Source organism: Oryctolagus cuniculus, chromosome 14 (genome assembly GCF_051225735.1).
Source record: "Oryctolagus cuniculus isolate XC-2025 breed Fujian yellow rabbit chromosome 14, ASM5122573v1, whole genome shotgun sequence".
NCBI classification, from domain to species: domain Eukaryota; kingdom Metazoa; phylum Chordata; class Mammalia; order Lagomorpha; family Leporidae; genus Oryctolagus; species Oryctolagus cuniculus.
This window is the reverse complement of record NC_142880.1, coordinates 82,999,169-83,287,526: the sequence shown is the minus strand read 5'-3', so window position 1 is coordinate 83,287,526 and position 288,358 is coordinate 82,999,169. Positions and strand designations below refer to the sequence as shown.

General features: G+C 42.7%; 3 protein-coding genes, 1 long non-coding RNA gene and 3 pseudogenes across 22 annotated transcripts in view; 5 read left to right on the top strand and 2 right to left on the bottom strand.

The window, feature by feature from the left end:
- Positions 1-46,032: 46,032 nt before the first annotated feature.
- Positions 46,033-46,137, top strand: LOC127492883 (small nucleolar RNA SNORA51; annotated as a pseudogene).
- A 6,156-nt stretch (positions 46,138-52,293) lies between these two features.
- On the bottom strand, positions 52,294-269,451 carry IPO11 (importin 11). Of its 14 annotated transcripts, none has more exons than XM_089313232.1 (31): positions 269,241-269,421; positions 249,177-249,357; positions 244,284-244,427; positions 239,669-239,769; positions 229,816-229,888; positions 228,594-228,797; positions 210,805-210,937; positions 207,345-207,403; positions 201,719-201,767; positions 197,812-197,882; positions 193,248-193,440; positions 192,484-192,636; positions 188,029-188,072; positions 186,054-186,144; positions 183,153-183,200; positions 182,363-182,468; positions 173,312-173,438; positions 168,962-168,995; positions 168,730-168,770; positions 167,044-167,160; positions 161,691-161,804; positions 152,232-152,347; positions 146,122-146,198; positions 140,056-140,135; positions 139,491-139,571; positions 125,854-125,949; positions 124,987-125,100; positions 120,361-120,482; positions 83,959-84,054; positions 74,855-74,939; positions 52,294-53,672 (listed from the first exon to the last, which is right to left on the bottom strand). In XM_089313232.1, exons 3-31 carry the CDS (start codon positions 244,419-244,421, stop codon positions 53,508-53,510), a joined length of 2,928 nt encoding a protein of 975 aa, XP_089169358.1. In that variant the 5' UTR covers positions 244,422-244,427; positions 249,177-249,357; positions 269,241-269,421; the 3' UTR covers positions 52,294-53,507. The 14 variants fall into 14 exon arrangements, 12 of the variants coding, with proteins under 12 accessions (XP_089169358.1, XP_089169356.1, XP_089169357.1 ...); XM_089313230.1 differs by having other exon boundaries at positions 140,056-140,147; positions 146,125-146,198; positions 269,241-269,415; XM_089313231.1 differs by having other exon boundaries at positions 140,056-140,147; positions 146,125-146,198; positions 249,177-249,280; positions 269,241-269,396.
- LRRC70 (leucine rich repeat containing 70) lies at positions 97,718-100,295 on the bottom strand. 2 transcript variants are annotated; one of them, XM_089313237.1, is made up of 2 exons: positions 100,190-100,295; positions 97,718-98,490 (listed from the first exon to the last, which is right to left on the bottom strand). In XM_089313237.1, exon 2 carries the CDS (start codon positions 98,429-98,431, stop codon positions 97,853-97,855), a length of 579 nt encoding a protein of 192 aa, XP_089169363.1. In that variant the 5' UTR covers positions 98,432-98,490; positions 100,190-100,295; the 3' UTR covers positions 97,718-97,852. The 2 variants fall into 2 exon arrangements, with proteins under 2 accessions (XP_089169363.1, XP_051709695.3); XM_051853735.3 differs by lacking the exon at positions 100,190-100,295 and having other exon boundaries at positions 97,718-98,557.
- LOC108177240 (chromobox protein homolog 3 pseudogene) lies at positions 153,262-158,910 on the top strand (annotated as a pseudogene).
- LOC127492817 (ubiquitin-fold modifier 1 pseudogene) lies at positions 211,357-212,492 on the top strand (annotated as a pseudogene).
- Positions 218,056-219,754, top strand: LOC149122414 (uncharacterized). Its single transcript, XR_016220284.1, has 3 exons — positions 218,056-218,467; positions 218,710-218,872; positions 219,300-219,754. It is a non-coding gene; the product is annotated as an uncharacterized LOC149122414 (long non-coding RNA).
- A 13,787-nt stretch (positions 269,452-283,238) lies between the features above and the next one.
- Positions 283,239-288,358, top strand: part of DIMT1 (DIM1 rRNA methyltransferase and ribosome maturation factor) — a 12,753-nt gene continuing 7,633 nt past the window's right edge. The window contains exons 1-7 of one of the 5 annotated variants that reach the window (XM_070056750.1): positions 283,257-283,500; positions 283,737-283,810; positions 285,630-285,680; positions 285,766-285,852; positions 288,024-288,085; positions 288,174-288,267; positions 288,346-288,358. The exon at positions 288,346-288,358 is cut by the window's right edge and continues 37 nt beyond it. In XM_070056750.1, coding sequence (XP_069912851.1) covers positions 285,820-285,852; positions 288,024-288,085; positions 288,174-288,267; positions 288,346-288,358 — 202 coding nt within the window. In that variant the 5' untranslated portion in view covers positions 283,257-283,500; positions 283,737-283,810; positions 285,630-285,680; positions 285,766-285,819. Of the gene's footprint in view, positions 283,501-283,736; positions 283,811-285,629; positions 285,681-285,765; positions 285,853-288,021; positions 288,086-288,173; positions 288,268-288,345 lie in introns of those variants that run through there. The other 4 variants (XM_070056752.1, XM_002714057.6, XM_070056749.1 and 1 more) reach the window with 4 other exon arrangements.

Sequence of the window (288,358 nt, the reverse complement as noted above, 5' to 3'; positions counted from 1 at the left end):
TGGCCCGCCCTGCCCTCTCCTCCTACTGCCTGCGGCTGCCCTGGAACACTAGGCTGAGATCAGCAAGGCGGAGGAGGGGCAAATCATCCCCCTGGGGAAGGGTGGGAAGGCAGCCAGGGCGGAGGTCACTGCAGAGGTCACTGCACTGGACTGCATATGTGACCACAGGAACGGGGGGATTGGCATTTCTTAGCCAAGGCGGCCTTGAAAGTCACGGCCCGCCCTGAGTGCGCTCAGGGCTGAAGGCACTGAAAGACTGTGTCCTGATGACACCTCTGGCGGTGAGAGCCTTGTCATGGTGACGGCACGGGCATCCGGGGGCGTGAACTGCAGCAGCCACAGAGCGGCCAGGGAGTGGATCTGAGCCTGGGAAACAGAGTCCCATACGGGGACTTGGGCCTGGGCGGCTGCCGCATAAGAAGCTTCCTCCCATCTGCAGGTGAATTCCGAACCTGGGGCTGCGGTGGGGGCTGCGACCACCCTGGGCCTCGATATCCTGTATAGGGTAATCACGACACCACGGCATATATTAATATCATGACCTCCGTTCAACTCGGTCAAAGCCCCAGTGGCAAACCCTTGCCCGGTACGGCCCCTTCTCGTCCTCGGCGCTGCCCTCGGAGGTGGCAGCCAGCTCCTGCTTGGCATCATGGCCATCTGCAGTCCCCTCCTGAGGCCTACGATGGTCAGAAGGAGGACCAAGGTGGTCATCCCGCAGCAGTCAGGTAACTCCAGGGCGAGCATCACCGGCAGAAATCCAGAGCGACTGCCAACAGGGAGTGGAGATGACTCAAAGGCCAGGCCTTGGTGCCCAACACTGGTTATGGAAGACAGCACATGCTGCCCAGAAGCTTCCAGAATTTCCTGGTCCAGAAGGCAAGCTGAGGAGCAAGGAGCCGCATGGGCTGAGATGCACACGGTGTTTCCTTCCGCCGGGACTGCAAAGCAGTGTGGGAGGAGCAGCCCAGCTGGCCGTCGGAGCCATCAGTCCCCGTGCCCCGGGGACGCCGCACAGGAAACGCTGGACAGCTCAAGGGCACGTACTTGTGCATCAGTCAAACCATAACAATTCCCTCCGCCAAGAAAACAAACAATAAAACGCCAAAAATACCCAGCATGGGAAGCATCGTTTCCTTGGCAGCTTTACAGAGGGCAGCCCTATGGAATCCATAGGTGTTGCTTAGAGAACTAAAAAAGCTCCCGTCTTAGACATCAGTGGGCTTAGCAATCTGCACTTATTTTAAAATCAGTGGCTGTCAACATGCTAAATGCTAAAAATAGGCCTGTCTCCCCTTCTATATTTTATAGACCTAAAAATATTGAAGTTATAAGGGTGTTTTCACCTCTGCCACCCACTTAGTGCCAATTCAAAGGTGAAGCTATTATAATTAGTCCTTTTCAGATGATCTTGACTTCCTCCTGTCGTCTTCCAAAATCAGAGATACAGTCTGTTGCAGGGAGCTTCCCTCTCAAAAAAATCTTGTCAGCTAATTATACCCTTGAGTTGAGCAAATCTTGTTTGCTTTCCTCCTGCTGCAATCAAACAAATTCACTCCTTACCCTCCTGAGATGGACTGTTCACTCAGCCCTGACTTCTGGGGTCTCCAGGCTCTCACAAAAGGGAACCCAGGGCAGGTGTGTGGTGTCTGGGTTCAAGACCCACCTCTGTTCCAAATTACATCTTCTGCTAATATTCACTCTGGCTCAAGCATTTGGGTCACTGAAATCCACAGGGGAGACCCACACAGAGTTCCAGGATCCTGGCTTCAGCCTGGCCCAGCTCTGGTTGTTGCAGCCATTTGGGGAGTGAACCAGAGGATGGGAGATCTCTCTCTCTCTCTCTCTCTCTCTCCCCCTTTTAAATGAATGAAAGTGAATACATACACAAATATTTTTAAAGATGGAGCCACATTAAGGCCATGGTAGTCAAGTGTACACTAGCCTGCCATGCACAGTTCTGGATGACCAACCCAGGTCTGCGGTCGGCCGCCACGATCTCAGACAACAGCATCGCTTTTACTTCTTCCTGCGGGAAAGCATTCTATTGACTTCAGTCTCTCCCAGGGCTACTTGAAGACAAATGGGTTACTTGAAAAGCACACAGGACTCCTTGAAAGGAAGGCACTGCATAAATCCCAGGCAATAACCCACTTACTGTCTGGATTATTGCCCAAAGAAACAAGTCCCTTAGGTCACTGGATTTCTTTGGATTCTCCGAGCCTCCTATAAATTGCTATCATAGGAAGCTCAAAAAAATTGACCAATAAGAACACTTCCTAGGCTTAATCTCTCATTGAAGAGTCTGCTGTGCTCTGCCAATACCACGTGGGCACATCTCTGGCATGCTAATGAAGAACAGAGCGCTGCCCATGCCACCTTGACCAGCTCCTGTGAGAGACGGCCTCCTACCCCCGTGCTGTGAGGTGGGTAGGACTGGGAGCACCACACCAAGTCCCACTGTGCCATTGTTCCTGTGGCCACCACCACTGTTCTCAGCCACCTGAGCAGCCCCATACCTAAGGAACAGGGTCAAGGGCTCCCCAGATAAATAATTTCATGGTCCAGCATTTGTCCCCGGGCAGTATTTATAGGGACTTCTGTAGCAAGCACCTTGGATGGGAAGTAACAATCTGCAATGGCCTAAAACATAACACATACACACACATACACACAAACACACACACATACATTGTCTGGTATCACTTAACAACAGGGATACATTCCAAGAAATGCATTATTATGCAATTTCATCATTGTGTGAATGTTATTGCCTACCCAAACCTTGATGGTATAGCCTACTACAGACCTGGACATGGTTTTCCATAATACACATTTTCCATGAAAATTCTAAAGGACTTTGTAGGATACAATGTATTAATCCTAGGCTAGAAACCTGCATAGTACATTACTGGACTGAATACTGTACTCAATTATAATACCATGCTAAGTATCTACTTATCTAAAAATAGAAAATATAGTAAAAAAAAATACTCAGCAATAGAACATTTTCAGCCCCATTATAATCTCAAGGGAACACTGTTGTATAAGTGGTCTGTCATTGACCAAAATGTCGTGATGTGGCACTTGACCGTGTGTGTATCTCACAGGCTTTGCAGAAGTTAAAGAATTGCACCAAAACTGTCCTGAGTGGATAATGACAGAGAACCCTGGAACTAGGCAGAAGAAACACAGATTCTTGTCCTAGCTCTGCCGGCTGGGCAGCCTGGGATGGGTCTCCTTGGCTGTCCACATCTTCATCCACTTGCGAAGAAACAAGACTCCTTGATCTCCAAGGTCTCAGGTCTAGTCCTCTGAGGTGCCTTGGTTCAAGTTGTAGGTCCTAGCCAAGGTGGTAATCCCCTTCAGCACCACCTCTGGCCATCTGTGGACACCTTTTCACTACCGAAGGTAGTTAGCCCCAGTAGTTGGACAGTTGTGAGTGTCAGGGCCACCTGGGGAGGAAGTACCAATGCAGTCTCCTTGAGGAGGCAGGGGTCAGCCCTGTCCTTCCTCCCAGCACTGGGCTCAGGCAGGCAGGAGGGAAACCCCTCCCCAGTGCCATCGAGGATGAAAGGGAACAAATGGGTCAACTTTTGCACCTTCCATTGGGCCTATAAACCAAAAAGGCCAGGGACACCAAGAGATCTAATAGCATAAGTGGGGACTGAGCACACCAATCAAGTGTAGGTAACAGGTCCCCTCTGCACGCACTTCCATGAGTCACCCAGAGTCGAGCAACCAGAGTTTCCGTTCCTCCTCTGGTCTGTGCACTCCAACAGCCTGGAGCTTCGGGAAGGAGAAGGACAACCTCTGTCCCGGTCAGAGGTGCTCTGCCCTTCCTGCTGCTATGGGCAGAGGAGCAGGCATCCTGCTTCCCAGAGAAGGCAGGAAAGAGCTTGTTCAAGGCAGAGCTGCCCCTTGCCACTTCAGGAGTCAGAAAGACAGCACTGGCCTTGGCCTCACACAGGCTCCCCTCCTGACAAATGGTGGTTTACATGAATTGAAATAGGATCCAAGCCTCTGCTTAGCACTTCAGCACGAGAGCTCTCCAAAAAGTGAAACACCTACTGTGTCAAAACCTAACAAAATCCTGGGTCAGCTGGTTGGCTTCCACCTTGAGAGAATTAGACTTTGGTGCCTCCTTTACCCTGTTCTTCGGCATCCTGAAGAGCTCTCCTGAACTTCATTTTCAATCAAGAGCCAAAGCCCTTTCTAATCGCTGTAACACTTACAAAATCTTGTTTCACATTTGATTTTGCTCCTGTTGAGTTTACTGATTTATGATAAAGAATACAGATGGGGTGGGGGGGGCATTGTGGCACAATGGTTAAGCCACTGCTTGTGACACTGGCATCCCATATCAGAGCTCTGATTTGAGCTGTAGTTCCTTCACTTCCAATCCAGCTTCCTGCTAATATGCCTGGGAAAGCAGTAGATGATGGCCCAAGTAGTCAGGCCCCTGCCACCCATGTAGACCCAGATGGAGTTCCTAGCTCTTGGCTTTAGACCTGGCTGTTGTGGCCATTTGAGGAGTAAACCAATAGAAGGAAGATTCCATCTCTCTCTCTGTCTCTCTCTCTCTCTCTCTCTCTTACTCTGCCTTTCGAATAAGCAAATCTTTATAGATACAAAAACTACAACTAGGGAAAAGCCAAATGGTATAGACGCACAGGCAAGCTCTGGAGAGTGGGCACGGAGCTCCCAGGCCCTCCCTGGAGACCCTCCCAGCACTTTGAAGCTTCTCATTGTTGAAAAACAAAATCCCCATGATTTTCCAGAGGGCTGTCATGTAATAACACAACCTCCTGCAGACACGGTGCTTTATGGTGCACAGCGCACTTTCTGGTGGGCCAACTCATCCCACACTCGGACTCCGAAGTAGCAGGTCCTCTGCCACTATCCCCACGTGCCACATGCAAGAATCTGCTTCCGGGAGGGTTGATGGCCAAGCCCAGCTAGCCTGGGCTCATTTTGTCCTAAAGATGCTTTTTTAGGATTTCAACTCTTTTCCTGCACCCTAAGGAAATCCTTGGATAGTTCTGCCAAACAGTCTCACAATAGCATTTGTTTATATATCTGCCTCCAGGAGCCACAGCCCAAAAAGGAAGGGCCATGTGCATGATCAATTTCACTTTAAAAATGCTAATACATCTGATCAAATGCATTATAATTACATGGGTTCTATTGGCCAAATATATGACTGGCACTGCTTTCTGAATAAGGATTGATACAAAGCACAAGTGAGTAGAATGTCCTGAAACATGAGTTGTAGGTCATCTGAACCAGCTGTTAAACAGCTAGGCATCCATGCCCTCTTCAACCTTCTGCCATCTGCCAGCCCTTCTCGCTCTGAAGAGTGCTGGCCCCTCCAGCCCACCAAGCCCTCCATAAAGGCATTCCCATTTTTCATGAATTTAAAAAAATCATTCAGGGCCGCCTGCAGTGCCGGCATTCCATAAGGTCATCACTTCCAGTCCTGGCTGCTCCACTTCCAATTCAGCTCTCTGCTGTGGCCTGGGAAAGCAGCAGAAGATGGCCCGAGTCCTTGGGTCTCTGCACCCCTGTGGGAGACCCAGAGGAAGCTCCTGGCTCCTGGCTTGGAATCAGCACCGCTCAGACCGTTGCGGCCATCCGAGGAGTGAATCAGCGGATGGAAGAACTCTCTCTCTCCTTCTCTCTCTGCCTCTGCCTCTCTGTAACTTTACCTTTCAAATAAATAAATACATCTTTTAAAAAAAACCATTCTTCTGAAATAGACCATGCAATAATCTTCCATTGGCCTCTTGGTGTGCACATGTAGCTTACCTTCTTAACTGTGCCAGGTATATAGTCTTTCTTAAGCTTATTTCTAATATTGAATGAAATGGGGGCTTTTCTGTTAATAAAATGTTGGGCATTGGAAGTAGTTGGAGTATCTGTAGGAGTGAGGAGAAAGGCACAGATGCTTCCCAGGAACCCGAGCCATATTTCTTATCTAATAACTGAATCTCAGTGTACACATTCTGACACTGACCCAAAGTTGAATGGGTGCCCAGTTTTGCATGATATCTAAAAAGAGCAGTGTGATGTCCCGCCAGTGACTCAGATTACTGACTTCAGGGTCTTCTGTTCTTTGAATTTTGCCTCTGTCTGAAGTTCTCTGCAGGAATTATTGATGTGAGTTTATAGAGATGTTTATAGAGATGTGGGATTTTCTAATGTACAAATCTTTTAGCTAAATTAGTGTCGGGAGTAAGTGCTTCCAGATGAAGAACTGAGAGGCAAGGAAAGTGAAGTAGCAAGTTCAATGCCTGAGGCTAAGTCCCTCTGTAGTCAGAGGTGGGTCACCCAGCCACACCCAGCCTCCCAAAGCTCATCTCTGTCCTTGCCTTGAAGCCCAGAGCTTCTCAGAATCTCAAGAATACCTCTTCTTCATTTCCACATGGGTCCCAATTGGGGTGGATTATTATTCTATTGGCTGACTTGCATTATATCACAAAGCTTTGGTTTGCTCAATTAGTATGCTCCTCAGTAGTCCCTAGCGGGGGCACCAAAAATACACTTAGATCTTTTGAGCATTTGCTCAGGCCCTTTTTCCAAACTATTCCTCCATCCAGGCCTTTTTTTTAGTATTAATTTAAAAAATAAAGATTTATCTTATTTATTTATTTGAAAGGCAGAGTTACAGAGAAGCAGAGGCAGAGAGAGAGAGAAATTCTACCCGCTGATTCTCTCCCCAGATGGCCGCAATGGCTGGAGCTGAGCTGATCTAAAGTCAGGAGCCAGGAGCTTCTCCAGGGTCTCCCACGTGGGTGCAGAGACCCAAGGACTTGGGTCATCTTCTACTGCTTTCCCAGGACATAGCAGAGAGCTGGATCGGAAGTGGAGCAGCCAGGACTTGAACCAGCGCCCATATGGGATGCCGGCACTGCAGACTGGGGCTTTAACCTGCTGTGCCACAGCGACAATTTTTTGATGTGTCAGCTTGACTGGGCTACAGTCAAACACTAACCTACGTATTGCCATGAAGGTATTTTGCAGTTGTAATTTCAGCCTCCATAACTTCATGTTATGGAAATTATCCCAAATAATCTGGATGGACCTGATCAGTCAGTCGAAAGGCCTTAAAAGCAAGGTTGAGACTCAAAGGAAAGAAATTCTAGCTATTGATGGAAGCCTCAGCCTGCACCTGTGAGTTGTAGCCTGCCCTTGATCTTCTAATCCTGAGGACCTGCTATGTACATTTTGGAAGCTCAATAATATAGGTCAGTTCCTTGCAATAAACAAGTAGATAGACAGTTATAGATGTGGAGATGGGTATAGAAAAATAGATATATGTCAACATACACATATATTGGTATGAGTGCTTTTGATTCTGCTTCCCTTGCTGAAGTCTTTTATTTTTAAAGATGGATTTATTTATTTGAAAGGCAGAGTTACACAGAGAGAAGAGAGGCAGAGAGAGAGAGAGGTCTTCTGTTGGTTCACTCCCCAAATGGCTGCAACGGCAGAGCTGTAACAGTCCGAAGCCAGGAGTCAGGAGCCTCTTTTGGGTCTCCCACGCAGATGCAGGGGCCCAAGGACTTGGGCCATTTTCCACTGCTTTCCCAGGCCATAGCAGAGAGCTGGATGGGAAGTGGAGCAGCCGAGTCTCGAACCAGCACCCACATGGGATGCCAGCGCTTCAGGCCAGGGCATTAACCCACTGTGCCACAGTGCCGGTCCCAAATGCTTTTTTATTTTTTAAAGACTTGATTTATTTATTTGATAGGTAGAGTTACAGAAAGTGAGAGAAAGAGACAGAGAGAAAGGTCTTCCTTCCATTGGTTCACTCCCAAAAATGGCAGCAACAGCTGGAGTTGCGCTGATCCGAAGCCAGGAGCCAGGTGTCTCTTCCTGGTCTCCCATGGAAGTGCAGAGGCCCAAGCACTTGGGCCATCCTCCACTGTCTTTTCGGGCCACAGCAGAGAGCTGGCCTGGAAGAGGAGCAACCAGGACTAGAACCCGGTGCCCATAGGAGATGCTGGGAGAGGATTAACCAAGTGCACCACCGCACAGGCCCCATCCCTTGCTGAATTCTAATGCAGATTTTGGTACCAGGAAAGAGGTTCAAACCCATGCAGACTGATTAGATTCTGACTAATATGTCCAGATTTTCCTAAATTCCAGAATGATGAAATTTGAAATAATCCATTAGTTAGGAATAAAGACAAAAACAGCCTCATTGCCATCCTCCTCTGGGCTTTGAAGCAAGGCTAAGAATGATTTATGTAAAGCTAACTGATGTTTTAAATAGTTAGCAATTATAAATTCAATAGCTATTTTTCTAAGCCTCCAAGTGCTAAAAACATCAAGTATCCTAACTCCAGGGAAAAGAAGTTTATTTTCATTAAAATGCCAGTGAATCCCATAATAATAATTTGAAGCATTCCTCATTTGAAGGAAGAGAGATTGATCACAATCTTGAAGTCTCTAGCGTCTTGCAAATAAGGAGATCTGAGAACGGAGTTTCCCCCCGGCTTCTTGTGCGCGCTCTGCCTACTGTAAGTCCACCTCTTTGCCTCCTTGTCATGAGCTGTCAGAGCAGGAGACAAGGACAAGGACAGCCACCCCAGCAGTCATTCGGTGAGCAGAATTTTATCGACATGTACTGTGTCCAGGCCCTTCTCTGGGTGCTGAGGACAAGTTTTGTCCTCAGGAGATCTCTTTGCAGTTGAAGAAGCTAACAAAGAACACTTCAGTGATTTCAGGATCTGGGAAGAATCACCAAGACAATGAGATTGGATCATGGGCTCAAAGTGATGACCAGAGGGCAGGCTTCTCTGCAGAGCTGCGACCTGGACAATGAGATGGACATAGGCCACCAGATGACTCCAAGAAGATGGCCTCAAATTCTGCCCATCCTCCACGAGGTGGTCTGTTTCTCCACCTTTGAACTGGCCTTGGCCATATGGCCTCCTTTGCTAGAAGGCTTTGACCAACCTGACACAGAAGCCTGCAAAGTGCTCACCCTTGGGGGCTTGCTCTCTTGCTGCCCCTGAGCACTCCAGGACTGACTGCCCAGCCTATGAAGGGTCTGGCCAGGGTGCCAGGTGACAACAACACTTGGCCAGCAGCCTCTGCTGTGTCGTCCTGGGCCCTGATCCCACACTCCAGCTGGGGTGTGTGTGTGTGTGTGTGTGTGAGCCAAGCTGACATCAGCGGAGCCTGCCAGGGCCCGAAGGACCACACAGCCAAGCCCCAGACTCATGTGCTCAATAAGCAGCAGTTGTCTCCAGCCACTACGTTGTGGGATGGTTTGCAAGGCAGCAAACGCTCAGCGACACATGTGGGAACTGTGCCTTCCGCTGCTCCCTTTGCAATGGGGTCCAGGAACTTTTATAAAGCCCTCTGTCTGCCTCCTCACTTCACTCTCCACACTTCCACAAGCGCTCTACTCCTGACCGGCTTTGGGGAGACAATTCTTGATGCGAGGCTGGCATTTCTGAATGTCCTTTCAAGGCCTTTTGTCTAATGAACAGCCTTGGAAGACACAGCCCAGGGCAGGCTTTCTCTGCTCACTGTGAAAGATGGGATCGGCAAGTTCACACGTCCCCTCCTGTAGCAACCCACTGCCTGTGCCGGTGTCACCTGGTCCTGCTCCCAGCAGGAGAAGTTGTCTCGATCCTGGCCACCGCCACATCTGTGAGCAGTAAGGACCTTGGTTTCTGACCCAGGAGCTTCCAGACTGGGACCAGCACCCATGAAACTGTGACAGGCTAATTTGTTAGCTTACAAGAAGGTAACATTGCAGCCCTTCCACAGTTCTTGACACCAATTAATCAAAAATCCTGTATAGAAAACTGTCAGCCAAACTCATGTAGGGGATATTGCTTAAGCATCTGCAAAGGGCCATTTCTCGGCAAATTACCCTGGAAAAGCACGTCATGTGCCTGTTCCCAGAAACTCCAGGACACCCGCACACATGCTTCTCTTTCCTTTAGAGGACATGGGATGAAGGCAAGAGGCCAGATCCATTTTTTGAGTCATTAAAGAAAAAGGAAATAACAACCTAGATGGAGATAATGCCAAGAACACTGAAACTTAGCAGCAAAAGAAAAACATTGTTGGTTTCTCTACTTCCTGCTTCCCCACCCCCCAATTCAGCAAAAAGGAAGCTGACCTGAGTGATCTCAAGCCGAGACTCCAACACCGGGCCACACAGACCCAGCGATCTGTGACGCCAGAAGACTAGAAAAGCCTTTCTTAGACTGGGTCAGGATAAACATCCCGGCTCTCATTCCACTGATTACATGCACACAACTTTTCAGGCGCCTCGGCATCTGAACACAATCTGAAGCTCTATTCCCAGGACAGGAGGGACTTACACATTTGCTCCTAACCCCAGTGTCGTCACTTCCGCTATTTCTACCAGGGCGGTGCGTGTACACCTTGAACTCCTTCTGGGGGGCTTTGCAGATGAGCCCTTGGACTCATCTCTTGGACTAGAGCTGTAGGAAGAGAGTTCTAAGGTGGACACGGTGTGCAGGCTCTCTTGGGACAACAGTTAACTGCCTCCAGCCATGTCCTACAGAAGAGCTGTGGCTTCCTCAAAGCACTAGTGAGGCTTCCAGAAAATGCCCTTGTCTCCTGACCTTGGGTAAATGCTTGGGAGCCAGTACCTTTTCCGCCACAAGCCTCATGGGCCCACTACTCTCTGCATCAGCCTTAAGAACCTATAGCTCCAGGCATATATGGAACTGTGGTTTTCAACCCTGACTGGTCAATAAAACATTTAGGAAGCTTGGTTTTAAAAAAAAAAAAATGCTGATTTCCAGCAGCTCTACTCCAGGCTAATTAAATTAGCTTCTCAGGGACGAGGGTAGAGTATTGACTCTGTTATTTAAAAACAAGACTCAGTGATTGCAATGTGCAGTCAGGAGTGAAAACCCTATTAGAGCAAAACATTAAGGCACAGCTCTGGACATACAGATATCAAATCAAATGGCCTTCTGCTAAGATCCATTCTAGTCTAGCGGTAGGGGGAGGGGGAAATTGGATAAAGTGAGTTTAGTGAGATACACACACTCATGTATCTCAAATTGAATCGGAAGTCAGAGCTCCTACTCACTGGTTCCCTCATTCAATACATATTTGTTGATCATCTGATACACATAGAGCACAACCCTCAAGAAGTGATAGTCCAAGGGGCAAGCAGACAGTGACATCACCGAGGGGGACATGTGGACAGCCACAAGAGAGCAGGCAGGGGTGCCCAACTGTCTTTGACATGCACCTGTTTCTTCTCCAGCCTGCCTCAGTCCTTGGCCTCCTCCCCTTGCTCCTGTAACTCCAATCACAGTGCACTTGGGACAGTGAGGGCTGGATTCTAACGGAGAAGTCACCCTTCACAGTCACTTACCAAAGCCAGATAAGACTTTCACTAAATCTTCTGAGCATCTGAAAAGCTTTTTCCTCTCTTATTTAAAACAGGGATTTCCAGAAAGAACAGGAAAAAAACAACTGACATTCCTAAACGCCAAGGTTATGTGGAAATGCGGAAGTGACACGTTCTATTTAGGTTTCAAGCCAATCACCTGATGACGGGAGTCCAGCAGCATCTACATGGAGAAAGTGCCGTAGCAGAGCCTTCTATGGAAAAAAAAAAAAAAAAAGACTGAGCAGAGCGTAGTGGCAAGGAGCCTTGGCAAAACTAGAGCTGGGGAAGATCAGCCCCAGCCTAGGCCTTGACCCTACAAAAAAGGGGTGTGCACCCCTGAGTGGCAGGTGCGCAGTCACTGCCTCAGCCACGCTGTCATGGGGGAGAGTCTGCCATCTTTTCCCATGAAGCAATCCCTGCAAAGTGAGCAATACAGACTCTTCTCCGGGAATGCAGAGTCCTGGAGGGTGAGGGGCTGTTTTTCTGTAATAAACACCGCCCCTGGCTGACCTCATGCTATGCTGTGACTGGATGAGGAGACGTGGATCTGAATACCAGCTCCCACGCTCGAGAGCTGGGTGGTGGTAAGAAGCCGCTTTGGAGGCCTGTGTGGTGGCGCAGAGGGTTAAGCTCATGCTTGCAATGCTGGCATTCCACATCAGGGTGCCAGTTCAACTCCCGGCTGATTTGATTCCAAACCAGCTTCTGCTAACGAGCCTGGGAAGGAAGATGGTTCAAGCACCAGGGCCCCTGCCACCTTGCGAGAGACCAAGATGGCGTTCTCGGTTCCTGGCTTTGGCCTAGCCCAGACGTGGTGACTGTTACAGTCATTTTGGGGGTGAACCAGCATATGGAAGATCTGTGTGTGTGTGCATGTGTCATTCTGCCTTAAGCAAATACAAAATCAGTCTTTTAAAAGAAAAAGAGGAGGGGAGGGGAGGGGAGAGGAGAAGAGGGGAGAGGGGAGGGGGGAGAGGAGAGGAGAGGAGAGGAGAGGAGAGGAGAGGAGAGGAGAGGAGAGGCGAGGCGAGGCGAGGCGAGGCGAGGCATGGTGGGAGATCTTTTTGGAGACTATTCCTTGCTTTGTGAACAGGGACAATGAACACAGGATTGTGGCCGAGACTGAATGAAAGCTGTGAAGCTTTTCGTCCAGTGTCTGACACACGTGGGGATTCAAAAGCGAGAGCTATCAGCAGCTCTACGTGCAAACCCACACTTAAATGGAGCAGCCTTGAATTTCTGACTCTCTAGCGCACAGCCCTGATTCTCCTTGCTAGTAGAGAAAAGAGAAAAGAATCCTGCATGGAATAAACAGTGTCTTCCCTATCCCTGCTGAGCAGAGAGGGACCACACCTGCAAGCTGACACTGAAGCCCGGCTCTCCACGTGCCACAGATCACAAGCACTGACAACGTCCTGCTGCCGCCTCTCCACACCCCCCAGCGTCCTCGCGTTCAGAAAACCCGGGCAGCTGGCTGGAGGACCGTAAGACCTCCTCTCAAGCTCGACAACACTCCTTTATCCCACCGCGCTTTCCCGAAGCAGGGCCCACAGATGTAAGCGGAGGGACATGTGCGGAGTGGGGACTCTCCCCCAGAGATTGAGGCTGATGATGCTTCAGGAAGCGTCAAAGATGAGGGCGCGCAGGCACCGTGAATCAGGGTAGACCCGGCACTGAGGCTTCTGGGCACACAGGCAGGCCAACGAGAGCTGGCCTCCAACCGTGGGACTGCTAAGTGCCGCCTGCTCTAACCAAGGGCCAGCAACCGTTGCTTCAATTTTCTGATGGCTCGCCTCGGTCCAGGTCAGGTTCACACCATTTCCTGCAAGTGGCCTCAACCATTGGCTGTGCTGCCCCAGAAATGGAACTCCTTCCTCCTCAGCGCCCCGGGAGTGATGTCAATGTGATCACAATGTGCTGTGGAAGCAAACTTAGCCTTGGCAAGCGCCTTCTCTTCATTTTCGATCCTAACCTTTTCTTCTTTTGGCACTGACTGGGGAATGGATAAATTTAGATGCTACGTTTCTTCCTGACTTATCTTAATCAGTTGGCCGTACCTCAAACACTGAGCTAATGCTGTTGCATTTTCTTGTAAAAACAGGAGGCTACTTCAAAAATGCATATGTCATTTCAAAATCACATGTTGGCACTCAAGTGTCTGCCATCTCTTTGATCCTCCCAAAGTGAAAACAAAGGGGAAAATATTATACAGCGATATTAAGCATGGAGAGAAAGAAAGAATACAAAGTCCTCCCGCCTGTATAAGCAGGATCATTAGAGTTGGTTGGTCAATTTTAGGAAACAAAGGCTACAAGCTGGGGTAGAGGTTTGTGGCACAGTGGGTCAGGCTGCCACCTGTGACGCTGGCATCTCATAAGAGTGCAAGTTGGAGGCTGGCGCTGTGGCTCACTAGACTAATCCTCTGCCTGCAGCGCCAGTACTCCGGGTTCTAGTCCCGGTTGGGGCACCGGTTCTGTCCCAGTTGCTCCTCTTCCAGTCCAGCTCTCTGCCGTGGCCCAGGAGTGCAGTGGAGGATGGCCCAAGTGCTTGGGCCCTGCACCCCATGGGAGACCAGGAGGAAGCACCTGGCTCCTGGCTTCGGATCAGTGCAGTGCGCCAGCCGTAGCGGCCATTAGGGGGGTGAACCAGCGGAAGGAAGACCTTTCTCTCTGTCTGTCTCTCTCACTGTCTAACTCTGCCTGTCAAAAAAAAAAAAAAAAAAGATTGCAAGTTGGAGTCTTGGCTATTTCACTTCTGATTCAGCTCCCTGCTGTTGCACCTAGGAAAGTAGTGGAATACAGCCCAAGTGCTTGGGCCCCTGCCACCCGAGTGGGATATCTGGATCGAGTTCTGGGCTCCTAGTTTTGTCCTGACCCAACCCCAGGTATTGTAGCCATTTGGGGAGTCAACTATTGGATAGGAAATCTCTCTCTGTTTCTCTCTCCCTCTCTCTCTCTCTCTAATTCCTTTTTTAAAAAAAGGTTTATTTATTTATTTGAAAGTCAGAGTTACACACAGAGAGAAGGAGAGGTAGAGAGAAAGAGAGGTCTTCCATCCTCTGGTTCACTCCCCAATTGGCCACAACTGGCGGAGCTGTGCCGATCCAAAGCCAGAAGCCAGAAGTTTCCTCTGGGTCTCCCATATGGGTGCAGGGGCCTAAGGACCTTGGCCATCTTCTACTGCCTTCCCAGTCTATAGCAGAAAGCTAGATCAGAAGTAGAGCAGCCGGGACTCAAACTGATACCCATATGGGATATTGGTACTGCAGGCGGTGGCTTTACCCACTACACCGCAGCACCAGCCCCTCTAAGTCTGCTTTTGAAATAAACAGGTACGTCCAATCATTACCATGCTATTTTAAGCCAAAACATAGAAATGTTCATTATTCACAGGCCTCTCCCCCAGGTATGGGTCCATTAATCAAATTCTTGCCAAAGCTATATTCAAGATGCGCCGTTCTGGTGGAGACTGCTGGCTCTTCACCAACTCCCTGTACATCGCGAGAGGATTACCGCCCAGCATGCTCGGCCCCAGTACCATCCATTTCCCAGGCTCCCCTGCGGTGAGATGTGGTCATGTGACTGAGCTTTTGTCCATAGAATGTTTGCAGGTGATACATGCCACGTCCTGACTGATGTCTTTAAAAGAAGGGGCGTGGCTCCTCCACTGCTCTCCTTCCTCTCTGGAATCCAGAGCCCATGACAACACGGTGTCAGCCACTCAGCTGACAGTGACCCTGTATGAGTCTGCAGCTCACAATGATTTTTTAAAAATACGAACTCCTGGATCCCTGGGTAATGACATGAAACAGGCTCTGACCCGGAACACTCATCTTGGACTCCTCCACAGAAAGACAAACGAGTAAATAAAACCCCACTGCTTTAAGCCACTGAATTGCTATCGTGTCTCTGCTTGGCAGTCTTAGTGTTACTCTTTTAATCCAATCCATCTGTGACGTCCCATTTCAACCTGTTAGTATGAACTGAAAATTTAAAGAGTTGCAGAGAATGATCTGAAGGTAGAATCCTCCTAAATTTTTATGACTTCCCTGCTTTACAACTTACTTGATAATATTTTTGAAGTTTATTTATTTATTTTCATTTTTATTTGCAAGGAAGAGAAGTGGAGAGAGAGGGAGAGAAAGAAAGAAATCTTTCCTCGGCTGGTTGACTCCCCAAATGCCTGCAGCGGCAGGAGCTGCACCAGGCCAAAGCCAGGAGTCTGGAATCAGTCTAGGCTTACCACACGGGTGGCAGGGACCCAAGTACTTGAGCCATCAGCTGCTGCCTCCCAGGTGCACTTAGCAGGAAGTGGAACCCAAAGCAGAGCCAGGACTCAAACTCGGGACTCTGATGGGATGCAGCTATCCCAGGCAGCTACGCCAAGCATCTGTCCCAACAACATTGTTAAAGAACATGTTTTGTCAAGGATACACAACACATCCAATTTAGTTTTCATAGGGATAATTGTCTTCACTTTTACACTCACTTGTCAGCCTTTTAAAGTAATAGTTACTTAAATTTAGCACTTCCAAACAATATAGCTGTCATAACACTTTGGGAACACCCTGACCCTTGGCACATCATTTAGTCATGTTTTGTTACAATCGCCTCCATACCTCTGTGATTTAAAACACCCACTGGTTTGTAAGCCAAAAATTCTGCATTCACAGATTCAGTCCAGGCTCTACTGAGCTCCTTCGTGTGCCAGCAGCAAGTCAGGGGAGCTCTGCTTCTGGGGGTCGGCAGAACACCGGGCCAGCGTGCAGTAGGCTAGCTGGGCTGCCAGCGAGCCAGGCACCTAGGTTCTGATCCGACACAATGGCACTTCCATCATCTTCTATGGATCAAGGCAGGTCACCAGGCCAGCCGAGAATTACTTGAGAAGGTTAGCTGTGAACGTTTTTCTTAGACAGTTTTCCCTTCCTGCTGCACGTGCAACTCAAGAGGTGGGAGTAAATGTGAATGTGCATACCTTGAGAGCCACCTCTTGCCGAAGGTGTGCCATCACATGCCAATCCCAGCAACGTGTGTCATTTCCAGAGGGAACGGTGATCATCAGTTACTCTAGGAACAATCAGAGTAGAAACCATTAACCAGAGATCCTGCTATTTTCTTTTTTTAAAAAAGATTTACTTATTTATCTGAAAGTCAGAGTTACACAGAGAGAGGAGAGGGAGGGAGGGAGGATGGGAGAGAGAGAAAGAGAGAGAGAGAGAGGTCTTTCATCCACTGGTTCACTCCCCAGTTGGATGCAACAGCCAGAGCTGCGCCAATCTGAAGCCAGGAGCCAGGAGCTTCTTCCAGGTATCCCATGTGGGTGCAGGGGCCCAAGGATTTGGGCCATCTTCTATTGCTTTCCCAGGCTAAGACAGAGAGCTGGATCAGAAGAGGAGCAGCTGGGACTTGAACTGGCGCCCACATGAGGTGCTGGCACTGCAGGCAGTGGCTTTACCTGCTACACCACAGCGTTGGCCGGAGCTCCTGCTAGTTTCAAAACACTTTGAGAATAGGGTGAACTGCTTTAACCTTTGAAATTACAACCGTTTAGAGGTAAGGATGATGTGGCAGAGACAATGGGTTGGTTCTCACCAAATGTTCCCACATCTCCTTTCCTCCCTAGTAGTCATGGCAGGGCCACACAGAGACCACGTTAGTCCTGGGCTTAAGCTGCTCAATCCAGTGTTTCCTCAATCCCACTTTTCCCTTTTAACGGTGACCTTGAAACCCTCCTGTACCAGATGGGCCAACTGCAAGATTAAGGAGGGCCGCCTGACCTAGATGCATGAGAGGTTGAGATTCATCCTATACGTAGAGTAGCAAGTCTGCCTTGACTTATTTAACACTGGTTAAGACCAGAACAATCTGGGAAGAATATCCATGCCCAAGAATCAGAATTCAATGATTCTTTAACTCAAGCAGTTCTTAGAAGAGATTCCAACAAACAGAATTACCATTGTCGGTTTAGCCAAATTCCCAAGAGAAACTCATTTTTAAAATAGAACGAGTACTTTGACAATATCAACCTATTCCAAGCTCTAGGAAAATAAGAACATGAAAGACTATTCTCCCTATGTCCAAAGTCACTTTCCACACTAGAACTTGGTGGGGCAGGGAGAGATGGGGCCGGTGCTATGGTGGATGGAAGAGACACAGAATGTCTAGTTTTATTTTACTCTGAAGAAACCTCACTACTCATGACACTGACTCCGTGTAGAGACCATTTTCCCAGTGGAGGAATGGGACGGGGGCCTGGTTTCAGATCAACACACTGGGAGCTGGGAGCAGAGCCTCCAGCTGGAGCTTGACTCCCGCTGCCCTTACCCCGGGCAGGTGTGCCACTCTCACAACCAGAGCTCCCTGCATGCAGGTTAAACACAAACAGTCCAGGCACAATGTTGCATAGAGAGCTCAGTTCCAACAAGCCGGGCCTGCACAGGGCAGCCAGTTCACTGCGGCTTAAGTGTGATCTTTTCCCGGGGTGCCCTTTTGTCTAATAAGTGGGTGGGGAGCACGGGTGGCGGCTTCATCACCCTGATCATTAGAATCAGGAAAGGCGGCAGGTAAATGTGTCTGTCCATGTTGCATCATACTGCTATCTTAATAAGACTTCTGAGACACTAAAATTAAATACACATTTAGGAATACGTATGTCTTCAGGGGTTTGAAGGTCTCTCTCTGACACTGCATCCTGTGAAATGCCACCTCTCTCTGTAATATCCAGCCAGCCTGGTAAATGAGGTGGAAACTATGAAAGGATCAACTCCATGATACCTGGGCTAACTGAGCTCCGCAATTAAAGAAAGAGGAATGATCGAGGAGGCTGGGGTTGGCATGCAGGAGGACTAGGCTAAGAAGACAACTAAAGAGGTAACGTTTTAAATGCTCCTATTTCAATACACTTTGGACACAGCCAAGCACTGCTGTTTCTTGATGAGGCTGCATGATTGGCCCTGGTCACCTAACATCACAGATTGCACCTGCACTCTCGTTACAAGAAATGCCAGAGTTCCCTCTCCCAGGGACAGCGGCTGAAATACTAACCCATGGGTCCAGCACGGGCAATGGCCAATAAAGTACAAGCTCAGGCCGGGGCCGGTCCGGACAGCCGCCTTCTCCCACACACTGGAGCACCACACTGTGGCCCTCGTACTGCCCACTCAGGTCAGACAGACTCACTTTTGTAAATATTTGTTTCACTCCATTAAAATAAAGGAATGTGAAAAACCCCTCCGAAACTGAGAGGTAATCACATTGGATGAGTTGTTGGACCCCTTCCACGGCCCCTGCCGGCTCTCTGGGGAACCTGCGTTGGTAACTGAGCCAATAAGGATCTGGAGGGCTTTGAGGGTCCTGGAAGACTAGAGGATAGCGTCAGATCCGGTGTCCAGCAGCCCTCATGCTCCCGTCTAGATGCCATTTCAAGGAAGTCTTCCAAGACCTTACCCAGCAGCAACCTGCCGAGCGCCTTGGCTCCGGCCTCCTTACAGCACTGCTCACGGTCCGCCTCCCAGACACGTCCTCTCTCTCCCATCAGACTGCAGACTCCGGGAAGGCAGCACCCACACGCGGTTACTCGCTGAGTCTCCTGCAAGGCTGAGGACTGGGCTGCACACCTTGCCCAGTAAGCGAGCACAGGTGGTAGCACAACTCCTACCTGGGCGTAGAAGGGGACAGAGAGGAAGCTGAGTTAGAAGGGAGGCTGGGGCCGAGGGAGGGGAGAGTGAGGAGCTTCAGGTTCGGAGGTCAGGAACGGATGTGGACAGCCCATGGCACCTGTGGAGCGAGTTGTGGCCCTGTCCCTTGGGGAGCTGTTGCTCCCATCTGGGGGCCACGATAGCCTCTCTTCTCTGCTCACCTCCCCTTGGATCACCTCTCTTACACTTCCCCTGTGTACTGTAGGGAACCCTCCTACTCTAGTTCAGTATCTTACAGGATACAAAATCAGATCGGTAAGTTAGCATGGAATACCCATTAGGCAAAGCACTATTGTGTAAATAAATGCCACCGTGCTTATAGGTTTCACTAGTTGAGTGTAAAATGAAAAGGGGGAAATTTCCAACCTGGAAAACTCATTCCGTACAACACTCAGAGCTGATCTGTCATCACTTTAATGAACACTTTCCTTGGACAAGCACACTTGTTTGTGAGTAAAAGCTGTTAAGACACTCAGTGTTGATAAGGGGGAGAATGGTATACTATACAGTGCTGCTGGCATTGAAAATGGGAAAAATATCCAGGAAACAGCCTTTTTGGTTATAAAAATATTCATACAGGACCAGTCCTGTGGCACAGTGGGTTAGGCCACCATCTACAGTGCCTGCGTCCCATATGGGCGCCAGTTCGAGTCCCAGCTGCTCTACTTCAAATCCAGCTCCCAACTCTGGCTGTGGCTCTGCCTTCACCTGGCTGAGCAAGTGACGCCAGTCCCCGGGGCCTCAGTTTATCCATGGACCAAACCGAGGGATGGACTACAACTCCCAGTGTCCCCCATCTGTGACCTCCTGCCTCAGGAGCTTGATGCAGCACAGGGAACAGCTCTGGGTTCTACTTAACAATAGTCACAGATCCCTGAGATGAGAGTTGGACAGAAAACCTGCCCTCTGGGGGTCCTAACCTTACTGGGTAAGAGGTTATCAGTGCCCATAATTATTTATTTATCAAATCACATTTATATGATGCTTATGCCCTATTAGCCACTACTAATTAGTACTAATTCATTTAATTCATACAACTACTGCAGGACACAGGACAAATTCTGTCTTCCTCTTAGAGAAGAATCTGAGGCACTGAGAGAGAGATTAATAACTTGTCCCAGGTCACTCAGCCAGCAAACACAAGAGCTGGGACTCAATTCCAAGCAGTCCAGCTCCAAAGTTCACCATCTCACCATGCTGGGATGGGCCTGCAAGCATTTTCCTGTTCATCCGACCCCCTGTTCCCAGTGTAAGTCGGGAACTTACAATTTCCTAGGAGGCAAGGAGGAAGCTCAAATAGAAAACTGCCAATATCACCATGCTTTAAGTATGGTTCAGAATTCCCCAACCGTTATCTTCAGCTCTTGGTGAGGGGTGAGCCCCTCTAGGTCCTTGTAGATCAACTACATTTGCCACTGCCTTCTCTGAATCCAGACTTGGAACTAGATCTCACAGGATCTATAATAAAAGAAAAGGGCAAAAACACAAGATCAAGTGCCCTTCAGGGTGGGCATTGCAAGACACATGAAATCCTCCTAAGCCCACCCCTGGGCTCCACAGATTCCCTTCCCATTCCTAGTCCCTGGTGATTGTTCCCTCCTTGGAACCCTGAGGGAGGGGTTCTGAACATACTCACAAGAAATACGAACAGACCCACAGGCTTTATTAAGACAGATTTTGCTAAAGGGTCCATGTACTTGGTTTTGCTCAATGTGGACAAGAGCATTTAAACAACAACAAAAGTAACCTTGTCTTTCCTAACTTCAATAACAATACACATTCATTATAGCCATGATACAGAAAAACACACGAAGAGAAAAATAAAAGCCCATTGTTATGTACTAAATTGTGTCCCCTCCAAATTCCTAAGTGGAAACGATAACCCCCACTGCAAGAAAATTTCAGAAAAGGCCTTTAAAGAGGTAAGAATTGAAATGAGCCATAAGGGCACTAATGCAACAGGACTGCTGTCCTTGTAAGAGGAAGACAGACCGAACGGCTCACTCACTCACTCGCTCACTCGCTCACTCTCCTGCTCTCACTCTCACTCTCTCCGTATGCACACATAAATGGTCAGGTGATGGCCCACTGAGAAAGTGGCTACGAGCCAAGAAGAAAGGCCTCGCCAGAAACCAGTCCTGACAGTATTTTGATTTTGGACTTCCGGCCTCCAAAACTATGATGAAAAATGAATTACTAAATTTCTGTTGTGGAAGCCACCTGGCCTGTGATATTTTGTTATGGCAACCCAAGCAGACTCACACACCTACAACCCAACCATTCTCTGCTCACTTTGTGGTGTGCACCTGGTCTTTTTTCTATACATCTCTAGGTATTTTTTAAGACAAAATCAGATCATGTTGTTCAGAATCCTTCTTTGTTTCACTTAACAACGTATTATAAACTTTAATAGGTAAGTGGAATTAGACATGAATAGTGGACACCAAATTTTACATATAAAATTTAATATGTATAAGTATGTAAAAAGCTAAACTGAGACTGGGTGCTTCTGCTAAGTATGGAGGATTGTATAATTCTTTTTTTTTTTTTTTTTAACAGGTAGAGTGGACAGTGAGAGAGAGAGACAGAGAGAAAGGTCTTCCTTTGCCGTTGGTTCACCCTCCAATGGCCGCCGCGGCCAGCGCACCGCGCTGATCTGATGGCAGGAGCCAGGTGCTTCTCCTGGTCTCCCATGGGGTGCAGGGCCCAAGCACTTGGGCCATCCTCCACTGCACTCCCTGGGCCACAGCAGAGAGCTGGACTGGAAGAGGGGCAACCGGGACAGAATCCGGCGCCCTGACCAGGACTAGAACCCGGGGTGCCGGCGCCACAAGGCGGAGGATTAGCCCAGTGAGCCGCGGCGCCGGCTCTTAATCATTCTTAAGTAATATAGCTCACCACCTCTGTCAAGTTGTTCTAGTAGTAGAAGTCCTAGGAGGCCTAATGCAACTGCAGCGTGCTGATGCTAACTCAGTCACAGTGAGTTGTTTCATCACATGCTTTATAATTTTGAATTGTGAGATAAAATTCAGAGGATTTCATCTGTGATTTGATGCCATATGCTCCATAGACACTCATTATTAGTCTAGGATAACTTTTTGAGAGAAAGGGTCTAATTTTTTGTGGCTTCAGCTTGGCCCACCCCTTGCTATTGTGACCATTTGGTGATTGGACCAGCAGATCAAAGGTTTCTCTCTCTCTCTCTCTCTCTCTCTCCCCCTTTCAAATAGAAAATAAATCTTTAAAAAATTACAACCCATGGCCTGCCTCTGGTGGAGCTACGCCACTCAATCTCCCTCCGCAGACTCTCCCATGGGGCTTGTATAGTTGATGGGAAGTCTCCAGCTGCCAGTCTGTGGGTCGCCCATGGTGCTCATGCCAGGGCCACGCTGCCCCCTGCTGCCCCCAGCCAATGACCAACATGGCAGGGACACCAGAGCCAGACCATTCTTGTCCCCAACCAGAGCTGTCTCATGGGCAAAGTTTGTTCAGATGTGGACTGCCCGTGAGCTTGGGTAAGACCTTCTCAGATCCACCCTCCCTGCCAGTCCCTCCTTCTCTCTCCCTCTGCAGGGGTCAGGCTTGCTTCAGCTCACCTGCCTGCCCCTGCCCTCCCCTCTAATGCAGCTCAGGGGCATATCCTCATGACCCCTGCACAGTCCATCTTCTCTTGGTATCTGCTTCTTGGAGGGCCTCAACTGACAGAACATCCACCCACCAAGCATTATATTCCTAAGAAATAGTTAAGAATACAAAAAAATTGATCAGGATAGAATGTTACCAAATTATCAGTATTATAGTTGTATATTCACTATGGTCCTCATTGGTTCTTTATAAAAGATAGAGAGGGGGCTGGTGCTGTGGTGCAGTGGGTTAACGCCCTGGCCTGAAGCGCCGGCATCCCATATGGGCGTCGGTTCTAGTCCCCGCTGCTCCTCTTCTGATCCAGCTCTCTGCTATGGCCTGGGAAAGCAGTGGAAGATAGCCCAAGTCCTTAGGCCCTGCACCTGCGTGGGAGACCCAGAAGAAGCTCCTGGCTCCTGGTTTCGGATCGGCGTAGTTCCGGCCGTTGCAACCATCTGTTGAGTGAACCATCGATGGAAGACCTCTCTCTCTGCCTCTCCTCTCTCTGTGTAACTCTGACTTTCAAATAAATAAATAAATCTTTAAAAAAAAAAGATAGAGAGAATATATGTGAGTATGTGATTATGTATGTATTTATAATAGTGTACTTCAAAAGGTTTGTAGGCAAGACAATGAACAGTTTATTTTGGTTAAAAACATTTTGAAATCTATGCATATGAGGGATCTTCAAAAAATTCCTGAAAATGCATATTATGAAAAAAATTATGCATGAATTTCAATTTTTTTTATTTTCATTTTATTTGAAAGGCAGAAAGACAGAGATAAACAGGGAGAGATCTTCCATCTGCTAGTTTACTCCCCAAATTCCTACAACAACTGGGGCTGGACCAGGTCAAAGTCAGGAGGCAGAAACTCAATCCAGGTCTTCTAGATGGGTGGCAAAAACTCAAGTCAGCACCTGCTACCTCCCAGGTTGTACGTTAGCCAGAAGCTAGAACTGGGGGGTTGAGCCTGGACTTGAACCCAGGTACTCTGATATAAGATGCAGGTATCCCAATTAGTGTCTTAACCGTTGCACCAAACACCGGCCTGGGATTTCAAAATTTTTGTACCAAAAAATAAACTCATCCTTTAATTCTACCTTTTCGTGAGCTTTTCGAAGTGCCTCTGTGTATTTGTGCATACACACATGTGTATCATGTATGTATTATATACACATGTGTGTGTGGACCCAAAGGATGCTCAAGTTACTCTGAACTGCGGATGCTGGCTGAATGAAACACACCGGCTGGCCTCATCTTCAGAAGTCAGTGCACAGTCAGCAAACATAACTAAGCAGCAAGAAACACAGATTACAATGTCAACGCCTCAATATGTGCTTGGCTGGTCCCAGATGTTGTGAAAATCCAAAGTGCATTTCGGAATCTTGATGGAGCATCGAAGGGGAACAAAACAGATGGAGAGCCAGTGCCACTGAGCAGTGTTGGTTTTCTTTTTTTTTTTTTTTTTTTTTTTTTTTAACTTTTATTTAATGCATATAAATTTCCAAAGTACGACTTATGGATTACAATGGTTTTCCCCCCATACCGTCCCTCCCACCCACAACCCTCCCCTTTCCCACTCCCTCTCCCCTTCCATTCACATCAAGATTCATTTTCGATTATCTTAATATACAGAAGATCAGCTTAGTATACATTAAGTATGGATTTCAACAGTTTGCTCTCACACAGAAACATAAAGTGAAAAATAATAGATGATTTTTTAAAATGATGATGAAATCAGAGCAGACCTATTGTCATGTTTAATCCCAGTGAGAGTCAAGTTGGGAATTGATAATTTCTTTTTCTTTTTTTTTTTTTTTTACAGAGGATCAGTTTAGTATGCATTAAGTAAGGATTTCAACAGTTTGCACCCCCATAGAAACACAAAGTGAAATATATTGTTTGAGTACTCGTTATAGCATTAAATCTCAATGTACAGCACATTAAGGATAGAGATCCTACATGAGGAGTAAGTGCACAGTGACTCCTGTTGTTGACTTTACCAATTGACACTCCTGTCTATGGCATCAGTAATCTCCCTATGCTCCAGTCATGAGTTTCCAAGTCTATGGAAGCCCTCTGAGTTCTCCGATTCTTATCTTGTTTAGACAAGCTCATAGTCAAAGTGGAGGTTCTCTCCTCCCTTCAGAGAAAGGTACCTCCTTCTTTGATGGCCTGTTCTTTCCATTGGGATCTCACTCGCAGAGATCTTTTGCCAGAGTGTCTTGGCTTTCCATGCCTGAAATACTCCCATGAGCTTTTCAGCCAGCTCCGAATGCCTTTAGGGCTGATTCTGAGGCCAGAGTGCTATTTAGGACATCTGCCATTCTATGAGTCTGCTGAGATTCTCACTTCCCATGTTGGATCACTCTCCCCTTTATTTACTCCATCAGTTAGCGTTAGCAGGTACTAGACTTGTCTATGTGCTCCCTTTGACTCCCAGTCCCTTCACCATGACCAACTGTGAACTGAAACTGATCACCTGGAACAGTGAGATGGCATTGGTACATGCCACCTCGATGGGATTGAATTGGAATCCCCTGGTATGCTTCCAAATCCACCACTTGGGGCAAGTCAGCCTGAGCATGTCCCAAATTATACATCTCTTCCCTCTCCCATTCCCACCACCATGTTCAACAGGGATCACATTTCAGTTAATTTTCAACACTTAAGAATAACTGTGCATCAATTACAGATCTAAACCAGTCATATTAAGTAGAACAGATTAAAAAAAACTACTAAGAGGGATAATGTATTTAGTTGTTCATTAACAGTCAGGGCTATGCTGATCAAGCCACCATTTCCCATAGTGTCCACCTCACTCCAACAGGTTTCCCTCTTGGTGTTCAGTCAGTCGTCACCGATCAGGGAGAACATATGGTATTTGTCCCTTTGGGACTGGCTTATTTCACTCAGCATGATGTGTTCCAGATTCCTCCATTTTGTTGCAAATGACTGGATTTCGTTGTTTCTTACTGCGGTATAGTATTCTAAAGAGTACATATCCCATAATTTCTTTATCCAGTCTATCGTTGATGGGCATTTAGGTTGGTTCCAGGTCTTAGCTATTGTGAATTGAGCTGCAATAAACATTAGGGTGCAGACCTCTTTTTTGTTTGCCAATTTAAATTCCTTTGGGTAAATTCCAAGGAGTGGGATGGCTGGGTCGAACGGTAGGGTTATCTTCAGGTTTCTGAGGAATCTCCAGACTGACTTCCATAGTGGCTTGACCAGTTTGCATTCCCACCAACAGTGGGTTAGTGTCCCTTTTTCCCCACATCCTCGTCAGCATCTGTTGTTGGTAGATTTCTGCATGTGAGCCATTCTAACCGGGGTGAGGTGAAACCTCATTGTGGTTTTGATTTGCATTTCCCTGATTGCTAATGACCTTGAACATTTTTTCATGTGCCTGTTGGCCATTTGGATTTCCTCTTTTGAAAAATGTCTATTGAGGTCCTTTTCCAAAATCAACTATTGGGATTGTATCAAATTGAGAAGTTTCTGTACTGCAAAAGAAACAGTGAGGAGAGTGAAAAGACAACCGACAGAATGGGAAAAAATATTTGCAAACTATGCAACAGACAAAGGGTTAATAACCAGAATCTACAAAGAGATCAAGAAACTCCACAAAAACAAAACCAACAACCCACTTAAGAGATGGGCCAAGGACCTCAATAGACATTTTTCAAAAGAGGAAATCCAGTGTTGGTTTTCACTTCATTATATTTTAAAAGAAATCCGTACCAAGGCCATGCTTCCCCAGACCATTTCGATTCTTTATTGTACTGTTTATTTGGCAAGTAGAATAATGTCTTCCCCTTCCCCTTGGAAGGTCAGGCAACTTTCCTCCTAACTCTTCAAAAAGGATGAGTCAGGGTAAATGAAGCTGGCATGGACACATGCATTGTCTTTCCCCAGTCACTCTCAAACCTGCATTTGTCCCTCACCATGAAGCTGACTCTGTGATTGCTACTACTGAGGAACTCTTGTGAGTCCAGGTGTCAGGACTGCCATACCACCAACAGCAGAGCCATAAGCACTGACATTCTCCAGGTGTCGGGCGTGTGCTAAACACTTGCCATATATTCAGTAGCTCATCTCATCTGCGATGGAATCCTATGAGGCAGGACGGGTACCCTCCTGCTCTGGTGTGCAGAGGTAAAGTAACCGCTGGAACCACACACTTAGCAGGTGGCAGAGCTGGGTTTCGAACACAAAAAGTCACAAAGGCAAAATAAGCCCGAGAACCAAAAGCAGGCACACAGCTCAGGTGCACAGCCGGCTGTCCGTGGCAGAAATGAAAGCGGGCCCAGGCTAGATAAGCAGAAGGGGGCGTGGCTGGGAGAGGAAGTCAGTCAGAGCAGATGCAAGGTTAAGAACTCAAGAAAACAAGAGAAGGCGGCAAGTTAAGGCTGCTCAGTAGAGCCTGGGAGACAAACAGGGTGAATTGCGCAGGACGCAGGAAGCAGGGTGTGGGCAAACAAGGGCAAGAGGGAGAGGGCCCAGGAGAGGAAGGGAGGTCAGCATGTGGAGATGGGGAGCAGACGGAAACCCAGGGTGACAGAACTGTCAGCGGAGAGGGAGGCAGGAAAGGCAGGCGGGCAGATCCTTCCACGCTGGGAGCGCAAGAGGCAAGGAGGGGAAGCCACTGATGCGAGAGGGAACGGCATCATTTCCTCCACCCTGTTGTTTTAACCTCGAGCCTTCCTCAGCCTCAGTGCCAAAGAGCTTGAGAAAGACGAACTCCCGGCTCAGGGCTGCCAAGGGAGCAGAGGGAGCTGGCGCCACGCCAGCGGCCATGTCGTGTGCTGCAGCAAGGCAGCTGGACGCTTGGTTTTCTGTACGTCCTGTGCCTTTAGAGATTCCTGCAGGAGGAGGTGGAGCTGCCATTTAAAGGGAGATTCTCCCCTTGCAGGATCGCCATGGCCACGCAACGCTGGGTACATTTGGAGGCATCTGGTACAGTGATGAAGGTGTTACTGGGGACCCCCACATGGGATCAAATCCTGCCTGTGCTTCCAGTCTAGCTTCTACTAACGCACCCAGAAGGCAGCACATGATGGCCCAAATGCTTGGCCCCTGTCACCCACGTGGGAGACCTGGAGTTCTAGGCTCTTGGCTCCAGCCTGACCCAGCCCTGGCCGTGGTGGGCATTTGGGTAGTGAAACAATACAATTTTTTTTTAATAAAATAGGGCTAAGTGCTGAGGTGCAGTGGGCTACACCAACACTGTGGACATCAGCATCCCATGTCAGAGTACCTGGTTCAAATCTGGGCTACTCCATGGTTCCAATCCAGGTTCCTGCTAATGTACCTGAAAGGCAAAAGGTGATACCCCAGTTCTTGGGTTCCTGCCACACTCGGGGAAGACCTGGATGGAGTTCCAAAGCCTTGGCTTCAGCCTGGTCTGCCTTGACTGCGGCGGGCATTTAGGGAGTAAACCAGACCACAGCCCAAGCTGCCCCCGCCCCCCACCAACAACCCTTCAAATAAATAGAAATATGCCAGAGACCAGCTCCAGCCATCCAGGGCCCCAAGGTGTGAGAGGTGTTGGTGTGGGGAGAAATGAGAGGTGCTCACAGCAGGGCTGATGGCGTGGCTCTGGCTCTCAGGCACCAGACTGCATTTTTCTATCATAAGTCAAATAATGATTCTTTTTTCTCACAATAACAAGCCTGTTGTCCATTTTTTTCTAATTATAATTTCTTTGATTTTCAAGGGCATATTCAGGGCATGGGTAACAATCAAGACAGGTGCGAGAGAACGGGCTGCCCACACAAGCCAAGGCCTGGAGCGCTGTGAAGCTATGCAGAAATCGGCTACACAAGCTAGAACAGTCCCTTTCTAATCTAGTCTTTACTAGAAGCCCCAAGTTCAAAGCAGGCCCTTTTTAAAAGGCATCCCCTCTTTGTTATTTCTGTAGCTTTAATTTCTTTATTGTACTTATCTAAAGGCTCTCTTAGATCTGTTCTACAGTTTTGACATCCCAACCATTGCTGTATTTGTAGCACATTTTGAATTAAAGCTTGAATAACATTTGTCTTTATTTTAGTGGGAAGTATATACCAGGGAGCCTGTTGCCTTTTAATTCTTTTCCACAAATAGCTCATCCTTGCATAAAACATTAACCCTTTCTCCTACACTAGCATTCTGCTTGATTAAAATTCTACAAAGCGATGGACATTTTGGGGATTATGAGACTAAGTGTTTTTCCCTAAAATTAGGAATACAGCAATCACTAGCGGGACCACCAGGAAGCTCCGGCTTTCTTAAGCAGAGTGCAGTTCCCAACAAACCTAAAACCACCAAGAGGACCACAGCTGTCCTTCTCACGCCTTGCTGAGACAGACTTTCTGCTGTGACCTGGTCAGCCAGCCGAAGTTGCCTTGGCCTCGGCAGAAGTAAAGGGAAGTATATGTGTGTAGGGCTTGATATTTAGCGCATGCTCCGTGAGCGGTGCCAAGAAGAGGAGGGCATCCCTCTTGTACTGAAATACTCAATGGCTGTCCACTGTCAACCACCAAGTCCAGACGTGCTGGACTGGGAATGGGCACGAGGCGGTGCCGACAACACTGTCTGGGGAGATGGAGGCGGAACATTGACAGATCCAACACCAAAGGACCAAGCGAGAGGTGCGCATGTTACCTGACGTCAAGGAGGAGAGCAAAGCTGGCATGCTGTGCTTTAAGATCTGCTCTGAATAAAAGAAGGAGAGGCGGTTAGAAGCCAGCAAACAAGCAGCAGGTGTTGGGGCATAGTAGGCCAAGTTCCCGCCTGGGAGGCCCACGTCCCGCAGCCGACAGCCAGGAGACCGAGGTGCACCTGCTACCGATCCAGCTCCCTGCTGACGCGTCCTGGAGGCAGTGGTGATGGCTCCAGGGCTTGGGCCCCTCTACCACATGGGACACTCAGAGTTCCAGGCTCCTGGCTTGGGCCTGGCCCAGCTGTAGCTGTTGCAGGCATTTGGGAAGTGAACTATAGATGGAAGATTTCTTAAAATTTTCTCTTTCTCTCTTTCTCTCCCTGACCCCGTCACTCTGCCTTTTGAGTAAGATAAACACTGGGGACAAAAAGAAAAGGAACAAGCAATGAGCAGCATGCGTGAGGCCCCTTGGCAAAGCCTGGGGAGTCCCATCCAAGGCCGAAGAGAACCAGTGCAGCTCTCGTTCTCCAGTGTAACAGGAAGTCGTGCGGGCCTGAGCCGCAGGCGCAATTCTCATTTTTACCGACTCCTCTGTTGGCCCGATGCAAAGACGTTGCTCTCATTGTGTTTTTGTCGCTTTTGCCACATAGGAAGCGTTTGCCTTTCTCTTGACGGTTTCCTCCTCTGTGCTCAGCCCCCAAAGCTTATGATTCGGTCACTGGCTCCAGAACTAGGTATGCGAGGCATGCCCATCAAGCCCAATGGAACACCAGGGGCTTTGGGCCACAGGGATGGGTCAGGATAGAGTGAATCCCCAGCCCAGTAAGAGCCAATGAGTTGCAGTAAGACTTTTGTTGGGGCAGCAGGTAACAAGACACTGGCTTTTCCCTGATGCAGTTTCCACAGGTAAGATGACACCCACCTGGAGCTGTAGACAACCCAGTGAAGAAATGGGGAGAAACTGGGCCCTGCAGCTCTGCGAGAGCGCTCAGATCAGCCCGCACCTGAAGCCAACAAAGTCCTGTCTGTGTGAGCCAGCGTGAACTGGGATCCCCCCATCCTCACGAGAGTCACTACTAATAGGGAAACCGAAGCTGAGATTGAAATAATCTTATCTCTGCAAGACAGATGCGACAGCCCGTGAAAACAGGAGACACGGCCGTCGTACGTTTTGTACAGGGCTTCTGTCTCATAATTCCACCCTCGGCCAGCCCTCTTGCCCACATCCTGTCGGGTGGATGGTCTCACTGCCAGCCCTGGAGCACGCTGACTCCTCACCTCCACGAGTTGTCGCCTCCTCTCTACCCGTCAGCCCTGCCCCTATCCCAGTGCATGGCTCAAGGCTTTTCTATTTTCTCTGGCTACAGCAACCCATGCTTAAACTCAGTGCCCTCAGCCAGTAGGACAATGATCTGTGAGAGATTTGGTGATTTTTTTTTCAAAGATTCATTTATTTATTTGAAAGTCAGAGTTACAGAGAAGGAGGAGAGACAGAGAGATCTTCCATCGCTAGTTCATTCCCCACATGGCTTCACTAAAACATAACTATAATAATCAGCATAGCCAACTCTTATGGAATATCAGACACTGCCCCAAGGGCTTTACACATATTAATTCATTGAATCTTTAAGCACTGCTAGGAGAAAGGCGTTGTTAGCATGAGGGTACTTGAAAAATGTGTGGGGAAGTGGAATTAGAAGTATTTTAGTACTAAAATTTGGAATTCCAAGCATAGTTTTCTCTTTTATTGTAAGAGTAGGTTTTTTTTAAATTATTTTATTTATCAAAAGACAGAGTGACACAAAAGGAGGGACAGACAGAAACAGAGAGATCTTCTATCTGCTGGTTCACTCCCCAAATGGCTACAAAAGCCAGGCTGGGCCAGGCTGAAACCAAGAGCCAGGAAGTATATCCAGGTCTACCATGTGGGTGCAGGGTCCCAAGCACTTGGGCCATCTTCTCCTGCTTTCCCAGGTGCATTAGCAGAGAGTTGTATCAAAAGTGGAGGAGCCATGGACCAGTGCTAAAATTGACACAAGGATTAACAAATTTACCCTGAGGTTTCTGTAGAAGAATAATGGAATCTGCCTTTCAAATAAATAAAAGAAAAAATTTAAAAACTGCAAAATAACAGACTTAGTGGCTGAAACATTTCAAGTCCTGGCTGCTCCTCTTCCAATCCAACTTCCTGCTAACGTGCCTGGGAAAGCAGCAGAGGATGGCCCAAGTGCTTGGGCCCCTATACCCACGTGGAAGACCCATGAGAAGCTCCTGGCTTCAGCCTGTCCCAGCCCTGGCCATTGCAGCCACTTGGAGAGTGAACCAGCAGATGGAAAGACCTCTCCCTCTCTCTGTGCCTTTCAAATAAATCAAAAATCTTTAAAAACAATTTAAAAAAAAGATAGCCCTGTGGGCACAGCCTGTGAGGCTCTGGGGTCCATTTCCAGAGCTCTGAGCACCTGGAGAGTGTGGTCCTCACTGTGCAAAGCTCTCCTCCACTTGCATAAATCTGAGAGATGAACACTCACAACCAGTCAGATGGGGCAGAGTTATCAGCCACAGATAGGCAGCTAGGAAAGCCAGAGGCCTGGGATCCAGGCTGAGCTGTGCCTCCAGCCCCAGGAAAGCTGGCCAGGGGAGGTGGAGTCTCGCACACGCATGCCCACCAGGCACTACAGCCCAGGGCTCCATCCTGGCCACCATAGCCTGGGTGCCACTGGGAGCCCTGGGCACAGCCTTAGGAACATCCCGTCCTAGGAGGCGCAGGGACAGAAGCCAGGTGGTTCTCCTGCATGTGAGCCCTGGAAGTTAGGGCAGAGCTGCCAAGCCTTTGATGGCTACGTGGGTCTTCCCTGGGCTCCCTCTTGCTTGTGCGTGTCTCAGCCCATTCTGAGCTTCTGGGGGCGGGGGGGGGGGGGGGAGTGCTGAGGGCAGGCAGCTTGTCCAAACCCTACAGCGCATCCTGCCTGCCAAACAAGAGCCAGGAATACTCCAGGGCTGTTTGTGGCAACTGCCTAGGCAGCCACAGCTGCTGTCCTCAGTGCCTGCTATCAGCTGATGTCGACACTCAGCTCCCCAGCCTGGATTCCGCTCCTGTCCCTGGCCCTCCTGTGTCTGTTCGGCCCTGGCGGTCTTGTGTAAGAACCTGAATCTGGGCACCCTGGGCAGAGCCTGCCTGGAGCTCTCTCCAGTGCGTCCCCTGCCCCATCCGGTTTTGGTTCAGGGAATGGAAGTGGACTCTGGATCCTGGCCACCTGGAAGCAGGGCTGCTGCTCTAACAAACCCAGCTGGGCTTTCCTTCTCTGTGGAGGAAGGGACGGGGCTGGTACTCCCGGAACAGAGGAAGCCTTCCAAAAACTGGTGTCTGTCCTTGGATCATTGTAACAAGCAAGCAAGCAGGTGGATCTCTGCTGTTCACGAGAAAACAGCCAGGGGCTTTTCATGCCAGGGCCCCTAGGCAGAGCTGTGTGAGGACTGCTGGGAAGCGAAGTGCGCTGCCTGAGTCTCGTGGGAGAAGAGGCCAATGAGGTGCACACGATGAAGGCGGATGGGCAGCTGTTGGCTGAGCGCCAAGGAGCCAGCGTCTCTGTCGCTCTGCCACGTGCGCCCCTTCCCATGATCCTCAGTAACACTGCCGGCAGAGAGCACTTTTCCTCAGGGAAAGGGGTACTAATGGGAGGTTTTATCATCGTGATCTGAATGTCGTAGATTAAAAATGCATTCCTGAGCACTCTTCCCAGTGGTTAGCGAGCCCTTGTGCATTAGAAATCCCTGCGAGGCACAATGGAGACACAGATGTAGAAGGCCCACGCAGCTGTTCCGCCAGCGTCTGCGATGGCTGAGGAGGCCTCGGCCAGGGTTCCACAAACTTTGTCTTTTTTTCTTTTTCTTCTTTTTTTTCAGATTTATCTGTGTGTTTGAAAGGCGGAGTTAAACAGAGAAAAGTCTTCCATCACTGGTTTACTCCCCAAATGGCCACGATGGCCAGGGCTGGGCCAGGACAAACCAGGAACCAGGAGCTTCCTCTGGGTCTCCCACATGGATGTAGGGGCCCAAGGACTTGGGCACACTGCTTTCCCCAGGCCATAGCAGGGAACTGGATTGGAAGTGAAGCCGCTGAGACTCGAACCAGAGCCTGTACTGGATGCTGGCACTGCAGGCAGCAGCTTTACCCGCTACACCACAGCGCTGGCCCCATGTTTCTTAAACTTTAAGGCACACACCTATCACCTGCTTAAAAATGAGAGACTCAGGGGGCCAGCGCTGTGGCACAGTGGGTTAACGCCCTGGCCTGAAGCACCGGCATCCCATATGGGCGCCGTTTCGAGTCCCGGCTGCTCCACTTCTGATCCAGCTCTCTGCTATGGCCTGGGAAAGCAGTAGAAGATGGCCCAAGCCCTTGGGCCCCTGCACCCGCATGGGAGACCCGGAAGAAGCTCCTGGCTTCAGATCGGCACAGCTCCAGCCGTTGCAGCCAACTGGAGAGTGACCCAGTGGATGGAAGACCTCTCTCTCTCTCTCTCTCTGCCTCTCTCCTTCTCTCTCTGTGTAACTCTTTCAAGTAAATAAATAAATAAATCTTCAAAAAAAAAAAAAAAAAAAGTTGGAGACTTAGTCGGGTTGAAGTCAGGCCTGAGCTTCGCAGTCTCATGAGCTCCCAGGTGTGGCTGACGCTGCTGGTGCAGACGCCCCCTGCACCACTCCACATGGGCCAGCTAACCAATGCCCGGCTCACCTGCTGGCAGGCCCCCTACACCCCCGGCTTGCATATCTGTCCGTAACACTAACTCACGCAGTGATTAACAGCAGGCCTTCCTCACACCAGCTCAGCGACTCCACACAAGGCAGATTATGATATTACTTTTTTATGGATGAGAAACCTCACACTCAGAAAGCCACACAAGACAAAATCGCTGGCTTACGGTTCTGCAGGCGAACAGCCGGAAAATCGAGGCAGGGCGAGGCTGCCTTCATCCCGAGGCTCCAGGCCAGACTCCGGCTTCTTCAGCTTCCCCCGGCCACCCGCACTCCTTGTCTGGTGGTCACTTTGTCCCTGGGACACAGCCTCCAGTGTCAGGTAGGTCCCTAACCACAGCTGAGAACCGCTAGCTGCTTCTAAGGACCCAGGTAAACAGAGTGGGGCCACCTGGGCGATTCAGGCTCCTCCCACTCTCCTTTTGGGGGCTGGCTCTTCGCCAGATCTGTAGTCTCTTTTTGGCTGAATAAAATCGAGTTTCTCGGTTTCTGGGAACTGTGGCCCGAACGTCTTTGGGGGGAGGGGTTCATTCTGCTTACCACCATGCACAAACCAGGATGTGGAGTCTGGACTCCAACTCTGGCCTAATTCCAGAGTGCCCACTTCTTCCAGAAGGGCAGCCGCATTAAATGCCTTTGCTGCAAGGCGAATCATGAATGGAGTTCAAGTGCAGCTGCAGGTGGCCTGAATTCCATTGTCATCGTGAATGGAAGGAAATGGTGCCCGTGTGGATTTTGCTTATTGCAATTCATTTGGCCTGCAGCCTGGGCTCAGCAAAATCCCATCTTTCTGTGCAACTGCAGTGCCTTGTGGTGACGTGCAGGCATTTCACAGTGGCCTCCTGGCCATTAACTGAATATTGAGATGGACACCAAAGAACCTTTAAGATAGGGCAACACAGGGGCCAGTGCTGTGGCACAGTGGGGTAAAGCCCTGGCCTGAAGCGCCTAAAGCCCCAGCCTGGGCTCCAGTTCTAGTCCCGGCTGCTCCTCTTCCCATCCAGTCCTTGGGCCCCTGCACCTGTGTGGGAGACTCAGAAGAAGCTCCTGGCTCCTGGCTTCAGATCGGCGCAGCTCCAGCCATTGCGGCCATCTGGGGAGTGAACCAGCAGAGGGAAGACCTCTCTCCCTCTCTCTGTAACCCTGTTTTTCAAATAAATAAAAAATAAATCTGAAAAAAAAAAAAAAAGAGGGCAACACGGCAGCCGCACTGAAGCGAGGTACTAAGCGAGCCTGGAACGTCTGCCCCGGGTGCAGGGAACTTGCCTGCAACCTCGATGCAGAGACACAGCCACGAGTCCAGGGCAACACTTGTCCCACCCTTCCTGAGTATAGTCGGATCGAGGTTTGGTCTTTAGGCCAGCAATTCCAGTCCATCGCACTGGGGCTCCTAGAAATCAGAGTATTATCACTGGGAAAATGTGAACAGAGAAATAAGTGGTTGGGGTCTTTTTAAAACGTATAGAGGGGCTGGTGCTGTGGTGCAGTGGGTTAATCCTCCACTTGCAGCTCCAGTATATGGGTGCTGATTCTAGTTCCAGCTGCTCCTCTTCCAATCCAGCTCTCTGCTGTGGCCTGGGAAAGCAGTAGAAGATGGCCCAAGTCCTTGGGTCCCTACACCCATGTGGGAGACCAAAAGAAGCTGCTGGCTCCTGGCTTCAGATGGGCGCAGCTCTGACAGACCGTTGCAGCCATTTGAGGAATGAACCAGCAGACAGAAGACCTCTCTCTCTGTCTCTCCCTCTCACTGTCTGTAACTCTGCCCCTCAAATAAATAAATAAAATCTTTTAAAAAATTTATATAGAAAGATTCATCTTATTTATTTGAAAGGTAGAGTTGCAGAGAGGAAAGAGATAGGGAGGGAGAAGGAGAGGGAGAGGAAGGGAGAGAAAGAGGAAAAGAGAGAGAGAGAGAGAGAATCTCCCATCCACTGGTTCACTCCTCAAATGGTTACAACTGCTGGGCCAGGCTGAAGCCAGGACTCCATCCTGGTCTCCCACATGGGTGCAGGAGCCCAAGCACTTGAGCCATCCTCTGCTGCTTTCCCAGCTGCATTAGCAGGGAGCTGGATTAGAAATGCAGCAGGCAGGACTCCAACTGGCACGCACGTAGGATGCTGGTGTCGCAGATGGGGGCTTAACCCACTGTGCCACGGTGTTGGCCCTGGTTGGGTTCTGTTAAGCCCATCATTGTGACCCCCTCATATGGAAAGGGGGACCTCGCAGATGCAATTATAGTTATGTGTTGCTTACTGATGGGATGATGTGCCCCCAAAACTGTTGTTAGGCGATTTTGCCATTGTGTGAACACCTGGAGTGCTACCCACAGAAACCAAGGTGGTCATTAGGCAATACAATATGAGACCACCACCGCCAGAGTGTCAACCTGTGGTGCACTGGATGTGGGTAAGGTGAGGGCGCGCTGGAGTAGGGTGTCCCTGTGGAGAGAGAAGTGCAGAGGGAGAGGCGACATGACAGGCCGAGACCCGAGTGATGCATCCGAGGGCCCAGGAGCGTCAGCAAACACCGGAAGGCAGGAGAGGAGAAGGGCCCTCCCGAGAGGCGTCAGAAGGAACCAACTCTGGCTCCGTCTGGGACTTCCAGCCTCCGGGAGTGAAAAGGAACGCACTCCTGTTGTTCCAAGCTGCCCGGTTTGTGTGCTTTGACGCAGCATCTCTGGGAAACTAACACCCTATCTGTCCGGATGTTGTTACAACCTTGACTTCTCACTTCGCAGAATGGGGCAACAAGGGGCTGGCGTGTGGTGCAGGGGGTGGAGCCGCTGCTCGTGTAGCCGGCAGCCCGCACTGGCGCGCCAGTTCAAATCCACTTCAGGTCCAGCATTCCTGCTAATGTGCCTGGGAAGAGAGCAGATGGTGGCGCAAGTACTCGGGTCCCTGCCATCCGTGTGGGAGAGCAGGATGGAAGTCCTGACTCCTGGCTTCCGCCTGGCCCAGCCCTGCCTATTGTGGCCATCTGGGTCGTGAACCAGCAGATGGGAGATACCTCTCTCTCTATCGCTACCTATCACTTGGTCTTTCAAACAAAGAGATCTTAAAAGAAAAAAAAAAGGATGGAGGAATAAGGAGACTTCAAAAAGTTCATGGGAAATGGAATTAAAAGATAAGTGTATTTTTGTGCAAAAAATTTTTGAAATCCATACATATGTGAGGTCTTTAAAACATGCATGGAAAATGTGGATTATGAGGGAAAAACATGCACTGATTTCAAAATCTTTTGCACCAAAGTAAACTGTTCCATTTTCCCATGACCTTGAGTGTCCTCCTATTTCTGGCTAGGTAGACAGTTCAGTGGTTAGAATGTGGCCTACACCTTGGAAATGTGGTCCCAGCGAAGGAATGACTTTGAACACAAAATGTTATTGAAACCATGTCCAGACACTTTGGCAAATGCTATTCGTTATAAAGCTGAGGCTGGTATAATGTGCGTCTCCTCGTCTCTAAAGTCAAGTCTTGTTTCTGGGAGAAGTTCTGAACCGACCTGGGGATAGCTCAGCACCTGCAGCTTCCACCGCCACCGTGCCGAAGCGCTCCCCAAGGGGGACCCTGTCTGTGCTGGGCGCTTTACGTGCACATCGTCCAGATACACAACACCCCTCCGCTTTGCACAGTGCCTCCTGCAGGCAGTAGGCCCAGAGGGGTGAATAATTAGTGAGAGAACTCTCTTCCTGCAAGGCCACGCCCTGAGCCCTGAGCTCAGGAGACTGGCCCACTTTGGACCAGGAATCTCCACGTCTGGATCTCGGCCCACGCCACCTGCAGCCCCTCCAAGCTGCACGGCCCCCTTCCCCATTTCTTCAGCGTCTTGGAGCCCCGCGCTGTCCCCCTGCTTGCCTTCCCTTGACTTCCTTTCCAGCTTAGAATTCCCTGTGCATTCACCTGCCCTCAACCCGTGTCCTCTGCCTACTCACTACAGCCTCTGGGGCTGCAGCACCGCAGCTAGCCGCTGGCCAAGGTCACACACCCAAGATTCGCCTCCCTCTAATCCATTCTCTCCTGCGCTACTGCCTTAATTTTATTTCAGTTCCCACATAAAGGAGCACACATGGCACTTGTCTTTCTGTGTCCGGCTTATCACAGCCAACATCATGGCCTCCAGTTCCAACCATTTTTATGCAAATGATGGAATTTTTCTTTTTTATAAGATTCCAGTGTGTGTGTGTGTATTCCACATTTTCTTTATTTATGCATCTGATGATGGACACCTTAGCCTACTGTGAACAGTGCTGCTATAAACATGGTGGTGCAGGTGTCTCTTTGATACAATGGGTTCCTGTCTTTTGGGTATATACCCAGTAATGGGATTGCTGGGTCATATGGCAGGTCTACTTCCAGTTTTAAAAGAAAATCTCTACACTGTTTTCCGCAGTGACTGCACTAACTTCCACTCCCACCAGCACTCATTTCTCTCTGCTCTGACCACCGCTCCCAGATATATTACAGCTTCTCACTGGCCAGCCTGTAGACACTCCCCACTCCACGCCCAACCCAGGTCCCCCGCACGTTGCACTTGGGATTTCCTCCTGGAAAACCCTGACCTGTGTTTGTACCCTTGCCCTCCGCCTCCGTTTCCTCTGGTTCTTACGATGGTGGCAATGGTGACGCACTTACCTCGGCCCACAGGACCGGGAGGTAGGCAGGCTGGCACCACACTTCCGCTGCTCTTGCTGTTCCAGCCGGGGGGTGCGTCAGCCCCTTCACGCTCCCTCCCTCATCCTGTCCAAAGCCTTTTTCTGCGTTGTCTCCTCTGCCCAGAACCCTAGGGGCCTCACCAGGTGCTCAGCGGCCTCCTCCTCCTGCTGCTGTCCCCTCCCCTGCCTCCCCCAGAGCTCGTGGCCTGCAGGTGCTCCCAGAGCCCCAGGTCACCCGTCCACTTTCGCATTCATTTGCAGGCTTATCTGGTGGATGTCCTTCTCAACAGGCAGGCAGGAAGCTCAGAACAAAGCCGTCTCAGCTGCTTTTGTTTCTCGGTGTATTCTTAGCAGCCAGCATAGTGTCTGTCACGGGTGGGCACTCAGTACCATTTGTGCAGTGAAAGTTGAATGGTTTTTAATTTTCACGGCCACCCGGAAAGGAAGCTGTTGTGCCCGTTTTACAAATGAGAAAATTGAAGCAACTCAAAAAAGTAAAATTACTCAGGTTGTAGACGACAAGAGCCAGGACCACAGTCCCCTCAGGCTACTTTTTCTGTTTTTAAAGATTGATTTATGTATTTGAAAGGCAGAGTTATAGAGAAGCGCAGCGGGAGAGAGAGAGAAATTCTCCAGTCCTCTGATTCACTCCCCAAATGGCCACAGTGGCTGGAGCTGGGCCCACGCAAAGCCAGGAGCTTCTCTGAAGTCTCCCACGTGGTGACTGAGGCCAAACATTTGGCCCTTCTTCCACTGCTCTCCCAGGCACATTAGCAGGGGGCTGGATTGGAAGTGGAGCAGCCAGGACATGAACCAGCACCCATATGGGATGCTGACATTGCAGGAAGTGGCTTTACCTGCTACGCCACAATGCTGGCCCCACTTTTTAGGAAATTTTAAGAGCTGCAGACAAGAATTTATGCACAAGGATGTTCATCACGATATATGTTCAAATGGATAATAGTTAAATTTTGACACATCCCTTTTAATGAGTTTCCATGCAGTTGCCAAAACATTGTTAAAGAATATTTAATGGGGCCAGTGTTGTGGCACAGCAGGTGAAGCTGCCACTGGGAAGCCTGCATCCCATTTCAGAGTGCCTGGGATCAGTTCCTGCCACTGCTTCCCGTCCAGCTTCCTGCTAATGCACCTGGGAGACAGCAAATGATGAGCAAGTACCTGGGTCCCTGCCACCAATACTTAAGGCGTCATTTACTATCTCCCAGTGGCTTAGCCTGCTGCGCCAGTTGGGAGACCTGGATGGAATTCCTGGCCTCTGGCTTTGGCTTGGCCCAGTCTGGCTGTTGTGGACATTTGGGGAGGGAACCAGTGGTTTGAAGATCTCACTCTCTTCCCCTCCACAATCACCCTGCTCCTGTCCCCTCCCCCTAGGCTATCACTATGCTTTTCAAATAAAGAAAAATAAAGCCTTTTGTTAAAAAAGAAAATGTAAGTGACATGAGAAAATGGCTAAATGTGACACCCAGTGGCAAAGGCCAGTATACCAGTAAGAGCACACTAGCGTCATTCCAGTTCGGGTGGTGTGCCGTATACATCTGCCGTGCGGAAAAGGGATACAGCAAGGTTCTAACTGCTTATCTCTAAGACTGCAGACAATTTATATTTTTTCCACATACCTCATTGTAAGTTCAAATTTTTCCCATGAGCACGTGTTGTTTTTAAAATGAGAAAAAGAACACATGCTATTACAAAGCAATTGACCGTGTAATTTGTTCAGAAGGCTTTTCTTGCTTTATGTTTTTCAACTGCTATTTCTAAGTTATTTAAGAAACAAAAGTCTTTTGAAACTTTCTCTGAAGGGAGGAGAGAACTTCCACTTTGACTGTGGCTTTGTCTAAATAAGATTGGAGTCCGCGAACTCAAGAGGCTTCCATAGCCTTGGCAGCTCGTGACAAGAGCCTCGGGTGATTACTGACGTCATAAACAAGAGTGTCAGTTGTTAAGTCAACAACAGGTGTCACTGTGCACCTACTCCCCATGTAGGATCTCTGTCCTTAATGTGTTGTGCTATGTGAATTAATGGTAAAACTACTACTCAAACAGTACTCTACATGTCTGTATGAGTACAGTCTGTTGAAATCTTTACTTAGTATTTCCTAAGTTGATCTTCTGTGTCGCTCCCCCTCTTCGTGGAGGAGCAACACAGGACCCTGCGCTGTTCTTTCGTCTGCTCGGCCCTCCCCGGGTTTGCTGCTGGTTCTTCCCGGGTTGGCTACTGTCCCTTCCACCTCCGTGGAAGGGCAGTTCCCCCTGGCCACATTCCCCACTTCCGCAGGGGAGCGGCATATCGCCGGCCGGCTCTTCTCGGGGGCTGCACGGGTTCCCTTAGATGTTCCCCATAGATGTTCCTGGTGCATGCCGTCTCTCTCCTCCTTTATAGTCCTCCTCCGCCAATCCCAACTCGGCTGCCCACACGCCAAGTACGCTGCTCTCCAATCAGGAGCAAGTCCTACAGTTAATTGGTTGAACTGGAGGCAGCTGTGCGGAAGCTGTTTACTTCTCTCCCAGCGCCATATTGTGGGAGAGCAGATGCATAGAATAAGTCTTAATTCGAGTAACAGTCTAGTCCGGATTGCTCCCCACAGATCCCCCTTTCTTTTTATTTTTTAGCGTTGATACGCGCCTGTCTTCGGTGTCCCGCGGCACACACTCTGCTCTACTTGCTAGAGTTGCCACAGGCTCTTACAAGTCCTATCAGGCAAACCGAATCCGGGTCCTCTCTTCGCCATGTTGTGAGGAGGTTTTTAGGCGCTGATGCGTGCCTGTGTTCGGTGCCCTGCAGCGCATGCTCTGCTCTGCCTGCAGGGGACTTACAAGACCTATCAGGCAAACCGAATCCAAGCCTTCTCATTGCCTTATTGTGGGGGAGACTTATTAGTGTTGGTTCGTGCCTATCTTCGGTGACCTGCAGCTCATACTCTGGTCGAGCTTTGCTGGCGCTTACCGCCTTAAATCAGGCAGACCGAATCCAAGCTTAATATTGTTGTATTGTGGGGAAGCCTTACTGATGTTAATTCGTGCCTGTCTTCGGTGACCTGCGGCGCATAAGCTGCTAGCTGCCCGCAGGTGCTCATCGCCTCACTTGATTAGGCAGACCGAATCCAAGCTCTCACATTGCAGTGTTGTAGGGAGGCCTTTTTATTTCTCTATTTCTCTATCTCCGGGCATTCCTATTTCTCCCATTTTACTTCTATCTTCCAGCATTCCTATTTTTCTCACTTTACTTCTAAACTTCTGTTTCTCCTATCCCTGCGGCTTTCCGGCACCTCGCCCCGCCGGCGGGTTCCCGGCTCTGCGCCGCTTCAGCCCGCGCGCCTCTCTCATCTGCGCAGCTTCCCGGCTTTGCGCGGCTCGGCTTCGCGCGCTCCGCGGTCTCCACGCTTAACCCTTTCGCGTCTGAACCACGGCCTACGCCAGCCCCGTTCCCTATCTATTCACGCCCCGTGCTTTCTCTGCACGCGGCGGCTTCCGCGAGTAACACAGCGTAGCTCACGTGTCCGCCACTAGCATTCAATCTAAGTTCCCCGGGCTAGCCTGGCGAATTCAACCCAGCGTACGTCTCCGCCCCACGGTTTGGCTTCCCGTCCTTTGCTCCCCGGGCTAATCAGACGGATCCCAACCTGGCTCACGTTTCAGCTTCTGGTTTCAACTTTTCGCCCCCTATTCCCGGGCTAACTTGAGAACCCCAAAGTGGCTTCCGTTTCCGCCTCGGCCTGCCCCCCGCGGCTTCAATTTCCCTAACAGTTTTCTCTACCCGGTATGTTTCCCCAAACTTTCCTCCAACGATATTCCTCCCTCATTTCTCCTGGCCTCTCCCCACAATCCGCGTCCGAGTCTGTTTGTTCTAGCTTTCACTTTCGCTTTCGACCTTAGAGATTTCTCCCAGCTTCCCCCCGTAGTCCGTATCTGAGTCTATGCCTAGGCTTTCAACAGCTTCTTCCGGCACCCTTTTCGTCCGGCTTTTCCCTAGGCTGTTTGCTAGTCTCTCTCTCCGGTATTTTTCCCAATTCTTCCCGTTTCTTCCCGTTTCTTCCCTCCTAAGTTTGCTATCCGTCCTAGGTTTCCTATCCGAGTCACGGCACCATTATGTCGCTCCCCCTCTTCGTGGAGGAGCAACACAGGACCCTGCGCTGTTCTTTCGTCTGCTCGGCCCTCCCCGGGTTTGCTGCTGGTTCTTCCCGGGTTGGCTACTGTCCCTTCCACCTCCGTGGAAGGGCAGTTCCCCCTGGCCACATTCCCCACTTCCGCAGGGGAGCGGCATATCGCCGGCCGGCTCTTCTCGGGGGCTGCACGGGTTCCCTTAGATGTTCCCCATAGATGTTCCTGGTGCATGCCGTCTCTCTCCTCCTTTATAGTCCTCCTCCGCCAATCCCAACTCGGCTGCCCACACGCCAAGTACGCTGCTCTCCAATCAGGAGCAAGTCCTACAGTTAATTGGTTGAACTGGAGGCAGCTGTGCGGAAGCTGTTTACTTCTCTCCCAGCGCCATATTGTGGGAGAGCAGATGCATAGAATAAGTCTTAATTCGAGTAACAGTCTAGTCCGGATTGCTCCCCACATTCTGTATATAAAGATAATTGAAAATGAATCTTGATGAAAAATGGGATGGAAGAGGGAGTGGGAGATGGGAGGGTTGCGGGTGGGAGGGAGGTTATGGGAGGAAAAGCCACTATAATCCAAAAGCTGTACTTTGGAAATTTATATTTATTAAATAAAAGTTGAAAAAAAGTCTTTTGAGTAATTTTCCTTCTACTAATGTGCATGTGAAGTTATTTTTATAATGGAAGACTCTTTGATAGACATTAGACTTCTTTTTTAAAAGATCTATTTATTTATTTGAAAGAATGATAGAAGGAGAGAATCTTCCATCCACTGGTTCACTCCCTAAATGGCCACAACAACTGAGGATGGTCAAGGCGAAACTCAGGAGCCAGGAACTCTATCTGGGTCTCCTCACGGGGGCGGCAGGCACCGAAGTACTCGGGCCGTTTTCTGCTGTGTTAGCTGCACTGGCGAGGAGCTGGATCAGAAGCAGGGCAGTCAGGACTCAAACAGGCACCCTGATACAGGAGGCCAGTGTCAACGTGGGGTGTCTGTCTCGGGCAGTGGGTTTCTTGATTCAGTTTTAACACATACAGGGCTTGGAAGACATTCTTCCTACCCTTCCAAGAAAAAGCTGGACACACATGAAACCAGTGACTTTCCTTGGACTCATGAGAACTGAGTTTTTGAGGCAAACTGTCTTCCTGAAGCAGGGAGAGACAGGCAAACCCAGATCCCAGCCAAGCCTCCTTTAATAGAGCAGAAGAGCTGCAGCCATGACCTGGGAGAGTCACTTTGGGGTTCACAGTCCCAGGGGAAGCCTCTTGGAGGTGGCAGAAGGGGAGGAATGCTGGTGCAACAGGAGCAGAGCTGAGGGAGAGGCCTCCCCAGGGAAGCCCTGGGCCGCCTTCAGACCTTATGAAGGTAAAGCAGGAGGGGACATTCCCCTCACCCCAGCCCTTCGCCCCTGCCAGAGGCACCTGGGAGGACCAAGAAGGCTGCCCACGGAGGACCACGAGTGCAAGTCGCTGGCCAGGGAGACTGGAGATCAGAGAACACTCCCACCCTATAGCCAAACAGTGGCCATGGCGGAAAGGGCTGCCAGACACCGCTGCCTCTCAGGAGGAGTTCTTAGAAAACTGAAGTCAAGAGGGGCGACAAAACACAAGGCCACTGTGGCAGACACGGCCTCTGGCACTGCCTACCACCACCAGCGGCCCCGCCCAGCACCTGGCCGGAGCCGCGCCAGTCCTCGCTCTCCGTATTATGTCTCGGATTGCATCATCCAGTCCATGGGGAGCTCACGACGACAGGGGAATCACGACAGTCGGATCAAAGCAGCACCACGGATGTCAGGTTCATCAGGGAACTGAAATGACTCTCCTGAACAGGGTGGGGGCCCCACGGGAAGGGAAGAAAGAGAACACGCAAGAAACAGACGGGCAAGGTAAGCAAGCCAGAACTTCTAGAGAATCTAACGTCTACGCCACGAAACAGAAACGCCCTAACAGAAATAAACCTAAAAAGGTAAGCCAAAAAGCCACACTTAGATCATATCACACCGAAACTGCATAAAATAAACCTAAAGACAACTATCTGCAAGAAGCCAAATTAGCGGCCTGTGCCAATGGCATAGTGGGTAAAGCCACCGCCTGCATTGCCAGCATCCCATATGGGTGCCAATTAGAGTCCTGGCTGCTCCACTTCTGATCCAGCTCTCTGCTATGGCCTGGGAAAGTGGTAGAAAATGGCCCAAGTCCTTGGGACCCTGCACCCACGTGGGAGACCCGGAAGAAGCTCCTGGCTCCTGGCTTTGTATTGGCCCGGTTCCAGCTGTTGTGGCCATTTGCGGAGTGAATCAATAGATGGAAGTCCTCTCTCCCTCTCTAGCTCTGCCTCTTGTATAAATAAATGTTTATTTAAAAAAAAAAGCCAAAATGGATTTTTTTAACCTACAGAGGAAAAAGGATAAGAATTATAGTGGGGACCAGCGCTGTGGCATAGCAGTTTAAGCTGCCGCCTGCAGCGCCAGCATCCCATATGGATGCTGGTTCGAGTCCCAGCTGCTCCACTTCTGACCCAGCTCTCTGCTGTGGCCTGGGGAAGCAGTAGAAGATGACCCAAGTCCTTGGGCCCTGCACCCACATGGGAGACCCAGAAGAAGCTCCTGGCTCCTGGCTCCGGATCGGCACAGCTCCAGCCGTTGCGGCCATCTGGGGAGTGAACCAGCGGATGGAAGACCTCTCTCTGTCTCTGCCTCTTCTCTCTCTGTAACTCTGCCTTTCAAATAAATAAATAAATCATTAAAAAAAAAAGAATTAGAGTGGCCCTCTCATCAGAAATCATGCAAGAAAATGTAGAGTGAAATATTTAAAGGATTCAAAGAAGAAAAACCCAGACTTTGTACCCAGGGAGTCTCCTTCCTGCGAACGCACGTGGAGAGCAGTGGGAGACGGGCAAGTACAGGGCAGCTGCCACCACGAGGAAGACCCAAGTGGAGTTCCTGACTCTGGGGGCCTTCTGGGAAAGGAACCAGCAGATTGGAAGATCTCTTCCTCTTTTTCTTTATGTCTTTCAAATTAACAAAAAACACATCGTCTTTTTAAAAAGTGAAGGAGAAAGAGTTTCTCAGACAAATAAAAACTGAGGGGACTCACTGCCAGCCGACCTGCCCTGCAAAAAATCCAGGCGGCAAATGACGGCCTCCTGGTGCTACGCACAGGCTGCGTCCCTACACTGACAACGCTGGAGGAGGAGGCAGAGCAGACCTCGTGCCTGCTCTGTGTTGTGAATGGGGGGACATGGAGAAAAAAGAAGAAAAAAAGAAAAAAATGATAAAAAGGAAAATGATACAGCTCAGAAGCTTGGATCTACGTAAAGCAAGGATGAGCATCAAGAAGTAAATAAATGTCAAGTTGATTTTTTAAAGATTTGTTTATTTATTTAAAAGGCAGAGTTACAGAGAGGCAGAGAGAGCGAGAGAAAGGTCTTCCATCCGCTGGTTCACTCCCCAGATGACCACAACAGCAAGAGCTGAGCCAATCCGAAGCCAGGAGCCAGGAGCCAGGAGCTTCTTCTGGGCCTCCCACACGAATGCAGGGTCCCAAGGACTTGGGCCATCTTCCACTGCTTTCCCAGGCCATAGTAGAAAGCTGGATCAGATGTGGAGAAGCTGGGACTCAAACCGGCACCCATATGGGATGCTGGCACTGCAGGTGGAGGATTAACCTGCTATGCCACAGTGCCAGCCCCAAATCAAATCTTTAACTCTCACAATTCCTAGCTGCCCTGAGAGAGAACAGCATCTGGGAGATCAAAGCACACAGGTGAGTCACCTGACAGCAGCTCCCTAAGGGCTGAGAGGAACTGGGAATGCCAGTGGTAAGGCACCTGCACTACACGGGAAGGTGAACTTAGATTCGCGAAATTGTGTGTTGTAAACTTAGGCGGCCATTAACATTCCTTTAGAAAGTTACCTAATTGAGGGGAGCAGGTTATGGGATCGAGTCCCACCTCTGCTTGTGCTCCAACGTCCTGCTAACGTGCCCGGGAGGCAGCAGGTGACGAGTCTTGGTTCTGCCATCCACATGGAAAAGCCAGTGAGTTCCTGGCTCCTGGCTTCCACCTGGCCCGTCCTGGACGTTGCAGGCATTTGGGGGAGTGACCCAGAGGACAGAAGACCTCTCCCTTTCTCCATCAGATTGGAGTAGGTGCCAAGGACCGAGCACTGTGGGCCTCGCCTTCCTGTGACCTGGTTTCCTCATCCGGGAAATGACATGGCCAGAACAGATCATCTCTCTGAATCCCACTCTGCTCTGCAAGTTCATGACTAAAGAGTGACAATAGTCAGACAGAGTAAACGAATTAAGAAGTCCGCCTTCTTCCTTCACAGTGCAGTCTACAAAGAGCCTTTGAAAGGTGGAAGGAGCCTTCTAGCTGCGATTCAGTAAGCTGAGCTTCCGTATTTCCAGACCATGGGCTGCCCTGAGGACTGGACCCAGTCCCTACAGTAAAGCAGCCGATTTGCTCCCCCGGCTCGGCATCCCTCAGCGCTCTGTGCTCTCTGTCTTAAAGGCAAGGAAGGGCCCCGGCCAGCACGGACCTCCCTGCCCGAGACAGCACAGGACGTGTGCCGGTCAGGCCAAAACAGAAATGATGGCCTCCAGCTCTGCCGACGGGCTCTCTCCCGTGGCTGGCTGTCCACGCACCTCGGAGTCCGGTGAACGTGGATGAGTTCCAACTCCCCGTCAGTCAGAAAGCTTTGCTCTTCTAGATGACTGCCAAAGTCTCAGTGTTCATTAAAAAAAAAAAAAAGAAAAAACCCCAAGCCGCTGTGGGGGTAGCTGACAGCTCTACGGAAAAGACCCGCCCCTGTGGAAACGAGACTCTGATCTTTCTCAGGTTCCAGCTGGTGAGAAAAAGTAGGAACAGTTCACTTGCAGGTCTTGTCACGGTCACATCTTAAGACCCTCCTGCTCTAACTTCTCGTGCTAAAACCCAACCACACAGCTGCAGCCCAAAGGCCTGTTTCCCACTTTACAGCCATCTGCCGAGCAGCAGGTGGACGGGACCGCTCCGGGCCTCGCTGCGCTCCGACCTGGTCCAGTGGTTACTGGCATCTGAAGTTTTTTGCCTACTGGGAAATTAAAGTAGCGTGGAAATCAATGTTTCACTTGGAAAGAAAAAGGGTTTGGATCACCAGACAGCGATGCCTTGCTTCCCGGACCAGACAGTTCTTCAAAGCACTCTTCGCTAAGTACATTCCGACAGACAGGCCCAGAGGACTTGGATGCGGGCAGCCGCTGGAATCAAGAGCAAACTCCGGCTTGTTAAGGAGCTTTGGCTACTCAGAGACTTTCCACTTCCGAGGCTGAGAAAGAATCGAAGAGGAACTATCATCAACGACTCTCAGTTTTGAATATTTCCCAAGTGCCTTGCACCATGAAGAGTCCCCCAGGCCAAGGGTTCCACTGGCCAGGAGTGAAAACAGAGAAACTCAAACCTGTGGCTGTGGCTGTGGCTGTGGCTGTGGCTGGCCCGGCTGCACCGGCTCCACAGCTCCGCTTCCAACAAGCAGCACGGAGCCGTGGAAAAGTTCAAGCTCTGCACACGAGTTGCTTGGCACCACTTCAAGGCACAGCGAGTTCTGTCTAACTTGGGTGTATCTGGGACAGAACGCAGCTGCCTGTGAGTTCAACCTGTGTTGATACAAAGAGGAGAGAGAAACAAACATGTTGGTGTTTTGACCCCCGGCTCAGGGTTGTGCTTTAACAACCAAGGAGCTTCCGAGACCCCAGCAAGTCCATGAAGTTGGCACTGGGTTCAGTGCCCCTCTTCCATAGCGTAGTCCCGCTGCTTTTCTAGGTTAAAATAAACCTGCACAACTTTTGTAAATGAACAGGCAAGCTAGTGGGGACAGAGCCTTGACTCCAGTGAAAAAGAAGACAAAACAAAAAGCCACTAGACATTTCTAGGACTATCATGTCCCAAATCTTACCCATATAATGAAGAGGCATAGTGCCCACTACTCAAGCACTGTAGCATCCTCCAGAGACCCCCTGCCAGCGTATGCCCCCTGATGAGACGCCTTAGGAAGTACACATTACCAGTGTCGCCTTGTGGCCCAAAACGTATACCTGAATCAAAGGCTGAGGAAGCAACCAGAAAATCCCACAATAAGGGACGCATTTTTCTCTTTACAAACCCTCGTGTTGAGACTGATTCTCAGTGGAAGGCAGTGAGGGAGCTGCTCTGCCACACAGGAAACCCTGGCTGGGCAGCCAGATACCCATCAGCCACCTTGCGCTGGGTTCCCACCGACGCAGGGGCAGGACAGGCGAGAGGGCGGCCCCCTTTCAGGCTACGCCCTGGTCCTTGGGATGACACCATAAGGACATTCCACAAGACAGCCGCCTTGCCTTCTTCAAAAAAGCCATGGCATTAAAATGAAAAAACTATTCTATATTTGAAACCTAACCAGCCAAATGCAATGTATAAAACATGAACTGGATCTTGTATCCAATAACAAGTGGGGATCATATGAAAGGTATCTTTCAGGCAGTTGGTAAACAGCACTGGCCCCGACAGCGGTTTTTGAATGACTATCAAATTATACAGTTCCAATAACAAATGGGGATCATATAAAAGATATCTTTCAGGCAGTTGGTAAACAGCACTGGCCCCGACAGCGGTTTTTGAATGACTATCAAATTATACAGTTTTGGGGGCTGGTGCTGTGGCATAACAGGTAAAGCCGCCACCAGTGACACTGGCATCCCATATGGGCACAGGTTTGAGTCCTGGCTGCTCCATTTCTGATCCAGGTCCTTGCTAATGTGCCTGGGGAAACAGTACATGGGGCTGGGAAACCAAGTGCTTGGGCCCTGTACCCACGTGGGAGACCCAGAAGCTTCTGGCTCCTGGCTGTGCTCTGTCCCAGCCCCAGCTGATGTGGCCATTTGGGGAATGAACCAATGGATGGAAGATCTCTCTCTCCAATTCTGCCTTTTAAATAAATAAACCTTTTAAAAATTTTTACAGTTTTGGGTACGGCACTTTTTCTTAAAAAAAGGGTAGACTTGATATTTATCGTCATTTATAATCAGATGGCAGTTGGGTGCATAGTTTCCATATTTACTTTTTGTAAATAAAAAAATTTGCAAGTCTTAAACAGCTGAAGGCTGGTTGTTTTCAGAAAACATGAATAATTCATTAATGGTGGCTTCAAGCTTATTAGCTCCAAAAAATTCACCCACTTTTTGCCTCTTTTTAAAAACCTGGGGTGGCTGTCACTATGGCATAGCTGGTAAAGCTAATGCCTGCAATATTGGCATCCCATGAGTGCCGGTTCGAGTCCCGGCTGCTCTACTTCCAATCGACCTCTGTGCTAATGGCCTGGGGAAAGCAGAAGATGGTCCAAGTTCTTGAGCCCCTATACCCACATGGGAGACTCAGAAGAAGCTCCAGGCTCCTGGTTTGGATTGGCACAGCTCCAGCCATTGTGGTCATTTGGGCAATGAACCAGCGGATGGAAGAACCCTCCTCTTTCCCTTTGCCTTTCAAATAAATAAATAAATCTTAAAAAAAAAAAAAAAAAAAAAAAAAAAAACCTGGAAGGCTGGCCTGCATTTGACTGCACATTCTGCAGCTGTATCCCAATAGTCAACCACCTCTACTTCAAGGAACAACACGTTGGAATACTTTTCAGAGAAGGAATAAAAGAAAGGTTTGGGGCCGGCGCTGTGGTGTAGCAGGTAAAGCCACCGCCTGTAGTGCTGGCATCCCATATAGGTGTTGGTTCAAGTCCCAGCTGCTCCACTTCCGATCCAGCTCTCTGCTATGGCCTGGGAAAGCAGTGGAAGATGGCCCATGCCCCTGCACCTGTGTTTTAAGACCTGGAAGTTCCTGGCTCCTGATCAGCACAGCTCTGGCGGTTGCGGCCAACTGGGGAGTGAACCAGTGGAAGAAAGACCTCTCTCTTTCTCTGCCTCTCCTTCTCTCTCTCTGAAACTTTCAAATAAATCAATAAATCTTAAAAAAAAAAAATAAAGAAAAGAAGTGTGTGACTTAGGTGACCAGAACATACGTGGATGCTTTAAGAAGTAAGTTGGCCTTTCAACACAGAGTTCTCTTTAAAAAAAAAAAAAAAAAAAGGTTTGATCATTTTGCAGGGTCTATACCACATGGCTGAGAACTTACCCACGACACGTTTATCTCCTGCAGTGTCCAAGACTTCTTGAAAAGCAGACTTGCAGTCCACCTGCTCCACCATTTTGGCTGTTGGTGGCGGTGATGGGTCTGAGGAGCGACCTTAAGAAGAGATGGGAGCAGACCCGAAGCGCTGGACAGAGCCTGTGAGCACTGCGTGTTCTTTGTACACCATCTCCTTCTCCACAGGCTGTCACTGAGTGAGCACTTCCATCAGAACCCCCATTTTACTGTAGCTCATTGACACACCTTGTGTTTCTACTGAAATGTAAAACTTCCGAGGGCCGGTGCCCCGTTCTAACCTCAGCACATGAACACAGCTCTGAGGCACAACCCTGGAACTCAACAACTACTCGCTAAAGAGAGAACTGGGTAAAATAAAGGTCTAAAACGAAGACTTTTTTTTTCCATGAGAAACTACACAAGAGTATTTTAGCATGTAATGATGTGGCTTCTCTCATCTGGCTGGGAGGAGAGAGAGGGAGGAGGAACCAAGTTACAATGAAATGAAATGCACCCGTGGCCACGTGGGTCTCTGTCCGAGGGCCAGAGTAAGGCTCTGGAACAAGGCATATATTTAAGGAACAGAAGAGATCACCAGGTTGGATCAGGAGCCACAATTCAACAAGAGGCCTCGCTGAACTGTCAGTCCAAAATTTAGTATGTTTGCTGTAAAGTTGTGTTACTGACTAGAATTCTGTAAATAAGTTAAGTATATTTTGTCTTAATTGAGCACTTAAAAATTCAAGATACACGATTTATTTTTCTGAGTTGTTTACAAAGCCCATTTTAACCTACAAGTTTGTATAAAATGAACCAACTCTTCCCGTGAGATAAGCTTGCCTTGTATTTATTTGGCAAGCTAGTTACTTCAGTGATATTTGTTATGGCACCATAATGAAATCTGTCAGAAAAGAGAAGGGTTGAGTATTTTATAATAACTGGAAAACTGGAAAATGAGAATTTCTGATAACACTAATGAGGACAGTGCTTCAGATGAAAACTAATACAGTCGACAGGAAGAAACCGTTCTCCTTAGGTCAGCCTTGAGGACTGAGGAGTAACGAAGGTGTTTGAAATAAGGGACATTCGGAGGGTGGTGAGGGTTTGCTACTGCAGCCTTGCCACCGACTGGCACAGGACCAAAGCCAGAGTACGAAAGAAAACTTCCTTTTGTAATTCACTAGGCAATTTTTAGGAACTAATCTTGTGTGTGTGGTGAGGAACAAGAAAAACAATCAGACAAATCATAGATGAGATATCTTTGGAAAATTTAATTTGGACCATATTTTCTTTCTCTTGCTGAAAACATCAAATATCCCCCACACATTTTGGGCTCCACAGCTTACAAAGCGGCAGTGGTGTCCCACAGTCACATACTGTACCCAACTTTCTATAGAAAGATAAGACATTTTCCAACCTTGCTTTTGAGTATTTCCTAAAAAATGCTTTAAAGGTTCCTTACAATAAATGGCAAGTAAAACAAAGTAAGGCTTGATGTTCTCCTTGTCCCTGTTTGGGTACTGCGTGTTGGAGGATTAAGGAAGACTAGTTATGTCAGTGTTGGTACCCTGGGGATGGCTGCAGGGTCCTCCAAGGTGCACCTGTGCACCGAGGAACCTGAGATGCTGGCAAGCACGGAGCAATCTGTCACAGCCCTGTGGGGCCTGCGTGGCGAAGGGCGGGCTGGCAGCTGCGGTTCTCAGCTCTCACAGGGCTGCTAGCCGCCACGGCCAGAGATCTCCCACCTGGCACTGCGGTACCACACACTCACTTCTGTGGGCCTTACTATGCACAGTCACAGACTAAATGAATTTGCTGAAGATAAAATGAGGAAAAAATGCCTTTACTAATTCCTGTATCAAATGACTAGACTGAAAATAAAAGCTTCTGTCGGATAAAACATGTTCTCTATGTTGGATGAAAACCACTCTCTTGCAAGATAATCTTAGTAATGTCTATTTGTCACTATCCACATATTTTTGCCTGATGCACACATTTCTCTGACTGCACCATCTGAACAGCTCTGTCATTTTTCAAACTTGTGTTTCTTTAGTTTAAAAGCAGGATAAGGCAGCCAAATGTAACTAATGTTGGTTGCAGGCAAACATCGCAGACATTAACCTTCCTCTTCTCAAGTGTTAAGAGTGCATGATTAAATGGTGACCAGGCAGCTTCTTCTCTCGGCTGGAAAGGAAGCAGCTACTGTCACCAACTGTACCTCTAGCAAACACAGGCCCCTCATAAATATAAAATTAAATTCTTCTGAGGAATAGGTTTGTGATTTTAGTTATGCACGATTTATACTTATTCTTTATATTTTGTCATAAAAAAAAGACCATGTGGTCTTCGTTTCATTATTTTCATATATGGGCATTTCTTCATCTCAGCAGGTTCTCACATGGAGCTGGCAGGCTGTGTCACTCAGCGTGAGCAAGAAAGGGGAGGCAGCCACGCGCAGTGTGCTCTCAGAATCCCTGTAGAAACTCCTGCAGCTGGGTGACAATCTCTGTGTCCACCGTCTCCATGAGGGACTGGAAGCCCTGTTCCCCCAGTAACTCCTGCTGGGCCTTGAGCTTCTCGTAGATGAACTGCTGCAGTGACACCGTGTGCACAGGGTCCTTCAGGGCCAGCTGCGGGAAGGAGAGGGCATGTCAGAGAGCAAAGTGAGCTCCCCCACGTGTGATTCCCCAGGGCTCGTCACAGTGTCGTCCACCATAACAATGGACCTTCTTACAATGGATTCTAAAATAGTCTGACGGTCAAAAATCTGGACAGAAAAGAAAGTCATTCAATCAGTTAGTCTAACGTCAAGTCCACAGGCCCCTCTGATGGCCACTGAGAACTCAGGTTCTCAAGAACTGAGGGTCTATTCCCTTAGTATCCTAAAAGGGACAGCCGACACCAAGAAAGCCGGAGACCCCAGTGCCCAGGATCCTCCTCAGGGTGGACAGGGGCCGCCATGTGCTCAGTCCTCAACAGCTCTGCCACTTAATCCACCTACATAATTCTAGTTGGGGGAAAAATGTATGAATTCAAAAACAAATGAAAATAAATAAAAAAGCAATTACAAAAATCTTATTCCTCTCCCTCACTGAGGTATCTAGAAAACAAAAGAAATGCAATTAAATAAAAAGTAATCTGTAATTCTATGCCCTTAATGATAGCAGTAACCACAGAAAATATTTCAGTCTTGTAGGCTTTTCCATTGCCTTCGGTCTTGTATGCTTTTCCATTGCCTGGAAACACACACACAATTAGTTCTGCTCTTTTTCTAACGTATTGTAAGAATTTTCAACCTATGCCCTAATGTTTTTCAACATAGGCAAGTTAAAGTGGAGGCAGGATATACACAACTTCGTGATTTTGCTGGAGAGTCTATCACAGACCCTGTCCACGGTTCCACGCATACGGTCTTTCCTACACAACACTGATTATTTTCTTAGGACACCTGTATGTATTTCAGAAGAATTACTGGATTAACAGGCACAATTTTCTCATTCCTGATACATATCAGCTTGTTTTCCTGGATTTATGGTTTAGAGTAATTTAAAAAGTGTAAGTTTTCATCTTCTGATGCTGTTACCATTGTTACTATCATTATTTAAAGGATTTATAATTTAATAATAGAGAAAACAATCAACATTGCCGAAAGCTACGTTTACTTCATTATCAATAAAACTGAACATCTGCCTGGCTTTACTGTGCTTGTGCCCAATACAGAAATCCTTTCCTCTCCTTAATGAGACTGCATTCTGTCCTAGGCAGATGGAGGAGCTGAATCACAACTGCACCTGCTGTTTGAGCAGTCCTGCTAAGGTGATGGAAGACTTCTGTTTCTCTCTCTCTCTCTCTCTTTCAAATAAATAAAGTAAATCTCAAAAATATCATTACCGGAAATGGAAAATGCCAACTGAGGCAGCAACAGAGGTGTCATTATTTGAAGTTAATCCCTAAATATGACCATTCCAGGAGTAGATGAGAAATCCAAAGTAAAAGGTAGTTTCAGGGGCTGTGGCACAGTAGGTTAATCCTCTGCCTGCAGCACCAGCATCCCATATGGGCACCGGTTCTAGACCCGGCTGCTCCTCTTGCAATCCAGCTCTCTGCTATGGCCTGGGAAAGCAGCAGAAGATGGCTCCTTGGGCCTGTGCACCTGTGTGGGAGACCAGAAGAAGCTCCAGGCTCCTGGCTCCAGATCAGTGCATCACCGACCACTGCGGCCATTTGGGGAGTGAACTAGCAGACAGAAGACCTCTCTCTCTCTCTCTCTCCCTCTGCCTCTCACTGTCTGTAACTCTACCTCTCAAATAAATAAATAAAATCTTAAAAAGAAAAAAAGAAAGGTAGTTTCAGTACTCATTTCCCCAGAAAGCAGTAGCATAGCTAGTTAACACCAGGAAGACTGCACACACAAAGGCCCACATCCACAGCCTGCAGACGGCATCTGGAACTGAAGGTGAGCTTTTTTTTTTTTTTAATTATTTTTTTTTTTAATTTTTTTGACAGGCAGAGTGGACAGTGAGAGAGAGAGACAGAGAGAAAGGTCTTCCTTTGCCGTTGGTTCACCCTCCAATGGCCGCCATGGCCGGCCTGCTGCGGCCGGCACACAGTGCTGATCCGATGGCAGGAGCCAGGTACTTTTCCTGGTCTCCCATGGGGTGCAGGGCCCAAGCACTTGGGCCATCCTCCACTGCACTCCCTGGGTACAGCAGAGAGCTGGCCTGGAAGAGGGGCAACCGGGACAGAATCCGGCGTCCCGATCGGGACTAGAACCTGGTGTGCCGGCGCCGCAAGGCGGAGGATTAGCCTAGTGAGCCGCGGCGCCGGCTGAAGGTGAGCTTTAAAGATATTTGTCTTCAGGGGCTGATACTTGGTTCAAGACCCAGCTGCTCCGCTTCCGATTCAGCTCTCTGCTATGGGCTGGGAAAGCAGTAGAAGATGGCCCAGTGCTTGCAGCCCTGCATCCACGTGGGAGACCCGGAGGAAGCTCCTGGCTTTGGATCGGTGCAACTCTGGCCATTGTGGCCATTTGGGGAGTGAACCAGTGGATGGAAGACCTCTCTTTCTCTCTGCCTCTCCTTCTCTCATATAACTCTGACTTTCAAATAAATAAACCTTTAAAAAACATGTGTCCTCTTAAGCAACATGCAATAATGTGATTTTGTTCTAATTACTAAGAAGGTGGTATGCTTTGTGCATTATCTGTTACAGAAACCATCTGTTCTCATATCAGTGAAAAGCAGTAAGTTTAAAATGGTAGTTCACGGCCAGCACCGTGGCTCACTTGGTTAATCCTCCAACTGCCACGCCAGCATCTCATACGGGCTCTAGGTTCTAGTCCCGGCTGCTCCTCTTCCAGTCCAGCTCTCTGTTGTGGCCCGGGAGTGCAGTGGAGGATGGCCCAGGTCCTTGGGCCCTGCACCCGCATGGGAGACCAGGAGGAAGCACCTGGCTCCTGGCTTTGGATGGGCGCAGCGCGCCGGCCATAGTGGCCATTTTGGGGGTGAGCCAATGGAAAAGGAAGACCTTTCTGTCTGTCTCTCTCTCTCACTGTCTAACTTTCCCTGTCAAAAAAAATATTTCCTAAAAAACAAACATTTCTCAAGTCAAAAAACAGCTGTTAGCAAATAAACATCTCTTCTGACTGTGGTAGACATTCATTAATCATAGGCACTAACATTTTTTTAAAGAAATATGTAAAATCGAAATATGTTAAAAAAAAATTCTCCAGAGAAGAATCAGTGCTGCATATCCACTAAAAATCCAGACACCAATTCTCTGACAGAAGTAGGGCTACAGTCACCAGTGTGAAGAGACAATGAAGTCACTGATGGCATCCTCGGAGAATGACAGCCTAATTACAATACACCTAATGGCCTGAGTTAGTGCGAAAAAACAGAGTGCCTGTCCGGTTCACCAAGTTGCATGTTCTGGAGAAAAAACTTCCCAATGTAATAAGTAAAGTCTAAATCTGGTGTTGGAACAAATTTGCTACAAAGGCAGATGTGATGGAGAACAGAGCAAAATATTTCTTCAGATCCCAAGATATTGTACTTGAGAGAGAGAGAGAGAGAGAGAGAGAGTATCTGTTTCTGAAAGATGGTGAGAAGGTGGAAAGCTGAGGCTTCAGTGCCTAAGAACCACACAGTGATGAGTCCCCTGGCTTTCTTCTTACCACAACATTGCAGAGTTGGAGCTAAGGAGGCCAGCAACTGGGAAAGGCCATCCCACACAGACAAAAACAAAACCAAACCAAACCCACCAAAGCCTACACACCGTAAAACCTTTAGGGAATAACTGTTCTACTATAGTTAGATTCCACAAAAGCACCCTTACTCACAACAGCCCTACCCTTGCCCAACAGTGTCAGGGGGCCCAGGCTCTCCTCCCTTACCCAAGGTGGTATCACTGGGGACCAGCAAGGAACCAGTCCTCTAACACCCTCTGGCACTGCCTCTTCCCTGGCCAGAGCAGAGTCAGAAGTCAACTAATACAAAACGTTTAAAAGAGATCCAAAGTCTAGGGGGCCGGCGCCGCGGCTCAATAGGCTAATCCTCCACCTGCGGCGCTGCCACCCCGGGTTCTAGTCCCGGTTGGGGCGCCGGTTCTGTCCCGGTTGCTCCTCTTCCAGTCCAGCTCTCTGCTGTGGCCTGGGAAGGCAGTGGAGGATGGCCCAAGTGCTTGGGCCCTGCACCCACATGGGAGACCAGGAAGAAGCACCTGGTTCCTGGCTTTGGATCGGCACAGAACGCCGGCCATGGCGGCCATTTGGGGGATGAACCAACAGAAGGAAGACCTTTCTCTCTGTTTCTCTCTCTCACTGTATGCAACTCTGTCAAATAAATTAAAAGAGAGAGAGAGATCCAGAGAGAGAGAGAGAGATCCAGAGTCTCATAAAATAACACAAAAAGTATCTGGTTTTCATTTGTATTTGGTATTCATTTGTATTTCACTAGATACACCAAAAAGAGAGGGAGGGGGGCTTAAGTACAAAAGTGGAACGTGAGGATTCCTAGGTGATGGCACTGTTCTGTATTGTGCCTCTTAAGGCCAGACTACACATCCTGATAATTTTGCAAGATGTATCACTGGGGTAAACTGAGGAAAGACCAAACAACATCTCTGTATTATTTCTATAAATGTATCTGGAACTACAATTATCTCAAAATAAAAAGGTTAATTACGAAAAGTTAAATGTGACTTGTGGAGTCTCTCTTCTGCTGAATTAGCCACTGGGGTATCAGGGCATCCAACTCCTGAGTATTTGGAACTTGAAACAGAAAAAACAATACAAATAGACCAGTTATCTTAGCAGACTAACTGTGGATTAGATCTCCAAACTAGGGGATCAGATTCTTGTATTACAGAGAAGCCCCCCCCCCACCAAAAAAAACTACACTATAACTTCTATATCACTTCCATCTGCCTCAAAATCCTACTCAATAATTAAATCCCTTAACACCCATCCCAATTTTCATTTCATTTCCTACAGAGCACCCAGGGATGCTTGGCCCACCAAGCTTTTTAAAAGTTATTTTTCTTTTCCCAGACACTTTTAACAAAGCCTGCAACTTTGCTATAATAGTGATTTATTAGTTCTAAAAGATTTTTGTGTGTGTGAATTCCTAAGTACAAGAGTATTTCAAAAAGTTCATGGAAAATGGAATTGAAAGGTTTATTTTGGTGCAAAACTTTTTTGAAATCCATGCAATTTGTTCATAATGCACACTGTCCATGACCTTTCTGAAGACTCTCCTTTCCTTAATAGGCTCATGTCATCTATACATGAAAACAGTTTCGCTTCTTCCTTTTCGCTTTGAAGACCTTTTATTTCGCTTTCCTGCTGACTGCACAGGCCAGAACCTCCAGGACAACAGTGAAGAAGGCAAGCGTAGATATTTCCTTGCTCCCAATTTTACAGAGTATCCAGTGCTTCACCTCTAAGTGTGCTGTTCACTCTCTGTAGGTTTTTTTTTTTTAAGAGTGTCCTGTAGATACCTGCATGAAGAAGTTTCTTTCCATTAAAGTTTATTGTAGAGTTGCTAAAACAATCTTGTAATCCTGCGGTCAATCCCTCTTGGTCATTTTGAAATACTGCTGGGTTGAATTTGGCAGAATTTTGTGGAGATTTGTACATCTATATTCAGGAGGCCTATTGGTCTCTACTTTCCCGTGTGGTTTCCTTGTGGTAGTATGGTGACATCAGCATCAGAGAATGAGAGAGGAAAATGTTTCTAGCCTCCTTTATTTTCTGGAGGATGTGTAGACTACTGCTATTAACTCATTAAATGCTAGGTAAAAATTTATCAGTGAAGTAATCTGTGCCTGAGTTTTTCTTTATGGCAAGATTTCTGATTACTAATTCAATTTTGCCACTTTTTAAAGGTCTGTTTAGATTTCCTGTTTCCTCTTGAGCTAGTTTTAGCATGCCAGGCACTCTGAAAAACCCACTTATATTGCCAGTTTTTCTCTAGAATCAATGACATAAATATACCACTTATGATGCACTACAAATATTTTCTCAAACTTCTAGTTTGTGTTCCTTCTAGACTTGTTAAACTTTTTCAAGAGCTAACATTTTAGTTATTCTAATCTAAAAAGTTACTTGGCCCCTCCACACATATACCATCTATATGTAAGGATACTGTCATGGACTGAGTTATGTGTCCTCCTCCCCTCGAATTCATCTGTTACAGTCCCAACTCTGCAATGTGATTATATTTGGAGATACAGCCTTAAAGGAGGTAGTCAGGATAAATAAGACCATAAGGATAGGGGTCTAATGCAGTAGAACTGTGATCTTATAAGGAGAAAGGAGTAAATGTTTGGCACAGTGGTTAAGTTGCCACAGTGCATGCCTGCATCCCATATCAGCATGCTTGTGTTCAAGTCCTGACTCAGCTTCCAAGTTCAGTTTGCTGTTAATGTATGCCCTGGGAGGTAGCAGGTAATGGCTCAAATATTTGGATCCCTTCCACCCACATGGGAGACTGACTGAGTTCCAGGCTCCTGGCTTTGGTTTGGCCCAGTCCTCGTTGTTGCAGGTATTTGGAAAGTGAAACAGTGGGTGGAAGATCTCTCTCTGTCCTTTTCCTTTCAAATCAAATAAATGATTTGGAAAAGTGTAGAGACATCAGGGATACATGTACACACAGAAAAACCATGGGGGGATAAAGTGGCCATTTGCAAGCCAAGGAAAGAGACCTAGAAGTAAACAACCAGCAAACACCCAGCCTTGAACTTCCAGGCTTCAGAACTGCATCTATGTAAGTCTCAGTGATTCTGCATCCTCTCTTCAGCCGACTGTACTAAACCAGAGAGCCTTAATTTCCTTTCCTAAGTGTTTGTAAGTTGCCTAGAAAGGTTAATTTCATTATCCAAAAAGAAACAACAAATCTTTGCACTAGTATACACCTCTGCCATCTTCATTTCCACCTCACCTACACTTTCGGGGTGTGGCGTTTCCTTTCACTCAGTTCAATATTATTTCCAGAGTCTGTTCATTTGGGTGATCATCAAATAACATGTCTGTGAGGCTGACAGGACTTCTGATTATTTTTCTTTTTATCAGTACTAGACCATCATTACTTGAGTATTATGTACTCTAGTTTCAGTTTCACTCTAGTGTACCTTTATTGCAAGGTGCTTCAAATTTTTGCAAAGTACGCTTGACAGAAATGCACATTTTAAGCAATTAGCTAAAGTAATTATTTTGAGCCCAGATCTCAGCACCAGAACATCTGCTTATTTTTTCCCCATTTGTTTCAGTACGCAATGATCACTGTGGCAATTAAACAGGAATTAAAGTACAATCGCCACACCCACTAAACTCCGCCCACGAGCAAGGCCTGCACTAGGTACAGGCTAAGCCTCTCACATATTTCATTTAAAATCCCCAGTAAGGATAACAGAAAAAGGGAAGCCCCGGGAATGTCAAAGAACACCCTTATTCTGACAGTGGTTCTAGAGCATGCTGATGCCGTAAGGTCAACCCCTAGAGGTTCAGATTGTACCTAGTTTTTAGACACCAAGATTTTTTAAAACTCCTCAGATGATTCCGACATACCTGTCATAGACTTGGCTCCCCAACCTCATAAGACATTTAAGTCCTGAAGTCCTGTGTGACCGATTAGTGAATTAATGCTAATGGCTGATGGATTAGGGTGGAGACTTGATCCAATAAAGGCCGCTCAGAGAAGGGGCCCAGTGGGAGGTCTTTAGGTCACTGGGGGCAGGGAAGCGCTCTCCAGAAAGGGCTGGCTGTCTAAGGAAAGTTCAGCCTAGTTTCTCTGCTCCCTGGGTCCTCATGAGCTCCTCTTCTGTGCCTGCACTGCCACTGACAGTGGCATATTCATTAAAACAAAAGGATATAGATGACAGACTAAAATACGTGAGATTTTTTTAAGAAGCCCTTAAGCTAGTAATTATAGGCTTTGGAGACTTCCTTCCCCTTTACCACCACTTCCTTGCTAGAAATTCTCAGGACTTTCCCATTAGTTTCACTGCAGCCTTTCCACTCTGCTGCGTGCCTAACCAGGCACTGCTGGGGGTGTATGGTCACCTCTGACTCCTCCACCACCCAAAAAGTTAAATACCCTTCTGATTTTGCTTTTTGCCTCGAAAATTCCAAACATTCCTCAAATCACAGGGCAAGTGAGACACAAACTTGTAAGGGACTTTGATTTAGCCTGCTTTTCTTTTCTTTTTTTTTTTCTTTTTTTTTTTTTGACAGGCAGAGTGGACAGTGTGAGAGAGAAAGGTCTTCCTTTGCCGTTGGTTCACCCTCCAATGGCTGCCACGGCCGGCGCACTGCAGCCGGTGCACCGCGCTGATCCGATGGCAGGAGCCAGGTGCTTCTCCTGGTCTCCCATGGGGTGCAGGGCCCAAGCACCTGGGCCATCCTCCACTGCACTCCCTGGCCACAGCAGAGAGCTGGCCTGGAAGAGGGGCAACCAGGACAGAATCCGGCACCCCGACCGGGACTAGAACCCGGTGTGCCGGTGCCGCTAGGCGGAGGATTAGCCTACTAGTAAGCCGCGATGCCGGCCTAGCCTGCTTTTCACTGGTCATCACTGATATCTAACATCAACAAACATTTAATTTACTTTATTAAGCTATCTACACAGTTGATCTGTGGATTTCCTTGGACCTTTCTGGTTTAGATTTTTGTTTCTTCTTTGCCAATACTCAAACCTGTGGTAACTCACACACTCTCCTTCTCACCACACTGGCTGGAAAGTGACAGACTATGAGCTCACCACCAAACCCATTTCCTCTTCCTCGGTACAGAGACAGACCACGTTTCCCAGCCAATGGAATGCGAGCAGAAATGATGTGCCTGACTCAGCCTGACTCTGAAGCCACCCTCCTCAATCTTCTCCCTTCTTCCTCCAGACAGAAGCCACGTGGTGGAATCATGTATCTCAATGTCAGGTTCACCTCTTCAAGACCGTGGACCTAAATACCCACTGCCACTCCTTCCCCTTCTGTGCTTTTCCTAAGCCAGAAATAAACTATTACGTCAAGCTGAGATTCCAAGGGTTTGCTACAGAAGCCAGCATTCCTTGGCTTTTAGATCACTCACTTTGTAATGGTATATGTGTGCTTAGACTCCATACATACTTTATCATGCTTCAGACTTATCATTCTATTCCTATTTCAGTTAGAAATTTTACCAGGAATAAATGCTGAGTTCAGTTAGATTCTATTTGGGCTACTTAGATTTTTTGCATGTATTTTTATAAAGAAACCTACAATGTTCTTTACTCTGTGCTTTATTCTTTTTTTTAAGGTTCTAGAATAGTTGAACTAGCATAATTCAATTCAGAACTGTTCCTTTAAATCTGACAGGACAGAAGGAGTGAAGAAAGGGGGAGGGAAAGAGGAAAAGGGGCAAAAACGAAGGGGAAGAGACACGCTGCTGCTGAAAATAGGGCATTAGTAAAGTTGAATGTACTAAATACGCTCTTCAGGGCTGTCGCTGTGGAGCAGTGGGCTAAGCCCCTGCCTGTGGCGCAGGAATCTCATGTGGGTGTCGGTTCATGTATCAGCTGGATCTTCTGATCCAGCTCTCTGCTGTGGCCTTGGAAAGCAGTGGAAGATGGCCCAGGTGCTTGGGCCCCTATACCCACGTGGGGAGACCCAGAGGAAACTCCTGGCTCCTGGATTCAGACGGGCTCAGCTCTGGCCATTGTGGCCATTTGGCAGTGAACCAGTGGATGGAAGAGTCTTCTCTCTCTGTTTCTCTTTCTGTCTGTAAATCTACCTCTCAAACACAAAAAATCTTTAAAGATAAATAAATAAATATGCTTTTTAAAATTGATAGTACATTCCAGTAAAATCACTGGAAATGGGCAAACAAGAGACATTAAAGCAGTAGTGGGGAAGGGGGCGGCTTAAAACATTTCTTCCTTGGTGATAAATCTTCCTACCTGGTTTTAAACTGATTTTTGTTGTAATCAATACCATATTAGAAAACTGTCCATTCTGGAAAGATTTTTCCTTGACTGACTAGCCTAGATCTGCTGTGTAATACTTGGAGCTAATTTGTACATACGTGTCTTCTTGTCCTAGGTTTTTTATTTATATTCACTTACCTACTCCTTGATTAGATGATTAGCTTTAGCATTCTACTGAGAATTTTTAAAAATCCACTTTTTAGTATTCCCCACTTTCTGATTCATTTCTTAAATTAATGTCTTAATTTTTAGTTGACTTTTTTCTCACATATTGACATGAGTTCTGAGTTCCTTGTTTTCATTCCTTCAATAATAAAATTACTTCAAGCTATGAATAACTGAGTTGTGCTCATACATTATTATGTGTAACAATCTCACTGTTGTGTTACCTTGTTCAAAACTGCAATGCTTACCCTTTAACGTACAGTTTAAAAACCTTACATGACCAGTATTTTTCTCAGTCTTTGTTTAATTTCTGGTTTTACTTCAAGGTGATCAAATAATATAACCTGTAGTATTCACACTCTGAGAGATTAAAGTTTTCTTTATGATCCTAGAATATGCTCAGGTTTTACAAATGTTTCATGCAAATTTATACAGGGTACTTAATTTTTGAGATCAGTGCATAGTTTTTTCATAATATGTATTTTCATCAAATTTTTGAAAACCTCTTGTTTGCATGGATATCAATTTTTTTTTGCACAAAACCAGCTCTCTGCTAATGGGCTTGGATAGGCAGCAGAGGATGGCCCAAGTATTTGAGCTCCTGACTTTTTTGTGGGAGACCAGGATGGAATCCCTGGCTCTAAGCTTCAGTCTGGCCCAGATTTGACTGTTGCAGCCATTTGGGCAGTCAACCAATAGATGGTTCTCCACCTGCCTTTCAGGTAAATATTAAAAAAAAAAAAAAAAAGGAAAAACTACCATGAAAGAAGGCACCAATGCTTCATCTATAAGCTTGTAATTACATTTATATTGAGCCAATACCATGTTGCCAATGTTTCCAAATGAACAGACGCAACGTTTCTGAGCTCTTCCTGATTGATGTTTGCAGTAACAATTCAAGTAAATAAGGGAGAAAAGGTGAGGCTACCTGCTTTGCAACACTCAGGAACAACACTGATGTCAGCAGGCAATTAATCTAAAACCTCAACATGAAAAGCAAAACCTCAGAAGTTATCACTTTACACAGTTCCAAAGGCATTTCCAACAGAATGTCCTGTTCTGTGTTTTGATTACTATTTGACAGCCTACTGTGAAGGACCTTAACCCCCATGACCTCAAACTACTTTTTGATTAACATTTCAGCTCTATCTCAGGAAGAACTGCAATCTCAGGATGCCTGGTTATCAGTTTGTGTCTTACTGTATCGCAGTTGGATTATTTCATTATTTCCCATCCCCTAGAACTATCTTAATGCCACTTGCAGTTCTGCAGTTTTTAAGAGTTGAATTACCCATTTCAACAGTATATTTCTAAGCATATTAAAGATTTGGGGTAAGTTTAATATTGATTGAGGAGGGTTGCATTTATAAGGAAAGCTGTGTTCAAGCTATAATTCTGAAATAGTTCGTATTTTTTACACAGTCTTAGGTAAGGTTTACGTCCTACAATGGCCCTTCGTACTCAATGTTTCAGTATCATCTGGAAATTAAGAGGAGGATACACTGATAGCAGAACATGATTCAAACTCGAGAAGAAGGTAGATTCTGAGCACAACAGAGATAAAGGCAAGTAAATCCTTCATTTTTTAAAGAAATTAGCCTGGTAACAAACTAATGGTAATACATATTTTTAAAACATTATATCTGTACTGCTGGTTCAAAATAAACCCTGGCAAAGTTAATACTGATGATAAAGATCAATACTTTATACATGGTATATGTTCAAATATGCATGTGGAAAAAAGAAAGAAAGTCATTTTAAAAGATGCCAGTCTGGGGCTTCCGCTGTAGTGTAGCGGTTAAGGCTGCTGCCTACAGTGCCGGCATCCCATGTGGGCGCCAGTTCGAGATCTGGCTGCTCCACTTTTGATCCAGCTCTCCGCTATTGCCTGGGAAAGCAGTACAGGATGGCCCAAGTCCTTAGGCCCCTGAACCTGCATGGGAGACCGAAAGGAAGCTCCTGGCTCCTAGCCGTTGCAGCCAATTGGGGAGTGAACCAGCGGATGGAAGACCTCTCCTTCTCTTTCTTCTCTCTGTGTAACTCTTTCAAATAAATAAATAAAAAGTCTTAAAAAAAAAAAAAAAAGATGCTAGTCTACTGATGTCAAGAAAAGCATCTGGGGCCAGAGCCATGCGCAGTGGGTAAAGATGCAGCCTGCAATGCCAACAACCCATATGGGCACCGGATCGAGTCCCAGCTGCTCCACTTCCAATCCAGCTCCCAGCTAATGCACCTGGGGAAGCAGCAGAGGACGGTCCGTCTTTGAGCCCCTGTACCCACATGGGAGACCCAGAAGAAGCTCCTGGCTCCTGATTTTGGATCAGCCGGCCCACCTCCAGCCACTGTGGCCATTTGGAGAGTGAACCAGTGAATGGAAGATTCTCTCATTCTCTCTCTCTCTCTGCCTCCCCCCCCCCAAAAAAAAAAAAGGCAGCTGTACCTCTGAAGTAAGTAGGATTATCTTATCTGGCATCTGACAGTAAACACAGAACTGCTTTTATGAGAATGCTGGAGTACAAGGATGTGCATACATTTTTTAATGAACAGGGTCTCAGGGCTGGCACTGTGACATAGTAGGTTAAACATATGCCTGTAGTGCCAGCACACCATATGGGCGTCAATTCGAAACCCAGCTGTTCCTCTTCCAATCCAGCTCTCTGCTATGGCCTGGGAAAGCAGTAGAAGATGGCTCAAGTCTTTGGGCCCCTGCACCCACATGGGAGACCAACCCATAAGAAGCTCCTGGCTTCAGATAGGCCCCGCTCCAACTGTTGCAGCCATTTGGGGAGTGAATCAGCAGATGGAAGACCTCTTTCTCTGTCTCTCCCTCTCTCTGTCAGTACTCTGCCTCTCAAATAAATAAATCTTTAAAAATAAACAAACAAATAAAGAGGGTACCACGATGGTGCCAAAGGTGAAGAAGGAAGCTCCTGCCCATCCCTCCCTCTCAAAGCCAAAGCAAAGGCTTGAAGGGCAAGAAAACAGGACAAAAAGGTGTCCACAACTACAGCAAAAACAACATCCACACATCACCATGTTTCAGTGGTCAAAGACACTAAACCTCCAAAGCCAGCACAAATATGCCTGGAAGAGCATCCCTAAGAAAAATAAGTTTGAGCACTCCACCATCATCAAGTTCCCCGACTAATGAGTCTGCCATGAAGACGACGTCAGGCAACAACACGTTTGTGCCCGAGGTGGATGTCAAGGCCCACAAGCACCAGATCACACAGGCTGTGAGTAAACTCTTTGACACTGACCTGGGCAAGGTCAACACCCTGATCAAGACTGATGGAGAGAAAGTGGCGGATGTTCAACATTCTCACTGTGATGCTTCGGGTGTTGCCGACAAAATTGGGATCACCAAGATTGAGTCCACTCGGCTAATTCTAAAAATATGTTTTCACCATAAAAAAACTGGTTATTATTCAGATTTAGTGAAAGTCGATGTGATGTGTGATGATCAATATATTGACAACCGTGGATAAAAATTTACAGTAAAGCTGCATTTTTCAAACTGCTACTGAATACTGAAGTTCACAATTTAAAAGTTTTAAACATTTCCAAGAGGCAAAAGAACAAATTTCACCTATTTATACTAGCTTTATTAGATACTGTTAAAAATACTCACAAAAGGGACTGGGCATTGTGGCACAGCAGGTAAAGCCACCACTCATGATGCTGTCAGATAAGGGTACCAGATGCTTCACTTCCGAGGGCGGAGGAAGTGAGACAGAAGTCTATCTGCTCTCAGAAAGGGAAAGCTTAGCATCTGCTTATGTATTTATCAAATAAAATGCAACTCAACCGTACACACAATCAACAAGTTTGCTTAGATATGCTACAGACACAGAATCTGATGCAAGTTCATGAGACCCACAGCCTATGTATAGTTGTTTGTATTGAAAAACTAGCTCAACGGGGCCGGCACTGCGGCACACTAGGTTAAGCCTCCGCCTATGGAGCCACCATCCATCCCATATGGGCTCTGGTTTGGGTCCCAGCTCCTCCACCCTCTGCTCCCTACTAATGTGACGGGGAAAGACAACTGCTTGGGCCCCTGAACCCACGTGGGAGACCCAAAAGAAGCTCTTCGCTAGTTGCTTCAGATCAGGGGTGCCTCTCCCTCTCTCTCTCAAATAAACAAATAAATATTTAAAATAAAAATCTAGCTCAAAAAAGCTGCAGATTCTGGTGTCTATGTAATAAATAAGGCTGAAGTTGAAATTTTAAACTGTCAGATATGTCAATATTAAAGCTTGTCAAAAGTTAAAGACTTTATTATAGCCAGTGAAAATCTAGGTGTACAATTCACTCAGCAAACTGCAATCTAAAAAGTATAACAATTCAAATGATAATACATGCAATATTTTATTTTCAGTGGTCTATAATATTAATGTATTCAATTTTAAACTACTTCATGAGATAATGCTCAGAGGTTAAATATCCTAAGAACTAACATACAACATACAACTACAACATAGTCCCATATGTATATATAAAATAAGAAAAGTAGATCAAATTTATTCCAAGTACAAATGACTTTGGAAATCATTCATTAAAATTACTGAAAATGTCACTTCCACCAAAAAAATAATGAACCAGATAAAAGGATAACAAAGATGTGTTCATGTAACACTAAAGGAGATAAAAAGCAAAGTCACTACCAACAAATTGGGAGGAGGAAAAATCTGGGTACACACTTTTAACTGATTTGTTAAAGATGCAATAAAATATTTATAGAAACTATAAAAATTATAAGTTTTATGAACATCCTACAAACATACAAAACCATAGCAGTGTTTATTGCTTAATCTAAATCTTCATAAAATCAATACTACTTGATATTGTTACAGAACACAGATTTTTTTTATTAACTAATAAAATAATAAACTGTTGGGCTGATGTTGTATCTTACTGGGTTAAGCCACTGCCTGCGAAGCTGGCATCCCATATGGGTGCTGATTCAAAACCTCACTGCCTCACTTCCAATCCAGCTCCCTGCTACTGGCCTGGAAAAAGCAGGGGATGATGGCCCAGGTACTTGGGCCCTTGCACACTCAAGGGAGGCTCCAAAGAATCTCATGGGTCCTGGCTCCTGGCTTCGGCCTGGCCCAGTCCCAACCATTATGACCATTTGGGGAGTGAACCAGGGAATGGAAGATCTCTCTGTGTCTCTCCCTCTATAACTCTTTCAAATAAATCAATAATTCTTAAGAAAAAAAAAATACTAGACTGCAAGCTCCATAACAATAGAGGCTTTATATTTTTTTGTTCAGTGCCATGGCTTCAATTCCAAGAACAGACTCTGGAACTTAATGGGCACATTACACTAATGATACTAAAATAAATAAGTAAATAAATAAGAAAATACAATAATCATACAATATGATTCACAAAAAGGTTACTTTGTAAATAATCAATTCAATTCCTTGAAATAAATCTTTCTTGTCTTTGGGCAGTCCTCAAGGACATGTTTCCAATGTAGTTTGTTTAATGGCCAAAATAGGGGCCGGTGCCGTGGCGTAGCGGGTAAAGCCGCCACCTGCAGTCCCAGCATCCCGTATGGGTGCCAGTTCAAGTCCCAGCTGCTCTACTTCCGATCCAGTTCTCTGCTATGGCCTGGAAAAGCAGTAGAAGATGGTCCAAGTGCTTGGGATCACAGACCTGCATGGGAAGACCCAGAGGAAGCTCCTGGCTCCTGGCTTCCAATTGCTGCAGCTCTGGCCATTGCAGAGTGAACCAGTGGATGGAAGACCTCTCTCTCTGCCTCTTCTACTCTATCTGTATAACTCTGACTCCAATAAATAAATAAATCTTTAAAAAAATAAATTTAACTACTAAAGTAAAGCAAGCCTCTGCCTTCATGAACCACATGCTTCCTAGCCATGCCTATCACATGGGCATGACAAACTGTAGTTTCTCTACATACTTACTTTCAATTCCACCTACCTAGGATAGCTGAACTATGTTCTAACCCAACAAATTCACCCCTAAACATGTACTTCCCATTCATTCTGCAGTTTGAGCAAACCGGTGTGGGAGATTTCTTAAAATATTTTACAAAAGTTACAGAAATTTTTATAATTCTAAATTTATTGTAATTTAAAACTTTTATTAAAACTTTTAAAACTGGGGCCAGCGCAGTGGCTCAGCAGGTTAAAGCCCTGACCCGGGTCACCGGCATCCCATATGGGCACTGGTTCTACTCCCGGCTGCTCCACTTCCAATCTGGCTTTCTGCTATGGCCCGGGAGAGCAGTGGAAGATGGTTCAAGTACTTGGGCCCCTGTGCCTACATGGGACACCTGGAAGAAGCTCCTGTCTCCTGGCTTCAGATCAACGCAGCTCCAGCCATTGCGGCCATCTGGGGAGTGAATCAGCGGACGGAAGACCTTTCTCTGTCTCTACCTCTCTCTTTCAAATAAATAAAATAAATCTTTAAAAAAAAGTTAAAATTACATTAGACTAAGAATGTATGGTTTCCTCATTTATGAGTATATCGGGTCACAAAACTATTGTGGAGGGGAAATGACACCCTAAAACATGTTCTGGGAAAAGATAATATGATATACATGGTAAGGAGCTGAGGTAGTCCATGTTAGCGAGCATGATTTAGCTATTCCACAATGTATCTTCAAAGAAAATAAAAACAAATTTTATTTTACTATTTAAAAGTAACAAACAATAAGAAAAGATATTTTTTCAGCAGGTATCATAGATCTTGTCAAACAGTATTAATATGCTCAAGGCTGGAATTTGTAAACTACAACTAATAGATGTCTAGCAAGTCACAGGTCACAAAAAAGAAATCACTAATACCTTCAAATGTTAGCTTAATTCTTTATTTAAAAGGTCATAAAAATGATCTACAATGAGAAGATACTGGACCGGGAAGAACTGAGATATCAAATAGAGTTGCTGAGCTGCATTCATCTTCTAAGTATTGTTTCTCCCAAAACAAGAGGTCAGATGGAGGCTCAATGAAAACCAGATGGAAAATCTAGAGCACTGAATCGCTTTCCTACAGGGAAATTTCATCCTTGCTTAGCAGAACATGGAGGATTCTCAGAAATGCATGGAGGACTGGTTGGCACAGCTGACACATTACTGATGATCTGCTTCTCTGCTGCTGTCCTCTAGCAAAGTCGGCACTGACACACAGACGCCACGCTGTAAGCACCCCTCTAAAACAGTGACAACAGGAAGTCACACTTTCACTAACATGACTCAGAACTAAGCAGCTACACTTTTTCCTCCTAGTAAATAATTTCATTTTAAAATGAAACACCCTTTCCTACTAGACTGTTCTTTTAAAATAATGATTCCTAACGCCTACCAGGAATCACATCCTCTTTCCTTGTGAAATTTGCCAGTTGCCTCTAAATATTTCTCAGATATATAATGCCAGCTTCAATCACAAACTACTGTGGTATATTTAGCATACCCCTAAGACTGAAGCATTGGAAATCTTAGTAAAGATAACAATATAAATCCACAGCAAATAACTACTGCGGTGAATGACTTCTGAAAAATAATGGTTGTCCCATAAATCAACTCTACATAAAATAAATCAATAATGATAAAATAACTAGCTCTCAAATAAAATTCAAGATCACAAAACTGAACCAAGTAACTGTTACTTCTATTTTTGTTTTTTACTTTTTAAATTATTTTTTCTTTTTTTTTTATTTGACAGGTAGCGTTATAGACAGTGAGAGAGAGAGACAGAGAGAAAGGTCTTCCTTCCATTGGTTCACTCCCCAAATGGCCGCCATGGCCGGCGCTGTGCCGATCCGAAGCCAGGAACCAGGTGCTTCCTCCTGGTCTCCCATGCGGGTGCAGGGGCCCAAGCACTTGGGCCATCCTCCACTGCCCTCCCGGGCTACAGCAGAGAGCTGGACTGGGAGAAGAGCAACCGGGACCAGAACCTGGCACCCATATGGGATGCCACAGGCAGAGGATTAACCAAGTGATCCATGGCGCCAGCCCAACTGTTACTTCTAAAACTGAGCTTTAGACTGACCCTTCAGAAAGTATTTCACTTACTTTGAAAATAAAATGAAAATTAACTACTATATATTTCTGAGGATTATACACAGAATGAAAAACAGATCTGTGTAAGTTAATTTGCTAAGGGTAGGTAAATCTATGAGACTATTTGAAATTAATAAAGCTGATGACTGGGACAGTTAAAATGCTACCTGGGACTCCCTATATCCACAGCTGATTATCTGGGTTTGAGTCCCCTGCTTCACTCTCAATTCCAGTTCCTAACTACTGTGCATCCTGAGAGGCAGTAGGCAGCGGTTCAAGGATTTGAGTCCCTGCCACCCATGGGGAAGAACCAGACTGAGTTCTGGGTTCCAGACTTTGGCCTGGTCCAGCCCTGGCTGATGCAGACAACTGGGCAGTGAGCCAGTAGGTGAGAGCTCTAGCTCTTTTCATTCTGCCTTCAAAATAAATAAAATAATAAGTAAAAAAAAAAAAAAAATTAAGACCGAAGACTGAATAGCTACTATGCATTCACAAGTTTGGATTCTTGTGAAGAAAAATAATATATTTTTTATGTTGCCAATGGTACATTCAATACATGAAAAAATGCAGGTGCGAGTTGGACAAAGACAAACTATTAGGTTACACAAGAAGCTACCATTGATGTAGACAGGGAGGGAGCTAGCACCTCCCTGCAGCCTTAACTGCACTATAACCTGTACACACTGACTAAACTCCTCCCCCTTCCATGTACTGCCCAATCCCCCGTTCTGTGCAGCAGAAAAGTGCAGCTTCTGGGGCTTCTGCAGCTTAGGATCAGTGTCATCTAAAAATATCCATCATGGCAGCGTGCTGTACCCCTGCAATGACCTTCAGCCATTATAATGTTATTGCAATAAAATCATCAAGGCCAACACTCCCACTCCCTTCATGCACCTGACACCATAACACTTCTCAGATTAAAGGAGGCGGAGGGCTGTGATACAGTGGGTAAAGCTGTGACCTGCAGTGCCGGCATTCCATATGGGCACTGGTTCAAGTCTCAGCTGCTTGTCTTCTGATCCAGCTCTCTGCTATGACCTGGGAAAGCAGTGGAGAATGGCCCTGCACCCACGTGGGAGACCCAGAAGCTCCTGGCTCCTGGCTTCAGATCATCCCAGCTCCAGCCACTGCGGCCATTTGGGGAGTGAACTAGTGCATGGAAGACCTCTCCCTCTCTATATATCTCTGCCTTTCAAATAAATAAATAAATCTTTAAAAACCAGGGGGGGGGGGGTGTCAGCGCTATGGCGCAGCGGGTTAACACCCTGGCCTGAAGTGCTAGCATCCCATATGGGCACTGGTTTGAGACCGGCTGCTCCACTTCCTATCCAGCTCTCTGCTGTGGCCTGGGAAAGCAGTAGAAGATGGCTCAAATCTTTAGGCCCCTGCACCCACGTGGGAGACCAGAAAGAAGCTCCTGGCTCCTGGCTTCAGATCGGCACAGCGCTGGCCTTTGCGGCCATTTGGAGAGTGAACCCGTCGGTTGGAAGACCTCTCTCTCTCTCTCTCTCTCTCTCTCTCTTTACCTCTCCTCTCTCTGTGTAACTCTGACTTTCAAATAAATAAATAAATCTTAAAAAAAAAAAAAAAACAGGTTGGGGGGGGTCAAGGAAATTGGTGGTACTGCACCCCATTTGAATATTCAATCAAGCCCCATCCCAGATACCACCACCATGACTCCAGATCTTATAAAGGGATGGCCCTGAACTCTGTGGGGTGTAGCTGCCTCTTGGACATGCCCACGTAACTTCTTGAATGTGTACTTTCGCTTGGCACAGAAATAAATCTTGCTTCTCTGCTGACCTTTACTTATGTCTCATCTTTGAATTCCTTCTTGCATTGAAGATAAGAACGCAGATACAATCACTTCACATCCTCACTGTGAGTGAAGAAAATACACTTTCCACAGTCTAAGGCACCACATTACTATCTTATTTCAAGAGAGAAATGCTTTTGGAGGTATACTCACAAATACCATGCACTATGGAGGGAAAAGGCCCTAAAAATCTGCTAATCCAGTTCTCCTCTCTTGTCACAGATGAGGCAGAACAGCTCCAGAATGGCAAGGTGAGTGCTGAAGGCAGTGCAAACAGGCCTAGGAGTCAGGTCTTCAGATGCCTTGTCTGTAGTCCTTTTCTCTACACTAGCTGCTAGGAAGATGATAGCCAGCATAAAAGCAAAGTAAAACGAATTAAACTCAAACAGCTCTATTTAAAAGAAGGCTGTTAGAGCAGTATAGTTCTAGCCACACCGTGGGTGAAGTCCTGGAGGGTTAATGTGAGATAATTCAGGAATGAATACAATCATCAGACCACATTATGACAGTACTTACATAGTACCCACTACCTGTCCAGTACTACCCCATAATCACTTTATATACTAACTTATTTACTCTACCTACAAGGTAGATGCCATTGCTTTCAATTCTGCAAGTGAGGAAAGAACATACAGTACAATGAAGCTAGTAAGTGGTGAAGGCAAACTAGAAAAGATTCCAAAATAAAGGGGAAAATAATGTAATTATGTACTTTTTTATATTCATGAGGAATATAAAATACTTGCAATTGTGATGCAAATAAGTATTTGAAAAATTGAAGATTATAAGGCCAAGGTATTTTAGATGCTTAGATTTATTTAGATGTTTAGATTTATTTCCTACTTTTGTTGTTTTTTCTGATTGTTTTAATGAGAATCAATGGCTTTTGAAACAAGTTAGCAGTTAATTTCAGGGCACTTCTATAAAAGCTTATCAGGCCTACAAGAAAAAGCTCATTGTGAGGGCGTATTTTAAAATGGGGGTGCAAGCAATTTCAGCAGAGTTCCTCAAAGCAAAAGAATAAGAATTTTAACTTTAGTACGTCTGAGGGCCGTGTATTTACTAGCAAAAGAGTAAACCACCTGCTCTGCTAACATAGGAAATGACTATTTCAGACTGAAAGTAAACTTCAACTTTCTGCATAGGAACATAATTTACCTGTTTTGGGGTACACTCCTACTTTCGTAACTCACATATCTACATTAACTCTCACAAGGGGATGGATGGTTATACATGTAGATCATTGGACAAATAGATTAACAGATGATTTTTCTAATCTACAGAAAATAAGGGTAACACATGGCTCTTAGGTTTTAGAAGCTGCTTTTGTAACTTACCATCTTCTTCCTCTTATCTTGTTCTGTGGGCGGTTCTTCGTCTTCTGTTACTTTTGGTTCTTCGAGATGAGACATTAACATACAGCTACAAATGAAAAAACAAACTCATGCTTAAGTAACATTAAAAATAGACCTTCAAAGTCACTAAAAATGTGAACACTTCTACACACCAAAACACAAGGACTGGACATGATAAATGAGAGCTTTAATTACAAGCTTTTTTTAAATTATGAAAATATATCTCAATTTAAAAAAGGTCAGACTGAAATATTGTAGAGCATTTTACTTGGGCATTTATGAGAGTAAATGGTAAGAAATTCATCTACAGGCAACTTTTGAACCAAACATCACTTGACAAAACAAAGTATACTCTATCTTTCTTTAAACATGATACAAACACTTTAAACTTCTTTTCCTCGGTCTTCACATGTCTGCAGATGGTTACACGGATAATAATTTGGATAATATTGTCACTAAAAACTATTAATTATGTAAGTCTGCTTTCTGCTCTAAATGACATTACTATGCTGAGCAGCTTGTCCCTAGGAGCACTTGTACCTTCAGGACATTTGTAAGTCATTTTACTTTGATTATCTGCACCAGTGCTCCTCACCATTAGCAGAGATAATGGAAACAGTTTCCTGTCCAATCAACACTGGTTCCAGAAAAACAAGAAATGAATACTGTCTAGTAAATCAAGTCGATGGAACAAACCCCACTGTTTCTTATTTTAGAACAGGAGAACTCAGTAATTTCTCAGAGTCATAGGTGCCTACCCAATCAACTGTGGCAAAGAAAAGTTTGGTTCAGCTTGTCTTACAGCAAGTACTAGTGAAAGACAATTCCTGGCTCAGTTGCATAGATAACTTTTAATTTAGGGTTAAGTACAGGTGCTGCTACCAAAACAGCAAGACCACAGCCCCCCCTAAAACTCCCTGTATGGCCATGACCTCTCCAAGCTGCAATGCTTTTATACACCATGATATAATCTAGTGTAGCAGAAGAAGCTGGAGAATGGATGCTAGCACAAAGTGAGAAAATTACATTATTATTAGCCCAAAAGTTATTTAACAAAGGGAAACATCTTGAAAATATCTAGAAGTCAGTTTGTATTTTAGATAATAAGACAGGGGGCGGGCATGCAGCTCAGCAAGTGAGTGGGCACTTGAGATGCCCACATCCCTTATCAGAGTGCCTGGTTTGGGCCCCAGCTACTCCACTTTCAATCCAGGTTCCTGCTAATGTGCACTCTGGGAGGCAGCAAACGGTAGCTCAAGTACTTGGTCCCTGCCACCCATGTGGAAGACCCAGATGGAATTCCTGGCTCCTGGCCTCGGCTTGGCCCAAACTCATCTGTTTGCAGGCATTTGAGGAGTGAACCAGGGAGAGATTAATCAGTCTCTCTCTCTGTCTCTCTTACCCCCCTCCTCCCATCTCTCTGTCTGTCAGATAAAATGAAAATAATTTGTGAAAGAAAAATAAGATGGGATTCCTTTACACTAGCTATTTTTTTGCCTGCTATAGACCTGAATTCTAACTCTAGTGAACATGGATTTCCATGGAAGCTGCCTTAGCTGCATCAAGTTCTTCAACTGCATTCCACAATCTGCTTATTTACTTGGTAATAAAAGCACTCTGTTCTGCCTGCCCTGAAAGATTTATCACATTAATAACTGAGTTATTCTGAAGGTACATTTTGATACATTTTTTTTCCTTTCTTTCATTGATCAGAAACTAACCAAGATCAGGCTGTTTTTGCTTTGCAATGCTGAAAATTGTACTCATTTGTGTCTCTAGTAGGTGGAAAGAGAAAAAATTAAACAACAAAGAACTGAAAAGCCTAAAGCTAAAATTCACCTGTAGGAATATCGCCAAATTTCATCTTGTTGACAAAGATTTAAGATAGGCAGTCATGTTTAGCATAAAAGGCATGAGAATTAATACATTTTGAATAAGCTAAAAAGTATGAACCATGAAAATAATTATGGTAAAACTAATAAAACAGTAACAACAACAGTTTAAAACAGTAGTGACTAACATGTGAATAGATGCAGCCATTCTATTCAACACCCAGTGCCGAAATCCCTGAGCAGACCCAGGCACACCTGCCTGCTAAGTCAGACTCTTTCTCAACAACAAACTCCACCTAGCCACACACACACCAACAACTGGGAACACGAAACATGAAACCTGTAAAGCCATTTCTGGTTTAAAAGGTATCTGTCGTAACACCTTTCACTTAATCTATACAAACTCTGTGCTCTAAGTAGTTCAGCTATTTTACAAATGACAAAAGTAGGCAGAATTTACAAACACTCTTGAGCACTGATAAACGGCATTTGCCCTCAACACTTTCCTTCCCTGATAAATGTTTCCCTATTTCAGAGGAGCAAGTTGGGATGTTTCAAGTTCACTCTCATTTCAGTATGTGAATAGAACCAGAACAACTGTCTGCAAAGTGCTTTCCCCAATTCTACCTTGTATCTCATGGTGGCAAAGGCAGGGACTCAAGTCACATTCTTGATGTTTAAGTATTACTGATTCTCAAACTTGAGCCTGCATCAGAACCACTTTCAGGGTTTTGTTAAAGCGTAGATTACTGGGCCACACCCAGAGTTTCTACTTTGGTAGGTCTGAAACCGATTTCAGCAGTGATACTTATATATTTTTAATCCTATACATCTACCTGAGTTTCTTCTAGGCTGAGGTAAGAAACTCCAAATGGTTCACTTCACATACAACTAAACTGACAACACTGTTCAGTTAGGCTCTGTAGTGGATGTTTGGGGTACCCATATAATTATCCTCCTTCCTAACAGAACCCTAAATGTGTCCAGTTATCCCATTCTACCATGCCACATTTCAGCAGAAACTGATCCCTGCCCCAGTGCCAGGGTCCTACAAGCAATCATGGTGTGCTCTGAGCAGCACTGTGTTTAAGGCTGGGTAATCCAACATAACCTAGAAAAGGTTAGCCTTGACCGTAAAAAAAGTACTTGGATCACTGACGATGTTGCCAAGACCACAACGGACTAATTCAGAAATCACTTATTTTTAGTTGGGATTCTTTTTTGTTCAAGCTGAAAAGTCCTTTGATAATGCCTCATATGAACACCTTACGAAAAATTCACTTCAAGCCTCAGGCCAAGAAACACTCTCTCTCTTCTGATACACCTACTCTCCTCTACTTGGAAATAAAAACCATGTCTTTTCTAACGTCTCGACTTTTGTGCCAGTAATGAATTCTTCTTGTGATCTGGAAAGGAATTTAGAGACAGGTATTTGCCAAGCAGGGCATGGCTGAGGGCATGACTTGATAAGCAGAAGAAATAAGCAGAAGAACTATTATGAGTCAAGTGTGAGTACAAAGTATAGGTACATGGGATAGAATGATGAGACAAGCAAGAAAGCAAGAGAAAACAACACATGTGTATACTGAGGGTCAGTACAGAATACGGTACCATCAACTTTAGAAGTGTGCCTTTAAGAAGTGGAACAAGCCGGCGCCGCGGCTCACTAGGCTAACCCTCCACTTTGCAGCACCGGCACACCGGGTTCTAATCCTGGTCGGGGCGCCAGATTCTGTCCCGGTTGCCCCTCTTCCAGGCCAGCTCTCTGCTGTACCCAGGGAGTGCAGTGGAGGATGGCCCAAGTGCTTGGGCCCTGCACCCCATGGGAGACCAGGAGAAGCACCTGGCTCCTGCCATCGGATCAGCGTGGTGCGCCAGCCACGGCGGCCATTGGAGGGTGAACCAACGGCAAAGGAAGACCTTTCTCTCTGTCTCTCTCTCTCACTGTCCACTCTGCCTGTCAAAAAAAAAAAAAAAAAAAAAGAAAAAAGAAAAAGAAAAAAAAAAGAAAAAAAAAAAGAAGTGGAACAGGATGTATCAGAGGGAGGAAGCTGGAGAAAGAGAGACCCACAGGTGGGGGGGGGGGGTCCCCCAAGTTAAGATCACATACAGGTGATAACGTCAGAATTAGAAAACCAAGGTTCCCTCCAGTATTCTCTGTTCCACTCTGAAAAGCCACCTGGTGGATGAGTGTACCACATGGAGAAGGAAAAATCCTTAGAAAAGCCTAAATTTTACGTTTGTTTAAAATAAAACTACTTTCTTTATAACCAGCAGGGCTTTATACTCTCTAGCTATAAAACCCAACATTTATGAGTCCATTTCTAATCTATTTTAGTGCCTTTGGGTTTCCTAAATGCTGCCTAAATTCTTTCTTCCTTTTTACTTCCCAAACGTTGGCAAGGAGTTGTCAGCTTCCATTCATAATGTTCCTGACAACAAAATAGCATTTAAAGAAACAAAAGTAAAAATAATCTCACCAGACAAGCACAAGGCAAATCTCTAACATTAATATATTTTCCTGGCCTAATGAAACAAGTATTCTACTAACCAAAAGGACCAAAAAATACCATAAGTTCTTTTTTTTTTTTTTTTTTTTTTTTTTATTTTTGACAGGCAGAGTGGACAGTGAGAGAGAGACAGAGAGAGAAAGGTCTTCCTTTTGCCGTTGGTTCACCCTCCAATGGCCGCCGCTGCAGCCGGCGCACCGTGCTGATCCGATGGCAGGAGCCAGGAGCCAGGTGCTTTTTCCTGGTCTCCCATGGGGTGCAGGGCCCAAGCACCTGGGCCATCCTCCACTGCACTCCCTGGCCATAGCAGAGAGCTGGCCTGGAAGAGGGGCAACCGGGACAGAATCCGGCGCCCCGACCGGGACTAGAACCCGGTGTGCCGGCGCCGCAAGGTGGAGGATTAGCCTATTGAGCCACGGCGCCGGCCCCATAAGTTCTTAAAATGGAACTCTTTCTTCTTCTAATAGATTTTCTACAAAATTCTCAAGAAATTCTAGTATCAATATTAACAACAGCCAACTGTTGGCTATCCATTCATCTGGGTAAGCTTTTCTAAGAAAAATTAAAAATCAGATCACTGAAAGAACAAATAGAAACTAATTTCCATTTTTTCCTTATGTATACATTGTCTCAAAATCTCTTAAAATCACTAGACATCAACTATAAGCAATTAAATGCTTTGTATGTCATGACGATGTATTAAGGTACAAAAATAAACATAGGCTATTAGGTACAAACACAACTACTTTGAAAAATTATATATGCACAAACGTGCCACACGTAATGCAAATCACAAATATCTTAAACCCCTCTCTACCTACACCTACCTGTCACCGATCCCTGCCAGTCTTCCTTCTAAAATCTACCTGGAATTCCCCTCCTCACTGCTTCCCAGCAGAAGAGTAACCTAACTGCTACCTAAATGGTTTTCCCATCTCCAGCACAGCAGGTTCTCAATTTTTAGAGTGCATATGTGGGTCCTCTTTGCAATGCAGGTTCTGTTGTCTCACCCCCAAAGACTGTGACATGGGGGAGGAGAATGCGTTTTCTAAACAAGCCTCTTGGGCCATTCCACCAGTCTGAGATGACTCATAGGCATTTGGCCCTCCTGTCGCTCTCCACAATGCACCGAAGAGAATTTTTTAAGTATAAATGTGATGGTGTCACTTCCAGGCTTTAAAATCACCGGTGGAGTCCCACTGACTACTGAAAATAGGCTCCATCCCTTCTTATTGCACACAATGACTAAGCTAATTGGCTCCACCTGACTGCATGTCCTCCCAGGTTATTCTCGGCTCCTCTGGACCCTTTTCCCCTCTGCAGCTTCTGTTGCTCCATCGGTTCCCATGGCCCCCGCTAGGCTGCGAGCTCATTCAGGCTGCAAGACACTCATCTTCACACAGACAGCATCTAATTGTCAACAAGGCTTCCTTAGCAGGGGGTTAATGTTAGCTGTCAACTTCACTAGGCCACCCGGTGCCCAGAAATTTGGTACACATTCTTGTGGGCATATTAGTAAAGCTGTTTCTCGAAGAGATTTGTGTTTGAATCTATAGAATGGGTACAGCAGACTGCTCACCCCAGTATATGTGGACTTCAGCCAAGCCACTGAAGGCCTAAAGAGGACAGAAACACCAGGTAAGGGATGGGTCACTCTCTGCTTCTAGCTGGAACTAAATGCACCTTCTCCCTTCAGATTTGGCTAAAACTTACACTACCAGCTCACCTGACTGTGGACCTGGGACTTCTCAGGCTCCACTGCCAAGTAAGCCAACTCCTCACAATAAATCTCTTTTTATATATTCTTTTTGTTTCTGTTACTCCGCAGAACCCTACCACGCTACTTACTCAGGTGAAGAGAGCAGGAGTTTTATTTCTTTGCTCTAATTCATTCTCAGCTGAGACTACAATAAGAATTCAACAGAATCAGAATGATTAACTTTCTTTGAATAAACTCTTTAAATAGAGAGGAATGAAAACTTGGAGGTAGGTTAGCTACATAAGTACATATTTGCTGCATTTCCTGTGGAGCTTTCTGTCCAATGGTTCTAATTTATAAAATTCCATGCAATGTGGAGAATTAAACACTAGAAAGATTTATCAGATATGTAGTATAATTACTCTTAGGATCTGAGAAGTTAGGTAGTTTGTTCTCCACTGTGCTTTCCTATGACAAATACCACTGCAGGGCAAAAGAAAGCAACAAGTGTGGAGCAGAAAGACAACAGTGGCCATACTCTAGCTATCCAGGAACATCATCCCTGAAGTATAAGCCTTTCCTAGTTTAGATGTGTTTAAGGGTCAACTTGTTTTCCTTACTTCCAACAATTTTTCCCATTCAAAACCAAAGCTTTCTTCATGGCTGAGCTTGGCATACTGAGTCAGAAGACCTTGGTTCCAGTCTTGACTCTTCCACACATTTGCTGTTACTGCATTTCTCCCAGCTTTGTGTTCCTGATCTTTTCTATTATAGTTCTGCAATAAATATTTCCGGAATTTATTTCTGACAATTTTGCATTCTCCTCTCTTCCAGTTGGAAATGTTATGATTTTCTTTCTTCTGCATCCTAACGCGTCTTATGCTGTCGCTCCCCCTCTTCATGGAGGAACGACACTAAACCCTGCCTAGGCTTCATATCCGAGTCACGGCACCATTATGTCGCTCCCCGTCTTCATGGAGGAACGACACAGGACCCTGCGCTGTTCTTTTGTCTGCTCGGCCCTTCCCGGGTTTGCTGCTGGTTCTTCCCGGGTTGGCTGCCGTCCCTTCCACCTCCGTAGAAGGGCGGTTCCCCCTGGCCACTTTCCCCACTTCCGCAGGGGAGCGGCACACCGCCGGCCGGCTCTCTCGGGGGCTGCACAGGTGTTCCTCTTAGATGTTCCTGGTGCATGTTTTCTCTCTCCTCCTTTATAGTCCTTTTCCACCAATCCCAACTCTGCTATCCACATGCCAAGCACGCTGCTCTCCTCCAATCAGGAGCAGGTCCTGCTGTTTATTGGTTGAACTGGAGGCAGCTGTGTAGAAGCTGTTTACTCCTCTCCCAGCGCCATATTGTGGGAGAGCAGATGCATAGAATAAGTCTTAATTCCAGTAACTTAGTCTAGTCCGAGTCGCTCCCAGTTGCTCCCCACATTATGCCTCTCTGAAGACTGCTAACAGGACAGGGCTTGCTGTAGCCCTGCGCCTCCAGGGCGCATGGCCTTTGGGCCATGTGCTCTAGGCTTCCTGGCTTAGATGCTCATCCACGTGGCTGGTTCCTGCTGCTCGGTATGAACCCCTATTCACCTCTCTCCCCTAAATAAAGCTCTCACTCTCCTATGCACATTTCTTACTAAATAAAAGCTTAAAACGTACCATGCTGCCTCGTTTATCTGTGCCGGTATTTAGAATTCTTCTCTAAGTATTAGGCAAGAACTCTCTCAGGCTTATTAATATCGGGGATTTAGTAATAAGCCCGCAGTGAAATCGTAAGGCACCCCAAATTCCAGTAGTGCATGTGGCACCCCGGATAGCATTTCTAGGGAGCTTTAAGGGGCCACATTTCAGGGTAGATTTTAGGGGGTCTTGTCCGATTTCATTACTACGTTTTCTTTCACTTTCTATTACAGCACAATCTAGAATTCTATGGTTGTGTGCTCTGCACAAAACACATGTAACTGCTTTTCCTCATTAGTAGTGTTTTCCTTGTGCTATCAGCTATGCTCTTCTCCCAATCAAATTATGTAATCCAAAGAGAAGGACAAAGAGCATTTGAACAATTCACAAATATTCACAAATTTTGCCATATATTATGTATAAAAATACACCATTTGCAGTTATATAATATAAATATTTATGTTAACTTTTAATAAAAATGATCACATGCTTATCAATGGTTTTAGTTTTGGTTTGTAGTCATAAATAGTATTTTTTTCACTTCACATGACCTCCTATTTTCTCAAAAGCTAATGTCAGACACATTGTGTTCATACACATTTAGTAACAATCAACAACAAATATCTGCTTTCTCTGTTTTTTAGAGAAATATTATTCAAATGGCAATCTTTCTCATTTTCTACTCATAGCTTTAAAGAGCAAAGAAAACAAGCTCAGTATGTGAATAATGAGAAGTCAAGTAGCCTGTAACCTGAAGATTTGCTTATCACTGTGTAAAACATGCTCTTTTTTCATTAGTAAGTGGAAAGGTGTGACAATTCTACGAACCATAAAAGGATACAAAGATTGATTTTTAAAAGGAGAAAATTTCAAATTAACAGTTGTATAAAAATGACATTACCAGCATTCCTGATAACATGATTTTCTCTTCTCCTAAAGAATATAATTTTAACGGTTCTCTTTTGGAACTAGTCAATGACCATACACTCTTAACAACTTAGAGGCATGAATGATGCTCCAATCAGAGAAATACAAAGGGCTTCATGCTCTTTTCCTCCACAGTCCGAAATGTAGGGGAACTTTCTTAATTTGAAAGCAGATATCCTTGAAACATTTTAAAAAAGAAGCTTATATAAATACACAGGGAACTTTAAAAAAAAAAAACTAATGCCAAATTACACACACAAAATGAAAACAAAGATGCCCAATTCAAACAGTAAATACAGGCAAAGTAAACAGTTTTCTGAATAAAACATAAAATTACAAAGTTTTTACAACTGAACTTATATGGTGACAGTGAACAAAAATCAGGCAGCATATATTTAACTCTCACCCATATCCAACTGTCATTAATTAAATATCCACCTACTCTTTGTAAGTGCCTGTTTCAGAATCTTCCGTCATGACATCATGAAGGCCCTCCACTGAGATGTTTATAATCCCACAGAATTTATCTTGGATAACACTAGAAAAAAAAAAAGAACAAAACAGGTTAACCAGAGTATTAACAGGTAATTCCTCTTCTCCAAAATATTCTCTTGAATATGAAGACAAATTTTAGTTATGAAAATAAGAGTAACTTTCAAAATATACTTTCAATGCAAAATTTTTACCTTTGCATATAACATTGCAAATTTCTCTTTCACTTGATTATAATAATGTGTTTAAATACTAGAAAGGCAGATTGGATCAATATTTTAATGTTAATATAATTTACTACAATAGCCTTGTGTTAATTTTATAACTGTAAAAATAAAGATACAGAAGTGCTAACAATTATGAAACACTGTTCTTCCAAAAACACTATCAAGGAGACACATCACAATCTGGGAGAAAATATTTGTAAAATACATTATCTGGTCAAGGACTTGGATCTACAATACAAAAGACTCTGAAAGAAAGTTTCATTTTAAAATAGGCAAAAATTTAAACAGACTTCACCAAAGACAGACAGATGGTATATGAGCACCTGAGAGAATGTTCAACATCATTAGGCATTAGGGAAATGTAAACTGGAATCATACTAAGATTTTAATTAAAAGTAGAATTAAGAAGATAGACGATACCAGGTCCTGGCAGGAATAAGAAACAAGAAGGTTTCTCATACATTGCTGGAAAGAATAAAATTAACACATGGAGGGGGCGGGGGTTTGGCACAGTGATTAAGTCACCACTTGGGACACCCACATCCCATAGAGGACCCTGGGTTCAAGTCAATCCGGTTCCAGGCTAACATACCTAGGAAGGCAACAGTGCTTTGGGCCCCTGCCACTCACAAGCAAGAGCCAGATGGAATTTTGAGTTCTTGACTGTTCTAGCCCAGAGCCAGCTGCTGTGAATACTTGGGAAGTAAACCAGCTGATGGAAGGTATTTCTCTCTCTCAACTTTTCAAATCAATAAATCAGTATTTTTCTAAAATGGCATATCCGTTTTGGAAAACACGTTGTCAGTTTTTATAAACACACACCACAAAACTAAGCAATCAACTCTTACATATTTACCCAAGACCAAAATGAGTATTCTAAGACCTGCATGTGAGTTTTTACAGCAGCTTTATTCTTTTTTTTTTTTCTTTAAGATTGATTTGTTTATTTTAAAGACAGAGCTACAGAAAAGCAGAGGCAGACAGAGATAGAGGTCTTCCAACTGCTGGTTCACTCCCCAGATGGCCACAATGGCGGGAGCTGAGTCAACCCAAAGCCAGGAGCCAAGAGCTTCTTCCCGATCTCCTACGCAGGTGCAGGGGCTGAAGGATTTGGGCCATTCTCCACTGTTTTCCCAGAACACATCAGAGAGCTGGATCAGAAGTGGAGCAGCTGGGACTAGAATCAGCACCTGTATGGGATGTCAACACTGCAGGTGGCAGCTTTACCCAGAATGCCACAGCACTGGCTCCAGCTTTATCTTAATGACCCCAAACTGCAAACAATCTCAATGTCCATCAAGTGAATGTATCAATACACTGTGGATCATTTAGTGGAAAAATATATATTCATCAATAAAAGAGAACAAACATAAATCTTGAAAGGATTATGCTATGGGCGCTGGTTCGTGTCACAGCTGCTCCTCTTCCGATCCAGCTCTCTGCGGTGGCCTGGGATAGCAGTAGAAGATGGCTCAAGTTCTTGGGCCCCTGCACCCATGTGGGAGACCCAGAAGAAGCTCCTGGCTTCGGATCCACGTAGCTCTGGCCATCACAGTCAACTGGAGTGTGAACCAGCGGATGGAAGACCTCTCTCTCTCTCTCTCTCTCTCTCTCTCTCTCTCTCTCCCTCCCTCCCTCCCTCCCTCTCTGCCTCTCCTCTCTCTGTGTAACTCTTTCAAATAAATAAATAAATCTTAAAAAAAAAAAAAAAAAAGGATTATGCTGAGAGAAAGAAGCCAGACTCCAAAGGCTACATATTATGACTCCATTTATATGACCTTTTGGAGAGGCAAAATTAATCTATTAGTGGTTGCCTGGCAAAAAAAGGGCAAGGAAACATGTTCAGGCGACAAGAATGATCTGTGTTTTGAGCACAGTGCTAGACTCAACCATGTACGTCTGTCAAAACTATACATCTGAAAGAGATTTTGTTACATAGAAGCTATACCTTGATAAACATGAATTTAAAAAAGGAAAAGTACACAAATACCCATCGGGTTACTAAATTATAATATTTCAATTTAAAACTAACTGAAAATAACTGAACTCCTGCCTCTAAGGAACTTAGAGTATCATTACTACATTAACGTGCACACTTAATTTTTAAGGTGCTCAGTAAAGTAGTTCTCAAGGTCCCTACAGTTTGGGTCAAGTTTTCCCTCTGTAAAGTCAAAATCTGCTGTCTGTACATTCAAATGTAAACTTGGGGAGATCAATCATCAGATGGGCAAAACAGCAACTAGTAGACACCATTCTGATACTCTCTCCCTTGTGCCTAACAGCTGTTTGCAGGAGGATCTATTTACATGTCACTGTGTTTCCTTTATATAAAAACTAAAACAAAAAACACCTCTAACACAAGAAGCACATATATAGTTTACCTTTTTTAGCTAAGTGAGAAACATCCTGGAAAAAAGAATTAGAAAGCCAACAATTTTGCACTCTAACTTTCTGCCATGAACTGTGTGATCCCTCTGTTTAGTTCATTTCTCATGTGTAGAATGAACACTGGACACGCAGAGGGAATATTAGCCATTTCTCTTCACCTCACCAAAGCAACTCAGAGGAAACCATCACAACATGCTAGGCAATCAGAGTCTGAGGTTCCTTCTCCTTCTTTTATTTTTTTTTTAAGATTTATTTATTTATTTGAAAGTCAGAGTTATAGAGAGAGGGAGGAACAGTGTTCAAATTCCTTCTTAACACAGGTATCAACAACCAATTTCAATTAACGCAGAAGGACAAAAACCATCTTGACCATAGCTTTCAGGCCCTTAACCAGGCCTGTATTTCCTTATTATTTAGTGACAAGCTACCCAAGCAGCTGCTTCTCTAATCATATCATTTCCAAGCATCAAGCCCCCATGCCCTCTTAGACAAGAAATTTCACAAGGAACTGATGGAATTACTGAGTACTGTGTATATTCGCAAATTACTGATTATGATTCTCCTAACAGATATCTGGGACCCTGAGTGTGACCAAGTTCAAGTCTGTGGCATGCACACTAATTAAGAAGCAGCTCCATCAGAGAGGGAAAACATGCTCTCCCTGGAGCGTCCATTCTGTGCCAGAAGGATTGAATCACTGACTCCAAGTTCAGGGAGGAGGAAGTGACTAGACTGAGTAGAAAGAACTGCAAGCTGGTTTTGAAAGGAGGAGGTGACTCTAGGGAGGGAGAAGAATCACTGAAGCAGAGTGAAAGGAGAATCCCCACCCCATGTTCCGGTGTCAGTAAGGTCAGCTATCATCCTCAGAGCCCTCAGGGTCAAAAAGCGCTCAGCAAAGGATGCGCCTCAGCTACCGCTCAGTGAGCAGCGCAGGGAAAGCGCCCTCAAACAACAGATAAAACAGAAGGCCAAAAAGGTCTTGTATTTTCCTGGCATCCAGAATAGATATTTAAAGAAAATGAACATGAAGAAATTATAAGTGTATTATTAAAAACATTCTCTCCCAAAGTAAAAATGTAACATTTTTACATGAAGCCTTTAAAAACAATTTCTTGGGGCCAGAGCCATGGCACAGTAGGTTAATCCTCTGCCTGTGGCACCGACAAACCATATGGGCGCCGGTTCTAGTCCTGGCTACCCCTTTTCCAACCCAGCTCTCTGCTGTGGCATGGGATAGCAGTGGAGGATGGCCCAACTCCTTGGGCCCCTGTACCCACATGGGAGACCAGGAAGAAACTCCTGGCTCCTGGATTTGGATCGGTGCAGCTTCAGCCATTGCATCCATTTGGGGAGTGAACCAATGGAAGAAAGGGCTTTCTCTCCGTCTCTCTCTCTCACTGTCTGTAACTCTACTTCTCAAATAAATAAATAAATAAAATATTTAAAAAATTTTCTTTTACTGGCCGGCGCCGTGGCTCACTAGGCTAATCCTCCACCTTGCGGCGCCGGCACACCGGGTTCTAGTCCCGGTCGGGGCGCCGGATTCTGTCCCGGTTGCCCCTCTTCCAGGCCAGCTCTCTGCTGTGGCCCGGGAGTGCAGTGGAGGATGACCCAAGTGCTTGGGCCCTGCACCCCATGGGAGACCAGGAGAAGTACCTGGCTCCTGCCATCGGATCAGCTTAGTGCACCGGCCGCAGCAGCCATTGGAGGGTGAACCAACGGCAAAGGAAGACCTTTCTCTCTGTCTCTCTCTCTCTCACTGTCCACTCTGCTTGTCAAAAAAAAATTTTTTTTCTTTTACTGACATTCTTATTTGAACCTTCAGCAACATGAAGTTGTGAGCAGTAAGCCTTCGCTTCACTTTTTATTGACACACCACTCTCAATCCTTGTCTTTCATATATTAAGAATCAATCTTGCTACAATACACAGTATTCTTGAACTAAGTGCTTTAAAATATGATCGAACATTTAAAAATCGGGGTTAGCGCTGTGGCATGGCGAGTTAAGCTGCTGCCTGCAGTGCCTGCATTCCATATGGGCAATGGTTTGATTCGTTGCAGCTCTGCTTCTGATCCAGTTCCCTACTAATGCAACTGGAAAAGTAGCACAAAATGGCCTAAGTCCTTGGGCCTCTCCACCCATGTGGGAAACCCAGAAGAAGCTCCCGGCTCCTGGGTTTGGTCTGGCCCATCCCTGGCCATTGTGGCCATCTCTCTGTCTTTCTCTCTCTAACTCTGCCTTCCAAATAAAAATAAATAAATCTTAACTTTTTTTAAATGGAAACAACCAAGAGATGTAAACCTAGAATGAAGTGAACAGGTTTAGAAGAACAAGAGGAACGAGAAAGGGATCTGTGCTTAGATATCCAATCTCTTTAAACACAAGCTAGGGGGCGGGCAGAGTTCAGATCAGCTTTCCGTGGCCACATCCTGTATTGGAGGACCAGGGCTCAGCTTCACATTCCAGCTTCCTACTAATGCACACTCTAGGAGCTTGTGATGGGCTCAGACTTGGATCCCTGCACCCATGTAGCAGACCCAGATTGAGTTCTGTGCTCCTGGTTTCCAACTGATACAGTTAAGGTAAGATCTCTCTCCATCTGCCTTTCAAATAAAGTGGAAATAAATTAAAAAAAAAAACAAATACAACAGCTTTCTTTTCTCTCCGTGTCTCTCTCTCTCTCTCAGTCTCTCGATCTTTCTCTCTCTCTTACACTCTCCTTCTCCCTCTTTTTCCCTCATTGCCCCTTCCCTCTGGTCTGTCAGCTTTCCTCCAAATAAACCCTTTCCCTTAAAAAAAAAAATACGACAAGTCATGAACCAAGTATAGCCAGATCCCCACATCTACAAGTTACAAAAATGTAGTTCAGCCTTAGATGGTTACATCTGTATTGGACACGATCAGACTTTTTTTCCCTTGTCATTATTCCCTAAACAATATTGTTTAGCTGTAACACTACATTTACATAGCACTTACATTCTAAGTGATCAAGAGATGATTTAAAGAATATAGAAAAATGTGTTAGATTACACACAGAAACTACACATAAAACAGGTTACTATCCTAAACAAATAACTACAGCATTCATGGATATGGGTATCCACAGGAGTCCTGCAACCAATCTCCTGCAGGTATCATGAGACTACTACAGTATTTTCTGTGGTTTGTGATTCTTACATCTTGCAGTCACTGTATTGAAATTTTTCTGTTTGCCATCTTTTGATAGTCTTCCCATACTTATTCATTCAAATCTGATGTCAGGTACAATGTGAAAGAACTGGTGTTAGCCAGGGGAAAACTGTATTTTATAAAAATCTTTATTAATATAAAGATAACACAATTCATGTATTTCATAGATACAGTTCTAAGAAGATAACCATACTTGCCTCCCTTCCTTTCTCCCCTTATCCCCCCTCCAGATTTAACCCCTCAACTACTATTTACTAAGAAGTGACAGTTCACATTAACTGTAAAGATACAGTAATGCAAAGTCCCCAGAAGGATTAGCTAGACTCTATGTTAATATATATTTTATATATATAAAGCAAACACACACACACACACACACACACACACACATATATAAACCCACCATTCGGGAGCTTTTCAAAAAGAGAAAAATTTAAGGCCAATGTTGTGACATAGCAGGTAAAACTACCACCTGCAATGCCTGCATCCCATATGGGCACCCTTTTGTGCACTAACCGTTCCACTTCCAATCCAGCTTCCTGTTAATGGCCTGGGAAAACAAAGGAAGAAGGCCTACTATTTGGGCCCCTGCTAACCATATGAGAGACCTGGATAAAGTTCCTGGCTCCTGGCTTCAGCCTGGCCCAGCCCCAGACATTGTGATCAACTGGGGAATGAACCAGCGGGTGGAAGATCTATTTATCCTTCTCTATGTCACTCTGTCTTTCAAATAAACAAATAAATCTAAAATAATAATTTAAAAAGGAGAAGTTCAACTGATTACAGATTACTCCAAGCATAATCTAACATTTCAGTTTAGTTCCATGAGCATATGAAATAGGAGTGGATTACTGTAACAATAAATAGGAGGTAGACATAGCCTGTTACTGGTTCATTCACAAAGAAAAGAAATGATTTGAATAGTCCAACATCTCACCCAGGCTAATCCTTCCCAGTGAACAGATCACTGTGGTGAAGCTAACCCATTTAGTTAACATTGTGAGCCCAGAAAATATGCTAGCGCTAAAAAAGATGGCCACCTCAGGGCAATCAGAAACTAAAAGGAACTTCATATCCATCGCATGTAACCTCACATGCACACAGGGCAAAGTGTTACACACAAATGTTTTCATTTCCCTGATTCAAAGAAACAAGAAATACTGTGCTGTAAGCTCAGGAGTCCATTATAGACTGCAAATCTTCAGAAAGGACAAAGAAACTAGGTAACAAAATTAGGTGTTCTATTTGTTTTTAATCAAGTTATAATACCTTGTGTAACTGTCTTCCTCAATTTTAGGGTTATCTCTGAGTCACTACTTGGCACTCATCTAATGTCAGGATACCCTATGCCCTGGATGTTGCTACAGAAGCACTGGCACAGTATTACTCTAACTCTCATCACTGACCCCTGGAAATCTGATTCATCAATTAAGACCTCGGATAGGTACTTCTCCCAGATAAAGGAATTCTGAAACTGAGAAATTGATCAACATATCTAAACCAACTTATCTTTGACACAGGACCTAAAATAATCCCTGGAGAAAAGACCATCTCTTCAACAAATGGTGCTGGGAAAACTGGATCTCCAGTTGCAGAAGTATGAAATTAGACCCCTACCTTACACCTTACACAAAAATCCACTCAAAATGGCTCAAAGACCTAAATCTATGACTCAATATCATCAAATTACTAGAGAACAATGGGGAAACACTGCAACACACTGGCATAGGCAAAGACTTCTTGGAAAAGACCCCACCCAGAAGCACAGGCAATCAAAACCAGACGTTACAAATGGGATTACATCAAGCTGAGAAGTTTATGCACTGCAAAAGAAACACTCAGCAAAGTGAAGAGGCAACTGACAGAATGGAAGAAAATATTTGCAAACCAGACAACTGATAAAGGATTAACATTCAGTATCTATAAAAAGCTCAAGAAACTCAACAACAACAAAACAAACAATCTACATAAGAAATGGTCAAAGGACTTGAACAGACATTTTTCAAGAGAAGAAATTCAGATGGCCAACAGACACTTGAAAAAATACTCAGGACCACTAGCCATTAGAGAATTACAAACCAAAACCACAATGAGGTTTCACCTCACTCCAGTTAGAATGGTTCTCATACAAAAATCAACAAACAACAAATGCTGGTAAGGATGTGGGGAAAAAGGTATCCTAATCCACTGCTGGTGGGAATGTGAACTGGTCCAGCCACTATGAAAGAGAGAATGGAACTACCTCAGAAATCTGAATATATAGACCATATGATCCAGCCATCCCACTCCTGGGAATTTACTAAACCAAAAGAACTCAACATCTGAAAGAGTTATCTATACCCCCATGTTCACTGTAGCTCAATTCACAATAGCTAAGATATGGAATCAACCCAGATGTCCATCAACTGATGACCAGATAAAGAAATTGTGGTATATATACACACTATGGAGTATTACTCAGCTGTTAAATAAATAAATAAAATAAAAATAAAAAATGAAATCCTGTCTGCGCAACAAAATGAATACAACTAGAAACCATTATACTTAGTGAAATAAGCCAATCCCAAAAAGACAGACTTCACGTTTTCCATGATCTGGTATAAAAACAGAATACCTAAAATGTAATGTATTGGAGTGAAATGGACATTTTTAAGATTCAATGTACAGCCCTTGTCTCTTCTGTTGAGGAAGAGTGCTTTTTTCTTCTTACTACTTGTTTAACTTTCTACGTAGTGTAGGGTTAACATTAGATCATTAAGTAAACTGAAAGTAGATCTTTGAAAAAATTAAGAATGGGAATGGTAGAGGGAGAGGAAGAGCGTTGGTGCGTGGGCGGGAAGCATCACTATGCTCCTAAATCTGTATATATGAAATACATGTAATTTGCATAACTTAAATAAAATTTTTTAAAAAAGAAATAGAGGAATCCTAATGTTTATATAAAGTTTTCATAGCACAATGCTAAATAAATGGGCTATACTGATTCTACTCATGCATTTGTTACTGAGAGCTTCAAGGAGACCAATCGGTGCTTGCTATGAATGAAATGTCATCTGGGCTTCATAAAAACCTTTCAAGGGCTGTTAAGAACTTCCGTAGGCTCTACCAAAGTCATCTTTCCCAAGTTACAGTACACTACTCTTCCTTCCACAGGATACAGCAGTTCTGCCACCAGCTCCTGAACAGACAGACCCAGGGACCAGCATATCTCCTCACTCCCTTCCTCATCTTCAGAATGCTCTTTCTTCCTTAATCCACACTTCCTTTTCTATTTACCTTAAATAACACTTGAGGAAGCTTACTCATGTGACCACGCTCTAACCCACAGAAAGTAGCACTGTCCTTGGAGCTTCCAGTAGTATAAAACCTGTGCCCTGTTCATTTGGTATGCAGCTCATTACTTTCTCCTAATGTCCTTTAATTTTCATGGCTGCTGTCCTCACGGTTATAAGTAACTTGATGAACAGACTCTGTGTTGCTTTTAGTTTTTATATTCCATAGGATTACATTATGTTTAAGGCCAACACTTAATAAATAATAAAGGGAATCGATGATCCAATGAGAACTGCCTTCCCTGGTTTCATTTTTTTATAATGTTATTTTTACTTCTTTTTTAAAACTATAAGTATGGATAGTTCAGTTACAGATAACAGATACGCCAACTGACTACTTTATATTAGAGCCAGAAAACAGAGTTAAAGGTGCTGTGTTGGAAATCTATTTCTGAAACATTCATTTTAGAAAATGCAAGGCAAATTTAACATAAAGGATAATAAAAGACAAAAGTAAAACCAAAAAGAAAGAAGTGTTAGCAATCTAAACATTTTGTTCCTTTTTACTCATCACTTTCACTTTTACTTTATGTATTCATTTGATATGTTATTCCCACAGACACGTTACAAATGTACTACAAAAAGAATACAGGTCTTTTTAAACATTTATTTGCTTTATTCTTTAAGTAAAGTTTTTAGCTCTGTATCTGAGGATCCTACAGCCACCGAAAGACAACATTTGGGAAAAAAAAAACTTGCTATAATGAATATGTACAAACTTTTTTCTTGTCATTATTCCCTACATGATGCAGTATTTATGACATTTACACACTGTAATATTTACACTTTTAAACTGTATAATAAATTGTTATAATACTTATAATATTTCAAGAATAATCTAGAGATGACTTAAGGTAAGCAGATATTTACAGGTTATGTGCCAATACTGTGCCATTTTACGTAAGGAACTGGAGCATCTACAGATTTGGAATCAGGAATTTGAACTTGGAATCAGGCCTCTCACAGAAACCTAGGGATGACTACCACGTGATAATTGATGTTACCCATATACAAGCATTACATAAATAGGTGAGGGTGTAAAAATTGTATTTATGGGGCCAGCATTTTGGCACAGCGGGTTAAGCTGCTGCCTGTGACGCTGGCATCCCATAGGAGTGCCAGTTTGAGTCCCAGCTGCTCCACTTCCAATCCAGCTCCCTGCTAATGCGCCTGAGAGAGCAGCAGCAGAGGATGGCTGCAGTGGTTGGGCCCCAGCACCCACAAGGGAGTTCTAGAATCAGCTTCGGCCTGGCCAAGGCCAGTTGTGGCCATTTGGGAAGTGGACCCACAGATACAAGAAACCTCTTCCCCTTCTCATTTGTCTTTCCAATAAATAAATAAACCTTTCCCAAAAAACCCTGTACTTAGCAAATAAACATCACTTACCAATTTCATAAAGTTTTCAGTTGACTTTTCTTTTTCAGTCAAATGCACATGAAAACTGTACTTCTTAAATTTTGTCTTTGGCATTTCCCTTTGGCACATCTTTGAAGCATTTTCTGGCTACATAACACTGAATTGATACAGAGCACATGCATTGCAGAAAACTAACAGAAAGTAACTTCTTTCCTTTTAAAAACCATGTAGTGGGGCTGGCGCTGTGGTGCAGCTGGATAAAATCTCAGCCTGCAGGGCCAGCATCCTGTGTGGGCACTGGTTCCAGTCCCAGCTGTTCCTCTTCCGATCCAGCTCTCTGCTATGCCCTGGCAAAGCAGTAGAAGATGGCCCAAGTCCTTGGGCCCCTGCACCCACATGGGAGATCTGGAAGAAGCTCCTGGATCCTGGCTTCGGATCAGTGCAGCTCAGGCTATTATGGCCAATTGGGGAGTGAACCATTGGATGGAAGACTTCTCTCTCTCTCTCTGTAACTCTCACTTTCAAATAAATAAATCTTTTTAAAAATAACCATGTAGTAAAGAAATGAACAGATCAAACTTTTTCATGTTTGCTTTTTTTTTTTTTTTTTTACTTTTTTGACAGGCAGAGTGGACAGTGAGAGAGAGAGAGAGAGACAGAGAGAAAGGTCTTCCTTTTCCGTTGGTTCACCCTCCAAAGGCTGCCGCGGCCGGCGCGCAGCAGCTGGCGCGCCACACTGATCCAAAGCCAGGAGCCAGGTGCTTCTCCTGGTCTCCCATGCGGGTGCAGGGCCCAAGCACTTGGGCCATCCTCTACTGCACTCCCTGGCCACAGCAGAGAGCTGGCCTGGAAGAGGGACAACCGGGACAGAATCTGGCGCCCCGACCGGGACTAGTATTCATCTGTTTTCAAAAACCAATTAAAACTTCTTCCCCAAATATTTTCTATTCATGGTTGTAGAACCTTCAGATACAAAGAGCTAGTAACTCTGCACAAACAAAATAAACAATTGTTTAAAAAGACCTGTGTTCTTATTGCAGTACATCTGCAACCTGTGTAGATGGCAATATGTATATCAAATGAATATGTAAACTAAAAGTGAAAATGTGATTAGTAAAAAGGAACAGAATGCTTAGATTATTAATATTTATTTTTCATTAGTTTTATTTTTATTCTTTTATACTAATATTTCTTTCTCGTTGGTTTTACTTTTATTCTTTTATTTCTTTAGAAGATTAATGCCCTTAGAAAGACAAAGCAAAATTTTCAGTCTTTGAAGACACAAAAAATGCAAAATTCTAATATTATGTGTTTACCTTAAATAACAAACATTACATGAATGTGAACAGGTCCAGTCTTTCTGTTTGGTTAATTTTTATTAAGATTTTGCTAGTGAGTATTTTACACTTTCATTTTTAGCTAACTGGCTATCATCACACAGTAAGTGCCTTAAATTTTCCCTCTGTATGGTGATGGCTTCGAATACCTACATTACATCTTGGTCCCCATGGTCCTGAGAAGAAAACAGGCAGGAACACACAAAAAATTTTTCAATTAACCTTTCAGAATAGTTTTATAAGCTAACATTGACTATGCAACAGCTTTCATACTACTAGGCCAAAGAAAGAACAAAATCACTAATTGATCACTTTTGAATTAACCTAAATTTAAAAAAGTTTTTTAAGGAATTTATCTAAGATCACACAATAATTATACCATTATTATATCTTAAATACAGGAGATGAATAAAGGTAATTTAAGAAAATAATTTTAGGTGCAAAAAGCCACAACTGAATATATTCTCTTAACTATATATTTTTGCTTATATTGTATAATAGGATTAAGAAAAGGGCAATATTTTTTTAAAGAGAATTAAGGGAAGAAAGTCTTCATTTGCTAGTCCTAGTCCAGAATTTCTACAGTACCAGAGATATAAAAAGTAGTGACACTTTCACCAAAATTAGGGTTTTTTCCCCTTTTAGATTATTTTCCAGGACTTCTGCTGCAAATACCTTTGTCACTCAATGGAAGCATACATCATTTTACACAGTAATTCTCTGCATGGAAAAGCATATTAATACATCTAAGTCCCCTGACAAACACTGCCAAGGAAATACGCTAAAGATTCACAGTGGAAATTTACTGTCTTAAACTGATAGCTTTGCTCTTTTTTCTCATTTAACAATGATCCTTATAGAGGTTGCCACATAATAAATCATTCCTCCAGTTACCTTTTGGAGAGCGCACACACACACAGAGTCCCCAACCCAACCAAGGCCATTACAATACTATAACAAATAACTGAAACAACCCACATGTCATGACGCGAGTAGAAAGCGCTACCTGCCGTGATCTTCAAGAGAAAAACTGTGGATGCTGTAGGGAACACTGCCTGATGAACACACACGAGGTTCCATGAAAAGGATAGGATCAACGACTGGTACAGAACTGGGAAAACACATCCGGCTGGAAAAAACCTCCTGTTGCTTCTCTGTCCCACACCTCTGATGTACTCAGCAACAACTTGACACTAAATATCCCTACTCCACTTATAGGAAAGGTTTGAGAATAAGTTTTCAGTTACCCCACAAGTGAGAGCTATAGTTTTGAATTTCCACAATGGAATTATAAATGTATTTAAAAGTTATATGGGTTTTAATTTATAGTGTTATAAATAAATGATAGTTGAATTCTATACCTGTTATTTGTTATGAGGCAAAAAAGACCCTTTGGTATACCTTAGAACATTAATCACCATTAAGAATATTCAAAGGGGGGCCGGAGCTGTGGTGTAGCAGGTAAACCCGCTGTCTGCAGTGCTGGCATCCCATATGCGTGCTGGTTCAAGTCCCAGCTGCTCCACTTCTGATCCAGCACTCTGCTAATGGCCTGGAAAAGCAGTAGAAGATGGCCCAGGTCCTTGGGCCCCTGCACCTGCATGGGATACCCAGAAGAAGCTCCTGGCTTCTGGCTTTGGATCGGCACAGCTTCGGCCATTGCTGTCAACTAGGGAGTGAACTATCGGATGGAAGACCTCTTTCTCTCTCTCTCTCTCTGCCTCTCCTTCTCTCTCTGTGCATCTCTTTCCAACAAATAAATAAATCTTTAAAAAACAAAAATAATATTCAAAAGGAAAGAAATGGATTCTATAACTAAACTATCCATCACAGTATCTACCAAAGAAAATATTTGCTGAATGAATACACTACCCACAAGTTATTAAAAACATGTTTAATAATGCTAACTCATATAATCCATATTTCCAGGCAAAGTATATAATTCTATAAGGAAGCTTCAGTTTTATTTACATCCATGGTGCTGATGTTTTCTTATAGTCACTACGTAGCTGAGTTATAAAGCAGAATGTTCAAAGAGAATGACCTGTGCCTCACTTTCAGGAACAATTTGCTTATGAAGCTGAACCTGCTCCAACCCAGGGCTTTGTAGAGGATCTGGGGAAGTGTTACAGATTGAGGCAGTTACATTATACTTTGCTGACTGATAAAAGCTGTAGTATTCAAGTCTATTTTCCCCTGGGTTTTCTGGTGCTGTTAATTTCTGCTTAAACTGAACAACTTTGTAGATGAGAAAAATGATTAAAACACAAGCTAAAATGAAAAAAGCTAGCAAAATGTCAAAAGCCTCATTCAACTTTTCAACTTCTTGTGTACAAATGAGAGATGTTTTTCCCGACATGGAAGCAGCATCAATTGGTAGAGCACTGTTCTTTTCCAAGTTCAAGTTAACAGAAGAAGTAAGTTGTATTTGCACAGGTAACACTGCAGTGGTCTCTAACGGACCACCAAAGGTATTCTCTGGAAAAGATCTACTGGCAGGTGACGTACGAATTTGTTCCCAGAAAGCAACTCTCTCAGTCTCAGTATTTTCCAAATGTTTCCCACTTGTGGTTACTTTACGCCAGGCCATCATTAACGCAGTTGTCTTGTGATGAACGTGACGAAAGTGTACAGCCCCAGCTCCGGATACCTCTGTTGAAGATGTAATGCAGTTTGTAATGTCAGTCCATTTAACGTAATGCAATGCTCTGCCACGCATGGATGGGGGATTCTGACAAAAGATGTTTAGAGCAAAGGCTGAAGACTCCAGCCAGTCTCGAAGGCCCAAAAGGTTGCAGTTACATTCCCAAGGCTTAGAGTTTGCCTGAAGATGAGTCAATGAAGACAATGGCTTAAGGACCCCTGGATGTAAGTCTGCAAGATTATTAAATGACAGATTAAGGATCTTCAAAGATGCTCCCATGTTTTCAAATGTATCATTATCAATGCTGATTATTCCATCTATCTTAAGGGAAACTAAATAACAAACTAAATGTGTCAGAATTTAAATTTTCTAAATCATTATGGCTTAAGATAAAATATTTAAGTTTGTTAATTCCACTAAACCATTCCTAGTAACCTTTCTAATTCTTGAATTTTTCAAGAAGAGAGACTCTAAGTTGTTAAGTCCTTTAAACGTAAAGGGCTGTATTGCTTCAATAGGATTATGAGACAAAGAAAATCTTCTAAGATTATTCAGTACTTCAAAAGCATTGTTAGTACTTTTGTTATTACTTTCCAGATACAAACAATCCAGTTTTCCAAGATGCTGAAAGCCTGAGTCTGATATATTCTAAATATTATTGTTTGACAAATCAAGTACATGAAGAGCAACCATCCCAACAAAGGCACTGCTCAAGGGCAGTGAGGTAATTCCTTTGCAGATTTAAGTACTGAATGGAAACTAAATCACTAAACACTCCTCTTGGCACAAAAGATACTAGATTTGACTGTAAATATAAATTATGAAGATTTAAAAGTTCCTTAAATATTCCAGGATCTAGGCATTTATAAAACTATATTCAGATAAAGAAAACATAGATGTCTCATCCGAACAAGGCTTTGGGATACACATATACAATGGCAGAATCATCCAAATACAACGCTACCAGAGAATGAAGTCCTGTTGATTCTTTCAGTTATATGAGATATATTACTTCCAGTCAGATACAGAAAAACTTTACTTTCAGGAAAATTCTTAGGACTGCTTGAAAGGCCTAAATTGTAACATGTTAATCTGTCTCCCAGTGCAGAGCTGGTAAACAGACGGACATCCAAGTTTCTCTTTAAGTGACAGTAATACGACATAACAAGTAACAAGTAGAAGCTGCCACAGACAAGGCAGAGCAAACTGTAATCCACACACAGCTTGTTCTTGAATTCTCTGCTCATATCAGAATCGGCTATAAAAAGATAAGGTAAACTTTAAATGACCAAAAAGTTCTTAAAATGAAAGTTAAATAACATGCAAATGTTTATGTTCTATTTTTATTAAGATCATCCCATAATACATCATAAATCATACTAAAAAATGACTGTTTGGAATATAGTCTCCCATCGCCAACAACTCTGGTTATTAAACCACTGTTTGACAAAAGGATAATTCCTTTAATAAACTGTAAAAGGAAATGTTTGCTAATTTAAAAGATTACAATTTATTATAACAAATTTTCTAGTCATAACAGATATTCTAATGATAACAGTCTTTGTATATAATATGCTCTAGCTACTTAAAGTCAAGTATGAACTACTATTATAATTTATGAAAATATAAATTCATTTCAGAAAACTTAAAGTTCTTTACAAAACTAAATTTTAAGTTACAAGTTCGTATTTAGATCAATAATCTTACCAAGAACAGGAAATTCTTATTATCAGTATTCAGTTGATTCAAGAAAAGGTTTTCTTTGTCAGTCTGAAGAACGACATCTCTAAACTCCACTTCTTTCTGAGGCACTGTTGACCTCCCTCCCCCCGCCCTTTTGTAAGTCACGGTTTTCTCAGGAAACACCACTCTTCACATTGGTTCCTCTACAGTCAGTGTGTAAAACAGAGGTTGCCATGGATACAGGAAACTGAGAGACAGGAAGTAATTTTATCTGTGTTTCAAATGTATCGTTGAAAGACAATCTCAGGAACTTGTTTTTTCACAATGCAGTTAGATTTTTCCTGATATATACCTCAATGACATACATAATTTTAAATATAAACATTTATAAAATAATATCTAAATTTTTTAGATATTCACAAGCTAAATATCAATAAGAATCTAGTTACCAAAAACAGGCTGAGTGGAAAGAGCAAGGTTTGAAATAAGAAGCTTCTAAAGTAATATGATTTTAACTAAATCACATGTTTGTTTTATAATTATTTTACATATATGTGATGCATACCTATCTGAATTGGGTTGAACCTTTTAAAACAAAAATATATTTATCTAATGTGATTTTTTAAGGTAAAGACTTAAATGGTTTATATTATATTTAGTCATTAATTCTCTAAAAGGTCAATTACTTAGACTAGTTTTTATTTTTATTAATACCTTGATAATATTTAAAATAGCAGTAGTAATATATAATTTTATACTTTAACTCTTATGATATTAAAGCACCTTTCACTTCAAGACATTTAGATAATATGAATTACTTCCATATCACGTATTTGATATAATACCCCCACACAATCAGCACTTTTCCATGACTATAAAAGGTCAGAGCACACATCAGAAAGCAGATCTTTACCAAAATGATTTATGACTCTCACAACTTTCTACTGAGGCTGGCCATTGCTGCTGTTATTTTATGAATAAAGAAACTATAAAACAACGACAAAACACAGAAAATATATCAATTAGGACAAGGGACTAGGTTTCTCAAGATCTTTTTGTTTAATATTTTTTGCTTAGTATTCTCAATAATATACAAAGTGAAAACATCGTTTTAATTGAATCATGGGAGAGTCCAATGAAATCAGAATAAACCGGAAAGGGGGAGAACTACAAGGCAGTAAGAGCAGAACATTAATTAATTTTTTTCCTCTACTCCAGCAGTCTACAAAGAAGACAAAAATACTTACTATTAGATCTTACAAGTAAAAATTTTAGAAAATCACACTAAGGAAAAATAACAATACAATGAATCTCGTTTTTCTCACCTTGTAAAAAGTGAGGCAAATGAAATCATAGTGACTACAATGAAAAGACTAATCTAAACAGTATGCTTAACTCTTAGGTTTATGAGGTAAAAATTACAATTTTCAGGGATGAGCATTTGGCACAGTGGTTAAGTTGCCACTAGAGATGCTTGTACCCCATATTGTTCTAGTTCCTCCACTTCTAACCCAGCTTTCAGCTAACACATAGAATGGCAGGCAGCAGGTAATGGCTCTAGTACTAGTGGAGAAGTAGACTGAGTTCCAGACTCCTAAGAGTCTCCCTAGCCCAGCCATCTGGAGAGTGAACCAGTAGATAGAAGATCTTTCTCCCTTTCAATCAAAATTATAATAAATATGTATTTTTAATTCCAATATTTAACAAAACAAAATTTAGCCTTTCTGTTAGTTGCCAGCTCTTAGAGGCAAATGATGACTAAAAGAGAACACAGACATCAAAGATGCATATTTAGGTAATTAAAATCTTTTCATAAACTTTAAATCCTGTTAACATGTCTTGCTAAATCTTCATATGACCTCCCACGTGTAATCATTCTACCCAATTTGAATTTTGAAATTTTTATTTTGCTCTGAATATGCCAAAATGGTTCTTCATAACCTACTTCTGAATCCTACTAATTTTCATTGCAACTATTCCTGAACACAGCACTCAGCCTCCTAAATGGGCTTCACCCTACCTTTTTGCAGGAAATTGATCCTATGAATATTTTTTTCTCATTCTTATGCTGAATCTCCATTATACTGCTTCTGCCTTAAAAGAGTCAGGTGTTTCACATATCAACATACATTTATTTGCTTGTTCATTCAGATTCTACTATTATAAGAATGAGAATAAATAAGAAAACAATTATTCTATTACCATCTTCCAAATATACAGCATCTGTATCTACTTATCTATATATATCTATTTATCTATCTATCTATGTCTGTCTGTCTGTCTATCTATCTATCTCCTCTATGTATAAACCACATATAAAGAATGGCTTATAATAACAGTTCTTGATCTTACATGGACCTTTAAAGTTACTTTATCAACTTATAAAATTGAGACAACCAAACCTTGAAATGGAACCTAAAACTGAAATTTAATCTAGTAAATCATTTAAAATGTATCATTTTGCTCAATATAGGAGGTACTTTTAAGGAGGAGCAGCATCCTAATATAGACTATAAGGGAAACATATCTACACAATGGAGAAATCAGATGATGCCTAGACAAGAGTTAACATCATCACTGAGAAGCAGGTAAATGTGATTTTCCAAAAAGGACACAACATACTTATGCAATGTAACAATGAGAGATGCACAACTGGAATCTAATCATAAGGAAACACCATCAAACAAATGAGAGATGTTCTATTCTGTTGTGGGTACAAGGGGGTAGAAGGGGATAAACAGACAAAGAGGTAAAAAGAAATGGACAGAGAAAAAAGGATTGTATTCCTTAAAATGTTAGCTGTAAGAGACACAGACTGAGGATATACTACAGAATAAAAGACACAATAAAGACATGACATCTAAAATGCAGTAACAGATCCTACATTGAAATATCGAAAGGTGAATGGCTATGATATATGTGACATACAGGCAAACGGTTCAGAAAATACATGTATCTGACAGAGAATACCCTGGCAAAATTTTAAATTCAAATCACAAGAGGTGATTCAGGATAAAAGTTATGGAATTTCCCACTATCGTTGGGAGGTTTATAGTCATGTCTAAATAAGAATATCATGTGACAGCACTATGACTTTCATATAAAGTTTGTTCATGTACATTATTGTTAGGATATGCCACAATTTCTAAGTTGTCAAGATACTCTGTAAAATAGAAACAAATTATTTTGGTGCTACTGTAGCACAGCAAAACAGGAAATTCCAGGGCAGGTAAGGCCACAACCTGTGGTGCCGGTGCCAGCATCCCACAAGGGCACCAATTTGAGTCCTGGTTGCTCCACTTCTGATCCAGCTCCCTGCTAACATGCTTGGGAAAGCAGCAGAAAGCGGCCCAAGTGCTTGGGCCCCTGCACCCACATGGGAGACCCAGAAGAAGCTCCTGGCTCCTGGCTTCAGATCAGCAGAGCTCTGCCCACTGCAGCCATTTGGGGAGTGAACCAGCAGACAGAAGATCTCTCCCTCTCCCTCCTACTCTCCTTGTCTCTGAAACTCTGCATTTCAAAAATATATATATATATATATATACATATATATATATTTTAAAAGTAGGAAATTCTCTATTTACTAAACTATCAGCAAGGAAATCTCCTAAGAAATTTCTGGCAACAAATCTACCAATGAAAAACAAAAATAAGCTTGTATGGGTAAGAAACATAGAACTTAACTATGACTATGATTTTAGAGCTTTAAAACTAACATGATGCTTCTAACAGTGCACTGACACTTGGACACTTTCAAGGGAACATAATTTATCAGCCCCTGGAGCAAGACTTTACAAGAACAGTTTTAACTTCTTAGTATCAGTTCCTGTTACACAGTCATTTTGAAAAGCATGCTGTTCTTTCTACAGACAATTTGACGTCCATCCTCACAACTGCTACATGATGATACAATTCTCTGTTGTCTATCAGCATCGTTTTATGTTGTAAAGCACAGCAAGTGAAACCTGCCATGAAACAGGAGGGCTGTTTCTTCTGAAAAAGCCAGTAGAGATACATTAGAAATCAGAGTAGCCTCTTTCCGCTGGTTCCACATGACTGACAACTTTGGAACAGTAACCTCTCCTATGTTCCTACATGCAATATATTCTGGTTTTGCTGAGAGAGTTTAGTGATTTCACATGGGAACTATATCAGAATTTCCCTCTCCTGCACATCTCTCCTGTTTTGATGGTTCTTATTTCAAGCTTATATTGCCTATTTCTAGTTTATCACAATTCCTAGGTTTTTTTGGACAGGCAGAGTTAGACAGGGAGAGAGGGGGAGGGGGAGAGAGAGAGAAGAGAGAAGAGAGAAGAGAGAAGAGAGAAGAGAGAAGAGAGAGAAAGGTCTTCCTCCCATTGGTTCACCCCCCAAATGGCTGCTACGGCTGGCGCGCAGTGCCAATCCGAAGCCAGGAACCAGGTGCTTCCTCCTGGTCTCCCATGTAGGTGCAGGGCCCAAGCACTTGGGCCATCCTTCACTGCACTCCCGGCCCACAGCAGAGAGAGCTGGACTGGAAGAGGAGCAACCAGGACAGAATCCGGCACCCCAACTGGGACTAGAACCCGGAGTGCTGGCACCGCAAGCGGAGGATTAGCCTAGTGAGCCGTGGCGCCGGCCTAATTCCTACAGTTTTAAACACAAAAACATAAAGGAAACAGAAGAAAGAGAGAATCATCCTTTTTTTTGTTTTTTAAATTTTTTTTTTTTTTTGACAGGCAGAGTAGACAGTGAGAGAGAGACAGGGAGAAAGGTCTTCCTTTTTGTCGTTGGTTCACCCTCCAATGGCCGTGGCCGGCGCGCTACGGCCAGCGCACTGCACTGATCCGAAGGCAGGAGCCAGGTGCTTATCCTGGTCTCCCATGGGGTGCAGGGCCCAAGCACTTGGGCCATCCTCCACTGCACTCCTGGGCCACAGCAGAGAGCTGGCCTGGAAGAGGAACAACCAGGACAGAATCTGGCGCCCCAACCGGGACTAGAACCCGGAGTGCTGGCACCGCAAGCGGAGGATTAGCTTAGTGAGCTACGGCGGTGCAGGCCAAGAGAATCATCCTAAAAGACAATTTACTAAGTGCTATGACAGCTTTTTCCAGTAACCAGAGAAAACCTTTGTGAAATGATTTCCTTAACTCAAAAGACATTAAAGTTACATGAATGCAGACTGTATCCAACAAAGGAAGTAGCATATTGAGTTAAAAGTACAGATTTAGGAATCATTGCCAGCATTTTGAGGATATTACTTACCTAATGAACAGATATTGTTGGAAAGAAGTCCTACAATGAAATGGAATGCCCCAAGAAGCAGGGACTTTCTATTAGCAATGCCTTCAGGTAGAAGTGGAATGAACACCCATCACAGATGATGTAGGAGGAAAGTTCACCTCCACAGAAAAACTAATCTAAATCATTTGTAAGGCAACATCCAATAAGCACTAGCACTAAAGACCATCCAATGTGACTACCCAAGGGTGTATCAAAACTACTACAGAAAACAGCCAGAGCGCCACACAAAACTACCAATATCAACCATGATAATCAAATTTGCCACTTGTGTGAAAAATAATTTCAGAACCATGCCTATTTTTGAAGCCGAAAATGAGTAACAGATTTTTGGCACCCAAACTGCTAACTTTTTCATGGCTGGCACTTCCTGCAACTATACTGCTTAGATCTGTCTGGGATCCTATCACTTAGGCTCCATTGTGTGTTGTCAGTCAAGAGAAGCATCCAATCGCCAATGTCCATCTATCAGTGTCTGGTTACAGATCACACAGTTTCTACCATAAGTACAATACAACCACCAAATGATTCAGCAAAATTCCACATATAAAATCACACCAACTCCCAACTTGAAAAAGGAACAGTCAGAACGGGTTAGTAAAGCAGAGATGTCAGGAAAATAAATCAACCAGGTCGATGCCTTTTGCTGGTGCTGAGTCAGATCTAGGCTAAGTTATTGACTGAGACCTTCTCTACCCCAGAGAGTATTCTCAACATTTCCCAACATTACCTCTTCTTAATTCACACAGCAACCCTGGAATATCCTATTTAACAAACAAGAAAAATGAAACACAAGGAAACTAAGAGTATTTTGTTCTTATATAATTTATGATACAAAGTTCTCTTTTCTTGAGTTTCTCCCTGAAGTTTTTGTTAACTAATGGAACCTGATAAAATTAAACTTGAAAGTGAAACCATGGGCCTTTAATAAGCTATTCCAAAATCTTTTTTAAAATCAACTTTCCAATAACAAAATTATATACATAGTGGGAAACAGTTTTTTTAAAAGTCAACTTGTTTTTAAAGGATTTTAGGGGCTTATCATCTGGGGACAACTGGTTAAGCCAATGCTTGCAATGCTGGCATCCCATATCAAAGGGCTGGTTTGAGTTCTAGCTGCTCTGCTTCCAATCTAGCTCCCTGTTAAAGAGCCCGGGAAAGCAGCAGATAACTCAAGTTCTTGGGACCCTATCAACCATGTGGGAATCCTGAATGGAATTCCTGGCTCCTCATTTTAGACTAGCCCAGACCTAGCCATTGTGGTCATTTGGAGAACGAACGAGCAGATAGAAGATCTCTAACTCTCCTTCTTTCTCTGCCTTTCAAATAAATAAAATAAATCTTTAAAAATACAAATTCAGGGAAAGCGCAATTTAAAAATGTTTGTTTTCTAAAGTATCTTAAAGATAGCTCCTACCCATTTCACAAGAGAAGAAACAGGCTCAGAGCAATTAAGGAAATTAAGAGTTATTTTTAAGGTGTGATACCTTAATCTGGCATCACATTTTTGAAATTGTATATATAAAGGGTCTCAAAAATCTCATGGAAAGTCAAAATTATGGACACACCAGGAACAATGTTAAAATTTTAACACAGAAATAAATTTATTTTTCAATTCCATTTTCCATCAACTTTTTGAAATACCTGTATATAAAAAGGAACTCAAAAACTCAAAACACACACACACACACACACACACACACACAAAACCACCAAATAATCCATTCTTAAAATGGGCAAATAACCCAAACAGATATTTGTCAAAAGAGGATACAAAAGTGGCCAACAGGTATATGAACAAATAGGTACATCAACATTACAAGCCATCAGGAAAACACAAAACCATAATACAGTATTACTTACCTCAGTTCAAATGGGTATTATCAAAAAGGCAACTGATAAAAATGTTGAGAAGGATATTAAAAAAGGAGACCCCTCATACACTATTAGTAGGATATAAATTATTAGTCATTATGGAAAATAACATGGAGGTTATTTGGAAAATCAGAAATGGGGCCGTTGTTGTGGCGTAGCAGTAGTAGGCCTCTTCCTGCACTGCTTGTTGGCATCCTATATCCTATATGGGTGCCGGTTCAGGATCTGGCTACTCTACTTCTGATCCAGCTCCCTACTAATGTGCTTGGGAAAACAGAAGATGACCCAAGTGCTTGGGCCCCATACCCACATTGGAGACCTGGGAGAAGCTCCAGTCTCCTGGCTTCAGCCTGGCCCAACCCCAGCCATTGTGGCCATTTGGGGCGTGAACCAGTAAGTAGATGGAAGAGCTCTCTCTCTCTCTCTCTCTCTCCCCTCTCCCTCTCTCCCTCTCTCTCTCCTTCTCCCTCCTCCCCCCCCCCCCCCGGTTGCTCTTCCTTTCAAATAAAAAATAAATAAATCTTTAAAAAAAAAAAAAACAGAAATAGAAATACCATAACAGCTAGAAATTTCACTACAGAATATGTGAGTCCAAAGGAATTGAAATTAGTTAGCTGAAAAGATATCTGCATTCTCATGTGTATTGCTGCACTATTCACACCATCCAAGATATGGAATCAACCTAGATGTCCAATGAATAAAGAAAATGTGGTACACGTACACAGCAGAATATTATTCAGTCATGAGAAATAACAGAATTCTGCTGTTCGTAACAACACAGATGGAACCAGGGGACTTTATGTTAAATGAAATAAGGCAGACACAGAAAGACAAATACTATACATTTCTGCCCACACATGGAAGTTAAAAAGTTGTGGTGTAATGGGTTAAGATGCTGCCTGTCAATGCCAGCATCCCAAATGGGCACTGGTTCGAGTCCCAGCTCCTCCACTTCCAAACCAGCTCTCTGCTACAGCCTGGGAAAGCAATGGAAGATGGCCCAAGTCCCCATGTGGGAAACCTGGAAGAAGCTCCTAGCTTTGGATCAGCCCAGCACTGGGACTTGAAGCCATTCGGGGAGTGAACCAGCAGATGGAAGACCTCTCTCTCTGTCTCTACCTCTCTCTGTCACATTAGAATCTTGAAATTGATAGAGAAAAGGAAAAGAGGAGGACTTTAGTTCTGCTGTTTGTTTCAAGGGTAAACTGGATTTGTTTTGGAAATGAAAATCAAAATGAACTGATTACTTCAAATCCTCAGGAAGGAGGATAAGAGACACTTCATAAGAGACACTTCAAAGTATTTCAAAAGTGTGCTCTCCTTTCCTGGACATTTGGTTTTCAAAGAACTACCTGAAGCATCAAAAAGTTTTATAAATAATTATAATCCTGTAATGAAAAATCACCAAGCCCAAGAATTAACAACTTACTTCCTTTTCAGTAACACTGCTGTGTATACAGATAAAGGCAGTGAATATGCAATGGTGTTATCAACCGGTCATCTTCCTAAACCACCTATTCCTTGTCCACATCTTTTGGTTTCTGTTAAATTATAGATAACAAAATTCAGTTTATGACTATTAACCAGTTCAGAAGTAGGTATCTTGGGGACGGCACTGTGGTGTGGCTATCTGCCATGCTGGCATCCCATGTGGGCCCCAGTTAGATTCCTGGTGCTCCACTTCTGATCCAGCTCCCTGCAAATGTGCCTGGGAAGGTGGCAGAGGATGGCCCAATTTCTTGGGCCCCAGCACAGACCCAGAGGAGGGTCCAGGCTCCTGGCTTTGGTCTGGCCCAACTCCAGCCATTGCAGTCATTTGGAGAGTGAACCAGTGGACAGAAGATCTCTCTCTGTCTTTTCCTCTGACTCTGTAACTCTGCCTTTCGAATAACGTATTTAAAAATTTAAAAAGGTAGGTATCTTAATCAAATTGTGCCTAGGAAGAAAACCAGTCCATAAATTCACAAGAACCGAAATATACGTATACATAGGTTAGCCCCAAAATAAAGCATTTAAAAACTTCTGCAGCAGTTTTTTTTCCAGTTGAATTGAAATTATGAAAACCAGCAATTCAATAAATTGCATTAGAGTACATGCAAAGAAGGAAATCATATGTGATCCAAAGAATACACTTTTGAACTTCTAAGGGCACCTATTCCCTTTGTAAACCACACATTCAAAGGGTGGCTGGGAAACAGAACCTCAACTTCTGATCCTGAAACTTCAAAGTAATTTTACTCATTCATGTTTCTCTAAACAATTTTTCTCTAGTCACTACCCCTTCCTAGAAATTAATGTATAAGAAGGTAATACAAATTAGGTTGAAAACCAGTTCAAGCTGTATCCTGAGGGAAAAAAATGACTACAGAAAGAACATCACTGCAAAACAAAAGTCTTAGACGATGGGTTCCTGAGTGCAGCAGTGCATTTGTTTTGCTCACTCTCAAATCCCGCTGTCTAGCATGCTACAAACATCCACTAAGTATTTGATGAAAAGAGGAAAGGATTCACAAGGGTGCCTTCTGCTACTTGGGTTCTATACTGAGTACACTGTAGGGTATACCATACTAGCTCAGCCAAGGCTGATCCTCGTTTCTCCACTACAAAGAAGTGGAGCAGGCATAGGCATTGTGGCCGAGTGAGTTAAGCCACTGCTTCTGACACTGGCAGTCCATATCTGAGTGCTGGTTCAGTCCGGGCTGTTCCACTTCCAATCCAGTTCCCTACCAATGTACCTGGGAAGCAGCAGATGATGGCTCAATACTTGGGCCCCTGCCACCCAGGTGGGAGACCAGGTGGAACTCTTGGCTCCTTCCTTTAGCCTTGTCCAACCCTGGCTGTGGTACACAACTGGGGAGTGAACCAGCAGATGGAAGACTGACTCTCTCACTGCCAAACAGACCAAAAAAAAATAATAATAATAATAAACATAGTTAGTAATTTAACAAAATGCCAGAGGAAAAAATTGTTTTCCCACAGTCCTTTCAGACTGACTTCTCTTGTCCGGATGGTATACAGAAACAGACACTAACTCAGAGTATAGCTTTTTAGTGGCAACAGGGACAAAGCAACCTCAGCTGGTAACTTAACTTCCAATACCAGCTTAATCTACTAAGAGAAACAAGCCTATTTCTAAAATCAAATATTTGCAGTGTTTAGAAATTTGCTGTTTGAAACTATCCATCATTCAAATCTACTCCATGAGAAAAGGTAATTCATAATTTAGACTCTGATTAAACTCTTTAGAAACAATCCTATCACTTCTCAGCTTTTTGGCTAAGATCAAGTGTACGAACAATTAGTCTCAAACTGAGTCATCTACTTTTTTAGACAGATAATAAATGTGAACACATGTGTTCACCACGGAGCTTTCATTCCAAAATTAATTATCATTATAATGGAAACAGTAAATGACTCAAAGATTTTCAGCATTTACTGAATGCTTATTTGTATATTCTGGGGTTATTATTTTATTTAATGATAGTACTATAGAATGCTATAAATTGTTTACTATTCATTTTGAATAAATATATTGAGAAACTAAGTGACTTTCCAAGTGTTTTCAACAAAAAGCCAATTCCAAATCCCATAACACATATCTAAATTTATAAAAATATATTTAATGCTGAAATCACTAACAAATTTAAACAATATATCATTTACAAAGTAAATTCACATAATTTTATTCCCTAAAGTTTTTGGAAATATTATTAAGTTAGGTGTCTAAAATTTACATACAAAATAAATTTAGCAAATTAAAAACTCTTCATGTTAGGCCAATCTAAGAACTCTATTTGCAGCCGGCGCCGTGGCTCAATAGGCTAATCCTCCACCTTGCGGCGCCGGCACACCGGGTTCGAGTCCCGGTTGGGGCGCCGGATTCTGTCCCGGTTGCCCCTCTTCCAGGCCAGCTCTCTGCTATGGCCAGGGAGTGCAGTGGAGGATGGCCCAGGTGCTTGGGCCCTGCACCCCATGGGAGACCAGGAAAAGCACCTGGCTCCTGGCTCCTGCCAGGATCAGCGCGGTGCGCCGGCTGCAGCGGCGGCCATTGGAGGGTGAACCAACGGCAAAAAGGAAGACCTTTCTCTCTCTGTCTCTCTCTCTCACTGTCCACTCTGCCTGTCAAAAAAAAAAAAAAAAAAAAAAAAGAACTCTATTTGCAACACTATCACAAGAATCAGACTGTACACAAAAACTCCCCTCTTAAGCATAGTTACATTATTATATGTAAGCATGTTTTTTATAGTGTGCTAGTGTGGCACAACTGAAAAATTATCTATTTACCCCAAAAGGTACCTTAAAGAGTAACCATAAAGTATGCGATACTTCCAACCAGGACTGGCTTATTTTTTTAGTTACACACATTATTTTGTTTTCCATTAGTAAACGTACTTTATTTCCCCTTTGTATTTGCTTTATATCTTGCTTTATAAAGTTATGAAGTTCACAGATTTATACCAAAATGTAAGAAGACTAGGCTATTTGTTTATAAACATTTTTAAAGTCATCTCATTTTGTTCTTCTCATCCATATTCAAATATAAAAATGAGAAACCAAGGGTGCTGGAGCAGCTCTAGGGCATAAGATCTTCAACAGCCCTTCCTCCGACCTCCTCCTTCCCCCATTCACATGGGCTACAATCCTGAATTCAGAGAAAATCTGTGGAGCTTTAATCACCACACGACCCAGCAGGGCCACATACTGGGTGCTGGAGGTGAGAGGCTAGTTACACACATTCTTTCAAGTACAGAAACCAAAAATGTATTTGGAAAGAAGAAAAAATAGCTAGCTATTACAGTGTGGTTATGCATTAAAGTAATTCAAATGTTCACAAACTTACTACGTGATAGGGACCCTGTGCCAAGAAAACAAAGATAGTTAATAATCATGTCTTTTTATTTTCTGAATTCTGATGCTTTGACATTGTGACCTTATTGGCCCTGGAGAGACTACAGCTTCCAAGGCTAGCCAATTCCTAGAGACCCTTCTGTAAGGACACCTTTCACATGCAAATCAATCCATTTAAAACCCCTCCCTCAACCACTACCATTATCTTATACTCTGGGCCACTGGGCTGCCAACTCTCAGCTCTAATTGCCCTAGAGTCAGGTACCAGACAACTTCTGACACCCCCAGTACCCTAGAGACCTCTGATATTATTCAAACTATCCAATACCAAGCCTGTCTTCTTGGGGATCACCCAGTCCTTTCTACTGAAACCACAATAAACACTCTGCTCATGGGGCTAGCGTAGTGGCACAGTGGGTTAAGCTGCCACCTGCAGCACTGGCACCCCACATGGGCACAGGTTAGAGTTCAGGTTGCTCCATTTCCAATCTAGCTCCCTGTAATGCACCTGAGAAAGCAGCGAAAGATGGCCCAAGTGCTTGGACTCCTACACCCACATGGGAGACCAGGATGAAGTTCCCAGCTCCTGGTTTTGGCCTCGTCCAGCCCTGGCCATCGTGGCCATTTGGGGAGTGAACCACTAGATGAAAGATTCTCTCTCTGCCTCTCCCTCTCTCTCTGTAACTCTGCCTTTCAAATAAATAAAATAAATCTTAAAAAAAATAAACCTGCTCAATCACCTTCCCCCACTACCACCTTTCTCCTTCAACCCCCTGACTGACCCTGTTGCTTTCCCATGTGGCAGTGAGGAATGGGGTAGTGTGGAGTGTCCCCTCCTCTTGGGACTGTAAGGAACAAATTACTGTTCTGTTGACCACCCCATACCTGAATAATAATAAAATCTACATTTAGAAACATTCAGGAGTTACCTATTGAGACATTAATGGTAATATCTACTTAACAAAAAAAACGAATAAGTGAAGAATGAATATTGGCAGCAAACAAGAAAACACTATATCAAACATTAAAGAACTGAATCTTAGCATTAAAAAAAGTTTAATGACTTTTTTAGATTCACAATAAAATCAAATGACAGGTAGAGAAGCTTTCCAAACATCCTCTGCCTCTACACAGGCACAGTTTTACGGTACTGATGAACCTACACTGACATATCCCCCAGCGTCCACAGTTTCCATCAGGGGTCACTCTAGGTGTTGTACTGTCTTTAGGTTTGGACAAATGTAAAATAACATGTACCCACTGCTGGGGCTCAGAAAACAATATGGTGTTTTTGGCATGCTGAGCTATTTTATCCAAAGGAAATGAAAAGCTCTTAAAAGCAGTAGCACAATCAAGGTTCCCGTGTCCTTCTCTCGTCTCCCCCATCTGCCCACTCCCAGCACAGGGAGAGTCTTCTGCAAAGTTTCTGTATCTGCCTGAAGTCCTGGCTGTCAAACAACTATGTCTATTGCCTCATCTGTGCTTCCATGAACTAAACTCCTATCACAAGAGAGCAAAGTCTGTCAACACACCTGAACAGACACCACTGTTGACTATTTAGATCCTAAAGAGAATCAGTCACAAATCATTGTCCATTCTGCAGACCAAATACTTGGTCTTAGCTCACTGTATTCTTTCAGCCCACTGAGTTTTCTTAATAATCTTTGACTACTCCCCTAAAACCGGTCTGTATTCCTCAGCCTCCTCTTCCTCCACAGAAAAAGGGGTAAGCTCTGTATATGGCTGTGCTGATCAGTATCACACTGGTTGATGCTGCCCTTTCTTACATGTTAATAAATTGGAATGTCTATTCTGCAACTAATCTGCCTTTGGTGGTCTGTTCCTGTGAACGTGGAGAGGGCAAAGAGGAAGCTTCCCTTTACCCCTACACCAGCAGCAAGGCGAGGCACAGTGGTTTCACTGCCTTCAGAATCCTCTTGAACGCTGACATGTTTAATATGTAACCATGGGTGACCCCCTGAGACTGCCTGCCTAGCCCATGCAGTTAGCCTGATTGCTGGCAGGAGGCGGGAGCCCCAGGCACGTTTCCCCCAGCACCGCCCTTCGGTCAATCGGGTAAACTGCTCCATGGTGTAGCCCAGGCCCACCTGGAAAGCTATGCTTTCCAGTATGGAAATATGTATGCTAAAACGTGACATTCAAGCTGACTGGGGAAGCATAGCGGCGCCAATATCGGCTCTATCCTATAGAATTAGTGTTGCCTTGAATTAGCTAAGCCCCTTCTGCCTGCCCTTTGCCCTTTCTGCATTACCTTTTTTTTTTTTTTTTTTTTTTTTGACAGGCAGAGTGGACAGTGAGAGAGAGAGACAGAGAGAAAGGTCTTCCTTTGCCATTGGTTCATCCTCCAATGGCCGCCGTGCTGATCCGATGGCAGGAGCCAGGTACTTCTCCTGGTCTCCCACGGGGTGCAGGGCCCAAGCACTGGGCCATCCTCCACTGCACTCCCTGGCCACAGCAGAGAGCTGGCCTGGAAGAGGGGCAACCGGGACAGAATCCAGCGCCCTGACCGGGACTAGAACTCGGTGTGCCGGCGCCGCAAAGCGGAGGATTAGCCTAGTGAGCTACGGCACCGGCCTCTGCATTACCTTTTAAAAGGTGTGCTGGGTCCGACGCCGTGGCACAGTAGGTTAATCCTCCGCCTGTGGCACCGGCATCCCATATGGACACCAGTTCTAGTACCGGCTGCTCCTCTTCCAATCCAGCTCTCTGCTGTGGCCTGGGAAAGCAGCAGAAAATGGCCCAAGTGCTTGGGTCCCTGCACCCACATGAAAGACCAGGAAGAAGCTCCTGGCTTTGGATCGGCACAGCTCTCCGGCCATTGTGGCCATTTGGGGAGTAAACCAACAGAAAGGAAGACCTGTCTCTTCCTCTCACTGTCTGTAACTCTACCTCTCAAATAAAATCTCTTATGGGTCCAGCACTGTGGCTTAGCAGGTGAAGCCACCTGCAGTGCCAGCATCCCATGTGGGCTCCAGTTCGAGTCCCAGCTGCATCACTTCTGATCCAGCTCTCTGCTGTGGCCTGGGAAAGCAGTGGAGGATGGCCCTTGCACCAGCGTGGGGGACCCGGAGGAGGCTCCTGGCTTCAGATAGGCACAGCTCTGGCTGTTGTGGCCAATTGGGGAGTGAGCCAGTGGATGGAACACCTGTCCTTCTCTCTCTGTATAACTCTGATTTTCAAATAAATAAATCTTAAAAAAAAAAAAAAAGTGTGCTTGCTCATGAATAAAGCAAACATGTTCACCGAAATTTTTCTCAGAACCTTTGCCCCACCCATGCCGACAACACGCAGACCCCACACCCCACCCATGCCGACAACATGTGGACCCTGCGAGTTGGGCCTGCATGTAACAAGCGGGGCAGCAGCAAAACAGATTGTTAAATTTCCCCCCATGACAAGAAGTAATTTATCTGTTAACAGCTTGGTTACAGGGAAAATAGCAATTGCATAATTCCTCTCTAAGCACAAAACAGGCCTCTCTCCTGGCCCTGGCTTCCGAAAGTCTGTGACGGACTCTCCGTCTAGCCCTGCAGCCTTGCTGCTCCCACGTGCCCCTGCTCCAGGCCTTACTCTGTTTCCTGCGGGTGCCCTGATCCCTCCCCCTGCAGGACCTTGGGTGTTCTTGGAAAGTGCAGTTTCATTCCACAGCTTCACCAGAGTTTCCACTCTCCCTCATTTCCTCAGGGAAGTCTGGACCTCCCAGCCTGTGTTAATCCCCTACTTGAATCTGGTTAACACTGGTGGTACATGTTAACACTTCTATTCTGAATGGCTATAGGCTGTGCCTATGTCTGAGTTGCAGCTCCACTCCTGGTTCCAGCTTCCTACTAATGTGTACTCCAGGAGGTGACAGGAGGTGATGGGTACCTGGGTGCCTTCCACCCATGTGGGAGACCCAGCTTGAATTCTAGGCTCCTGGCTTCTGAATGGCCCAGTCCCGTCATTTGGGAAGTGAACCAACAGATGGAAGACCTCTATCTGTCTGAATCTCTCTCTCCCTCTGCCTTTCAACAAATGAGAAAAAAAAAATTTTTTTTAAAGATTTATTTATTTGAAAGTTAAAGTTACCCAGAGAGAGGAGAGGCAAAGAGAGAGAGGTCTTCCATGCGATGGTTCACTCCCTAATTGACCACAACGTCCGGAAGCCAGGGGCCAGGAGCTTCTTCCGGGTCTCCCACATGGGTGCAGGGGTCCAGGCACTTGGGCCATCTTCTACTACTTTCCCAGGTCATAGCAAAGAGTTGGATCAGAAGAGGAGCAGCCAGGACTAGAACCAGTGCCCATATGGGATGCCGGCGCTTCAGGCCAGGGCATTAACCTGCTGCGCCATAGCACCAGCCCCAGAAAAAATAAATTTTTAAATATTATATTTTGAAAACCTTTTGGCAAATTTAGAATGATCTCACACTGTAATATTAAAATAATTTAATACAGTAGATGTTCACGAATGAATGAAAATGCTGAACAAAATAGCAAACTTTATACACTCCTAATGCTAGTAATGTAAACATTGTTGTCCAGAAACCAGTGGGAGAGAACACATGGGCAAACAGTGGTTAGAAAGTCAGGTCAGGAAATGGACAATTAGTGAAAAAAGATTCCTTAGAACATATGTGGTTAAGATGTTTTTAAATTAATGAAGAAGTATACAGATACTCAACATATCTGAAAATGTACTGAATTAAAAATGAATACATGGGCATAGAGAAACCAAAGGTTTCAGAATTATGACTACATTATATGGGTCAAAAGAAAGGAGTAAAATAAGAACAGCTAACCCCAAGTATGCAGTTTCACTTTATATAAGGAAACTCAGGTAAGCTTACAACAACTGCATTAGGACAATACAATTAAATCCCCCATCCTAAAAACAAGGAAATTTAGGTGCAGAGGAGTTAAATAACTAGGCTCAGTCAACAGCAAGCGATTGATGGCTCTTGGATCGGGGTGGGGTTCTAAAATCTATAGTCCACCAAATTTCTGAACCAGAAGTAATGGTTTAATGGAAAAGAGAATTTGGTGGTTTCCCAAATGGTCATTCTTCAGATTAGTGATTCTAAAGTGTGGACAATGTGACCTGAGGGATGTCTCCTGGCAATGTCTGATGGCATTTTTGATGGCTGTGATTTGAAGCGGGAAGGGAGCAGTGGGTAGATGGCAGGGATGCTGCTAAAGATCCTACAATGCACAAAACAGCCCCACGACAAATAATCATCTGCTCAAAACATCACTAATGCTATGGGTGAAAAACCCTGTTTAAGAAGAGTGGATTTAATTCCACATTTTAAAATCCATTAAAATCAAAGGGGAAAAAATGATGTTTCCCATTTTAGCCTGATTTTAAAAATCATCAATATTATTCTTTAGACTGGCTTATTTTAGGAAAAGGAAATGGCATAGCACAAAATCTGTAGTTAAGGAAAAGAAAGATTACAAATGGGCAACAATCAAACTGTTAACCTGAATATCAACATTCCTTTGCACTAAAGCATATGACTATAAATCCTACTAAATTATAAGCCAAAGACAATGTGGCAAATTGCTACTATGATTCAGTGTGATTAAAGTTTTACTTCAAGTTGTTATATTTTCTGTATTACTCAATGTTTTGATAGTCACTAGCTTATTAAGGATATTACAAAGTTAAATCATTATTCTGTAAAATTCTACCCCTACATTATTCAAGACTTTGTTTCTTTAATAACATGAGCTCACTACTAATGCCTGTAATAATTGCCAATTCTTCATTTTAACAACAAAAATAAAATACAGTTGTCCTGTCTCAAAGATATTAGTTCTCAACTTTCAAATTTTAATTTTTAAGGAAATTTTAAGTCTTAATAAAGTCCTACCCCTCAATTTATGTGGGCTGAAATAAGCCTCAGTCTAAGAATTAGCTTTTCCAATGGAATTCAACTATTAAATTTCCTTAACTTATATGCCAAAAATATTTTTGGAACAACCACATACTTGCATAAAATTAGGTATCAAAGCAAACAGTATTCTCATGAAAAAGTATGCTTCTGATACAAATAGACACCTTGCTGTATTTCCGAACCTACGCCACTGCAAGCTTTCTCTCAGTAATCTCGGTACGAGAACAAAACTCTAATACACTTTATTAACGTCAATATTCTTCCTACTCACTAATTTACCTAACAAATGTTTACAGAGTGCTGACCTCTACGAAGGACTGGGTTCTTTAACATTTTGATATTAAAAGTCTGAAAAATTCTCAAGTCATTGTTTTCCCATAAGAGAAACCCCATAATGAATTAAAATATGATAGTTTAAATCTGGTTTCCAAAAGTAAGTAAAATACCACCCAGTTTCATGGGAAGGAAATGTGTTGATGTGTGTCCACCTAGGAAGCAGAATAACCTGGTAGTTAGTAGAGAAAATACTGGCAGTGAGCTAGCTGCCTAGGTTCAAATGTCATGCCACTTGCTACATATCTGACATTTAAAATGTTATTTAGCATTTTTAAGCACTTGTTTGCTCTGTAAGAAGGCGATAATCCTGCCTATACATCATGGAACTATTAGAGGATTAAATGAGACATGAACAGAATGTACGTAGCAGAGTGCACGGCATATTGGATTTATTATTTACTACTACAGTGCTAGGACAAAATAATAACCTATGTTCTTAATCTAAATTATCCAATGATATAAATAATTCATAAAGAAAAGCAGATTTCTTTCTTTCTTTCTTTTTTTTTTTTTTTTTGACAGGCAGAGTGGACAGTGAGAGAGAGAGAGACAGAGAGAAACGTCTTCTTTGCCGTTGGTTCACCCTCCAATGGCCGCCGCGGCCAGCGCATCACGCTGATCCAAAGCCAGGAGCCAGGTGCTTCTCCTGGTCTCCCATGGGGTGCAGGGCCCAAGCACTTGGGCCATCTTCCACTGCACTCCCTGGCCACAGCAGAGAGCTGGCCTGGAAGAGGGGCAACCGGGACAGAATCCGGCTCCCTGACTGGGACTAGAACCCGGTGTGTTGGCGCCACAGGCGGAGGATTAGCCTAGTGAGCCACGGCGCCGGCCAGAAAAGCAGATTTCTAAAACAAATTGGACTTCACTAATTTATCACTAGGACATACATGTTCTACAAATTCCTCAAGACACAGAAATGTAATATATTATCAGTATTCTTCTCACACAGTATCAAGTCTTCAGGCCTGCTTTTAAAATCAAAAGTAGGAAAAAAACAAAATAGACTGGCAGAATGGCTCTGACAGAAGAAGGAAGGCAAAAGAAGGGCTGTTACACCACTAACGGGTAGCAACCCAAGAAAATACCACCAACATTTAGGAGCTCATTCACGGAGTGGGCTTTGAAAATGTCCGTGAGGAACTCAAAGAAATCTGTCAATCTGCCGTGCAGTAGATGGGGACCCCAGATGTGCACAAGGACACCAGGCTCAAGAAACCACTCCAGAGAAAAAAGCAACGTCCCACATTGTGTCTGTGTATGGTTGTCCATGAAACATAGTAAGGATGAAGAAGCACTATACAAGCTCTCTCTATTGGTTACTTACATACCTTTCACCACTTTCAAAAAATCTACAGTTAGTATGTATGAGAACTAATAATTGTCAAAGTTACAAAACCAAGGTATTTAAAAAAAAATAAAGCTTGTAATGCCAAATTCCACAAAGGATAACAACAACAATGCATTCTTCTGTAAATGTCCAAATCAAAGCATTTTGTACTTGTTTAAGGAAACAAGAATTTCAAGTATAATATGTTCATCTATGTATTGAGAAAAAAATTACCTTGCAAACTTCCTTAGAGACAAGTCAAAATAAAAAAGAATATCATTTATTAATACTATTTAATTATCATACTTTATATTTTGAAGTGTTATTGATTTTAAATATTAGATATTTAATATACCTGTATAAAAGGAGCCTAAAATAAGTGTACTAAAATCTGGTGATCATAAAATGGAAATCTAGACAAAAACAGGAAATGAATAATAAATCAAATTAAACTGGAGCCCAAAAACTAAAGAGTAAATCTCCCATTTATGCCTTTCTAGATCTGGACCAACACTTGCCATATCAGTGTCTGCTAACACTACCACTCATACACAAAAAAGCAACACTGATGGCCAAAAACAATGTTAACCTTGATGCTTCAAAGAAACCAAGCTAAGAAAACGTTTCCTTACCTGTTATCAGATGGCAGGAGAGACAGCAAAGCCAAAGCTGAAAGTTTCCTTCTTTCGGGCTGGGTAATGTTGTCCATTCGATCCACCCACATTTCAATCATGTTTCCCAAAAGCTGGTCCATCTAAAAAAGATGAGGGGTTTCAAAATATTTGAAATACTATTTATTGATGACAAGTACTGTTAAAAGCCAAAATTTCCTGTCATGGCTAAAGTTCAATTCCACCAAACCACAAAACTAGCATACCTGAATTTAGGCTAAGTCTTCAGCTCATAAGAGTTAATTTGAGCAAAACCAGAAATTGACTACAATGAATCTTTTTTTTTTTAATTTTTTTTTTTTTTATTTTTTGACAGGCAGAGTGGACAGTGAGAGAGAGAGACAGAGAGAAAGGTCTTCCTTTGCCGTTGGTTCACCCTCCAATGGCCGCCACGGCTGGCGCGCTGCGCTGATCCAAAGCCAGGAGCCAGGTACTTATCCTGGTCTCCCATGGGGTGCAGGGCTCAAGCACTTGGGCCATCCTCCACTGCACTCCCTGGCCACAGCAGAGAGCTGGCCTGGAAGAGGGGCAACCGGGACAGAATCCGGCACCCCGACCGGGACTAGAACCCGGTGTGCCGGCGCCACAAGGCAGAGGATTACCCTAGTAAGCCGTGGCACTGGCCTACAATTAATCTTGACAGGTAAGTAGATTTATTCAAAAGCTGTATATAAAATATGAGTGATTTTTTTAAAGATTTTATTTACTTATTTGAGATGCAGAGTTACAGAGGGAGGGAAGAGACAAAGAACCATCCACTGGTTCACTCCCCAGATGGCTATAATGGTTGGAGCTAAGTTGATCTGAAGGCAGGAGCCAGGAGGTTCTTCTGAGTCTCCCACATGGGTGCAGGGGCCCAATTATTTGGGCCATCTTCTACTGCTTTCCCACGCCATAGCAGAGAGCTGGATCAGAAGTGGAACAGCAGGGACCTGAACCGGTGCCCATATAGGATTCCGGTGCCAAAGGCAGAGACTTAGCCCACTACACCACAGCACAGCCCTAATGAGTGATTTTGGTAACTTCATTTATACACCAATCAATATTCTCTTCCTGGTACACTGAAAAAGTTCATGCATTATTCAAAACTGTCAATTTGTACTTATAGTTTATTTATTAAATTATAGATTATTACTGATAAATGTTCTAAAATTTCCTGGATTGATTTGCTGCTATGCTCAGAATAAAGGTGAGGTTGTGACCTCAACCTGCAGAATTTCAAAGGAAAACAAGTGAATAATTTCCTACAACATTTATAATCAACATCAAAATAAAGGCAAAATAAATCAACATAACCATTATATTCCTAAAGCTATACCTATGAAGTTTGTATTCATTAAGTAAAAGCTTTCTTAAAAACTATAAAAAAAAATAAATGAATATAATACAGGATTAGCATTATAGTTAATTTCATGTCAACCCAGCAATGTTAGGTACTCAATTGCCTAAACACTAGTCAGTCTGCAAGTTGCTGTGTATTTTGTAGATATGCTTTGTAACTGCAATGAGAGAATTTTAAGTAAAGATTACCCTAGATAATGAGAGAGGCCTGTAGCCAATCAGTTGAGACTTTAGAGCAAAAACTGAAAAACAAGTTTTCTTGTTAAGATTTTATTTATTTATTTGGAAGTAAGAGCTACAGAGAGAGAATCCGCTGGTTCACTTCCCAGATGGCCACAATGGTCAAGGCTGCACCAGAATGAAGCCAGGTGCTTCATCTGGGTCTCCTATGTAGGTGCAGGGGCTTTACCCACTATGCCACAATGCTGGCCCCTCTGAAAAACAAATTTTGTCTCAAAATTTTAATAAAGAAATTCTGTCAGTTTCTTGCCTGTCCTACAACATTTCAACATGTCAGTCTCCACAATTATGGACTTGGTAACATGAAACTGACCTTCAGTTCCCATTCTTTTCTACTCTAGTGCTCCCGCATTTTTGCCAAGAAATACTTCAACACATTATTTATAATCAACAGTTATGAAAGCACTTATAAGTTCAAACTGGCCACTTACACTAAATTTTAGTTCCCCATCTGTGCGCCATACTCTAAGATGGCACAATAAACTCAAAAGAATATTTAAGATTATTGCGAGAAGCAATGTGATATCTGTCAGATACTTCAAGATCTTCTTTGCCCAAGGAACTTCCCAGTTTGAACATTAAAGGTCATCCAATGACTTCATCTTGAAAAATACAAACCAAAAATTAAGGTAGAGGAGAACTAACATAAAGGTATCTAATCTGATTTCCAGGACTGAGGATTAGAGCAGTGCAACAGACATGTACATTCCACCTTTCAATAACTGAAATTAAATTTAAGAATGAAATAGGCCGGCGTCGCGGCTCACTAGGCTAATCCTCCGCCTAGCGGCACCGGCACACCAGGTTCTAGTCCCGGTTGGGGCGCCGGATTCTGTCCCGGTTGCCCCTCTTCCAGGCCAGCTCTCTGCTGTGGCCAGGGAGTGCAGTGGAGGATGGCCCAGGTGCTTGGGCCCTGCACCCCATGGGAGACCAGGAAAAGTACCTGGCTCCTGCCATCGGATCAGCGCGGTGCGCCAGCTGCAGCACGCCGGCCGCGGCGGCCATTGGAGGGTGAACCAACGGCAAAGGAAGACCTTTCTCTCTGTCTCTCTCTCTCACTGTCCACTCTGCCTGTCAAAAAAAAAAAAAAAAAAAAAAAAAAGAATGAAATAAAAATATTTTTAAATTTCTGTGTATTATTATCATAATAAGTAGTTTGGATCTAACTTCTTAATAAACAGAACTGTTAGATATTTCTTTTGGACTAAGAGCACTGTAAAAATATTATTAAGATACTAAAGGTTCCATGAATCAAGATAGCTTGGCAATTTTTTAATTATCCTATGGTGTCTTGGCTTCTGGCTTTGTCCTGGCCCAGCTCTGGCTGTTGCAGTCATTTGGAGAGTGAACTACAGAACAGAAGATCCCCCTCTCTCTCTTTCAAGTAAATAAATAAATCTTTAAAACAAATTTGTTTGCTGAACTTTTCTTCAACATTTTCTCATCACAGCTAAAATTGATAAGCTAATGATATTCTCTCCTATCCAATAAACAAGGCTGGGATCCTTAGTAGCTTAACTTTAGAAAAACTGCACACACATTCTAAAATGTATACTTTCTCTGAATTTCCATGAATTACATATTTGTTTCAGTCATAAATCAAAAGATTTCACAAATTGTCTCCCTTACAGAAATATCAAGTACACTCTACCTTGTATATCTTACAAATCTTAACAGATCAACAAATGAAAACATAAAAATCTTATTTGAATATCATATAAACAGTCTCAAGATACCTAATCATTTAAGAATCTACTCAAAACTTATCCTGGTCATTGATTTCAGCTACAGTATTTTTAGTAAACATTTGCTGAAAAGGTTATTTTCCACAATAATTAGGAAAATCTCTCAATTCATGGCATTAAAACAAGTTCATTAAAAAATGAAACAAAAACAGCACAAGATCATAAATATTCCTATTTCAGATTATGTGTCAGAAATGAGAAATAGCAACCATAAATTAAAATTCTATTCTATGGCTATGCAAAATAAAATTGCCTATTTTGAGTGAGAATAAGCTGTGCAAGTTTCATTTGCTTTTTACATATTCCCTTTTCATTCTTCTACTCCAGGTTATGGGTACAACACAAATTATTAAAGACAAAAGGTAAAATTTTAAATATTACAAAAAGACTCTTAGACGGATTTATTATTTCATCAAACTCTTTCTAATTTATATATGGATAAATACCTCCTTAAATTTAGGTGTACTAAATCAAATAAATGCAGAATAGAGCTACAGTGGAGTGCCAATTCTCCTATTCACTGGCCAAGATAATATTCAACAGCTTATTGTCCAATATTTTGTGTTTGGTGTGCAAGAGCAGAGTAAGAGGTACTGATCTGTTATAGTCATTTAGATAGCAGTGGTAGTAAAATAACACATTCCCTTGGCAAGGTTTTAGAGACACAGGTACTTCCATCCAAGGTTCGTGGGAGAACAGATTAACATCATCCCAACGGAGAACGGGCTGGCAACAGCCTTCACAACTACAGATTCCTTTAGCCTTTGACTCAGTCTGGCTTCTAGACTGATCTACAGATGTAGATGTTTCTGCGTGAAATGAGAATGCACAAGATTATCCTTTGCAGTAGTACTGTTTGTGTTTACAAAGACATGGACACAAATCAATGTCCACCAAGAGAGGACTATTGAAATATACTGTGGTATGTCCACATAATGGAATAAAGAGGCTGGATGTCTGGCCATCTGTTAAGATTCTGTTGAAGATATCTGAATCCCATATGACAGTACCCGGGGTCAGTAACTGGCTCTGGCTCCTGACTCCAGCGTGAGGCAGTAGTTACGGTCCAAATAATTGGGTTCCTGCCACCCATGTGGGAGGCCTGGATTGAGTTCCTGGCTCCCAACTTTGCCACAGCCTGGTGCCAGCCATTAAGGGCATTTGGGGAATGAACCAATGGATAATCATTCTCTCTGTTTCTCTGCCTTTCAAATAAAGTTTAAAGTAAATTAAAAAAAAATTTAGGTATACTGACTCTTACCTCTTGATTAAATTTATGTGCCATCTCACTGAGCAGTGAAGAGAAGAAACTAGCATTTTGTAGTAGCACTCGACCCATAACTCCAAGATACGTGGACATCACCACAGGATACCTCTGAGCAATCAAAACACAGCACATGTTAAATTGTGTTAAGGTACAAGCATAAATTATTATAAACAATCACTGACACAGTAACAATCACCACGGTTATAAAATATTCTCCTTCAAATTGCTTCCTGTCAAAATGAACATCCAATACTACCCGAGTTCTAATTAATTTACTAAATACATATAACACATGGAATATGGGTACTAAATATATGGACATGAATTATAGATGCATGATATATACGTATAATAAAGAGAAAGATTAATCAATGGCATTTTATATTACTTTAAATGTTCATAACCTATATAGTTATATGGATCTATTTAAGAGCTGAACATTATTCTGTAACAATATGAGGGGTCTTCAAAAGTTTGTAGATAATGTTTACTATGGAACAAAACTAAGTGTGGATTTCAATCCATTTGTCCATGAACACTTTAAAGTACCTTCATACTAGCACTATTCTTCTCCCTCCCAGTCAAAATAGTTAAGCACTGAAGTTAAGCCATTAACTATTCCTCCAGCTCAAATCACTCAAATCTCACATCCTACATGTGAGAAGAGATGAGATGTCAAAGGCAATCAACACTTTCCTGTGCAGAGTGCGTAATTCCCCTGAAAGCTGACCTTCATTTAATTTCCAAGATATAAGGAAAGCTTTCTTTTTAAATCTTACAAAGAAGAAATGATCTGTTGAAGGAGAACAATTAAAATGAGACCTTGGAGTGCAATGCTACCTTAGTTAACAGAAATCTTACCTCTCCTTCTATAATACCCCTGAAAACACAGGGTAAAATTGGTTGAAACATTTGCGGGCCTAATACTGGATTCACTTTAAGAGCATTTTCCACAACCTAAAAACCAGAAAGACACATTGGTAATATTCAAACAGCAAGTCAGCTTCATGCAAATCACAGGTAAGAAAACAATGCACTATACTAAATATCAGACCCCAAGCTTGAGAATTTGCAGAGGCTTTAAAAAGCTAAGAACTGTACATTATCTTTTAATTCCATTTTTCCATGAACTTTTTGAAACCTCCATACATACATAATACACTAATTCAAGCAGTAGACACAGCTTAAAAAACATTTTTAAAAAACTGCAGTTTGAGGCCAGCGCCGTGGCTCAATAGGCGAATCCTCCACCTAGCGGCGCCGGCACACCGGGTTCTAGTCCCGACCAGGGCGCCAGATTCTGTCTCGGTTGCCCCTCTTCCAGGCCAGCTCTCTGCTATGGCCCGGGAGTGCAGTGGAGGATGGCCCAAGTGCTTGGGCCCTGCACCCCATGGGAGACCAGGAGAAGCACCTGGCTCCTGCCTTTGGATCAGCGCGTTGCGCCGGGCACAGCGCGCCTGCTGCGGCAGCCATTGGAGGGTGAACCAACGGCAAAAGGAAAACGTTTCTCTCTGTCTCTCTCTCACTGTCCACTCTGCCTGTCAAAAACAAAACAAAAAAGAAAAGAAAAAAAAAACTGCAGTTTGATATAAAGTAGGGTATTTAGACACAGCTATAATCCCATTGTAACAACTTAAAGCATCATGCTGTTAATGTAATTCTTGCCCTGTGCTTTAAACAACTGTTAGAGAATATTGAAATAGTAGAAACAGTAAAAGGCATTTAAGAACTATTTGCTTTTAATCATGAAAAGGGAAGTCAGTGGCAAATATCTCACCGATGAAAAATAAATATATATTTAAGTTCATCAATAAGCTGGAGGAGAAAGGGTATGTTGCGTATATACTGCATATTTATTTATCACTATATTTCAGTTACACACAGTATTTGTTGTATTGATACGTGTGAAAACTTGTAGTAGAAAAAAAAAATTTTTTTTTTTTTTCATTTTATTTGAATGACAAAGAGCAAGAAAGAAAGGCAGAAAAATGTCCCATCTGCTCTGGTTCACTCCAGAAATGCCCACAACAGCCAGGGTTGAGCCAGGCCAAAGCTAAGAGGCTGGATCTCAATTCAGGTCTCCCACAGAGGTAGAGAAAGGACCCAAATACTTGAGCCATCAACTGCTGCCTCCCATGGTCTATACTAGCAGAAAGCTGAAACTGGAAGGCGAGGCAGCACTCAAGCCCAGGCACTCGGGTGCAGCATCTTAACGGCTGCACCGAATGCCCACCCCAGAAATTAGTTTTTTGTAAGTGAGGTGTTTCCTCTATAAGAAGGTGGATAATTATAAAATTCTTGCAGGGCTGAATTTTTGCTTACATGTTTATTTTATTTTATTTTTTACTTTTTAGAGAGAAAGGCTAAGAGAAAGAGGTCAAGAAGCAGCAATAAGGACCAACAAGGACATCTGTTCCATGCTTCTGCCCAAGGGCTTCAGAGGTGGGAAAGGACAGACACTACCTAAGAGGACTGTGGGCAAGGAACCAGGCCCAGGGTCGGGCCAAAAATCTCCAATGACTTCCAGATCTACCACTGGCATTCTGAGTGACAAAACTGTTTACTATATACAACTAATCCATGCACTGAAGGCCTATTAGCATTGCTGGCCCCTGCTCATTATGTGCCAACAAAGGGCAATGGCAATCAATCATTTCCAAGCATTTTGAAACATTTCCAAGGTATACAAACAACTCCCATAACTGACAACATTCTCAACTTTGAGCAAGAATTGAAGTAAATGTCCAAAGACAGTATTAAAAATATAAAAATGTTACTGTAGGCCAAGAACTATCAGGGATAAAAGATTCCACTTCTTGATTAAAAACAAGAGGATATAAAAATTTAAATGCCAACTCAATAAAATTTATTTTTCTTTTAAAAAAATTACATCTGGGAAGAGAGATAAACAAGGAAGATCTATAGATGAGGTAGGAGATGAAGATGTCACCATTGTTTATCTGTGAATGGGAGGAAGTAATGCAATTAGCTGACTGCTTAAAAACACATTTATCTGCATTCCTTCCTGAAACCCCACTAACATTACACTGAAGGGATCCGGGGGTTGGGGAGCATAATTTTAAGAGAAAAAGGAAATGAGAAATAAAGACTGGATGCAGGGAGAAGAAACTAAAGATGCTGACTCCCTAGTTAGAGCAAGCTGAATTCTAAGGAAGAAAGCGGAGATGCAGTCTGATTCACCTCATCTATCTGTTCACCACTTGTCTCTCTCCTAGAACTCAGGAGTATGCCACCCACATTAGAGACCAGGATTGAGTTCCTGACTCCTGGCTTCGGCCTGGCCCAGCCACAGGTGTTGAGGGCATTTGGGGAGTGAGTAAGTGGATGGAAGGTAATTTCTCCCACACTCTCTCTTTCTCTAAGCCTTTCCAACAGATAAAATCAATTTTTTAAAAAAGGTCAGGAATCATTAAGAGCAAAAAATCACAGAAAAATGAGATAATTTTTGAAAAATTAAGCAGAAAAATACCACTATCATACTTGTGGACCAAGCAGAGAAGATACTAAAAATTCAGAAGATAGTAATGATGAGATACAGAACAGCTGAACAGTGGGCTGTCAGTGATGAGTCTCACAATGCTCCCTGTTCTCACATCTGGTGCAACAGGAACAACTGTAATGCCAACAGTGAGTTTCCATTTTGACATACTGAATTTGAATAAGCCTGTGACAAATTTATATGAAATGCTAATACGTGTTCTCAAAATGAAAAATCTCAGATCCTAATAAACATATTTAACACAAATATACAAGATTTAAGTCATACTAGCATTACTAATAACAGTAATAGACTGAATGTAATTTAAATTTGATTTTATTTGCTCCAACATTATATTCCACTAGGGGTATAAATGTAAACTATTAAATAAAGTTACTTGAAATACTCTTCTCAGATGACTGTCACCAGTAGTATATTAGTTAAATTCTTCAGTCTTTTTCTTTAGGAACTGCTTTTGCTTTTTTAAACTTTTTATTTATTTGAAAGGCAGAGAGCCAGACAGAGATCTTCCATCTGCTGGTTCATTGCCCTAATGCTCACAACTGCCAGGACTGAGCCATGTTGAAGCCAGGAGCCAGAAACTTGACCCAGTCTCCCACATTGGTGGCAGGGATCCAAGGACCTGAGCTGTCTCCTGCTGCCTCCCAGGGAGCACACTACCAGGAAGTCGGAATCAGAAGCAAAGCCAGGGCCTGAATTCAAGCACTCTGCTAAAGGCTGTGGGCATCACAAGTGGAGTCTTAACCACTGCACCAAACACCAGCAACTATTTACTAAAATCATAAACCCAAATATGGCTCCAAGCTTTGAAGTGTAACACAAACACAGTAGGTCCTCAAAGATCTAGTGTCCACTCTCTCCTACCACTAGACAACCACTCATCATTTGCTTCCTTCTCCCATTGCTTTCTTTGTTCCATTCTTTAAACTAAAAACATAGACTCTATTCTTTAGTTAATCCTTGAATCCCCCTAAAGCTGTATGTAGAGTATTACAATGTATGGCAGAATAGGTTGTGGTACTTCCAAATACCTTTTACTAATTACTTTTTCCAGCATTTCCTATCACAAATAGAACTTCTGCACTTTAGTTTTAATCCATCTGCTTTCTGAATACACCTGCAACACAATGTTTTTAAAATTCTTCCAGAAAAGGCAGATTTCTCTGCACTTAGGAATCCATTTTCTCAATTTAGGTTTCTACTGCATATAGTAGTTAAAAGCTTGAATCCTAGTCAGAATATGCCTCTGATTATGTCATCACTCCAAAATGTACTAGCTATGTAATCTCAGAAAAATGATTTACCTCTCTGTGGTTTAATTTTTTCCACACAAAAATGGGGAGAACATTACTGATATCATGTTTATGTGAGAATTAAATAATCACAATGTTTCTACTTATAAATGTGTAACATAGGAAACGACAGTATAAACTCATTTTTAAAAAGATTTATTTATTTGAAAGACATTATGACACAGAGAGACAGATCTTCCATCCCTAAATGCCTACAACAGCTAGGATGGGGCCAGGCTGAAGCAAGGAGCCAGGAACTCCATCCAGGTCTCCCACTTAGTGACAGGAACTCAATAACTGAATCATCATCCCCTGCTTCCCAGGCACATTACCAGGAAGCTAAAAAATCACGAAGTGCAGTAGCCAGGACTCAATATGGGACACAGGCGTCCCAGGTAGCAGCTTAACAAATGAATGACAACACCAGCCCCTAACTATATTCTAAAAATCTATAGTTTAGAATACAGTTGTTATAAAACAAATTATGGGGCCAGCACTGTGGTGCAGTGGGTTAATGCCCTGGCCTGAAGTGCTGGCATCCCATATGAGCGCTGGTTCTAGTCCCGACTGCTCCTCTTCTGATCCAGCTCTCTGCTATGGCCTGGGAGGGCAGTAGAAGATGGCCCAGGTCCTTGGGCCCCTGTACCCACGTGGGAGACCCAGAGGAAGCTCCTGGCTCCTGGCTTCAGATTGGCACAGCTACAGCCACTGCGGACATCTGGGGAGTGAACTATGGGAGGGAGGACCTCTCTCTCTCTGCCTTTCTTCTCTCTGTGTAGCTCTGACTTTCAAAGAAATAAATAAATCTTTAAAACAAATTATATCTTAAAAGTATTCCTGGCATCTTAAGCTTTGTCACATTGAATAAAAAAAACTTGGCTTAATAATGTCTGATATGACCATGACAGAAATGAGAATTTCAAAACTCAAAATAATATATGTGTGTCAATAAATTTAAAATTAGATATGTTAATTTAAATTGGAGTATTTTTAAAATATAATTGTATCTATCTAGATAACTTGTTCCAAGTCACAGGATACATTAAAGTCTTTTTTTGCTCTAATCCATTTGCTTCTAAAGCAGCCATAGTGGTCCCTCTTATCAAAGTTTCATAACAATGTAATTTTCTACCTCAAAGAACAAAGAATTCCTTGCAAATACTGTCAGGAATTAGCATAACAGTGATACTGAGTCAAAAAAATATTAAAAATGTTACATAGCATACTATATTAAGAAATAGTATCTGAGAGATGTTAAAAATTGAAATAATAAGCTACAATAAAAACTATTATTATAGCCATACTCAAACTCTGAGAACAGGAAATGCCAAAAATTATGAGAGTTATCCTAGCCTTCAAATACAGGCATAAAAAAAAGTACCACTGTCCTAAAATATTCTGTTACATTAAAATATAAACAATTTATTCATGGTAACAATTATATTCCATTTATTATATAATAAAATCTACCTTCTGAGATTTCAAATGAAATATGCAGGCTTAGCTATAGAAATATTCACAAAAAGTACTGTTTTAAACACATATATTTCCTGAAAAGATAGGTGGCAGGCCTATTAAATGTAGCTCTGTACAGTGATCTGCCCTCAAGGAGACCCAACAGGCCAGTCCACTACAGTGGCTTTCAATGTGGTAAGCCTGGGCTTCAGCAGAAGTCAGCTTGTGAAGAGCCCTGGCAGCTCTGCCAAGAGTTGGATCCCTAGAAATGGAGCTGCCCTGGAGTCAAAGGACGCCCAGGTCAGAGCCACAGATCTTGCTGGCTCTAAGCTGTAAAGCCCTTCACTTGGCCCAGCTTCCAAAATGACCACTGCTGTGGAGGCGCAGCCAAGTAGGGTCAGTAACATTGCATGCAGAACTGTAAATTTCCTGTTAGAGATGCCACCTGCCTTTACCTGGCCAGCTCTCCTCCCAGGCCAGCTAAGTAATGGAAGTCAACAGGGTGCCTTTCCAAGGAGGTTCACATCTCCCTTACGATGTATCCCACCTACCAGATTATTATCAAGCCCCTTCTTTCAGTTTATTTGCCTCTCAATCAGAGAATTTATTTGTGGCTTAGATAGCACCTTTCTTAGGTCCTCTAATAATGACCCTGTCTTTTGTTCTAGACCCTGTCTAGCCTACTTGGGCCTTATTCCTTTGTAATCATAGCCTCTACTCTAACAGCAATGGCTCTACTCCCAACCTGTGTGTATTGATGGTCTTCTCCCCCACTTAATGTTGTATGATTTCAGAATTTCTCCATAGACAAACACCTCTACCCGCAAAAGTTGAGTGGCTTTTCTCCCAGTCTTGGCTGGGATCAGGTTTAAACCATATTCATCAAACTGTCCTCACAAGGGTCCAGAGACACCCCCCCCACCATTTCCTCTCCTCTCATTACCTGGTTAATGTCACTCTTAGGATCATTGGTTGCTATTCTCACCCTGACTACAGTATCTGTTTAAGTGTTTACAGGAGTTGATAATGGAATGAACCAAGGCCCTCAGCAAAGTGAGGTCAACCAATGCTGCTACAGGGATATACTCGGCTCCCCACCCAGGAGACAGTGGCTTGAGACATCGTTCCATGCCAGCGAAGAGCACCTTGCTGCCCATGTCAGCAGGAAGTAGCTCTAAAGACAGATCATTATCCCTCTCCCCTCCTGGACTTTTGGGACTAATGTAATCCCATACATCTCCTGCTTTATAAAAACCAAAAGGGGGGTGTGGCGCCGGCATACCAGGTTCTAGTCCCAGTCGGGGCGCCGGATTCTGTCCCGGTCCCTCCTCTTCCTGTCCAGCTCTCTGCTATGGCCCGGGAGGGCAGTGGAGGATGGCCCAAGTACTTGGCCCCTGCACCCCAGGGGAGACCAGGAGAGGCACCTGGCTCCTGGCTTCGGATCAGCGCAACGCGTCGGCCACAGCGCGCCGGCCGCGGCAGCCATTGGAGGGTGAACCAACAGCAAAAAGAGACCTTTCTGTCTCTCTCTCTCTCACTGTCCACTCTGCCTGTCCAAAAAAAAGGGGGGGGGGGGAATGTTAGGAAAATGAGGCAGTCTTATCTATGGCACGATCTACACCTTGACACCATCCTAGGCTCTAGCCCCCCGCAGCCATTGCTGGAAGCCAGGTGGCCACATGGCCCAAAAACCGGTGTCAGCTTCACCCACATCCTAGTGGGATTTGCTGCTCCTACTTCCCTGCCGGCCCCCCAGCAAAGTTTTAAAAGCGCCTAGTCCTGAACACGTGGCGCGCGCTCTCTCTCTCTCTTCCTCTCCTGACCTCCATCTCTGTCTCTCTCTCTCTCTCTTACACTCTCCTTCTCCCTCTATTTCTTCTTTGCCCCTTCACTGCAGTCTGTCGGGTTTCCCCAATAAACTCTTTTCCTTAAAAAAATTTTTTTAAAGAAACATATATTTCCAATTTTTATCTCAAGTATTCATTTATATCCTAGTAAAAGTCTACATGGGCATATTATAGAGAAATTGGCTTAATTTGTAACTTGGATTAAATGTTACAAATGTTTTACTATATATTTGCATCATAAATGTTTTTTTGCTGCTCCATTCAATAAAAAAGTGGTATATCTAAGACAGATAAAATGAAATTAATGTGCAATTTTTTTCATAATATGCATTTTAATGCTACAGATTTTCCATAAACTTTTTGAGACAACCTCACATAAGCTCAAATGATCCTCATGTCAACACTAGAAAGCAGGTAAAGCTATCATCTCCATTGTACAGAAAGAAAGTGAGCAACACTCCCATATTCCACAGCTGTGAAATAACAGAGCCAACACACTAACGCCTGGCAGTCTCCCTTTCGTTCACACTCTTACCTGCTATGCTACAGTCCTTCTAATTGTCTTGTGACACTAGTTGAAAACAAGTAGTAAGAAGGAACTAAGTATTCTCCTTAACACATACTAAAAACTTGGCTCATTTTCAACAGAAGTTTACAATAACCATCCCAAATAGTTCCAAATAAATTCTCTTTCAGGGGCCAGCACTGTGGCATAGCAGGTAAAGCTGTCACCTGCAGTGCCGTCTTCCCTTATGAGTCCCCACTGCTCTACTTTTGATCCAGCTCCCTGATAATGTGGCCTGGGAAAGCAGCAGAAGATGGCCGAAGTCCTGGGGCCCCTGCATCCTGGCTTTGGATCAGCCCAGCTACAGCCATTGCTGCCATTTAGGGAGTGAGCCAGAAGATGGAAGACTCTCTTTCTCTCTGCCTCTCTGTAAATCAATCTTTCAAAAAAATTCTGTCAACAATTATTTCACTAATAATACTATAGAACAAGCCACACACATAAAAGCAGCTTTCAGTGCAAATTTGACCAGGGAGACATTAAATATGGGAAATAGCCTCTGTTCTTCAACACTCAGAAGACATGGATTATAACTAAACAGCATTTTAGTTACTGCATAGTTACACATTATTAGAAGTCATTTAGTGTAACTTCTTCTATAACAGATGATGGACCTGAAGCCCAGCATATGCTCAAGAACTGTGTAAGAGGAAGGACATTTGGCATCACAGTTGGGTTGTACTTTGGGATGCCCTCAATCAAACTGCCCAAGTGTCTCCATTCAAATGTCGCCACCATTCCGATTCCAGCTTTACACTAATGTACATCCTAGAAGGCACAAGGTGATAGCTCAAGTACCTGAATCCCTGCACCCACATGGGTGGTTTTAGCCCAGACCAGCCTGTTATGGACATCTGGGTAATGAACAAGCGGATGGAGATCTCTTTCTTGGTCTCAACTGCCTTTCAAATACATTAAAAAAATGTATTTAAAAAAAAAAAAAACAGTGCAAATAGGAGAATTGGGTATACACATCAAGGTATAAGTCAAGGAGAAAATTCCAAGTGGACAATTAGTGTGCTTGTAATGGCATTGGCACTGGATGTACAATCTATAACAAAAAAATTATGATTTCTGGAACGTTTGCCTAGCTATTGAGACACCTGTCTTCCACATCAACTACAGATCCAGGAAGATAACTTGATGGCTGCAGTAATTAAGCTCCTGCCACACATGGGAAAGACACAGACTGCATTCCTGGTTCTTGACCCAGCCCAGCTCTGGACACGGGGGGCACCTAGGGTGTGAACAGCAGACAGGAGTTCTACCATCATGTCGCTCTTGTCTAAAATAAATAATTTTTAAAAAATTAATGATTCTTTGCCTGTATAGACACTTAATATGTAAATCTTCACAGAAAACAGGGCATAAATTTATTGAACCTCAGATAATGGAAACATTTACAGTCTAGTAGAAGAGATTTTAAAAACACACACACACGGAAAAATCCACAGAGTATATCGAAATGACAGCAATATCCTCTCGTTTCGATCACTCACACACTGCCAATCACTTTTTCCTGGAATAGTCAGAATTATGTCCAAAGTGTCAATTCCTTGTTATCTTCTCCACCTCCAAAGAACAAAGCAAAAGATAAAGCTGACATTGTGTAAGACAGATGAAACTCCTCAACAGAATTATACACTGCCCATTGCCACGATGTCAGTTTGGTAAAGGTGTAAATACAATTTTTTTTAATCACAAAAGCATTTTAGTAAAGAATGCAACTATTGTTACTTGTAAGCTCTGAAGCTGGGAGAAAACTTAGAAATTAACAGGGGTGGATCCTGACAGACAAGTGGCAGTAGACAGGGCTCAAGTACCCAGGGTCTCAATATGCCTCACGCACAGATTCCTGTTTTCACCCCTGCACAGCCCACGTGCTTCTTTGGTAACAGTGGCTTACTTATACTCTCACCCTTTAGCAAAGCCCTTGCTCTAAAAGAGAAACTAAGGAACCTATGAAATGAAAGCCAGAGTTCTGTTATATTCTTACTCGATTTACTGGCTTTCTGGTTCAGTACATTATTTTGGTTTTAAATTTCTATTGTGATTCAAATTTGTATCAAATGACACCTTCTGGAAATACCTCTTCTCTACTGTTTCCCTTTATTCTTTACATACACAAAGGCATTTTAAACACTTATTTAAGTTTTATTTATTCATTTGAAAGTGACAGAGGGGGAACAGAGAGAGGGAGAGAGAGAGAGAGAGAGAGAGACCCTTTCATCTGCTGCTTCATTCCCCAAATGTCCACAACAGCCAAGGACAGGACTAGGCTGAAATCAAAAGCTCATCTGGGCCTCCCACAAGGGTGTCAGGGACTCCAGTAACTGAGCCCTCATCTGCTACCTCCCAGGATGTATTAGCAGGAAGCTGGACTCAAAGAGGAAGAGCCAGGACTTGAACTGGCACTCCAAAATGGGTGCAGGTGTCCCAAGTGGCAGCTTAATCTGCTGTGCAACTCCCTCCCCTCATTTTTATTTGTTTTAAAAATATTTATTTATGTTAAAGGCAGAGTGACAGAGGAGAGTCAGCCACAGAAAGAGAGCAAGAGAGCAAGAGAGCCAGAGAGCCAGAGAGCATGAACAAGAGATCTTCCATCCGCTAGTTCACTTACCAAATGGCCACAAAAGTCAGAACGGGGCCAGGCTATAAAGGCAGGAACCAGGAACTCCATCAGAGTCACCCACGGGGGTGGCAGAAACTCAAGTACTTGGGCCATCACCCACTGCTTCCCCACGCGCATTAGCAGGCAGCTTAGTCAGAGGCAGAGCACCCAGGACTTGAACAGTGGCACAAGCAGTGGTTAAACCCACTGCACCACAGCACTGGCCCTACTTTTACTCGATTCTCTAAGATTTATTTACTTATTTGAAAAGTAAAGTGACAGAGAGAGAGGGAGAGAGGGGCAGAGAGAGATCTTATCTTTTTACTTTTTAATAAAGTCCTTATTATGGTTGAAAAAGATAATGAAGTTCTAACTCTGGAATGTGATCTTCTTATTTGGAAGTAGGATCTTTGGCAGCTACAATCAACTTAAGACAAAGATAGCAGGCTGGCGCAGTGGCTCACTTGGTTAATCCTCTGCCTGCGGCGCTGACATCCCATATGGGCGCCAGTTCTAGTCCCAGTTGTTCCTCTTCCAGTCCAGCTCTCTGCTGTGGCCCGGGAAGGCAGTGGAGGATGGCCCAAATGCTTGGGCCCTGCACCCGCATGGGAGACCAGGAGGAAGCACCTGGCTCCTGGCTTCGGATCGGTGAAGCGCGCAGGCCGTAGCAGCCATTTGAGGGGGTGAACCAACAGGAAAAAGGAAGACCTTTCTCTCTGTCTGTCTCTTTCACTGTCTATAACTCTGTCAAATAAAAAAAAAAAAATAAGACAAAGATATCACGGTGGGTGTTTACTCCATTAGAAGAAAATCACAGCCACAGAGACACAAAGAGAACATAATGTGACAGTGGAGACAGTGACTGGAGTTATGTATCTGCAAGCCAGGACAGTGAAGAGCTGCCTGCCATCATCAGAATCCAAGAGAAAGCCTGGGAATCGATTTTCCTCTAGCGCATTCAGGGAGCATGGCCTTGCCAACATTCTGATTTTGCATAATGCAAATGCATTTCTGTTTTTTAAGCCACCAAGGATGTAGTATTTTGTTAATGCACCTCAGAGAAACTAATATCGTGCTTAACAATCTCAAACACCTTCCTTTTCTCATCAATGTATAATCTCTCTCTCCAGTAATCTCAAATGTTTAAAATAACATCACCATCCCCACTGTCAACAGATAAGCCTAACAGTATTTTCTGTGTTCTTAAGAGTTGTTCAAGTCTCTGCAATATTTCACACTTTATTAGCCTGATTCTCTTTACTAGGATTATCAAACGAAAACTCTATACTTTATCTAGCAACCCTAACATCTAGTCAACTTTTAAGATCCACCTCATATCTCACTTCCTTTTTCCAAAAAAATAACAAATTTTCTTCCAAATGCTGGGTTAGATGTCCACTTCTGCACTGCCAGAGCAACGTAAGGAGAGTTGGCAGTGGCTCCCATTGAAAATTGGCTCATGAAAATCATCTGTGGAACATTTTAAGAGAAGAGCAATTTGAAAAAGTTAACCAGAGAGTTTTGAGATGCTATTAATCCCCTGCCACTGTTTATGCCACATTAAAAAGGTTGTTTACACACTTCCTCCTTTCAACAGACTGGAGCAGAGCTTGGTTTTCCCATCACCTGTACCCAGAAGAAGAAAGCACTGAATACCAATACTAGGGGATGGCAAACGATGCCCATGGACCAAATCTGACTCACTGCATTGTTTTACAAGTGAAGTATTAATAAACACAGCCACACTCATTCATTTACAGATCATCTGTGATGGCATTCATACTGTATCAGCAGATTTAAAGGGTTGAAACAAACATGGTATGCCCCAGGGTCCAAAATATTTACTGTCTGGTCCTTTACAGAACAGGTTTGCTGACCCTGACCCATAGGAGGGATGACTGAATAATCAGCAAATGTTACTTAATGCAACCAATATAAAAGTCAAATTAACCATGCGTTATTTACATGGCTATCTAGAGCTGTGTGTGTGTGTGTGTGTGTGTGTAATGTCTGTGAAGAACAAAACACTAAATGTTATACAAATAAGTTCAGACTGAAGATTATGCTTTATTAGGTGCATAACGGCTATCACAGTGCTTAATACGAAGTAAGGTTGTATACCATCTGCACAAACTTTTACTCACTTAATCTTCAAATTATATTTGGAACTGCTGCTACAAATATTAACCATTACTTAAATACATTTCTTCTGATGTACCTCTTGGGGCAATTACTTTTTCACTTCACTGACAGAAAGACAATTTTTATGATCTCAGACAATGCCAGAGGTTTCAAACCATAAATGCTACTTTTTTATGGTAACACTTTCCCTGACCAGAATTTAGCTGTCATACCTGACACAGAATGCAGTTGAGAAATTAGAAACAACAACAATAAAAATGAGTATTTTAGGGAATACTTATTCTATGTTATGGAAGAAATGTGACCCAATTCTAGAAGAGCAAACTAATGCCAATAAAGATCTTTAAATTAAATTATGGATGGGGAGCGTTACAACTTCTTTCAAACTCCATACTTAAACCATGTACATGTACATATTTACATACATAAATAAGATATAGTTTAATAAATGAGAATATAAATGCATGCTTATATGTAAATCCATAGCATTAATTACTTAAAATTTTCTTTCTTAGGAAAAGTTAGGGACAAAAGATCATACCTAATACAAATACAGTTTACTGACACATTGATTTTATAGGAATATAAGGATATACATATCTTTAACAAATATTAGTCATTATAAATAAATATATAAAGGCAATAAATAACTTAGAGTCTATCGATTCTTAATTACACACACCCCAACAAACTTCAAATCTAACGTTAATAGCCAACTCAAAATAAATTGTTTTACCCAAAAACAGGCTAACAATTTGAAGGACTGAGAAGTATCAGATGTCACCAAACTTTATACAATTTATTTTAAAAGTTTTTAAATCCTTGTACACAAAGTGAGGTCTCAAGATAGGCAAATATCCCAATCAGCTTAGATCATGTTAGAAACTGGAACTGCATTTTAAAACATGTCAAAGTAATCTGTCACATATTAACTGAATTACTACCAAAAGAAAAAAATCCTGTCTAGGATTATATCAACTCTTCTTACTGCCAAACATCCACACACCAATCAAAGTTCAATTGCACAAAATAAAATCCTCATATTCATTTAACAAGTTGACCATACCTTGAGCACTTGAACTTGACCTTCTGTAGTAATTTCCTTTAACAAGTCACAAAAGGACTGGCACAGACCTACTGCATATGTCTGAAATTCAATAAAAGTTAAAATATCCATAAGAATATATCGGCAATATGAAAAAGGCAAATAATTCAGTATTTTTTTTTAGTGAGAGGAAGCATTTATTTCAAGAAGCCAGCATCTTGGGGAAACAGAGATCTCTTGATCCACAATGTGCTCTTTTTGTTCAACAAGCCAACAAAAAGAATTTTCAAAGGACAAGGGTAGCTTCACAAAAACGCTTTTTCTTGAGGAAAGTTAGGTATAAAATATTATTCCTAATAAAAAATATAGTTTATTCATACTGATTTTAGGAATATAAGGATATATTAACTGCATAGGATATTTTCCACAATAAATAACAATGGAATTGCATGCATCACAAATGGTCAGTTAATAGCCTTAAAATAACAGATCAATCAATTTAAAAATTCACCTCTAATTTCAAGTTAGAAATAATAAAAACAGTAGCTACATAATTTCTTATAATACAAAAACTACTCCAACATACCTGTAAAAATTCTGTTGATGATAAAAAGATATAACCATTGATGATCTTAAAGCAGGTTCTGAGATTTTCTGAACTTAGTTCTGCCAAATCAATAAATTCCCCAAAAAAGGCAAATTACTTCACTATTTAAAAATTAGTTTAAAGAGATTCATTTTTAATACTAAGATATATTTACTTCATCACAAATCTTTTCTCAAGCTATTTAGACTACCAATACTCTAGATACCTATCTAAAGGCTATCTCACTTTTCATAAATTAAAACAACATAGGGATGGAAAAATAAAGCTTCTCTGTTTTTCCCTTAAAAAGAAACAAACTAATCATTTGACTCAACCTTTAATTTCAAACTAAATTTTAGTGCTAGCATGAAGAACATGCAACTGAATCACTTTATTGTACTTTGACATCTGCTTATTGCAAATGAACGCACTTTACTGATGAGTAGTCCTGCTAAAAGACTGAATATGCTTTCTTGTTCTTCAAAAAATTATATTATGCTTAGATATTCTGAATATTCAGGCTATCTTCAAATTTGCTCCTCTATAAAAACCTACAAATAAAAAATGTTCTTTAGGACGTAATCACCATAATAGCACAGGTAAAAGAATGTTTGTTTTAGCTATTCTTTCTTAAGTGCAAAGTAGAAATTACCTTGTTCAAACAATATAATAAACAGTAGTGCTGCTTTACAAGTCTAACTATGTATAATAATAGGATCTAACAGAATACAGGTTGTACACACATAATTACATAAATCAAAATACCATCTATGTCTAGATCCTGTCATTCTTTGTTGAAAATACTTTAGAAATTCTATTCAACTGCAATAGAATATTTTTTCTTAACTTTTTCGAGCAAAATTACTGCCTAGATCATTGGTTTATTATTTAACTCAAATCTTGACAGAAGTGAAAAGACTTTCTAGTCTATTATTTGCATAAAAGAATAACAACCTTTCCACTAGCTCAAAATGTCTTTTAAGTCCTATACTTCAATATTTGACCACTGGCTTAAAAATATGAGTTCAGGGAGGGAACAGGGAATGCCCAACCTGTTACTATGCTACTAAAATATTAAGTAAATAAATACACATGGTCATTTAAGTGTTCTTTTACAACAGAAAATAACAATCTCAGGTTAAAGGAGGCCTTTATATTGCATAAAATTGTTCTAATAGAAAAAAAAATCATACTATTTTCTTCTCATCAAGGAGAAAGTCTAGTCCAGTCTGGACTTGTGCATAATTTTTACAGAACAACACTGAATAGCAAACTGTTTGGCCATCATTGTGATACTTAAGAGAGAACTGAGAATAGCTTTATTCCAGGCATGTCAGGACACAGAATTTCAAAATCACTACCAACTAAAATTTCATCAACATCTATGCTGAAAGACACAATATTTAAAAAGGTTTGATTTTATAAATCGTAGAGTCTATCTCTTCTTACAGATATTTTTAAAAAACTGTTCCTGACTCAATCCATACAAACTAATGACCAGGGCAATCATGTCATTTTACACTGTTTTCAGTGCCTCCATTATGCGCAGAACAACTTCCACCAATGTTCTTCAGCATGGTATTGTCAGTAAATATTAAATATCCATATTAAAAATACCCCTAAAATGAACAAACTATCTATTTTAAGGTACTAATCATTTTTCATTGTATCTACAAGCTCCTAGCAAGATTCCAAAGGAAAATTACTACACAGTCCTAATACAAGGAGAAGATATACTTCAATTATGCAATAGATTTGTATTTTCAGAAAATTTGTAATTCAGGTCTGTGATTCTAAATTAGGTGCAACTTTGCCCTCTACAGGACAACTGGCAATGTCTAGAACCACTTCTTGTTGCAACTAGCACTTAGCAGAGAGAGGCTAGGCAAACTATTGAACATCCTACAGATGAAAACCCTGGTTTAACTGGTTAGGCTTTTCAGGTTGCTCAAGAGTTCTGAAATAAATCAAAATACTGAGTTATGCTCTGTTTATACGATTTATATCTACTAGTCTGATTATATTTTACAAACTATTCTTATGGTTTTTAAAATTTTTATTTATTTACTTCCATTTTATTTGAAAGGCACACAGACAGAAACAGACCAACAGAGATCTTCTATCCATGGCTTCCCTCCTATTTTTGCCCACAATCATCGTGGCTATACTAGGCCAAAAGCAGGAATCTAAAATTCAATCCAGGTATCCCACATGGTGACAAAGACGCAAGTACTTGACCTATCATCTGCTGGTTCCCACGGTACACATTAGCAGGAAGCTGGAACGGAAGTGGGCTGGGACAAAAAACCATGCTCTCCAGTGTCTCCCACAGGCATCCTAAGCAGTGTCCCACCACTATGCCAAACACCTGCTCCATCTTTATTTTCAGAAAATCAACTGTTCTTCATTTTACTTCCAATTCCAATAAAATACTAAGCCTACAATTTTTAAGATAGCCTACATCATAATGAAGTTAACCAGAGAAAAGTTCCTTCCAAAATAAGAAATCACTGAAGAAAAATTCTACCATTCAGAAGACCTTAGTTTTGAAACAATGAACAAGAAGAGTCAGTCAAATGTTTAAGTAATGAGAATAGAATACTAAGTAAGTTAACAATAAAAGAGATTTAAAGAGAAAATTCACAGAATACTTTCAGTTATAGACTCTGGTTCTACTTAAAATTTCACAGATTCTACTTACATTTAAGAAAAATCATAAAGAGGGATTATGAAGCCTGGATTTATTCATACTTAAATAATATGTTATCTCTAACTTTAACATTTTACAGGGTTCAATGTTGTTGGTATTACGTATTTCAAATTAAAGTGGGAAACTTCTTGCCAGCTTTATTTCTGCTTAGAAAAAATAACAGCAATAATACTTATTAAAATTGAGTATTCATTTTGAAATATATATTCAACAAAGAGCTTTTAAAAAAAACCTGTTGTGTTATTTTTCAGTTTAAAGATTTTAATTGGCTTAACTTGTGATTCTAGAATTAGGTAACACTTCATTCCATAAAAAACCTGTTTCCAAAAATAAATTTTAAAACTCATCTTGAACAAAGTGCCTGGCAAGCTACAACATCAAACATTATCAGTTAGTTGTACAATACTCAAATAAAAGGAAACAAAACAAAGGCAATGCTGGGACTGGCGCTGTGGCACAGCTGGTGAAGTTCAGCCTGTAATAATACCAGCATCCCATATAAGAGCGCTAGTTAAGAGTCTTGGCTGTTCTGTTTCAGATCCAGCTACCTGCTAAGGTACCTGGGAAAGCAGCAGAAGATAGTCCAAGTATCTGGGCCCCTGCACCCATGTGGGAGACCCAGATGAATTTCCAGGCTCCTGGCTTCAGCCTTACCCAGCCCCAGCCGATGTAGCCGTTGTGGTCACTAGGGGAGTGAACTAGTGCACGTCTCTCCCTCTTTTTTACTGTCATTCTGCCTTTCAAATAAAGAATTTTTAAAAAAAATGAAGATAATGCTGATATATTAAATATGTAGATATAATTTATAAACAGAACTCCATATTACTGATATAAATACATACATCACAATGTATAAAACAAATTACATGTATTTTTCATTTAGAAAGATAAAAGTAGGGAATAAATAATTCAAACATCTATTATCATATGGATTAAATCTCGTTCAGTCCCTTAATTCAAGGGGATAGCAAATCTTACAGCCAGTTGATGATTGGATAATTTAATGTTAATAAAAGTAGTAGTAGACATAGCAGTAAGTGGATTACAGATCAACTACAAAGCATTCTATGGTAAAGCCATACCTGGGCACTTAGCAAAACTGACAATAAAAATAGCATCATCAGTTACAGTAAGGCTGGAGTTGATGCATACTCCTTAACAACTCAATAAGGACTTTTACAGTTTAGAACATCTGGCATACAGTAAGCACTATTTGTTTTGCTCTTATGTTTACTGCTGTTTTATTTATTGCTACTAATCCCCTCATTCATTACTTGAAGGGAACTTTACATTGCAGAGGCCCTACATGTTAAATAAGGGATGGAGTACAAGCGGATGTGTGAAGTCACCCACACATGACACCTTCTGAATCCTTTTCATAACAACATTTAAGTCTGGTGGAGGTTTCTATTCTTAGATCAAGAATAAAGAAGCAAGTGGATTACCAGACTGGCACTGAATATAGTCTCCAATTTAGAACAGAACCAAAAACATGTATAGAATTGAAAACCACATTCAATTCCTATTCTCATCCTCCATGATGATTGAGAAACAGATAAAACATTTTCTAATAGATCAGAAACAGGTAACTGGCCTCTTAACCTTGACCTCATCTTTGGAAATCTTTCCCTTGACACCAAGCAATAAGTAACAAATCTCTTTATTGGAAAACAAACGGTTTTCTTGGTTATTATTTAAGATCTCACCTGATTCTGAGAAATGGGGTAGAGGAACAAAAAAATTCAGAGAAAACGTGAAGGACTAATCACATTATCTCGCCACCATGGTCATCCAACAAATGAGGAAAGAAAACGTTTATCAGTTACAATTGTGTTTTAGTCCACATTTGCTGATATTCTCAAACCATGAGTCTACTTTTTCAGTCTGTCATTATATTTCAGTGATATTTTTGCCTCTGAGAACATTTTTCAGTGCAATTAAGTTGCACACAAAAAGCCTACAGATACTACCATAATAACAGTGCCTTTTCCCATAGTGTTCTGAGCTAACGCCCTCTCATGACAACATTAAGCTAGTCAGTTAGTATACCCACAGTTCTAATGAAGGAATTAAAGATGCTTCATGGCTGAGTCTTGAAGAATGGGATCCCTGGATAGAAAAAACTTAAATAATTTTTACAATACACTTTGTGAATAAACAAGCAAAACGGTAATTTATGCAGACTGAAAGAGAATCAAAGGGCTAATAAATGGCACTGTATATATTTCTTAAATACACCATGAGTTTAGGTATGAATCTCTACTAATCAACTCCCACACAAAGCAATTTTATAAACAATATTATTTTAAGATGTTTTAAGCTTTTACATACCTGAGAATGCTAGATGATATACAACAAAAAGTATTGGTTTATTATTAATAATTATCATCAGAATACATGTTCAGCTTGCAAAAAGAATCTAATTAGATCTCATCCAAGAAGGTTAAAAGAGATAAGGGCCCTCTGCTAGAACAGTATTCAGTTCTCTGGTCTCATGTACCAAAATTACTGCTTAGAAAACATTATGCTTGGGGATGGCATTGTAGCACAGCAGGTTAAGCTGCTGCCTGAATCACCAGCATCCCATACAAGTGCCAGTCTTGGCTGATCCACTTCCAAACCAGCTCTCTGCTAATGCACCTGGGAAAGCAGCAGAAGATGGCCTAAGTACTTGGGACTCTGTTACCCATGTGGGAGACCAGGATGAGGTGCTAGGCTCCTGGTTTCAACCTGGCCCAGCCCCAGCCACTGTGGCCATCTGGGGAGTAAACCAGCGGATGGAAGATCTCTCTCTCTGTTCTTCCCTCCCTCTCTCTCTCTCTCTAACTCTGTCTTTTAAATACATAAATAAATCCTTTTAAAAAAATTAACTTCCAAGAGTTTAGAGCTAATTCATAAGTAATGCTTTAACAAACAATATACATAATTTCTTAAGATTGAATTTTGGTGGTTTCTTAACTAAAACAGCAATATGTGTACAAAGCTCATTTGTGATCTAATAGCACAATACTGCTTTGTAAAAAGTTTGATACAATTAGTGTACATAAAAATTGGTTTATAATTTAGCTTTGTAAGTAATTTATCGAACACAGAAATTTGAGCAAGCAAAGTATAAGCTTAATTTGCAGTTAGGTTTCCTAGAAATTTTTTTAAGTTTTCCAAAATACAATATAATTTAGTGTTCATTCCTTAATAAGCAGAAATTATTTTTAAAGGTACAAAGAGGTACAAGGCTATTCATTTGTCAGTATCAGAGACTTCAATAAAAATGGAAGGTATAATTTAAAGTAGGCTATAAGGTCCCAAAATTATGATTGTATTCAAATATACTAGTAAGTTCATGTGTTAACACATACCAAGAAGCGGTGACATATTCTGAAATATGCGAAGCAACTCGGGTGTAATACATGGACTGTTTTCCAATGTTACTAACCTACAAGGAAAAAAATATAGATAAGTCACTTTCAGTTTCCATTAACACAACTAAAATATTAAAAAGAGCCTCATCCAAAGAAAGAAAAGTAGATGTTACCAGAAGTTATAAAAATTACCCAAGGAAAAAAAATATAAAAAATGTCTCAGTGAGCAGGGACACCACACAGGACTCCCACAGCTGAGGGATGGAAGGGTGGAGGAGAGGCCAGCTTCTGAGGAGGTGAGAGCAGACTCCACTGACCAGTGCCACTGGTGATGTTGCATAAGAGACTCGCAGACCACACTGACTCTGAGTTCAGCTCAGAGCCCTTGCAGGGGCAGTGTGCCCACCTAATCCAGTGAAGGAAAAGCACATTCTTCCCTCTCCCCCATCATCCCCTTACAAGGGCACCTGGCAAGGGGTAGTGTAAGGAACAGAAAATTAAACTACTTCTTCATCATAATATTAACAAAAATAAGGGCTAAGCTGACTACAGAAGGTCTGTGTGGACTTGATAAGAACCACCCATGGCCGGCAAACACCCTCCTCAGGAACTTACGAACCTTTACACTGACTGTCAAAAAATGCATAGCAACCACAGACTAAAGAGGCCCAGGGACTCTCCCAACAGATTCTTCTGAGTGCAGCGAGCGGGAGCTCTGGGCTGACCCACCGCATTCAAACCTTCCTGGGAAAAAGTGCTCCTAGCCAGGTCTGCACTCACTGGGCTCTGCTCTCCCTGAGCTCAGACTCCACCCTTTTGAAGCCAAAACACCAGCCAGACTCTGAGACTTTGATAGCACTTGAAGACCTGTGCTTCCCAGCTCACACGCACCACCTCTGCAGACGCTGTGCAACTCTGCCCTCTGTGGCTAAGACATGTCATGAGGAACACCTGAGGTGCTTTGGGACCGCTGGGTGGTTGGTTTACCCATTGTGCTGTGTTACACAAATTAAAACATGGGATTTCCCTACTGCATAATAAAAAGCCTTACTGGGACCACCACCACCTCCATGCCATTACTACACTTGCCACAGGTGGGGAGAAGAAACTCTAGAAAATATGCAAACACATGAAGACTGATCAACATGCTCTTGAATGAACAGTGGGTCACAGAAAAATCAAAAGGGATATCAAAAAATTCCTGGAAACAAATGAAGATGATAACACAACATATCAAAACTTATAGGATGGGGCCAGCACTGTAACGCAGTGGGTAAAGCTGCTGCCTGCAGTACCCACATCCCATACAGACACCAGTTCAACTCAGAGCTGCTCTTCTTCCAATCCAGCCCTCTGCTATGGCCTGGGAAAGCAGAAGATGGCCGAAGTCCTGAACTGTGCCTCCAGGTCGCATGGCCTTCAGGCCACCCATCTCATGCTTCCTGACCTACATGCGCCTCCATGTGGCTGGCTCCTGGTACTCGGTATGTACCCAGATTTATCTCTCTTTTAGATAGTGCCCTCACTCTCCTATGCATTTCTCTCACTGAATAAAAGCTTAAAACTTACCACGCTGCCTCGTTCATTTATGCCGGTATTCAGAATTCTTCTCTGAATATTAGGCAAGAACCCACATAGGCTTATTAATATTGGAAATTTATTAATAAGCACATGGTGATACCATATGGCACCCCATGTTCTTGTATCAGAGCAAATGAAAAACATAAGAAAATCTCAAAGAAAAAAAGTTATAGATGGGGGAAGCAAGTAGAGCAGGGAGTCAGGGAGAGATATTTGTTTAACCAGATATTATCATGAGCAGTCAAATGGGTTAATAGGCAGTCTGGAAACTGAGGGTGGAGAATGATCTCTCCAAAAGGTTACCTCTAGCAAGATCAAGTGTCCAGCCTGCTTCCTTAGGAATCTCCAGATTTACCATGAGAACAGCACGGGAGCCTTGTTGATTCCATCCCCCTGAACTCAGTTTACTGGGAAAGCAAGTTACCTATCCTACCCTTCTGGGTGGTTTTTCGTTTAATCTTGGCAACCCAGATAGGATAAAGGATTATAAATCAGGTCTTTTGTTGGTTTTGTGCCTTCCTTATAACTGAATGTCAATCAAAATTGTGCTTAGAAACTGACTGCCATGGCTCACTTGGGGCTTTTTCCTCTCTTGGAAGCCTCCCTCCATGTCATCTGGCTGGAGGTCTTTCACTATAATAAATCTTGCTCTTCTGCTTGTCTGCTTGGAAATTCTTCTTCCATGTGAGCCAAAGAACCAGGGTAATAATATGTTCTCTGCCATTGTTTCCCTTAACATTATGACTTACTGTAAAACCACTGCAATTAATACAGTAAAGAAACTAAGAAGTACCATAAGCAGAGAGTCCTTCCCAGTGTGTCCAAACTGAGATTCTATCTGAAGCTTGTTCCTTTCCTCACACTTAAAAGGCCATTCAGGTTGTCACTCTTCTTCTGCTAACTTTCACAGTATAAATCATGTTATTCAGGGCCTGCACTTTTTTTTTTTCAATTTTATTGAAAAAAAGCATCTTTGGCTAGGTTAAAATACAAACAGAAACTGTGTTCTTAATAGAAGACAAAAATAAGTATCAAACAGAAAAAATTTACAAGTAAAATAATTAAAGGTAGCATGTAAATCACTGCATACATATACTGCATAACATAATGCTTCCTGACAATATTTTAAATACTTATTACATAAAAAATTACCGAAATTTTGTGTGGTACTCAGAATTTTTTACAACATACAAACCAAAGTTAGAGGAATAAGGGGACAGCGACACAAAGAGAACTTAATGAAATATTTTAATAAAGCAATGTCAAGAAGGAAAGCACTGTGGTACAGTGGGTTAAGCTGCTGCCTACAACACCAGCACCCCTTATGAGTACTAGTTCAAGTCCCAGATGTTCCAATTCCAATTCAACTCCATGTTAATGTGTCTGGGAAGGCAATGGAAGATAGCCCAAGTACTTGGGTCCCTGCCATCCACGTGGGAGAACAAGATAGAATACAAGGCTCCTAGCTTGAACCTGGCCCAACCTTGGCTGTTATGGGCATTTGGAGAGTAAACCAGCAAATGGAAGGTAGGTCACTCTCTCTCACTCTCGTTCTCCCCCTCCCTCCCTACAACCCTGCCTTTCAAATAAATAAACAAATCTTTAACAGAAGAAAAAACAAACTAATTTGAACCATAAAACCCACAAGTTAAAAAAACAGATGCATGTAAAAGTCCATATCATTGACACTGTCACTGCAATTATATGTAAATGTATTACAAAAATGGAGCTTTAGTTCTCAAAATTCACATTAAGCTTAAAAATAAAACTGTAGAACCAGCATTTTGGCATAGCTGGTTAACCTACTATTTAAAATGCCAGCATCCCTTATCTGAGCACCAGTTTGTGTTGCTCCACTTCTGAACCATCTCCCTGGCAATGTTTCTGAAAAACAGCAGAGGATAGCCCAAGTGCTTGGACTCCTGTCACCCATGTAGAAAACCAGGATGGAGTTCTTGGCTCCTGGCTTCAGTCTGGCCTGGCCACACCACTATGGCCATGAGGGGCATGAACCAGCAAATAAAAGATAGATCTTTTTGTCCCTCTGTGCTAACCAATGCAACAAAATTATCTCACTCTCATGACAACCACAGGAAGTAGTAACTGTTTTTCCAATTTTCGCAGACAGGGAAACTGAGACTCATAGAAGATGAGTAAGTTGCTCAAATCACAAATCTAGTGGCATGGTACAACTGGAATTTGCACATGTATATGTTTGACCCCAAACAAGAGTCCTAATGCCCTAAGAGAAAATAATGAATAAAACAGAGAATAAATTTGAACTCTGATTTGTGATACTAGAGAATCTTATTTGAAGGGCTGGCACTGTGGCGTAGCAGATAAAGCCACTGCTGCAGTACCAGCATCCCATATTGGTGCCAGTTGGAGTCCCAGCTGCTCCACTTCCAATCCAGCTCTCTGCTATGGCCTGGAAAGCAGTGGAGGATGGCCCAAGTCCTTGGGCGCCTGCTCCCATGTGCAAGACCTGGAAGAAGCTCCTGACTCCTGGCTTCGGATCAGCACAGCTCCAGCTGTTGCGGCCACTTGGGGAGTGAACCAGCGGATGGAAAACCTATCTCTCTCTCTCTGCCTCTCCTTCTCTCTCTGTGTAATTCTGACTTTCAAATAAATAAGTAAATCTTTAAAACAAATTAAATTTATTTGAAAGGTAGAGAGACAGAAAGAGGAGACCTTCTATCTGCTATTCATCCTCCAAATGCCCCCAACAGCCATACTGAGCAAGCTGAAGCCAGGACCTGAGAATTCAATCCAAGTTTACCACATGGGTGGCAAGGACCCAACTACTTGCTGCCTCTCAGGGTGGGCATCAGGAAGATGCTGGAATCAGCAGAGCCTGGACTCAAGCTCAGGCGCTCTGACTTCGAATGTGGGTATCCCAAGAGGAATCTTTACTGTCACACAAAAGGCCTACCACAGGGATCTGAACTATTAATAAATTTGCTATTTTTAAAAATTTGTCTAATGATTTAATTTCATTTACATATAACTATAGGGCTAGGAAAATAAATTATCATTAATAGAAAAATGTATTATTATCTACTCACATAATCTTATCGAAAATTTGCACATTTTTAATAAATACATTAATATATTAAGTGAATAACACTGGTAAGTATCACTCCAAACTTAAAAAATTCTAACTTTCAACATCATATATTATATACATGCTTACAAGAAGATATTCGTATGTCAGACTACTATTTCAATTTGTAAGTAGGAATTAGTAACTACAGTTCATGAACTAAATCCCACCATATCATATTTCTATAAATGATGTTTATTTGGAGCACAACCATGTCCATTTCCTTACTTATCACCAATGACTGCTTTCACATCAAAATAGCAGAGGTGTGTAGTTGCAAGGGGACTTTGTGACCTGCAAAGCCTACAACATTCAGATGACCTTTTAAGGAAAAAGTTTGTCAACCTCTGATCTAGAATAATCTATCCTGTACAAACACATGAAAATTAAGATTTCATTCAATACCATGCTAGTTTACAATGAAACCAATCTAGATACCATTTAAGTTCAAATACCCTAACCTCAAAAAGAATATGAGGAACACAAATCACTCATTAATAAGTCTCTACTTCGTTAAGTTCGTTTTAATGTTGTTCATCTAGAATTCTAATACATACATCAATTTATAATTTGCATGAAAGGTAATTCCTAAGAATCAAAACTGTAAATGCACAGACATTAATAAAAAAGAAAAAGAAAGGGGTAGGGGAGAGCTACACACACAGAAATACACATTTTCTCCCCTATGGTTGATTATTGTGACTTGCTTTTTTGATTCCAATTGTTAAATTATATCCTGAAATTTTAAAATATTCATACATATTATTCAAAGACCATCTCTGGAGAAAACTGGTGCCAGCAGTAGGATCAGCTTAAGAAATTGAAAAGATTTTCTAGGACAATTCCTTACACGAAGTGCTTAGCCAATCAAAGTCCATATCACTGAGGGGGCCACAGGAACTGGGGGAGCAGGAAGCTGGGGAAAGGTTTGGTTGTTTTTATTTTTTAACTTCTGAACACTAGAGTTTACATACTCAGTTGAAAAAGACTAAGATAACACCAGCATTTGGGACTAAAGTATATACAATATCTCAGTACCTGATGCATAAAGTAGTAAAAGACTCAAAAAACTTCTCAATGTGCCCCCAGAACATCTCATTTAACACACTGAAACTTTTAAGTCAATTTTAAATCTGGAAAAGTTAAGAAGATTCCCATTTCCCATGCCAAATTCCAAAAGACGAAATTCAGCTGCGTTCTTACTGAACTTTGCACTCTAAGTGTATCGACTATATGCCAACACTGAATAACAGGTGCTACAAGCGAAGCTGGGTTTTTCCCTAGTTAAGGTAAGCAGATGTTAGTTTTGTTTTTAAATGCTGAGTGCTCAAAGCCCTGTTATATGACCTCTTCTTCACTGGTGTGAGAGACAAGAACATCAGGAAAAAAAGTAAGATCCACGGTATCAAGTTTATCCTCTTACCATAATTCTAAACCATCTTCCAGAAGATAAACATGTGGAGGCTGGGAAACATCTGTACTCAGTTGAATAACAGGGAGCAGGAAAGGGTACACGTTCTTGCTGTCTGCTCCTAATCCCTATAGGAAGTATAAATAAAACTTATAATAAGACATTCTAAGGTCCCAGCTCCCTCCCCCATATATTACTTATTATGTAAAAAGCCCTAAATCAATTTATAAAAAAAATTTGTTTTCTTCAGGACAGTACTAATTATAAGCAATAATAAAACAAAGGTCCATTAACAATTCAAAAAGTTAGTTTTCTTAGTCTTATTCAAATGCCGAATGATGGGAGTAAAAAAAAAAAAAAAAAAAAAAACATTTTAAAAAATTCTGCACACTAGCATAATACTTATTTTCCACTTTGTGTGACTACAGAAATATCAACAATGGTTCTATAATGTCTACAAGTGCTCTCACCAAAGCAACTAATTTAAAATGCATGTACCTGGGCCTGCATTGTGGCACATCGGATAAGACCACCGCCTGCAGTGCTGGCATCCCATATGGGCGCCAGTTCGAGTCCTGGCTACTCTATTTTAAATCTACCTCTCTGCTATGGCCTGGGAAAGCAGTAAAAGATGGCCCAAGTCCTTGGGCCCCTGTATCCATGTGGGAGACCCAGAGGAAGCTCCTGGCTCCTGGCTTAGGATCAGCACAGCTCTGGCGGCTGCGGCCCTCTAGGGAGTGAACCAGCAGATGGAAGACCTCTCTCTCTTTCTGCCTCTGCCTCTCTGTAACTCTGCCTTTCAAGTAAATAAATCATAAAAAATAAAATAAAATGCCTGTACCAAAATGTTCCGCAGTAAAATAATTAAGTATGGTACATTATGTTTTAGAATACTGAATAATCATGACACAGGATTGGGCGTGGAATGAAAAAAATATCAAAAATAATTACAAATTGAATTTCAAAGTTGCAGAGGTGTACATAACAATTCCACAAGTCACAGAGTTTTTAAAACTATCTACATTCAAGGATATGTAGATAAATGCATGAACATGTTTCTAGAGGTAAGTAAAAAATGAACTAGTCAAATATGGGAAAGGAAAATGATGCTGGGAAGAAAGATTTTTCGTAAAAATTTTAGTATGCTTTAAAAAATGTACATTTTTAATTCAAGAATTTTTGTTAGTATTTTTAATAGGCCAAGAACACAAAGATGGAGGAAAAAGAGTGGGTTTAATTTTAATTTCTCATTTGTATAACTTTGTCTTAGTGGGACTGACTCAACCTATCACACTTAAAAACTTTGGAAGGAAACGAAAAGAATTAAAAAGCCAATTTCTAAATCATTAAAATCTTTATAGTATGATAAATACAGAAGAGAAAACAAATAAACTATCAAATACCCCCTCACTGAGAAATAACTCACATGTGAACATAATATGGCAAATGAAAATGCCACAAATGTATACATAGTTCCCTCTTGATAACATACTAAGTTCAATCTTTTTTAAGCATATAATACATATTATTATTTAAATGTATAACAAACTGTTTAACTTTTAAGTATATAATACTTTATTATTGACTAGTCACCATGATGGACAACAAATTTCCAAACTCTATCTATTCTAACTCAAACTTTGTACCCTTTGCCAACCATCATTCTACTATTTACCTTAATGAAAACAACTCAGACCCCATATGAGATATTGTTATTTATCTTCTACTCAATCTTTGTCAGTGTGGAATAAACACTGCACCCACGTGGGAAACCCGGAAGAAGCTCCTGGTTCCCGGCTTTGGATCAGCACACCTCTGGCCATTGTGGCCAACTGGGGAATAAACCAGCAGATGGAAGACCTCTCTCTCTCTGCCTCTCCTTTTCTCTCTGTGTAACTCTGCCTTTCAAATAAATAAATGAATAATTTTTTTAAAAAGTCATTATTTAATAAATAGTACAAGCCTTAAAATTCAACTAAATATCACTCTCTACATGTCAGTCTTTCATGGAACCAAAAAGAAGCAACATTAATAAAAACTAGTTAAGTTCTCTTTAATTATCAAGTAGACTCAAAAAATTTCCTTGGGAAATCAGAATTTCCTTACTTAAGTGTTTATCTCAAAGATAAAAACCTGTCGTTATTAATAAAACGAAAGTAAGGAACTGCTAAAAACACAGAGTCTCTTGGTCCAAGCCTGAAAAGTACTGATACTGAAGAATGAGTGCAGCCCTCCATGTAAGTAAATTTGAAGACTGTGGGTCCACAGTAACTACAACTCATTTATCAACCATACTCGGAAGCACAAAAAGAAATCCATCAATTATGAAGAAAGTTGTCAGAGGAGATTAAAGGCGGGAAAGATGACATCTGACCCTAGTTATGGAAGATACAAGGGGAAAGGGGAAAATGGATGCCTTGGCCTCTTTCTCTGTGTTCTCCTTGCAACTGCCAATGCACTTGTAATTGCTTTTATAAGTAAAGAAAATATAAAACAGCTTCCTCTAAATATTGCACTTTCTCAGGGCACTGTCTTATAGCTCTCTAATGGTTCGTGAACACTACTGATGTTCAAATCCATTCTCTCCAACCCAGCTCTCTCAACTCGTTACTCAAATGACTGCAAGTCATCATCACCTAGCTCCTGGATCCCAGCTTTGGCCTGGCCAAGCCCAGGGTGTTGCTGCAACCTGGGGAGTGAATCAGCAGATGGAAAAGTTCTTTCTCTCTCTTTCAAATAAATAAATCTTTTAAATATATATATATGTATGTATATACATTTATTTATTTATTCTATCATCTTCCTTTGTATGCTTCAAATTTTTTGCTAATAGGCAGCTCATGACAAGAGCCTCGGGTGATTACTGACTTCATAAAGAGTGTCAATTGTTAAATCAACAATGGAGTCACTGTGCACTTATTCCCCCTGTAGGATCTCTGTCCTTAATGTGTTGTACTATGCAAATTAACGGTAAAACTACTACTCAAACAGTACTCTATATTTTGTGTGTCTGTGTGGGTGCAGTCTGTTGAAATCTTAGTATATACTAAGTTGATCTTCTGCATATAAAGATAATTGAAAATGAATCTTGATGAAGAATGGGATGGGAGAGGGAGTGGGAGATGGGATGGTTGTGGGTGGGAGGGAGGTTATGGGCGGGGGAAAGCCGCTATAATCTAAACGTTGTACTTTCAAAATTTCTATTAAATAAAATTAAAAAAAAAAAAAGTAAAGTAAAGTAAGCAGGATCTGACCGGAGCTGGAGATACTGCATATTTACAATCCATAACCTGCAAACCAGAGCAGCTCAGAATGGTAAACAGCAGCACTTCCAGTCTGCAAGAAAAAATGGCCTCCAATAAAAACTACTTGGCAGTGGCTGGCAATGTGGCACAGAGAGTTAAACAGCTGCCTACAATACCAGCATCCCATATGAGGCCAGTTCCAGTCCCAGTTGCTCCACTTCTGATCCAATTCCCTGTTAATGTGCCTAGGAAAGCAGCAGAAGATGGCCCAAGTACTTGGGTCTCTAAAACGTGGATGGGAGACTTGGATGGAATTCCTATCTCTAGGCTTCAGACTGGCTGGCCCTGACTGTTGGCAGCTATTTGGGGAGTAAACCAGTAGATGAAAGATTTCTCTCTCTCTCTCTCTCTCTCTCTCTTTCAAATAAACAAAATAAATCTTTCAAAGCAAAAGTAAAATAAAAAAGCTGCACTGCAAAAAAATGGGAAAGATAGGATGGAAAGAGTAAAAATTCAAAGACATAGAGCCTGAAGAATCCATGGTAGACAAAGTACTAGACTGATGTGTGGGAGTATTTTCTCATGTGGAAGAGTTTTACAGATGCTGAAAATATATGGGAACCTGAAGAAAATTTAGATTGGCCAGATTTAATTGAAGCCCAAAACACACACACACACACACACACACACACACACACAAATCCTCAAAAACCTGGTTAAGAAAAAGACCACACAAAAAGAAAACCTTTATCTGACAGTGAATCCGATTACAGTAAATCAAAGAAGAAAACAGATGCTGTTGACAAACCAAGAGGCTTTGCCAGAGGTCTTGATCCTGAACAAATAACTGGTGCCCCAGACAGCAGTAGAGAATTTATGTTTCGCACAAAATAGAAAGATTCAGATGAGGCTAACTTGGTGCTGGCAAAAAAGGAGAATAAAAAGTGTCCTCAGATTATAACTGCATTTTATAAAGAGAGGCTAACTTGCATTCTTGTCTAGAAGATGAAGCTCAAATTGTCTGCACTGTTTCATATATATATATATGTATGTATGTATATACACACACACATATACATATATTTGTATGTATATACACACAGAGAGACACATATGTGTGTGTGTGTGTGTAAATAATTTGGGTCATGGTTTTTTACTAGTATAAAGAAATAACCAGGGCCGGCACTGTGGCACAGGTTAATCCTCCACCTGCAGTGCCGGCATCCCATATGGGCCCTGGTTCTAGTCACGGCTGCTCCTCTTCCAATCCAGCTCTCTGCTGTGGCCCGGGAAAGCAGTAGAAGATGGCTCAAGTGCTTGGGCCCTGCACTCGCCTGGGAGTCTGGGAAGAAGAACCTGGCTCCTGGCTTCAGATCGGCACAGCTTCAGCCATCAGAGCCGTTTGGGGAGTGAACCCACGGAAGGAAGACCTTTCTCTCTGTTTCTCCCTCTCACTGTCTGTAACTTTTAACTCTCAAATAAATAAGTCTAAAAAAAAAAAAAGAAAAGAAAGAAATAACCACATTCTAACGAAAATCAAGTTTGATACATCAGTTTTAATTGCAGTATTGGGGGAGTTGTGAAAGCTCCTGGCTCCTGGCAACAGACTGGCCCAACTCTGGCTGTCGTGGCCATTTGGGGAATCAACCAGCAGATGGGAGATCTCTGTCTCTCCCTTTCTCTAACTCTGCCTTTTAAATAAATAAACTGTTAAGGCCCTCCCCTCCCCCCAAAAAAATAAAGAAAGAAAGAAAACATTTGCTGCTATTCTGAATTCTGTGTGTGTGTGTGTGTGTGTGTGTGTGTGACAGGCAGAGTGGACAGTGAGAGAGAGAGACAGAGAGAAAGGTCTTCCTTTGCCGTTGGTTCACCCTCCAATGGCCGCCATGGCTGGTGCACTGCGGCCGGTGCACCGCGCTGATCTGAAGGCAGGAGCCAGGTGCTTCTCCTGGTCTCCCATGGGGTGCAGGGCCCAAGCACTTGGGCCATCCTCCACTGCCTTCCTGGGCCTCAGCAGAGAGCTGGCCTGGAAGAGGGGCAACCGGGACAGAATCCGGCACCCCGACCGGGACTAGAACCCGGTGTGCCGGCGCCGCTAGGTGGAGGATTAGCCTATTGAACCACGGCGCTGGCCGCTTTTCTGAATTCTAAGAACACCTTTTCTGAATTCTAAGGAGACTTTCCATGGTCATTATTCAATCAAAACTTGATTTTCAACGCACATGACTAAGGATCATTCTGGATTTTTGTTTGGTTGTTTGTTTTTATGCAAGAATGCAAAAAACAATATATAAATGGACTTTTTGGTTGTTTTTAAACATTCACCAAAAGAAAAACAATTGGAAAACCATGTTTCTGAGATGTCATTCTGAGCAACCTAGTTAAGTACCTTCAAATTAAACTGAAAATTTTCCTGAAATTATAACCTTTCAAATTAAATGACTGTAAGTCATTTGAACAACTTCAATTAGAAAGACGCAAGGGATCAATGCTGTGGCACAGCAAGTAAAGCTGTCACCTGTAGTGCCGGCATTCCCATTTGGGTGCCAGTTCACGTCCCAGCTACTCCATTTCCAATCCAGCTCTCTGTTATGGCCTGGGAAAGCAGTGGGAGACCTGAAAGAAGGTCCTGGCTCCTAGCTTCAGATTGGCACAGCTCTGACCATTGCAGCCATAGGGGAGTGAACCAGCGGATAGAAGAGCGCGCGCGCTCTCTCTCTCTCTCTCTGTAATTCTGCCTTTCAAATAAATAAATAAAACTTTTTAAAAAATGAAAAATAAAAAAATTTAAAAAGAAAGAAGCAATATCAGGATCTATACCAAAATCTATAGCCATAAATGCAATGGCTTATTTCCAACATTTCTGAAAGTAAACTTTTATGGTTACTAACAATCTCCCCATCCAGATGAGAAAAGTAGATGTCCTGGTGTGTTGAAATAAGTTAAGCAGGGCCGGTGCTGTGGCGTGGTGGATGAAGCCACCACCTGCAGTGCCAGCACCCCTTATGGGCACTGGTTTGAGTCCCGGTTGCTCCACTTCCAATCCATCTCTCTCATGGCCTGGGAAAGCAGTAGAAGATGCCTCAAATTCTTGAGCCGCTGCACCCGCATGGCAAGACCCGAGGAAGCTCCTGGCTCGTTCCTGGCTTTGGATTGGTGCAGCTCCAGCTGTTGCAGCCAACTGGGGAGTGAACCAGTGGATGGAAGACACCTCTGTGTGTGTATGGGGTGGGGGTGGGGGGTAACTCTGACTTTCAAATAAAAAAATAAATCTTAAAAAAAAAAAAAAAAAGAAGCTAAGCAAGATAAACGGACATTTGAAGATTTCTTCTAGTGAGTCAAAATCCCTGTGCTTTCGTGATTCATGTCTAAGATTTGGCTCATGGTAACATGATCAGGTGATTAGAGACCCTGGAAGTTTAGGATTTGCTGGAATAACTGGGTAAACCAGCTACTGTAATCTAAATTATTAAACTCCATATTTCTTCTTTTTTGCATCTCATTATTTTTTTGACAGGCAGAGTAGACAGTAAGAGAGAGACACAGAGAGAAAGGTCTTCCTTTTCCATTGGTTCACCCAACAATGGGTGCTGCGGCCGGCACACTGAGCTGATCCGAAGCCAGGAACCAGGTGCTTCTCCTGGTCTCCTATGCGGATGCAGGGCCCAAAGACCTGGGCCATCCTCCACTGCACTCCCGGGCCACAGCAGAGAGCTGGACCAAAAGAGAAGCAACCGGGACAGAATCCAGTGCCCCAACCGGGACTAGAACCCGGGGTGCCGGCGTCGCAGGCGGAGGATTGGCCTATTGAGCCACGGTGCCAGCCACATCTCATTCTTTACACGAAGACTCAATCTTTAAAGTATCTGGGTTACTGGTTCAGCAGATGTCAGGAAAAACAATAACTTTGCAGTAATCAGAATGTTATCCAACTGTATATTGTTTATTTTATTATAAGTCCTGGTGAACAGTGGTCAACAGTTTTTTAAAGTAAGCTACATAGGCTCAACAGTATGATTAAAACATCTAATGTAAAAAAAAGAGGACTAAATCAATGTTCAAGTCCCAGCTGCTCTTCTTCGGATCCAGCTCCCTGCTAATGAGCCTGGTAAAGCATAAGACAGCCTAAGTGCTTGGGACCCTGCAGCCACATGGGAGCCCCAGATGAAGCTCCTGGCTCCTGGCTTCAGTCTGGCACAGCCCCAGCTGTTGCAGCTAACAGAGGAGTGAACCAGGGATAGAAGAGCTCTCTTCCTCTCTCCCTCTTCACTCTATAAGTCTTTCAAAATAATAAATCCTTAAAAAGACAGAGAGAGAGTACATTAAAATGCTGAAACAAGAGGATACACTATATGCATTCTATTTATAGCTAGAAAGATAAAGATTCAGTCATAAGAATTCAAATATATTCTTCCACAAAACAGGAAATGGAGAGAAGCAGCAAGAGACTGTAATTTTCATTTAAAACAAAAACAAAACTTTAAAGAACTGTGGACAGCTTTGTGGTCCAGCAGGTTAAGCAACCACCTATGACACTGGCATCCTATATGGGCACCGGTTTGTGTGCCCATTTGCTCCACTTCTGATCCAGCTCCCTGCTAATGGCCTGGAAAAGGAAGCAGAAGATGGCTGAAAACGAAGATCTCTCTCTCTCTCTCTCTCTCTCTCTCTCTCTAGCTCTGTCTTGCAAATCAATCAATCAATAAATTAATTAATTAAATGGGAGGGGAGGAAATAGGAAGGGGGAGGGGAGGAGGGAGGGGGGAGTGGAGGGGAGGGGGGGAGGAAGAAAAGGTAGAAGGGGGAAGGGGAAGGAGAATGGTTAGGGGTTAGGGGTTAAGGGTTAGGGAAAAGAAAAGTCCCAAACAATTCATGAGTGTTATACTCTGGCTGCCTAAAATCACCTGAAGTAATACTGCCTGAGAAGACATATAATGTTTTTTTCACATCTCTTTACTAACCTTCCAAGCTAAAGCTAAAAACATATTTTGACAGACATATAATACAAAGAATCTAGGGGTCTCTCTTTGTTCCATTACTTAAAAATGTAATTGCAGAATGGTTATGAACCCTCTATCAGCCTTTGTATCCTCTTCTATAAAAAGGATATGATCTTTACAGGTTAATCAAATTAATTAAAGAGCAAGCAGGAAGTGATCCCAGGCCAAACACTTAATTTTTAAAAAGTGCTTTAGCAGAGGGAAGGACAGAGTTATTGAATGGTATAGATACAATTTTACAAGATTAAAAGATGAAAGATGGATGGTAGTGATAGCTGTACATTATGAATACACTTGTATTTACTTAATACCACTGAACTGTACATTTAAAATTGGTTAAGGTGGAAAATGGTTGTTACATGAATTTTACCACAAGAAAAAATTGAGAGAAAATGTCCTTTAAAAATATTCATCTATCTGAAACTGTTTTAGACAGAAATCTTTAACACTCATCCATAAATATTTACACAACAAATGACCTAAGTTCAAAAAATAGCAAGATGCCTGAGAAACAGTTTTTTAAATTAATATTAGAAAGTTTCACAGTAGTTTATACTTAATTTAGAGGGAGATCTCCAAATGGACAATTTCTAAAAACTGAATATGAGATCCATAAATTCATGTGAGCATCCTACACCCAGAATAGTCTAGCTTGCAGAATGCTCCTTCCCTCTACATGCTCACTGTGATTCTACAATTCATCTTCATGGTTCTAATGAGAACTGCAGGTCAGTTCTCACTCTTTCCACACTATCTGCCTACATCTCAATACTACAAAGTCAAAATGTCCAAATTGAAAATCACTGCTCTCCCCTCAAAAGCAGCGCACCTGTTTCCTGCCTTTCCAAAAGATAAAAAGGGAAAACCTTTATCTTAAACAAAAGGTAAGAATGAAAGCATTGACTAAGCTTCTGTAGAAAAGCCAGGGAAACAGCTTGAGTAGTTCAATGGCCTACACAAATTCTAACTCTGTACCATCACTGGAGACCATTACAGGTAATAACAGAAATTTTAGTAAAAGTAGAAAATATTTTTCAAATGTATTCAAGAAACTTCCAAAATATTTTTACTCATACAAACGTTTGTAAAACCACTTAGATCAAAGTAAAATGTGGAGTATTTCACTGCTATTAATATAAATCACAGAAAAATAATGAAAAAAATTTAAAGAACAACAACAAAGAAAAAGCAAACAAACTAAGAAGCTCTGGAGAAAAGCAATTTACCTGAACAAGATGAATTAGTGTGGTCAGAATAGCACATCGCAACATATTGTGTTCTTCGCTCTGCTTCCAAAGAAGAGGCAAGTATTGTACCAGACATCCCACATACGGTCGGATCTATCACAGCAACAGAAGTGTAAGAAGCAAAAGCATCATGTTACTAAACAAGGCGATTAACGTCCAGAAACACCAACAGAGCACTATGAAACCTCAGGCAGCAAAAACTTAAAATTCCCTACATAGAATGTATTAAGTATAGACCCTCTTAAAGACAAAGTAGACTGTATGGTGAGACCCAGTGTTCTCTGGTAATTTTAAACAAGTAGCAAATTTACTGACTGAAAAACAAATGCAAACATAAAACAATATTCTTTAGAGGTAGCAGAAAATGCTGACATATCCTGCTTCCTTTTTAGTACAACAGCTTACTAACTGAATATTACACTATATTTTAACAAGAACCTGTATGTATTCACTCATTCATCAAATAATTATTTGAAAGCATTCTCCAAGTTTCAGAGCTGAGGACAAGGCACTGGGAAAAAAAAGAATATTTTAAACACACACACACACACACACACAAGCACGTACGCGATGTAACAGGATAAGAGCAACGATGAAGGCAGAATCAAGATATGGTGGAAACATGGCAGAAGAAAACCATTTCCAAAGAATAAAATTGTCACACACACTATAGGTTAAGTTAATCAATAGTATATACTGAGCATTTTTTTCAGTTTTGCTAAGTGTTCTATTTCAAAGATCACTCCAATTAGCTTATAAAAGCATGCTGAACACACAGGTTTAAAGTACCTACCTCATTCATACTCAATTAAAAACAGCAAATAACAACACAATTTACTGAAAAGGAAAATAAACTTGCTTTCATTTGGACAAATACAGAGGATACTCTCCAAGGATTGTTCGAATGAAACTATATGCTATGAATTATAAAGGGGTAATAAAACCAAATACATGGTAACATCCGAAAGCCATAACATATTTATGATCCAATGTAGCTGTTCATTAGAATACCTGATGTCCTAAACTTAAATTAGTGCTTCAAAAATAGTATTTCAAAAATCACCCAAGAGTCACTATTATGAAAGATGAAGAAAAAAAATATCTGGGGATTACGGAGAACACAGTGGTGATGTGAGAACCAAAGAAATTCGAATGGGGTAGGAGGTAGAGAAGCTAAAAATTCTATTACTGGGGCTGGAGTTGTGGTATAGTGGGTAAAGCCACCACCTGTGACACTGGCATCCCATATGGGTGTTGGGTCAAGTTCCAGCTGCTCCACTTCCAATCCAGCTCCCTCCTAATACACCTGAGAAAGCAGCAAAAGATACCCCAAGTACTTGGGCCCCTGAACCCACGTGGGAGACTGGGAAGAAGCTCCTGAGTCCTGGTTCCTATTTCAGATCAGCCCAACTCCAACCATTGTGGCCATCTGGGGAATGAACCAGTAGATGGAAGATCTTTCTGTATCTCTCTCTAACTCTGCCTTTCAATAAATAAATACATCTTTTAAAAAAAAAAAAAAGGATAGTATTGGAAACCTGACTACTGACTTGATATTCAATAACAGGCTTCGACAATGTAGGAGAAAAAGCATACATCCTTCAACAAGAAGACAGAGATTGAATATTTTGAGATAAAGCATCATCATGTCTGCAACTACAAAATTCAAATGGTTTAACAACAATTTGTATTTGTTGATGTAAGCAGACATAGAGAGCAGATGTGGCAAAATGTTACTTAACTGATGAAACTAAGTGAAGAACACATAGGTATTGGTCTAGTAACTTTTCTGCAGGTCTGAGATGGTTTTTTTTTTGGTAAGATTTATTTATTTATTTGAAAGGCAAAGCCAGCCTCTTGAGATTTTGCAATTAATGAAAAACTATTGTTCATATACAATTTTGGAAGGGATTACATACAACGCATGGGTTTTAGAGGAAGCCCAGCATCATTTATTTGTATAATATAAAAAGAAAAAGAAAATTAAGAATGTCTTATACTTCAACAGAGCGATCTAAATTTCATACCTTTCAGTATGGCTACAATCAAAAATAACAAGCATGAGGGTAAGGGTGTAGAAAAACTGGAACCTCTATACACTGTTGATGAGAATGCAAAATGATGCAGCTAATGAAAAATAGCATGGAAGACCCTCAAAAAATGAAGGGTTACCAAATGATCTATTAATTCCCATTTCTATTTATCCAAAAGAATAAAAAGAAATCAGAAGTATGAAGAGATTACTAACACTACCATATTCACTGTACCACAATTCACAACAGCCAGTATGTAGAAACAACTTTACTGTTCACTGATGGGGGAATGTATAAAAAAGATCCATGGCATGCATGCATACACACACACACACACACACACACACACAAATATGGTATATACAGTCAGCCTTCTGTGTCCACAGGTTTCACATGCACGATTCAAACATCAACTGGGAAATATTTAGGGATGTGTCTGTCTTGAACAGGTACAGATACTTTCTTCATGGCATTGCTCCTCAACATACTATAACAGTTACTGACACAGCATGTATATTACATTAGATACAAAAAGTTATCTAGAGATTAATTAAAGGAGGAAGGCAGGCATTTGGCACATGGTTGAGTTGCTACTTGTTGCACCTGCACAACATATCAGAGTGCTTGGTTTGCATTCCAGCTACTCCACTCCCAATCCACTCTCCTGCTAATAAACACCCTGCGAGGCACCAGACGAGGGCTCAAGTAGTTGGGGCCCTGCCACCTATATGAGAGACCCAGGTTGAGGTTCAGGCTCCTGCTGAGCCTGGCACATCCATGGCTGTTGTGGGTATCTGGGGAGTGAATCAGTGCGTAAAAAAAAACTCTTTCTCTCTCTCTCTCTCTCTCTCTCTCTCCCCCCCTTTCAAATAAAGAAATAAAAAATTAAAATATATGTATAGAAAAATAAATAAAGTATATAAGATGTATATAAGTTATATGCAAATACCACAACAATTTATATAAAAGACTTGCACACCATGGGTTTTGGTATTCGTGAGGGGTCCTGGACCAATCTCCCATGGACACAAAAAGGTAACTATACACCATCATTCAGCTTTTTTAAAAGGAGGGAATTCTGCAAAATGTGACAAGATGAATGAACCTTAAGGATAGCATGTTAAATGAATTAGGTCAGTTACAAAAAGACAAAGGCAATCTGATCCACTTATATTACGCATGTAAAATAGGCAAATTTAGAGTCAAAATTTAGAATTGCCATGGTCTGGGGACAAGGGAAATGGGGTGCTACTAAACAACAGGCATTAAGCTTCAGTTAAGCAAAACGAATAAACTCTAGCTGGTGCCGCGGCTCACTAGGCTAATCCTCCGCCTTGCGGCACCAGCACACCGAGTTCTAGTCCCGGTCGGGGTGCCGGATTCTGTCCCGGTTGCCCCTCTTCCAGGCCAGTTCTCTGCTGTGGCCAGGGAGTGCAGTGGAGGATGGCCCAAGTGCTTGGGCCCTGCACCCCATGGGAGACCAGGAGAAGTACCTGGCTCCTGCCATCGGATCATCGCGGTGCGCTGGCCGCAGCGGCCATTGGAGGGTGAACCAACGGCAAAGGAAGACCTTTCTCTCTGTCTCTCTCTCACTGTCCACTCTGCCTGTGAAAAAAAATAAAAAAATAAACGACTAAGCTCTAAGGATCTGCTGTACAATCCTGCATCAATAGTCAAAAATAATGTATTGTTGAAAAATTTGTTAAGATTATAGACCCTACGTTTATAAAGGTTCATACCACAGAATTTGGGGTAAGGGAGTAGTGAGTATTAAGTCTCATGAGTTAGTTCATAGGAAGATCACAATTTTCATTCCCAGCACATTAATAAAAACCAAACATGACACATTCTCAAATGCAAAGATCTCCATTCTCTGGTATTTTAAAAAATGCTTTAAGTCCTTGGGGCCAGTGCTATGGTGCAGCAGGTTAACACCCTGGCCTGAAGTGCTGGCATCCCATATGGGCGCCAGTTTGACCTGGCTGCTCCACTTCAGATCCAGCTCTCTCCTGTGGCCTGGGAAAACAGAAGACAATGAAAAAACTGAAAATATTTTTTCTTAAGCCATTTCCTATCCTAGGCTGAGTTCTGAAAATCAAAACTACTACTGGATAACTATATCCTATGTTTCTTATTGATGATGCAGTCACTTGAGCTGCCTTGGCTCTTTGTGTTCTAAAAGATAGGTATGAATAGAAAACACAAAAGCATTTTTAAGTCTGCTAAGCAAAAAGAAATTCAAAAATGGTCTGTTTTAGCCAGAGGCTTAGAAAGACACAGATAAGAATATTCAGTTCTACAATAAAAAAATCTTTAAGAAATTCCTATTAATATTACTTAACTATTTAAAAAATAGAATAATAAGGACAGGGATTGTGGTACAGTGGATGAAATCATGCTTGGGACATCTGTATCCTATACTGGGGCACTAGCTCAAGTTCCAGTGGCACTGCTTCCAATTCCAGTTTCCTGCAGACATTTAGGAAGTAAAACTAGTGGATGGAAGATATTCATTCATTCATTCATTCATTCTCTCTCCCTTCTCCCCTAGATTTAAAAAATAAAATTAAGTAGACAATGTGAAAGAAATTTCACAAAAATGAAAGCTTGTCATCTGCAGTAAAATGAATGGAACTGGAGGACATTATGCTAAGTGAAATAAACCAAATACAGAAAGACAAATACCACTTATTGTCTCTCATATGTGGACATTTTAAAAGTTGATATCAGAATAAAAGAGGATTAAATGATAAATATATACAAAGCTCTTAGCACATAAACTGGTAGGCTGTTACCTAATAACTGATAACGATTCTCAACAACTGCTTTAGAATTAATAAATAGGCTCAAGGTGCCAAAATTCACAAACAACAAATTCTAGAGCAAGCTCTCTAAGAGTGTGAACTCCCAATCAGTTACCTTTTGTTAATCCCTTACAGATTTATTTCAGCACTTTTCAAAGAAAGGTATGTAAGAAGACTCCGGTAATTACACTGTGGTTTCCTAGATTAGGAATTTTTACAAAGATTAGGAGTTACAGGGAAGCAAATTAATATAACTGTTAAGAGCCTTACACGTCATTTTTATAATATGGGTATAATATGGCCTTGACTACAAAATACACTTAATTTTTTATACAAAAATAACACATAAGAAAATGTGCATGTTTAAAAGTCGTTATGGCTACCACCGCAAACACCGTATTTTGAGAAGTTTTAATATAAATGTGCCTAAAACATGGAACATTCTGCTTTCTAAACGTCTCTACATTGTTGATCCAATTTTAATGTTTAAATTACCTGCATGTTGACTCTTTCAATCACACAAGAAAGTACGTGCAAAACGTGCATCTTTGTGTCACACTCTGTAACTTGCTGCAGTAGTTGAAAAAGTAGCGTGAACATGGTTTCCAAATACTGCAAATATAAAAAAAAATTTGGAATAGAAATGTAAAGATCTCTACATAGATGTAGATGGAAAAAATACATAAATCATAATGTCAAAGAAATAAACAGAAAGCTAAAATGTTAGCATTACTAGACTTTAAATTGTACAAGCTGTCAATATCAAAGTGATTCTTCTCTTTACTGCTGTTAAATATGTCCACTTCACAATTTAATTCATCTATAAACTGAGTTAACATATAGTAGAGTGTCTAAATTGTGAATATTTAAATCTTATACTATTAACTAAGGCTTTCATGTAGACCTGTTGACAATACAAAATGTTTTCTTTTGCAAAATTTACTCATTAAAGCAAAAAGAACACCAATATTTCACTCACGTGGCAGTTAAATGCCATGGCACTTAACATATGTTGCATGGAGATATAAGTTTTTGTAGCTATACATTTGTTATACAACTGATAAATATTTATTAGAAAACAGCAAACAAACATCATCTGCCTGGTTTTCAACTCCTACATTAAGAAAATTATGTTAGAAACTTATAAATCACAAGCACTTACTTAAACTTGTGTTCTTTCAGATAACTAGTTGATGTTTATAAAAATATATCAAACATATTTCTTTCATCCAAAAATTACTAGTGATAATTTTGTTAAAGAAAAACCACCGCTCTACAAGTTTTCCCATCCTTGCCACTCAAAGAAGGACAAACAGATATTTTATCATTTAACTTTCTTCTCATATACTCCTCTTAGGAAATACAAACACCACCCCCTCAAGCTTCTTAACATATTTGGCAAGTGTTTAATAAATACCAATTATGTAAAAACAACACTCTAGGTGACAGAGGTTGAATGATGTCTATGATTTGTCATCTGTTCTTCAAGCAACTTGCAATCTGGTGTAGGATACAGAAATATATTCACACATAATACAGGGAAATAACAAAAGGAGTACAAGTAATAGATGCAGGGCTGGCGCTGTGGCACAATGGGCTAAGTCTCCACCTGCAGCGCCAGCTGGTTTGAGTTCCAGCTGCTCCTCTTTCAATCCAACTATCTAATATGACCTGGAAAAGCAGTAGAAGATGGCCCTAGAGGTTGGGCCCCTTCACCTGTATGGGAGACTCAGAAGAAGCTCCTGGCTTCAGATTGGCTCAGCTCAGGCCATTGTGGCCAGTTGGAGAGTGAACCAGTGGATGGAAGACCTTTCTCTCTGTCTCTCCCTCTCTCTGTCTATAATTCTACCTCTCAAATAAATAAATACATAATTTTCTTTAAAAAGTAATAGATGCACATGACATGAAAACACTAGATTATAATTATGAGAAAAATTAAGTCTGGTGGTCAACTTTAAAATTGATGATAATATAGCTAACAAAAATATACAGATTAAATGTGACTGTTACCATAAAAGTACCTGAATAGCTATAAATACAAGTTATATCCTCTAAAGTAATCCAAAACACTTTAAAATTAAGCTTTAAAAAATAACATATATATATAATTTCAGAGGTAAAATAACACAACGTTCAAAAGACATGAACAGAAATTGTTTTCAAATCTCGAAATATGCTTACCGGTAGAAACTGATCTGTTCTAAATTCAAAATCATCAACAGGTGAAAGACAGTTAAGGAATACTGAGAACCAAAAGATAAAGTTAGCAACAAAAACACATACCTGAAAAAAATGCAATTAACCAACCAAAAACTACATTTTCAACTATCTCCTAATTTTGCAAAATAATTTCAAAAAGTACAAAAGTTAGAATTCTTTGCAATAAAGCACTTATATATTTTTCAAAGGATATTTAACTTCAGAGTTGTAGCTGTTTCAATACGGACCTAAAAGAAAGTATACTATGAGTTTTCAATCATTATAGAACTACTAAACATCATTAACTACTAAATGTCATTTTATTCCAAATCACTTTCTTTACTCATTTTGTTAATAAAGCCACAGAACATATGACATCCAGAAATAAAGGATACTTCCCTTAGCTTGCAGCAAGAGAGAAAAAGTAAAGGTAAAGTTAGTGTTATTCCCACTCTTCTCAGTTCCCCATAGTTTGCTTAAGGAGGGTTTACTCCAATGGGTGCTTCCAGCAAGAAAAATAATTTGCCATCAGGTATGTGGAGAGCCTGGGACTGAGCGAGAAGTATGTGCAGGTGACTCCAGAGTAAAAGAGAAGGTTGAGTAGCAGGCACAAGGTGAAGCCGGGCCAGCTGGAAGATGGGTAAGTGAAGGGTTCAGGAGACAGGAGGAGAGGGAGGAGAAAGAATATAAATTCCTATTTGTAATTTCAGTGACAGTAAAATCTGAAATACCCAAAAGATATGAGAGTCTATGAATCCCAAGCTCATAAACAGAGTTATACAAGCTCCCCACCTCCTAAATCACATAATCTTTGTGTACCAGCATGTTATACAGGCAAATCACATACATTATCACAACAGTGTCCTAATTAATTCTCTTTCAAGTTTTACCTCTCACTTGATCAGCTAAATTGATATGGGCTGATATTTTCAATTTCTCCATAAAATAACACAAATCCAAGTCATAACTAAATTCTATATTCTAGTTTATAAGATATTACACCAAAAATTAATATTTTCTGGCTAAGAGCCATAACTTTCTTAGGGGTGACACTTTCCACATCTGTAATGATTACTTTTTCCTTGCCGCCATTTTTCAGAACGTAAGTTTTAAAACGTTTTAAGGAGCTCTGACATGCAGATTAGGCAAGTTCTCTGAATGTAAGGTATTCCATCATGAAACCCATAGTTCCTAAGAGCAAACGTACACAGAGTTGTTCAGTAAACAATTGCTGAATAAATGGAGGAAACGGAATATCCTCCCTTAGTAAGATTTTAAACATTACTTTTCAGACTGTCTGAAGGAGAATGAAACCCTAAGTATTCAGATCTGGTTCTAGACTGTAACTCGGCCTGTGAGTCTATCCTTACTCTCCCATCCCCTCCATCATGAAACCTCAGAAAACTCATGAAAAAATTAACAGGTTAATTCCACAGCAGAGACCAAGCACAACCTAGGAATAAGGAACTCTTCAATGACCCCCGAAAGCATGAAACAGAGAACATGAAAAGAAACCACAGGTCAACAGCAGTCAAAGACTAAGCAGACACTGCTGTGCTAGGGTCACTCCTGACTGCACCCTGGGATAACTGTCAGGGTGGTTCACTTGAGTTCTGGATCTGGGCTGGCCTCATGCTTGACCACTTCAACATCCCGCACGTAGCAGTGTCTCAGAGACTTAAGAAAAAGTAAAAAAACAATCTGCTAAGGAGAAATAATACCACGACTTCATAATCTGGCTGTTTAAAAATTCCATCTTCCTTCTTGAATTCTCTCCCTTTCTCACCTCCTCTAATTCTTTCAAAAAACATTTGCTAAGGGGCCAGCGCTGTGGCACAGTAGGTTAATCCTCCGCCTGCAGCACTGGCATCCCATATAGGCGCCAGTTCAAGTCCTGGCTGCTCCACTTCTGATCCAGCTCTCTGCTAGGGCCTGGGAAAGCAGTGGAGGATGGCCCAAGTCCCACACACCTGCATGGAAGACTGGGAAGAAGCACCTGGCTCCTGACTTCAGATCAGCGCAGCTCCGGCCGTCATGGCCATTTGGGGAGTGAACCAGCAGACAGAAGATCTCTCTCTGTCTCTCCCTCTCGTTGTCTGTAACTCTATCTCTCAAATAAATACATAAAATCTTTAAAAAAAAAATTGCTAAAACATGACTTCATGCCAGATCTCAGAGACACTACCATGAGCAATATTCTCTTACACTATTCTATACACTGCTATTCCTACTCTACTATGACCACTTCTTGGTGGTACTGAGGTACTTTTTTGCTCTAATCTGCAATAAAATCATGATCAACTCAATCACATACTTTCATGTACTTCTTCTGAAATATATATATATATATATAAATAGGTTTCTTAAAGGAATAAAAAGCTCCTTAAGTTTATTTTTCTCCATTAAGGAAAAAATTCTAAAGCTCATTTTAATATGTTAGGTAGACCTGATGTTATCAATTGGTGTCTCAAACAGATTATTCTATGTTTCTTTAGGAAGTTACACTCAATGAATGTAGCTGAATTCAGAATTCATCCTATCTTCTTTCAAAACACAGACCAGTCCACAATTCAAAAGCTGTGGCACTGTTTCTGAGATACAAAGAAGGGGCAAATAGAAAAAATAAAACAAAAACATTAAGACAAAAACTGGACAAAACTAGGAAACCCTTAAAAAGGCACAAGCATGAAAACTTCATTATAGCTTGCAGTACTTCTGTCCAGTTGACAGCTGCACCTCCCACCGTGGACACGAGGTCTGCAGCAGTCTCGTCTGTGCCACTCATTGTTCCTTCACAGTGCCACTCACTGTCTGTTTTCGGAGGCTCATTATTCCTGTGCTGCTAATACTAAGCCCATGAAAACAGTCATTTCATTGCTTCCCAACCACAACTGCAGAATTCTGCACTGTACCACAGTTTACATCTTATTTAATCACTCACAAGAAAGAGTGATTACACTAATTTTGTTTTTTTTTTCAGTTATTCATTGTTTTATTCTCTGAGGAGTGCAAAAATATCTCAACCAAAATTATTTAAAAATTTATTTCAAATTTCTGAAATTTAAAGATACAATTGTAACATTCAGAAACCTTAAAACATCAGGTTTAAGTGCAAGAACCATCTGTGGTCCTGGGAAAACAAGATTCCTCTCACTTACAATGCAGTTTACCGTGTTCTCAAACCTGAAACGTGCCCAACACAGCATCTGCCAGGAAGTATATTCTATGAGGAGGGGGAGGGAAGGGAAGAGAATGTGTAGGAAAAAAATTTTTGAAGTATTTTAGTCTGTTGTATAAAATTTAAGACAATTCTCAAGTTATGGCATGAGGAACTGTTAACGTGCTCTAAAAGACATAGTTAACAATAAGCACAAAAAGGAAGGTCAATTAACAGTGTAAACACAAACAGTACCACACAAAATAATGTAGCTAATTAATGACACATAATAGCTGATCTTTTTTGAACCATGAAACTCTTATGTGTGTTCAAAGCTCCAAGTATGTATTCCCTACCAAGCGTTTAAGATTTACTAGACTACTATTGGTTGTAATTCAAACAATATTCAAGTAGAAACAAACAGAACAAAGGAACAGAACAATGTTCAGAAATAGACTCATATGCTTATGTAAATTTGGGATATGGCAAAGGTGGCCTAACAGACCACTAAGAAAATAGGATCATTCAATACATCATTGCAGCACTGCTGTCCTTATTTAAAAAACAAAAAGGAAAAAAATGGGACCTTACTTTACATCATGGTCAAAAATAAATTCCAGACACAATAAAGAACTAAATGAAGGTTAATACTTAAGTAGAAAACTCAAAGATGTTACTTTCCTAATTATGTTTTCATTCATAGACTACAACAAGTAGTTTACTTATCACAGCTTGCAAATAGAAGAGAAAGCTGTGAACCAAGTCTTTGATGAGAGGCAGGGAAATCACCCAGAAGCAAACTAAAACTACAGGGAAGTCTGGAGTGAGGGAGGGACAGGGCGGTGTGAGAAACAGCAAATAAGTAGACAAGCTCTTTGCGTGATTTGGTTGGAGGGAATCAATTTCATCTAAAAACCATTTGGAAGTCAGGAAAAGACAACCGAATTCACTTTTTAAAAGACTATGATGGAGTCACATCTAAGCCAAAGTTAAAGAAAATATATATTAAGTCAATAATATATTCACTCAGGAACAAAATAAACCACCAATAGCGAAAACAAAAGAAAGAAAACGATTATACAATTTTATACTTCTAAAAATCATGAAACCTCCTTCCGTAGTAAATCTATGTAATAAAGTGCCAAGCATACTGAAGGAAACAAAAGCAACAAAAAGCCATTATCAATTTTCCAGTAACACAGTCAAGAATATTATGTGAATACCACAGAGAAAAATTCTTAATAGAAACAACAATTTCAAGGGCAAACAAATCTTCAAAAATAAAGGACAAAGAAACAACAGCAACAGGGAGACAGATTATGATATTATCTCAAGGACAGTGTCTCTCCTGAATAAAAACAGGTTAAAGCTTTCATATAACTCCTCTAAGACATTTAAGTTACGTACCACTAAATCTTGATCTTGAAGTAAGTTACAGATTGCTTCATAAAGCATGGGTCTTAAGTCAGACTTGAATTTCACAGAAATCCACTGACCAATCAGCCAAATCACCCTGCGTCTCAATGGCTTATACCTAGACAAATGGAAATCATGAAATTGAAGTGAGATATTTTAAGAGTTATATTTCAGCATTTAAACATAAAATGTAATTTCAATCTGCATGTTTAAAATAAAAGTTTGAAAGCAGAGCAGGCATTTGGCACAGTGATTAAGACTCCCATCTCATACTGGAGTGTTAGGCTCCAGTTCCAGTTCCCCTACCACTTCCACCTTCTTTTTTTTTTTTTTTTTAAACTTTTATTTAATGAATATAAATTTCCAAAGTACAGCTTATGGATTACAATGCCTTCCCCCCCATAACGTCCCTCCCACCCGCATCCCTCCCCTTTCCCACTCCCTCTCCCCTTCCATTCACATGAGGATTCATTTTCGATTCTCTTTATATACAGAAGATCAGTTTAGCATACATTAAGTAAAGATTTCAACAGTTTGCTCCCACACAAACATAAAGTGAAAAATAATAGATGATTTTTTTTTAAATGATGATGAAATCAGATCAGACCTATTGTCATGTTTAATCCCAGTGAGAGTCAAGTTGGGAGTTGATAATTTCTTCTTTTTTTTTTACAGAAGATCAGTTTAGTATACATTAAGTAAAGATTTCAACAGTTTGCACCCCCATAGAAACACAAAGTGAAATATACTGTTTGAGTACTTGTTATAGCATTAAGTCTCAATGTACAGCACATTAAGGACAGAGATCCTACATGAGCAGTAAGTGCACAGTGACTCCTGTTGTTGACTTTACAAATTGACACTCCTGTTTATGGCATCAGTAATCTCCCTATGCTCCAGTCATGAGTTTCCAAGGCTATGGAAGCCCCTTGAGTTCTCCGACTCTTATCTTGTTTAGACAAGGTCATATTCAAAGTGGAGGTTCTCTCCTCCCTTCAGAGAAAGGTACCTTCTTCTTTGAAGACCTGTTCTTTCCACTGGGATCTCACTCGCAGAGATCTTTCATTTAGGTTGTTGTTTTTTTGTTTTGTTTTGTTTTGTTTTGCCAGAGTGTCTTGGCTTTCCATGCCTGAAATACTCTCATGGGCTTTTCAGCCAGATCCGAATGCCTTTAGGGCTGATTCTGAGGCCAGAGTGCTGTTTAGGATATTCGCCATTCTATGAGTCTGCTGAGTATCTCGCTTCCCATGTTGGATCACTCTCCCCTTTATTTATTCTATCCGTTAGTATTAGCAGGTACTAGACTTGTTTATGTGCTTCCTTTGACTCTTAGTCCTTTCATTATGATCAATTGTGAACTGAAATTGATCACTTGGAATAGTGAGATGGCATTGGTATATGCCACCTTGATGGGATTAAATTGGAGTCCCCTGGTATGTTTCTAACTCTACCATTTGGGGCAAGTCAGCTTGAGCATGTCCCAAATTGTACATCTCTTCCCTCTCTTATTCCCACTCTTATGTTTAACAGGGATCACATTTCAGTTAATTTTCAACACTTAAGAATAACTGTGTATTAATTACAGAATTAAACCAGTCATATTAAGTAGAGCAGACAAAAAAAAAACTACTAAGAGGGATAATGTATTAAGTTGTTCATTAACAGTCAGGGCTATGCTGATCAAGTCACCATTTCTCATAGTGTCCATTTCACTTCAACAGGTTTCCTTTTTGGTGTTCAGTCAGTTGTCACCGATCAGGGAGAACATATGGTATTTGTCCCTTTGGGACTGGCTTAGTTCACTCAGCATGATGTGTTCCAGATTCCTCCATTTTGTTGCAAATGACTGGATTTCGTTGTTTCTTACTGCGGTATAGTATTCTAAAGAGTACATATCCCATAATTTCTTTATCCAGTCTACCGTTGATGGGCATTTAGGTTGGTTCCAATGTGACTAATGATAAGTGGTAACTTTGCCCTGCCATTTGCCAAAGATAAGTTCTAATATATGCTTTGAATTCCCTGTGATCTTTTGCTGTGAGGTTTCCTTCCTTTATCTTCTTTCATATTGATGACCGTGTTTCTGTGTTTCTGTGTGTATCACATCTTTAAGCATCTTTTGCAGGGCTGGACGAGTGGCGACAAATTCTTTCAATTTCTGTTTGCTATGAAAAGTCTTTATTTCACCTTCATTCACAAATGATAGCTTTGCAGGATATAATATTCTGGGCTGGCAGTTTTTCTCTCTTAGTACCTGGGCTATATCTGGCCATTCCCTCCTAGCTTGTAGGGTTTCTGATGAGAAGTCAGCTGTGACTCTGATTGGAGATCCTCTGAAAGTAATCTGACGTTTCTCTCTTGCACATTTTAGGATCTTTTCTTTATGTTTCACTGTGGAGAGTTTAATTACAACGTGTCGTGGTGAGGATCTCTTTTGGTCGTGTTTATTAGGGGTTCTGTGAGCTTCCTGTACTAGGATTTCTCCGTCCTTCTCCAAACCTGGGAAATTTTCTGCTAATATCTCACTAAAAAGGCCTTCTAATCCTTTCTCCCTCTCCATGCCTTCAGGAACTCCTAGAACCCGGATGTTGGGTTTTTTAATAGTATCCTGCAGATTCCTGACAATATGTTTTAGATTCCTAATTTCCTCTTCTTTTCTTTGGTCTGACTGTATCCTTTCCTGTTCTCTGTCTTCTAAGTCCGATATTCTCTCTTCTGCTTCACCCATTCTGTTTGTAAGGATCTCTATTGTGTTTTTCATTTGATCTATTGAATTCTTCACTTCATTATTTCTCTTCACTATCACAGTTTCCTGTTGTACTAGTTGTTTCGTTTCATTTTGATTCCTCCTTAATATTTCATTTTCACGAGAGAGATTTTCTATCTTGTCCATTAAGGATTTCTGTAGTTCAAGAATTTGTTTTTGAGAACTTCTTAATGTTCTTATCAATTTTTTGAGATCTGCTTCTTGCATTTCTTCTATGTCATCATCTTCATAATCTTGAATTGGGGTGTCTTTTTCATTTGGGGGCGTCATGGTGACTTCCTTGTTTTTATTACCTCGGTTTTTGCGTTTGTTATTTGGCATATTGGAGATATTTCGTTTCTTCACTGTGGTGCTTTTTCTTGTTATACTATGACTCTAGATTAAGTGGACTGTCTGTTTTTGATGGAGCCTTAGCGGCTTGAGATGGGTGTGGCCTGAGAGCTCTGTTTGGTGTGCCAAAGGTGACACTCCCAGGTTAGGCGTGGTAGATCTCTCTCTCTTTATTTTTTTGATTCAAAAGGGAAGTAATTCCGCACAGCTGAACAAAGTTGGAGGTAGTTAGCAGGCAAGTGATATACCCACAGGAGCCAGAGATCGGAAGCTCTTTCCCAAGGACCACACAGGGAATCTGTTCAGCCCTCAGAGTGGGCTCAAATTCTCCTTCAGTCTCCCACTGGGTTGCCAAAGTTACGGAATTGTAGTGTCTCTGCAGAGTACTCACGTGAATTCCATGAGTCCTCTCCCCCACCGTCTCTTTTTTCACAGTCTCAGTTCAGTAATCCATATATGTACAAGAAAATCAAGTCTGTTTCTGTTCCTCAAGTAACTAAAAACAGTACTAATGCCCAAAACCCTAAACCTAAAGGGTCCTAAAAAGTAGTAGTAAAGGAATTCCTGGGCACCAGTGTTGAGCAAAGCAGGTAAACGTGCCAGTTTGAGAGCCAGCTGCTCCACTTCTGATCCAGCTCCCCACTAATGCACCGGGGAAAGCAGCAGAGACGGCCCACATGGGAGACCTGCAAGAAGCTCCAGGCTCCTGGCTGTGGCATGACACAGCCCTGGCCACTGCAGACACCTGGGAGTGAACCAGTGGATGGAAGATCGATCTATCTTTTATCTTTCTCTTTCTCTCTCTCTCTCCCCCTCCACCCCTCCCTCCCTCCCTCTCTCTGTAACTCTGCCTTTCAAGAAAATAATAAATAAATCTGCAACAACAAAAAATTTGTAGGAGGGGTTTCCAAATAACAGCTTTTTCCACAGAACGGTGGTTTCATTTTAATAAACAAAAGGGAGGGTGAGAATTTCTATATTCAATTCTTCTAGTCCAATTCTGTTAATTCCATAAAGATTATTTTCAGAGACTGTGAGATCTTCAGGCTTATATAAAATATTCATGTAATCTTATGATTTCAGCTAATCCCTGATTTTTTGAGAAGTATCTGATTACAAAATGTGGCTCAAATTATAAAAATAATGGTTCATATTTTTAAAGTAGTAAAGGATTGTGGTTAACACATATATGTATTTATTTGTGATCATCTTTGCTAAATGAAGTGGTCATTGTCTAGATAAGCAGAAAATTCATTAAGCTTAAAATATTTGTGTTTTAGAATGCCATTCACAAAGCATCTTCTCAGCATTATACATTCTTCAGTGGCAAGATGGTAAACATTGATTTCTGAATATAAATGTAAAAAACTAATGAATGTAACTTTTTTCTTTAAAAATTACAATGTTAAAAGATAACTCATCATATAAATCCCTCCCTGAAATTGAAGAAAATGTATAGAAGCACTCTCTGCCCTCAAAAAATTTACAACATATCTTAAGGACTCAAAGAATGTAAAGTAGTATCTCAAGATTTCAGAACAGGAGATAGGATTTGAATAGGCCTCTCAAGGCATAGAAACCAGGGGCAGTCACTGTGGCATAGTCGGTAAAGCTGCCGCCAGCAGTGCCAGCATCCCTTATGGGCCCCAGTTCAATTCCTGGCTACTCCACTTCCGAACCAGTTCTCTGCTATGGCCTAGGAAAGCAGTAGAAGATGGCCCAAGTTCTTGGGCCCCTGCACCCACATGGGAGACCCAGAAAAAGCTCTTGCCTCCTGGCTTTGGATTGGTGCAGCTCTGGCCGTTGCAGCCAACTGGGGGTTGAACTAGCAGATGGAAGACCTCTCTCTCTGCCTCTCTGTAACTCTGCCTTTCAAATAAATAAATAAATAATATTTTTTGAAAGAGGGGTATAAACTACTGAACAAAGTCACTGATAGAATTTGAACAGGATCTGGCTCCCCAAGTTCATTAAGACATTTAAACCCTAAAGTCTTGGATTAATGTTAATGGTCAATGGATTAATGTTAAGGATGTAGACAATACAATTATGGCATCTAATAGGCTGGTCTACTGGGAATTAGTTCTTGCAAAAGGAATGGTTATTTCAGCCAAATGTGGCCTAGCTTCTCTCTCAGCTTCCTGCCTCACCCTGTGAAGGTCCCCCCTCATTCCTCCAGCCTTAACAGATACAAGACTAATGAGGCTACACAGCCCTGCACTATTAATCTCCAAAACTGTAAGCCAAAACAAACTGCCTTTCTTCCCAAGATGCTCCTCGCAGGTATTTTAGGTGTAATAATACAAAGTTGACTAATACAGGGGCCAGGTGTGTGGCATAGTGGGTGAAGCCTCTGCCTATGATGCCAGTTGGTGTCCTGGCTGCTTCACTTCTGATCCAGCTCCCTGTGAATAGCGTGGGAAGGGTAGCAGAGGATGGCCCAAGTCCTTGGGCCCCTGTCACTGACACAGGAAACCCAGAAGAAGCTGCTGACTTGTGGCCTTTTGTGTGGCCATCTGGGATGTGAACCAACGGATGGAAGATATGTATCTCTCTCTAGCTCTTTCAAATAAATAAATAAAAATTCAAAGAAAACTGACAATATAGTCATACAGGTGGAAGTTCAGACTTGTATAGAGTGAAATAAAGAAATACAGAATTATCAATTTTTATTTGAAAAAAATTTTTATTGAAGAGATTGAAACAGGGAGAAGGGGAAAGGGAAAAGAGGGGGAGGGGTTAAAGAGAGGACAGAGAAAAAGAGGAAGATACCCCATCCACTGGTTTATTCCCTAAATGCCCTCAACAGCCAGAGCTACAGGACCGGAAGCTAGGAATTCAATTCAGGCCTCTCATGTAGAGGCTGGGAGCCATATACTTGAGTCATCATCTGCTGCCTCCCAGAGTCTGCATTGTCTGGAATACGTGGGGGAATGAGAAATGTGGTGGAATGAGAAGGCCATGCCAAGATGGCCGCTGGCAAGCAAGCATCAGTTACTCAGGAGTGGCTTTGGAAACCCCCTGGGAAACCACCTGGCAACAGAGCCTGCCCGGCAACAAGCTGTGATTGGATGGCTTCGGATACTGCCTGGCAACAGGCTGTGATTGGTTAAGGCATAAACCACCCCTTGACCGGATTGGCTGCCTTGGCTATTTAAACTAGTCTGCGGGCTGTGTGCCTCTGGCTGGCTTTCACCTGACTCCCGGGGTCTGTGTGGTGACTCCGCGCCTCTTGCCCCCACCAGGCTCCTCCTCTCAGAACGAATCCACCACAACACATTATTCTGGGAGCATGAAAGAATTGCACAATTGGATCTACACCTACTGAACTAAAACATGCATTTTAAGACTGCCAGATAGTTCAAATGTACATTGATAATGGAGAAACACTGATGGAGATTAACTCTGTCCAACAGAAATATAATGCAGGCCAAAAATGTAATCTTAAAAATTTTACTGCTCATATTAAGTACAAATAAATAGGTGAAATCTTAATGTAACCAATACATATTTTACACAACTTCAGTTTTTCAATTTCAATTAAAATTGAAAAGTCGGCCGGCGCCGCGGCTCACTAGGCTAATCCTCCGCCTAGCGGCGCCGGCACACCGGGTTCTAGTCCCGGTCAGGGCGCCGGATTCTGTCCCGGTTGCCCCTCTTCCAGGCCAGCTCTCTGCTGTGGCCCGGGAGTGCAGTGGAGGATGGCCCAGGTGCTTGGGCCCTGCACCCCATGGGAGACCAGGAGAAGCACCTGGCTCCTGGCTCCTGCCATCGGATCAGCGCGGTGCGCCGGCCGCAGCGCGCCAGCCGCGGCGGCCATTGGAGGGTGAACCAACGGCAAAAGAAGACCTTTCTCTCTGTCTCTCTCTCTCACTGTCCACTCTGCCTGTCAAAAAAAAAAATTGAAAAGTCATTTTCTCAGTTTCACTAAGCACATTTCCAGTGCACAACAGTGATACGCTGAGAGCTACCGTACTGAACAGTGATGGTCTTAAATTAAATAAACCCAAAGGCTTAGGAATAATTAGAGTCCACATTTGCCTTCTAATGAAGGCTTTCTCTCCATCACAAGCTTACTAGTTTCCTGAGGGTAGAATCACTCTATTTTATTCATCTACGACAACAGACACTGTCAATTCCAAATATTGAAAATGCTTGTTGACAGGATAACCAGAGAGATAACTAGCTGTTTAGTGGTCAAAACTACTATATTTTTTAAAGATTTATTTATTTATTTAAAAGTCAGAGTTACTCAGAGAGAGTAAGAGAGGCAGAAGAGAGAGAGGTCTTCCATCCGCTGGTTTCCTCCCCAAGTGGCCGCAATGGCCGAACCATAGACAGGAGCCAGGAGCCTCCTCCAGGTCTCCCATGTGGGTGCAGGGGCCCAAGGAATTGGGCCATCTTCTATTGCTTTCCTAGGCCATAGCAGAGAGCTGGATTGGAAGAGGAGCAGCCGGGACTTGAACCAGCACCCATATGGGATGCTGGCGCTTCAGGCCAGGGCTTTAACTCACTGTGCCACAGTGCCAGCCCCTCAAACTACTTCTAAAGCATCTCAAGCTCTACAATTCTATGGCTGTTTATAAAATGCTAGTATTCTATTCATTCAATAATTTAGGCAATAAATTATTGGACTATATACTAGGACTATATACTAGGCAGTCTTTTTTTTTTATCATTGTATTTGAAATGCAGAGAGAAAGAGAGAGAGCTTTCGTTCACTTGTTCACTCTCCAAAAAAAACCAGGTCTCCACAAAAACCAGGTCTCAGTCAGGCTGAAGGCAGGAGCCTACAGCTTAAGCTGGGTCTCCCACTTGGGTTGCAGCGACTCAAAATACTTGAGTCATCACCTGCTGCTTTCCCAGAGTGTGTATTAGCCAAAACCTGGATTGGATATGGGACCAGGACTTGAACTAGCACTGCAATACAAAATGTGGGCATGCCAAGCAGTGTCTGAACGACTACACTAACATCTGTCCCACTTAGCATTCTGATAGGCACCAAACTTACAGAACTAAATCAACAGAAGTACATTCTTTTAATGGGGGGAGGGGCCGGCGCAGTGGCACAGTAGGTTAATCCTCTGCCTGTGCTGCCAGCATTCCTTATGGGCACCGGTTCTAGTACCAGATACTGCTCTCCCAATCCAGCTCTCTGCTATGGCTTGGGAAAGCAGTAGAAGATGGCCCCTGCACCCACGTGGGAGACCTGGAAAAACCTTTAAAAAAAATAAAATAAAGGGGGGAAAAAGCCTCAGAATATTTTTTTAAACTAAGAAATAACCTGTCAAATCTATAAAAGACCTTTCATTCTAATCATTTGATACTTAAAATGATTAAGCAAGGGCTTGAATGTATACATAATTTAAGAATAGGTTAAAAAAAAATACTGTCATATGGATCCGGATTATTGAACTAACCACCTCAATAAGAACCTAAAATGTACTTAAATGCTTTTTGCCATGTTGTTTGTATGTACTCTACTCAATTCCCCAAAGACTTAAAGAATTCTTTGTATGATCCCTAGATAGTTACCTTTCATGGGCATCCTTTGGTTAGACACTAGGCCTACCCACTGTTAAGTCTCCAATTGTCCTTCTTCTATGCAGTTTTTTTCTGGAACTCAAGGGACCCCCATCCGGTTGAATAATCTGGATCCCTCAGCCTTGCATAAAATCTTTTCTCCTATAAACTATCTTAAATAATGCAAAGTACTTCTTAAACATCACAATTCACATTTGAAGTAAAGTAACTTAAGAACCAACTGTTTTGCTTCTATTTCATTCACAGTATTAATAGGTCTTTATCCACTCTACAATACACAGTAACTACTAAGTCATAATATAACATTTAAAAAATTGTACTCAATTTTAGTATCTTTCTGCCTGCATCAGAAAATCAATATGGCAAATAAGTGTATAATAAACATAAAACTTCATACTTGCCTATTATGAATGACTTGTAATTCTGGAATAAGTTGGTTTTTAAACCATTGATCAAAGTCAACACTGTCAAACAGCTCATAAGCAGCTAATCCAACGGCATTATATACTGGGAAGAAAAGATTTTTTGAAAAATTAAAGATTTCACACCCTGGGCAATGTAACAAACTAAACTTTAAGGACATTTTAGAAACATACAATCTGTTAATTAAGGGAAAAATATGTTAACCATGGAAATTATTTAAATAGACATTTTTAAAAACATCAAGTTCTTTTACTCCATGTTCCTCCTAAATACTCCTTACTCCTTTCAAATAGAAAATTAAATTCATTGTAAAGTATTCAAGTCAAATTAGGAAATAATGTCTGCTCCAAGTAGAGGCAATGTTTTAGCATCCAGCACCACAACCCTTAATCTCTCTGTTTCAGTTAAGTCAAAACAATCACTCTAACTGTGCTTTATTCCTATGACCTTCACATCTGTGTCTGTATCACTCAGTCTTCCTAGAAACTTCTTCCTGTACTCTTCCTTGCACACCTAACTTGTACTCACCTTTGCATTCTTATACTACACTTTCTGAGGAGTCTTTCCCCATGCACACCAAAACTATCTTGTGTTTACTATCACATTAGCATTAACCATCCCACACAATATTACAATTAATTTTCTGATTACTTGATTATCTCCTCCATCAGAAAGGTCCTGAACTTTACTCTTATATCTCAACTCTCCCAGCACTTAAACAGTTTATCGAATAAATAAGCATTTCTAAAACGTTGAAGTTTAACATACCAGCATCTTTGATTAACAGTGCATTCATATCTTCTACATTGGTGGGTCCTAAAAAAAATAAGTATCAGGAAATGTAAATTAAACTAGTTTTTAATAAGTTTTTTAATGTAAATATAGTAGTTGAGTTTCCTGATCCAGTGAAATACAATAAATTTCATGATATTAAACATATATATAAGTATAAAGACAGTTAACATTTTATTACCACCACCATTAAAGAACACAAGTATAAAGTAATAAATATTAAAATATTTTTAAATTAAATACTAAAAATCAAGTAGAAAAATACATGTTACAAAGTGCTAGCCGTTGTATTATACTCTTATTATAAAGGAAAATTATTTAAAATAGACTAAAAAGATAAATCACCCAGGGCAGGAGAAGTAAAGAATAAGCAGTTTGGAAAAGAAGGCAAATAAAAAATTAACCATGTTATGAGAAAAAAATGAACCATGTCATGAGAGTATACTGAATGCCAATAAAATGAAAATGCAAACTGAAAGTGATAGCTACTAGGAAACATGGAAGTTTCAGAATGAAAAGTTGGCAGTCTCTGTACTATGCTCAGGAAGAACGGCATCATGGATACTACAGAAAACACAACTTACATGGGGTTTTTCTAACAAGTTTGTCAAAGCACCTTTTTACTGCTAATTATTAATTTTAAAGCTCACTCTTCCAATAAGCTACAGTAAGTATAGTCCTAAATGAGCAAATTGCTCCAGAGGTAAAAAGAACATTCTCAACTCAGAGATCCCTGAAAATATAGCAGGCAGCACCCCAGAATATTATCTAAACAGCCTGTCTTTTCCTCTAGTGGCTTAAAAAAATAAACAGGAGAAAAGAGAAAACAACAGTCAAAAACTAACAAAACAAAGTAAGTTAAATAGTATAACTATTCTCAAAATCTGTAAACCTGTATTAAAAACGAATAACTAAGTATACATTCCCAATCAAGCCATATGAAATTATAACAGTACTCATATTATCTTTGTAAGTTAATATACTGAAGTTGACTGATAGCTAATTATTCCTATTAGCTTATAATTTCAGCAAAAACATTCTTAGTTTTTGACAGAACAAAAGCCTAAAAGATGAGCTACCCCCTTACTATGGAACAAGGTCGAGAAGCTCCTCCCCTGCGGGACATTCTCTTCCTTCCCTCCTGTGTAACAGCAGTATCTAATTCCTCTTCCCTTACAACGTGATTCCTACCCCACGTCATCAGAAAGCCTCCTTTCCCAGAAGATTCCACTGCCTCTGCCTCTTGCACTAGTGCTGTATCTGACAAAGCACTCTTCTCCAGCACACACCCCGGAAACGTCTCTCCACACTTCTGGGATGGTCTTTACCCGGCATTTTTGCAGGGTCTTTTACATCCTCCCATCACCTACAGGTCAAAATCTCAGGGTCTGTACTTGAACACTTTTTCTTCTCCCAAGGTTCCTTATATACATGCACTCCCAAATTTAGACCTGTATCTCCAACCACCACTAATGAAGTAAATTTTTCCCCTTGTCATTAAGACTTACAACAGCATTTTTGACCACTTTCCTTTGTCTAGCACATTCACACAGTAGACAAAAGCTACATGAACAACCAATAGTTATTGAGAATGTCATGCAGTAGGAATAAAAGTATGAACAGGGGCCGGCACTGTGGCGCAGCGGGTTAAAGCCCTGGCCTGAAGCACTGGCATCCCATATGGGCACTGGTTCTGGTCCCAGCTGCTCCTCTTCCAATCCAGCTCTCTGCTGTGGCTTGGGAAAGCAGAAGATGGCCCAAGTCCTTAGGCCCCTGCACCCACATGAGAGACCCAGAGGAAGCCCTGGCTCCTGGCTTTGGATTGGCGCAGCGGATCTGGGGAGTGAACCAGCGGATGGAAGACATCTCTCTCTGTCTCTACCTCTCTCTGTAACTCTTTCAAATAAATAAAATAAATCATTTTTAAAAAAAAGTATGAACAAATCAGACTTAATCAGACTCTTGGAACTTACAGTGTAGCAGCAAAAGTCAGAATCATGAGCCAATGTTAGCTAATATTAAAATAATTACTTGTATGTAATGTGTAGTGATCAAGTATTTCAAATTTACTTCATCTTTCTCTCTTACACCCACCACACCTTCTTTCCATTCCCACTGTCGTCATTGTAATTGGTGCTAACTTTTATTTTAACCATTTCTCACTACTTCCCACAACATGCTTCAAGAAAGAATGCTTCTCCAAGTAACCTGACTGCTGTTTTGCTTCTGCCCCGATTATCTTACAGGAGCAAAACTTCCCACAACATGCTTCAAGAAAGAATGCTTCTCCAAGTAACCTGACTGCTGTTTTGCTTCTGCCCCGATTATCTTACAGGAGCAAAATCCAGCTATCAAGTGGTAACTCAAGGCTCATCTCAAATGAGTCCTGTTCAAGAAAGAGCATATTCTGCCTTTTTTTCCAAATTCATATCTACTATTTTTTTTTTTTTTTGGCAGAGTTACACAATGAGAGAGAGAGACAGAGAGAAAGGTTTTCCTTCTGTTGGTTCACTCCCCCAGATGGCCACTACGGCAGGCACAGAGCTCTGATTCAAAGCCAGGAGCCAGGTGCTTCCTCCTGGTCTCCCATGCGGGTGCAGGGCCCAAGCACTTGGTCCATCCTCCACTGCCCTCCCAGGCCACAGCAGAGAGCTGGACTGGAAGAGGGGCAACCGGGACAGAATCCGGTGCTCAGATCGGGACTAAAACCCAGAGTGCCGGCGCCACAGGCAGAGGATTAGCCTAGTGAGCTGCAGCGCCCACCCGAATCTACTATTTAACATATGAAATACTGCACAGCATAGAGCAGGCACTCAGACTATTTTAACTCAACACTAATTAAATAGATAAATCCAAGATCCACAAAATATGCCTTACCTTGAAGTGTCTGCATCATTTCCAGAAGCACAGGAGTAAGAGTTTGATTATATTCATGGAATATATCTATAAACAGGACTTCAGTGCAAGGCTGGAAAGGGGGAGAAAGGGAGAAATTTCCAATTTCAAAAAATGGTATTTTAAGTTAAGAAACTACAATAATGCAAAGAGCACTCATTCTTAAAGCCCTAAAATTCCAAAATGTTTCCAATTCTTGATTTTCTTTAAAGATTACTCATTTTTATAACGAGCAAAATACAAACAAAATCAAGCTGGAATCAACAGCACATAGAAATTTATTTCTAAAACATAAAGAAAACAGTACACTTTTAATTAGCCACATCCATTTATAGTTCAGTACTACAAATGGCTGTCCAAGATTGAATATACTGAAAATCATAAATTCTTAGCAATGATACATATAAGTAAAAAATTCCAACTCTTGAATTCAATTTATCAAATAAAATAGTATTTTCTTTTACAAACACAGTTAACAGAAACAATTCTTAGCTACAAAAGAGAATATTTGTTTTGAATTTTTGAAGTATTAAATCACTACTTTATAATATAAAGGAATTATAAGTATTTTTTACTTTTATGTATAGAAAGGCAATAAATTCCATGTATTTCATATTTACAGTTTAAGAACATAATGATACTTCCTATCATACTCTCCCTACCTCCCTCATTCCTATCCTCCCTCCTTTCTTACTTTTCTTTTCATTTTTGCAATGATTTACTTTATAATCATAAGCCTAATTCTCTGCTTAATAGAAAATTCAACAAGTAGTAAGTTTTATATTTAAAATGGAATCACTAAGATATATACTGATATACACAAATGAAATCAAGTCATCTAAACTATCTGCTTCAAAATAATCCAAATTGGGAGAAAATTCTGTGCTTATGTGAAACTAAAAGACTAGCCATGAGTTGAAAAGTGATAAAATAGGCTATGATAAATGACTTGTTTCTCTATTTTCTGATATTTGTAAACTTTTCTATTAGAGAAAGTTTTTAAAAATTAAAGTCACAAATTCTGTTAAAGTTTTTAAAATACCAGTAATTTCTCTGATTTACAGCTATACGCTAATAAATCTAAAAAATAAGATTTTAGAAAAGCAATGGGAAGGGGCTGGGAACTGTGGTATAGTAGGATAAGCTGCTGCAGGCAATGCTGGATTCCCATATGAGGCCCAGCTCGAGTCCCACTGACCACTACCAATCCAGTTCCTTGCTAATACGCCTGGGAAAGCAGCAGAAGACGGCTCGAGTGCTTGGGCCCCCACACCCACAGAGGAGACCAGAATGAGGCTCCTGGCTTCCTTCTGACCCAGCCCTGGCAGCTGTGGCCACTTGGGGCATGAACGAGAAGATGGAAGACTTCTCTTCTCTCTGCTTCTCTGAAAATTAATCTTTCAAATACATAAATAAATCTTTAAAAAGAAAAGAAAAGCAATGGTAAAACACAAGCCTTATCACAGAGAACCACCAGTGGCCATAATGGGTACATCTTCCTCAACAGAAAATGCATGTCCTATCAGATGTATTTTTAAAGTATCCTACCACTGAAAGTTTTACAATGAGCTGGTCTCTGAGACTGACACTGGGTAGTAAGAGAAATAAAATATCAAAAGAAGCTTTAACAAAATCATTAGGAGGGGATAAAATAATTTTAGCCCAAAAGTCCCAACTTTCACTTTAACAGATTATTTTCCCTTTGTATAGTGATAACTGTTTCCCATGGAATTAAACCAAAAATGAAAAAAAAAAAATTCAGTTTGCAAACTCCCAAGTAAACATAAAAAAATTCAGATGAAAATTCAGACTTTAATTAAGTACTTTCCTCTCAAACGATTTTTGCAGTTATGAAGTTTCCTATCTAATTGCTGGAATCTCCAACAGATGGTCACTCTCTACTAACAGTTTTAGAAGGATTAAGAATTCTCTCGTCAATTTTTCTTTCAATACTTACCCTCAAACTGTATTTCCAAGAATCTCCTCCTGTTTCTTCCACTGCTGCAATTAAAAACATGACAAATGATATTCTTGAGAAATGAAATAATGAGGTTCCTAAAAGCTCAGTTTGGAAAATAAAAATGTGAATAACATTGGTACAGTAAAATTAAATCCATGAGACTAAAGCCTTATATATATCACTTAATAACAGTATCGCCACAACATTTCACTACAGTAATTAAGTTTTTTTTTTTTTTTTTTAAAAAGACTTATTTATTTGAAAGACAGAAACACAGGAGAGGGAGGAGCGAGAAACCCTCCATCTGCTGGTTCACTCCCCAGTGGCAGCAATACCCAGGGCTGGGGTAGGCCAAAGCTAAGAGCCAGGAGCTTCTTCTGGGTCTCCCACATGGGTACAGGGGACCAAGCACATAGGACATCTTCCACCGCTTTCCCAGACCATCAGCAGGGATCTGGATCAGAAGTGGAGCAGCCGGGACTCAAACTGGCGCCCATATGTGATACCACCACTACACACAAAGGCTTAACCTGCTACTCCACAGTGCTGGCCCCAACAGCAATTATGTTTCACAAGTTATAATTTGCCATACTTCCATATACTTTCCGTATCTATAAAAAATACATTTAAGACTTTAAAAAAAATCTAGGGATCCAAAGCTTCACACTGCAGTATTATATATAACACATAAATAAAGCAAACTGAGGCATGAGTGTTGTGGTGCAGTGGGCAAGAGACAATGGCATCCTATATCGAAGTGCTGGTTCACGGCACAGCTACTCTGCTTCTGATTTACCTTCTTGCTTAAGTGCCTGGGAAGTACTTGGGTCCCTAGCAATCACATTGGAAACTTGGATGGAGTTCCTGCCTCCTGGCTTAGGCCTGGCCTAGTCCCAGCTGTCATGGGCATTTGGGGAGTTACTCAGCAGATAGAATGTGTCTGTCCCCTCTCCTCTCCTCTCTCTCCTCCCTCTCTTTTTCCCTCCCTCTATCTCTGTTGCTCTGCCTTTCAAATGAATAATCAATGGACAGAGGAAGGAAACTGAAACCTGCTATTTTAGCTGAAGAAATAAAAACAAAAAAGATGCTCTGTTTTTTGTTTTGATTTGTGTGTGTGGTTTTTTTTTTTTTTTTTAGATTTCATCTGTTTCATTTGAGAAGTACAGTTACAGACAGTAAGAGGGAGAGACAAAGACAGAGAGAAAGGTCTTCCTTCTGTTGATTCATTCCCCAAATAGCTGCAACAGCTGGAGCTGTGCCAATCCGAAGCCAGGAGCCAGGAGCTTCTTCCTGGTCTCCCACATGGGTGCAGGGGCCCAAGGGCTTGGGCCATCCTCCACTGCTTTCCTAGGCCATAGCAGAGAGCTGGATTGCAAGTAGAGCAGCCGGGACTAGAACTGGTCCCCATATGGGATGCCAGCGATGCAGGAAGAGGATTAACCTACTGCGCCTTGGCACCAGCCCTTGCTCTGTATTCTAAGTGAACTAAAATTATTTTTTAAATGTATTTATTTATGTGAAACCCAGAGAAAGAGAGGAAAAAGAGGCAAAAACAGAGAAATAGATCTTCCATCCGCTGGTTCACTCCCTAAATGGCCACAACAGTTGGCCAGAGCTGGACTGATCTGAAGCCAGGAGCCTCCTTCATGTCTCCCACATGGGTGCAGGGACTCAAGCACTTGGGCCATCTTCTGCTGCTTTCCCAGGCCATTAGCAGGGAGCTGGATTGGAAATGGAGCAGCCAAGAATCAAACTGGTACCCATACAGGATGCCAGTGCTGCAGGCAGCGGCTTTACCCACTATGCACAGCACCAGCCCTTAAAATTATTTCTAAATGACAAAAAGAGGAGGAAGATAAATCTTCCCAATAGTTAAAGATATTTAAAATGTTAGAAAACATACATGAGTAACTATATATGAGCATCCAGTAAAAAGGATAAGCACAGGCTAACATCTAGCCTACGCTTAAGTAATTCACACACCGGCACTTCATTAAAATACATGATTCCTTGATTCTGTACACTAAGAGCCATGAAACGATTTCTGTTACTCATGTACATATCACTAAAATTCAAACAGATAAAAATATTTGTTTAAAATTCACAAAACTTGGGACCGGCGCTACAGCACAATGGGTAAAGCCGCCACCTGCAGTGCGAGCATCCTATATGGGCATTGGTTTGAGTCCTGGCTGTTTCACTTCCAATCCAGCTCTCTGCTATGGTCTGGAAAAGCAGTAGAAGATGACCCAAGTCCTTGGGCCCCTGCACCCACGTGGGAGACCCAGAAGAAGCTCCTGGCTCCTGGCTTCAGATCGGCACAAATCTTGCCAGTAGGGCCAATTGCGGCGTATGAAAGACCAACCTCTCTCTCTCTCTGCCTCTCCTATTTCTGTGTAACTCTTCCAAATAAATAAATAAATCTTTAAAAATAAATTTAAAAAACAGAACTGGGTTTTTGGTTCATCCCATATCATGTCTGGGTTCAAATTCCAGCTCCACTTCCAATACCATCTTCCTGCTAATATAAACTCTGGGGGGCAAAAACAGGTGATGGCCCAAGTACTTGGGTCTCTACCATTCACATAGGAGACCTGGACTGAGTTTTGGGCTGCTGGCTTCAGTTTGGCAAAGTCCTGGTTGTTTTGGGCTTTTGTGATGTAAATCAGCAGATGAAAGACTGTGTCTTTCTTTCTGCCTTTCAAATAAAAATGAAAATAAATGCTTTTTAAGTTTTAAATATTATGAAAACGTTTTAGGGGCCAGCACTGTAGCACAGCGAATAAAGCCACCACCTGCAGTGCCAGTGTCTGATACATGTGCCGGTTCAAGTCGTGGCTGCTCAACTTCTGATCCCTTCTGATCCAGTTCACTGCTTATGGCCCAGGAACAGAGTAGATGATTGCCCATGTCCTTGGGCCCCTCTGAAAACGTAGGAGACCCAGAAGAAGCTCCTGGCTCTGGATCAGTCCAGCTCCAGCCATTGCTGCCATTTGGGGAGCAAACCAGTTTGGAAGATCTCTCGATCTCTCGATATCTCCCTTTCTCTCTCTCTCTCTCTCTCTCTCTCTCTCTGCCTCTCTGCCTCTCTGTAACTCTGCCTTTCAAATAAATAAATCACAAGCTTAAAAACTTCAAATCAATTGGAGACAAAATTTTCTACAGATGAAAAATAACATGGAATAAACCACAAAGTAGAAACTGACATAAAAGAGAAAAGGTGTCAATAATTTTATGTTTTATTTTAAAGTATACGATAGTCTAAATTGTATAGCATTTAAAGGGGCCAGTGCTGTGGCATAGTGGGTAAAGTCGCTGCACTCCCAGCATCCCATATGGGCACCAGTTTGTGTCCTGGCTGCTCCTCTTCTGATCCAGCTCTCTCCTAATGGCCTGGAAAAGCAGTAGAAGATGGTCCAAGTGCTTGGGCCTTTGCACCCATGTGAGAGACCCAGAAGAAGCTCCTGGCTCCTGGCTTCAGATCGACCTAGCTCCAGCCATTGCAGCCATTAGAAAGTGAACCAGTGGATGGAAGATATCTCTCTCTCTCTCTCTCTCTCTCTCTCTCTCTCTCTTTCTCTCTGCCTCTGCCTCTGACTCTCTGTAAATCTGCCTTCAAATAAATAAATACATCTTTAAAAAGAAAAACTCAAAAGATCTCTTACTGGCAAAATTTTGCATTATATTTGAACAAATCATTCCTTTCCTGTTTCTCAATTTGTTACAATGTGTACACAAGAGAAGATGGCAAATTATTATAATTACTATTTAATTTCTACTGGAGAGACAGAGAATGAGTGAGTGAGCTCTCTCATTCACTGATTCACTCCTCAAACACTGGCAATGGACAAACTGGCTGCTGAGATGCAAGTCAGGTGTCGGGAGGTAGGAATCCAATTATCATGAACCATCACCAATGTCTCTCTGGATCTGCACTAACAGAAGCTAGTGAGAAGCCGGAGCTGGGATTTCAACCATGATACTCCAATATGGGATGTAGGTCCCTTAACTTCTAGCCCATACAGCCTTCCTGACAAATTAATTAAAAAAACAAAAACGAGTTTTTCGTATCAAAAGTGCCAAATAACAAGTGGAACAGGGCTTTCCTTATGTCAGGATGCCTGGGTTTGATTACTGGTTCCAATTCCCTACTCCGGCTTCCTGCTAATACAGACCCGAGAGACACAGATCTTAGCTGAAAAAAATGAATTCATCTCACTCACACAGGGGAACTGGTTCATTCCTGGCTATCAGCTTTGGCCCTGGCCCAACCCTGGTGATTATGGGCACTTGGGGAGTGAACCAACAAATGGAAACTTTCTTCTCTGATTCTCAAATAACAAAAACGCAAAAAAAAATTATACTACAATACAATGTTATCATTCCCATCATTCAAATAAATATCTACTTATAGAAAGGGAGAAAAGCCATGCCAAAAAAATTAATCCTTACTAAAGCCTTCTGGGTCTTCTTCCCACATTGTCAGTTCTTCTTCAGTTAACAGAAAATAGTGAGAGACTAATCTTCGACAGATCTCTGTCAAAGTGGGATATGTGAAGAATGCCATCTTAATCTTATGGGCTTCAAGAGTTTCAGGGCTGCTATCTAGAAAAATAAAACTTCCAAGTTAATTGTACAAGGCAACATTCAACTAACTTAGATAATGACACTTAAATAAATAAAAATAGACTCTCAGGGTAAAAGATATACTTGTGTATAGTTTTTCAGTTTTACAACACACATATTAGACAGTCTTAACTTTATTTAGAACACACATCAATGCTATTTCTGCCTTACTGTTACAGCTTATAAAGTTCTGTGCTGCATTATCACAACATAGAGAAGCAACTACTCTTCTCTCCCCTAGATTTCCTCATTCATCATGTTACACATGCATATGAATGAACCCCAAATAACATAAGAAACAAACTTGTTGCAAGCAATCTTATTTAAAGTAAGAGAAAACTTTTAGTTGTTCAAACAAATAGCTGATAACATAAATTTCAGTGGTTCTTAAACCTATGAAGTTTAACTGCTGCAAAAAAAAATAGTTTACTAAATGTACTGCATGGTTTTTTTGGGGGGAAGCTGGTATTCACTAATTAAAAATGGCATTCCTTATCAATAAATGAGTTTCCAAAAAAATTATCAAGAGTGCAATTATACTTAGAGTAAAATAAAGAAAAAATATTTTTAAACTACCAGTAAAGTATTACCTTCAAAATTTTTAGATGGCTTATAAGCATAATTTTTGACAATCATCTTGATAAGATTCATGCATTGGACTATGAATCGCTCAAATGTAACACCTTCACCAACGTCGGTAAAAACATAGCTTACAGAAAATTCCAGTGATCTCTGAATTAGAGGAGTAAATGAAAAGGGATGCTGATCCAAGAAGTCCAGAAGCTATAAAGAAAGAATTCAAAATGCATTTTTCCCAAATTCATACTAGAATATAATCACTCCAATTGCAATTCTTCTAACACACATTTAGTAAGTTTTGAACCCTGAAGTGGAGTCTGTATTTGAGGTTTTACATTTATGATGCCCCTTCTTGGGATACATGATTTATGATGGATTACATCAGATTCTAACCCATAAAAAGAATTTGCTATTATTTGCAGTTCAGGCATCAAAACAGACCCACTTCATATTTAACATAAGAGTAAGTAAATATGTTAAAAACAGTTTAAGCATATTAAGTATAAGCCTTTAAAAGTCATAAAGGAAAAGAACTGAAAAATAACCCTGTTTTTTCTGCATAAAACTGTACTTTGATTTATCAAATAGTTGATGATGGAATTTTTTTGTTAATAAATATAAAAGGAATAACAGAATAGAACACCATCATTTTACAACCTCTAATCAAATAAAGGACCGAGGCAATGATGAAAAACGGCCACTGAAATCATGAAGGGAAAGGCTGTTGAGGAATTCTGATAGTTTACTCATCATCAGTCATAGCCACACAAAGAAAGACAAGCAGATAGTATGTGCTTTGTACTATGAGGCAATATGAAATACAAAGCACCATCTAGAAGGTATTCTTGTTAATCCTACCCTATCCCACAAAGCAAAAGACGGAGTGAGATTAAATCTCTACATCTAACTGCAAAGTCACAAAAATATGGAAGGAGGAGTGCAGACACAAAGGAACATATTAAATGACACACAGGGATAGAAGCTGACTAGTGCAAAATACAGAAAATTCTATTGGCGCTCTTCATCAACATTAACAATAGAAAATGACACTATTTGAATCCTACTTCCTATAAAACAATAAAATTTTTGAAAAATCAGAGATATTTAATAACTGACAATCAAATTAGGAAATTCATTATTGTGAAACACAATGATTTTGATAAGATTTTTTTTTAGTTTATTTTTATTTATTTTAAACACAGATCGACAGAGACAGAGAAATCTTTCACCTGCTGGTTCACTACCCTAAATGCCTGTAATAACTACACAGGGCTGGGTCAGGCTGAAGCCAAGAATCAGTAAGTACATCCAGGTCTCCCACATGAGCAGCAGGGACCCAACTATTTGAACTATCATCACATTTTCTTTTGGGGGAAGAAAAAAAAAAAAAAACCCTCAGGTGTGTGTTTGGCACAGCAATTAAGATCTTGATGTTCCTAACCTATATCATAGTGCATGAGAGTCAGCTTCCTGGTAAGGTACATCACAGGAGGCAGCAGATGATTGTTCAAGTACTTGGCTCCCTGCCACCTACAGGAGAGACCTGGACTGAGTTTCTGGCCCCTGGCTTCAGCCCAGCCCAGTCATGGTGGTTGTGGGAACTGGGGAATGAGCCAGGGGACAGAAGATCTCTCCGTATCTGCCTCTGTCTCTCAAATATGTTTCTTTAAAGATTTCATTGCTTAGCAACACATACTCAAATATTTTGCAGATAATACTAAATGAAATCTGAAGTTTGCTTACAGGGGTGGGGAACCTTTTGTCTGACAAGGACCATTTGGATATTTATAACATTATTCATGAGCCATACAAAATTATCAACTTAAAAATTAGCCTGCTTGAGGCTGGTGTTGTGGCATACTAAGTGAAGTCTCTGCCTGCAGTGCCTACATCCCATATGGGCGTCAGTTTGGGTCCCAGCTGCTCCACTTCCAATCCAGCTCCCTGCTGGTGCACCTGGGAAAAGAAGATGGTCCAGGTCCTTGGGCCCCTGCACTCTCAGTGAGACCGGGAAGAGGCTCCTGAATTCAGTACAGCCCAGCTCCGGCCCGTTGCAGCCACTTGGGGAGTGAACCAGCGGATGGAAGACATCCCTCTTTCTTCTTTCCTTCTGCCTCTCTGTACCTCTGCTTTTCAAATAAGTAAATAAATCTTTAAAAAAAAAAAAAATTAGCCTGTTCGCTGTGACACCGTAGGTTAGTGCCAGCAGCCCATATCGGTCCCTGTTCATGTCCCGGATGCTCCTGTTCTGATCTAGCTCTCTGCTATGGCCTGGGAAAGCAGCAGAAGGTGGCCCAAGTGCTTGGACCCCTGCACCCACATAGGAGACCATGAAGAAGCTCCTGGCTCCTGGCTTTGGATCAGCCCAGCTCTGGCCATTTTGGCCATTGGGCAAGTGAACCAGTGGACAGAAGACCTTTCTCTCTGTCTCTCCCTCTCTCTGTCTATAACTCCACCTCTCAAATAAATAAAATCTTTTTTTTAAAAATTTGCCTATTATAGACTTACTGAATTTCAAATCCCACCTGCAGTTGCTTTGGCAAGGCCAGACCAAATGATTTCGCAGGCCTTATATGGCCCCAAAACCAGATGTTCCCCAGGCCTGAAATTATCAACAAAGGTGGGAGAACGAAGCGCACGGATAAAGCAGGATTGACCATGACTACACGCAGATAATTCTTGAAGCTGAATCTCCTGAGGATTCAGCTACTCAATTCTATTTGGAGGTGTGTTTGAAACATCCCAATTTTTAAGGCTTTAATAAAGTCTTCAGATCATAAATCTGAATTGTATAAATGAATTTGTTCAGAAAAGAAAAAATTATAGATAACATCTATCCATTATATTACCTAAAGTAACTGAAAGAAAGAATTGGAAAAGAAAACCTAGTAGTTCAATAAACAATGTGTTTTCTAAAACAGATTATCTAAATAATGCTTTTTAAATTTCAGTTACAAAGGAGCCAGCAACTGTGGCGCAGCAGGTTAAAGCCCCAGCCTGCAGCATCGGCATCCCATGTGGGTGCCAGTTCGAGTCCTGGCTGTCTCACTTCCAATCCAGCTCTTTGCTAATGTGCCTGGGAAAGTTCAAGTTCCTGGGACCCTGCACCCACGTGAGAGACCAGGAAGAAGCTCCTGGCTCCTGGTTTCTGGCTTGGGATCGGGCCAGCTCAGGACGTTGCGGCCATTTGGGGAGTGAACCAACAGATGAAATACTTCTCTCTCTTTCTCTATTTCTACCTGTCTTTGTAACTCTTTCAGATAAATAAATCTTTTTAAAAAAAAATCAGTTACATAACTGACATACCACGCCAGCACTAATGGGAACAAAGATGTAGCAAGTATCAGTAATATGCATTGCACCGAACCATTGACTAACTAGGTCACCTTGCTTTACTTTCCTGTGTTTTTAAACTTGAAGGATTTGAGTCAATTTTCTACTGGATCTTAGAGGATTGCAGGGGCTTTGTTACTGAGGCTATTTGGAACATGAGAAATGAAAAACATAGAAACTCAAGTTACTACCTAAACACAAAAATAAAAAACAGGTTATTTCTGTTCTCTTTCTCTTCTTCTAGAAGATAGACAACACTAACCCGTTACTGAACTTTCAACAAAACAAAAACAAAAATATAAAAAGGAAATTAGGTTACAGTTATATATCCACACTCATCTTTAAGTACCTATTTTTAGTGCAAGAAGTCCCCAAAGCAGTTCCAATTCCTATAACCCTACAGTTCTCCCAATCCTCCAAGCCCAAAATTTCATAAAAATTAATGTTTTATAAAGCATATTTTTCAGAAATTTGCACATTGTACCCATAAAACTCAGTTCAAAAGATGTGATATTGATGACGATAATCTGAAAGTAATTCTGAAAATACCGACTTCATGATATACTATCTGCTACACTGAATCTACTTCTGGCAGAACTCCCTGCTTGCTTTCTCTCGGCTCGCTCCAGTGGGCCCAAGAATAAAGAGCTGCAGAGGAATCAACTTCTCAAGTATGTATTAGACTGACTCTTTCACAGCAAAGAATGTACTATAATATATGGTATGTAAGTTCACTGTACATTCTAAAGGCTTTAAGATATGAAGGTGATTTTTTATTTCCCTACAAAGAGAACAAAAGTTTCTTTGTGCTAAAAGTGAAAAGGGGGGACTGGCGCTGTGGTGCAATGGGCTAAAGCCCCAGCCTGAAGCACTGGCATCCCATGTGGGCACCGGTTGGAGTTCCGGCTGCTCCACTTCCAATCCAGCTCTCTGCTATGGCCTGAGAAAGCCATGGAAGATGGCCCAAGTGCTTTGGCCCCTGTACCCACGTGGGAGACCCAGGAGAAGCTCCTGGCTCCTGGCTTTGGATCAGCTCAGCTCTGGCTGTTGTGGTCATTTGGGGAGTGAACCAGCAAATGGAACTCTCTCTCTCTCTGGCTGTACCTCTCTCTGTAACTCTGTCTTTCAAATAAATAAAATAAATCTTAAAAAAAAAAGTGAAAATGGTATTACCAAAATATCATTTTACTTCTAAATATGAGTGTACATATTTGAGAAAATAAACTTATAAATAAAACTTACCACTTTAGTAAAGAGAATGATGGTCTTTTCCAATCTATCTCTACATACATTATCTGTGCCTATATTTCTACCTGTTAAAAATACATTTCAAATATTAGCACACATTTTATAAGTCTATAAATTCACAAGCAAGATAACATCAAAACTTTACAAAAACACTGCCAGTTGTATTTTTACATATTGTACATTATGAATTACTTACAAACAAATGCCAAAATTCACACCTAATAAGATACAATAATCCTGAGTGCCACGCTGTACAAAATTAATCCTAAAATATGAGCTAGATCCATTTTAAGTTGTAAAAGGGTATTAACTTGGGAGCAGGCGTGACCTACAGGTTAAGACACTCATATCAGAGTACCTGGGTTCAATGCCCAGCCCAGCTCCTAACTGCAGCTTCCTGCCAGTGCGGACTCTGGGAAGAAGCAGCAATGGCACAAGTAGTTTGGTTCCTGCCATTCACAGGGGAGACCTGAATTAAGTTCTGGCCTTCTGGCTTTGGCCCTGCCTAACCCCAGTCATTGCAATCTGTCTTTCTGTCCCTCTGCTTCTCAAGCAAATAAAAACTGGGAGGCCAGCATGTGGCACAACAGATTAGCAGCCTCCGTCTGCAATGCCAGCATCCTACATCAGAATACCAATTCAAGTTCCAGCTGTTCCGCTCTGATCTGGCTCCCCTGCTCGAGTACCTGGGAAGGCACCAAAAGATGGCCCAAGTGCTTGGGACCCTGTGGGACACCAGATGGAGTTCCTATTTCCTGGCTTCAACCTGGACCAACCCCAGCCATTGCAGTCATTTGGTGAGTGAACCAGCAGATGGAAGATCTCCCTCTATGCTTCCCCTCTCTCTTTCACTCTGCCTGTCAAATAAATAAATCTTTAAAAAAAAAAACAGCAACACAAACGCTGATGTTATGGTGTAGTAAGTAAAGCCACTGAGTGCAATGCTGACATCCTATATGGGTGCCGGTTCGCATTCTGGCTGCTCCCCTCCCAATCCAGTTCCCGGAAAAATCAGTGGAAAATGGCCCAAGTGTTTGAGCGCCTGCCACCCATGCAGGAGACGTGGATGAAGCTTCTGGCTCCTGGCTTTGGCTTGGCCCAATGATGGCTGCTGAAATCATCAGGGGAGTAAATCAGCAGGTGGAAGATCTCTCTCTCTTCGTCTCTCTCTCCCTCTCTGTAACTATGACTTTCAAAATAAATAAATAAATATTTTAAAAAGAAGTAAAAAATAATATTTATAAAGGCAGCAGGGTAGAAATTTTAGAAATGAATAATGAATCACAAAGATTAAATCAGCTAAAAAATGTTGGGGGGTTTACTCATTTTTTATTTGAAAGGCAGAGCAGAAGGAGAGAGAGAGAGAGAGAGGAAGAGAGAGAGACAGAGAGAAACAGAGAGAGAGAGAGAGAGAGAATCTATATTCCATCTGCTGGTTGACTCCCCAAAGGGCCACAACGGCCAGGACAGGACCTGACCAAAATCAGAAGCCAGGGACTTCCTGTTAGGTCTCCCACGTGGGTACAGGAGCCCGAGCACCTGAGCCTTCCTCTGCTACCCTCCCAGGTGCATTAGCAGGGAGCTAGATCACAAACCGAGTCTCAGAACAACAACCATAAGGGATTCTGGCTTTGCAGGTGGTGGTTTAACCTGGTTTACCACAATGTTGGCCCAAGCTAAATACTTTTTCAAGCAGCACAAAGCACAGGTAAGCAAGATACTCATATCACTTTTCTCATATCTTCAGATGAATTTCTTCTGATAATTTCCCTGGCATAATTAAACTTTTGTACATTAAGAATAATGTCCACAAGTCCATTAACTACTGTGTTCTCTAATGAAACCTTCATGTTATTTTGCCATATTTACCCCATTCTCTTCTCCTGGAAAGACTTCTATTTTTTTCTTGTACAATTCCCACAGAGATCATGATGATGACTTTCAGAAAAATTAACTATATAACATGTGCCATCTTACTCACCTATGCATGTACAGTAGCCAAGACAGGGCCAAGCAGTAAGTTCAATGTTTTTACTAATTAAAAACAAATAACAAACAACAGCCAGCAACTCCCTAACAGAGACTGGACTGAGATGTCTTTTCAGGACAGAAAGTCCCCAAATACACGCAAGTGTATGTGCATGCCTATGTGGAAATCCTCAGCAAAAGTGCTGAAAATCATACCACCAGCAAAATAAAGCCCCGACAGAAATGTTAAATTCTCTGTGTGGAGGACAGTGGATTACAAAGGGTCCCAAAGGTAAGCCATTAGAAGTCAATGAACAAGGACTGATAGAATAAAACTATCACTTAAAGATATCATAACAATATATAACAGAGTCTACAAGAAGTCCAAAGAAGCATTTGGAAGACAGTCTACACTTTGTTAAACATATAACTGTCATGGGTGATCTGCCTAGAAAGGGTAGTAGCATGAGAAATATAGAGGAAGGAATAGGCACAAAATAAATTTTGTTAAAAATGGTTTCCTAGGGGCTGGCGCTGTGGTGCAGGTTAATACTCCGCCTGCGGCACCGGCATCCTTTATGGGCGCTGATTCTAGTCCCAGCTGCTCCTCTTCCAATTCAGCTCTCTGCTATAGCCTGGGAAAGCAGCAGAAGGTGGTCCAAGTGCTTGGGCCCCGGCACCCATGTGGGATACCAGGAAAAAGCACCTGGCTCCTGGCTTCAGATCGGCACAGCCCTGGCTGTTGCGGCCATTTTGGGAGTGAAATCAACAGAAGGAAGATTTCTGTCTCTCCCTCTCACGGTCTATAACTCTACCTCTTAAATAAATTAAAAAACTTAAAAAAATAAAAATAAAAAAAGTTTCCTAGGGGCCGGAGTTGTGGCTAGTGGGTAAAATTGCCACCTGCAATGCTAGCATCCCATATGCGAACTAGATGGAATCCTAGCTGCTCCACTTCTGATCCAACTCCTTGCTAACACACCTGGAAAAGCAACAGAGGAGGGCCTAAGTGCTTGGAAGAAGCTCCTGGCTCCAGTCTGGCACAGCCCAAGCCACTGCAGCCATTAGAGGAGTAAACCAGAGGATAGCAGCACTCTCGCTCTCTCTCTGTTTCTCCCTTTCTCTGTAACTCTGCCTTTCAAATAAATAAAATAAACCTTAAAAAAAATTTCCTCTACAATCAGCATATAACAGGTAGGCAAATGAAGACAAAGCTAAGGTTCCAATTTAATTTCAGAAAGTTAAATTTTCAAAATACAAAAAACTAATTTTAACCACATACAGGATTGTGGGGAGCAACTGGGAGCAACCCGGACTAGACTAATTTACTGGAATTAAGACTTATTCTATGCATCTGCTCTCCCACAATATGGCGCTGAGAAGGGAGAAACAGCTTTACACAGCTGCCTCCAGTTCAACCAATAAACAGCAGGACCTGCTCCTGATTGGAGGAGAGCAGCGTACTCGGCGTGTGGGTAGCAGAGTTGGGATTGGTGGAAGAGGACTATAAAGGAGGAGAGAGACAATATGCACCAGGAACATCTATCTGAAGGAACACCTGTGCAGCCCCCGAGAGAGCCGGCCGGCGGTGTGCCGCTCCCCCGCGGAAGTGGGGAAAGTGGCTAGGGGGAACCGCCCTTCCACGGAGGTGGAAGGGTCGGTAGCCAACCCGGGGAGGGCTGAGCAGACGAAAGAAAAGCGCAGGGTCCTGTGTCGTTCCTCCATGAAGAGGGGGAGCGACACAGGATCTCTTCAGATACCAGGAACAGACTCAGAAAATCCAACTAATGGCACAGAGTAGACAATTTCTCCAGATTTGCAAATACAGCCTTGTTGACCAATCATTTATCCTAGCTATTAATAAATGAGTGATGGAGAAATAGGATTCTAAAGTAAAAAAAAAAAAAAAAAAAACTATGATGAAAGTACTTACTGCATTCCAGAAACTGTTTTAAACGTTCAAATATTCCATGCAAAAAACCCTGGAAAAGAATATATTTTAAAAAGTCTATTTATTCTGTTATGCACATTTACCTTGTGTGTGTTTTGTTTTTTCAGTGACATGAAAATATATGTAGAACATCATTTTAAAAAATCAGCTGAAGAAAATAAGTTGAAATCACATAAAGTAAAAAACAACTAGTTATAAACAAGGCTTTTACAAGAAAATAACTAGTATTTCATATCCTCAATATCTCATTTCCATTATTAAATCATTTTATAATAAAAATTATTTATTAAGCATTCTATTTTTCACCCTGTTTGATTTTTCTCCACAGGTCTTATACCTCCTTGACACATTGCTTAACAATTTATTATGTAACTCTTCTCACTAGAATATAAGGTCTTAGAGAACCATCACTTAGGTACGTTTGTTTTATCCCAGAAGCCAGGAATAGTGTTTGGCAATAAGAAGTACTCAATGAATGCATAAGTGGTACCAGTTACTCCAAACACACGTTCTTAACTGCAATTATCAGACACATTCACCTTCAGATAAACAATACTACATACCATTTTTTTTTTTTTTTTGACAGGCAGAGTTAGTGAGAGAGAGGGAGAAAGAGAGAAAGCTCTTCCTTCCGTTGGTTCACCCCCGCAAATGGCCACCACAGCCGGCACGCTGCACTGATCCGAAGCCAGGAGCCAGGTGCTTCCTCCTGGTCTCCCATGCAAGTGCAGGGCCCAAGCAGTTGGGCCATCCTCCACTGCACTCCCGGGCCACAGCAGAGAGCTGGACTGGAAGAAGAGCAACTGGGACTAGAACCCGGTATGCCGGCACCACAGGCGGAGGATTAGCCTAGTGAGCCACAGCGCTGGCCAATACCATATATTTTTAAATATATATTTTAAGAAATGTTGTTAATAGTTTATAGAAACAAATATAAAGGGATAATGAAAAACAAAAATTTTAATAAGAGTCTAAACAGTAGACTCCTTTGTATCAACAGATCTTGATATATAAACATCATAAAAGATGTCACATGCCCTTTGGCAAACCGGGTGTCACAAAATAGCGAATAACTAAAGGCCTCCCTGAGGAATGATCCGCTCTTAAACGCCATTTTCCTCTTTGTCCTTCAGAGCCATTTTCCTCTTTGTCCTTCAGAGCATAGAGGTGATTCATCAATTCTTGATTTTGAGAAAAGTGAATCAGCATACAGCTATCTGAAGACTTAGTCTGAAGTTTTACTTACACAATCAATTTTGCCATCCCCATTAACGTCCAAAGCACTGCCCTAAAACTTTGAAAGCGTCCATCCTGATTCATCCAAATTTTAGGAAGTAATTTTGCCATTTTAGGCAAGAAATGAAAAATTCTGAATTCTCAACTATGTTCAATAAAAGCTAAGAGCAGAGTAAAGGGTGGTGTTACAAGTCTTTTTAAATACCTTTTTTTTTTTTTTTTTTTTTGGCAGGCAGAGTGGACAGTGAGAGAGAGACAGAGAGAAAGGTCTTCCTTTGCCATTGGTTCACCCTCCAATGGTCGCCGCGGCCAGAGCACCACGCTGATCCGATGGCAGGAGCCAGGTACTTATCCTGGTCTCCCATGGGGTGCAGGGCCCAAGTACTTGGGCCATCCTCCACTGCACTCCCGGGCCACAGCAGAGAGCTGGCCTGGAAGAGGAGCAACCGGGACAGAATCCAGCGCCCTGACCGGGACTAGAACCCAGTGTGCCAGCGCCGCAAGGCGGAGGATTAGCCTAGTGAGCCACAACGCCATTAAATACCTTCTTGAAATATGATTCATACAACAGTCAATAGCATAAGAAAACTACAGGACAACAATTTATCATTCTTCCCTTTTCATATTTTTTCTATTTTTTAAACATAATTAGGAATGATAAATGATTAAGGATAACAATATAAAAAGTACTAGAATGCTAAAATAGCAGACAGCTTCAACATGGGAAAAATAAGATTCCCAAGATTCCATAAGTAACTACAAGATAAAAGGCATTTTATTACATTTTTAAGTGAAATTCCTATATTAGTGTTCACCAAAGTAGAAAACTTAAAGGACACTAATTTTAGTAAGTTCATCAAAAGCATCAGAAATGTACATAATTGTTAAGACAGCTGGCTAATCTGAAGTCCAAATAAACTAAGTAATTTGAGTAATGTAATAATTGGAAAAAAACCAAATTAAAATTATCACTAAATGATAATTCAGTGTTAATTACATTACAAAAATCAGGATCTCCTTCAATCCTCATAATATCCAATAAAGTAGATACTATTATTTCATCTCCAAGTACAATAAAGGAAACTGGGTATCAGAGATAGTAAATAACCCAAGACTATCCTATCAAAAAAAGGCCAATTCAAGACACAAATCCAAAGATGTCTGTCTCCAGAGTCCAGAATCTCATCACTATCATACAGTTCTTCTTTAGCATCCTTGTAAGTTCTACATTATTTTTAAGTTAATTGAAAAGATGACCTTAATTTGTTAAAATTTTATCTTCTGTCCAAGTGGTCAATATACCTTAAATGCTACAATAAGGTGTTTATTATAACTAAGTAAAAGGTGACATATAATTTTTTGTAGACAGAAAAAGACACTTAAGTAATCCAGGATGCTCCATTTGCAATCCAGCTCCTGGTTAATGTGCCTGGAAAATCAGAAGATTACCCAAACGTTTGGGCCCCTTTCCACCCACATGGAAGACCCAGATGGAATTCCTGGCTCATGCCTTTATACTGGCCTAGCCCCAACCATTTCAGCTATTTGGGGAGTGAACCAGCAAATGGAAGATTAGACTATCAATCTCTTCCACCTCCCACCTCAACCCCCACCGCTGTGTTTTTCTCCCTCCCTCCCTCTCCCTCTCCCCCACCTCTCTGTCACTCTGCCTTTCAAATAAATAATATTTTTTTAAAAGTTACAGGAAAAAATGATGAAATGATATCTTAGTTAATACAATCCCATGATGTTCAGAGTAATATTATATACAGTTACTGAGCCTATTGACATATTGCTTCTGCCAGATCATACATTCATTCATTTGACAAACAACTATTGAGTGTTTACTATATGAAGAGACTGTTCAAGTCTGGGGTAAACAAATGAAACAAAATCTCTGCCTTCATGGAGCTTACATTCCAGTGAGGGAATTTAAAAGGGAAATTGTCAAATTGGTTTACAGAAATTTTGGGGTCAGTAAGGCAAAAAGTATCAGTATTTAAAACTGAGGTTGACCATTCATATGCTGCCCAGAAATTTGGTAATATGTACCAATATTGTAAATGTACCTATATTTAGTACCAAAATTCCTATTTCTAGGAATATTTTGTATCCTAAAGAGATCATTTAAAAAGTACCAGACAAAGGTATCAAAATGCTTATCAGAATGTCTTTCATCAACAATAAAAAAATGAAAACAAGCTATTTGTCCATCAACACAAGATTTGGCAAATAAATTACAAGAATCCCACGTTAATTTATCTTTTAAAAAATTTAAGTGCACTGACAGTAATCAGATGAATGTACCATATAATCATTATAAACATGACATAATATAACTGAAATTCAGAAAATATCTTAGAGAAAGATTCATAAGATGTCTCAAAAAATACTCTAAAACTTTAGTAGTATCTCTGATGAGTAAAGATGGTAAAAGTTCCTGTTTGTATTTTTTAACTTTAAAAAAAAATGCATGTATGTAAGCTTAAACAAAACAGAGTAGCCATTACATTATGATATAAAATAGTAAGCTTCAAATTCTTTTAATAATAGAACTATTATTTCAATCAACATCTTACTGATATACAAATGCTACAGATTTAAAAAAAAAAAAAAAGCGGATGGAAGACCTCTCTCTCTCTCTCTTTCAGCTTCTGCCTAACTCTGCCTTTCAAATAAATAAATAAATCCTTTAAAAAATAAAAATAGGGGCCAGAGCTGTGGCGCAGTGGGTTAACATCCTGGCCTGAAGCACCAGCAATCCCATATGGGCACCAGCTCAAGACCCTGCTGCTCCACTTCCGGTCCAGCTCTCTGCTATGGCCCAGGAAAGCAGTGGAGGATGGTCCAAGTCCTTGGGCCCCTGCACCCGCATGGGAGAACCAGAAGAAGCTCTTAGCTCCTGGCTTCGGATTGGCACAGCTCTGGCCACTGTGGCTAATTGGGGAGTGAACCGATAGATGGAGGACCTCTCTTTCTCTCTGCCTCTCCTCTCTCTGTGTAACTGTGACTTTCAAATAAATAAATAAATCTTAAAAAAAAAAAAAGGTACTACTCCAGAAACTTTGTGAAAAAATGGAATTAAAGTATAAGTTTATTTAAAAAAAATAAAAAATTTAAAAAGCACAAAAAAATAAAAACAAAGAAGAGTAGCTCAGGTCAAATCTCCCCTAAGGGAGACCCAAAACCCAATTAGATTATGCTTTCCTCAACTCCTGTAGAGCTCAAGGCAATGCACAAAAATCAAGGCTTTAGCTGAGCTAAACTGGCTATGCAAACTAATAAAGACCACTGTAAGTATAATAAAACTTCATTTTATTTAGGGGGGAAATGCAGCCATATATTTTTACACAGAAAAATATAGATGACCATATAACAACAATGAATATACATCATAACTTGTGATGGGCACATTGATAAGGTTTTTCTCTCTTGTATTTATTTGTTTTTAATTGATGGCAAAGAATATACACTGTGGGAAACAGAGTCTCCAACACTGTGGGAAACACTCCCACCTGTCCAAACCCAAGGAACGGACTTCGGACACAAAGTAGAACAAAAGCAAAACTTTTAATGACAGTATCCCAATATCAGGTGCCCAACAGACAGGCACAACGGATAAAGTCACAGCAGGCAATTTATTTTCCTGACACACAGATCCCTCCCCCATTTCCTCATTGGCTTAGTACTACAGGGTTACAATCTTCCAGATGACACCAGCTTTTTGTTGTTTTTATGTAAGACAATCCCACCCCCTGACTCCTATTCAAGTTTCCACCTCTCAGAAATGGTTCCCTTGCTCTGCCAAGCTGACCCCTCCCCATTTTATTATCCTGTTTTTCACGAGAGGTTTACAAGTACATGAACTTTGTGGTTGCCACATCAGCAAGTCTCTACGCCAGCTAGCTACCAGTAATTTTCTACTCAGAGCACTTTACTTTGAACATGAACCATGTGTTTTTACATGTACATGTTATGATCAAAGGAAAAACTAAATTAATTTTAAATACATGAAAACTAACAAAGGGAATGTAAAGATATAAATAACTATCTACAATGGACCTGGTAATATTATAATAACATCTAAATCAAACAAGTTCATTTTAATTCAAATTAATATACTTCATGCACCAGGACGTCTTGACAAGTATTCCTCTTCTTCACACAGCAGGGGCTTTGATGTAGAGAAAACAGACCAAATTCCAAAAATATATTGTAATTAATACATACAATGGTAGAACAACAACAACTAAATGGTTACTTAACAACAACTATTTTAAATCAATTTCAAAAGAATATGTTTTAAAGCATTCAGGAAAATACCAAGCACTGTCCCAAAAATCACAAAAAATAAATTACTTCTATCACTTACCATCACTTCCATATTCTTGTGTGGCTCCACAAATCCATTAACAGTCAATTTACGTAACACTAAAAAGCAAAACCAGGCTTTTACTTGAATTTTAGTCTTCAAACTTTATCCTACTAAAATGACAATCATAAACAAAGACTTAGAATTATAAAATCTAATCAAGCTTGGTGATTCATCTGACATAATCGTCTCATTTACTAGATGGGGAAAATAATTTTTGAATATTTAGCTGTTTAGTTAGTGAGAGAGAGGGATCTAAAGCCTAGTTCTTTTGACACCTAAAAGTATGTTGTTGCCAATTATAAATACTGACATTTCTAAAACTATACTGTAAAATTCAGTTTAATTTGGGGCCGGCGCTGCGGCTCACTAGGCTAATCCTCCGCCTAGCGGCGCCGGCACACAGGCTTCTAGTCCCGGTCGGGGCGCCAGATTCTGTCCCGGTTGCCCCTCTTCCAGGCCAGCCCTCTGCTGTGGCCGGGGAGTGCAGTGGAGGATGGCCCAGGTGTTTGGGCCCTGCACCCCATGGGAGACCAGGAGAAGCACCTGGCTCCTGGCTCCTGCCATCAGATCAGCGCGGTGTGCCGGCCGCAGCGCGCCGGCCGCAGCGGCCATTGGAGGGTGAACCAACGGCAAAGGAAGACCTTTCTCTCTGTCTCTCTCTCTCTCACTGTCCACTCTGCCTGTCAAAAAAAATAATAATAATAATAATAAAAAAAAAATTTTCAGTTTAATTTGGGGCCACTATTTTGGTGCAGTGGGTTAAACCACAACCTGTGATGCCAACATCCCATATGAGTATCAATTCTTGTACTGGCTGCTCCACCTACAATCCAGCTCCCTATCAATGTGCCTGGGAAAGCAGCATAAGATGACCTAAATGCCTGGGCCCCAGTCACCCACATAAGAGATTTGGGTAGAGTTCCAAGGCTCTTGGCTTTGGCCTCGCCTAGCCCCAGCCAATGCAGTCATTTGGATAGATGAATGATTTTTCTCTCTCTCTCTCTCTAATTCAGCCTTTCAAATACAATAAATAATTTTTTAATTTCGTTCAACTTAAATAACTGTTAGTACTTCTTAACTGCAGTAACTGAAATTAAGGTTATTTCTATTCCAAAAATTTTAAGCTACAACTCAAGTAACTCAAAACTTCACTTAGTTTGGACAATATTAAATTAAATACAAGTACAGTATCTCCTAAAAGGGACATAAACATTAATTCCTATTAACACACTATGGTGCTCAACTGTAAGCATCCCATTTATGAGTAACACTGAGAAACTACAGTCTATAGAAAAGTGAGATAACAGATTCGAAGGCAAAGCCAGATTTAAATCCCTGCTCCAGTGTCTACAGCTGTATTACTCTGGGCAACTTTTCTAGATCTCACTGTCTTCGACTGTATAATATGATTAATAAATGCTACTTCATAGGATTCTTAAAGGATCCAATAGTATAATAGATGTAAAACAGTACAATTCAGCGAAAATAAAGAAGTATAAAATGCAAAACTGAAAGTCACTTTATTACATAAGCACTGCTATCTACATGACTAAAGAATTACCCTTTAGAGCCAGGGTGGGGAACCCCTGGCCATTACAAAGCAACAGAAAGGCAGAACTTGAAATTCAATATATCTATAGTTGGTTAACTTTTAAGTTTGATAATTCTGTATAGCCCACCAATGGTCCTTGTAAGAAAAAAGGTTCCGTGCCCCTGTGTAGACAGTACTCATAAGAAGCCTAAAGATGGTATACTAAAAATAGGTTTAGAAATTGACTGTCTACAGATTTTCCTTCAGTGTGAAACCACTGACTACATACAACTCAGAAGCTGCTATGTAATTACCTGGTCCATCCTACCCAAGGGGATCTTTCCTTTACCCCTTTACCATGCAGCTAACTTCTACTCATCCTTCAGGATTTTTGTTCAAACACCACTTTCTCAGGGGAGGCCTTCCGACTACATTGTCAATTATCCAATCAATATAAGGTCTCTGCCACAATGTCATTTTACACATATTCATTTTATTATGTCTGTCTCCTCAGTACTAAGCACCTACAAATTTCTTGAATGAAATAATGGATATCTAAAAGACATAAAATGCATAAAGGTATAAACTCAGAGATTATATGTAACAAAAATTTAAGTCCTAAGTCTTTATTCACTTCAGGACAGAAATTCACAGCTGGACAGAACAAAGCTAATATGTATATTTAAGATTCTGAGATCGGAAGATACTGAAAAAATTAGTTTGAGTTACACTAACAGATAAAGCAACAGCCTCCTTGTCAGAAGCTAGGCTTTGAGATTAACAGGGCAAGAATACCCTACAATCAAAAGAACTCCTGAAAATTTCTTAAATTTATCATGAAATATGGTACCTCACACTGTTTCAGGTATATAGCCTTATATTAGTTGCTCTAATACTTTATGAGAAAACATTTCTTTCCAAGATCTTTTAATTTCTTCCTTATGGATGTTGTCAAAAACCATCCCCACTCATTTGTATAACTACCTGTACAATGGATTTAATCTGTCAACAGTCCTTTACAATCACTCACACATTTGTTCACAGCTTTCGTCAATATGTGCTGACAGTTTGCGATTAACGCATCCACTGTCTGGTTAATGCAAGAGAAGCATTTGGGTAGTGTCAAGAGTGTATAATGGGATTCCAAGGCACTAGGCTAAGTATGATAAGTGACCCTGTAAGTGAAATTGAAGAGAATGCAAAATGACTTGTAGTAACAGAGAAACGGAAGAGATGAAAATATTTTTTCATCCAAGATTTTCATCCAAGAGATGAAAATAAGAAAAACAAAGCATACTAACAACCAGAACAGGAGAGGGACTGGAGAAAAAGAGAATAAGCCACATGTGTGCATTGAAAGGGGAAGGGAAAGAAACCCTGGAAGATATTCATCAAGGCAAACTGCTCAGGGAAGTTGAAACAGAAACGTACACTAAGGAAATGCTCACAAGCAGAGGAAGACACAGGCCAGAGAGCATCCCACGGAGCACCTTCTAAAATTTGAGTGAGCCTGAGGCACCACCTGAAAAGATGCAGCTTCTCTCAGAAGAGATGACTGGGAGACAGAGCTGGAGCAAGCCTTAAGGACAGAACTTCAGGAAAGTTAGCATAACAATGAAGATAGGGCGCGGCATGAGAAAAGGAAAGCAGAAACAAACAGTGGAAGCATGTGAAGCATGTGAACAATATTCAGAACCTTGAAGCCACAGAAATGTGAATATAACTTAAAGCCATCCACTCAACTGGCTGTATGAGCTTTCCTAAGTTACACAGGGTAGAGGAGGAGCTATTCTGATAAAAGAAAAACAAACCATAATAAGCCTTGCCTTTAGTGCAATGGGAAACATAAAACCCATCTGCAGGAACTATCTGGTGACTGTTCTGAGGTAGGCTGTTTCAAAATGAATATACCAAGTATAACAGTACCTTTTAATGACAGCAGAGTTCGTTCAAGTGAACTAAGAACTGCAGTTTCATTGCCTGAAGAAACTTGTTGCAGGAATGTGTCTGTATGGTGATTCCACAGAGAGCAGGCAAAACTATAAATTCCAGAAGCTAACTGCAAAAAAACAGCAACAAATTTGTTCATGATATATTATGGATTTCACTAATAAATTAAAACTACAAAATAGTACATTTTGGTTTTAAAATTAAGCACACATTTTCAGTGATATTTAAAACAGACAAAGAATATTTATGGGAATGTTTCTTAGCCACAATGCAAAGTATACTCTACACTGGATACACATACACACACACACACACTAAAATATTACTTTCTTGAAATAATGCCTGCATTGCTTAATGCCTGCATTGCAGTGTGAGAACACCTACTTGTCTCCTGTGTTAGGCTGTCATGAGACACTTCTCATCACATATCCAGCTCTGAAGAGAGAGTAAGGCTGTCTGCCTCATTTCCTTAAAATAGAGCCACAGACTATAAAACTCTAGCTACAGTCTAGAGCTGGCTTTCCAGCAATGAAGGCATTTAAAAATTATACTTCCCATCCCCTCCTGCTTCAGTGTCATTCTTTTTGGTGTATGAGACAAGGACAACAAGCTGTGGTACCCTTGGCTAACTTCCTTTCTCCATCTAAATTATGTAGCAAACCATATGAGTTTCAAAGTGGTTCAAATACATCTTCACCAACTCAGGCAGGCTAAGCCTTAGCGCCTCCTTGTCTTGTGTGCGTACCTGACAACAGGGACAGTCACTCTTGTGTATTCTCAAGTACATGTGCAAGATTGCCAAGAGTAACATCAAACTATTCAATCATAATGGTTCAATGTAGCCAGAGTATTACAGTGATCATTTTTCTCAATCAACATAGTATCAAAGTAGAGAGTAACAGTATCATAAAAAGTAAGAGTCTAAGAGGAATTGGGACTAAGTAGCAGCATAAGTGTGAGGTCTCTGTTTAGAACTACTATGTCAAAGACTTCCATTAAATCACACTGACTGAGCTGATGCTATGGCTAGTGGGCTAAACATCCATGCCAGCATCCCCTACTGGTACTAGTTTATATCCCAGCTGCTCCTCTTCCAATCCAGCTCTCTGCTTAAGGCCTGGGAAAGCAGAAGATGGCCCAAGTGCTTGGGTCCTTGTGTCCATGTGGGAGACATGGAGGAGGCTCCTGGCTCCAGATCTGATTGGCTCAGCTCCAGCCCCATAGCTATTTGGGAAAAAACCAATGGCTGGAAGACCTTTCTCTATGTATGTCTGTCTGTCTGTCTGTCTCTTTCTCTCTCTCCATGTGGAACCAATTAGCGTTTGCAAGCAGAAAACAAAATGTTACATGCGGAAATTCATTCCAAACCGTAAAGTCTGTACATAATGTCTGTAATTCTACTTCTCAAATAAATAAAATATTAAAAAAAAAAATCACGCTGACATCAGATGCAGGGTTGCTGGACAAAGTACTCAGTGTTCCTAAAAGTACACTTTTCACATCAGTCTTAAAGTTTGTAGCAGAAGTAAAGTTGCCACAGCAACAAGTGCAATTGTAACTATGACAGAACATGAATAAATCCTTTGTAGATTGTCAGAAATGTTTTTCTAAAACGTGGTTCAGAATTGTGAATTATGCCTAGAGATCATGTTGGAAGTTGCTAATATCTGCAATTCGCAGGCCAGCATTGTGGCACAGCAATGTAAAATTGCAGCCTGCAATGCCAGCATGCCATATGGCCATGGGTTCAAGTCTCAGCTGCTCCACTTCTTTTTTTTTTTTTTTTTTTTTTTGGTGACAGGCAGAGTTAGACAGTGGGGGAGAGGGAGAGGGGGAGGGGGAGAGGGAGAGGGAGGGGGAGGGGGGAGAGGGAGAGGGAGGGGGGGGAGAGGCAGAGTTAGACAGTGGGGGAGAGGGAGAGGGAGAGGGGGAGGGGAGGGGGAGGGGGAGGGAGAGAGATGGCCACGCTGTGCCGATCTGAAGCCAGAAGCCAGGTGCAGGGCCCAAGGACCTGGGCCATCCTCCACTGCACCCCCGGGCCACAGCAGAGAGCTGGACTGGAAGAGGAGCAACCGGAACAGAATCCAGTGCCCCAACCGGGACTAGAACCCGGGGAGCCAGCACCACAGGCAGAGGATTAGCCTAGTGAGCCGCGGCGCCAGCCTCATCTGCTCCACTTCTGATCCAGCTTCCTGCTACTGTGCCTGGGATGGCAATGGAAGATGGCCCAAGTGCTTGGGCCTTTGCATCTATATGGGAGACTTGGATGAAGCTCCTGACTCCTGGCTTTGGCCTGGCCCAGTCCTGGCCACTGTGGCCATTTTGGGAATAAACCAGAGGGTGGAAGAGCATTCTCATGCTCACTCGCTCTCGCTCTCTCTCCACCTCTCTCTGTAATTCTTTCAAAATAAATAAATAAATAAATCCTTAAAGACAGAGATTTATGAATACCCATTTCCTGAATTTCTGGTCTAGATTTTCCTCTATTCAGTATCTAGCACAAAAATCTGCCATGTTAGCTAATCTTAGATAAGCTTAAGTTATTTATTAACTTGCATAACTAAGTTCATATTGTTTTGAACTGAAAAGGTACTCATTTAACATTTTTTTAAAGATTTATTTATTTGAAAGTCAGAGTTACACAGAGACTGAGAGGCAAAGACAGAGAGAGAGGTCTTCCATCCGCTAGTTTATTCTCCAGATGGCCGCAATGGCCAGAGCTGTGCCGATCTGAAGCCAGGAGCCAGAAGCTTCCTCTGGGTCTCCCACATGGGTGCAGGGGCCCAAGTGGGCCATCCTCCACTGCCCTCCTACGCCATAGCAGAGAGTTGGATCGGAAGTAGAGGAGCCTGGTCCTGAACCGGCGCCCATATGGGATGCCGGCGCTTCAGGCCAGGGTGTTAACCCTCTGCACCACAGTGCTGGCCCCGATTTAACTTTTTTTTGTTGTTTAATTTTCAAAATTATATTGTGTCTCTCTTTCTGCCTTTCAAAAACAAATAAAAATTTAGGAGCCAGCGCTGTGGCATACAAGGTTAAGCCTCTACCCGCAGTGCCAGCATCCCATGCAGGTACCAGTTTAAGTCCCAGCTGCTCCACTTCTGATCCAGCTCCCTGCTGATGTGTTTGGGAAAGCAGTGGAGGATGATTCAAATCCTTGGGCCCCTGCACCCACATGAGAGACCAGAAGCAGCTCCTGGTTTCTGGCTTCAGCCCTGCTCAGCCCTGGGCATTGCAGCTATTTCGGGAGTGAGTCAGCAGAAGGAAGATCTCTCTTTCTGCCCTCCCTCTCTGTTTCTGCCTTTTAAATAAATAAATCTCTATAAAAAAAAATAAAAATTTAATTTCTTAAAAATAACTAGTTAAAAATACGTTTTAAAATTATACTATTTTAAAAAATACAGGCTGGACCGGCGCCGCGGCTCACTAGGCTAATCCTCCGCCTAGCGGCGCCGGCACACCGGGTTCTAGTCCTGGTTGGGGCACCGGATTCTGTCCCGGTTGCCCCTCTTCCAGGCCAGCTCTCTGCTGTGGCCGGGGAGTGCAGTGGAGGATGGCCCAGGTGCTTGGACCCTGCACCCCATGGGAGACCAGGAGAAGCACCTGGCTCCTGGCTCCTGCCATCGGATCAGCGCGGTGCGCCGGCCGCAGTGCGCCGGCCGCGGCGGCCATTGGAGGGTGAACCAATGGCAAAGGAAGACCTTTCTCTCTGTCTCTCTCTCTCACTGTCCACTCTGCCTGTCAAAAAAAAAAAAAAAATACAGGCTGGTGTTGTGGCACAGCGGGTTAAGCCATGTCCTGCAACTCCAGAATCCCAGATCAGACTGATTCAAGTCCCAGCTATGCTGCTTCTGATCCAGCTCCCAGCAAATGTGCCTAGGAAAGCCTCTGAAAATGGTCCGTACCTGGACCCCTGCCGTCCACATGGGAGACCAGTATAAGGCTGAAGGCTCCTGGCTTTGGCCTGGCCTAGCCCTGACTGTTGCAGCCATTTGGAGAGTGAACCAGCTGATAAAAGATCTCTTTTCCTGGGGCTGGTGCTGTGGCATAGTGGTTAAAGCCGCAGCCTGCCGTACCATCATCCCATATGGGTGCTGGTTCGAGTCTCAACTGTTCTACTCCCAATCCAACTCTCTGCTGTGGCCTGGGAAAGCAGCAGAAGATGGCCCAAGTCTTTGAGCCTCTGCACACACATGGGAAACCTGGAAGAAGCTCCTGGCTCCTGGCTTCAGATCAGCACAGCTCTGGCCACTGGGGCCACTTCAAGAATGAACCAGCAGGTGACGACCAACCAACCAACCAACCAACCTCCCTCCCTCCCTCCCTCCCTCCCTCTCTCTGCCTCTCTAATAAATAATAAAATAAATCTTTTAAAAAATAAAATAAAAAAGAAAGTGAACCAGCAGATGGGAGCTCTTTCTCTGTATTTTTCTCAATAAATAATTTTTAGTAGTAAAATTTTCCTTTTTTAATATTTATTTATTTTAAAGGCATAGTGATAGGGAGATAATAACAGAAAGGGAGGCTCTTCCACCTGCTGGTTCACTCCACAAGTGACCACAACAGCCAGGGTTGAGCAGGGCAGAAACCAGGAGCCCAGAAATCCATTCAGGTCCCCAGTGTAGACAGCAGGAACTTAAGTACTTCAGCTGTGATCTGCTGCTTCCCGGGCACTTTAACAAGAAGCTGGATCAGAATCAAAGTAGCCAGGAAGGCAGCAGATGATGAACCATCTAGCTGGGGCCTTGTCACCCATATGAGAGACCAGGATGGAATTCCTGGCTCCTCGCTTCTGCCTGGCCCACACTTGGCTGTTGCAGCCATTTCAGGAGTGAACTAATGGATGGAAGATCTTCCTCCCTCTATCTCTCCCTCTGTCACTCTTAAAAAAAAAAAAAAAAGAATTCTATCCCTTGTGCTACACACAGTATAAATTATATCTTACATACTAATCATAAAAGCCTCCCCATTCACCTCCAAACCAAAGAACAAGAAAGCACATCAAAGAACATCTCTGAATACTGTAAAAAAATTTTTCTCAGTCACAAAATTTGGATAAAAGGAAACATTTCATTATGGTGTAAAGTCCTTAAAATTCAATTTTGATCCATAAGCTCATCTTCTATTCCATTTGTAACTGCACTCTTAAAATCATACTTGAGGTGCCAGCACTGTCCTGTAGGTTAAGCCACTGCCTGCAGCTTTGGCATTCCATGCAGGGGCCAAGTTTGAGTCGCAGATGTTATACTTCCAATCCAGCTCCGTGCTAATGTGCCTGGGAAAGCAGTACAGGATGACTCAAGTGCTTGGGCCCCTGAACCCCTGTGCAAGACCTGAAAGAAGCTCCTGGCTCCTGATTTCAGACTGGCCCAGCTCCAGCAGTTGTAGCCATTTGGGGAATGAACCAACAGATAGAAGACCTCTTTCTCACTCTCTCCCCCTCTTTCTCTAACTCTGCTTTTCATATACATAAAAATAAATCTTAAAAAAATGGTGTGGGGCCGGCGCCGCGGCTCACTAGGCTAATCCTCCGCCTAGCGGCGCCGGCACACCGGGTTCTAGTCCCGGTTGGGGCGCCGGATTCTGTCCCGGTTGCCCCTCTTCCAGGCCAGCCCTCTGCTGTGGCCAGGGAATGCAGTGGAGGATGGCCCAGGTACTTGGGCCCTGCACCCCATGGGAGACCAGGAAAAGCACCTGGCTCCTGGCTCCTGCCATCGGATCAGCGCGGTGCGCCGGCCGCAGCGCGCCGGCCGCGGCGGCCATTAGAGGGTGAACCAATGGCAAAGGAAGACCTTTCTCTCTGTCTCTCTCTCTCTCACTGTCCACTCTGCCTGTCAAAAAAAAAAAAAAAAAGGTGTGGTTTCCACTACCAGAAAAAGTAATATGATTAAAAAAAAAAAATCATGAAGTAGGCGCTATGGTGCAGCAGGTTTTAAAGCCCTTGCCTGTAGCACATGCATCCCCTATGAGCACCAGTTCGAGACCCAGCTGCTCCATTTATCTAGCTCCCTACTAATGCATCTGGGAAAGTAGCAGAGGATGGCCAATTTGGACCCCTGCACCCGTGTGAGAGACCCAGAAGAAGCTCCTGGCTCCTGGCTTCAGATCTGCTCAGCTCTTGACACTGTGGCCATTTGAGCAGTGACCCAGTGGATGGAAGACCTTTCTATGTCTCCACCTCTCTCTGTAACTCTCTCTTCCAAATAAATATAAAAATCTTTAAAAAAAATCATGGAAAAGTTCTGTAATTCAAGTAATTAGGAGTTCTAACCCCACCTTAAACTGTTTGTATCAGTGTTTGAAATTTTCATCGCTACTTCTTAAAAAAGAACAAACAACATTTCCAGATGCTAATGACAAAGTTAGATACTGGTCTCTTCATTCTTCCCTCTTTCTGGCCCTGAAAAGTAACAGGCTGAAAGCACTACTTTAAATAAGGAATAAAAATGTGAAAAGTAGTAAGATGCTTGGCACACAGCAGGTATGGATGGAAGGACACAGGATTTGTGACAGAAATCAAGAAAAAGACTGCAGCATGAAATTTTTTTTTTATTTTGACAGAGTTAGAGAAAGAGAGAGAGAGAAAGGTCGTCCTTCCGTGGGTCTCCCACGTGGGTGCAGGGGCCCAAGACCTGAGTCATCCTCCACTGCTTTCCCAGGCCACAGCAGAAAGCTGGATCGGAAGTGGAGCAGCCAGGTCTCAAACCAGTGCCCAATATGGGATGCTGGCGCTTCAGGCCAGGTGTTAAACTGCTGCGCCACAGCACTGGCCCCAAAATAAGTTAACTATTAAAGTTCCTTTCAGGATTCTTTTTAGTCTGCCTGCAACAGTGCTCCATAGAAATAAGGGCAAATGGAATGAAGAGCAGCAATAGAATTACCCCTTGACTCTTTGAGCCTCCCCATGACCAAAGTTAGTCGGGCGCTTCAAAATTCTCCTCTTAACTTGGATTTCCATGTCTGTCACAGCATCATCCAGTTTTAACAAGAATCTTAATAAGCTAGTTTAGCCAGCATCCTCCACCCTTGACATCTGCTCACTCTCAGTAACTCACTGGGATTCTTTTACATCACCTGTGGGGAGCAACTCGGACTAGACTAAGTTACTGGAATTAAGACTTATTCTATGCATCTGCTCTCCCACAATATGGCGCTGGGAGAGGAGGAAACAGCTTCTACGCAGCTGCCTCTCGCCAATTTGATTGACTGAGCTGCAGGAGCTGATCTTGCTCCTGATTGGAGGAGAGCAGCGTACTCGGCGTGTGGGTAGCAGAGTTGGGATTGGTGGAAGAGGACTATAAAGGAGGAGAGAGACAACATGCACCAGGAACATCTAAGGGGAACATCTATCTGAAGGAACACCTGTGCAGCCCCCGAGAGAGCCGGCCAGCGGTGTGCCACTCCCCTGCGGAAGTGGGGAAAGTGGCCAGGGGGAACCGCCCTTCCACGGAGGTGGAAGGGATAGTAGCCAACCCGGGAAGAACCAGCAGCAAACCCGGGGAGGGCCTAGCAGACCAAAGAACAGCGCAGGGTCCTGTGTCGTTCCTCCGCGAAGAGGGGGAGCGACAATCACCGCCATCCGCCATCTCCCAGGGGATATCTGACTACACTCGCCAACCTTCAGCAGGAAACCTATCAGGTTGGATTAGACAGAAACCCTTCTTCCACCACTGCCTCTTAGTAACTTTCCATTCACTAACAATGCACCACATCCCACACCTCCATTCCTGGGCTATAAATTCAAACTTTTCTTTGGATTCAGAATTGAGTCCAATCACTCTCTCATACTGGAAAACTCCACCGTAGTAGTTCCCACTGAATAAAGTCTGCCTTAACATTTTTAACAGATGTTTGAATGATTTTTTCTTTAATTTCTTCCAGCCTAATGATAAAAGGAGGGAGACATATAAAGGGGAAAAACCCTGGAAAAAGAAGGAAGAAATCACTACCAGTTATCATGCATCTGAAAGTTCTGCATAGCTTCCTGTTTGCTATTAGAAGATCCAGCTGGGAAAAACAGAAAGCAATAAAGCAAGAGAAAAAGGTACTTTTTCTACATTTTCTTTTTAAAAATGTGAAGGAGGAATGGAGCGAAACATCTTAGATACTGGTTCACAGAAAGCTCTTTTGCTATTTCTATACCAAAAGAAACAGTGCCACCCACTGACTGCTCAGTGACTTAAACTGAGAAGCACAGTCTGGACTCCTTGAAGTACCAAAATCAAACCCTTATGAAAACAGGGCTGCTACATGGTGCTTTTGATGCAAAGACTAGATACTACCAGGTCCTAATCTCCCACAGTCTCTTGGCTCCCTTCTCTTAGCATAACATTTCTTGGCAATTCAACCTCCTTACTAAATTCAGTCACTAAACTGAGGGAGTAGTGCAGTCAGCCCCACAGGGCCCCCATCACAAGTCTCAGGAGTTAACTTATTTCCTCCGTCATACCATGTTCTATCTTTTCTTGAAGGTTTCCCAGGAACCCCAGTACCTGAGCAAGAAGGAACTAACACAGAAACATAGGCCCACTTTGCCCTCATCAAAATTCCCAAAAGAATCACTGACCAATCAAAGGAGGGCCATGAATACTGAGAACCAACTAGAGACCTGCACAAAAGCTGAACAAGTACCTCTTAACCCAACTTCAATCTGTAATGTCCCTTACCTTTAACCCCTGACAAAGTCTGGGAATTAAGCAACAGCTGTCTGACTCCTTCCTCTGCACTTTGCAAATAAATATTTACTTTCTTTTATCATCCCAATGCAGATGATTGGGTTGCTATTGGCAAGGCAAGCAAATCCAAGTTTTGGGGTTCTACAATTAAGAGTAAATTTTACTTTTTCAGCACTTTAAATTTCTCTTTTAGCCTCAGGGCTACTTTCCTCAAAATATTCTCTTTAAAAAACTTCATACCAAAAAAGTTTTAAATCAAAACCATGTAATTCATCTCTAATTCTGGGACAATATCATCCATGAACTACAGACACCAAAACCTGCTTAGCCTGAACCTAATTAGCAAAAGTAGAAGATGGGACAGTCGACAAGGCAACTGACCTAGTTTATTTAACAAATCAATAGCATGATGATTTAAAATGAGGAGGTAAAGGAAGGAAATTAGAATTATTCTAAATTAAAAGATTTTTAAGACATAGTGATATGGGCAGGCAGAGCGCTAGTGGGCAAAAAGAAGCTGAGAGACCACAGCATCATTTGTGCCACAGCCCCACACCAACCAAACTCCACCCCCCCATACCCATCCAACTGGACTAGACGCAGCAACCCTTTCCCATCATGCACCTGCGCCTGACGTCCCATCAAGCACGAGCTGCCACAATTAGCACTTGTGTGCCCCAGTCCCAAATGGAAACGCCATCAAACACCCCAGGTTTCCCCAAAAAAGAAGGACATTAATGCAAGCAGTACCCATGTCCCATCCAAACTCTACCCCAATCTGAATATTCAACTAAGTTACCACCCCCCTAACCTTCCAAAACAACCACCCCAACTTTGGTGTAGGGAACCACCCTTCCTTCCTCCAGAAGAGAGGCTGTCGACACTCACATCTAAGTATACAATGTTTAAGCAAATCCTAATTCCCTGCACACCTCTGTGCCTCCTTCTTAAATTCTTTCACATTTGGAGGGAAAAGCCTGGAAGAGCCCAGCCCAGGGTCTGTTTTGCACAACACCTACCATGCATCAGTTTATCAAAATCTGTCAAGTAGAAACACTGCAACATATTGGAAACTGTTAAATATGGGTAAAAGGGGGGCCAGCGCTGTGGCACAGCTGGTTAAAGCCCCAGTCTGTGGTGCTAGCATCCCATATGGGTGCTGGTTTGAGTCCTGGCTGCTCCACTTCTGATTCAGCTCTCTGCTACGGCCTGGAAAGGCAGTAGAAGATGGCCCAAGTCCTTGGGACCCTGCACCCGCATGGGAGACCAGGAAGAAGCTCCAGGATCCTGAATCGGCCCAGCTCCAGCCATTGCGGCCATTTGAGAAGTGAACCAGTAGATGGAAGACACTTCTCTTTCTCTTCTTCTCTCTCACTCTCTCGCTCTCACCACCTCTGTCTTTCAAATAAATAATTTTTTTTAAAGATGGGTAAAAGGTAAATGGAGTCCCATTTATTGTACTGTTTCCCCAATATATGTTTGAAAATTTTCCTAGTTAAGAAAATCACTAAAATGATTTTTATACAAAACTGCAATGCAAAAAATCAAATCAGATCACAAAGTCCAAATTTTAACTACATGCCAAACACATACAAAAGGAAAATAAATAAAACTGGACTTCATCAAAACTTTCTCTACAAAACTGTGAAGAGAATGGAAAGACAAGCCACAGAGTGGGGAGAAATGTTTACAAAACACATGCCAGATGTAGGACTGCGACAAAGCACTTATAGCACTCAGTAACAAGAACACAAACAATTCACTTAAGTAACAGGCAAACGGGCAGGTATTGGGCATAGTGGTTGACACTATGGTTAAGACATCCACGACCCCTAGCAGAGTGCCTGGTTCAACACCCAGCTCCAGCTCTGGTTCCAGCTTCCTGCTAATATGGACCCTGGGAAGCAGCAGTGATGGCTCAAATATTTAAGTTCCTGCCACCCATGCATTGACTGAGCTCCCAGATCCTGGGTTTTGCCTGACACAGTCCTGGCTGTTGATATCATTTGGGGACTGAACTAGCAGACGAGAGAGCTCAATTTGCACACATGCATACTCTCTGACTTTCAAGTAAATAAATTTGTGGTTTTTTTTTTTTAAGATTTATTTAGTTATTTGAAAGTCAGAATTACACACACAGAGAGAAGCAGAGGCAGACAGAAACAGGTCTTCCATCTGCTGGTTCACTCCTTAACTGGCCACAACGGCCAAAGCTGTGCTGATCCGCAGCCAGGAGCCAGGAGTTTCTTCCAGGTCTCCCATGTGGGTGCAGGGGCCCAAGGACTTGGGCCACCTTCTACTGCTTTTCCAGGCCATAGCAGAAAGCTGGATTGGAAGTGGAGCAACTGGGATTCGAACCGGTGCCCATATGGGCTGCCAGCACTGCAGGTGGCGGCTTTACCTACTAAGCCACAGAGCCAGCCCCAGTAAATTTGTTTTTAAAACGTGCACATATAAGAATGGAATGGGAGAGGGAACGGGAGAGGGGAGGGTTGCAGGTGGGAGGGAAGTTATGGGGGGGGGAAGCCATTGTAATCCATAAGCTGTACTTTGGAAATTTATATTTATTAAAGAAAAGTTAAGAAAAAACATGTACATATAAGTATTTATAGCAGCCTTATTCATAATTCCCAAAATCTGAAAGGAACCAGGATGTCCTTCAGTAGATGAATGGGTAAAACTGTAATACATACAAACAAGGGAATATTATTCATAGCTGAAAAGAAATGCGCTATCAATCAATGAAAAGAGAAGAAGCCAATCTAATTCTAGAAAGGCTACAGACCGCATGATTCCTCCCATGTGACATTACAGAGAAGGTAAAACTTGGTAAACAATAAAAAGATCAGAGGCCGGCGCTATGGCGCAGCAAGTTAATGCCCTGGCCTGAACACCAGCGCCAGTTCTAGTCCTGGCTGCTCCTCTTCTGATCCAGCTCTCTGCTATGGCCTGGGAAAGCAGTAGAACATGACCCAAGTCCTTGGGCCCCTGCACCCACATGGGAGACCTGGAAGAAAACTCCTGGCTCCTGGCTGCGGATCAGCACAGCTCTGGCCGTTGTGGCCAATTAAAGAGTGAACCAGCAGATGGAAGACCTGTTTCTCTCTGCCTCTGCTGCTCTCTGTGTGTGTAATTCTGACTTTCAAATAACTAAATAAATCTTAAAAAAAATAAAATAAAAATAAAAAGATCAGTAGCTGTCGGGAATTGGATTGAGGGAGGGATAAATATGTTTTCACAGAGAATTTTTAGTGTAGTAATCATACTCTGTAAGATAGCATGATACGGGGCCAGTGCTGTGGCGTAAAAGGTTAAGCCTCCACCTGCAGTGCCAGAATCCCATATAAGCACCAGTTCGAGTCCCACGTGCTCCACTTAAGATTCGGCTCCTTGCTAATGCACCTAGGAAAGCAGCAGAAGATGGTCCCTGACACCCACATGGGAGACCTGGAAGAAGCTCCTGCCTCCTGGCTTTGTCCAAACCTATAACCAAACATGAAGTTCAAAGGAAACTATGAACTCTGGCAATAATCACATGTCAACATAGGTTCATCAATTGCTAACAAATGTATCACCCTCATAGCGAAGGCTGAAATAGGGCAGGAGTCTGGCATTGTGGCATGTGGATTAAGCTGCCACCGACAATGCTGGCATCCCAGATGGGCACCTGTTTGAATCCCTGCTGCTCTACTTCAGTCTAGCTCCCTGGAGGATGGCCCTAATCCTTGGGCTCCTGCACCCACTTGAGAGAGCCTAATGGAGTTCCAAAGCTCCCAGCTTCAGCCTGGCCAAGCCCTGGCCATTGCAGCCATTTGGGGAGGGAACCAGCACGTGAAAGATCTCTCTCCATCTCTCCTCCTCTGACTTTCTAACAAACAAATAAATCTTAAAAAAGAAAAGAAAGGTAAAGAAAAAAAGGAACTAAGACCAGCAATACAGGTGCAGGAATAGGCAGCAATCTCTGTAGCTCTTGGATATGAAACCAAGCCCCTAAACAGTGCCTTATGCAGATGCCAGACACCTTCTGGCCCCAGTCTCCTAGCCACTCTCCCTTAGCTTAACTAACTGAATTGAGGGACTGGTACAGCCAACCCCACAATATTCTAAACACTGGACACACAAGGTCATTTGCTCCTCCAACAGATAACACCTTGGTGGCCAGTACTGTCTCAATGGGTTTTATATAGGGAATTCGGGACTGGGCAGGGGAATTCCTGGCCCAGGTCAGAAAGAAACTACCACCTGCATGCAGTTCCCAGGTTGAGGCCCACCTGACCATCACACCAATCAGGTGAGGTTGAATAGGTAACTCATGCAAACTATCATATTGATGCTTGGGGCTGTTTCTTAACTCAACTTCTTTTTGCAGACAACCAATACATAAAACAAAGAAGGAATGTACAAGTGTTGGTGCCTGGGCCCAAACCAGAAGCTTGCATCGCATTTGCAATTTCACAAGACCAGCTCCCAAAACAGGGCTGGCACTGTGGTCTAACAGGTAAAGCTACCACCTGAATGCCAACATCCCATAGAGGCACCAGTTTGAGTCCTGGCTGCTCCACTTCTGGTCCAGCTCCCTGCTAATGTGTCTTGGAGAGCAGCAGAGGATGGTCTAAGTGCTTAGGCCCCCGCACCCATGTTGGAGACCTGGAGCAAGCTCCTGACTTCGGTCTGGCCCAGCACTGGCTGTTGGGCAATAATCAGTGGATGCCTGTGTGTTTGTCTGTCTCTCCCTCAGTCTGTCTTGTTTTTCTCTCATTGCCTCTATAATAATAAAAAATAGAAAAATAACAATTTTTTAAAATCCCAAAGCTGCTCAATACAAAGAAACGCCCTTCACTAGAAGACAGATCCTCTCATAATAATTGTTAACCTATATATATCATAATAAGTGGAATATATTGCTTTCAAAAGATCTTTCATTCTTTTTAAGCTTAATTACTTCACTTACTATAACAAAACTCCTTTGTGGGTTACACATGATTATGAGATATTAGTTACTACTTATAATTTCATTAGAATTACTGTTTGTATTTAAAATGTCTTTGCTTTCAGAGCCTTTAGATTTTGATTTTAACTGAAGTTAGTGTAAATTTTCTAATACTCAGATTTATATGAAAAAGCATACTGTTTTAAAGAAAATAAATTCCATTTTGTGTCAAATCAAGCTCATTTTGTTACTGCATAACAACTTTCTCTGAATTGCTGATTTTGTAATTTATCATCCATAAAAAGAACTTATTTTACTACGGAGGGGAAAAGAATATAAAATTGTTGGGACACACTGAGCAGCAGAAACCAGTTGTAAGTATACCCTGCACTACTTTGCCATAGCAACAGCTCCACCATGAGCTTACATTAGTATGTGGAAGAAGAGCATCCGGGCATTTAAATAAACATATTATTAAAAGGAAGATGTTCTACACCTCAGATTGCCAAAATAACAGGAGCAGCTTTAAATTGTAAAATTGCTCTTCACAATGTCTTCCTACAGCTGCCTTCCATTAAAATACACTTCTTTCCCTCAGTTCACGCTTAGTCCCTACCACAGTCCATGTTTTCAGGTTCAGTTACTCCATTCCAAAATGACAAATGCTAAACTCAATTCTTTTCCAGGTATTGTTAGCTTTGTATAATCTCTGACAAACATTTTATGTATTTAACAACACTCATATACTTTTCTAGACTAGTTAAGAGAACTACAGGGAGCCAGCGCTGTGGCGCAGCAGGTTAACTCCCTGGCCTGAAGCGCCAGCATCCTATCTGGGCGCCGGTTCTAGTCCCGGCTGCTCCTCTTCCGATCCAGCTCTCCGCTGTGGCCTGGGATAGCAGTAGAAGATGGCCCTAGTCCTTGGGCCCCTGCACCCATGTGAGAGACCCAGAAGAAGCTCCTGGCTCCTGGCTTCAGATCAGCGCAGCACCGGCCGTGCGGCCAACTGGGGAGTGAACGATCAGATGGAAGACTTCTCTCTCTCTGCCTCTTCTCTATCTGTGTACAATTCTGACTTTCAAATAAATAAATAAATCTTTAATCTAAAAAAAAAAGAGAGAGAGAGAGAGCTACAGCATTAAAGCTACAGTGAAGGAGTGGGCATTTGGCCTAGTGGTTAAAATGCCCACATTCCCTTCAGGGTACCTGGGGGCATGGTTCTCAGTTCTATCTCCTAACTCCAGCTTCATGCTAATGTAGACCCTGTGAGGCAGCAATGATGACTCAAGTGGTTGTGTTCCTGCCACCCACCTGGGCGATAAGGATTGTTTTCCTGGCTTGTGGCTCCTGGTTCCAGCCTGGCCCAGCCACAGCCATCACATGCATTTCAGGAATGAACCAGTGGGGAAACAGCACTCACTCACTCTCTTTCTCTTTCTCTGTCTCTGTCTCTGTCTCTGTCTCTCTCTCTCCCTGTTTTGCTCTGTCTCTGCTTCTCAAATAAACAAACAAGCTACAGTGTAGTGGATCTAAGAAAGCGTCATCGACAATCGTAATTCAGCACAACGTGATAAATACCACACTTAAAGTAAATACAAAATGCTAGGTAAACCTATCTTTCATTCTACGTGGAGAACAAGCCTTAGACCACAAGAAAACCAAGTAAAAAATAAGCTTACACAAGCTTCCAGAAAAGGTCTCTTAACTAAATACAATATAATACGTAGCCAGTGCCTAGACTACATATAAATTATGCCTGAAAACCAAATTAACATATTAGGAAGTATGCCTTGAAAACACAAAAATAAGAATTCAGGACTCTACTGATGGTAAGCCTTTAAGAGAGAGAAACTATAACCCAGAATCTTCTAGACATTTCACTTTGAGAATCTCTCCAATATAAAATTAAAAGTCACAGAGGTGGAAATATTTGAAGTCAAAATAAAAAGAAAATTAAAAAGAAATTCATAGAAAGATTTGAGATCAACTGCTTTTCATTAGTCATTTCTTTACTTTTGTCAAGCAAAAGTAACAAGAATGTGGAAAGCAACCTTATGAACATCAGAAAGAACTTCTCTTATACTCAACATCCTCAGATGAACATACAACTGGCTACTGAAACCCACTGGGTTGAAAAATAAAAGGATATAATGTGACTATGACTGTGACTTACGTTTTGAGTAAGAACCAGCGGGGAAGCTTATTAAAAGTATGGCTCAGTAACTTCTCAATCTGTACTTGAGAGGTTTAAAAACTAATATTCCAAACATGTCCAATAGCTCAAGATTATACACTGCTCTTCCCTCCCTCCTCTCCCCTATTCCATTCTCAAGGAAGAACCACTTGTGATACCATGCATTCAGTACAGAACAATCCAGGTTAGGTTAAGCCTCTGCCTACGGTGCCAGCATCCCATATGGGCACCTATTGGAGTCTCAGCTGCTCCACTTTCAATCCAACTACCTGCTGGTAGCCTGGGAAAGCAGTTGGAAACGGCTCCAGTTCTTGAGTCCCTGAACCCTTTTAGGAGACCTGGAGGAGGCTCCTGGGTCCTGGCTTCAGATCACCCCAGCTCCGACCATTGCAGTCATCTGGGGAGTGAAGAGCAGATGGAAGATTCTTTGTCTCCCTTTCTTTCTCTCTGTAACTCTGCCTCTCAAATGATAAATAAATCTTAAAAAATAAATAAAGTACATTACTGTCAAAAACAAAATCCTAGGGACAAAAAAAAGTTGGGCAGTTCTCTGTGGAAAACTCCCAGGGAAAAGCACACTCATTGGACAAAAGCATGAAAAACAAACAGTGCATTTCAGGGATGAAAAGAAAGAAAAATCTTTCTATAAAACACTATGCTGGGGGATGGCGCCATGGCACCGGCATCCCATATGGGCGCCTGTTCTAGTCCTGGTTGCTCCTCTTCTAGTCCAGCTCTCTGCTGTGGCCTGCGAAAGCAGTAGAGGATGGCCCAGGTTCTTGGGCTCCTGCACCCCCAACAAGACCCAGAGGAGGCTCCTGGCTCCTGCCTTCAGATTGGCACAGTTCTGGCAGTTGTGGCCATTTGGGGAGTGAACCAATGGAAGGAAGACCTTTCTCTCTGTCTCTCTCTTTCAAATAAATAAATAAATTTTTTTAAAAAAAGGTATGCTATCCTCCTTTCTAGCAGGCATGCTTGGTTGGAAATGGAACTAAAATAATTTCTGGACTATAATAGTTTCTGTGACCACATAATAAGATATAATTACATAACTTTACTTCCTCTAGAAAAGGAAAGCAAGAACACTGTTACAGATACTTCTCTGGTACCACATGGTACAGCACAAAACATTAGGATGAACAACACAAAAACCGCTATTTTGAAAGGTCACAAACAGTCAAATACAAAAGCACCAAACAACTGGAGAAAAGGAAGTCTTTTAAACAAATTGTGCTAAAACACCTAGTAAAGGGCTACCACATTCCAATAGTACATCTGCCTTACTTCCAGCAATTACCCACAAATGTCAATTCTATTTCCTAAATTTTAACTCTGTGCCCACCTAACTGTCCCCTTTAACACTGCTTAATAGATTGTCCACCTCATCAGAATTACTTCAATAGCTTCAAATCGCTCTCTTCGCCTTCAGACTATCCCATATCAACCTACTCTCCTATCAGCAACTAAGTGATCTTTTCACTCACAGTACTGCAGAGCTTAAATTTAGGAAGAATTCAAAACATTTCAATAAAATATTAACAGATTAATAAATATTAATAAATATTAACAGCCTTCCCTTTATACAAGCACCACAATTTTCACAATCAACCTTGCCTATGTCAAGTCACGTACATTGAGGCCAGCGTTGTGGCACAGTGGGTAAACCCTCAGCACACAATGCTAGCATCCTGTATGTGTACTAGTCCCGGCTGTTCCACTTCCAATCCAGCTCCCTGCTAACGCCCTGGGAAGCAGTGGAAGTTGGGCCAAGTGTTTGGGCCCCTGATAATCACGTGGGAAACCAAGATGAAGTTTCTAGCTCCTGGCTTCAGCCTAGCACAACCCCAGCTGCTGCAGCCATCTGGGGAGTGAACCAGCAGATGCAAGACATCTCTCTCTCTCTCCCTCTCCCTCTCTCTGCCTTTCAAATAAGTAAATAAATCTTTTTTTAAAAAAAATCACTTACATCATAAAACAGTTTTCTGTCAGCAGCCAGTCGTTTAGACGCCAGTGTCTTGGTAACATGATAGAAGGTGAGTAACGCTCTGTGCTGTCGGAGATCATCTTGGACTTTCACAGACTCGATAAGAGTGGGAATCAGTTCAGGCCACTGTCTAGGACAATCTAATCTAGCAACTTTTGCAATCAGCACTGCAATCTGGGTGGCAATCTAGAGGGGAAAAAATCAATCATCAGAAATAAACATAGGAAATGAAGGTAACAGAGAAAGAATGCTTTCATATTTAAGAACTGCATTAAATATAGTCAAAATTGTTAAACATGCCAATTTCTACTAAAATAATAATGTCACAAAATTGAAGAAGCAAATAAGGAAATTTCAACATCATCTTTTAAGAACACTGAGGCCAGGGCTGGTGTTTCAGCGTAGCAGGTAAGGCAGCTGCCTGCAGTTCCGGCATCCCTTACGGGCACCAGTTCAAGTCCAGGCTGCTCCACTTCCAATGCAGCTCTCTGCTGTGGCCTGGGAAAGCAGTAGAAGATGGCCCAAGTCCAGCGGCACTGTGGCGCAGCAAGTTAACACCTGGCCTAAAGCACCAGCATCCCATATGCACACCAGTTCGACGCCTGGCTGCTCCACTTCCAATCCAGCTCTCTGCTATGGCCTGGGAAAGCAGTGGAAGATGGCCCAAGTCCTTGGGTCCCTGCACCCACGTGGGAGACCTGGAAGAAGCTCCTGGCTCCTGGCTCTGGATTGGCACAGTTCTGGCCATTGTGGCCAATTGGGGAGTGAACCATCAGATGGAAGACCTTTCTTTCTCTCTCTCTCTCTCTCTCTCTGCCTCTCCTCTCTCTAACTCTTTCAAATAAATAAATAAATCTTAAAAAAAAAAAAGAACTCAAAAATATACAGGCAATATAAATCATTAAAATTGATTTCTATGCAGTAAGAATACAAATTCATAAAAAGATTTGCTTTCAAATGTTGGCTCAAAAACTATGAAAGCTAAAAAGTATAAAAGTATACTTTATAATGACTTCTGAGTTTTAAATCACACATAGTGAAATCTAACCAAAATTCTTAATGGCTACAATTAGATTCAAAATAAAAAGACCAACAGAGAAATGTATATAAACATCACAAATAAAAAGAACTAAAACTTCTTCTTTTGGAAGAAGTAAAAGCTAAAAAAAAAAAAAGAAAAATCAGCATTCATGTTCTCACTCACCTGGTTTATTGGTTCATTGAAGTTGGTGATTAGCCCTGCACGCAATGTCGATTTCTCTTCCTCAGAGAGCGCACTATAAAAAGAAAAATTTATTATGCAAGAGAATGCCACCTAATAATGAATCCAAGTAAGCACTACTGTGAATTTTAACAATAAAAAGTCTTTTAATCATGCGTCCCTGGCTGGTTTTGGTAAATACACAGAACTACTTCCATTTCCTCTATATTGGCTCACTGAGTAAGTAATTCCTTCACAAAACAATAGGAAGCACAACACAAGAAATAATAAGAAGATAAATTCAAGTTAATTAATATAATATCTTGATGTACATTTTTACTGATGTCAAAAGCTATCTAGAAAAAAATCAATTGGTTAAAAAAATAAATCTATGTGAGTAAATATTGTCCTTCCATTGAATTCTTTTATGAAATCTGAGGTGATTTTATGTCAAGAGGGATTACAGAACATTTAGAACCTATATGAAGACATATAGGACCGGCATTATGGAGTAGCAGGTAAGGACACTGCCTGCAATGCCAGCACCCCATCTGGGCACTGGTTCAATACCTGCTGCTCCACTTTCCATCCAACTCCCTGCTAATGTGCCTGAGAAAGCAACTAAGAATGGCTCAAGTGCTTGGGCCCCAGCAGCCACATGGGAGACCTAGAAGAAGCTCCTGGCTTCCAACCGGCCCAGCTCCAGCAGCTGGGGCCATCTGGGGAGTGAATCAGTGAATGGAAGATATCTCTGTGCATGTCTGTGTGTCTGTGTGTCTCCCTCTTTCTCTCTGTAAACTCTACCTGTCAAATAAATAAATAGGGTAGGAGGGACGGTATGGGGGGGGGGAAGCCATTGTAACCCATGAGTCGTACTTTGGAAATTTATATTCATTAAATAAAAGATAAAAATAAATAAATAAATAAATAAATCTTTTAAAACACTGAAGACATATTAGAAATCAACTAAAAATAAATAAATAAATAAATAAATAAACCAAAAAGTGTCTCCACAAATGCCAAAAAATAAATGCAGCAATTCAAGAAACAGGAATAAGGAAGTCAACATGATGCCCCCAAAAGGACATAACACTTTAATGCTAGAATGTGAAGATGAAGAGATTAAAGAAATGCCAGAAACAGAATTCAAAAATTTGATCATAGGATTACTTAGAAATAAGCAAATTCATGAACTAATGAAATCGTACATGACATAAAAGAAGATGTCTCCCATGAAATTGAGACCTTAAAGATAAATTGAAATGAAGTCTTGGAAATGAAGAATTCAACAGAACAAATAAAAAATGCAGTGGAAAGACTTAACAACAGAATTGGTGAAGCAAAAGAAAGAACATCCCAGTTAGAATACAAACTGCTGGCCAGCACCGCAGCTCACGAGACTAATCCTCCACCTGCGGTGCCGGTACCCCAGGTTCTAGTCCCAGTTGGGGCACCTGATTCTGTCCCAGTTGCTCCTCTTCCAGTCCAGCTCTCTGTTGTGGCCCAAAAAGGCAGTGGAGGATGGCCCAAGTGCTTGGGCCCTGCACCCATATGGGAGACCAGGAAGAAGCACCTGGCTCCTGGCTTCGGATCAGCACAGTGCACCAGCCGTAGCGGCCACTTGGGGGGGGGTGAACCAACGGAAGGAAGACCTTTCTCTCTATCTCTCTCACTGTCTAACTCTGCCTGCCAAAAAAAAAAAAAAAAAAGAATACAAACTGCTGGAAATTTATAGTCAAACCAGAAAAAAAAATTAGAAATTTCTAAAAATTACTAAAAAACCGTATTGGGAGATTTATGGGACACACTCCAACGACCCGGCATATGGGTCTTAGGAGTTCCTGTAGTCATGGAGAGAAAATGGATTAGAAGGCCTTTTTAGTGAAATTCTTACAGAAAACTTCCCTAATTTGGAGAAAGAAAGAGACATCCAAATACAGGAAGCACACAGAACTCCTAATAGACATGACCACGAAATATCTTCACCACAACAATTTGTAGTCAAACACTCCATAGTAAAACATAAAGAAAAGATTCTAAAATGTGCACAAGACAAACACCAGATTACACTGAGGATCTCCAATAAAAGTCACAGCAGAATTCTCATCAGAAACCCTACAAGTTAGGAGAAAATGGCGAGATATAGTTCAAGTCTTAAGAGAAAAGAACTGTCAACTCAGAATACTATACCTGTAAAATGCTCACTTATGAACGAAGGTGAAATAAAGACCTTCCATGACAAACAGAAATTGAGAATTTGTTACCACCCATTCAGCCTTGCAGAAGATGCTTAAGGATTTGCTGCACACAGAAACACAGTCATTGCTACAAAGAAGGTAAAAGAAGGAAATCTCCCAGTAAAAGTACAAAGGAAATCCAAAAGTAAAAAATAGGAATATTTATGGAAAAACGGCAGGGCCAAGTCCTTAACTTATCAAGTCACTTTGAATGTAAATGGCATCAACTCTCCAGTTAAAAGGCACAGACTGGCTGAATGGATTAAAAAACAAAACCCATCTATTTGCAGCCAACAAGAAACACATCTCAACAACAAAGAAGCACACAGACTTAAAGTGAAAAGATGAAAAAAGACATTCCATGCCAAAGAACCAAAAAAGAGCTGGTGTAGCCAGACAAAATAGACTTTAATACAAAAACTATTAAAAGAGACACAGAGGGCACTTTTAAGGTATCAATTCAACAGGAAGATATATCTGTTATAAACATATATGCACCCAATTACAGGGCACCTGGGTAATTAAGAAATGTTAAGAGATCTAAAGGGAGACATAGAGTCAAAAACAATAGTAACCGAAGATTTAAATACCCCACTTTCAGCAATGGACAGATAGACCAGACAGAAAATCAGAGTTAATTGACACTACAGAGCAAAAAAAATTGAAATCATACATGCATCTTATCAGACAACGATGCAAGAAGCTGGAAATTAACTACTTAGGAATCTCTAGAACACATGCAAACACATGGAGATAAAACAACATGCTCCTTAATGAACAGTGGGTCATTGAAAAAATCAAAAGAGAAATAAAAAAATTTCTGGAAACAAATGAAGATGACAATACAACATATCAAAACTTAAGAGATACAGTAAAAGCAGTGTTAAGAGGAAAGTTTATAGGAATTGGTGACTATATCAAGAAATTGGAAAAGTACCAAATAAATGAGCTATCAATGCATTTCAAGGAACTAGAAAAATAACAGCAAACCAAACTCAAAACTAGTAGGAGAAAATAAATAATCAAGAAATCAACAAAATTAAAACAACAAAAACAATACAAAATGTCAGCAAAATGAAGAACTGGTGTTTTGAAAAATAAACAAAATTGACACACTTTTGGCCCAACTAACCAAAAAAAGGGAGAGAGAAGAACAAAATCAATAAAATTAGACATGAAAAAGACAATGTAACAAAAGACACCACGGAAATAAAAAGAATCATCAGAAATTACTGCAAAGAGCTGTATGCTAAAAAACTGGGAAACCTAGAAGAAATGGATAGATTTCTAGACACATACAACCTACGTAAATTGAGCCATGAAGACACAGAAAACCTAAACAGATCAATTACCAAGACAGAAATTCAATCAGTAATAAAGACCCTCCCAACAAAGAAAAGCTCAGGACCAGATGGCTTCACTAAAGAATTCTACGGAACATTTACAGAAGACATTTATAAACATTTAACTCCCATTCTTCTCAAGTTATTCAAAACAACTGAAAGGGAGGGAATCTTCCCAAATTCTTTATATGAAGCCAGCACCACCTTAATTCCTAAAACTGAAAAAGATGCAACTGAGAAAGGGAACTACAGAACATAGATGCAAAAATCCTCAACAAAATTCTGGACAATCAAATCCAACAACGTATCAGAAAAATCATCCACATAGATCAAGTGGGATTTATCCCTGGTATGCAGGGATGGTTCAAAATTCCCAAGCCAATCAGTGTGATAAATCACATTAACAAACTGAGCAAAAACCATATGATTATCTCAATAGATGCAGAGAAAGCATTTAATAAAATACAACACCTTTTCATGATGAAAACTCTAAGCAAATTGAGTATAAAAGGAACATTCCTCACCACAATCAAGGTAATTGATGACAGTCCCACAGCCAGCATCCTATTGAATGGGGAAAAGCTGGAAGCATTCCCTCTGAGATCCAGACCCAGACAAGGATGGCCACACTCACCACAGCTATTCAATATAGTCCTGGATGTTTTAACTGGAGCCATTAGGCAAAAAAAAAGAAATCAAAGGGATTCAAACTAGCAAAGAGGAAGTCAAACTATCCCTATTTGCAGAAGACATGATTCTATGCATAGGAGATCCAAAAGACTCCACCAAGAGGCTATTGGAACTCAAAGAGTTTGGTAAAGTAGCAGGATACAAAATCAACACACAAAAATCAACAGCCTTTGTACACACAGACAATGCCATGGCTGAGAAAGAACTTCTAAGATCAATCCACTCAAAGAACAGGTCTTCAAAGAAGGAGGTACCTTTCTCTGAAGGGAAGAGAGAACCTCCACTTTGACTATGACCTTGTCTAAACAAGATAAGAGTCGGAGAACTCAGAGGGCTTCCATAGCCTTGGGAACTCATGACTGGTGCATAGGGACATCACTGATGCCATAAACAGGAGTGTCAATTTGTAAAGTCAACAACAGGAGTCACTGTGCACTTACTCCTCATGTAGGATCTCTGTCCTTAATGTGCTGTGCATTGAGATTTAATGCTATAACAAGTACTCAAACAGTATATTTCACTTTATGTTTCTATAGGGGTGCAAACTGTTGAAATCTTTACTTAATGTATACTAAACTGATCTTCTGTAAAAAAAAAAAAAAAGAAAAAAGAAATTATTAATTCCCAACTTGACTCTCACTGGGATTAAACATGACAATAGGTCTGATCTGATTTCATCATCATTTAAAAGATCATCTATTATTTTTCACTTTATGTTTCTGTGTGGGAGCAAACTGTTGAAATCTTTACTTAATGTATGCTAAACTGATCTTCTGTATATAAAGAGAATCAAAAATGAATCCTCATGTGAATGGTAGGGGAGAGGGAGTGGGAAAGGGGAGGGTTGCAGGTGGGAGGGACGTTATGGGGGGAAGCCATTGTAATCCATAAGCTGTACTTTGGAAATTTATATTCATTAAATAAAAGTTAAAAAAAAAAAAAAAGATGAATCTACTCACAATAGCTACAAAAAAATCAAATACCTTTGAATACATTTAACCAAGGACCTCTACAATGAGAATTACAAAACATTAAAGAAATAGAAGATACATGGGGCCAATCATTTGCAACAAAATAGATAAACCTGGAAAACATCATACTTAGTGAAATAAGCCAGTCCCAAAGGGACAAATACCATATGCTCTCCCTGATCTGCAAGAATGAAAAGAGCACCTAAAATGAAATTTGTAGAAGTGAAATTGACACTTTGAGAAGCAGCGACTCGATCAGCCCTTGTCTTGACTGTCGAGCAACAGTTTTGTTGAACTCTTTACTTAACAGAGAGTTAATTATATGTAAAAAAAAAAAAAAGTGAATTGAAAATAGATCTCAGTATAAAATAAGAGTGGGAATAAGAGAGGGAGGAGGAAGTTTGTAACTGTAAAGCTGTATAGTTCTGCATACATTTTTCCTACAGACTTACTTCTAAGGGTACAGTTTAAAAACTTGCTAAAGGACCCCAAATCCCATTAACTTGGGTGGTAAAATGCCATCTTAAGTGTTAAAATGATCATATTAAGTGTTAAAGTGATTATATAGATAGGATTAAGTGTTAAATGGATCATATAAATAAGATCAAGTCTCTGGTAATACTAATAAATAGAATTAAAAAAGAGAGAATGTTCCAAGATGGGAAGCAGTCCACACAGCCAACTCATAGAATGACAATCACTTTAAACAGCACTCTGGCCAGTGCCGTGGCTCACTTGGCTAATTCTCCGCCTGCGGCGCTGGCACCATGGGTGCTAGTCCCAGTCCGGGCGCCAGATTCTGTCCCGGTTGCTCTTCTTCCAGGCCAGCTCTCTGCTGTGGCCCAGAAAGGTAGTGCAGGAAGGCCCAAGTGCTTGGGCCCTGCAACCGCATGGGAGACCAGAAGGAAGCACCTGGCTCCTGGCTTCGGATCAACAAGGCGCGCTGACCGTGGCGGCCATTTTGGGGGTGAACCAATGGAAAAAGGAAGACCTTTCTCTCTGTCTCTCTCTCTAACTCAGCCTGTCAAAAAAAAAAAAAAAAAAATAGCACTCTGACCTCAGAATCAGCCCTTAAAGGCATTCTGGTCAGCTGGCACCATGGCTCACTAGGCTAATCCTCTGCCTGCGGCAGCAGTACCCTGGATTCTGTCCCGGTTGCTCCACTTCCAGTCCAGCTCTCTGCTGTGGCCCAGAAAGGCAGTGGAGGATGGCCCAAGTTCTTGGGCCCTGCACTTGCATGGGAGACCAGAAGGAAGCACCTGGCTCCTGGCTTTGGATCGGCAGAACACACTGTCCATAGCGGCCATTTGGGGGGTGAACCAACGGAAGGAAGACCTTTCTCTCTGTCTCTCTCTGTCTAATTCTGCCTGTCAAAAAAAAAAAAAAAAAAAAAAAGGTATTCTGGTCTAGCTGAAAAGCAATTCAAACATTGCAGGCATGGAAAGCCAAGACATTGTAAAAAAAAAATTTCCTTCATGAAGGATCTCTGTTAGTGAGACCCCAGTGGAATGAAGTGGCCATCAAAGAAGGACATACTTGGGGCTAGTGTCATGGTGTAGCAGATTAAACCGCTGCCTGCAGTGCTGGCATCCCATATGGATGGTGGTTCAAGACTCGCTGCTCTATCTCTGCTCCAGCTCTCTGGTATGGCCTGAAAAAGCAGTAGAAGATGGCCCAAGTCCTTGCACCCACGTGGGAGACCCAGAAGAAGTTCCTTGCTCCTGGCTTCAGATTGGCCCAGCTCCAGCCATTGTGGCCAATTGTGTAATAAAACAACAGATGGAAGACCTCTCTCTCTCTCTGCCTCTCCTTCTCTCTCTTTGTAACTCTGACTTTCAAATAAAGAAAAAAAGAAATCTTAAAAAAAATAAATAAATAAGGATGTACTTTTCTCGGAAGCGAGGAGAGAACTTCCACTTTGCTTATGGCCTTATATAAATACTGACAGAGACTATAAATTCAAAGAAGCCTCAGGTGATCACTGACATCATACATAAGAGTGTTAATTGTTAAATTAACGACAGGAGTCACTGTGCACTTCCCATGCAGGACCTCTGTCCTCAATTAGTTGTATTATGAGAATTAACTATAAAAGTTGTTGCTAAACAGTTTGTCTGTGTGTGTGTGCTTGTGTGCAAATTGTTGAAATCTTTACTTAGTATCGAGTCAGTCTTCTGTGTATAAAGTTAATTGAAAATGAATCTTAATGGAGAATGAGATTGGGAATAGGACAGGGAGGAGGAGGAGGTGGGGTGGGAGTGGGGGTGAGAGGGTAAATATGGTGGTAAGAATCACTATATTTCTTAAGCTGTACTTACGAAATCTGTACTCATTAAATAAAAGGTTTCTTTCAGGGAAAAAAATAAATACAAGGAGAAAAGCAGGTGTATTTAAAAAAACAATAACGATTAGCTACCAAGAGATATATATAAATATATACATGTTAAAGAAACAAGTCACTAATATAAAGAAAACGCATGCCTTTCACAATTTAGCAAGTTAACATTCTACCTTTGATTTTATGCATGTTATCATTAGACAAATCCATTTCAAGGAGAAACTATACAGAATCTAATTATTTAGCACACAGTTAAACTGTATCTTACATAATAATGATGGAAGCTTAAGTTAGCTAATTCACATCCTATGAAAACAATGGTAAAGCAAGAACTATGTAAGTTAAAATTTAAGTAAGAACCAAGAAGATTTTTAAGTATCTCAAACATAAATTAAATTCCATTAGTAACCTGCCATCCATACTTCCTTTCTAAGTACATTCACCTTCTTTCCAGCTTTTAACACCATATATACTAAAAGAGAAAGCTCAGTATCTGAGATTTAACTACCTAATATGACGATTTATCCATTAATTATTCAAATTTAAACTATATTCCAGCTTATAACTCTTTATTTAAAAGCATAATCTGGGGCCGGCACTGTGGCAAAGCAGGTAAAGCCACAGCCTGCAGTGCAGGTTTGGGTCCTAGTTGCACCACTTCCAATCCAGCTTTCTGTTATGGCCTGGGAAAGCAGTAGAAGACGGCCCAAGTCCTTGGGGCCCTGCATCCACATGGGAAACCCGTAAGAAGCTCCTGACTCCCGGCCCCTGGCTCTCGGCTTCGGATCGACCCAGCTCTGGCCACTGCAACCATTTGGGGAGTGATGGAAGACTCACACACACACACACACACACACACACTCTCACTCTCTCTCTCTCTCTCTCTCTCTCTCTCAGTGGATGGAAGACCTCTCTCTCTCTCTCTCTCTGCCTCTCATTCTCTCTCTATGTAACTCTTTCAAATAAATAAATCTTTTAAAAAAGTATAATTTAAAACATTTAATTAAAATAATAACAATTTTTAGAGTATTTTAAGAGCCCACAACTGCTGAGGCTTGGGAAAAGTTAAAGCCAGGAGTCAGGAACTTAATCCAGATTTCCCTTCATAATAATTTACTCTTCCTTCAAAAATCATTTATAACTATATTTTTCATGTAATTAGTAAAATGAAATGAACTTTAAGAAACATGGAATTGATCAGAGCAGTGGAAAATTTGTACTGCGTACTGCTGGACAATTTCTTACAATTCAATAATGTACAATTTCTCATCACTAACTACTTCATTTCTGCCAAAATTATCAATAATTCTACAAATAAAATGAGAAGGGCTTGCTTTGTACTAAAGTACCCTAAATGTAGCTTTGAAATATGCTAGTTGTTTCCACTATTAATCAAAGACATCTTTTACAAACACTGTACAGTACTCTCTCAAGATTTTTTTTTTGAAGCTTTATGAATGTAAGAACTCGCAGAACCACAGTGCCATCTTCTGGGGAACAAAGATTATGTTACTTCTCTGGCAAAGTTCACTATTCAAATTCCAGGATCTTATCTACCCTGTCATCAATTATGTAACATGTAATTAACTATTATTATACTATGAGAAAATTGCACAACATGTATGTGTGTGTGTGTATGTGTGTGTGTGTGTGTATATATATATATATATATATATATCTTTTGGTAGCTAATAACTGCAAAGCAGTTACTACCAAATCTAATGAGATTACAAATGCATACAAACTACTCCACCAAAGAGGCATGAATGCAGAAGGCTCAGGAATTATAACCCAGCTCATTCAGAAATGACCTGGGATTTCCTTTTCCATGGCTTTTTTCAAAATATTAACCATATACTTGTTCTAAACTAAAGGAAAAAAGGCCTTCTATTTCAATATTACTCATTCACTCATCAAGACCCTTCCAACAGGCAACAAAAGACATACAAATACACACACATACAACACATACACACACACACATACACATACACACCATGGAGAAAAACAATACAGCTGTTGATTGGTAATTAACTATATAATTTTTTTTATTTTGTTTTTCTTTCTAAACATCAAATGCTGTGCAGATTCCCCACGAAATTCTATGTCATCCTTGCACAAGCACCATACTACAGCACTTTCCCTGTATTGTTTCAAGAAATGCACGTATGTGCTGCCAAAGTAAGCAGTAACATATTCTTTTATATTAACAGGTACATTTCCATCTTGCATTTCAAAAGGGTTACGGGGGGGGGGGGGGGGCACAAAAGAACTTACTGAGGTGCTACACGTCTCCAGTAGCGATCGATTCCATGTTTAAAATACAGAACAGCAAGCCACCTAACATTTATATCCAGAGTGTGGTTTGTAAAAATATGCTGTAAATAAAATATACAGTATTAGAATCAAAACACAGTAAGTTAAAAGTATAATTAGTACTTACCTATAAAAATGTATAGATATTTTAGTTAAATGTTTTTGTTTAAATTTTACTAATATGTCACATTCTTACTTTCTAAATTATGTATATAGTTCTACAATTCAAATAAGAAAGCGTACCTGCTCAGTAGTCTATTAATTGTTTAAGCTGTGCTGTAATGGACAATGGGAGTGAGATTCATTACACTATCCTACTTTTAGTTATTTCTGAAAATTTCTCCAGTCAAAAAGTAAACTTGGAAACAAGCAAACTTGACTTTATTTCAAATGAAAATCATCTTTATCAATATACAAAACAAACACATTATAAATTTCTATTTTTTTAAAAGTTGGTTTTATTTATTTGAAAGGCAGACTGAGAGAGGAAGAGAGAGGTCTTCCATCCACTAGTTAACTCCCCAACTGGCTACAACAGCCAGGGCTGGGCCAGGTTGAAGCCAGGAGCCAGGAACTTCTTCCTGGTCTCCCACATGGGTGCAGGGGCCCAAGCACTTGGGCCTTCTTCCACTGCCTTCCCAAGCACATTACCAGGGAGCTGGATCAGAAGTGGAGCAGCTGGGACTCAAAACGGCACCCATCTGGGATGCTGAGGCTGCAAGCAGCAGCTTAACCTGCTACGCCACAATGCTCGGTCCCATACCATAAATTTAAAAAGCAGACTCACCATGGGGTACACAAAGATGTTAAAGGAAGTAGAGCCCCTAGGTTACACATGCTATAAAATATAAAGGTCTTCAAAAAGTTCATGGAAAAATTGAATTAAAAGCTGTTTATTTTGATTTAAAAATTTTTGACATCCACACATAGTTGTTTCATAATAACCCCTTTTACATGAATTTCTTAAAGACCCCTTACAAACACTATTGTCCGTATCAAAACAAATATGCTTACAAACAAGTTTGACAGCAGAACATTTTTGGGTGATAAAAAACCAGATGGAGGACAGCACAGTGGCACCTAGTATATTAAAGGCCTGGCCTGCAGTGCTGGCATCCCTTATGGGCACCAGCTCGAGTCCCAGCTGCTCCACTTCCGATCCAGCTCACTGCTAATGCACCTGGGAAGGCAGCAGAGGATGGCCCAAATCTTTGGGTCTCTGCACCCACGTGGGAGATCTGTAGGAAGCTCCTAGCTCCTGGCTTCAGCTCAGCTCAGCTCCACCGTTGCAGCAGTTGGGGAGTGAACCAGCAGATGGAAGACCACTCTCTCTCTCTCTGTCTCTACCTCTGTAACTCTTTCAAATAAATAAAAATAAATCTTAAGAAAAAAACAGGTGGAATATGAATAAAAATTTCAACTCAGAACTGACCATTATTCAAACCTATTCACTGTTACTCCCAACAGTAACAGTATTCCATATAGCCCCCATCTTGCACAGTAAGATACCATAAAAATAACTGTACAAGCTAAATTGCAAAAATCTTAATAATCAAGGGGAAAATTACTTTTGCTTCATACCTTTAAAAATTTTAGTCCAAACATGAAAACAATCCTACTGTCAAGCTTAAACATACAGGAGAATGAAAATAGTAAAACTAATATTTTGTAATTTAAAACATTACAAATATTGAGAATGTGTTTTATTTATTTGTAAGAAAATCTTTTTTTTTGTGTGTGTGTGTGACAGGCAGAGTGGACAGTGAGAGAGAGAGACAGAGAGAAAGGTCTTCCTTTGCTGTTGGTTCACACTCCAATGGCCGCCACGGCCGGCGCACTGCGCTGATCCGATGGCAGGAGCCAGGTGCTTCTCCTGGTCTCCCATGGGGTGCAGGGCCCAAGCACCTGGGCCATCCTCCACTGCACTCCCTGGCCACAGCAGAGAGCTGGCCTGGAAGAGGGGCAACCGGGACAGAATCCAGCGCCCCGACCGGGACTAGAAACCGGTGTGCCGGCGCCGCTAGGTGGAGGATTAGCCTAGTGAGCCGCGGCGCCGGCCATTTGTAAGAAAATCTTACCTAGAAGAGCTGATGCTTATGACAAACATAGGAACGTGTTAGGTACTCAGTAAATACTGCCTGAAACTGCACTAAAGCTCAGACCAGAAACAACTCAAATCCTCAAAGATGATAAAAAAAAAAAAAACCAACCCTAGGTGGGAAATATGTTCCCGGGTATGGAAAAATATTTACGTGTTAAGTATTAAAAACAGATTAAGTATAACAAAATCTCTTTTTGAGATAAGCACGTATATACATACAAAAATGATTGCATTAAGAGTTGTGTAACTTTCACTTCTTCCTTAAGACTCCTGGCAACTGAGTCAGAGCCCCCTTTTCTGGGTCTCCATTGTAAAAAAAAATAATGCACTTCTTTTACCATTAGTCACCTTCAACTTTGATACAAGTCTACTTTCAGCACTAAACTGGAGTCTGCTCTTGCAGAAACCTCCTAAATATCTGCTGAGCAAACGGTGAATGAATAGGAATACGGAGGAAGCTGGCGGGTCTCTCCCTCAGTCTGCCTCAGTTACACCAGAGAAACCAAGCCACGATGCAGTTGTCAACCCAAATACTCCATAAGAACTGCACATAGCAACAGGACTGCAACAGAAACCTGAGATTGGGTATACAAATTTAGGAGTCTCCAGATTAAAATGGACAGCCAGGGCTAAAATAAATGAGATGCACGGGTAGGTGTTTGGCCTGGTGGTTCGCTTGAGAAGCCTGCATCCCCTACTGGAGTCCCTGCATTCAAGTCCAAGATCCACTTCTGAGTTCAGCTTCCTGCTAACGCATACGCTGAGGAGCAGCAGGTGATGGCTCAAACTTGGATCCCTACCACCCATGCAGGAAACACAGGCAGAGTTTATGACTTTTGGTTCCAGCCTGACCCATCCCTACCCATGACAGGCACTTGTGTAGGCCGTCCATATCTCTTTGATTTCTTTTTTTAAATTTATTTATTTGCATGATTCTAAACATTTAATTTCTAAACATTTAAATTCCTTGCAGTCATAACTAGCATCTTCTTAAATTTAACAAATCACTTTTTAGCCAAAAACACTATATATGTGTGTGTGTATGTGTGTGTGTTTGTGTTATATATGGCAATTGCTATAGGTTATTTTGTATTACAAAATACAGTAAACATAGGGCCGGCACTGTGGCGTAGTGGGTAAAGCCACTGCCTGCCATGCCAGCATCCCATATGGGTGGTGGTTCGAGTCCCGGCTGCTCCACTTCCAATCCAGCTCTCTGCTATGGCCTGGGAAAGCACTAGAAGATGGCCTAAGTCCTTGGGACCCTGCACCCATGTGGGAGACCTGAAAGAAGCTCCTGGTTCCTGGCTTCGGATCAGCACAGCTCCATCCATTGCAGCCAGTTGAGGAATGAATCAGCAGTTGGAAGACACCCCCCCCTCTCTGTCTCTACTTCTTTCTCTGTGTAACTGACTTTCAAAAAATTAGTAAATCTTTAAAAAAAAATACAGTAAACAATTTTGTTCTGAATTGTTACCCAGTCACAAACACTAGCTTAGTTTCTGACCCAACTGGCAGGCTCATTGCCTTGACCAGAAACTAAAACTCAAACACTAATCAGAGTTATCAATTTTTCAGAAGAATAGGAAAGGCCCTCAACACAAAAAGACTTCTTTCAGGCCAGGATTATGGCTCATGGGATTAAGTCGCCACCTGCAATGCAGACATCCCATATGGGTGCCAGTTTCAGTCCCATCTGCTTCATTTCTGATTCAATTCTCTACTAATGCACCTGGGAAAGCAGTGGGAGACCCTGGTAGAGTCCCAGGCTCCCAGCTTCGGCCTGGCCCGGCCTTAACCATTGTGGTCATGTGGAGAATGAATCAGTGGAGGGAGGATCTCTGTCTTTCCCTTTCTCTCTGTAACTGTGCCTTTCAAACAATTAAATCTTCAAATAAAAGACTTTTTTCACTCTAGCACTAAGAAAATAATGTTGATTAACCAAAATATTGAAACTCCAAGAAAAGTTTTGTTAAAGCAGACATTGTTATGATACTATTTCCCATAACACCCAGGAAAAGATCAGATGTGTCAAGAAAATGAAATTAAGTGAAAAATTAAAACATTCTTAAGTGAAATACACTAAGTATGCTATACTTCACTCTGACACTGTCATGCATGGATCTAAACATTTCCGGCCATATAAACTAATCAGAGTAGGCTGAAGACAAAATATTCGAGGGTACTACCTGTAGTTCTGATGTCAACATTCAAGTGCTAAAATTGAAAACTGTCAATATTGCCCTCTCAGCAGATACCACAAGTAACCTGCTAGATTATTTAAACTTCTACCAGCAAATATTTTTAAACATCCTGAAACGGCTATCCCTTAATTTAGGGATATTAATTTATATGAAAAGGAAAGTGGTAGTGCCAGCCAGACATTAAAGTCAACCACAAATAAAACCACTTTTTTTAAATTAAAATGTCTTATTTTATTAAAAATAAAAGTAAACTTATTATAGAACAACTTACCAGCAACACTGAATAGAAACCTGGCTGTGTCTCCCACTGTTTCAACTGCTCCTCAGCTGGTTTTAACACAGCAGTATCCTGACTGGTGGCCTGTGTTAAGACCTGAAGAACAACAGTGCTGGCACTATTAAGATCCATGGAAACCTGGCAAGGAGAAGTTAATGTACTTGAATACACATTTCACATAGTAAAACATTGACAGTAACATAATTGGAGGACAAAATACTTCATTCTTAAGATTTTATTTATTTATTTGAAAGTCAGAAATACAGAGGGAGAAGGAGAAGGAGAGAAGAGAAATCTTCCATCCACTGGTTTACTCCCCAAATGGCTGCAACAGCCAGCATTGGACCAGGCCGAATCCAGGGGCCAGTTCATCCGGTCTCCCAAGAGGGTGGCCAGGAAGCAAACACTGGGGCCATCTTCCAGCTTTTCCCAGGCTATTAGCAGGGAACTGGAACAGAAGTGAAGCAGTCAGGACTCAAACCAGTGCCCATATGGGATGCCAGGAGTGTTACAAGCAGTGGTCTCCACTATGCCACAATGCCAACCTCACTCCTGTATTTTTTATGTACATTCTTTATTAATATAAAGATAACAAATTTAATGTAGTCCATGGATACAATTCCAAGAATATGATATTTCCCTTCCTTCCTTTATGAGAGGATATATTTTTAATTTATTTTATAATCAAAAGCTTAATATTCCATTAAATAAATAGTTCAACAAAATGAAAGTAAAAAGACCACTATTCAGCAGGAATAGAGACAAGGGCTATAAGCAAATCAAAAGATGTCAATTTCACTCATATACAGTAATTTTTTTTATATTCTGTATAAGTACCTCAACTCACAGAAAAATCCTTATCTTCTCTATCATTTTAGTGTATGTGCTGCCAAAGCCAAGCACAAGTTACTCCTATACTTTAATCATTCACCTTCACCTTCATGTTTCTGCCTGACTTCCATATACTATCCAAATTCTTACTTATAATTCAAATCACTTTCACTTATTTCAATTTATTCGTAAAGAAAACTGTCTTTCACTGTTTCACAAACAGAAGACAAGAGGAAATTAGGATTAGGAGTACATAAAACCCAAACTTCTTAAATCCTGATTAAACACCCTTGCTGCCCAAGATTCTGAGCATAACTGTCTTCTGTTTTAAAAATGGGGTGGGCAATTGGCCTCCAGTTACCAGGCCACTCGGACATCCATATTCTGTATCGAGTGCTCTGGTTCAAGTTCTGGCTGTCCTCCAGATTCCAGCTTCTTGCTAATGTGCATCCTGTCGCTCCCCCTCTTCATGGAGGAACGACACTAAACCCTGCCTAGGCTTCATATCCGAGTCACGGCACCATTATGTCGCTCCCCCTCTTCGTGGAGGAACGACACAGGACCCTGCGCTGTTCTTTCGTCTGCTCGGCCCTCCCCGGGTTTGCTGCTGGTTCTTCCCGGGTTGGCTACTATCCCTTCCACCTCCGTGGAAGGGCAGTTCCCCCTGGCCACATTCCCCACTTCCGCAGGGGAGCGGCACACCGCCGGCCGGCTCTCTCGGGGGCTGCACAGGTGTTCCTTCGGATGTTCCCCTTAGATGTTCCTGGTGCATGCCGTCTCTCTCCTCCTTTATAGTCCTCCTCTGCCAATCCCAACTCTGCTACCCACACGCCGAGTACACTGCTCTCCTCCAATCAGGAGCAGGTCCTACAGTTTATTGGTTGAACTGGAGGCAGCTGTGTAGAAGCTGTTTCCCTTCTCAGCGCCATATTGTGGGAGAGCAGATGCATAGAATAAGTCTTAATTCCAGTAACTCAGTCCAGTCCGGGTTGCTCCCCACACATCCTGGGAGACAGCAGGCGATGGCTCAACTACTTGGATCCCTGTAACCCATATGAGATACCCAGATGGAGCTATGGGCTCCTGGCTTCAACCTGGCTCAGCCCTGGCTCTTGCAGGCATTTGGGGAGCAAAAAAGTAGATGAAAGAACTCTTGCTCTCTCTTTCTCTGCCTCTCAAAAAAATTATTTAAAGGTAGTATGTTTCTCTCTCTAGCTGAAATGTAATGTATGCTGGGAGCTGGCACTGTGGTTCAATAGGCTAAGCCTCTGCCTGCAGCACCAGTATAACCTATGGGCGCTGGTTCATGTCCTGGCTGCTCCTCTTCTGATCCAGCTCTCTGATATGGCCTGGGAAAGCAGTAGAAGGCGGCCCAAGGGCTTTAGCCCCTGCAACCATGTGGGAGACCTGAAGTAAGCGCCTGGCTTCAGATCAGCTCAGCTGGGCCATTGCAGATGTTCAGGGAGTGAACCAACAGATGGAAGACCTTTCTGTCTCTCTAACTCTCAAATAAATAACTCTACCATTCAAATAAATAAATAAATCTATTTTTTTAAATGTATGCTATAAAAGCAAGTCATGGATGTCATTTTACATTTTCTAGTAGCCAGTTAGGTAGTAAAAAGAAACAGAAGACAATTATGCTATATTTAACTTTTTAAAAGATTTACTGGGGCCTATGCTGTGGTAATAGGAGGCTAAGCCTCCACCTGCAGCATCAGCATCCCATATGGACACTGGTTCATGTCCCAGCTGCTACTCTTCTGATACAATTTTCTGTCTATGGCCTGGGAAGGCAGTGGAAGATGGCCCAAGCACTATGGCCCCTCAGCCATATGAGAGACCTGGAAGAAGCCCCTGACTCCTGGCTTCAGATCAGCCAAGCTCGGCCATTGTGACCACCTGAGGAGTGAACCAGAGGATGGATGACCTTTCTCTCTGCCTCCCAAATAAAAATCAGAGAGAGAGAGAGAGAGAGAGAGTGTGAGAGAGAGAGAGAGAGAGAGAGAGACCCTCAATTTGTTTTTTAAAAAAAAAAAGATTATTTATTTATTTGAAAGTCAGAGTTTCAGAGAGAGAGAGAGATATCTTCATCCATTGGTTCACTCTTGCAACAGCTGAGACTGGGTCAGGCTAAAGCTAGGAGCCAGGAGCTCCCAGGTGAGTAGCAGGGGACCAAATACTAGGGCCATCTTCCACTGCTACTCCCAAGGCATTGGCAGGGAGCTGGATCAGAGGTGGAACAGTTGGGACACAACCAGTGCCCACACGGGATGTCAGTGTTGTAGGCAAAAGCTTTACCCACCATATAACAATGCCAGCCTAATATATTTAATATTTCCAAAATGTTAACATTTTAACATGCAATCAACACTTTTAAAATACTAAGAGATATTTTCCATATGTTTTTATATTAAAACTCCAAAATCCTGTGTCCAGTTTACACTTAGAGCATATCTCATTTCAGAAACCACTGTGGCAGTGGCTGCCACATGTCTAGAGGAGCCCTCCTCAGGGCCGGCGCTATGGCACAGCGGTTTAACACCCTGGCCTGAAGCGCTGGCATCCCATGTGGGTGCCGTTTCTAGTCCCGGCTGCTCCTCTTCCGATCCAGCTCTCTGCTGTGGCCTGGAAAAGCAGTAAAGATGGCCCAAGTCCTTGGGCCCCTGCACCCACATGGGGAACTCACAAGAAGCTCCTGGCTTCAGATTGGCGCAGCTGTGGCCATTGCGGCCATCTGGGGAGTGAACCAGTGGATGGAAGACCTCTCTGTAACTCTGTCTTTCAAATAAATAAAATAAATCTTTTTTTAAAAGAAAAGAAAAGAAAAGCCCTCCTTACCAGCACCACCTGGAATCCTCATAAAAACAAACTTTGAATCCTCTCTTCAAACCCATCCATGAGAACAGGGGCAGGAAGTGAGGGGCACTGGGGCAAAATCTGCGCTTTGGTAAGTTCTCTAGGTCAAGTGTTTAACTGCCGAAGTTTAAGACATGCAACGTTAACAGATCTAAAACTATCATATGTGAAAGTCCCGGTCAACTGCTAGTGTGGTCGATGACAAATTTTACATGCCTCTAAAAGGAGGATCAGCCAACACCGATTTGCAGTTGAACTGTTCTAACAAGGAAATCATTCAGGGCATAAACAGCAAAAAAATATTGATTCTCTCCCAATCAGTGCAAATACAGCCAGCTAAAATAAAAAGTTAAAAATTAAAAAAAAAAAAAAACACTAATATCCAAACATGTGTTATATAACCAGATTGTGCTAAGTGCTTCATTTAGCTATTCCAAATAAGAATCCTATTGTGAGGGACTAGTGCTGTGGCGTAGCAGGTAAAGCCATCACCTGTAGTGCCAGCATCCCATATGGGCGCCAGTTCGAGTCCCAGCTGCTCTACTTCCAATCCAGCTGTCTGGTATGGTCTGGGAATGCAGTAGAAGACAGACCAAGTCCTTGGGCCCCAGCACCCACGTGGGAGACCTGGAAGAAGCTCCTGACTCCTGGCTTCTGACTGTTGCAGCTCCGCCGTTGCAGCCAACTGGGGAGTGAACCAGCGGATGGAAGATCGCTCTCTCTCTCTCCCTCTTCCCCTCCTCTCTCTGTGTAACTATGACTTTCAAGTAAATAAATAAATCTTTTCTTTTTTATTTGACAGACAGAGTTAGACAATGAGAGAGACAGAGAGAAAGGTCTTCCTTCCATTGGTTCACCCCCCAAATGGCCTCTACAGCCAGAACTGCACCAATCCGAAGCCAGGAGCCAGGTGCCTCTTCTTTGTCTCCTATGTGGGTGCAGGGGCCCAAGCACTTGAGCAATCCTCCACTGCCTTCCCGGGCCACAGCAGAGAGCTGGACTGGAAGAGGAGCAACCAGGACTAAAACCCAGCGCCCATATGGGATGCCGGTGCCACAGGTGGAGGATTAACCAAGTGAGCCTGCCCCAATAAATAAATCTTAAAAGAAAAAAAAGCCTTTAAAAAAAAAAGAATCCGGTTGTGGCAGGCACTATTATCCCCATTTAAGTAGAAAATTCAACCAACATATCCTTCACCTTGCTAACAAGTAGTGGAGCTTGAACTTGAAGACCAAAGCAGGCTGTTCCACTTCCGATCCAGCTCTCTGCTATACCCTGGGAAAGCAGTGGAAGATGGTCCCCTGCAACCAGATGGGAAACCCAGAAGAAGTTCCAGTCCTTGGCTTCTGATCGGCCCAGCTCCGGCCGTTGCAGCCATCTGGGGAGTAAATCAGCGGATGGAAGACTTCTCTCACAGCCGGAGCTGCAACTCACTAGGCTAATCCTCCGCCTGCACCTGCGGCGCCGGCACCCCAGGTTCTAGTCCCAGTTGGGGCACCAGATTCTGTCCCAGTTGCTCCTCTTCCAGTCCAGCTCTCTGCTGTGGCCCGGGAAGGCAGTGGAGGATGGCCCAAGTGCTTGGGCCCTGTACCCACATGGGAGACCAGGAGGAAGCACCTGGCTCCTGGCTTCAGATCAGCGCAGTGCGCCAGCCGCAACACTGGCTGTAGCGGCCGCTTGTAGGGGGGTGAACCAAAAGAAAAAGACCTTTCTCTCTGTCTCTCTCTCTCTGTCTCTTTCTGTCTAACTCTCCCTGTCCAAAAATAAAAAATAAAAAAGGGAAGACTTCTCTCTCTCTCTTTGTCTCTCCTTCTCTCTGTGTATAACTCTGACTTTCAAATAAATAAATAAATCTTAAAAAAAATAAAAGACCCAAGATGAAATCTGTTACAATTGAGTTAAATCTTGGCATATGCAGCAGCCATCTTGTTCTATCATTTGACATTACCTCTTAATAAATAATGATATAAATATTTATAATATAATACTATAATTACATTATTAATGTTAGAATATTATAATATTTATAAAATACCTGTTTAAATATCTGCTGAATAAAGGAGGATAATCAGTAAAGTACTTCAAACCGACTGACTGCAACTGAATGTGTTACTTCAGATTGGATGTTCCAGAAAAAATTCTCTGAAGTGATATTTCTAGGACAAGTCACGCAAAAGTCTGAAGGCAAAGTTCTAGACAAGGAAAACAGCTTTTTATAAAAGGCTTTATGATTAGAAATGGATTCCAGAAAGGCGGTATGACTTAGAGGAATGGGCAAAGTAGAACAAGATGAAGTACAGAAATAGCAAGAATAGATCATTTAGGAATTGAAGGGCAAAATAAAGTATCTGGACTTTTTTATAGAGATGTGGAAAAAGTCCTAGGGTAGGAAGAATATATTAATATATGCACACAAATAGAGTGGCTGAATCCCAACCAACCCTTACTGCCCCCCCACCACTACCACCCAAATGAAAAAAAAAAAAAAAAAAAAACAAGAAAAAAAGCCACACTCTGTTTTGGACTACTACTTATAAAATAATCAAACCCCATGGCAATTTTCCCCAAGAGGAAAGACTGCAAAGAGCTAACATATACCCACATTTCTTCTCTCTGAACCCTTACAGCAAAGCAACCCTTAAGGCTACATACTATTATCTTCGTGTCCCATTTACCTGCTCCATCCACCTGTTGTTATAAAGGAAGCTACCAGAGTTTCCATTTCTCACCTCCCTTCTGCAGCACCCTGTGCCATTCAGGTCCTCTTCATTTCCCTCATGTTTCATGTTCCCTCCCCCTCTTGATTTTATCCTTGCTCCCAAAAAATTGATACAGTCTGGGAGGAAAAGTACAGTTTATACATTTTGGAGCACCAATTTTGTGGCAGGCACTACAACAGATGTTAAGACAATAAACGTCAAAAGAGTTCCTGTTATGTACTCAATTTCTGCAGGTTACTGGGGTAGAAGGCAGGGAGTAGTATTCTTAACTTGTGGAAAATAAGTTTATAGCATGCCAATTAGAACTCAGAGTGCATTTCTCCCACAGAAACAATATGAGTGGCTCATCTAAGGATAAAAATTCAAAGTCCAAATTTACCTTCAGTTAGGAACACATGATTTTTCATTGAAAGAAACTAACAAGAGAAAACACAGCACATCTGGCTGCCACCAAAAGACAGGCTCTCCAGATCCACAGTGACTTTCATTTCAGCCATGACAATTTTTTTAGACTACTGCACTGTTTGTCCCTAGTTTTAGAGTACTGCACAGAAAGAATAACCTCATCAAGTCAATGACACGAAAGCAGTAGGTGGACTGATTTAGAAAAAGAGGTACACAACTATAGTAAAGGTTGAAGAGGACTTAAAAATCAAAATAGTTCCCGCAGTGAAATTATTCAGGGAAGGATCACAGTGCTAAACCATTAAGGGAAAGGACAGTTGTTGGGGAGTGGAATGTTCCAGTGTGCCCAAGTATAATCCCTGAGATTACATGCTAATACTGTATAAGGAAGAAACCAAGAATTCTTTAGCATGAAGGAATCTATCAGTCACTAGTTTAACCACAAGAGCAAAATTTGTATCAACAACACCACAATTTTCTGGCACTGTGGCCCAGTGGGATAAACCACAGCCAGGGATACAGGCATCCCATACAGGAGTATCAGTCTGAGTCCAGGATACTCTATTTCCAATCCAGCGTCTTACTGATGCACCTGGGAAGCAGCAGACATTTGGCTCAACTACTTGAGTTCCTGCCACCCACACAGGAGATCTAGATGGAGTTCCTGGCTCCTGGCTTCAGCCTGACCCAGCACCAGCTGATGGTGGCCATTTGGGGAATGAAACAGTAGATGGAAGATGTCTCTCTCGGTGTGTCTTCCAAATAAACACATGAATCTACACATACATACACACACACACACACACGACCTTACATGCCTTCTGATGGGAGGTAATAAGTCTAAATCTCACCCTCAAAACACCAAAAATGCTCTACCTTAATCTAATTAAATTCTTTCCCTGACCTCTGATCTAAAAGAAACAGAGGAGAAAAAAACACGTTCAGAAAGGTGGCATGAGAGCTCCACATACTCCTCTCATTGAAACAATACTAACTGTTGAAAATTATAAAAAGTGACCAAAGTGTCTAGAAGGTAACTTAAGGGCAAACAGAAAACAGCCATGCAAGACATACTACTAAATCTTGATAAAAACAGCAGGAATCTGTGTATTTGAGCCATAAACCCAGTCCTAAGCCACAGTGTGACTCCAGAAAGGTTAGGGTCAAGAACACAGGGTTCTCTGGGCCGGCACTATGGCATAGCAGTTAAAGCCGCCTGCTTGCAGTGTTGGCATCCCAAATGGGCACCAGTTTGAGTCCCAGCTGCTCCACTTTCAATCCAGCTCTCTGCTATGGCCTGGGAAAGCAGTAGAAGATGACCCAAGTCCTTGAGTCCCTGAATCTACACGGGAGACCAGGAAGGAGCCAGGGACTCTGGTGTCAGCCTAGCACAGACCTGGAAGAAGCTCCAGGCTCCTCTGGCTTCACATCGGCCCAGCTCTGGCTGTTGTGGCCACTCGGGGAGTGAACCAGTGAATGGAAGACCTCTCTCTCTGCCTCTGCCCCTGTAACTCCGCCTTTCAAATTGAATAATTCTAAAAAAAAATAATAGTAATAATAATAAAACCACTTTTAAACTCTTAGAAGAAAATCTAGGAGTAAATCTTCATTGACTTTGAATTAAGCAAGATTTCTCAAATATAATTCCAAAAGTAAACGTGATTAAAGATGAAAAAAAAAAAGCATGAATTCATCAAATTAAAAATTTCTTCAAATTGGGGCTGGCACTGTGAAGCAGTAGGCTAAGCCTCCATCTGAGGCACCAAATCGCCTATGGACACCAGTTTGTGTCCCAGCTGCTCCTCTTCCAATCCAGCTCTCTTCTTATATAGAAAAGCAGTAGAAGATGACCCAAGCAGTTGGGCCCTTGCACCCATGTAGGAGACCTGGAAGAAGCTCCTGGCTTTGGATCGGTTCAGTTCCGGCAGTTGAGGCCACTGGGGAGTGAACCAAAGGATGGAAGACCTTTCTCTCTGTCTCTCCCTCTGTCTATAACTCTACCTTTCAAATAAATATATAAAAATATTTTTTAAAGTCATCAAATTCTACCATCATAAAAGTAAAAAAAAAAAAAAAAAAAACAAGAGAATGAGAGGAAATATTTGGCAAATCACATATCTGATAAGGGAATGGTATTCAGAATATAAAAAAATTGCCGGCGCCGTGGCTCACTAGGCTAATCCTCCGCCTAGCGGCGCCGGCACACCGGGTTCTAGTCCCGGTCAGGGCGCCGGATTCTGTCCCGGTTGCCCCTCTTCCAGGCCAGCTCTCTGCTGTGGCCAGGGAGTGCAGTGGAGGATGGCCCAGGTGCTTGGGCCCATGGGAGACCAGGAAAAGCACCTGGCTCCTGGCTCCTGCCATCGGATCAGTGCAGTGCGCCGGCCGCAGCGCGCCGGCCGCGGCGGCCATTGGAGGGTGAACCAACGGCAAAGGAAGACCTTTCTCTCTGTCTCTCTCTCTCACTGTTCACTCTGCCTGTCAAAAAATAAAAAAAAATAAAAAAAATAAATTGCATAAACCAAAAATATAAACATAAATAGTCCAGTTTTTAAAAAGACAAAGGATTTGAATAGTTAGATAAAAAAAATGTAGAAATGGTCACTAGGAAAAGATGCTCAACATCTTTAACATGGCTATAATCAGCCATAAGGGGCCAGCATTCTGGCCTAACAGATTGAGCTGCTACTTGCAAGGCCGGCATCCCATATGGGAGTGCTGGCTTGAGTCCCTGCTGCTCCACTTCCAACCCAGCTCCCTGCTAACGTAGTGGCAAATGGCCCAAGTGCTTGGGCCCCTGTACCCTCATAGGAGACCAGGAAGGAGTATAGGACTCCTGATGTCAGCCTGGCACAGAACTGCTGTTGCGGCTGTTTAAGGAGTAAACCAGCAGATGAAAATCTCTTTCTCTGTCTCTCCCTCTCCCTCTCTCTCTAACTCAGCCTTTCAAATAAACAAAGTAAATCTTTTAAAAAAGAAAGTGACAATAAGAGGAATCAGTGAAAAGGAAAAGCTGGAAACCATTATGCATTACTGGTGGGAATGTAAAATGGTACAGCCATTTTGGAAAAGTCTGACTTCCACAAAATTAGACAAAGATACCATACTACTCAGCAATTCCTCCTCTAGGTATAGATCTAAGAGAAATTTGTACACATATGTTCACAGCACCGTTATTCATAATACACAAACTCAAATATCATCATGTGACAAGCGGAAAAGATTTGGTATTATGGGATTATTTGGCAATAAACAGTAACTGTGTTAAAGGTAGTATGAGGGGTTATCATTCTTACAGTTTACATATTTTACACTAATGATAGAAAAAACTTTTTAAAGGACAACAAATTTCATTTTATAATTGCTCTATATTTCCACAGGAACTAAATATCTCTTTCTTACTCCTAATATATCCCAACTTCTCAAGAGCTGCAAATCAGATACTTCTCTTATTAACACATACCAAGAAATCATGGCAGGAACAGGTATTTAGCCTAGTGGTTAAGATACCCACATTCCCCAACAGGGTGCCTGGTTTCACTCCCAGCTTTGGCTCCTGACTCTAACTTCTTGCCAACACAGACATGGAGGGGCAGCAGTGACTGCTCAAGAAACTGGGCGCCTGCCACCCTCATGGGTGACATGGACTGAGTTCCCAACTCCCAGTGTTAGCCTGGTCCAGCTCCAGCAGTTGTAGGCATTTGAGGAGTGAATAAGCAGAAGGGAGCTCTGTCTCTCTCTGCATCTCAAATATATAATTTTATACTTAAGAATAGAATGTGGCTAATAATTGCAATCTCATCAGAAAGTTCAGGAAGGAAAGCTTACAAACGTGATCTTCAATAGCAGGAGTAAATAAGCAACAGTTTTATAATAGTATTTGGATCTATAATGACAATGTTCACTAAGAAACATCTCACTCAGGGCAATGCGCGTCTGGTAATCAGACAACACTTTTAACTGGATACATCTCTGTGAGGCACTTAATACTCTTACTATTTAGTGTTTACAAAGACAGTAATTTAAGATATTAAGCAGTCTGGGAGAAAATGTCAAACTAATCAAAAAATTTACGAACTATCAGCTTTAAGCATCACATATAATCTACAGTACACCCTACTATATAAAAGGAAAACAAATTTATGGTTGTTAGCAATAGTCTTTACTTTCATTTGCAAAAAAAAAAAAAAAAAAAAGTGAAATCTGACCAAGCTTCTAGATCTTCCAGCAATGTAATTAAACAAGTAGGTAAGAGGTAAAATAAGTAAGTGTGGCAACTGTTAAAGCTGGGTGAAGGGTGGATGGGGGTTCATTATAATTGTGTCTATTTTTATGTATGTTTGCTAAAACTATTGCTAACAGAAATTACTAACATCACTGTTCATTGCAGACATTACCTACTCTGGAATTTTTGTTTTATTTAAAAGGCAGGGACAAAGAGAAGAGACAGAAATCCTCCATTTGCTGGTTCATTCCCCAAATAACCACAACAGCAGGGGTTAGGCCAGAGTCAAAGCTCAAACAAGGTCTCCCACACAGGTGGCAGGGACCCAAGTACATAGCCATCATCTACTAATCTCCCAGGGTGCACATTAACAGGAAGCTGGAATTAGAAGCAGAGCGAAGACTAGAATCAGGCTTCCTGTATGGGATTGAGGAATCCCAAGCAGTATCTTTTTTTTATATAGAAAATGTTTATTTAATGAATATAAATTTTGAAAGTACAATAGCACAACTTTTGGATTATAGCAGTTCTCCCCCCCATACCCACCCTCCCACCCGCAAACCATACCGTCTCCTATTCCCTCTCCCACCCCATTGTTAAGATTCATTTTTAATTATCTTTATATACAGAAAATCAACAGTATACTAAATCAGTATACTAAATCAGTATACTAAAATCAACAGTATACTAAGTAAAGATTTCAACAGTTTGCACCCACATGGGCACATAAAGTAGAAAGTGCTCCTTGAAGACTAGTTTTACCGTTAATTCTCATAGTACAGCACATTAAGGACATGGGGAGCAAATGACAGGTAGAGTTACAGACAGTGAGAGAGAGAGAGAAAGGTCTTCCTTCCATTGGTTCACCCCCCAAATGGCCACTACAGCCGGCGCTGTGCCGATCCGAAGCCAGGAGCCAGGTGCTTCCTCCTGGTCTCCCATGCGGGTGCAGGCACCCAAGCACTTGGGCCATCCTCCACTGCCCTCCCGGGCCACAGCAGAGAGCTGGACTGAAAAAGGAGCAGCTGGGACTAGAACCCGGCGCCCATATGGGATGCCGGCGCCACAGGCAGAGGATTAACCAAGTGAGCCACGGTGCCGGGCCACGATGGCCCCTTCTTTCCATTGGGATCCCATTCACAGAGATCTTTCATTTAGGTCATTTTTTGCCACAGTGTCTTGGCTTTCCACGCCTGAAATACTCTCATGGGCCAGATCCGAATGTCTTAAAGGGCTGATTCTGAGGCCAGAGAGCCCAAGTAGCATCTTAACCACTGCACTAAATGCTTGCCCGTTATAGACATCTTTAACAGAACTAGACAGCAAAATACTCTTTCCTCCGTGCTACAAATATCTCCTTGTTCATTGTGTCTCATCTACAAAGAATCATAACCTGTTAAGGCAAAAACTGTGTCTTATGCCATCACCTACCAGTGTTAAGAATATAGCAAAAAAAACTAGCCATAGGACTCCAAATCCCATTAAGTTGGCAGGTACCAATGCCACCTTACTAGTTAAAGTGATCGGTTTAAGTTCCTAACTGATCATAAAGACAGGAATAAGTGTCAAAGGGATCACATAAATAAGACCAAGTGTCTGCCAATAATAATAGATAGAATTAAAAAGGAGAGAATGATCCAACATGGGAAGCAGGCCACACAGCAGACTCATAGAATGACAAATGCCCTAAATAGCACTCTGGCCTCAGAATCAGCCCTTAAGGCATTCAGATCTGGCTAAAAAGCCCATGAGAGCATTTCAGGCATGGAAGGCCAAAACACTGTTACAAAAAATGACCTACATAAAAGATCTCTGTGAGTGAGACTCCATTGGAAAAAAAGGGCCATCAAAGGAGGAGGTACCTTTCTCTGAAGGGAGACGAGAACTCCCACTTTGATTATGGTTCTGTCTAAATAACGTCGGTGTTTGTGGACTCAAGAGGCTTCCATAGCCTTGGCAGCTCATGACAAGAGCCTCGGGTGATCACTGACGTCATAAATAAGAGTGTCAGTTGTTAAATCAACAACAGGAGTCACTGTGCACTTGTTCCCCATGTAGGACCTCTGTCCTTAATGAGTTGTACTATGAGAATTAACAGTAAAATTAGTTTTCAAAAGGCACTTTCTACTTTATGTGTCTGTGTGGGTGCAAACTGTTGAAATCTTTACTTAGTATACTGTTGATCATCTGTATATAAAGATAATTAAAAATGAATCTTAATGAAGAATGGGATGGGAGAAGGAGTAGGAGGTGGGATGGGAATGGGGGTGGGAGAGCAGGTATGGAGGGAAGAACTACTATAATCCAAATGCTGTACTTATGAAATTTATATTTATTATATAAAAGCTTTCTTAAAAAAAGGATATAACAAAGTTTCTGCAATGTAATGAAAGACCAAACAAAGCAATAATGTAAACTATAATTTCAAGCCTAGGATATACTTTTAGAAGGGATTATATAGAAAGAGGTCAAACACCAGTAGTTTTTCTGGAAAAATAGGAATTGTATCACAGTAAAAACAGAACTATCTACAAGAAAAAAAAATAATACATAAAACTAAACAGTAAAGGGCCCGGCACTGTGGCATAGTGGGTAAAACTGCCACCTGCAGTGTCAGCATCCCATTTGAGTGCCAGTTCAAGTCCCAGCTGCTCCACTTCTAATCCAGCTCTCTGCTATGGCCTGGGAAAACAGTAGAAGATGGCCCAAGTCCTTGGACCCACATACCCGCATGGGAAGACCTGGAAGAAGCTCCTGGCTTCAGATCAGCACAGCTCCAGCCATTGTGGCCATTTGAGGAGTGACCCAGCAGATGAAAGACCTTTTTCTCTCTCTGCCTCTCCTTCTCTCTGTGTGTAACTAACTCTTTCAAAAAAATAAAAATCTTATAAAAAAATAAAAAGTAAGCATATATGGGCCCGCATAGTGACACAGAGGGTCAAGCCACCACCTGCAACTCCAGCATCCCATATAGGCACCAGTTCAAGTCCCAGCTGGTCCACTTATGATCCAGCTCCCTGCTAATGTTCCTGGGAAGTAGCAGAAGACAGCACAAGTGCACGAGCCCCTCACCCACGCTGGAGACCTGAATGAAGCTCCTGGTTCCTGGCTTCATCCTGGCCCAGCCCCCACTGTGGCAGCCATTTGGGGAGTGAATTGGTAGACAGAAGACATCTCTTTCTGTCTCTCCCTCTCTCTCTCTCTAACTCTGCTCTTCAAATAAATAAAAAATAAATCTTAAAAAAAATCTTGGGAAAAATCTGAATGCATTTCAAAAACTTTTTTAAAAAGTAAACAGTATATGAATGGTTGAAAGCAATGAACAACTGAACAAATGAACCAACCAAACCAACCATCTTTTTTTTTTTTTTAATTTATTTATTTGAAAGGCAGTTACAGAAAGAGAGAGACAGAGAGAGATATCTTCCATCTGCTGGTTCACTCCCCAAATGGCTGTAATGACTAGAGCTGGGCCAATCCAAAGCCAGGAGCGAGGAGCTTCTCCAGGTCTCCCACTATGTGGGGCTCAAGGACTTAGGCCATCTTCCACTGCTCTCCCAGGCCATAGCAGAGAGCTAGATTGGAAGAGGAACAGTTGGGACTCCAACCACTGCCCGTACGGGATGCCAGCACTGCAGGCGCAACCTGACCCACTACGCCACAGTGCCAGCCCCAAACCAGCCATCTGATATTCTCCTATACTATGATCAGGCACAGCAAGTAAATACAATTTAACAACTCTTCATTGTGAACATCTAGCACTCTGTTGTAATCCTGTACTCGCCAACCAACTGCTTGATATTTACTTGGTTTATCATAAGAATTTCTACCTGCACTCATCCAACAAATACACATCAAATACATACAAATATCAGACAGTAAGCACTTGAGATATATCATCACCGAACTAAAAAGACAAGAAAAAAAGTAATCCTCTGTGGAACACATTTTCTTAGGGAACAATAAATGAGAAATACATGGGGACAGAGAAATGTGTAAGCCATCTAGTATTTAAGAAGGTGGGGGGGGGGACCAGAGCCAACTGTGATAGATGTCCTGTCCAGTAAGAGTAAGAGGGTACTGGGGCCTATGTGGCACAACAGGTTAAGCTGCCACCTGCAACACTGGCATCCCATTATCCGACCACCAGTTAAGAGTTTCAGCTGCTCTACTTCCAATCCAGCTCCTTACGAATGTGCCTGGGAAACCAGAGTGCTTGCACCCCTGCACCCACATGGGAGACCCAGAGGAAGCTCCTGGCTCCTGGTTTCGGTGTGGCTCAGCCCTGGCTATTGTAGCCATTTGGGGAGTGAACCAGCAAATGCAAAAATCTCTCTCCCCTTCTTTGTCTCCCTCTATGTGTAACTCTGCCTTTCAAATAAGAAAATCTTAATTAAATAAATAAATCTTCTAAAAAATATTAACTTATCCCTCTCCTATACAATGTGCTCCCTCTGACTGAAAAGCTCTTGCCTCTACAAATAAGCACGTCTTGCTCTTTAACTTTATTACAGTCTCTGCTGAAGTTGTCCTCTCCTCAAAGGCCTTTCTTCCCTCAATGCCAATCAAAAGCAATTCACTCTTCAACTCAGAATTTCTGCCACAGTAGCCTTAATTTTTATGTATAACACTATAACCTGCTATTCTAATATGTGTATGTGCTTATGGTCCAGACTCCTTATTAGAAATTAAGGTCCAAGGCTGGAATGGTGACATAGCAGGTTAAGCTTCAGCCTGCAACCCATGGGCATCGGTTTGAGTCTCATCTGCTCCACTTCTAATCCAGCTCCTTGCTAATGTGCCTGGGAAAGCAGCAGAAGACAGTCCAAGAACATGGGCCCCTGCACATGGGAGACCAGAGGAAGCTCCTGGCTCCTAGCTTCAGCCTGGCCCAGCCCTAGCTGTTGTAGCCATTTGGGGAGTGAACCAGTGGGTGAAGATCTCTCTCTCTCTTTCCTAACTCTGCTTTTCAAATAAATAATTCTTAATAAAGAAAGAAATTTGGGCCGGCGCCGCGGCTCACTAGGCTAATCCTCCGCCTAGCGGCGCCGGCACACCGGGTTCTAGTCCCGGTTGGGGCGCCGGATTCTGTCCCGGTTGCCCCTCTTCCAGGCCAGCTCTCTGCTGTGGCCCGGGAGTGCAGGGGAGGATGGCCCAGGTGCTTAGGCCCTGCACCCCATGGGAGACCAGGAAAAGCACCTGGCTCCTGGCTCCTGCCATCGGATCAGCGCGGTGCACCGGCCGCAGCGCACCGGCCGTGGCGGCCATTGGAGGGTGAACCAACGGCAAAAGGAAGACCTTTCTCTCTGTCTCTCTCTCTCACTGTCCACTCTGCCTGTCAATAAATTAAAAAAAAATTAAAAAAAACTTAAAAAAAAAAAAAGGAAAGAAAGAAATTTAAGGTCCAAAGATTCTGATTTATTCAAAGCTATATCCTAGAATATATAATACCACCTGGCATATATGAAAGTTTTAAGTGGGGGCCAGCACTGTGGCATAGTGGGTAAAGCCACTGCCTACAGTGCCAGTTCAAGTCTTGGCTGCTCCACTTCCGAACCAGCTCTATGCTATGGCCTGGGAAAGCAGTAGAACATGACCCAAGTCCTTGGGCCCCTGAACCCACATAGGAGACCCAGAGGAAGCTCCTGGTTCCTAGATTCGGATCAGTGCAGCTCCGGCTGTTGTGGCCAATTGGGGAGCGAACCAGCGGGTGGAAGATAATCTCTCTCCCTCTCTCTCTAGCTCTCTATCTCCCCCTCTCCCTCTTTCCCTCCCTCCTCCCTCCCCCTCTTCTCCTCCCCATCTCCTCCTCTCCCTCTCCCTCTGTGTAACTCTGACTTTCAAATAATTAAATAAATAAATCTTTATTGGGGCTGGCTCTGTGGTACAGAGGGTAAAGCCGCTGCCTGCAGTGTCGGCATCCCATATGGGCACCGGTTCAAGTCCCAGTTGCTCCATTTCCAATCCAGCTCTCTGCTATAGCCTGGGAAAGCAGTAGAAGATGGCCCAAGTCCTTGGGCCCCTGCACCTGTGTGGGAGACCCGGAAGAAGCTCCTGGCTCCTGGTTTTGGATAGGCGTAGCTCCGGCCGTTGCGGCCAATTGGGGAGTGAATCAGCAGATGGAAAACCTCTCTCTCTCTGCCTCCTCTCTCTGTGTAACTCTGACTTTCAAGTAAAAATAAATAAATCTTTAAAAAATAAAAAATAAATAAATAAGTCTTTATTATTAAAAGTAATGTGAATATTTATTGAATGAATTCTTTTAAGAAATCCTAGTATCTGCTTATAATTGTATAAAGCCACAGAAAGTATTCAAGGTTCTGACTTTTCAAGCCTACTCAGTCTAACCTCCCGAGTATAATGCATTCTACTGTCTTTCAACGCTCTGGTAATTCCAATTGCATTCACAATATTCAACAATAAAGCATCCTTGGGGCAGGCATTTTGCCTAGCGGTTCAGACTCCACAGAGGATACTGGCATCCCAAATCACAGTGCCTGGGCTTTAATCTTGGCTGTGCTTTCAATTCCTGCTTCCTGCTTCCAAAGACCTGGGCCACCTACTGCTATCCCAGGCCATAGCAGAGAGCTGGATTGGAAGTGGAGCAGCCAGGACTCAAACCGGCGCCCATAGGGGATGTCGGCATTGCAAGTGGTGGCTTTTACCTATAAACTTTAACTGATTTCTTTGCTTCCAAACTCCCTTGTGTAGGACACAGAACCTTAGTGATTTGGACCTTGATTATACTGCTAGGTCACAGTGCCAGACCCTGCTCCATTTCTTGTCTGGCTCTCTGCTGTGGCCTGGGAAAGCAGTATAGGATGGCCTGAGTCCTTAGGCCCCTGCACCCATGTGGGAGACCCAAAAGAAGCTCCTGGCTCCTGGCTTTGGATCGGCCCAGCTCCAGTCATTGTGGCCACCAGCCTTTCCAATAAATAAATAAATCTTTAAAAGAAAAAAAAAAAAAAAAAAGAAAGAAGTGAAATGAACATCTGAGGTGGTGAGACAAAAAGGCAAGATAGCTAAGATTTAAGAGGGAAATAAAGAGATGATAGTGTTGCCATTGTGGCACAGCAGGTTAAGTCACCACCTGCAAAGCCAGCATCCTATATGGGTGCTGGTTCTAGTCCTGGCTGTTCCACTTCTGATCCACCTCCCTGCTAATGCACCTGGGAAAGCAGCAGATGATGGCCCAAATATTTGGACCCATGCACCCACATGGGAAACCCAGATAGAGTCCCTGGCTCCTGGCTCCAGCTTGGCCCAGTCCCAGCTGTTGCAGACATTTGGGGAGTGAATGAGCAGATGGAAGATCTGCAAATGCCTATCAAGTAAATAAATAAAATTTAATAAAATTAATAAGAGATTACAGTGTCCCAAAAGCATAAGAAAAGTTCAAGGAGGAACAAAAAGCCAAAATGACAACAATTTAAAAGATACCATTAGATTCAGCAATAAAGAAATCAGTGGGGTCCAACACCTCCCTCAGATTGAGAACCTGAAATGGATTGCCAAACTTCAAAATACAAAAAAAAATATATATATATAGGCTAACCCCTCCCAGAAACTTAAGGGAAATAATTACAGATGAAAAGGAATCTAGATAAGAAGAGTAGGTGTGGGGCCCAGCGCTGTGGCTCACTTGGTTAATCCTCTGCCTGCAGCACCGGCATCTCATATGGTCACCAGGTTCTAGTCCTGGTTCTCCTCTTCCAGTCCAGCTCTCTGCTGTGGCCCGGGAAGGCAGTGGAGGATGGCCCAGGTGCTTGGGCCCCTGCACCCACGTGGAAGACCAGGAGGAAGAGTCTGGCTCTTGGCTTCGGATCGGCGGGCGCAGTGCCGGCTGTAGCGGCCATTAGGGGAATGAACCAACAGAAGGAAGACCTTTCTCTCTGTCTCTCTCTCTCACTATCTATAACTCTACCTGTCAAATAAATAAATAATCTTAAAAGAAAAAAAAGAGTACGTTTAAGATAATGGGTTGGGGCTGGCACTGTGGTGTAGCAGGTAAAGCCACCGCCTACAGTGCTAGCATCCCATATGGGCACCAGTTCGAGTTCTGGCTGCTGCACTTCCAATCCAGCTCTCTGCTATGGCCTGGGAAAGCAGTAGAAGACGGTCCAAGTCCTTGGGCCCCTGCAACTGTGTGGGAGACTTGAAAGAAGCTCCTGGCTCTTGGTTTCAGATTGGCACAGCTCTAGCCATTGCAGCCATCTGCGGAGTGAACCAGTGGATAGAAGACTTCTCTCTCTCTCTGCCTCTGCCTCTCTGTAACTCTGCCAATCAAATAAAGAAATAAATCTTGAGCCGGCGCCGTGGCTCAATAGGCTAATCCTCCACCTTGCGGCGCCGGCACACCGGGTTCTAGTCCCGGTTGGGGCGCCGGATTCTGTCCCGGTTGCCCCTCTTCCAGGCCAGCTCTCTGCTATGGCCAGGGAGTGCAGTGGAGGATGGCCCAGGTGCTTGGGCCCTGCACCCCATGGGAGACCAGGAAAAGCACCTGGATCCTGGCTCCTGCCATCGGATCAGCGCGGTGCGCCGGCTGCAGCGGCGGCCATTGGAGGGTGAACCAACAGCAAAGGAAGACCTTTCTCTCTCTGTCTCTCTCTCACTGTCCACTCTGCCTGTCAAAAATTAAAAAAAAAAAAAAAAAAAAAAAAAGAAATAAATCTTAAAAAAAAAAAAAAAGATGATGGGGTGGGTATCGCACAGCAGGCTAAGTTAACAGTTGAGACAACTGCACCTTATATTGGAGAGATAAGCCCAGTGCTAGCTAGTTCCTCGGTTTTCAATCCAGCTTCCTAATATGCTTGGGAGGTAGAAGATGAGGTCAAGTACTTGAGTTCCTACCCCCACCACATGAGACCTAGACAGAGTTCCAGGGGTCGGTGCTGCGGTGCAGCAGGTAAAGCCAGCACCTGCAGTGCCGGCATCCCATATGGGTGCCAGTTTGAGTCCCAGCTGCTCCACTTCCGATCCAGCTCTCTGCTATGCCCTGGGAAAGCAGTAGAAGATGGCCCAAGTTCTTGGGCCCTGCACCCACGTGGGAGACCTGGAAGAAGCTCCTGGCTCCTGGCTTTGGATCGGCGCAGCTCTGGCCATTGCAGCCAACTGGGGAGTGAACCATCGGATGGAAGACCTCTCTCTCTCTCTCTCTGCCTCTCCTTCTCTGTGTAACTCTGACTTTCAAATAAATAAATAAATATTTGGAAAAAACAAAGATGAGATTTGATGACACAAATATTTAAAAAAAAAAAAAAAAAAAAGAAAGAAAGAAAGAGTTCCAAGCTCCTAGCTTCAGCCTGGCCCAGCCCTGGCTGTTGTGGGCATTTGGGGAGTGAACCAGCAGATGGAGGATCTCTCTCCTTATATATGTGTCTTGTCTCTGTCTCTACCTTTGTCATGTTACCTTTCAAATAAATAAGTAAATCTTTAAAAAAAATGTTTTTAAATGAGAGACAATAAATACATTTTTTTAAACCTCAGAGGGTGGGAGAGACAAGTTTTAAGCGTTGCAATTAAGCCACTGCTTTGGATGCCCATACCCCATATCAGAGTGCCTGGATTTAGCCTTAGCTCCCCCCCATCCAATCCAAGCTTCCTGCTTATGTACATCCAGGGAGGCAAATGATGGCTCAATACCAGCCATATACCTGGGAGACCCAGACAGAGTTCCAGGCTGCTGGCTTCATCCTAGTCTAGTCCTGGCTGCTGCAGGTATTTGGGGAGCAAACCAACAGATGAGAGATCCGTGTGTGTGTGTGTGTGTGTGTGTGTGTGTCTGCCTGCCTTTCAAACAGAAATGAAAATGATTTTTTTTTTTAATTTTATTTGTTTGAAAGGCAGAGTTACAGATAAAGAGAGGAAGAGACAAAGAAAAAGGTCTTCTATCCTCTGGTTCAGTCCCCAAATAGTCGCAACAGCCAAAGTTGGGCCGATCTGAAGCCAGGAACTAGAAGCTTCTTCTGGGTCTCCCACATATGTACAGGGGCCAAAGCACTTGGGCCATCTTCTACTGCTTTCTCAGGCCATAGCAGAGAGCTGGATTGGAAGAGGAGTAGCCGGAACTAGAACTGGCGCCCACACGGAGTGCCAGAGCCACAGGCAGAGGCTTAGCCCACTATGCCATAGTGCCGGCCCCATGAAAATTATTCTTTAAAAAAAGAGACAGTGGAGGATGGCCCAAGTGCTTGGGCCCTGCACCCACATGGGAGACCAGAAGAAGCACCTGGCTCCTGCCTTCAGATCAGCACAGTGCACCAGCCGCAGCGGCCATTGGAGGGTGAACCAACGGCAAAAAGGAAGACCTTTCTCTCTGTCTCTCTCTCTCTCACTGTCCACTCTGCCTGTCAAAAAATAAAAAAAATAAATAAAATAAAATAAAATAAAATAAAATAAAATAAAATAAAAAAAGAGAGAGAGAGAGAAAGAGAGACCTAAGTGAACTTAAATCTTGATAAGTTACTGCCAGTTAAAAAAAGAGAAGTAGGGGCCAGCGCTGCTGTGTAGTGGGTTCAGCCACTGCCTCTAGCACCAGAATCCCATATGGACGCAAGTTCAAGTCACAGCTACTTCACTTCTGATACAGCACCCTACTAATGCTCCTGGGAAAGCAGCAGAAGATGGCCCAAGTGCTTGGGCCCCTGCACCTACATGCGAGACCCAGATGAAGCTCTTGGCTCCTGGCTTCAGCTTGGTCAAGGCCTGGCTAAGCCCTGGTCATTGTGGCCATTTGAGGAGTGAATCCGTGGATGGAAGATCTCTCTCTCTATGCAATTCTCACTTTCAAATAAACAAACATATCGTTTTTAAAATAAAAAAAAAAGAAAGAGAACTAAGAGTTATGAAGTGAACTCTGTTCTCCAAAATTCATACGTTGACACAACTCCAAAATCCTCAGTAAGCAAGGCTTTTTTCAAGAGATGATTAAAATAAAAGGAGGCTTTTGGAGTAGAGCTCTGATCCCATTTGAGTTATGTCCTTTTAAAAGAGATACCAGGGGTACAGGTACACGGTGGGACAACCACAGGAAGAGGCAGCAAGAGGGCAGTCATCTGCAAGTCAAGGATGAAAGTTTCAGAGGAAACCAACCCTACGTTACTCTTGACCTTGTACTCCTCATCTCTAGGAAGCTTTAATATAACGAACTCTGGCTGTAACCAGCAAAACACACACACTGAAGTAAGTCAGGAGGCCAGTGCTGTGGCACAGCAGGTTAAGTCACCACTTGTGACACCTTTAGTCCATATCAGAGTGCCTGCTAGAGTTCCAGCTGCTCCACTTCCTATCCAACTTCCTGCTAATAGGCTGGAGAAAGCAACAGAAGATGACGCAACCACTTGGGCCCCTGCCATCCATTTAGGAGACCAAAATGGTGTTCCAGGCTCCAGGCTTCAGCCTGGCCCAGACCTGGCTGTTGCAGCCAACTGGGGAGTAAACCAGATCAAAGATCTCTCTATCTCTCTCTGTCTCTCTCTCTCTGTAGCTCTGCCTTCCAGATAAATAAATATTAAATCCTCAAAGAAAGAGAAACAAGTCAGAACCTGGGCTTTGACTCTCCAGACAGGAGAGACCTTTTGCAAGTCACTTACCATTTCTTTTTTTTTTTTTTTAAAGATTTATTTATTTATTTGAAAGTCAGAGTTACATAGAGAGAGGAGAGGCAGAGAGAGAGAGAGAGAGAGGGGTCCTCCATCTGACGGTTCACTCCCCAGTTGGCTGCAATGGCTGGAGCTGAGCTGATCCAAAGCCAGGAGCCAGGAGCCTCCTCTGGGTCTCCCATGTGGGTGCAGGGGCCCAAGGACTTGGACCATCACCCACTGCTTTCCCAGGCCACAGCAGAGAGCTGGATCAGAAGAAGAGCAACCGGGTCTCGAACTGGCGCCCATATGGGATGCCAGTGCTCCAGGCCAGCGCATTAACCCACTGCACCACAGCACCGGCCCCCAGGTCACTTACCATTTCTAAGATGCAGTTTCTTCAACCAGATCAATCAGACTTGAAAAGCAGCAAAAGAGCATCTCAGATTAGAATAAATGATATTATCATTTTTATGCAGGTTTTGTATGACCTCGGTATTCTTCCAACTTTTACTGACCAAACTAACACATCTGAAGCTTTAACAAAAGTTACTTGGACAGCTTGTTAAGACGCACATTCTGTTTCAGCTGCTCTTGGGCTGAGCATCTTTGACAAATTCCCAGGTACACCACATTTTGAGTAGCAAGGGTGTAGTACACCAAAACCAGCTTAAGCTCTACAAAGCTTGCAGTTGTGTGCTTCTCTGCAATCAGCCTGGTATTTAAGAAACCAAAGACACTCCGGACTCAACCTGCACTAAACGTGCTTTGCTATTCCCTAAGACACTCTGAAATTAACTGACAGTCCCCATCTGACGCAGAAAGGAATAAATAATATTACCACCAGTAACACTGAATTAGGTGAAGTGAGTTTAAGCACAAACACACTCATGTGCATTTTTACAACACAAAATCCAGCTAGTCAAGCAAATTATATCTTCCCAAAAACATGAGTTTTTTATTTCTAGAAAATTTGTTAAAATCTCCAGCTTATTTTATCTGCTACAAGCCTACAAGGATTATCTGGCATTCTGGTTTGATTCTGAATGTAAATACATTCATACCATCACTAAACCTAAAGATGTTTCTATTAATTGCCAAATAATCTTTACATATTGTTTAGAATCCTGAAATCCTATTGCCATAACCAAGTTCATTTGTGGTGAGAATTTTCTCTGGCGTTAGAAGTATAAATAGGGCAGAACCATCCTCCTGCCCTGGGGTGTTATATAGTCCACACCCCTTTGCTGTAACTGAACTGCTCCACTTTCCCTGTGCCAGGTTCCAGCAGGAAAAATTCTACAGTCCTATCACAAACAACCGGGAAAAATCTTTCTGCTTCCACCAAAATCTTTCTCGGTGACCAAAGACAGAGGAAAAGGCATCATACAATGGACGTCTCACGTGACAGAGTCACTCTGCCCTTAAACTGAAGCCTTGGTACTGAGTAGGGAAGTTTGAAATAACGTGAAAATGGAGGAGGAAAATCCTTCTCCAAGTGTGTGTGTGGGGGGGGGATCCATTATGGCTGCAAACTGCTCTTCCCTACTCCCTTCTGAAGAATAACTAAATCTCAACATCACTACCGCACTATAACTGAGCTCGTTTGAATTGTGCTGGGGTGGTATGCCAATTGCAATCTTGCACCGGTAGGCAATTTACCAGTCCTTACTACTCAGCCAAACCATTCAGAGTAGGAATACTTCCCTCATTCACCTCCATGTCACAAAAGAATCATGGAAAATGACAAATGCATCGGGCCTCAAAAAATAATTATGCTGAATCACAAAGACAACACCCCTATATACAGCTGCAGGGATCGCTAAGCCTCAGCATCGGCGGCCATACCTCAGCATGAAAATGTGGAACTCCCATCACTTCCATGATAGACAAGGACGGGTCTAACGTTTAACACTTTCACGGTACTGCTACTAGCAGAAAGGTGTGTTCAATGACAACATACGGTGGTTGCAGGCTAGAGATGATCACATTCCCTCAAACTGCACCACCTATCCCCAAGGGCAAATGCACCACCCTGGCTCGAAACCGCAGCCACAATAGGTACCCTCGGCTTGGCTAGGCTGGGCACGCAGTCCCTGCCACCTGCACCCTGATTCCTCCGCGACCATGCTTCCCGCGCCCCGGCCAACTCCGCAAGCCCCGGCTCCCAGGGCTTCCCAGGAGTATGCAGAGCCAAGGCTGCAGGCCGGCCTCGCCTCGCCGCTGCTCTTCCTTGTCTCCTGATAGCCCCACGTTCCTCCCTCGCCTCTCGCTGCCCAGCCCACTCCTCCCTGCGACCCACGCGCGCTCTGCGGCTCCCAGGCCGGGGCCTCACCGTTTGGTTCGGTCCGGAATGACAGCCGTCCCGCTCCCACTTCCCAACACAGAGTGGCGTCAGTTGCTCCCGCGCCCCACGTTGCCAGTCCACACGCTGCCGCCTACTGATGCCGAAATCGGCTTCTAGGAACGCGCCATCTTCAGCGTCGCGGCTGCAAACGACACGGGCGCCCGAATACTACGTCACAGACATCCAGCGCGCACGCGGCAGGGACCAGGAGAAGGCCATAGGCGAACGGCGGGAAGGGGCGGGAGAGAGGGGGAGGAGCTTCCTCTTTGAACGCAAAGGCGCCGGCTGGCGAAATCCGCTGTGTGCGCACGCGCACTGTCTCGAGCGGGGCTCCTGACGACCGCGAGCAGTAACCATGGAAACCATAGGCCCGCCTTGCCCTACTCCCGGGAAAATCAATTGTCTCCTGTCTGACTGAAGCTTAAATGAGAACCGTTTTCGTCTCCTGTTGTGGATATCAACTCTTTGTTGAACGAGTTTGCCACACTGAGCATTATTAAAACAATGTTATTCCCATAGGTCAAGCCTACCCTCAAACATTAGGTCCCTTAACTCGCTGAACCCTCTCTCCAGAGCAGTAACGAGGGCGAAGGATTTAAAACCTCTGGGGCACCTGCGTCCTCTGTCTGCAGTGCCTGGATCTGAGTCCCGCCTCCACTCCCCGCTAACGTGCGGGGAATTGTAAGGTGGTGGCCCAAGGACCTCAGTCCTTGCCTCTAGAGGGGAGACCCAGGTGGAACTCCAGCCTCCTGACTTGCAGGCGTGTGGAGAGAGACCCACCACTTTTGGAAACAAATAAATGCCAAAATGCTAACAGGGTTTCTCAGTAGTTGGACGGCTTTGTGGCCATGCCTTTTTTTTTTTTTCTCAACTGTATATTCTGATCTTATTGAGAGAGAGTACTTCTCAAAATTTAAGTGTGCATAAAATAACATCTGGACCTCATTAAATTACAGGGCCTGGGATGCCTTTGATCTGAGGTGAGAACAAGGCTACTGCATTTTTCATGGCTTTACAAGAGATGCCAATGCTGTCAACCTATAGGCGGCTACCAAGGCTGTGTTACCAAAAACTCAGTCCTTGCCCCCAGTGCCAAATCAAAATAATGAGGACAAGATCTGAGGGCAAAAGGAAGAGGAAGTTTAATCTGTCCATAGATGAGGGGCTAGCAGACCTCTGGATCGAAAGAATTGCCCTCCAGAATGAAGGCATTTTGGGGTTTTAAAGAGGCTACAAGGAAGGAGGAGCTGGTCTGGTTAAATCTTGAAGGATCCACGAGTCTGGTGCCAGGCCCAAGGCATGTACATTCCTTCTTTGTTTCGTCTTTGAGGGCCACAGGTGGTGAGATTAGACCTCACCTGACCATGTGCTGAGATAAGAATTGAGGCAGTGTGCACCTTAGGGTGAGGGCGAGCGGGAAGCCAGCAGTCCAGCCCTGGAGCATCAACAAGATGCTCTGCACGCATTGCCTGTGTGACGTCACCTGGTTAATATGATGGCCAGGTAGGCTTCAATCAGCCTGGGGGCTACACGCGGGCAGCAGTCACTCTGCACTGGACTTGGATTTCCATGCCCAGGCCTGGAATTTCCCCTAAACAAAACCCCTCACGAAAATACTGGCTACCAAAGTGTTAGCTTTTGGAAAAGCAAATGACCTCATGGGTCTTGTAATTAGAATCTTGAACGGCGGACCACAGCACTCCCTCAATTCAGTGAGTTAAGCTAAGGAAGATTGGAGAGGAGCCTGGGACCTGATGGTATCTAGCATCTGTATTCAAGGCACTGTTTGGGAGCTCAGTTTCACTTTCTGCATTTCTAATGAGATTCCAAGAGGTGCCAACTGTGGGGAGCAATCCGGACTAGACTAAGTTGCTCGAATTAGGACTTATTCTATGCATCTGCTCTCCCACAATATGGCGCTGGGAGAGAAGTAAACAGCTTCCGCACAGCTGCCTCCAGTTCAACTGATGGACTGTAGGACTTGCTCCTGATTGGAGAGCAGCGTGCTCGGCGTGTGGGCGGCCGAGTTGGGATTGGCGGAGGAGGACCATAAAGGAGGAGAGAAACGGCATGCACGAGGAACATCTATGGGGAACATCTAGCTGAAGGAACACCCGTGCAGCCCCCAGAGAGCCGGCCGGCGGTGTGCCGCTCCCCTGCGGAAGTGGGGAATGCGGCCAGGGGGAACTGCCCTTCCACGGAGGTGGAAGGGATAGTAGCCAACCCGGGAAGAACCAGCAGCAAACCCGGGGAGGGCCGAGCAGACGAAAGAACAGCGCAGGGTCCTGTGTTGCTCCTCCACGAAGAGGGGGAGCGACACCAACACAGTTGGTTTTTTTTTTTTAAGATTTATTTATTTATTTGGAAATCAGAGTACCAGAGAGAGGCAGAGAGAGCAAGAGACAGAGACAGAAACAGAGAAAGAAAGAGGGAGATCTTCCATTCACTGATTCACTCCCCCAACTGACCACAGGGCTGAAGTGCTGATCTGAAGTCAGGAGCCAGGAGCTTCTTCTGGGTCTCCCACATGGATGCAGGGGTCCAAGGACTTGGGCCATCTTCCACTGCTTTCCCAGACCATAGCAGAGAACTGGATCGGAAATGGAGCAGCCAGGACTCTGATCGGCGCCTGTATGGGATGCTGGCACGGCAGGAGGTGGCTTTACCCACTATGCCACAGCACCAGCCACAAACACTGCTTTTCTATAGATGAGGATACTAACAGCAAGCCTAGTAGGACTGTTTAATAAAGCAATTACCTAATTCAAAATAAAATAAATAGTTTAGTAGTACAGTTGATCTTCTCTTTTTGGGATAATGAACACTTTGAGGAAAATGTAAGAAAATTTGTAACTTAGGAAAATGCCCATAAGTTCATGCAAATTTCACCTGTGACACTAGGATCCCAAGTTAAGATGCTTCAGCCATCATGAATGTAAAATCTAGTTTGCATACTTTGGGCAAAACCAATATGAACAGCTGGACAGATAATCTCATAGCACAGTGTTTCATCACTGTATTCCTGCATTCTCAGGTTTGGGGAGAAAAGGGAAATATTTAAAGTAAATTATCGTTGGGTCTATTCAGGATACATCCAAAATCTTAATATAAATTCAGCACTTTCCCTCGCATGTCATTGAGAACCGTAAAGGGAAAGCAGAAAGTTGATGAAGCAAAGCATTGGCTTCCTCACCCCTCCCTCCCAAGTCGGAATAAACTTCAAGAAAACAAATTAGCATGATAGCAATGTTACTTGTTTGCCTCAATAATTATATTACTATAACCTCTACTAAATATTTCTATGTGTCAGCTACTGATGTAAGTGTTTTATGAGCCTGGCATTGAGCTTTTAAATATTTATTTATTTATTCATGCTTTCACTCATCCATTCATTTATTTGAAAGAGATACAGACAGAAAGAAAAGCCATCACTGTTTCACTCCCCAAATTCCCACAAACAGCTGGAGAACTGAAGCCAGATATCCCGCATGGGTAGTATGAACCCAGTTACGTGAGCCATCCCTGCTGCCTCTCAGGGCACACTTTAGTAGGAAGCTGGGGCCAGATATCAAACTCAGGCACTCTGAAATGGGACGTGAGTGTCTTGTCATCTTAACTACTAGGCCAAACATGTACCCCAACCTTGATAACTTGTATATAATGTGTTGGTTCTCATCCCTATCCTGTATGGAGAATATTCTGCCTTACTTTAAACATTAGAATATAATGCTTACAGGAATTGAGTCATTTATCTAAAGACAAATTCTTTTTTATAATTTTTATTTATTATTATTTGAAAGGCAGAGACAGACATACTGATAGAAATTTTCAGTCTGTTGGTTCACTACCTAAAGTCAGGCCAAATCAAAGCCAGGAGTCCAGAGCCCAGTCCAAGTGGCAGGGACTTAAGTATTTGACACAACACCTGCTCCCTCCCAGGGCACACATTAGCAAGAAACTGGGTTAGACAAGAAGTCAGGGGAGGGGGCCAGTGCCATGGCTCACTTGGTTAATCCTCCACCTGCAGCACCGGCATCCCATATGGGTGCCAGGTTCTAGTCCCGGTTGCTCCTCTTCCAGTCCAGCTCTCTGCTGTGGCCTGGGAGGGCAGTGGAGGATGGCCCAAGTGTGTGGGCCCCTGCACCCACATGGGAGACCAGGAAGAGGCTCCTGGCTCCTGGCTCCTGGCTTTGGATCGGTGCAGTTCCGGCCGTAGCGGCCATTTCGGGGTGAACCAACGGAAGGAGGACCTTTCTCTCTGTCTCTCTCTCACTATCTAACTCTGCCTGTCTAATAAAAAGAAGAAGAAGAAGAAGAAGAAGAAGAAGAAGAAGAAGAAGAAGAAGAAGAAGAAGAAGAAGTCGTCAGGGGAGGACTGAACCCAGACACTCCATTAAGATACACAGACAGCCCAAGCAGTATCTTAAACCGCCGTGTCATGCGCCTCCCCCGAGTCAAATTCTTAAGTGGGAGAGCACAGACTGAAATTTAGATGCAGTACTTGCTTTGTGGTATGCAAAATGAAGATGGCCACATTCTAATTCCCAAAACCTGTGACTATGTTCCTTTACATGGAAAATGGGATTTTGCCAGTGTGATTAATTTCAATGAGATTTTTATATAGAAAGTTATACTGGGCTATCCTATGGTCTAATACAATCATTAGTGTCTTCAGAAGAGGGAGGCAGGAATATCAGAGAGAAGAAAATATGACCTTGGAAGTGCAGGTCAGAGCAGTCCAGGGTCATGAGTCAAGGAGCACAGGTAGGTTACAGGGTTGGCGAGGTCAAGGAAACACATTCTTATAGCCTCTGAAAGAAATTCAACTACACAGATTATTTTATGTCTCTAACCTCCAGAACCCTAAGATAATAAATTTGAGATGCTTTTAAACCACTGGCTTGTGATAATTTGTTAGAACAACAATCAAAAAACTGATACCTGGGCCAGTGCTGTGGCGTAGCAGGTGAAGCCGCCACCTGTAGTGCCAGCATCCCATATGGGTGCAAGTTTGAGACCTGGCTGCTCCGCTTCCAATCCAGTTCTTTGCTAATAGCCTGGGAAAGCAGTGGAAGATGGCCCAAGTCCTTGCACCTCTGCACCCATGTGGGAGACCCAGAAAAAGCTCCTGGCTCCTGGCTTCAGCCCAGTACAGCCCTGGCCATTGCAGCCATTTGGGGAGTGAACCTGCTGGTGGCAGATATCTCTCTCTCTCTTTCTCTCTTTCTCTCTCTTGCCTTTTCAAATACTAAATAATTATTTTTAAAAATAAAACAAAATAAAGTATTGATACCTGCTCCAGAGTCATAGGCCTTCCAACTTTCATTCATTACTGTAACTTGTATAGAACTGGGACGTGGGTAATTCTTTATACTGATATTTCTCATTAGATGTGTATAACTGAACTCACAAGATGTTTACAACATCCTCAATTAGGAAAATAAGTCAGAAATATTTTGATCTGCTCTTGGTGATATAAATCATAACAAGTTCATTTTTGTCCATCATTTAAAACCCTTGAAACAATATAAATGTCTCTCAGTGAGGATTGATTGTAAAAATTATGGCATGTTCATACAAAGGAATACTATCTACCTGTTAAAAATGGTGTTAGAGGGGCAGCATTGGTAGCAGGTGAGTCATGAGTTGGGATGTCCCCATCCCATATCAGAGCACGTGGGTCTGAGTGCCAGCTCTGCTCCTGATTCTGGCTTTCGGATAATGTGCACCTTGGGAGGCAGCAGGTGGACTCTCTAGTACTTGGGTTCCTACCACTCATGTAGGAGACCTCCTAGCTTTGGCTTGGTCCAGTCCTGGCTGTTGCAGGTATTGGAAGAGTGAACAAGTGAATGGAAGATTTCTCTCACTCTGTTTCTCTCTACATTTCAAATAAATATTTAAAAAAAAAAAAAAGATTACCTTTGGGGCCGGCACTGTGGCACAGTGGGTTAACGCCCTGGCCTGAAGTGCCAGCAACCCATATGGGTGCCAGTTCTAGTCTTGGCTGTTCTTCTTCCAATCGAGCTCTCTGATGTGGCCAGAGAAAGCAGTAGAAGATGGCCCAAGTCCTTGGGCCCCTGCACTCACGTGGGAGACCCGGAAGAAGCTCCTGGCTCCTGGCTTCAGATCGCAGCTCTGGCTGTTGCTGCCAATTAGGGAGTGAACCATCCAATGGAAAACCTTTCTCTCTCTGTCTCTACCTCTCTCTGTAACCCTGTCTTTCAAATAAATAAATCTTTAAAAAAAGATTAACTTTTACTATCAAATATAAGGTGAGATGGCTTTTTTTTTTCATTTTCTGCTGATGTGAATGGAAATTGAGGGGCTAGCATTGTGGTATAGCCAGTAAAACTGCCACCTGTGATGCCAGCATCCCATATGGGTATCAGTTTAAGTCCTGGCTGCTTCACTTCTGATCTAGCTCCCTGCTAATGTGCCTGAGAAAGCAGTGGAGGATTGTCCAAGTGCTTGGGTCCCTGCAATTATGTGAGAGATGGCCGAAGCTCCAGGCTCCTGGCTTCACCCTGCCCCAGTGCTGGCCATTCCAACCACGTGGGGAGCAGACCAGCAGAGAGAAGATCGATCTCTCTCTATTTCACTCTCTCTATAGGAATCTTTTGAATAAATAAAGCTTAAAAAAAAGAAAGAATGAAAATGGATTCAACTGTTTTAGAAACTATTTTGTCAATGTTCATACAGCTTAAATAATTCCATTTTTGGAAATCTGTAGCAGGAAAATGATCAAAAGTATAGAAAAAAATTTTCACATATACATTTAAATGTACATAGCTCTCTTTTTTTTCTATAACAACAACAGTGTTGGAATGACTTAGTAAACTCTCATGCACCTACGAAATGAAATCTACAGCAGATTTCAATATTATCAAGAGTGTGTAATAATGAGAAAAGGCGCATTTTATCTTACTGTATTTTACAGGAAAAGAGAGTAAATTTTATGTGTCATGTGAACTCTATACAAAAACATATGTTAAAACAGTAAGAGAAATCAGTGTATATCAAAATGTTTACAGAAGTAGCCCAGCATCATGAGAATGTAGGTTAATTTTCATCCTTTTTTACTTTCTATATTTCCAGGATTTTTACAAGTGAAGGTTTTCTTTGATTTTCTTACTTTGTTTTCAATATGACTGCCCTATCTTCAGTGCACAGGAAACCCACAGAGGAAGAAAAATAAAATTATATTTACTTATTCCATTTCTGCCAAAGTAATCAATGATTTGACTTCATACTGTAGAGTACACTGACTTTTTTTTTTTTTTTTTAAGCAGAGTTACAGAGAGAGAGGGAGAGACAGATCTTCCGACATCTGGTTCTCTCCCCAGTGGCCACAATGGTGGGGACTGGGCCAGGTTGAAGCCAGGATCTGGAACTCCATCTGGGTCTCCCATGTGGGTGTCAGGGTCTCAAGCACTTGGGCCGTTTTCTGCTGCTTTCCCAGGTGCATTAGCAGGGAGCTGGATGGGAAGTGGAACAGCTGGGACTCGAGCTGGTGCTCCTATAGAATGCTGGCATCACGGAAGCTTGTTATGTCACCATGCTGGACTGAATCTTAGAAAACTGCCATAATACAGTAAACTTTATCTGAATGGTACTTACAAAGACTCAGCAATTATCTTTTTCCTTCCCTGCTCATGGACCAAGGAGAGGGGTACTTGACCAAGATGCCAAGAGCTGGACGTGGAAACCCTAAGAGCCCCAGGAAGCAGGCTGGTGTTCTGCACTGACATTCGCACCAGCTTCCCCTCCATTCGTGTGACCTACTTCCTTAAAGACCTTGAGAAACACCTCCGGTCTCTGTGAGAACTGTGTCCTGAAATGTAGAACAGGTAATTATACTTGCCCTAACAATTTCACAGGGTTTCACTGAAAATCAAAGGGTGTAGAAAACACTTTGAAAATTATGCAATACAAAAATATATTATTTAAGAATGCATTATAAAACACCCTACCAAAGCCCTCAGTTTCTCCATTTTCCAGTGGGGCTGATAGTGTTTAAGTCCCTGCTGTTTAGGACATGGTAGCACATGCACAGAGGGAACCCAGAACAGAAAACCAAACTGGCCATATGCAGAAGGAAATACAGCCAGGGAACCCAAGAAACCTGACAGGTATTATTTTATAGTGCTAAAATAAATAAATGGGAGGTCATGCAACTGATACTGCTCCAGGATCCTGGGTTCCTACATAAGCAAACCAAAATCCAATTGGGTGTAAACATAGAATGAAATTTAACCTATCAGAAATTTTGAACGAACGACTAACTGGGGGCTTTCCAGTGGAATGATCAAAATAAAGCTATGAGCACTTCAGTCAATCAAATATTTCCCTTGTCAGGCTTCCACAGTCAGCCCACAAAAGCCTTCCTCTGGTGCCCCCTCAGAGGAGCTCCAAACTGCCAGCAGCTTCAAGCTGCTCGAGTCTTGAACCAATGTCTGCTCAAACTCTTTATGACTTTAATGTGCCTTATCTTTTATTTATTTTATTTATTTATTTATTTTTTTTTTTTTGACAGGCAGAGTGGACAGTGAGAGAGAGAGACAGAGAGAAAGGTCTTCCTTTGCCGTTGGTTCACCCTCCAATGGCCGCCGCTGCAGCCGGCGCACCGCGCTGATCCTGGCAGGAGCCAGGAGCCAGGTGCTTTTCCTGGTCTCCCATGGGGTGCAGGGCCCAAGCACCTGGGCCATCCTCCACTGCACTCCCTGGCCATAGCAGAGAGCTGGCCTGGAAGAGGGGCAACCGGGACAGAATCCGGCGCCCCAACCGGGACTAGAACCCGGTGTGCCGGCGCCGCAAGGTGGAGGATTAGGCTATTGAGCCACGGCGCCGGCTCTATCTTTTATTTATTTTAGATTTATTTATTTTAAAGAGTTACTCAGAGAGAGAAGGAGAGGCAGGGAGAGGCAGAGAGAAGAGAGAGAGAGAAAGAGGGAGAGAGAGGTCTTTCATCCGAAGCCAGGAGCCAGGAGCTTCTTCTGGGTCTTCCATGTGGGTGCAGAGGTCCAAGGACTTGGGCCATCTTCTACTGCTATCCCAGGCCACAGCAGAGAGCTGGATCATAAGTGGAGCAGTCGGGACCCGAACTGGTGCCCATATGGGATGCTGGCACTGCAGGTGGCGGCCTAACCCACTATGCCACAGCGCCAGCCCCCTTTGCTTATCTTTTAACAATGGTAATGAATGAACACAAAAGCTTTGGAGAGCTATCAGTTACGATTCAACATTCATTGACAATTCTTCAGGCTCAGAGCTATGGTTTTTATCAGGCTTGATGCTGTAGGAATGGCACTCCTCATAGAAGTATTAAGAGGCAGTCTGACTATGGTCACAGCTGGAACCTGCTGCAGGTGGGAGGGAGAGAGACCAGACAGTTTAGATACACACATGATGCCTCCAGTCCCTTGCCATGTGATGTGCTTCATCTTCTAAGGGTTGGCCAGCAAGGAGGAGATCACCAGATGCAGGCCCTCAAACCTCCAGAACTATAAGCAAAATAAACCTTTTTTTATTTTTTAAGATTTATTTATTTATGTGAAAGACAGAGTTACAGGGAGATGCAGAGAAAGAGAAAGGTCTTCCATCCGCTGGTTCACTCCCCAATTGGCTGCAACAGCTGGAGCTTCGCTGATCTGAAGCCAGGAGTCAGGAGCTTCTTCTGGGTTTCCCACGTGGGTTCAGGGGCCCAAGGACTTGAACCATCTTCTACTACTTTCCCAGGCCATAGCAGAGAGCTAGATTGGAAGTGGAGCAGCTGGGATGCGAACTGGCACCCATATGGGATGCCAGCACTTCAGGCCAGGGTGTTAACCCGCTGCACCACAGCGCCGGCCCCCGATCAAGAAAATTAGAACATTTATATTAGAGTCTTGACCTTGGAGGTAAAGGTATATTATTTTGTAAGTCACATTTGGTCACTTTTGTGTTAACATTTAGAAACATGGTGGAAATGAAGTCCCTAGACTCTTAGACCTTTTCCTTTGTAAGGCAGCTCTTCATTTCAGCACTGGGTGTGGATATCGTCACAACAATGTCTCACTGTTTTAAGGTTCTTTGATATTCATTAGGCCTCAATTTTATTTTTTTTTTAAATTAATTTGAGAGGCAGAGTAACAGAGATAGCCAGGCTCCCATCTGCTAGTTTACTCCCCAAATGTCTGCAGCAGTCAGGGCCAGGCCAGGTTGAAGCAGGAGTCCAGAACTCAATCTGTGTCTCCCATGTGGGTGGTAGGAATGCACTTACTTGGGTCACTGCCTTGTTGGGTCCTCATTAGCAGGACTGGATGCAAGCGCTGGAGCTGGGAAAATCAAACCTAGCTCTGCAAAGTGGGACACTGATGTTTTAAATACTAAACCCAACACCTGCCCTAATTTGCTTGTTTTGTCTAGCTGAATTACAGCCTTTTTTTTTTTCAAAGAAACACTTATGATTTCACTATTATTGAATATAATATACATTAAAAGTATAAAATTCAAACATTCCTTTTTTTAAAGATTTATTATGTATTTGAAATCAGAATTATACAGAGAAGGAGAAGCAGAGAGAGAGAGAGAGAGAAAGAGAGGGCTTCCATCCGTTCATTCACTCCCCAGATGGCTGCAACGGCCGGAGCTGTGCTGATCCGAAGCCAGGAGCTTCTTCCAGGTCTCCCATGCTGGTGCAGGGGCCCAAGGACTTGGGCCATCTTCTTCTGCTTTCTCAGGTCATAGCACAGAAGAATTGGAAGAGAAGCAGCTGGGACTTGAACTGGCGCCCATATGGGATGCCGGCGCCTCAGGCCAGGGCTTTAACCCTCTGTGCCACAGCTCCGGCCCCATAAATGAGCCTCTTTTACTACAGAAAATACAACTATAATTTCTTTTCAAGACACAATATATTTTATCAACAAAACTCATTTATTGACAATGAGTTAATTGTATGCACTGAAATAGAAAAGTAATATATTTCTTTAAAGATTTATTTATTATTTGAAAGGCAGAGTTACAGAGAGGCAGAGGTAGAGAGAGAGAGAGAGAGGTCTTCCATCTGCTGGTTCCCTCCCCAAATGGCTGCAAAGGCCAGAGCTGCACCGATCCGAAGCCAGGAACTTCTTTTGAGTCTCCCACAAGGGTTCAGGGGCCCAAAGACTTGGGCCATCCTCTACTGCTTTCCCAGACCAAACAGAGAGTTGGATCGGAAGTGGAGCAGTCGGGACTGAAACTGGCGCCCGTATAGGATGCCGGCACTGCAGGTGGCAGCTTTACCCACTACGCTACAGCGCCAGCCTCAAAAAATAATATTTTTAAAAGGCTTAGTTTATTTATTTATTTATTTGTAAGGCAGAGTGACAGAGAGTGAGACAGAGGTCTTCCATCTGCTGGTTCACTCCTCAAATGGCCACAATGGCCAGGGCTGGGCTGGGCCAAAACCAGGAGGCAAGACCTCCATCAGAATCTCCCACATGGGTGGCAGGGGCCCAAGTATGTGGGTCATCTTCTGCTGCTTTCCCAGGTGGGTTAGCAGAGAGCTGGATCAGAAGTGCAGCAGCCAGGTCTCAAACTGGCACTTGATATGGGATGCTGGCATTGCAACCTGTATCTCAACACATTGCGCCACAACACCCACCTCTGAAAAATAATTATTTTTAAGAAACAAAGGATATAAACATAAAGAAGTCTGAAATTATTTCTTTAATTACAGAAGTAACTATGACCACAAAGAATTCAAATATATTCTGACACAAATTTCCAATGCTTATTTCTTTAATGCAATTCATGTCCCAGCATCACACAATTTTCTAAGACAAATTTTTAATTTCTGGAATCTTGCCTTGATACTAACAAAAATGATGAAATGTGGCCAGCACGATCGTTTGAATGTTGACTGTCCTCCAGGAGCACACATGAAAAAGGCTTGGTCCCAGTGGTGGCACTGTTAGTAGGCGATGAAATCTTTAGAAGGTGGGGCCCGGGAACACATTCCTAGTTCACTGGGGTCAAGCCTTCAGGAGACGGTTGTAATAAAAATTAGGAGTTGGGCCCACCCACTCTTTTTCTTCGGGGCTTGAGCTGTGACCATTCGCTCCAGTACATGCTCCCACCACCATTACCACACAGCAAACCAACGGCTCACTTGATCTTGGACTTCAATCTCCAACACTGTGAGTCAAATAAACCTTGGCTCTTCACGAAGTTTCTTGCCTTGGGTATTTCATTGCAGTGATGCACAGCTGACTATATGGCCAGAACAATAAGAGATTTCAATTCTCAGAACAATTTCCCTCCCTTCTTCTCTCGGTGCTATGCGAACCACTGAGCCAGCTGTATCGTTTTAGTGCAGACACGAGTGTTGGGGAGAGAACTTAGTGCTCGTCTACCCTTCTGGAACCTTTGGCTAGATCTACGAAGTCAATCAACATAAGAGATCAATAGGAGAAAGGCACTGAAGTTTTATTAACTTTTAAAGGTACATGGGGAGTGAAGACCTGAGAAATGGCCAAAGCAGAAAGCTTTAAGCCTCTAGACAAGGGAATTTGTGAAGTGACGAGACAGAGCGGTTTGGACTGGGGCAGTAAGTTGTGAAGTCACCAGGAGAGTTATTTACTTTTCCTATTTCCCCGCAGCTCTACCACATTCCTTCTTCTTCCTTCAACATCCTTTTAGCTTGGAATGTCAGTGCTGCTCCTCTGCATTCTCAATCTCTTCAGCTAATTTTTGTCTGTCCTTTGAAGACTGAGCTCAGACAGGACATTTTGCAAATGGTCCCGAATCTCCTCAAATACCAGCCACAGGGCTGCGGTCCTAGTTCTCCGTAAGCCCCAGGACTTGCCAACACAGACCTCCTTCAAGCTGTAGCTACACGATTTTGAGTAAGGTATTACACGGTTCGTTCTTCCGCTTCCTCATCGTTAAGACGGTTGCCATGATGCGACGGCAACGTGGTAAATGAGATCATCTACGGGTAAACCAGCACCTGGCACTAGCACACCTACTCCACAAACAGCACTGCTATGGTTGGCATCCTCTCCCTCGCTCCTTCCCTCCCTGCCTCATCCCCTCCAGGAAGTTCTTTAAAAAGATGGTCTCAAGTCCATCCTTTTACTCCTAACATCTGACACACAGCCTGCAACCTGTAGACCCCAGAATCGCCGACTATTAATGAGATAGGTAACTTTTCCAGAATCACTGCAAAGAAAGGAGGGTCTAAACCCAAGGTTTGGGACGGTACACAATGGTTCAGCGAAGACTCAGCTTTCACAACGACTGCGAGAGACTGTTGCCACAACGACACAGAAGACACACGGGAAAAGCAAAATCGGAGCGCCAGGGCGCCGCCAGCAGACCGCACGCCGTACTCGGGAGCTCCCAGCGGGCGCGGCCCATCGCGGCCCCCAGCGCTCGCCCAGCACCAGTTTCAGCGCTGTGGGATTAGGGAGCGCCCTTGCTCAGAGGACTGAGCACGCAGCTGGAGCTCAGTGCAGGTTTAGAGAACGAACGATGAGGCACCACAGGAGGCGGAGCAGCCGGCAGGCCTAGTGAACCCAGACGCTGTCCCGTCTCCCCGTTCACTTTGCACGGCGCAAAATAATGGCAACGTGCGACCCCAGGGGAGCAAGCTCGGCCTCCCCAGACCTGGGCTTCCTGCCCCGCAATCTGTGCGCAAACAGCAGAGGGATACGTGAAAGATTCCTTCTTCGGGTCTTGGTGATTCCCAAACCCGGCGTGATAACAGAATCTAGCTACACTGCACCAAGAGCACACTAACGCCTTATTACAACCTCGGCTCGGAAGCGGGAGAGAAGCCACGCCCCCGACTCTAACCATCCAATCCAAGCTGCCAGACTCAGTAGCGCGGTGTCTTCTGGGACTCGTAGGCTCCTGAGCTTAGGAGCTGCCAGACTCAGTAGCGCGGTGTCTTCTGGGACTCGTAGGCGCCCGAGTTTGGGCCTTCCTCCGGATGCTGACTACAATTCCCGGAGGCCACTGGGCTCCGAGGCCAGCCCTCCTTTTGGGGGAGGAGCCCCGAGAGCCCGGGGGCGGGGCCGGCGGGCCGTGGCGCTCTGTGCTTCGCGTGGACGGTAGTGGTAGGAGAGCACCGGCTGGCGAGTCTCACGTGGTGGGGTCTCCACCCGGGTAGCCGGGTTTGGTCGTGTTTGACTTCCCGGACCCTTGGGTCCGAGTCCTGCCGAGATGCCGAAGGTTAAGTCGGGAGCCAAGCGGCGGGAAGAGCGCCGGGAGCTGAAGAGCGCCGGAGGTGCGACTGCGGGGGCAAGCAGGGTCGGTCGGCGTCTTGCGGCGCTCGCCGAGGTCCGAGCCGCGGCCGGAGGCTGCACGGGCTCCCGCAGCGTCGGCCCAGGCCTGCGCGCCGCGGCCGGGTGGACTGGGCGCCGTTCGTCAGCCCTGCCCCGGACCCGTGGGGCTGTCTTCTCCCGGACGGCCTAGCGTGTCCTCCGCGCTGGGCAGTGACGGCTGCGTTGTGTTTTCTTCCAGGACTCGTGTTCAACAAGGGGATCGGGCAGCACATTTTGAAAAATCCTCTCGTTGTTAACAGCATCATTGAGAAGGTGGGTGTAGACGAGGAACGGGGAGAGTCGTTCTGTTGGTCTCATTCGCAGGAATGTGTAAGCCCAGAGTGTGCGCCCGGCCCGAGCTAGATGCCAAGTCTTCACTGAGTGGATTCAAGGGTTGTTTAGGATTCAGACCCTGCGGAGTGTGCCGTGGGTCTGGGCTTCTCCCGACCCAGTTCTCTCGCTGAGGAGTCCCTGCTTCCTAGCTGGACGTTTGTACTTGTTCCATTCCAGACTCTTCTGTTCTGATGGCTTTTCTGGGCACCCCGTCACTGTTAGCTTTTATTTACTCCGGAGTTTAAAACAGGGTTAAACCATGCATTAGGAGGTTTGTTCCCCAGAAGAAACCACCCAGCTGGTATCATGCAAGTTATTTGGAGTCTTTTTTTCTTTCTTTCAAAGATTTACTTTATTTATTTGAAAGAGTTACAGAGAGAGGTAGAGACAGAGAGAGAGGTCTTCCATCCACTGGTTCACTCCCCAGATGACCGTAATGGCCAGAACTGAACCGATCCGAAGCCAGGAGCCAGGAGCCTCCTCCGGGTCTCCCACGTTGGTGCAGGGGCCCAAGGACTTGGGCCATCTTCTACTGCTTTCCCAGGCCATAGCAGAGAGCTGGATCAGAAGTGGAGCAGCCAGGTCTTGAACCGATGCCCATATGGGATGCCACTGCTTCAGGCCAGGGCTTTAACCAACTGTGCCACAGCACCGGCCCCTGGAGTCTTTCTTCCTCTTGGGTTACTGATATGCTCTCTCTCTCTCTTTTTTTTTTTTTTTTTAAGATTTATTTATTTATTTATTTGAAAGTCACAGAGAGAGCAGGAGAGGCAGAGAGAGAGAGAGGTCTTCTTTCTGCTGGTTCACCCCCCAGTTGGCCGCAATGGCCGGAGCTGTGCCGATCTGAAGCAAGGACCCAGCTTCTTCTGGGTCTCCCACTCAGGTACAGGGGCCCAAGGACTTGGGCCATCTTCTGCTGCTTTCCCAGGCCACAGCTGAGAGCTGGATTGGAAGTAGAGCAGCCAGGACTCGAACCGGCACCCATACAGGATGCCGGCACTGCAGACAGTGACTTTACCCACTATGCCACAGCGCCGGCCCCAGACTTAGTGTCTTTTGTGCAAAGAGGGTTGCTGTAGCTTTTTAACCTTTTTTTGTTGTTGTTGTTACTTATTTGACAGGTAGAATTAGACAGTGAGAGAGAGAGAGAAAGGTCTTCCTTCCATTGGTTCACCCCCCAAATGGCCGCTACAGCCAGTGTTGCGCCGATCTGAAGCCAGGAGCCAGGTGCTTCCTCCTGGTTGCCCACGTGGGTACAGACGCCCAATCACCTGGGCCATCTTCCACTGCCTTCCCGGGCCACAGCAGAGAGCTGGACTGGAAGAGGAGTAGCTGGGACTAGAACCCAGCGCCCATATGGGATGCCGGTGCCGCAGGCGGAGGATTAACCAAGTGAGCCATAGCGCCGGCCCCGCTTTTTATGGATTTCTTTTTCTGATGAAACCTGTGGACCTACAATATCACAGTTGTGTGCACACACATACCCAGTTTTCTGTACAATTTCTCCTACCCTTGTATCCCTGAAACTATACATGGCGTGGGAATTAAGAAATGCTGGTCCAACAGGCTGTGATTCACAGAGAAGTTCATCATATATAGTCCTCTAATTGAACTTGATATGATCCAGTTTGGTAACAAGAAGCTATTGCAATCATTCCCAAGACAGAAAACAGTGTCAGTCCCAGAAAGAACTGCTGTTGAGAAGTATCCCCCATTTTAGGAGGGCTGTTAGATTTTCATTTGTACCTCTTGTTATCAGGGTGATTTTGTTAGCCACATGAATCCTGATGAACTCTAACACAGGAACCAGGTAAGGCCTCAGATCCCAGAGCTGCAGCTGTCAGGTATGTGTGCAGACGTGCTGTGGGTGTTAAAGTGACTGTGCTTGCTCTTAGGCTGCCTTAAGACCAACAGATGTGGTGCTGGAAGTTGGACCTGGAACTGGCAACATGACTGTAAAGTTGCTAGAAAAGGCAAAAAAGGTACAAGGGATTTAGTGTTTTGGTATTACGTTAACTGAATACAGGTTGAACATCCCTGATCTGAAAATTTGGCTTTCAGGGTATTTTGGAAGTTGAGTTTTTTTTTTTTTTAAAGTTTATTATTACTTTTTGATTATTTGAAGGCAGAGTGATAGAGAGATGATCTACCTGCTGATTCATTCCCCAAGTGGTCACAACAGTCAGGGCTGAGCTAGACTGAAGCCTGGAGCCAGCAACTCTCTCCTTGTCTCCCATGTTGGTAGCAGGGACCCAAGTACTTGTAGCCAGTATCTGCTGCTTCCCTTGGTGCACGTTAGCAGGAAGCTGGATTAGAAGTGGAGGCGGGACTTGATCCCGGGCACTCCTGAACAGAGGCAGGAAGTGATTCTAGGTGCTCAGGTGTGGGATGCAGGCATCCCAAGTGGTAGCTTAACCCACTGCACCGCAGCACCTGCCTCAGCATTTTGAATTTCCGATTTTCAAATTAAGAGATGCTTAAAATCTGAAACACTTCTAGTTCCAAGCATTTTCGATAAGGTACACTCAACCTGTAGTAATTCTTGATCCCTCACTCAGTTTAATGTTAGAAAGTATGAGGTACATCACTCAGGAAAACAGACCACATCAGGTTATTTTGATGGGGAATTTATTACTTATTCATAGTCTTTACAGTTTTCCTCATTTGACAGAGAGAGAGAGAATCTTCCATTTGCTGGTTTACTCTCCAGATGCGTGAAATAGCCAGGGCTGGGCCAGGCTGCAGCCAGTTTAATCTGCTTCTGCCACAGTGACGGAGTGAGAACTTCACTCTGCTGTGAGATGCCGGCATTCCAAGCAACGTCTTTTACCCACGTGCCAAACACACACCCTCAATAGGGAATTGAATACATGGGACTCGGTTACGTGTTTCTTAGACAACTGAAAGGGGAAAATGGGAACATTAACATAACCCAAAAATAAAACCGCAAGCAGTGGCTACCGGCTCCAGGCTGGAGGGAATAAAGCAGAATGGAGTTATTGGAACCCTGAACTTTGGAGGAGGAGACATGCAGGGCTGGAGCCCAGGCCAACCTGGCCACTGCTGATGCCCTTTTTGTGTCTTGGTTGACCTGGCTTCCAATTAAATGGAGACATTGTGTCCCTGGTGGAAGCAGGCAGCTTATATAAAAGGGCTTATCTGAGAGTTTAATGATGTCTGGGAGTGGGGTTAAGGGAACCAGTATATGTCAGTGAGTCACTGGGGACCAGCCCCAGCAGGAAACAGGAGACATCCAGGCAAAGGGAGAATTCTCCAGAGCCCAGTGAGTGGGAGCCGCTGAAGAGGGGCACTCGTGGCGAATGCGGCCACTATGAAAATTGCAAGGCAAAGGCTAGCCATTGGAAAGTAAACGCCCAGCCTAGCACTCCGCGCCCTGCAGCGCCGGTGCCTTTCACTGGCTGATCCCAGCCAGAAGTAATGGGGCTGCCTGCATTTTCTGTGGGGCACAGAGAAAGTAGAGCATGGATAGGGAAGCCACACAAAATAAGCAGTACATTTTCTACCCTGTGTCAATGAAGCCTCAGCTAATATTGCAGTAAAATCATATTCTTTTTTTAAACAAAATGGCTGCAACAGCCAGAGCTACACTGATCAGGAGCCAGGAGCTTCCTCTGGGTCTCCCACGCAGGTGCAGGGGCCTAAGGACTTAGGCCATTTTCTGCTGCTTTCTCAGGCCATAGCAGAGAGCTGGATTGGAAGTGGAGCAGCCGGGACTCGAACCAGTGCCCATATGGGATGCCGGCACTGCAGGCGGAGGCTTTACCTGCTATGCCACAATGCTGGCCCCATCATTTTCTCTTATTTAAGAAGTTATCCATACTGTGTGTTCCGGATCTCAGTTGATGAGAAGAGCAGTGTACCCTCCTAAGAACTGACAACACAGACACATTGTGTGTTATTTTCATCATCTGTTCAGTTACAAAACATGGAGACAGATGAAGCATGGTAACTCTTGGTTATTTTGGGGGGGACTCTCACATAATCCCTTTTTCTGAGTGGTGGTTTTCGTTGTTTGAAATGGTAGAGTACAGTGGAAAAAGAAGTTTAAATCATTTAAGAATTTCTATTGGGATAAGAATAAATCTGCACTCTGTAATTAACCTAAAGAATTTTTTTTTTTTTTTTAATTCAGGTCATCGCCTGTGAACTTGACCCAAGGCTAGTAGCTGAACTTCATAAAAGAGTTCAGGGCACGTGAGTAAACATAATAAAATTAAAGTGTATTTCAGTCTCATGACAGAAACATTCTTAAATTTCATCCTTTTTACTTTCTTATTATCAGGCCCTTGGCGAGCAAACTCCAGGTAATGGTGGGCGATGTGCTGAAAACAGAACTACCATTCTTCGATACGTGCGTGGCCAATCTGCCTTATCAGGTACGTCTGCAGACTGTCAGGAAGTCAGACTGTTTCTGGTGTGTCTTTCTCGGTAGTAACTAGTTAATTCTCTTCCAGATCTCGTCTCCCT

Excerpts from the sequence above, each read along its gene's own strand:
- LRRC70 (XM_051853735.3), bottom strand. The coding sequence starts at position 98,557 with ATGCGTGGCAGAGCATTGCATTACGTTAAATGGACTGACATTACAAAC.
- IPO11 (XM_089313227.1), bottom strand. Across the intron at positions 197,883-201,718 it reads AAAACAGTTTCTGGAATGCA|GTAGAAATATAGGCACAGAT; the intron begins GTAAGTACTTTC and ends TATTTTTAACAG. Across the intron at positions 140,148-146,124 it reads TCAGAATATGTCACCGCTTC|TTGATTTGGCAGAACTAAGT; the intron begins TTGGTATGTGTT and ends TTGGGGAATTTA.